Genomic DNA, 243793 nt, shown 5'->3' on the forward strand with positions numbered 1-243793 from the left:
TGAGATCCTTCTCAATAAACAATTGCTAGTCCTAAATTCCAAATTTGTTTCTTTGTGACAAACCAGATTCTCAGAGTTGCATTGGGCACAGTGAGGCTTGACTGCTCTGGAAAGGAAGGCAAGCCAGCAGCAAAGTGTGACAGCAAGTCAGGTGGGAGCAGTGGCCTCACTGACAAAATCACGGAGCTCAGAATTAAGGTCAAGGGCTGCTGACCCCAGCTGGACACAGCCCAGGGTGAGGCTGAGCTGGGAAGTTCATCCCAAGGGTCCAGCTTCTGGGCCAGACAGGGGAAGGTCCAGGACCATGCCCAGACCAGCTGTTGCACAGCTGCAGCACCAGCAGTAAACCCACAGCTGGAAATTCCCCCTGGGGGAACTATGGGGGCAAGTCCTTCCCTCCAGCTTTCCTCACTGCACTGGTGGGAGAGGCCACCTTGGACTCCAACAGCTCTTCACCCTTCACTTCAACTTCTTTACTCTGTCAACTAAATACCAAAGATGTTCAAACTCAGACCTGACAAATTTGACTTTGTGCCAGAATCTGGAGATGTAACACACATACATAGATACACATGCTGTACTTCCATCAGCCTCAGAGAATAATGACAGAATTGCTTCAGCTACTCTGGGCTTTGATTATTATTAAAAAAAAGTTATAATTCTGTTGTGAAAAGCAAAAGTTATCCATTTTGGAACAGTTGTTAGGACTTCCAATTAAGCTGGTTCACTTACTATAAATGGCCAAAATACAGACTTTTGAAACTAGTGGCTGAAACATTTTGCTATATATTTATAAACTAATCCTAGAATCTCTTCATCTTTTTTGGCTGGAAAACCAAATCAATCACCGTGGCAGTTTTCATTTCTGTCAGTGTGCTTACAGGATGCAGTGTGACTATTTTACTGTGTTACAGTATCACACTGCCACCCGCGACATCTGGAAGAGGGGAGGAGTCTTGACCGGCTACAGGATCTTATTTCACCCAATTTTGTTGGAACTTTCATGACTAGTTAAAGGCTGTTGCATGTCTACAACATAGCAAGTTTGAAGCAACAGCTGTAGCTGTTACAGTAGATGAAGGAGAGGCATAAAAGCATTTAGTTGTCTTTTAACATTCTTTTGTTCAGGACAGAAAAAGTTGGCTGCTGTTTAAAAACCTCCTTCCTGTCATTTAGGAAGGAGGTACAGGGTGAGATTTCCACAACCATAAGAGAACCTTTGACTTGTCTGTGCATAGGCCTTCTGTATCTCTTTGAATGCTTTCCTGATGAAGAATATTTCCCTGACTAAAGCCTTTTGAATTGCAATCCTGATATGTGCTGTATTGATGGATTAACAGGATATATATTTGTATATTGATTAAGAAAGCCTCAGATCTTTAACTAGTAGAGTACCTGTTTGTGTAGCATCTTTTTGTGAAATTTTGGAGGGTTTTTTGTGGGGGTTGTATTTTCAATACATGGGTTTTGGACCCTATGTGCTAGGGTCTATTCTTTGATTCAACATATCACTGCCAAATGAATTGAATTAATCAGAGACCTTGTTGGGAATTCAAATTACAAAGAGCTTTTCTTTAGAAATTACTTTTAGAGATAGAGAGATTGCATATAATATTTTTTTCATACTTAACGTCCTGTGTATATCCTGATATAACATGAGATACAAATATATGTAGAGTATTCAATCTCTTTAATGAAACTTTAATTTGTTATAGTTGCCTAGGGAATTTTTCTTAGTTAGTATTTAATTTACTAGTCTGAGTTATGCTGCAGAGCTCAGGTTTTGCTAAACCATATCAACAGGTATTTGAGGAGGTCTGGATGATAGGAACATGGCTAAGTCTGTAATCCATAGTTTAACAGGTATTTGTGCAATGCCCTTCATAATACACTTTACTGTTGGTCAAGCCTGAAGGGGTCAGGCAATTGGACAGGATGATCATTTTATGTCCCTCCCTTACAACTGAAAATTCTAATTCAATCCTATTCTATTCTATTCTATTCTATTCTTTTTTTTTTCTATTCCAATATAAAACATACATTTATTAACCAGTTAGTAATTGCTATGAATAACAACCATGTTACCAATAAAACAATCATTTGAATATTGTTATTCTTTCATGCCTGGTTTAAATGTCCAGCACAAATGAGGACTGTCCAAGCAATATTTTAAATCTTATAGTTGTGCTTTAGCATCCAAGTGTATTATCTAGATAATGTGACCTCAAATAAAACCATATTTCATTTGTTACTTTTTTTTCTTTGTTTTTGAAGATGTAAAAGGATCTGAAACAGTAGCTAGTTTGTTTAGCAGCTCAGTAGGCTGAGTCCTAGTGCAATGCAAAGGAAGTGATTTTAGCTCTAAGAAATAAAAATATTTTTTTATTAAGCTGGTTTTGTGTATTTGCAGGACTATTTAATTGATTTTAATACAGAAATTAATGTTTTGTTACATAAAAATTGCCATTGTGAGTGAAGGAAAAACTTAAATCTTGTTAAGTCTTTGTTAGAGCAGCAGGAATAAAAGGACCTTGGGGAAGTACTCGGAAGTACAAGGGCAGGAAACAATCCAATCATGAAGAAATAGCTCTTCTTAATCAATTAAAAATAGTTTGAAATCTAAAATTCTGGGCATAGATTTATAATAATTCCTTCCATAACTGTTGGTATGCATTTGTTATTTATACTAATGTAAAATTAGATGTTGACCTTATCTCCATAATTTGTAAAGTATACCTTATATTCTACTAGACACTTGTTCTTAATGATAGGTTTAAATAACACAATTTGTAAGTAATACTTCCTTACAGATCCCTTGGCTAGTTTTACAATGTGTCAGCTAAATTTTTTTAAAGAGTTTAAAATTTTCTAGCTTTACTTTATTAAATGGAACGTTTCCTTGTTCTTTTGTCACATGGGATTAAATTTACATTATCTCTGTTTTAAACTGGAATACAATATGCTTTCCTAAGCTTACAGCCATCTGAATATTATGGAGACAGGATTTCATTTGCAGCTTTGTATTTGTTACAGGTATTTTTACAGCTTCTTGTGCTGTAATTTCAGAGTTTGGGGGATGCCTCTGAGTAAATAAATCACTTGTAGTATGTACATACAATAATTCTTATCCTTCTAAGAAATATTTGCTGGGCTGTGAAGTACACATAATATCTTGTTTGCTCAGAAACATCCTGAAATAACCAATTGTACAACATTCCTAACATAGAACAACTCCAATTTAAACTGCTGTTCATGCACACTGTAGGGATACTAAGCACCTGAAAAAAAAAAAAAAAAAGAACATACTTAAAAACTACTAGACAAAATTTCTGCAGAGAAAATGGGACACACGTCAAGAAAGCACATTGGCAAGTTAATGGTTTACAATAGAATTTTTTTACAGGAATCATATTTTCATGTCTGCCTTTCAGTATTCTGTCACAGTTTTTTTTTAAATCCTCTGTGAGGAAGGATGCTCATAAAAACTTTTTTCAATCATTATAAAGAATAATAAGCTAGGGTTGGAAAAAGAGGTGGCACTCCCTGATACAGTGATTTTGATATAATATTATAATTATGTATGCTTTTTCTGGGTGCAGCATCAGTATGAGAAGCTACAGTTTAGCTTCCTGAGGAACAATCCGCATGGTCTGAATACTGGAGGATTTTCAAAGTTATTAAAGACTAAATGCTTACCTGCACAGATCTTTCTGTGTTTATTTAGTCCTTTGAATACAACATGAATGATAGCATGGATGTATCAGTTGCATCAGAAGGGTCTTGTGCAACCATTAAAAATTCATTAGAAAAAAATTAATGGACTTATGTTTCTTGTTTTTACTGGAGTAAAACCATCAATCAGCAAAGCAAGTCTTCCCAAAGAATTCCCACTTGTTCCTCAGCTGAAGATACAAAAGCAAAGTGTTTGCACAGTGGTAGCATTCCTCCATTTAGACAGACATTTTCAGCCAAAACTTCTTGTATTGCCATGGAATGATGAGTTGATGCGCCATGATGAGAATTCACAGCGGGTCATTTTAACCTTTAGTACCTCATTTCTCCTGTTTCCTTTTATGCCAGTCTGTGGATATGGGGAGTTGACTCCTTAAGAGGATGTTTATCAATAGAAGCCTGAGTTGAAAAGTTGCATCCTTTACTGCTGAAGGATTTAGGCTCTACTAATAATAGAGATAGTCTGCAAACACTGGCCTATCTTGACCGTTTTGAATAATTTGCATCATTGCCTCAAAGTATCTGAATTGGGCTTGCCTTTCCACAAGTCTGTCTGCATACACTCCTGTAAGCACCCCTCTCTAATAGTTTTGAACCATCATCTGTTCTTAGCAAAAGTAATTTTAGAAAAAAGGAACTCTGGAATAGATTAGAATAAATGGAATGGAATGGAATGGGACGGGACGGGACGGGACGGGACGGGATAGAATAGAATAGAATAGAATAGAATAGAATAGAATAGAATAGAATAGAATAGAATAGGCCTCACCAACAGAGTACAGCAGGACAAACCCCTCTGTTGGCTGTTGGGCTGTGCTGTGTCTGACAGCCCAGGATGGGGTTTCCCCTCCTGCTGACTGAGGTGGAGTCTGCTGTCCTCCGGCACCATCAGACCCCTTTCTGCCAATCCTCTCCCAATTCCTAACACCAGGATAGGGCCTGGTGTTACTTGATCTCAGGCTATCAGTTTAGTGACATCAGCAAATCTGTCAATTCCTGCATCCAGATAATTGATAAATACATGGAATAAAACCATCTCTAGAACTGAGCCCTGAGGAACAGCACCACCAACATCAGACACAATCGCAACAACCCTTTGATCCCAGACCTTTACTCAGTGCAGCTTGTACGTTCTCTTTGGAGAACTTCTCCAAAAGGATGTTGTGAGGGACAGTGTTAAAATCCAAAAATTCTAACATGCACTTTGGATGAAGCCTTCCCTTCATCCCCTGGGCAGGTGACCTTAGCATAGAAGGACAGAAATTAGTTAAGCAGGACTTTGCCTTTCTGAATCCATGTTGACTGTGCCTGAAGATTGTATTGCTCTTTGACTGTCTTTCAGTGGTACACAGCATGTTGTTCTTCATAACTTTCCCAAGTCCTTAGACCCACAGGTCTGTCGTTCCCTGAGTCCTCCCCCACATCCTTTTGGGTAAATTGGAAAAACACAGCCAACTTCCAGTCAGTGGGAACCTCCCTGGCCTCCCAAGACTTCTTGGATGATCGAGAGGGGTCATGTCATAACATCCACCATTTCCACCAGAACCTTGTGATGAATCCCACCAAACTCCATGGACTTGTGAACGTTCACCTCATACAGACCATCCCTTACAATTTTAGTGTCCAGGAATAGAACTTGACTGTTCCCACACTGGTGGTACTGACGCAGAGGACCAGGCCACACAGTTTGCTAAAAGGCCTGTCAGTTTACTAAAGACTGAAGCAAAAAAAAAAAGAAGTCATTGAATGCCTCTGCTTTTTATTCCTCCCTATTAGTCAGGTGACCATTTTCAGCACACGTAAACTTTTGTAAGTTCTGCAAAAAATTAGCAACTATGTACAAGAGAAAGAAAACAAATTTAGAATTTCTATGGAGCACGAATTCCCCAGCTAGCTATTCAGGAGGCCAGCAGCTGGCATGGCACATACTGGCCAAGGTGTTAGAATACTAGAAATTAGCAGGAGTGCATCCTGTCACTTCTCTTGCTTAAACTGGAGGGGCATGAAAAATTATGACAGAAAACACAGAAGAGCAAAATGAGTAAAAATGAGATCTGAACTGATAATGTAAGGGAGGAAGAAAGGGGTTTGATTTTTTTACTCTTTTTGCTGAATGGCAGCACAAATATGGGCTACATTAATAGAAATCACATTTCTTTAGGCCCAGTGATCACTTGTTTTCTTCTTTGGGGATAAAGTTTGTTCCCTTTCATGGTTGCCATATTTCAATAGGTAGATATTGGTGTTCCTAACCATTTAGAATGTACCCAACATGGTAATACTAAATAGCCAAAAAAAACATTTGATGTAGATGGAAGCAGGTTAGGGTGCCACAATCTAATACTTTTTTCTATTTTCCAATGGCTGATTTTGTTTATCATTGGAACAGAGGGTAGGAATACTTCTGCAGATAAGAGTGTCAAACAGTGTCAGCTTATCTTAGTTGAAACATTCCACACAAAGCTGACTTTGAGAGTTTCCCCTGATGAATGACTAATATTGATAAAAATTAATAGTCAAGTCTGTGCTGGTTTTGACTGGGTTCAGGTAGTTTTCTTCACAGTGTCTAGTATAAGGCTGTGATTTGGTTTTGTGCTGAACAGAGGGCTGACTTTCAGAGATGTTTTTGTTATTGCTGAGCAGGGATTGCACAGAGCCAAGGCCTTTCCTGCTTTTCACATCACGTCACTGGGAGACTGGGAGGGGACACAGGCAGAAGAGGCGACCCCAAACTGACCAAAGCGATATTCCAGACTATATGGCATCACAGTCAGTATAAAGTGCGGAGAAGAAGGAAGGGTGGGATGTTTGGACTGATGGTGTTTGTACTCCCAAGTCACCTTAGTGTGACGGGCTGTGCTCTGCTGGAAATGGCTGAACAACGGGAAGCAAGGAATTCATTCCTTGTGTTGGCTTGCTTGTGCGCAGGCCTTTTGCTTTCTCTGTTATAAACTGTCTGTATGTCAACGCATGAGTTTTGTAGTTTTCACCCTTCCAATTCTCTCCCCAGTCCTGCTGGTGGGGAGTGAGGGAGCAGCTGCCTGGCGCTGGGCTGCTGCGGGGGTTGAAGTACGGCAAAGGCAGCGGTGAGAAGCGGCAGCGGTGAGAAGTAGCAGTGGGGGACAGCAGCCGAAGGCCCGTCCGGGGCGCTCCAGGCGCGGCGTCCCTCACTGCCGGCCCGGCCCGGCCCGGCCCGGGTCCTCGCCGCGCCCCGCCCCGGGCCCCACTCCTCATTCGGGATTGGTCGCTGCCCTCCGCCCTGGCTTCTGATTGGTTGGCGCGGGCGCCTCTGGCGGCGGGATTGGCCGCGGCAGAGGCGGCGGGTGGGAGGCGGTGGCAGGAGCGGGCGGGGTGAGTGCGGCCCCGGCCCCGGCCCCGGCCCCGGCCCCGGCCCGGCTCCGCGGGGCGCCCATAAAAAGGGGCGGGCGGGAGCCGGGGATACCGGGCCGACTCGCGCTGACCCGCTGGCGGTTGTGGTGACGGTCGTTTGTGCTGTGGAGCAGCCGCCTTGCTCCTTCCCTCCGGGACGGGCCTGCTGCCGAGGGCGGGGGCCTCAGCCGGTGGGTCAGGAGGCACCGCGGGCAGGCCGTGGGGGCCCCGCGAGTGCCCGTCCGTGAGGGGCCGGGGCCGTTTGTGGGCGCGGGGCAGCCAGCGGGGCGCGCAGCGGCAGAGCAAACACGGGCAGGCCGTCGGGGGCACAGGGCTTGCAATTAATTTCCTTTCTTTGTTGCTGGTTTGGTTTGTTCTTGTTTGGTTGGGGATTTTTTGTGGTTTTTTTTTTATTTTTTCTCCCACACCACCGCGGCGGTGAGTCAGTACCCCGGGGAAAGGGGAGGTCCCGGCCTGGGGTCTGCGCTGTGCCATGCAAGCAGCCGCGGGTGTCAGGAGAGCCACTGGCAGAGTGACATCCCTGACATCGCTCCAGCGAGGTTGTGAAACACTCACACTTCTCTCTTTGCTTGAGGAGAGGATGTCCGAGCCAGCAGAGCAACCCTCAAACGCAGAGTCAGAGGGAACGTGCTGTGGGCCCAGAATCCAGGGGAGATTTGTCAGTGCCTTTTCTTCCGCACGAGTGAAATTAATTAACCTGTAGTTACACTGGCCGGGATGGTTCTTGGCACCTGTAGGAAAGCACCTCCTGCTGCACCTCTAGAAGTTCTCTTGAATGTTTGTGGAGAGCAGTGTTGGCTGTGGTGGAGCTGAGTGTTCTCAGGATGCCCTGACCTGCTCATGGGCTTTACTGGGCTCATGGGCTCGTCAATCAGCACTGAAGCATTTGGGTTACACAGTATGTCAATCTCCGTGGTTTACAGAAACTTAGGAAGTTTATTTTAAGTTTAGAAGCTGTGTACTTTAGGGGATGTGTTTGAAAGCTTGTGTTTAGAGACTGTGTTTAGGTCCTTTTTCTATGCTGTAACATATTCAGCACATTTTTTTTCAGTGTAGTTCTTGATTTGCATTTGTCTGTGCACACAGTTAAGCAGTTTAGAAGAATGACTTTTGATTGGATTTTTGCCATACTATCTAGAAAAAAAAATGTGTACTGTAGCAGTGAAAAATGGTGTTAGACTGTTAGTGTTCTCTTTAATGCAGAAATGAAGAATACATACTTTATGGATTGAAATTTCATTTGGGAGACGTATGCTTATTTAAAATTGTGTAAGCAAATGTACATAATAAAATAGGTTTTCTTGTAACTGAGTCAGCCTTTCACAGAATTTATTTTTCTCTCACTCACTAAGAAAGGAAGAAGTCTGGAAAAATGTTGTTCACAGAAATCTTTATTTTGAAGTTGCATTAAAATGCAGGATGAGAAAACTTCTGTGAAATAGGCTTGTTTTTAAAATTTCCTTTGCTGGTAGAGTGAATGGCAGTGTAGTAAGGTGCAAGAGTTCCTGACAGCTCAAAACCTCATCTAAATAAGAAATACTCACGAATTGTTGCCTTGTTAAGATAACCGATCCTAGGAAGATGCGTGCCTTTACAGGAGTAGTTTAGCATAGCAAGTGACAAACACTGATAGGATGTACTGGATGACTTCCACAAACACTGTAATGGATATTTGTTGCAAAAAGTTGATCTGGCGTCGCTACCATTTTTACACAGTCATCTCCCTGGTGGCCCATAGTGCTTGTTGAGCTGTGTTTGTTTTGATTCTTGGATTCTTAGGAAGGCTTGAATGAAACCCAAAGTATTACTGTGCTGTACAGCAGTAGGGCTGTTTTTGGGGCAGACAGGTGGTTGTGGGATGAGTCACATTCATTTGGCATCTGAGATAATTGGAGGTATGGATGTTGTTTGGAGCTGTGACCATATAACTTACCATTCTCTCAAGGCTTGTCCTAATAGTATTTTGAAAAGTATTCAAAATACCATTAGGACAAGCCTTGAGAGATGAATTGTATTTCTCATATGAGAGTTACCAGGGCCTGCACTTCCACCTTGGGATTCTTTTGTCATTTCTAGTTTGAAAAATATGGGGAACAAATTGGTTTTGATTAATTTAATTCACTGATACGGTAATAAGCCCCCTGCATTTTAGTGGCTATGTGTGTAAACCCAGTAGAGTCCACTTCAGTTGCAATGGTGCTTCAGCAATCCTGTATCTGTATGTTTATAGGTTCTAAAGGGCTACTTTGCATTTATTTCAGTTGGAAAATGTGTTTAAAGACTTCAGTTACTACTGTGAAATAAACACTCAAGTTATAGAAGCAACTTCAAATGTGGAATAAGCAGATAAACCCTGACTACTAGAGAAGACAATGAGCTCATCTCAGCCTTCTGTTCAGAGCCTCCATGGACAGGGGGTACTGTGATTGTCCCTAAAGGACACACTCACCTGAAACAGTGTCTGGAACTTCAGCTTCTGTGGTTTTGATAGCCTGGACTCAAACAAAACTCACCATGCAGTTTATTAGGGGAATGTCCTGAAGCTCTTGTAGTGGTGCTGTGCACGTTTAATTAAGGGGTGGCCTTTGAGTTGTCAAGGTGCAAAATGCAGTAATTCTTATAAGAGCCTAGGTTGTCATGCAGGCCACACCTGGCTGTCTGTTTATGTGGAGCAGGGCAATGACTTATTTATATGGGAAATTGAGGTAATTATTGATGAGCTTGTGGTAATGAGTGCAATACTGCTAGGATGACAGAGTGGATGGTCATGTAAATTGCTAAATGCTCATGTGTTGTGATGGGAAAAATACTTATAAATTCTGCTGCCAATGGCATTAATCATTCTGAGTAGTTTTAAAACAACTTTTCAAATTTTATTAATTTACAGTGTGATGTTCTTATACTAAATCCTTATGTAACATTTCAGGTAACTAAATATGTGAGTGTTGAAACAGAGAGAATTCCATGTGGCACATGTCTGTGTGTCCTTAAAAATTTTTAAAACAGAACCTCAAAAGTTTGTGGTTCACGTTCTGAAGTCCCCTGTGATTTTTATGTATTGCTGTAACATCAGTATCTCTCTGCTAGGAGCAAAGCAGGGAAAAGAAAACTCAAGATCATAACAAATTTGAGATTTAAATTATGCCGTTAGTCGATACTGTAGAAAAGCGTAATACAGAGAAGTGATTGTGAGGGTAGATTGTGGATTATTTCTTAGGAGATTAGTGATAATTGGTATACCAAAGTGTCCTATCATGTCAGCTTAGTGTCAGAATGTTCCAAAACATTCAAGAGAGATTTCCCTGACCCAGGTGCTTTTAAACAGTTGCAAAATCTGCCTTTAGTTTTGATGGTGCTATAGTCAACTTCATATGTTAGCTAGATCTTTATTCATTATGTGTCTGGTGAATCAGATATTATTTGGAGCTTAAAAAAATTGTGGTGTAGGGTTCTGAGAGTACTGTCAGGATCCTGCAGCAGTATTTTTGAGGCCTAAAATTTGGCTCCTAGGTAATGGATCTGTAATATGCTTCCATGATTGTAATAAAGTGCTTTAAGTGCAAAGTAGTGTCTTTTAAAAGGAGATGACAAAAAAAAAGTACTTATACCACACCAAGTAAACCCAGTGCAATTTCATACAGCATATTAATTGTGTAACCTTTTAAACATTTTTGAAAAGAGAAGAAGTGTAAAAGTAATAAAAATTAATTGTGATTTATCATCTGTGTGAAAACAAGCAAATAGTTATAGGTAGTCACGTTTGGAGGAAAAAACCCACAGATTTTCCACTCCATCCAAAAGTAGGACTGTGATTCCAGCCTGGGGGCAGAATAAATATCTGAAATTCTGGAGCTTTGGTTAGGGAAATTACTCTGGAGCTGGTAAGGACCTCAAACTTGTCAGGCTTTCCTCTTTCCCAGCCCTTCCTCCCAGTGATTCTTCACCCGGTGTTTGTTTGTTTGAATACTTTTCTTTGGGCTGTGTTTCAGATGGATATTTTTCAGCCTCCCCAGGCAATCTGTTTGAGGGATACAATATCGTTACTGGTAGAAACATTTCCCTTGTGTCATTTCCATGTGTTGTTTCTATGTGTCAGGGAAAACAGTGATCTTTTTCGAAGCACGGTGTTTTAAAACTATATGCAGAGCATAAGCTCTGATTTACATTGTTCGTCAGGATACAAGTGTTACTTTTCCTGTCCTGTAGTTTTCACTCTAATGCAGCTCTGTGTGTTGCTATTTGCCAAAACAGAGGGAGGCAATGATTTGACTTCTGTCTATTGTGGTCCTTTATAATCCTCCACTGCCCTTGTTGCTTCGCTGAACATTGCCAGTTGTTCTCCCTTTAGTAATTCCCTCAGTTGTTTTATCCTACTTGACAGTAATCTCTCATGCTTCTCTTTTTGAGAATGATTTTACTTCTTCACAGGTTTATTGGCATCACTTCAGATTCTGTTTCATGACACTTCAGGTGAATGCTCCTGTCTGTTGATTGGATCAGAGGCTTTTGTTACCCTTGAATCCAAGATAAAGAATTAAGTTTATGAAAGATGAAGAGTTTGAAGTGCTCACTGTTCGTCAGGGGAAAAAACAAAACCAACAACAAAGCAAAGCACCTCTAAACTTTGAAAAAAGGTTTCAAAGTTGCTTTTACTGCTTCTGATAATGAATAAGGTTTGATTACGTGTTTTAGGTTCATTTTGCATTAATAAAGACAGTTATATAAGATGATAGCAATGCAAAAACACATCTTCTGGTCTTCTAGTCTGATGAATTGTATCTCTCCATCATGTAAGAGTTTCCAGGGCCTGCACTTCCACCTTGGGATTCTTTTGTCATTTCTAGTTGCTGTGTTTATCAGGAGGAAAGGAAGTGATTGTTCTGGTTTCTTAAAAGTGTTTTGGGGTCATCTGCACTGACAAAAGTAAAAGTGTACCTTTTTTGCTCGAAGTGTAGACAAGTCTTTTCATTTTGTTGATTATTCACTTCTATTTGAAGTGTTTCACCTCCAGAGACATGCTTCCTCCTCTAGGAAGTTTATAATCAGAGCTTAAAAAGAATACGAGATGTGAAAGTCATAAGAAGAGAGGAGAGATATGGAGGTGGGGGTTTAGTGTTTGGATTTCTGTATGTCTTCCAACAAGTAGCAGGTAAAAATCACTACTTCTGCACTCTTAGTTTAGTACACCTACTTGGAATACAAAAACTTGTGATATTGGGGAAGGAGGGAGATAAGAAAGCTTGCTTGATGATTAGCAGCACATAATAGTGTTCTATATTAACAGAATAGATTGCTACAGGGACCACTGGTGAAGTTAGCCTTTTTATTCTCAAAGTTGTAATGCTAGCTTTCTATGGGAGGATGGGGCTTGCTGTTACTTGGTTAGTACATGACATACATTGTCCTCATCTTTAAAAGCTTTTAGTACTGCAGTTGCTTAATCTTCCCTCTTGAGATTTAATGTGTAATTTCTGGTGAAGCTATTAGTTAGGATAAAAGCTGTAAAACTGATTATTACAATGGTAAGACAAAGCTGTCAGTTTATCAGATCAAACAGAGGATTGAGGATTTTCATCGGGGGAATGAAAATGATGCATTCAAACTATTTACAGTAATGTGTAAGAAAGTAAAGACAACTGGGCTGAAGTCAGAGCAAGTCAGTATAAAAATCCTGGAAATAATGCAGGAGTTGTGTACAGCACTGAAGCAGATAGACCCTCAGAAAATGGTGTAAAATCAGTACTGGAATGGCTCAGTTCTACCACCTGAGCTGTGCTAATGCAACAGCCTGCTGAGCTTCTTAAAAATGAAGACAGACTTAGACTCTCAAAGAAAAAGATCTGGCAGAGCTGAGTAAGTTAATGCAGGCTGCTTTAGAGCTTGACAGCCAACCATTGCAGTGACACCTGAAGCTGCATCAGAGCAAGCCACCCTAACTCTGGTTCCTTGGGTGAAGTCAGCAGATTGCAAACATCAGCCTAGGAGGATTCTGTGCTCCTGTGTTGGTCAGAAGAGCCTGGATGAAAGGAGCTGTTCAGGATCTTCAGCTGTAGGAGGATGTTTAAGGACAGAAAGGAAGTGCCTCAAGTTGGTTGTTTGTAGCAACCTGCCCATTCAGACACCTCTGTATGGAAGGTGATGGCTGGGCTCCACTTATTAAGGGAGTTCGGGACTTGAAGAATTTTTGTGTCTGCTTTGTGACTTGTCCTGTGAATATATCCAATGCATTTCTTTTAGAGCAACCACTGATACTTTCATGTATACACTTAATTCACTCTTGTTTGTATAGTGGCAGCACTTGCTCCATTTCAAGTCTGGCAAATTTTTTTTGTAATTTGGGTAGAGTTGTGAATTGTTTATGATGTTTATAGGAGGTCTTTAGTGAGATTGGGAGTATACAGACAATGTCCAAAATAGTAATCAACTTCTTTCTTTTAGCCTTCGTGTTGACTAATGCTTTGGTAAATGCAGAAATTTAATTATTTGTAAAATTAATAGTAATATGTGTAATATTAATAGACTGTCATAATTCAGAACTTCAGTTTTGCATTTATGGCACAAATTGCACGCAAAACTGCAGGCTTTTAGGGAAATGCAAAACAGAAACCATTTAGTATTTAAGTGGGAGGAAGCTGCTTGTTATTTGCTGGTGATCTTTTGCCTCTTTTGGGAAGAGTCTCAGATCAGTATCAGAATATTTTGATATGATCATGGCTTTTGGAGGTCTATTTTTTTAAAATGTAATGCAAGAGGTAAAAAAACACAACTAAACAATATTTTAATTTCAAATTTAATCAGTAGTGGACCAGCATGACAGCTTATTGAATTTGGGCTACAGGCTACTTGCAGCCTCAGGCAGTGAGAGGGAACTAGATTGAGTAAATAAAATTGACTTAGTGGAATCTGTAGCTCAAAGGAGAGTTCGAAATGACCTGTAAGGCTGATGAAAAGACAATGCCTGGAAAGCATGTCCCTGAAGTATATTCCATTTGTCAATGTACTTGTAGCTGAGCTGATACTGCTTATGAAAATAATTGCTGCTGTGCTCTCAAATATCCTAGTGAGGAGACTTAAGTCATTTCTAAACCAGAGAGTTTGAGGAAGGAAGGTTAAATGGATTGGATCCATAAGAAAAATATTTGAGTTTTGCTTATCATCCAGTGTAAAGTTTTAAGCTGTGATAGAGCTGAATTTCTACACGAGAGTTTGCATGGGATAATGTTCTGTATGTTCGACTTAAAGCAGTGTTGATAACACAGGGATGTTTCTGTAATTGCTAGCTGAGCCCTTTTCTGCTTCTCACTCCACCTTTGAAGAGGTTGGGGGTGCACAAGGAGCTGGAGGGGACACAGCCGGGGCAGTTGACCCCAGCTGACCAGAGGGTTATTCGAGACCATGTGGCATCACGCTCAGCTGCTAGGGGAGGAAGGTTGGCCAGGCTGCTGTGACTTTGTAACTGTCTGAGCGTTGTTGGGTTGCTGGTGAGCAGTTAGGGGTTATTTGTTTCCTTGCTTTTATGTTTTTATCTTCTTATTTATTGTTTCCCTAAAAAATCCCAAATTCCAAAACACTCCTTTATCACAGCCCATGGGCTTTTTCACTTTTACCCTTCTTAGTCTCTCTCCATATCGACTGGGTTGGAGAGTGAGTAAGCACCTGTGTGGTGCTTAGCTGCCTACTGGGGTTATTCTCTGGTATATGGTTTTCTGAGGCTGAGATTAATATCAGACCACAAAGTAAATTTTAACTGAATATTCTTTGCTTTGAGTATTAATCTGCTAGTGTATGTAGTCTGAAGCTTGTAAGCATTGTAAAACATTTAAATAATTTCAGTGTTAATCTGCCCATAGAGGCAAGAGAAGGAAATTGTGACAGTAGAATGTTGTTTCACTTATTTAAATTGAAATATTCCTCTCATTTTTGGGATTATTGTGTGCCTTCGTTCTGTTAACTGAAACAAAGTAATCTGTTTGCAATCCTGAGCAGTGGTGCTTAGCAAACTGAAAATTCTCCATTCTAATTATTTTCTTTTTTTAATTCATCTGCACTTAGAAGCTTTCAATAACTGCAGGGAAGAAAGAGATGTAGAATACTGGTTCCATATAAAAAATTTGGATAATGCAGTTTTAAAGAACTTGAATACTTTTCCTGCAACATTTATTTGTGTTGATCAGAGCTATGATTTCATTATGATTCAGAAATAGTCAGTTATGGGGGAGGTTGGTTTTAAGTTTTGCCCATTTGACAGCCAAATGAATTCATATACTTCTGGGAATAAATGCAGATGTATTTTTTTAAGATGGTAACCTAGAAAACAGTAATCATGTCAGTATAACATGCATTCCCTTTTAAAACTTTGAATGTGAAATCCTGTTGTTGCCTTGTAGGAGAAAATATTTTCTGTAATTCATGGATATAAGAGAAAAAAAGAGCAATTGTGGAGGATAAAGGATTTATTTTTATTTCTATGTCAAGTGTTGAGACTGGGTCCAGAATGTGCATGCAAGTTTTTTTTACAAATGCTAGTAAAATCTGAGGAACATTTTAAAAAATTATTTGTTAAAAAATTGCAAATATAGTTCTTAGAAGTATTTGAGGCTAACTTCACATTTCTTGGGGGAAAAAAAAAAAAAGCTAGTTAAATACTTCCTGCAGCAGAAGGGCAAATTCAGAACTGTTTCCTTCCAGCTTCTTGCCCAATCCCCTCTGGGCCCCTCAACCACATTCTGCCAAGCTTTTTCCTGCTGTGTAATAAGCCTACTGTAAGAAGTCCCTCTCCAGCTCTCTTGTTGCCCCAGTTTAGGTACTGGAAGGTTGCTGTAAGGTCCTCTTGGAGCCTTCTCCAGGCAGAACAGCCCCAGCTCTCTCAGCCTGTCTTCATAGGAGGGGTGCTCTAGCCTCAGATCACCTTCATGGCCCTCAGTCATGCGCTCCTTGACTCAAGAGAGCTGCTGCTCTTGTCACTAGTGCGCAGGATATGAGGGAGTTGAGGAGATAGGAGGGAACAAAAGGTAATGGAGAGGAGAGTAAAGGGAGGTGACCAGGTTTCGGTGGTCAGGAGGACAGGATCCTGCCAGCATCCATCTGAGCAGGAAATTCCAGTCCTACATGTAGCTCTGTAAATCGGTTTGAGATTTTTTTTTAATGTAGTATTGTGGTCAAGAACATGGATGATTTCTGTAACTTAAGTTACAGTGCTGCATTGTGAACACTTGAAGGCATGCATCTACTCTAATCTTGAACACTTACATCTGGAAAAAGGGGGATTTTTTTTTTTTCCTTTTTTAAAATCTGTGGAAGAGGACAAGTTGGTTAGGATTTGGTCTAGATTCTGAGGCTTTCTAGATTCTGCTACAGCCTATAATTTGCTGTCACTAGGGAGTGGTGTCCTTAGTGCAGTGTTGGTAGAAGTAGAGGAAGCACACCACTCTGTCAGTGATTAAGGCAGTGCCTGTTAAAGGCTGGACCTATGTGTTTGTGAACTGTGCATTTTATGAGAAAATCACTCCCATTTTTTAATCAGTGCTAGTAATCCAAAATGCTTTCCTGTTCATGATCCTTTTGAGGAATTGGGGTGACTAATAGTGTTCTGGAAGTATGGAGATATGTTTAAAAACATCTTCAGCCAGAGACGTGAATAATTATCTTGTTTGCCCTATACCATAGTTATTTATTCACTAGTGTGTTGCTTCTCTAAGACTGGTTAGTTTTGCAGAAATACATCTTGTCAGGAACTATTGGGTGTGCTTTGAACAGGTCTAATGAACAGACCTTCTGAAACAGTACCCACTCCTTAGGTTGAGCTAGCCTGGAAGAAATACCTGAGAGAGGATATTGTGTTTCACAACTTCATTGTGTGAAGGATTTCTTGTAAATTCGTCTCTGCATTCATGTGGCTAAATGCTGCTGAATATAAGCGTGTAGGTAAATAAGTTCATACCTCCATCTCTTATTTTTTAGATGTTTTGTATTTAGGTAGAAGTTAGCCTCTCCTGAAAACCAAATGTGACAACCATACCTCCAGTAAGTGGTGAAAACTTACATTGTCTTGATCCAGTAAGTCTTTCTCAGGACAGAAGAATAATAACTGCCTGCTCTATCTTCTAGAAACAACTGAATACATGATGAGGGACCCTGTATGCAAGAGCATTATTTGGAACAAAAAATGTATTGCATTAAGTTTTAATGTTGTCAACATCAGTTTTTTAAAAATGAAACGCTTGCATTCAGAGAGCTTGACTCTGTTGAGTGGACATCTGGTTTTGAACAATACCAGTGTTTTAGAGAACAAAATTAAATTAAGAGTTGTGCAATTTTGTTGTATTTTTACCTTGTTTATTTCAACCACTTGTTTGAGAACAGATTTCTGCATTGCTACTCTGACTTACTAATTTAACTATTGGATTTTATTATGCAGACTTGGATGTGGCTGCTAGTTATCAGCTCCTTCTGGCAGTCTGCTGATCAACCATGTTTTAATGAAGGGAAATTTCAGAATTGTCAGAGCTTGGTTGAAAATAAATAACTTGCTGATTGACTTAATAAAAATATTAACTACTGGCTGACTAGATAGGAAAATGAATTGTCAGTCCTGTTATTTCTTGCATTAGTTGCCAGGATTTTTGTTTTGCAAAGACACCAGAGTTTTCACCTTTCTAAAGATTGCAAGAATGGTATAGTTAATAACAAAACAAACATTTTAGGTTCTGGTTTTTAATGTAGGATGGGCAGGTCTGGACAAATACACAAAAATATTTCCAGAGAAAATTATGTGCAATCAAACTACATAGAGCTTCATAGATGAATGAGGAAAAAAAGGCCTCAGATACTTGCTATTTTTTTTTCCAAGGTTCAATCTCTTTCATATGTCTCTGCCCATAGACACTCTTTGTAAGTGTAATGAAGAGATTAGTTACACAGCCAGGAAATAAAAAATCTTACATATTTTTCTGAAGTTTATAATACTCTATATTAATGACTGCAAGTTTAATCTTCCTTGTCTTTAATGTTAACTTTTTAATTTGATGAGTTTCAAGAACAGAAACTTTTTAATTCTGTATCTACTAAAGATTAAAAGTGACTTAGAGGTACACAAAGAAGTCACTGTATAACTGAAATAGTGAACTTCTAATTGTATTTGTACAAGCAACAGCTTTAACATGAACCCTTGTGTTAGATTATTAATCCTGATAATACTGCTGTATTAACATCTCTCTTCATTACAATATTGGCAGCCTTTTTCCACCATTTCTCAAGTTCATTTTTACTCCTTATCCTGTATTTTCTTGGTAAAAGCTGTAAGTTTCATTAACATGAAAAACTGCTGCAAGAAGAAGCAGAATGTGGGCAATGCTTTGTATGGCCACACCTGAACATACTACCTCTAGCAGTAAGAATAAAGACTTTTCACTGGGAATTTCATTTTAGAAGATGTGATTTGATTAATTGTACTTTTCCAGACACAAAGATAAGCTAGCTAGAGCTGCTTGAATTGTGCTGTATTACCTAAAGTATTTTTCAGTGTAGTGCTTGCAAATCTTTTCTGCAAGCTGATTTATGTGTTGCGTCAGATTTCTTAACAGAGTGGAAAAACCAAAAGGCTGGGACGCCCGGGATGGATTTTTAAAAAACCAAATTATTAAGTCTCTGTTATGTACTAAAAACATGTTAAGATGGGGGTACAATCAGCGTTTGTCAATATTATTCAGTGTAGATGAAAACTCAGTTACATGCTTTCATAATATATGGGCCCAGAGCACTCTGTGTTCTTAATAATCATATTGTAAATGAAGCTTAAGACTTTAGAGAAATAGAAAATTCCTTGATAGAAAAGTCTATCAAACTTCTAGGGGAGAGAGGAACTGCAAAGACATATTGTTGTTTAACAAGTATCTCTGTCTTTTTCTTTCCTCCATAATCTTGTGTAGCAATGGGCCAAGGACTTGGCAGATATGCCTGGCCCAAACCTGCAGGAGCATATCAGACTTTTACAGGTGGAAGAAGACATTCCTTTGTTGAGTTTAGACCGTTTTTGAATAATCAAGACATAGATGGACATCAACAGAATGACGACTGCAAACAATTAGAATTGGAAGATGTTCAGAAAGAGAATTCTTTATGTATGTACATATCTTGGTGTATGTGCCATTTTGTTGCAAACTGGGATGCTTGGGGCTGGAGGAGAAAGGCACACTGAGAGCCATATAAGTGGCTCATGTTATTGAGCCACTTAAATAACATGAAAAGTACATTTCCTGTGTCTTTAATTTGCTTTTATACTAAATTTCATTCTATAAAATATAAGTAATCTGATAAATCTGTATTAAGCTATATAGTTTTACTTGAAGAACATTCATAATGAGTTAATACATTCTAATAAACTAGAAAACAGTAACATTATGTAGTTCAAAATATTTTGTCTCCAAATTCACATTTGGGAGAAAATGCCTATTCTAACCTTCTGTTTAGAATGAGGCTGTGAAATATTTTATGCATCATGAACCAGGTTGTTCTCTTTGTCAACCATAGTGAAAATTAGTTTAAGCCTCTAAAACATCCTTAAAAGTTACTTTTTTTTTGTGTATACCAGTTAGACCACTTTCCTTGCTTGTTTAATGCATATTGGATGTTAGTATTTACCAAAATGCCTTCTGTCACATTAGCATCTGAATAATAATTTAATAGAGGAATACAGAATGCCTTCTTGGATTAGAAATATGGACCTATTTCTTTGTCTGAGGTTTTCAGCTTAAAAAACCTTATTTGATATAGCCTTAGATCTTCAAAAGTGCCTGGGGGGAAAGGACTTGGGGGTACTTTGCAACACTGGCTGAGTATGAGCCATCTGTGTGCCCAGGTGGGCAAGGACACCTGGCCTGTGTCAGCAATAGTGTGGCACCAGGGCAGTGACAATCCCCCTGTGCTGGGCACTGGTTACGTTACAGCTCAAGTGATGTGTCAGGTTCTGGGCCCCGCAGTGCAGGAAGGACATTGAGGGGCTGGAATGTGTCCAGAGAAGGGCAGCAGGGCTGCGGAAGGGTCTGGAGTACAAGTCAAATGAAGAGCAGCTGAGGGAGCTGGGGATGTTCAGCCTGAAGAAAAGGAGGTTTGAGGGACCTTCCTGCTCTGTGCAATTGCCTGAGTGGAGGCTGGAGTGAGGCAGGTGTGCTTCTTTCTGCCCAATAACAACTGATGGAATAAGAAAAAATTACTTCAGATTGCACCTGAGGAGGTTTAATTGGCTGTTAGGGAAAATATGTTTACCAGAGGGTTTGCCAGTCATTGAAAGAGGCTGCCCAGAAAAGTGGCAGTTGTCAGTTCTTGGTGATCCTTAAAAGGTGTGCATACATAGTCTAATGGTGGACTTGGCAGTGTTAGATTTATGGTTGCACTTGATACCTTAGTGGTCTTTTCCAGCATAAGGGATTCTATTGCTCTACAACGTAACTTTTTTCCCCCTCCTTCCCTTATAGACTATTTTGAAACTGCTTTCTTATTCTAATTTTTTTTTCTTTTTAAATGATAATGGTATCGTGCTGTTTTAGCTTTGTATTCAAGGGGGTTTTAATTTGTTGTAATTGAAGTGTGTTTACTGTTGTCCATGCTTCATACATTTTCTATACTTTCATCTAGTTAAAGGTCTATTTCCTGTAAGGCAGTGTTGAGTCTGGAATGGCGTCTCTATATAATGCTACCACATTTCTTTTTTCAGTTACACAGAGATGCATGCAGTTATTTTGTGGGTCATTAGATATATGCAGCTTAAGGGTGTATTATTTCCCTGTTCCCAAGTTGCTTTGTATGTAAATTAGTTTAATAACAAAATGCCTTTCCTTTACATGTGTTTGTGTGTATATTGCAACTCTTCAAATTTATCTTACAGAACCATTTTGAATTGATTTACTTTCTTTGTCTCCACTAGGCTACATTTTTCCCCATCTGTTATTATATTTGGGTGGGTAGGTATTACCTAAAATGCTGCATATTTTCTGAATTAGAGGGTGCTCACAAGCATCATTGAGTCCAATTCCTGGCTATAGGACACCCCCAAGAATCACTCTGTGGTGCCCGAGAGCATTGTCCAAACACTTCTTGCCCTCGGTCAGGCTGGTGCTATGACCACTGCCTTGGGGAGTCTGTTCCAGTGCCCAAACACCCTCTGGGGCAAGACCCTTTACCTGATGCTGAGCATAAACCTCCTCTGACGCAAGTTCAGGCCATTCCCTTGGATTCTGTCATTGTGTTTTCCAGAGAAGAGATCAGAGTCTGCCCCTCCTCTTCCTCTCTGGGGTTCTTGAAGACCCCAGTGAGATCTCCCCTCAGTTTCCTCTTCTCCAAGATGAGCAGACCAAGTGACCTCACCTGCTCCTTGTGTGTCTTCCCCCCATTGGTTCTTCACCATCTTCTTGGCCCTCCTTTAGACATTGTCTAATATCTTTGTATCTTATGTGGTGGTACCCAAAACTGCCCCCAGCACCTTACATGAGGCGGCCCCAGAGCAGAGTGGGACAATCCCAGCTGGTGATGCTGGGCCTGATGCCCCCAGGACAGGATTGACCCTCCTGGCTGCCAGGGCGCTGCTTACACACATTGAGCTGTCACCAGTCTCTACTTGGGTCATGAGACCCTCTGTTATCAAGCAATAAATCAAGGAGGGCACTTCTCCTAGTTGGCCCCTTTAGTACCTGCACCATGAAGTTACCATCCAGGTGCTTTAGGAATCTAAGAAACTGTAGAAGATGGGTAGGAGGAGGTACTATTTACAATATTAAAAATATGACTGGATTTGATCCTTAGTAACTTAATATATGTGACTCTGCTTGAGCAAGAGGAATGGAGTAGATGATCTTTAGAGGGGCCTGCCTACCAGCCTTGGCTCATAGCAATTTTGTGGAGGAGCTTCAAGATTCTAATTAGATACAATATTATTTCCTAGAAGCCAGACTTTTAGTGCTGAGGGGCATAGCTCTCATAAGATTCCAGTGCCAGGAATTCACCTACCTAGTAATGGAGCCTCATCTAATGATTTAGATGAGATTTTGGACAAAAAAGTCTGGGCTATTGCCTTGGTTAGGAGTTCAAAAATTACTTGAAAAGTATTGATTTTGTAGTAGCAGTAGTATAGATGTTTTTACCTTCTTTAACTCTTGCTGCTAGATTTGATGTTTATTGTCCCTCTATGCAAGAGATGTTCAAGTGTAATATAAGTAAAATGCATTTGTGATGAAGCAGCTATTACCTGTAATACCACATTCAACCCTGCTATTTTCTTCTTAAAAGGAGTTGCACTCAAAGGTGCAGGTAAAAATTACAGTTCTTTTAGTATGTAATTTATAGTAGCAATAAGGGACTTTATCTAAGTGTGGCAGAAGGCACAATTTAGCCAGTTAATGAATGGATAATCCAGTATGGAGAGAAATGTTCTTTCAGTTTTCCTGTTATCTTATAATTCCCTTTTATATAAACAATGTAAAAATTCTGCTTTTGTGTGTGTTCCTTTAATACTTTTTTCCCTATCACATCTGTAGTTGGAATTGTATAATTTAGATCTATTTCTGTAGGCTTAGTTTGTACAAATGAGAAAGTAAATATATTGCTGAAGAATGAGTGCATCTCTGATAAATGTTTCTATCACTTTGTACGGCAGTCCAAGTAAATTATCCCTTCTTTTTAAATGAGCAGTTGTTGTAGACAAGAATATTTCTGTTGGTTTTGATTATTCTGGTGCATTCTTTCTTTCTTACAGCTTTCTCTGAAGATTCTAGTCCATTCGTTCAAGTTTCTGAGCCTTTGTCAAAAGATGCTGGCACTAGAGAACCTGTTTGCCAAAGTGCATCAAGCCAAACATCACCATTTTCTGTATTCTCTTATGACCTAGAAGGCAACCAAACCTCACGGGACCTGATGAATCCTTATAAAAAATCTGAGGACGTTGCAGAATACACGTCTGGAGGGCATAATGATTTGAATGGTAAAAATGGAATTGCTTTTGTAAACATTGACTCTTATGAGCCAGATAGCAGTGATGGAGAGGAAGAGGATGGTCTAGACAAATTTTCTTGGATAAGAGAAGCAGCAGGTCTAATTCAGGGAAGACTAGATAACATACTTTCTCAGTGTCAAAAAGACATGGAGTCTATTAATGACTTAGAGTCCCAACTCTCTGCTTTCAACCACAGTGTTTATAAAGAAAGTTGTGAAGAAGCAGGACCAATGCCTTTGACATGTCCAAACAATAAGAGACCTAAATCTGCTGAAGGTGAAGCTACACCAAAACTTAGCCTGGGTGATGACAGTTATGAAGCACAGCAGATAAAACACATAGTGGATGTAGGAATTGAAATCCCTGTACCAGCTGCTGATGTATTAAACATCTGTGATGGAGACTCTGACCAAGAAAATTCATCTGAAATAGTAGTGAGACCTAAAATTAGAAAACAAAATACTGCTAAACAACTGGAGAGAGAAAAACATCTCCCTAGTGATGATGAAGAGGAAAATGTTTCCTGGAGGAGAATTGGAACTGCTGATGTCCTGCAGTGCCATCCTGAGTGTCCCTTGAGAGGTGGCAAAGATGAGATGAGTTCTGGTATGTTCTTTCTCTCAAAAATGTGCAGTCATCAAAAGAACATAGAAATAGACTTAAGAAGAAATGCACTAACTCGAGAGCAAAACAATGTTCTAAGTGACAGTGCTTTTTGGAATGAGTTTGAAGACCACAACACACATTATTTAATGTCCCGTAAAGATGAAGACAGGTAAATGTTTTATTTTTCTATCTGTTTTAGTATTGAGTCTTTTGTGTAAATAATGTGTGAAACTGAACAGTATGTTAGCAGATGAGACATAAAAACTTAAGGCATTTCAGAATATGATCAGATAACAAGATGCCAACTTTTCCTTTCAGTTATCCTTCACTCTTCTGGTAATGTAAAAAACCTTTCTTTATGTCTGCAGTCAGAGCACCTTATCACTGAGGAATATTACTTGTTTATTTTTATTTCATTTTTACTGAGCAGATAGAGAGTAAAGACTGGGAGACTTGTTCAGCTTTGAAAGTTTCTTTCTAGGCTTACTCTTCAGAATTAGTTTTTTTGCTTCCAAATCTCAGTATTCTACATGGCAGCCTATTTATGTTATTGTCTCTTTTGAAAGAAATTGTTCTTCCTTGTAATATCTGAAGAATAACTTGATAGGGTGTTTTAATCCCATTTTAATGAAAATTCTTCAGACTACTAGGTGTTTCCAAAGTAACTATTAATTATGACAGTTTTAGATTTACAAATTGCTCCAACCTTGACACGAGAAGCAGTGTTCAAGTTTCTCCTGCTTTGAGCTCTTCAGCTGTCCTGGTTTAGGGCATATTTTCAAGGAAACTCCAAAAGTGGTCTCTCTAGAAAGCAGATCCAAGTGGCCCTGCCCCCAACTGATTCGGGAAAATATTTCCTTGGAGAAAAGTGAAAAAACTGTTTATTTAACAAGAAAAGTATTCACAAGAATAAAAAATGAAAAAATATTAAAATTCAGAGAGTCCTTGTTGTGGAGTGTAACTCGGCTCCCCCAGTCTCTTAGTCCCTCCAGCACTGGAATGCAGCATCCTGGGCTCCGACAGGTGCGAGCTCCCAGTGTTTTTCTGGGTTTTCAGTCCAGAGCAGGTTTGAACAGTTCAAAGAAAAAGAAAAACCACATTCCAGGAAACTTCTCTGCCTTAGCTAGCTAAAAACTAACTAAAAGCAAAGGAGAGCTCTGTCCCGCTGTCCGTCCATGCCGCAGAGAGCACAGTCCGGGAGCAGGAATGTGGAGGAGTGAGTGCAGTGCCTGAAAACAAACTGCGCACTTCTTCTTCACCCCCCCTTCAGTCTCTGGAACGAGAGTTAAAGGTGCAGAACTTAATATTGAGTATAAACAGAACAGATGATTGGGGATGAAAGCACCATATAATCACCCCAAGACATCATCCAAAAGACAAAATAATTTGGATAAACCTTATGTTGATTAACTTCTATTCATAAAATGTTAGCTTAGAACTCTTCACTATTAATTGGAATTATATAACTGAGCTATTTGAGGGTAAAAATATTTCTAACCTTATGAGATGTAGTAGTGTTTGTGATGGCTTTTTTCCCTCTTTTTCTTGCAGTTTGCTTTCATCTTGTTGATTCTGTTCCCACTTCACAAGACATGTCTTCTGGATATTGATGTGGCTGTCTGTTGATGTACATGTGCTTGTCATTCATAAGCTAACCTGCTTTGTAGATTGTATGTCCTGTATTTTGGTAGAGAGAAAAGCATGAAAATTAATTAGCGTAAAATCTTGTCTTTAAAACTTAAAAGTCGCAGAGTTTTAAGTTGCCCCTAGTGAGGCACACTGGGGTACTGTGTTCATTTTTAGTTTCCACAGTTGTAGAAAGATAAGGAGCTACTGAAGGGGGTTCAGTGGAGGCTGCAGAGATGATGAGGGGTCTGAGGCATCTGTTATGAGGAGAGGTGGGATCTGGGTCTGTTTAGTCTGGAGAAGACTGAGAGGGGATCTCACTAATGCAAATAAATAGCTCCAAGGTGGGTGCCAGGAGAATGAGGCCAGACTCTCTTCAGTGGTGCACAGTGACAGGACAAGGAGTTATAGCAATAAACTAAAACACAAGAAGTTCTACCCCAGCAAGAAGAACTTCAGGTTGAGGGTGGCAAAGCACCGGAACAGGTAGCCCAGAGAGGTCATGGAGTCTCCCTTTCTGAAGACATTCCAAACCCACCTGAGACCATTCCTGTGTCCCAGATTGGACTGCAGAAAGGTTGCATGGCAGGGTGACAAAAGAGTTGGACTGGATGGTCTTCAAAGGTCCCTTCCAACCCTGACAATTCTGTGATTCTTAATAAAGGTACTTGCAAATGAATCCATCACTTCCTTGTAAGGTTTGCTTTTCAAAAATTTTGATTAATGCATAGTCTTCTCCCTTTTTGAAATGCTGCTGCTAGAAAATTAAAATGCCATGAAGGAAGTGTAATGTATTCTACAATTGTAACTTTGGCTTCCATGAAACACAGTGATGAGTTATTGTAGCATGACAAAAAGAAACATGGGTTGATTATTAGAAATGTTCTTGATGATGACAGTAACTGAACCAGTAAAAAGGAATCATGTATTTTTAACTTAGAATCCCCATAATTTATGTTCTAAAACCTAAAAATACTTATGTTTATGAAATAAATTGTCAGTTGGTACAAAGAAGTAATATGATCACTCTTGAAAGATGAAGTTTTACGTTTAAAGATTTAAACTATATTTTATATTCATGCAGAGCTGCATGAAAAGCTACATACATGTCAAACTACATCCTTCAGGTCAGTTTTAGCTTATTCCCAACCCAAGGAGAAATTCACTTTTTGATTGCTGCAGTGTGGGCCTCCACCTCACATTTTCACTTCGAGGAGGTGCACAGCTTTTGTGGTGTTAGCATGTGGAAGCTGTGTGGGAAGGAGAAAGTCTTGCATGTTTCTCAGAACTGTGTATGTTCAAAGGATGGTGGAAGGTCCCAGGGCAGGGTTGGAGGGAGGAGGATCATATCCATTAGCTCCATCCATTTAATTTTGGGCTGTATGCCAAGTGCAGGTTGGGAAGGGGTTCAGTCAGGGGGAGGAACTAGTGTCAGCAAATCCACATACAGATGCTAAGTTCATGTGCTATGCTTTTGGCAGGTGACAAGTCTGTAACTCTCTAACCATTAATGTTCTGCACCCATGCAGAACTGAGCACAATTAAATCCTGAGTTCTGAAATATTTAATGTTCTTCAGTCGTTTAGAGTTAGTGACTTCAGGTATATCCTTTTCTGGTTTGAATTAGTGTTTGTGTATAAACATTAAAAAGAACAAATTTGACTAAAAGCAAAGGAGGAGTGTTTTAAAGTGTGTTGGAAGTCATTCTCAGATTGTAAAATAGAGACAACTAAAACAAGGCATGAATATTTCAGCTATATACAATTTACTCTAAGATGAAATTGTATAGTATATATTAAAAAACTTGATCAAACAAGATAAAAACAAACAGCATTCCAAACCAAACTCCCAACCCAAAACCAAAGAACCAAAAAGATCAAAAGGTTAAAAAAAGTCAATATTCAGCTTTAGATGATGTAATGCATTAGATGAAATGCCCAAAATTAATGAATATTCTCATTTCCATCACTTTTCCTAGTCATAAAAATTGTAATAGAAAAATTTATTCCTGCCTCAAATTAAAATGCTTGTATATAATCTTTGTCTTGAACTTCTTCATTCTTGTAAAACTTGCAGTATATACTATGCAGTTTTTCAAAAGCACTGAAAATTCCTTAAATTGAAAGTTCTACTGGCATACATTTGTAATATTCGATAAAGGGAGGAAATTAGTGAGTTTGTAGGTGGGAGAATAACAATACACTTAACATACTGGGTTTAGCAGATTAGAGAACTATGCTGTGGGTGTTGTGGATTGCTTCCTAAAATGAGGTCCAGTAAGCAAGCTGGCTGTTCACATGTATGTTTTCTCTAACTTTTTGAAGTGACAGAGCTAGTTGACTTTTTTTTTGATTTTCAGTAATTGTCACTGTAGTGAGTGAGTCATCTAAGTGCCATTACCAATGGTAGCAGTAGTTTATCCTTCCTAAGATTGTGCTAGCACTACTATTTTTTTTAAGCTGCTCAAAGCTTGTTTATTGCCCTTTCCTATGTCGTGGCTGAGAAAATTGTCTTTGCAAAACTCCCTGCTGTTCATATTGTTTGGGGTAATGAATCAAATAGTTTGGAGTTTGTAATCCATTATATCTTTCTATGTTAAAAAAGGTCATTCTGTATGGCTTATATTTTCTGAGATCTGTGGCTTTAAATTTGTTTGGCTGAGAGGTAAGGCTAACATTGATTATTATTTGTTAACCAAGCAGTGCCACTGCTGCCATTTTTCTAATCTGGGAGAAAGATGTGTGTAGTGAGACTGATTTCTGTTTCTGAGTTGTTTCCTGTACTCTACATATGGGGCAAGAGAAGAACAAAACATTTTTGCAAAGTAGGATGGGTGGAATGTTTGAATTTTTTTTTACAGACTAATTTTCTTTTTTTTTTAAATGACTCTATATGCATTTGATTTGTAATGCATCTACAGATAGCACAAGATTAATTTCTCAGAAAAAAAGTTGCTGATATTGAGAGCAATGTTGATAGAAAAGTAGGAAATTATTTTCTTTCCCCTAAAGCAGTGTTTGAATTCATACTCTGTTACTTGTTTAAATTGCAGCTCAGAGTGCAGTGATGGAGAATGGTCTACATCTGTGCCCTCCTATTTTACTGCTATGGAAAAAGAGCAGTCCTCAAGTGATGAAAGCTGGGAGACTGTCTCGTGCAGGGAGGAGCGTGACCCTGGTGTGCAGAGGAGCAGCGGTGGTGTGACAGAGGAGAGCACAGACTTCTGTTTCCAAGAAGAGTATGCCTTTATTTTATTGGCTAACTTCCTACAGCTTCTAGCATTGCCAGTAGTAGGGTATTCACATAGCACTACATAGAATAGCATCTAAAAGCAGTTACCATGCTAGCAACAATCCTTTGCCTACATCACAATAATCTGAATAGTTGTATGCATTTCAAATCAGGGAAAATGACATTTCATGCAAGCAGTTCTTTGTAATGGAACATACAGAAACCATGAGAGTGTATTGACATGTAATATCAATATGGCTAATAGACTTAATATTGACTTTAAAAAGCCAGTTAGGCAAGTTAATTTTTAAGATATACATGTTACATAAACATCCTTTGATACTGCATAGGACTCCTGGAAAAGATCTTGTTTATCTCTCTGCTTTATTGCTTCTCCTATTCCACTGCTGCTCCTTATTTTCTGCAGCCCTAACAGTGATTGAAGAAAACTTGAATTTCTTGCTTGCTCTAGTAACTTTAAACTTTATTTTTCTAGTCATTCAACTGTAGCTGCCTTTGCTATAAAGCAAAATTTGTAGCTATGTACAAATAAGAGGAACGTTCTTAGCTTTTTTTAAGCATTTAATATTGGCTCTAGTTTGGATCTTTATAAAGCAAAGGCCACACTTAAGTGTTCTTTCAGTTTCTTAGGTGCAGTTAGGTGCTTCTATTGCTAAGCAGTCCTGTTTGTTGTTAATGCTTTTTTAGTATTCTCCACATTCTTGGGTCTTGAAGAATAGTGTGACTTTATGAAAACTTTATAATAACTCATCTCTTTCAGACAACAATAATGGAGGTTTTTAACTTTTTTTGATATGAACAGCATAAAAATGTATGCATCTCTAACATAATTCATGTTTATTTTCCCTTCTATAAGGAAAGTGGGCCTCACAACCCCATGAGACTCTGCATCCAGGTGACTTCTGCTCCTCTAGAATATCCAGGAATGAGAGGAGTCTTTCTCTTGCAAGATAGCTTCTCTTGCAAGCAGTAGCTCTTTGCATTGCAGTCAAGCCAAGCTTTGCCATGGAGGCTGCTCTAGGTGTCAAGACAATCTTTCTCCGTAGTGCGTTTGGGAATTTGTAGATAAATAAGATGTTTATTACCAAATTTATTAAACCTGGCAGGGATGTTGTCTGTACTAGGGAAAATTTGAAACAAACTGCATACTGTACTGCTGGCCTTGAGCATTAGACAAAACTTTGCCACAGAATCATGGGTGTTATTAGATTGTGAGCCCTGTGAATTTCTTGAATTTTTATGACAAATGCTTAATTCCTAATCTGTGACTCTGTAGTCTGGGAAACATGTCTGTTTAGTCTTTGTGTTTTGTTTGGCTTTTGTTGCTTATATGTGTTTGTAAGTTCTCTTAGCATTTTAGTTTTAGCTTTTTATTTATTTATATAAAGGGAGCAGGCATTATTGGAGGAAGGTGAAATTCCTTGGTTGCAGTACCGAGAAGAAGTAGAAAGTAGCAGTGATGAGGAAAATGATCCAATTCGTGATTTGGTACATCTTGGATTCTTCTTGTTGGATGGAAATAATAACCTTGAGGATGACTCCAGTGTGAGTGAAGATCTGGATGTGGAGTGGAGGTATGCATGTGATAGTTGTCTGCTTTCATTTCAGAGGTTTTGTTGTTACTATTTTGTTTTCTGTATAAGATATCAAAAGTACTTATGGCTATCAGTATGCAGCTGCTTCAAGGACTAATAATCTCAGTTTTAAAGTTTAAGGTATTTCAAGTGCTATGTATCCTCTAATGAGAGAGAAGAGAATAGATTTGCTAAATCAGGCTGTGATTTGTGAAAGTTGTGGTGCCCTAAATATGCAAGGCATGAGTTTATTTTCTAATTTAATTTTCAAGTGGAAGTGTAACAGAAATAAGGCAATATAAATGTAATCAGCATTCAAGTCAGTCCTATTTTATAATTGGTCTTTTCCTCCTTTCAAACTGGTGTAAGTTAGTCATTATAGATCTATTTTATTTCTCTGTCAAATGCCATACACTTATCCAATATTATAATAATTTTGAATGCTTCACTCAGTTTTCTGTCATTAGATTACTGAAGGATATTGCAATCAATTTATTATAAAAATGCTTCAAATACCAGGAATAAAGTGATTGGAGCCACATACAAAATAGTATAATGTATAATAGTATAATGTGTTGATTTAGAATGTGATAGACAAAAGGTTTTCCAGTGAGAGACATAACACATGCTCTCTTCTGGCTATTAAAATATAGACTTGAGTGCAGACATACCAACACTGTTGTTTTCACCTTGTGAAGTTATATTGTAGAAAAGCATAATAGGGACTAATGCATGAGAGTCCAAACTAGAAGTAAGGCCTGTATTCTTACACTGTCAGGCAGTAAGCTAGCAATGGAATTGTGTGATAGAGACAGAAGCTGTCTTTTAAGTGTTGGAGGTTGGCCTCGGTAAGCTTCTTAGTTACTGAAAAAAGGAACAAAGATGTTGATGATCTGTTAAGTTTGGTCTGCTGAACATATGCAGACCTGTACATCATTTCACTTGCACCTGTTTTAAGATTTAATTTCTGAATTTCTAAAACAGAACTCAAAGGACCTGACACATGATGTAATAACAATCTGATTGTTAGTTGTAAAACAACTTAATACCAATACATATGAAACATATTAGCTGAACTTATACTCTTTCGCAGTAAGAACTCCCATCGGGATGTTCTGAAGTATATACTGTGGGGATGTGATACCACTGTACTGGGACCAGAACTGTTTCTGAGAGGCTGGAACTGCCCCATGTGGGAGAAAGCTTGTTCCAGCTGACTCCAGTGGACCCAGCATAGGGTGGGGCCTCTGGGAAGTTATTAAGAAAGGATAAAAAATGTTGAACAGCAAGCAGTGTGTGAGAGAGAAATGAAGATAATGTGAGAGAAGCAACCCTGCCGACACCAAGGTCAGAAAAGAAGGGGGAGGAAGTGCTCTAGAGCTGGGGAAGACCGTGGTGGAACAGGTAGGAATTTGCTGATGGAACTGTGTCTGTGGCGAACACGTGCTGGAGTAGCTGATGAAGGACTGCAGCTTGTGGGAAAAACGTGTAGGAGCAGGGAAACAGTGTGAGGAGGAAGTAATTGCAAAGAGGAACTTCCCTTGGACAGACCACAACCCCTGTTCCTTTTTCTCTGCCCTGCTTGGGATAGGGAAAATTAGAGGCCTCAAGGGCTAAGGAGTGAAGTTGAGCCTGGAAATAAAGAGAGGGCTAAGAGAAAGGTGGTTTAGTTTTTGTTTTTGTTTCTTCAAATCTATTTGAAAAACCATTCAAATCCATTTTTATTGGCAAGAAATTAATAGAGTCATGGAGCAGCCTAAATTGAAAAGGAACCTCAAAAGATCATCTGGTTCAACCTTTCAACTAAATTAAGGCTTTTCCTGAATTGAGTCAGTTTTGCCTTTGGTGATGATTGATGACTCATGGCCCTTATTCTTGACCCATGAGCTTTTTATCTTATTTACATGTCCAGTTGAGGCAAGGGAGGGAGAGATCAGCTGGCTGGGTATCGGGCTGTTACTAACAGGTGATGTGCAATAATTTGATATATTCAGAATTTCTGTTGTAACTATTAATTTTGAAAATAAGACCATGTTTCCTAACCCATGTTTTTCAGACTACTTGATGAGTTTGGTGATGGCCTAGGACTTGGTCAAGCCATTCCTTACATGGAACCTCAATTTCTCACATATATGGCACTAGAGGGACACTTAGAAGCTCTGGAGGTATTAAAAAATTTTTGATGGTCATATAGCTTTGATGTTGTAGCATAAATATTTATAGTTGAATCCTTTTTCAACTTAATCTGAGAATCAGGGGATTTTCAGATACTTTCCTGTGTTAGCTTGAACTTTTGGGTCAGCAAACATGAAAATACATCTTGAAAGCTCTTTTAAAGGATGTACTACAAGAAGTCATTTATCAGTACCTGCTTCTTTTAGTATATTCATTTATTTGCTCATAAGGCCAAGAAAGTTGCTGGTTTCTACCAGTGTAAACATATGCTGTTTAATTCTAAAGAATTTTGCCAAATTCTCTACATAACGAAGGAAAGCTTATGCTTGAACCTGTGCCTGTGAATTGTAGCAGCATTTTTTTTAAGAGTATATTTGGATTCCTCAAATTTTTATTTATCAGTAGAAGATGCTTTCTGTGTTTGACTGTCTTACTCAGTATATTTTAAATTTTAAAAAAAAGTTTTAAAAAAACCCCATCGAGTAACAAACAAACAAAAAACTCCAATCAGGAAAAGAAACCCCTGAAAAAAAGTCTTTTATCTTTACCTTTATCTATCCCATATCACCTGTCTGATTTTTTGGATATAGACCAAAGCATTTATTATCAAGAACCAGCATGGTTATGGTCTTTGTCTTTTGTTTTTAACTTCAGGTTGGTCAATGTCAGAGTGAATATAGAGCTAGCTGAGATCCAGTTTGATGCAGTATGACAATTCTGGCACTGCTAGAAATCTCCCCTGCAGGGTATTTGTCAAAATAAAAGCTAAATGATGTGTAGACATATAATATGGTGTTACAACAGTCGAACTGAATGTGTTGTAGGTCACGTAAGTTTAGGGCAGCAAGGGGCAGTTTGGCTGCTAGCACCCACTTTAAAGGGTGAACCGGGCAGGCTGTATGTCATAGTGTGCTTGCAGACAAAATACCAAGGGCACTTTGAAATGCTCTCTAAAGCTGGCAGACAGTGGAACAATCATAGATAACGGAGTTTTTTTCCATGAATATGTGCAAAGTCAATGTTTTTCTGAATAAGGTTCCCAGGTCTTTTCCAAGTCAGTGGATGGGGCCAATCCTGTAAGTGGGGAGTCATGCAGTTTCCAGGTTTTGTATGTCCCCCAAGGTATATGGGAGGTCATCATTCATGATCAAGTATCACAGGGCCTTCTCTTATGTAGGATCTTCTTAGCATTACTTATTAAGATACACTTCATTAATGTGGAGAAGGTCTGTCGATACCCTTATTGTAAAAGCAGTGTTTTGAAGCCGTATAGAGAAGATTCTTGTCTCTTTCGTAGTGGCTGGTTCTCACTACAAAAAAAAAAAAAAAAAAAACAGATGAACTGCTAAAACAGTTGACCTCCTCCTTTGCACCGAATGAGAGGATCTGTGTAGAGAGGGGAAACTAATCACATCTTTTTTTTTTTTAATCTGCACATTAACACTTGAGAAGGAGACTGAGTTTATTATGACTCTTACGTTTTGATTTCTCATTCCTGTATAACAACATTTGCCTAAGTACTCTGTAAGAAGAAATGTGTGCAGTCCTGTCAGAGTGACCTGTAAAAGTAATCCTAGGTGATTATGTGCATGGCTGGTTGAGGAGGTGCTGTAATTATATTTGTGTCACCAGGAACAGAGTGTCACTGAACACTATTAGCAAACAGGCAGATGACGACAGAGGTACCTGTGGTACGGGGCACTATGAATGTGGAAACACCAATTCTCTTACATGGCATTTGTGCTTGAAAGTAGCAGACAAGCATGTGAAACTTTATGGTAGGCATAGAAGTCTTGGCGTATTTGGAATTAGTCAGCAGAAAGTGGTAACTGAGAAATAAAAGGTAGAGGACTGTAAGTACTTGTATAGACTGTGACCACATAGACAACACAGGTTCTGAGTAAGAATTCCAAATATTCCCTTCTAATCTTAAGCAGAATATAGAGCACATATTTTTACAGTATGATATGGTTACTAAAATTGTTCAGGAAATATGAGCAAAATCATTTACTATTGCTTTGAAATACTTGAAAGGGATGTGAAACAATAAAGCACCCAAAATTCAAGTGTGTCTTAATTGGAGGGGATGGAGTGGGAGAGCTCTATCCCAAATAGTTATGACATTTGAACACGAGAAGTAATGAAAGTATTAGATACTTCTTCTGAAAAGCTGTGTTGTATAGCTTTTATAGCTCTGAGTTCCTAAAACTAAATAGAATATATGTGTGATTTTAAATATTTTTTTCTTCCATCTGTAAGAAACTACATAGTTGGGAGTGTCTGGTTTACTTCATTAGCAGTACAGAACAGGCTAGTTGCCCCTGCTGCATCAGTGACTTTATAAGTATTTCCTGTGCCACTTCACAGATGTGAGGAGCTCAAACCCTCGTAGGCTGTAGCACTCTTATTTTGTAGCCAAATGTCCAGCATTTTGGTTTTGGTACATGGAGAAGTAAGCAGTCACACAACCAATAAGAGGAAATACAGGTATTTTGCAGATACATCTTATAAAAGTTATAAAACATACACTACTTTGGATTTGAATATGTGGCTTTCAGCCTCAGATTAAGTGTATGGCTTTGTGTCTATAATGTTTCTTTTGTGTAGGTTTCAGAAGCAAGCAAGTAATGCAGTTCTTTCTGTTTGAGAATACTCATGCTGGATATAAACAGAGTAGTTTGACACATAAACAATATTGCAACATTCTGTATCCCTGGGATCTTTTCTAATTTTTCCAGGTTTGGTAGTTACTCTGATTAAGCATAGTATTTTTACCTACTGTTTATTCTCAGACCATTGCAATTGGAGCAAAAACCAAATACAAATACTAAAATCCTCTTAATGTTAGTCAAGTAGTACTGTCTGCTGTACCAGAATTTGATGGACATTAGCTGTAAAATTGGAGCAATATACTTGTTTTGTACGGGAACTTGCACACAACACTACGAATAACCTCAGGTTTTCCCTTGAACTGACAGATTTCTTGTGGCAGTAGGAGCTGTAAATATTTCTTGGCTCCTGCTGATCTCTCTCTGCCCCAAAGGTTTGACTGTAGGTGTAAAACTGCTAGTTTAGGTCTGTGGTAGTGTGGTAGCTTGAGGTACCTTGTCACTGTGATCCAAGTCCAAGCATGTTTTCAGGTAGTCCAAGCATGTTTGAAGCTGTAGTAACTTCAGGGAAAGTTTAAAAGAAAAGACAACTGGAGAGGTTTCTGTATAGTCCAGTGTTTGTCTAGTGTATAGAGCTTTTTACTTAAGTGTATTCCTAACATTACAAAAATATCACGCTGTCTTATACTTCTTACTAAGAGAGTTTTGTAGCCAATAATGTAAATAATTTTCAAGCTGATTAGGACAGTAAGTAGTTGTACTTAAATGATGTGACTAATTCATTCAGGGTGTGAACCCAGTGTTTGTGTTCTTCAGTTTGCATGATGTTCAAACAGGTTAGTACATTTCTCAGCAAATACAACCAAATATTCTGAGTTCTGTGATTTTAATATTTTTTTTCTTCTGGATATCCTCTGAGTGCCTTACACAGTTGAATGTATGATGTACACAGCAAATATGGTGTAGACTTACAGTCTTAAAGATTTTGTATGGTACAAAAATTTAGTTTAAAAAAGTTACTTCAGAGCATTTGGTCTGTTTTAAGATTAGAAATATCTACATAGATCTTGGGTTTTTTATTTCTTGACGTTTACACTCTTAGTGTAGCCAAGGTACTTAATATTTTTTGTTTGTGCCTGAGTAATTTAATAATTGAGGCCAAGAAACACATTAATGAGGCATTTATTTTCAAGAAGACAATGAAAGGACAGTTTTAGCTTGGCAAGCTTTATTACATTTTCAACTTGCTTCTTTTTCTGTAACTTTTTAAAATTAACAAATATTCACTGTAGATTAAATTGTGACTCTGTCCTCATACTCTAAGAATGCTTTAAAAACAAGGCATTGCTGTTTTGACCTTCAGTTTCATCTCATTCATTACAAAAATAAAAATTATTAAATGGTTAGTTTGACAGACATGTCTTCCATTTTGAAAAGTAACACTGCTAGAATGGGATTCCTTTTCATGCTTGTTTGTTTGTTTTGTATGAAATGTTACATTGGTGAATAATAGAACTTGATCTCTGCTTACCCCTTTCAGACTGCTCTGGCACAGTTGGAGTCTCTTACATTTGATGCTGAACAGACTCATCCACCTGCTACAAAACAGACCATAGATAGCCTGCCACAGATTGTTGTCACAGGTGAGTACAATGGTATGGAAAAATAAGGAAAAAATAATTTCCACAAAGTTCGTAAGAAAAAATTCAACTTTCTCTAATACCATAGATGCAATATTTAAGTGTACTTACTGCATAATGCTGTCTTAAGATCTTTTGAATCTGAGTATAATTTTGATCCATTTGGAAAAGTAATCTTTAATGGAGTTACTGTGACTGTATTTTGTAACCATTAGTGATACTGTTGATAATATATGTACTTGAATCTGAGCTCACCTGAGATGTAAAACAAGGTATTAATCCTTTTTCTTCATCATGGGTTTAGGTCAAGAGCAGTGTTGTACTATCTGTTGCAGTGAATATGTGGAAGGTGAAATCATTACAGAGCTACCCTGTCATCATTTGTTTCACAAACCTTGTATAACTCTTTGGTTACAGAGAGTAAGTACTACAGGATTGGTGGAGGGTTTGGGGGCAGGGAGGGTTGTGTATATTGTGTATTCTTCTCAGAAGAACTTTTAACTCTTTGAAAATGTGGGATGAAATACCAAGAATTTATGAAATATTATTTGACTTTATGCATTTTAGAACCAAATTCTAGTGCAAGTGAGGAAAAAATTTATATTTTTATTCACCTGAAGGTCAGTTTCTTCAATAGAGGGAATATTTCTGTAAGGGAAAACATGTTTTCCTTTACTAAGAATGAAAAACATGGATTAGTTATAACTTGTTTTGGTACAAGAAAAACTTTCTTTACTATACTTCTGTCTTGAAGAAAAGACAATGAAGTCATTTTCTCTGAAAAGAGCAAAGGGTTTGATCTGTCTTACCACAATGTCAGGCCCATTTATTGTGACAGAGGCTGGCAGAGGAAATAGTGAAATGCTTGTAGATTAACTTTTTTTAAAATTACCTTTATTAATTCTATACAATATTAGATTTAATTTTCATTATCTGTAATCACTTTGCTTCCAAATGTCTTATAAAGGCTTGCACCATGTTGAAGCTAAACTAAAACAACTGTAATTAATGAACTGGTATGTTTTATTTAGTTGCACTTCTGCTCTCCTTTATGTGCATTACAAACCTGGATTTGGTAGTTCTCAGTGAGCTTACAGTGTAACACAATTTCCTCAAGAGTATAAGAGAAAGATTAATTGGTTTTACCATGGGATAAATATCAGAATGCCTCTAGCATGGAGGCCTGATGGATTTCGTTGATGGGTTTATAATTTTTTTTACTGTGATAATGTTGATTACCATATGCATTTTTCTTGTTTTACACATCCTGCCTTTTTTTTTTTCTGTTGTCATAGTAAGCAGCTGATGCTGAAAACTAGGTTTTTCAACATCTTAGATTTGGGCTGTACCTAACTTATATTTAATCTTTGCTTCAAAAAAAAAAAAAAGCCCCACCTGTAAAATCAATGCTGTGAAGAACTTGCAGAGAATCTGATGCATTTGCTATGACAACTCTTTCTTCTGAGTTTATCAGCTCTAGGTAGCTGTCAGCTCTAGGTAGCTATGCAGTCAAATTTGAGTTTGAGGTGGTGCTTTTGTGGAGACCCTAAATACTTTATAAATAATAAATTTTAGCTTTTCAGTAGAATTGAATGCAAACTGTGCAAATGACTTGGGTTTTTTTTCTCTTTTTGTAGTCGGGAACATGCCCTGTTTGTCGTCATGTCCTTGCACCTGTACTTCCTGAAGCAGCTGATGACACTGTTTTTTTTATTTGATTGATGATTCAGCATCTTCTGTTAACATTGCTACAGGACCCTCAGACTAGGGTCGAAAATAAAATCTGCCACCAAAATAACAATGTAAATTTTGCCTGTTTTAATTATAATGTGAAAAAATCAGTATAAAATATTGATATATATAGTCATGGATTGGCATGGGTTGGAAGGGATTCTAAAGAAGATAGGGATTCTAAAGAAGAAGGCTCCAACCTCCTTTGCTGTGGGCAGGGACACATTCCTCTAAACCAGATCTCTCCAACTCCCATCCAACCTGGCCTTGAACACTTTCAGGGCTGGAGCATCCACAGCTTCTCTGGGCAACCCGTGCCAGGGCCTCACCACCCTCACCGTGAAGAACTACCTCCTAATGTGTAATCCAAACCTACTTTCTTTTTGTTTGAAACCATTCTCCCTTGTCCTGTCATAAACCATTGTGAATAGTCCCTCTCCATCCTTCTTGTAGAGTCCCTTCAGGGACTGGAAGGGACCTCAAAGCTTTCTCTTCTCCAGGCTGAACAATCCCATTCTCTCAGCCTTCCCTCATAGCAGAGGTGCTCCATCCCCCTGATCACCTTGGTGCCTCCTCTGGCCTCTCTCCAGCAGCTCCATGTCCTTCCTGTGCCGGGACCCCGGGGCTGGAGGCAGCTCTGCAGGTGGGGCCTCAGCAGAGCGGGGCAGAGGGGCAGAATCCCCTCCCTGCCCTGCTGCCCAGGGGCTCTGGGTGCAGCCCAGGACACGCTTGGCTCTCTGGGCTGGCACTGCCCATGGCTGGCTCATGTCCAGCTCTCACCCACAGCACCCCCAGGCCCTTCTGGGCAGGGCTGCTCTCGATCTGTTCATGCCCAGCCTGGGCTGGCACCAGGGATTGCCCTGACCCAGGGGCAGCACCTGAGCTTGGCCTTGTTGAACCTCATGGGATTCCCATGGACCACTGCTCGAGCTTGTCCAGGTCCCTCTGGATGGCATCTGTCCCTCAGGAGTGTCAACTGTACCACTCAGCTTGGTGTCACCTGCAGATTTGTAAAGGGAGCACTTGATCCCTTCGTCTGTGTCATTAATGAAGACATTAAACAGTTCTGGTCCCACTAGTGATCCTCAAGGCCCACCAGCTGTGGTTGATCAGGACTCTGAGCCATTGAGCACCACCCTCTGGACGCAGCTGTCCAACCACTTTTTTGCCCACTCATAAATCCATTTCCAATTTAGAGAGAAGGATATTGTGGAGGATGCTGAAGGCTTTGCTGAAGTCCAGATCAATGACACCCCTAACACTTTCTTTATCCACTGCTATAGTCACTCCATCATAGAAGGCCACCAGATGGGAAAGAATGCGAAAGCAAATGGAAAAAAATAAGCTTGTTTCTATCCAAGTTTCATGTTATCCATACATCCACTAGTACATTGGAAGCATTCAGATTCTGGCAGGTGTTGATAAGTTAATTTGTTTTGACCATTAGACAAAGGGGTAACAACCTTTTTCTAACTAGCCATAGCAATACTAATTAACATGGTATGAAAATAATTTCCCTCAAGTCAAAGAGAAAGTTCTAAGGGTTTTGGATAAAGTTACATGGTAAGCTGCCTCATAAGTCAAAACTCTGTAGATGCCTTCCATGTTATACAAGGCAGAAAGCTCCTGTTTCCCCTTCTTTCCTTATTCTGTGCTTGACTGAACACCTGAGCAAAACCAACATTTTTTTAGTAAAGTAAGGCTGCAAAACGCAAATACTCGCTGTCTCTAAAAAATAATTCCATACAAACCACATAAGCTGCTTATATAAGCTGTGAAAAGTGTTGGGATCGGTGTCTGAGTTGAAAGGGCCCTTACACATTACCTGGTTCTAACCCCGCTGCCGTGGGAGATAGGTTGTTCCAAGCCTGCTCCAGTGCCTTACCACCCTCACAGTAAACAATTCTTTCCAATATCTAAGCTAAAACTTCTCTCAGTTTAAAACCCTTCGCCCTCCTCTTATCACTCTATCACCGTGGTTAAAAGTTCCTCTTCAACTATTCTGTAGCCCCCCTGGAAGGCTGCTCTAAGGTGCCCCTGGAGCATTCTCATCTCTGGGCTGAACAACCTTAGCTTTCTCAGCCTGTCCTCACAGGGCAGGTGCTCCAGCTCCCTGGATGCAGCTCTCCTCAGGTTCTGCTTGAGTATGTCTATGTCTTTCTTAAGCTAAGGGCTCCAGAGCTGGACACAGCACTCCAGGTAGGGGAGAATTCTCCATGGGAGTGAAGCAGGAAGGTAGAATCATCTCCCTTGACCTGCTGCCCACAATCTTTTAACACAGCCCAGGACATGTTTGGCTTTCAGGACTGCCAATGCATGTTGCAGGGTCATATCAAGCTTTTCATCATCCAGCATCCCAAGTACTTCTAAGTGCTGTTCTCAATCCATTCTCTGTCCAGCCTGTGCTTTATGTTGTACTTGGAATTGCCCTGATCCAGGTGCAAGACCTTGCACTTGACTCTGTGGAACTTGATGAGATCCACACAAGCCCCTCTCAGGCCTGTCAAGGGGCCTCTGGGTGACATCCCCTGCCTGCAGTGTGTCCATCACGCCACACAGCTTGGTGTTGTCAGCACATTTGCTGAGGGTGCTCTGATCCCACTGCCTGTGTCACTGACAAAGGTGCTCAGCACGGCCAGACCCAACAATAACACTGGGGGAATCCACCAGTCTCTGGTTTCCACCTGGGACCATCAAGCCATTGACAACAACCCTTTGATTGTGACTGTCCTGTCTGTCAAATCTGTGTCTCTCCCATTTAGAGAGGAGGCTGTTTTGAGGCACAGAAGTCAAGGACTCCTCTCAGGGTGGTGGATCCTGGATCCCAGACTGTGGTTTGGTTCCCACTGTCAGCATGTCTCTGTTTGAGTGCGCTGTCCAAGCACTTTGGCCTGTCTTTCCTTTCCATTTAATTCCCTTTTGTCATCTTGTAACTCCTCTGTAATCTTACCTGCAGATCTCTGCAACTCATCTCACTCCTTGGACTAAGAATAGAAACTGATCCCCTTGAAGAAAGTCATTGGGCAAAAAATCCAGTTCAAATCCACTCCATTCTTTTTGAAATCTCTACAGGTTTTCTGCAGTTTACCTCCTCTGAGATACAGCCCTAAATTGTCTGTGCACCATCACTTCCTGTTTTCCTTTTGAACCTGCTTCCTTCCTTTCTTCTTTTGCAGACTGTCCAAGCTATTCACATTTCTTCCTGGTGTTTCTTGCTAACTTCCCCTCTTCTTTCAAACTGCATTGTATGCCATATTTGGTTTATGGTGCTCATTTTACTTGTTACCAGATCTTCACCCCTCAACACTGGAAATTCCTCCAGGGCCTGATTTCTGCATCCCAGGCCACCTCCTGTTTAGGTGTCCCTCCTAAATTCCTTCATACTAGCAAGAAACAAGTCAAGAAATTTTTCTCCTCTGGTCTGTCTTCATCATCTGGACTAGAAGGCTACCCTCGATGCTCTCCTGTATTTACCTGGGCCGCTTGCAGTTGGCTGTGCAATTTTCCCAGCAAGCATCTATGTGGCTGAAGTCTTCTATTGGGATTGTGCCTGCAAATGTGATTCTTCCTGCAGCTGAGGAAAGACCTCTTCACCAACCTCCTCTCCTTGATCAGGTAATGTGTAGTAGACACCAGCCTCAAGGTTTCTGTTGTTGGCGTAGTCTCTAATTTCCATAAGCTCTTGACTTGCACATTGCTGCTCTTCAAAAGCATCTTTGTGCAATCAATCTCATTTTTGGCGTAGAGGAAAATTCCCTCAACTGTCTTTTTTGCTTGTCCTTTTTGAATAGTTTGTAGCCATCAGTCACAGCACTCCAGTTGTACAATTCATCCCAGCAAATTTCTGTAGTAGCGATCAGGTCATGGTTATGTCTCATCTTCTGTAAAAAGGTTGGTAATAGCTGAATTTTTAATCTCTTTCATGAATTTAGTGCAGATGACAAATATGTGAGCCTTTGGAGGCTCTTACACCAACAACATTCAACTACTAGTACCTTTGTGTTTGCTTAAGCAGTTTTTCCATTTCCCTGCTGGATTTGGGGGATCTGAAGTAGCTTAAGTTGATTCCTCATTTTATTTCTTTTCTCTATTTATTTTAATTCCTCACAATTATTTCCTTATTATATTTCTTTGAGTTTTTTTCTGCTTCATCACTCATCTCTGGTCTTGCTTTGGAGTGAAAGTGTTCAGCTGAAGCTCTCACTATGGGCAGTTTTTCATCTGCCTAAACTCACCGGCTGTGGCTGTTTCAGAACTGTGCACCACTGTTCCTACTTTACAGCTTAGCCCTTAGTGAGCTGTTACCTCTGGGGCTTATCTGATAGCCTTGGAGCCCCAGGATGTGATGCTGCTTTGGCCCTAGTGTTTTCCTTGAATTTTCATACATACATTGATACTGTCTTTCTACATGGTGTCATTTCCCCTCAGAATACATTTCTGGGGCATCAGTGTTCTGGCTCACCTTTCCAGGCTTGAATTTATTGATCATCAGATTGACTTTAGAACACACAGAAAGTATTTTCTTTCTGCTGCTTTTAACATCTTCTCTTGAACTTATTTGTGAGGTAGGTGATCAAACTTTTAGGGACAGCATTTAGGATCAGTTGTTAAATGTTTAGCTATTTCCAAGATACTACCTTTTTGTTGTATTTTTAAAGATGTAAAAATTCCTGTGTTCTTCAGGTTTTTTTAAAGAATTGCCAGCTTGGGTTGCCCAAAAAATAAGTATTGCAACAAAATAATTCTTCTGAGCATGAAGAAGAGTATATTTTTTGAGAGCTTTTTACTCCAGAGATGGTTTACCCATTTTAAATTAAAATAATGATGATTAAATACATCTCACTGGAGAAGGGAACTGGCTATAACTTGTTGACATGATGTTATGATATGATTTGATATTTGTGCCCTATTTTGCAAAGCACAGAATTTTTCCTAACTTTGGAGGATTGTGGATGTTTTTGTTGGCACTAGCAAGGCCTACTGAGTGCGCCTTAGAACTCTTCTTTTTTTTTGTTTTTTTCAGGTTTGTTTTTAGTTTTTTGGTGGGATTTTTTTGTTTGTTTTTGTTTGTTTGTTTGTTTGTTTGTGTTGTTGTTGTCGTTGCTTATAGAAACCTCCCCTGATTGGGAATTACTGCTTTACAGTTTGAATCCTAAAAGCTGTATTAATACTGTAGTGATGCTGCATGGCATGCTGCATAAATACTTTGGTGTGTTCTCCCAAAATTCCAGTTTCTCTTAGTTGAACAGAACAGGGATAAAAGTGTGGCTTTCTTAGGTTTTTGGAGAGAATTTGTCCAATACAGGGCTTCCTTTAGTCAATTTTTTGTTGTTATTTTTGTTGTTAAAGATCAAGACAATTTCTTCATATTATAGCCTCCCTATAAGATGCCGCTATTTCCAATGAACAAAATACACTGCTGTAGTTGGTAGGCTCATTCTTTCTCAGAAAGCCAAGGCAAAGACTGGAACAAACAAAATTCAGTTTCCTCCCTAAACACCTACCTGCTCTTCTACCTTGAAAATACATTATTTTCTTTTCAGTTGCTTTTTATTGAAACAGATCTAATGAGGTTTTGTTGGACACTGAGGGTATACGAAACACAGCCTTCTTTACACTGAGGCTTGATTCATTATGGGGGAGTGCTCAATTACTGAATTGTAGAACAGCTGGCAAGGACTAGTAGATAAGGCTCCTTGTCTTGTGTTACAAAGAGACAAGTGGGCTACAGTCATCTCTGCGCAGCCTTTGGATGTACAGACCTGGTAATGAAGGCTTAAGCCTTTGTTTAAACCTGTTAAAGGTGTTCAGGAGCCTTGAGGTTCCCCTGACTTTTGCTATTGTGCCATTGAAATCCAGTCCAAACTAAGCCTGCTACTAGTCAAAGCCCAGGGAGTGCAAGGGTTCATCATAAGCTCATGCCACATTTGTTAAATGCAGTGTAAACAATAATTGAAAATAAAAGTTCTCTTCCCTAAGTTTGAAGCAAAGTTTTTCAGATGACTTTGAATGGAGAGAGAGGAACATATTTTGCTGAGAATCTGATGTATTTGGCATGGATGTAATTCACTCCCAAAGCATATATCTAGGTACATTATCTTTCTCTTTGAACTTACAATAGAATCATTCCTGAAAAGGCCCATTGTGGTTTAGTGAATTTAAGACTATTGCCATAAGGGACACATTTTAAAGCAGCAGCATCAGAGTTGTTTATTTCATAAAACAAATTTGTGCAACTGTAATAATCCTGCTCCATGTTTTCCTTTTAATAGGACAATCTCTCTGTGGTGATGCACTAATGTGAGCACATCTGAATTGACTCAATGAATGCAGTAGGTATCCTGTTCTGCAAAATGCCAAAAATGGAAAAAGAAAAACAACCCTGGCTCAGTAATTTCAGTTTTATTTTATCTGCACATTTTTACAATCCATGCTCTTTCCCCTGTGTTTTTCCTTTTTATTTGTATCAGTGAGTGCTTTAGGATATACATAATAGAAAACAGAAAAATATGTTAGTTATCTGCAGTCCTTTGGTCAATGTGGTACACACAGACAACTAAGATGCCTACTTATTTAGACAAGAGAAGTAATATCACTGTGTGGAAAATAAGTCCTTTTGTAGGTTAATGAGCAAAATATGTATTTCCAGATTTTATTGTCCTAAAATTCCACATAATTGTAATTTTTTTTCAGTCTTAAGTCTGTGTGTAGATAGACAATTACTGTGCTCTGAGCCATGCATGATAAATAATTACACACAAAACAACTAATAATGGTTATTAATGAGTAAGTATAAGGATTTAATTATGTATTGAGGCCAAAATGTAAAGGGCATGATTTTCATGTATACTACGGCTGCTTTGCCCTCCTGAGGCAAAAGAAAAGGCTCTCCAGAAGGCGTAAAAGACAATTAGGTACATGGGAAATAGGAAGGAGGATTAGTCTAGCTGGTTTCTTCACCTACCTTTAAATCACAGTACACACAAGTCCTTCTTTCAGTTGTGAAGAAGAATTGTCTTTAGCTTACCAGGCAGGAACCTTTGAAAATATGTCAAGGAAGTCAATGAAATTTAATGTGATGGTGAGAATTAAGTTTTCCAAGGCAAGTTAGGTATTTTATGTCAGATTTTCTAATTGACAAGAACCAAGGGCTACAGTTTTAGTGTTGTAAGTGCTACTCATTGGTGATAGTTAGGACCTGGCTGATCTTTCATAGCTTTGTATTAAGAAAACCTAAAGAGGAAATAAATTTCTTATTAGGATATAAAAATCATTGGTGAAAGTATTTCTTTATTGTACATTGAGTACTATGCTAATATGTATGACCTGCTAATTTGGAAGATTGTCTATATCAATGGGTAGAAGGGTTTCCTTGTGGATGAGTGGAATTCCCTCCTCTTACTAAAAGCAGAAACATAAAAAATGCTTTTCTAATACTTCTTTAATTCTGCAATAGGAGGATGTCAGCTGCAGAAACACTGACACAGATTTGAAAATGCTTTTTGCATATTCCAGACATCCTTTTATAAGGTGTTAACTTGCTTTGCTAGTCAAGGAAGATGTTCTTGTCAGCAATACTGTAAATAGGTTCCTCTTAAGCTATTTTAGTGAAATGAATTGGAGCCTGCATCCTGCACATGCCTTTGTCTTCTTTATTGTTTTAACTCCCAGAATCACAAGTCATGTATGAAAGAAGGAAGTTTTGCTATAGAGATTAAAAATGTGATTTAGTCCTCATTATTTACATTAAAGCTCCATGAGACTGTGAGGCTTTTCTTCTGATATGAATAACTGAATGGACCAACACAAAGCAAATCTAGCATCACACACACAAATAAAACAAAATAGCCTGACTAAAGAGTTTGCTCCTAAATGGTGAGCTTTTAGGACATGAATGAATAGCACCATTTAAACAGAAGTGATGCAAGAGAACAAGGGATCCTCAGCAGTATTTGTTATCTGCAGATAGCCACAGTCCTTCAGTTATCTTTCTCTCTGTGACACAGCAAGTATCTTCCTTGGAGCTTTTGAAACAAATTTCTAGTTCATCAGGACTTTTGGTGAAGGAATGCCCTTCAGGTCCATTCACTTCATGCAGTCTTCTTCTGAAAGTGGCCAGCAGGAAGGGGAGAAATGGGAGCAGAAAAAATGTGGTCTTTCAAGTGAATCTAGGCAACCTACAGTATCAAACAAGACCAAATTCAGTTGTGAGTAGAGGATAAGAAGCTAAAAAAAATGAGTGTGTGGCACAAAAATGCTTTTGGCAGCTCTGTCCCACAGCAGAAAGCATGGAAGCTCCCAAGGCACTGCTGACTGGCCCACTGCACTCCTCGAGCTCTTCAGGAAATGTGGAGCCTGATCACTAAAACAGATTCAAAGTCTCTTGGTCTAAATCTTACATTATCTGTGAGACAGGTTTTTTCTGAGAGGAATAATTTGCATTTATTGGTGTCAGGGACACAGAAAGGATGCCTGTGTGCCCTGCAGGTTAAGAGTGTGTTCATGAGACACATGTGACCTGCAGAAGGGTCTTTGTCTTAAATTATCACTTCAGAGTGTGTCACTGTACACTCTCCTGCTCTGAATCAATTATCATATCTAACTGAAAAAAGAAGCATCAGTTAATTTGTTGAGAAAAATTAATTTATGTTCTGTCACTGAAATTGATTTGATGAATGACAGTAATCAGAGGCATATATTGCTGCTACAGTCAGTGTGTGTTAGTGAAGTATCTGAGGGTAGCATTTTCTCCTTCTATACACCTGCCAGAGAGAAGGTGTCTCTTTGTGGGCATAATTCAAGCACAGAGCACCAAGAGCAACCTATGGGTGTCTCATTTTCAGAATAATACATATTGAAATTGCAACTTACATTCTAAACAATTATAGATGATTTTTGTGTTTTAGGGTTTGTACTTGGGATGCCAGTACTGCTGGCAACTGTTTTTCTTCTGTCTTATGTTAGGCATGACATCATGCATATGAGGGAGAAACTAAATTTTTCCCCACCAACCTGCTGCATTTTGAAGTTATCAGCAAGGCAGTATAATTGGTTAACTTGCATTAACATTCTGGTTGCCTTGTTATGCTGTGAATTGGAGCACAATGGAGGGTGCAAGGTAGCCTCAACTCCTTTACAGTACCAGAACAGATGCACTCAGGGAATGTGCTGCAATGCAGGGTAGCAGCTTGTCAGAAAGACTTTAGATAATATTGCCTTAAAAAAAAAAAGGAGGTGGGGGGAGCATGTCAGGGCTGATCCAGTTTTTCATAGATTTTTTTGCATAGTTTCAATGTTCATTGGATAATAATCTGAATACTGAGTTGATACCACAGGGCTAGACTGAAGTACAGTATCTGAATAAACTGTTTGGGGTTTTTTTAACATAATTACCCGCCTTCAAAACAGATCACAGCTATGTACAAGATATGGTGGAATTTCTAGTTCACTTTAAAGCTCCAGAGATCAGTTAGAAATCCTTTCAGGCTTTTCATTATCCAAGTAAAAAATATATCAAATATTGATGAACTTCTTGAAGCATTGTGATCTGTCATTGCATTATTTTAATTAAAAAACACTAGTCTAAAAAATAAATATAAATATTTTTATTTGCTTATAACAGTTTTTATTTGCTATAACAGTTAAAACTGTTCTCATGCAGCTTTTTGCTATCATTCTTATGAATGCTATTTATGTCTTCCTGTATCACATAAATTAAGCTTTGATGAAGGTCTAATTCTTCAAAATTCTTGCTGCTCTTTCCATGCATAAAATTCAAATATATTTGCAGTTCCCAAATGCAAAACTCTGTTGCTGTTATATGACACACGTCCTCATTCAGATGCAAATTAGTTTTTTTCTTTCCTGAGGTAAAAAAGGAGTGAGAAAGCAAAAAAGTAGCTGAGCCTTTGTCTGTTTCCTTAAGTGAGTCTCTTGTCCTCTGTATGTGTGACAATTTGACATATGAGGTGATGACTAATTTTGCAAAATTTCAGGAATATAACTTAGAATGGCAGAACTGGCTGAAAGATGTTGTGAAAGTTCAGTTTGAAATTCTAAAATACATATTCATTGCAAAGATGCCTACAAGCCTGCAAGCATTTGCATTCCTTTCTGTGCTACTTAAAAAGCTAATGGAGGATAGTACTAGATGCTCAAGTGTTAATCTTTCAGCCTTTAAATGTCTTTATTATGAGCTTTATTATGCTTTCTTAACCATGACCACTATCCTTTTTTTCATCCTGAGCATCTGTGTAATGCAACTGGGAAGTGATTTATAGTTCAAAGTAGGGAAGCAGAAGATTGAAGGCTGTCGCTCAGTAGCTAAATACAGACTGCAATGTGCAAGGGAAAATGAAAAGCTTGGTTATTTTCCAGAAATCTTTGTAGTGACATCCTTTTCAGGCAATATTCCCACTGAAATCAGTGTACTAAATTAATATTAAATAGATTTAAATTTCTCTTCACAACTGTATTATTCAATGCAGAAGCATCTGAGTTCTTCTAAGAGTTTTTATTTGCTACTACCTCAAGGCATATGCCATTTGTTTTCTTTAGCTATTCATAAACCTTTAGTTTGTGGCTTTTATAATTTTGATGAAGTAAATTCCAGAGCACTTGATAAAGCATTAGGGATCATTGTGAGAAAAGAAAAGAAAAGAAAAGAAAAGAAAAGAAAAGAAAAGAAAAGAAAAGAAAAGAAAAGAAAAGAAAAGAAAAAAGAAAGAGAAAAGAAAGAGAAAAGAAAGAGAAAAGAGAAGAAAGAAAAATATTACATTTCCTAGATGCTTGTATAAAATAGTGTGGGATTACACAAAGCACTAGTAAGAACTGTGCAGCAGGAGTGTATGGTCTACTGGAGACTGAAATATTGGCAAAATAAATGTATTTTAGATACAAATGGACAGTCTTTGCTCGGCAGCTGTGTCAGCATGATCAATCAAGTGGTTGATCTCTGCAGAGCTTTCATACGGGTTGCGAAGGAGGACAAGGCAGAGTCTTTATGGAGTTTGACAGGTAGCATTGCAGTGACACTTTTCTTCCAGAAGGAATCTTGGTGCTGAGGACAGGAGGCTCTCCGGCACTTCACACTATTGCAGTGTACACTATTGCTGCACTTTGTCTGGCCAAATATTGGATTTCAGAAGTCATAGTGTAGCCATAACTGTGCTAAATCCTGGAGAGAAGCTTACACAAATTAGAGAGATAAGCAATCACCCGCCATCTGGAGCTCAGCGAGGGAAAGTGCTGGATGCTGCACCTGGGATGGGCAACGCTGGATGTATGAGCACACTGGGAAATGAGAGGTTGGAGAACAGCACTGTGGAAAGGGACTTGGAGGTCCTGGTTGGTGGTAAGTTGGATCCGAGTCGGCAGTGCCCTGGCAGCCAGGAGGGCCAACCCTGTCCTGGGGACATCAGGCCCAGCATCACCAGCTGGGCAAGGGAGGCGATTGTCCCACTCTGCTCTGGGGCAGGGATGGCCTCACCCAAGTGTTGGGGGAAGTTTTGGGTACCATAACATAAGAAAAACATTGAGCTATCAGAGGGTGTCCAAAGGAAGGCAAGACGGTGAAGGGCCTCGAGGCAAGCAGTATAAGAAGGGCTTGAGAGCACTTGGTCTGTTCATCCTGGAGGAGACTGAGGAGGAAACTCACTGCAGTTACAACTTCCTTGTGAGAGGAAGAGGAGGACCAACTTTGATCTCTTCTTTGTGGTGACCACTGACAGGACTCAAGTAAATGGCCTAAAGGTGAGTCAGAAAATGTTAAGATTAAATATCAGAAATAGGTTTTTTTCAGCTAGAGAGTGAAAACATGCCTGTGCATATTTGGGCACTGAGCAGGCTCCCCAGGGCAGCAGTCACAGCACCAAGCCTGCAGCATTTGGACAGTGCTGCATACATGGTATGCCACAGGGATGTCCTGTGCAGGGCCGTGTCTTGGGGCATCCCCATGTCTTGGGGATGGTCCTTTGCAGGGCCAGGGGTTGGAGTCAATGATCCTTGTGGTTCCCTTCCAAATGAGGATATCCTGTGATTCTGTGATTCAATGAATCAATGATTTTGTGATTTTCCTCTAAGTCTAGGGCATACTTTTTTAAGGTGAGCTGCCAGAATTGTGACTCCTGGTTAAGCACCCCTAGCATACCTCTTTTCTTTGGTATCTGGAAGCAGATGGTTTGTGCTATGGTGTCCTCAAAGGTGGCTTTTATTGCTCCATGTAGCCAGCAGGAACTTAGTGTGCGCCACTATGGGACAATACACTCATAACAGGTCATCACAATATACAACTTCTATACTGTCCAAAAATCATGCCCCAAATATGTTTGAGAATCACTGAATTGACATTTACTGGAGGAGACAAGGAAGGTTTATAGAGTGCAGCGTGGAAGGCCATATGCTTCTGGGTGCAGCCATAGGATCATGATCTATGAGCAGAACATTCACCAGGTCCTTTGTAGCCCTTCTGTCTGTGCTGCTCTGCCAAGTGCTGCCAGTGCTGCAGTGCTCTCCAGGATCAGTTGGAGGTGGCTTGCATGGAGCAACAGGGCTTTGCATTATTCCCAAATGTACAGAAGGAAGGAGGAGACTTTGCTCCCTGATGCTCAAAAAGGAATTTGGGCCAACAGACACTTGTGCAAATTCCAGTCAAGAAAACTTTTGCTCTTCCAAGAGTTTTAAGTCAGAAAAGAGTATTTTTTTATCTCAATATTATGTGGTAATAGCTGGAAGGATACAAACCCTATGTTGTTTAAAAAGTCATTAAATAGATGGGTTAATGTTTATCATGTATTTAAAAATGAGTACATTTCTGTAATTTCAGCAATGTGATTTTAGAGTAACTAAATGCAATTTAGTACATTTTTGGATCTCTTCATGTAGGCACACAGGAGAGAGCAATAAAACATGGACATTAAGATGAGAGGGTAGAAGCTGATGGTTCATTCACTTAAAAGTATACTTCTTTGGCATGTGGGAAAAGTGCTGTCCTCCAGCTATGCATCTCTCAGGTCTGCCAGGAATGGTTACAGTTTGGGTGGTCTCTACTATGTTTTTGTGAAGGGATTTTGTGATGTGTTACTGTTGCTTCCAGATGGTATCATATATGACGATGATGTAACATCACAACAAAACTTGAAAGCTGAAGTGTTTCTGTCAGTTGTGCACTTAAAATATCTTCAGAACCGGAATATTTTTCTGTTTGGGTCTTCTTTGGCTGTAAGTCCATTTTCTCTTAGAAAAGGACACATTTCTTTTAGAGTAGGACATTTGAGGTTAAAAGTTGTGATGCAGTTTTGACCAGAGCTGAATATAGTTATGGGATGCTCTAGCACAGGCTCATGCAGATGTTTGGTTATTTTTATTTTTCAGTGCCAAAATTCAACAGTTCGTTTAGAAGCTGGTTGTTCTTTCTGCATCCCTGAATTTTTAATTCCACCATTCACCTTCTAACACCCCAGAGAAAGGTAAAGGCTGTGACAGTGATTGCTAGAGGAAAATACTAAGAAGATTAGGGGTAAAAGAAATCTGATAATAAACTGTAGCACAATTTCTCCATTACATGAGGCAATTTAGAAATAGTTCATGAAATTTAAAAGCATGATTGGATTCAAATGTAGCACATGCATTGGTATGTATTATATTTTGCATGTGACTGTAATGTTTTGTTCATTGCATCTATGCCCATTTTTTCTGCATATTTGGAAGTGCTTTCCCACACAAAATGAAATAATTTGGTTTTAATACAGTGCAGATGAAAATACAAAATTTTTATTGTTAGGTTAGTGGAACTTTATTGTTGACATTGGTCTGATTGGTCTTAAAAGAAGAATTTAGATAGATTCTTCTTATATTTGTAATAATTTTTTTTTTAATTGAACCAAATCCATGCATGTTTTAACTGCATTGATTTCAGTCTGGTTTTCCTAGTTTGCTTTGGCATATTAAGTCCAGGCAGTGCACTGTGTTTTTATACACTAGACAAATAGAACTCTGCAGGTGTAGGAGAGAAATCATACTATCCTTATCAGAAATAGTCCTGTGGTGAGCATCATCAAGAAAAGGAAAAAGGCACTGTGTTGAAACCTGGAAAATATTTTGCTGCAAGCGATGTAAATGAAAGATAGAGAGCACATACCTATTACATCTCTTGTAAAAGTGGCAGAAAGTTAAATGCTTTCTAATAAGCTTTTGGTCATTATCATGTTTCTGAGCACTCAGATGTGTATGAGGTGAAAACCTTTCTTTTTTGAGAGCAGGAAAAATGAAACACACAAGAAAGGAGGAACATGGGTATATTTTTTGTCTTTCACTGTCCTCTAACCTTCCCATATTTCCACTATACTCTACAGTGCATCAACTGTCAATATTGGATTTCCTTAAAAGGTCACTGAAAATGCATTCTGGATTTGAAAAGTAGGTTGTATTAGCTTTGGATGGATGTATTATATTATTTTCAGAACTAGTAAGGAGGAAAAAAATATAATCTTCCTATTAATCCTCATGTGAAATGTATTATCCTCAGTTGTGGATAAGTGGGCAATCATCAGCCTAGTGCTGCCAAAAAAGGCAGAGAGGAATGCATTGATTTAATCTGTTGGTTTGGAACTATTATCTTGGATTTTTCAGTTTCTCTTGCTATTTATTATTTTGGATTTTTCTCCAGTGAAGAACTGATTTCTTCCTCCATTATTCCTGTGTTGTGTTCAGTCATGAAATTTTTCAGAGGCCTCTTGTTTTCTCAACTTTTCCTCTATCCCCTCTTACACTGTCCATTTTTCTTTCCCAGCCACAACAACACCTTTCTCTCCAAACAGTGCTCAGAAGAGCTGCCCCTTTAGCCTGTTCCTGGGAGAAGGAGGAGAGGAGGGGCTGGGTGCAGCTGCCCAGGGAGTGCTGTAGCACTCTGTGCCTGTCTGTTCCCTTCTATTCTGCTCCTGTCTACTCCTGTAAAGCAGAAGGGAGAGGGACAGGCAATGCTGCCAGCATCAGCAACAACTCTAGGGCTTCTGCCCAAAAAGAGACAACTGCAGACCTTGTTAAACTTTCGGGAACAGCTTGGTTGGACAGGTGACTCTTTAAATTTTTCTTACTCTGAAAATTATGTTGTAAATTATGATGTTTCAGTGGAGTGTTAAATCACTTCACAGTAAGAGATTTCTACATTTAAATGTCAAATCAAATGGCTCAATCCACTGAGTGGCAGATGTATTTTAGTCAGCAGTGCTTTTATGAAAAAACACTCTTAGGATTGCTCTTCCTGTCAAAACTCCCAGCCTGGATCTGGGTGAGGAGGCAGATCTCTTTGGCATAGAAAAGGGCTTCTGAGGGGCTGCAGGAGCTAGGGTGGCCCAGGCCAGGTGTGGGGATGAGCCCCTCAATGCCTGCCCCAGCACGAGAGCCAGTGAGCAGAGAGCAACACAACAAAAACTCCCCTTCAGGGCTAAAGAGAGGATGCAATTCCTTGGCCCATGAGCTGCAGCTTAATCTTTGCCAGAGGGCTTCCTGGATGTGTGAGCTGCAGCATGTGGCCCTGCCATTTGCCTGCCATTAATCAGCCTCTTGGTACTTCCTTGGCTTGTGGGGGGGCGCTTTTCTCGCTTCTCTGAGATGCTGGGCTGCCCACTGGGTGGAGAGCAGCAGCTTCTAGAGAGCATCCAGCTGTTGGGAGCCTGGGTGCCTGGCAGTCAGGCACTTCTTTTGACACTGAAATTGAGGAAATCAAGGAGAGAACAGAAAATTTAAAACCCTCTAAAACAATAAAACAAAAATAATTATTATATATATAACCAATAATAAAATCAAACACTAATACTTCATGGGGGAAAATGCAGAGAGATGTCTGAGGTGAAAATACAGACAGCTTTAATTATAACTGTGGTTATATAATTATTTATTTATTTGTTTGTTTATTGTCTTGCTTATTAGAGCACTGTTCATCACAACTCCCCTCTCAGCGCCAGGCAATGGCAGGGGCTGTGGGAGAGGGATTGCTGGTTTGGGAGTGAGAGCTAGTCTGCACCAACCCCCCATGCCAAACCAGGGGAGGGGATCTGCTAAGGTGCCTCAGCACCTCTGCTTGGTAAAATCCTTCAGGCATGTATTCATGGGGTTTATGTGATAAATGTTTTCAATACTGAGAAGTGTAGCACAAGGCATTTTTTTTCCTCTGGGAGAAAAATAAGGATTTTCTTCCGATTTTCTGTGCTTTTGTGCATCTTTCCTATTAGGTGCTCCTAGAAAAATAAACACAAATTAGCTTATAGTAAAACTATAATTTGCATATTTGTAAGATGTACGTGAAGTGTTGTCTGGCGATAAGGAATGCCTTTTAAGCAGTAGCATTTTGAAAGGACAAAGAACAATTGTAACCCATCTTTTGTTCCTCATGGAGGTGGTCATGACATGAGGGTTGGCTTTTCTGAGGTTGGCAGCACTTCTGGGGTAGATGGACCATCATCCTCATTATCAGCTGACAGACGTACCACTTCCAGAGCCTCACACCTCTTGTGTAGAGGCACCAGAGGAGGTGAGGCAGATACCTGGAGAGGGTTCACCTGCCACCCTAAGCACAGATTTGCCTCTATTCTCTCCTTTACTGTAAGTTACTGCCTTCTCTGTGGTTGGGGGTGGGGGTGCAGGGTGTGGGATACAGGATCTTGATGTTTTTTCTCACACATGTTCCTATTTCTGTCTCAGGGAAGGAAGTGCGTGGCTCCAGCAGCTTTTTATCAGACTCCCTGATGTTTCCTTAACCAGTCCACTTCCCTTCAAAGCTCTGCCATCATCCACTTGGTCACACACCTCACACAGGTGTCCTTGTTCTGCCTCGCTTAGCTCCTGTGGACTAGAGGTGCAATACATCAGCAACAACAAAACCAGCCATGCCTGAAAACAGTGACAAAGAAGACTGTCCAGCATAGGACAGCTTCTCACTGCAGAGGTCATACCTGCTCTGAGCTCAACACCCAGTGCTGTGTCTCACCAGCTTGTTAATAGAAAATTATTGGCAGAGGAAGTTTCATAAAGCATATTACAACACAAACCACCATAATAAAGATCTTGAACAATATCAATGGGCTACAAATAAAAACCCTGGCATGGGTTCCTTCCCTAACACATACACATACACACACACTAAACACACCTCAGTGTTACTGGGTCTTACGTTGAAATGAAAAAATGCTTTATTTCTGCTTTAAGATTCAATACAGATCAAGTGACTTGCTGTGTTCAGGCAGTTTCAGGTTTCTACAGGATTGTAAACCATTTTGCTTTTAAAAATAAAACTAATCTAGGAACCTTGGGGTGCTTTTTTTTCTGGTTTGTTTTTTTTTATTTCTTTTTTTCATTACAGTTTCATAACAAGTGCTCGACAATAAACACTTTTCTTCTTTCAATACTGAAGCTGTTGCTTGATGCTACTGTCTTACATAATTTAACCTTAAAAACAATCAGAATTTTGTGCTGTAATTTCAGACACTTCAACATACTCATCTGATCTCCAAGGATAGAAAGAATGATTACTATTCAAGGAAAAAAAAAGTCCACTCCTATTTTAATTAAAAAGATGCTGTGTTTGTGCTGGAAATTACTTCAAAGTTGAAATTAAAGATGAAATTATTTTCTTTAATCATAGTTATAGAACATTTATGTTATTAGTGTGAATACCTAAAAGGGACGAATTTTTTTTTTTGCTTGTTCCAAACCTTTGCTGAGAACTGGAATGTGGTTTTTTTCCTTACTACTTTTGGTTATTTACAGTATGTAACTCACAGGTCCTGCAACATGAGTTCTATATTAAAAACACCTCAATCTCATACCACTGATGGCTGGGAATTTCTACTTATTTTCTTTTTTAAACCAAATTTTGCAGATGACTTTAGCTCTTGTCATTGTATTTTTCCTTTCAAGAGACACCTTGACACAGTATCTGACATAACATTGAGGTTTTGAGATCCTGAATATTTAGAGATTCTGTTCAGGCCAGAGAGTCTAGAGATGGTTTGGTGGCAGGTGCTGCAGGGGCAGCCCCACTGGGCCTCCAAGGAGGGCTCAGGAGTGACAGCTCTTTTGCCTCGTACATCAAGCTCCTTAGCAGCCACTGCAGTTCATTTTTCCCCACATGCAAGTCTTCAGTCGGAAGTTCCTCCATGCGATGACATGAGCTGTCACACAAACCTGGGCTCTGACTCAGAAGGTGTCTGTGTCCCTGCAGTGATGACTCAGGCACCTGTCACTTCAGCTCTTGCCTTGTCTGCCTTCTTCATTGTTCTTGCCAATAGCCTACTCCACTCCTGAGTATCTGGCAGCTTCCACTATTCCAGTGAGCACTTGCAAATTCCAGAGAAGCATCCTCTGTGCAGGAGGGAGTGAGACCTCACATACCACAGGTCCCACACAGCATGGCAAGTACTGGATTTCTTACCAATATTTTGAAAACTACAGGCAGTAACACCCTTACTTAGCAATTGCAAACCTGCTAGAAGGCTTCACATGCTTTTCTTTTACCAGTGATTAGCATGATGTGGAAAGGTCAGGGGAAAGCACTTCTGAAAAACTGTCATTCCAGTTTCAAAGAGAGGAGGACTGAGTCATGGGAGAAACCATTTCTCCAAGCCTATACACTGAATTGTGACAGAATCAGAATTAAAATATCCTGCTTTTATTCTTCTCAAGTGTTGCTGCTGCCTTTCGTCTGTATCTTTTCTACTTTCTGCACTGTTGCAGATTTTCTTGACTTTGTGTTTCTTGGTGGTGTTCTTTAAAAAAATAATGCAAAACTGCTTCCTCCCTTCACTTACTGCCTCCAATTCTTTCAGGTCCCTTATCTCCCACCTCATATTAATTGATTCATTCCCCTCTCCAGAGTTTAGCACTATCAAAAACTAATTATTGTTGCAGAGCTCCCTGTATGTTTTGGGCTGAAATTGTGACTTATTAATAATTGCACATTTATTCTGATGAGAAAGCTAAAGCTACTTTAAAAGCTGAAGTAAGGTGATTAACTTTTAAATAGATCTCCATTTCATCCTATCCAGATTTTTGATGACACCATGCAGTCTCAGTAGGTCATATTTTCTTCAGGCTGCTCAGAGAACCTGTGAGTAAGGATGCCTGTGAAAATGCTTTTGAAGGTGCTGGAGTCTATGAGTGCTGGTCACTTTTAAAGCACCACCTTCTAAGAGCACAGGAAGAGGCATTTCCAAAATGTTGTAAGTAAAGCAAGTGAGGCAGAAGGCTGGCTTGGCTGAGCAGGGGTCTTTTGAAGCTAAAGCAAGAAAAAGGAAATGTGTGGCCAAAATCAGGAGACATGAGAGGGAAACAGAGATACTCTTGTAAGGGACAAAATTCATGCAACCAAAAATACTGAAGTTAAAGCTGCCAGAACTGTGAGGTACAGTTAAAAGCGCTTTTTTATATATAGCTGAAGAGAAAAGGCAGTGCTGAGGTAACATTGCCCACCACAGGCCAAGGGTGGTCACCTCCTGAACAGGGACAGAGACAAGGCAGAGGTGTTTAATGCTGTCCTTGCCTCTGTCTCCAACAGTGCTGATGGGCTGAGGGGGTCCGAGTGCCCTGAGCTGGAGGACCACGACTGTGAGAGTGACAAACTCCCAGCTGGCCCTGAGCCTGTGCAGGTTCCATTGCTCCAGCTGGATCCCTGCAAATCTATGGGGCCTGATGGGATTCGTCTGAGAATACTCAAAGAGCTGCTGATGTCATCATGAGCCTCTCTCAATGATTTTTGAACATTCCTGAGAATTTGTGGAAGTCTGAGTTGATTGGAAACTGGTGAACATTGTTCCAGTTTTCAAGAAGGGCAAGAAGCATGACTCTGGAAACTGAAGGCCTGTCAGTCACACATTCAGTGGTGTCACTGGTAAAATTATGGAGAAAATTATTCCTGAAGGTACTGAAAAATGCCTGAAGGACAATGCAGCTCTTGGCCACAGCCAGCACGGCTTTATGAGGGGCAAGTTCTGCTGGTTGCATCTGATTTAATTTTGTGACAAAGTAACCCACCTATGGGGCTCAAGGGAAACCATGTAGTTTTGATGCGGTCTTTCGGATTTCAACAGAGATTTCAATACTGTCTCTTCCAGGACCCTTCTGGACAAAACACCCAGAACACAAAACACCCAGACCACAGCAGAATAAACAGATCAAGTGATGGGTGAGTAACTGGCTCATGGGTCAGGCACAAAAGGTGACAGTGAATGGAGTGAAATCACACTGGTGACCTGTGACTAGTGGGATTTCACAGGGCTCCATCCTCATCCCTGTGCTCTTCAGATCTTCATAAAAAACTTAGACACAGGATTCAAAGGTAAATTAAAGTTTGCTCCCATGCAATTGGGAGATGCTGAAAAGAGGCTGGAAAGCAGCACAGAAACGGACCTGGGAATCCTGGTCAATGGTCAGTTGGATCTGAGTCAGCAGCGCCCTGGCAGCCAGGAGAGTGAATCCTGTCCTGGGGGCATCAGGCCCAGCATCACCAGCTGGGCAAGGGAGGGGATTGTCCCACTCTGCTCTGGGGCCACCTCATGTAAGGTGCTGGGGGCAGTTTTGGGTACCACCATGTAAGATATAAAGATACTAGAGAATGTCTAAGGGAGGGCCATGAGGATAGTAAGGGGCCTCAAGGAGAAGCCATACAAGGAGAGGCCGAGTGCACTTGATCTGTTCAGCCTGGAGAAAAGGAGACTGAGTTACATTGCAGTTACAACTTCCCTGTGAGAGGAAGAGGAGGTGCAGTCACTGATCTCTTCTTTGTGGTGACCAGTGACAAGACCCAAGGGAATGGGTCTTGTCCCCTAAAGTTGAATCAGGGGAGGCTTGGGCTAACTATCAGGAAAATTGTTTTCATCCAGAGGTTGTCTGGGCACTGGAACAGGCTCTCCTGGGCAGTGGTCACAGCACCAAGCCTGACAGAGTACACAAAGTGTTTGGACAATGCTGTCAGACACATGGTGGGACTCTTGGGCATGGTGCTGTGTGGGGCCGGGAGTTGCATTTGATGATCCTCGTGGGTCCCTTCCAGCTCAGAATATTCTATGACTGCAGGATATTTTTTCTACATTTTCTTTTCCAAGCTAGAGATGCTGTGTTTCAAATGTTTTTGAAATGCTTTGTAGCTTTTTTTTTTTTTTACATATTTCTAAATTATTTTAAAGAAGCAAAAATCCAGTGATACCACTTAAATGTTAGTTTGGATCTCTTGACCAGGTAGTGAAATTTTGTAAGGCATAGTGCTGGTTTTTACACTGATAATGTAGGATACCACATCCTCTCTAAAGCTTTCTGTTCACATCAGTCCTAGGTATAGAAGGAAATTGCAGGCCCAGAAACACACTACCCAAGGACTTTTAAATTCAGAGCACTGCAATTGTTGAAATATTGAGAGGTAATGTTATCTGTCTTGTTTTCAAAACTTGTGTGTGACTGATCAGCCTCTGTATGCCTTGTTCCACTAATGTCCTTGTCTAAAATCACAATGCTCTAAATGACCCTGGTGGGCATGGCAGTGAGTGCTAAAGCTGTACTTCATGGTGCTTCCTAGTTCACATTTTGATCAAGTGTAAGTAATATGTCACCTAAAGCTAACTAAATGTATTGTTTCTCACAGGTCCAGCTGAGTCACTGAAACGTGTCTGCATGTCTCAGGATACCAAACCTGTGAATAGAAATACAGGTTATTGATTATTGCCTTGGAAAAAGCAGCCAGAGGCAATTAATGAGACATCATATAACTTCTAAACTAAATGATGGCTGTACATGATAATTTTCAGCTGAGATATTGGCAACTTATTAGAAACAACTTTGAGATAACATAAAGTGTGTCGGATTTACATATCTGAATTTGTTTCTAATGCTGTCCTTCAGCCTAAGAACAACATACTGGTTTCAGGAAGAAGGGATTTTATCAGAAGTAAAATGGTAAATTTGTCTTGCAATTTGTTTTTTAAGGTGGCTTCGAGGTGTTTTTGAGGATATGGATCCTCTTGTCTAAGTCCTGTAGTATCCTTGCCTTGAACAATGTATGAGCCATCTGCCACAGTGACAGGATCCCTTTATCTTTTGGATAATCATGCTGAGATTTATGCTTGTACTGAACAAGGAAATCTGTGGGTTTTCTCAATTCTTTGGTTTTGTGTGAGGAATGGAAGCAGAAGGTGGTCCTTGCACTTGTAATAAGCGCAATTGAATCCTACAAGGGCAGTGAATAATCCTGCTATCTTTGTTTGATCTCCTCTTCTTCACCCAAAACCAAAACCAAACCCAAAACAAAACTAAGCTTTCACCAAAGTTGACGCAAACATAGGCCTTGGTGACAGATATTATTGTCCTCTACTTTGTACAGCCCACAATGCTGTAAGGTGCTTTTCTTTTCATGTACTGACTGGCACATTCACTGCATAGTTTAAGTCCTGGAATATGCATACACAGGTTGTTTTCAATAACAAAACAGTGATAATGCCTTCATATAGTGGAATTTTTTTGTTTTCCCCAGCATTCCAGTGAGCATCAAAATTTTATCAAAAAGTTCATTGATTAAAGTTAAACTACACGCAGGCAGCTGTGATATTGTTAGTTATTGCAGGCTCCCTGGGGGTGATGTTTAGCACAGAAGTCCTTCTGTGCCGCCTCCCTGTGCAGTGATCTCCAACAGACCCCCTGTTTGCTCTGACTAATGACAGACTAGCCTTCATTTGAGGACAAGCTGATAAAAGCAATTTTTAAGAGGCAAAGAAAAAAAAAGAGCTGCTGAGTTATTTGACACAAGGAATTCCTGAACTGTTGTTGCAAACCCTGCTTAGAAATAGTGCTTGAAATCCTAAATCAACATTTCTGACCTGTTGTTGGATGATGCAAATGCAGGAAAAAGGCTGTTTTACTATTCCTTTACAATCTAGGATCAATGGAAAACAGAAGCAGAGCACATCCATCACAGTCAAAGGAACCAGTCCTACTTTTGGAGGAGGAGGAAAAACTGCATTAATTTTTTCTAAACACCCTGTAGAGCACATTTGTCATATATCTGTATCAAAGAATGGTGTAAAGAGACAATACAGAAAAGCATGTCAATTCATTAACTCAGCCTTGCCCTCAGAAAAATGATTGCTTACATACTTTTAGCCATATCTCCTAAAAATGCAACTGCAACTTTTAAAACAGGGTATTGACCTCTAGCAAGAACAAAACATGCTGCCTTTCCTTAATACTTGTGTCCTGCTGTAACGGGATGTCCTGCTGATGTGGCTAGAGCAAGGAACAGCAAAGACCTAGGACAGCAAAACTTCATAGAAGCAGACAGTGATAAATGTCCTTGCAAGGTACATCTCTCCTTCAGAGCGGTACTACAGACGCTGAGAAAGTAGTATCACTGTATGATACACAGATAATATTTATTATTGGTAAAGTTAAGAGGTTGTGCTTCCAGGCCTAAAATTTACCTCTTCCAGCCCTCTAATTTCCCATGCCTTGTCTTGGTTTTATCCTTTGCTGTGTCCAAAACAGGCAGCTCTTCTTCCAAGTGAGCTAGTGGTATATTATGCTTTTTGATCTTCCTTCTTATTTTGCACTTTAAAATCTTAATGTTCCTTAATCCTCCATAGGATTGCCCATTTTGCTGCAGAGCAAAAAATTTAAGCTGGTTGGTAAGTGGAGTTGGAATGCTGCTTCTTACACAGAAAACAGCTGGCAGAGAAATTCAGTTTCAGTAAGAATTTGTGCTGCAGCTGGGAGGACCTGTGCTACTTGATTAAAAGGCAGTGGGTTTTTCCAGGATGCTCCTGTGTATTTCTGAGAAAGGATTGGTACCTTTGTCTGCAGTTTATAGCAGAGTGAGGGATGCTGTAGATTTCAGGAAGGGACGAAGATTTTTCTTGGATCACTGTATTGGATACCAAGGATTGCACCTCTAGGTGTTTGGTTTGATTTTCAAGCAAGCAGAATTTCTTAAGAGATAGTTCTGTGTTTAGTACAGTGCAATGTGTTTTATCCCCTGGTGGAAGGTGGAAATGTGGAAAGCGTGGGCAGGAAAGAGAATATTGAGGGATAACTGGCAAATAACTTTGTCAACCAGAATGGAAACAGCTTGATGCATGAAGTATTCTTGATGATTTTCAAAAGCAAGGGACATTAGAACCAAACTTTTTTGGGTTGCCAGAGTTGCCCTAAGAATGCTGCAGGAGCAGAGAGACATGAAGTATGCTCTGGAAAACTTGTAGTGGACTGTGGAAAACACTTAGGAGTAATTCAAGCATAGCAGGGGATGTTTTTCCTTGGTTCAAATACAGAGAGAAAAAAATTAGCTTTCCTGTTCCTTCTTCACATAAACCAGACCTTTAGTAGGTCAGTTAGACTGTATTTACTGTAACATTGATTTCCAGCCTCTTCTTCCTGGAATTTCTGTCTATGTTCTTGCAAGGATCATCCCAAAGAACCCAAGAACTAACCAAATTGGAACAAAATTTATTTCAGCCTCCTTTTGCTAGGAATTAGATAACTTGTAATGTATGCTGCTTTTTTTTTTTTTTTTTTTTTTTTAATATATGTGATATTTTTTTCTTCCTATTTCAATTCCCAGTGCTAATGCCCCACTATTCTGTACAGTGTTTCCATGTAGCTGGAGCCTTCTCAGTGACAACATAAGCTGTGCTGGAACAAACAATGTGTTGAGGGTCCCAGACATGGGAGAAATTAATGTAAAAACAGTGCTAAGACCACACAACTTTTCTATAACCAGGGCAACCCTAGCATACACTTTTAAGTGCATCACTGCTATTTACCAGGGGTGCAGAACATCTGACAGCCACCTTATTTCACATTTAAAAATTAACTTCAGCAGTTCAAGAGTGGTTTTTTTTGTTTGCTCCTTTTGAATTTCATCTATCATTCTGCAGGGTTTGCTGGTCCTTCTCATTGGCTACTCAAACTTTTCCCAAAGACTTTTTGGCTTGAAATATTCTTTGCTCCCTCACGGCCTAAAAGTGTCTAACAGTCTTTCCTGGAAATATGTTAACTATAAAGCTGTTTAATTCCACAGTTCCTGGAGGCTTTGGGCCCCTGTGTTATGCATTGGATGCATTTAAATTTCAGTGGGGATGTTTAGTTCAGTATTAACTAGCTTTGCCTCATCCTGCAGTCGCTGTACTGTGAATTTTGCATGCAATATACCTCCATAACAGTGACTACAGTGAAGTTTTTATCCCTCATTCCCCATCTGAATTTGGCTCATTTTTTCCTCCTCCTTAGTTTTTTTTTTCCCCTAGCTCTTTGAGCTTCCCTTTTATTTTTTGGCCTCCGCAGCTTATTTGCTCTGCCTTTGGTTTCCCCCTTGCTTTCTCATTGATTAGTCTTAGTTTCTATTATGAAGTTCACTTCTCTGAGAAAGGAGGCAAGAGATTTGGGACTATAGAAAGGGAGTTTTACGTTGGTTTGCATCCTCGACCTGGTTCTGCACATGCAGCATTCTCCTCTTCCCAGCAGAGGTGAGCAAATCCAGAGATGTGGTAGCTCCTCTCCTTGTTGCTCCTTGGCCATAAGGTGGCTGATATGGGGATCTGTCTTTGCAATTCCCAAATCATACAGAAACGCTTCCTTCAGTGTGCCCAGAAAACGTTGTAAGAGCAGGAACATGTCTTGGATTGAGAGAGAAGTGACAGATCTCTTAGGGTAGGCTTTTTTTCAGTCTCTGCTTTCTTTTCCCTCCAAACAGAAATGCAAAAATTCTGGCCTTTTTAACCCAAAGAGGAAAAAAAGCAATTAAAAGGTGTGAATCTAATTATTGCCTTAGAGTGAGTTTCTACAGGGAATGAAACTAACCTGGCGACAATTGGGATTACATGATTTGCATAGGACAAAACCATTGCCTGCCTTGAGTTTTGGAGGAGCTGACAGCATGTTTTTCTAGACTGTATGTGCTTCTCCAGTTTTGCAAATTGACCTTTTAGATTAGTCAACAGTGACTCATGATAATTTGCACTTTGAAGGGTGGCATTTAATGCAGAACGCTTATTCTTTTTTTTCTTTCCCTAATTTACTTGTCATTATGGCCATAGACTGAGCAAAGATTGGGTGAATACAGTAATTTAATACATTCCAGATAATTTCTATTTTACAATGAAAGAAACTAGAATGTCCATGTTCCTTCCCCTCTCTTTCTTGCTTGTATTGGCTGTTATATTGCCTCTTGCATGCTACAGCACAAGTCAAAGTAAAACCAGAGCTCCACATTTGTGGGGCAGACTGGTCTGTAGATGCTGCATTGCAGGGAGTGTTTGCAGAGGGACCCTTAGGTGTAGCTGGGAAAGGTGGTTGTGCAGCTCCCGGTAGTTCAGAGGAGGTTTCCTTTCTCTCAAGGTTTTGTAGTGTGACATGCAATGATGGCAAACCTTCTCGAGGTTTTTGTATGTTTCATCATTTTCTTCTTTCAAAACTAAGTTGCTCTTTCAAAACTGGACAGGAGATATTACTGAGTATGCAAATTGCAGTCGTGCAGTACCCTAAAATACCATTCCATTTTGCTGTAAGTTTTGTGTCATGAGGAGGAAGAAGACTGGTTGGTAAAAGAGAAACATTGCAGAAACCCCCACTTTTACCCTCATTTTTCTCCAATCTTTTCACTGGACAATATCAGTCCCTGAAAAGCAACAGGGCTCTTGGCCTGAAACATGTCCATTTCAAGATGTCTGAAAGGGCCTTTAGTGTGTAAGGTCTGTTTCAATCTGTTGCTACATGAGGTGTCTGCAGTAACATAAAATAATACTTTTTCCAGAAAAAGAACATAATGTAAAAGGAAAAAGTTAGTTGATGAAACAGAAAATAACAAGGCAGGAGTGCAGACTCACTGGCTGGCTCTTCTGTGTCCATTTAACCTGTGGAAGGGAGATTGGTTGGATGCTCAGCTGGGCTCTCAGGAGAGGACACACCAGGCTCCCTGTGAAATACACCAGGGAAGGTCTCGCTCTCTGTCCTGTCCATCACTGCAGCTCCACACTTGACACAGCTTTCAGGGAGCAGATGTTCAAGACACTCCAAGCCATTTATTCCCACAGCCTGCACAATGTGTATACTGCAGAAATGTATTATCTATGTCGGAGCTTCAACTACTGTTAAAATACTTTAAACTGCTGTTCAACTACTGTTCTCTGCTGTTCTTGGTTGGTGGCTTAATGATGCTGGATCAAACTCGGAAGGGAAACTGGCCAGGGTTGGAGGAAAAGAACTTTATGACATGGAAGACAATACCAGCACAAAAAATGAGAGGATAAATTGGGGAATAGGTAAGAAGCACCTTCTAGTTTTCACAGAAGGTTCAAAAACAAGTTTCCAAGATGAATGGTGGGATATTTAAGAGCATTTCTTTTGTAAGACAGATCTTGAGCATTTTATGACTCAAACTGATGTTTTATGTATGTGCGTGCTGGAAGTCAGGATTTTTTTCTTCTTTTTTCTTTCAGTGCAAAGGTTTTAAGACTCATGTGCCCTTTTAAAATTTCCTAACTATGCACACAGTATTTTGTTGGAAGGGTTGTTGCAGTTAATATTGGACTTGATTATAGTGCAGGTGTATATTTTATGATGTTGTTGATGGATGTCTCCTAATTGTGCAGGACGGGAAACCATGAACATAAGGACATGACAATTTTCATAATGAATGACTAAACACTGTAAGAAGTGCTTAAATAAGTACTCAAAAAGAATTTTAATAGCAGGAGCAACAGGGGAGGAAGGAAAGAGAGACCATACTTACTGTGGTTTGGGTGCTATTTTTTATTTTAACATGTTTTTTTCAGCAGATTCTCTTTACTCTCAGAAAAGTAGAATTGATTTTTCAATGTGGTTATGGGGCATCTGAGAGCTTTTAAATGATGCTGAAACAAGGGAGAGTTGTGAAAGTTGACTCTTGCTGATGGTATCCACATCCCTTTAAAAAAATACATTTAAAACTTCTTTGTCTTTCAGGTACTTGTCTAAGTGCACGTGGATGTGGGAAGGAAGGAGGTTCCTGTTTGCAAGGAAAATGTTTTGCAGTAATTGGTGGGTACAGATGTGTCCTGTAGGGAGTTACATGGATAGTGACAAATCAACAGCCTTGAAAGGTCCTTGACAAATCAATGCCATGGCTTGACTGGGATCTAAGAGAAACATGTAATGTTCTTTCCAGTCTTGCAACCTGAGTCTGAAGGCTACAGAAGCCTTGAAATAACTTTCCATCATCAGCCAGGCCAATTCCAGTTACAGCGAGGGACAGTCAGAGGAACCTGGAGATAGAAGACCACTCAGCTACCAGATGCACGGTTTGAATGTTCTGCCTGATACAAAGCAGAACATTTGGTGGTGTAAATGAGCCTTCCACAACCCTCCTGACCTCAGCAGCTTCATCAGCACCAGCAGCAGTGAGAGACACTGACTAAGGCAGCCTGGCTGGGATCCCTGCTAAGGGCACTGCTTTCCCCAGAGCCAGCCTGGTGACAGCATGACTGGAGGGCCCACCCAAAACCTCCTTAATTCCTGGATGCTACCACATGTGAAGGTGGTACAAAACTCGCTAAATTCAGAAGCAATCTAACCTTAACAGCATCTTCTGGGGAAGAGTTGTGTCTTTAGCTTATAGCTTCAGGGGATGAATGCTATTTTCAGAGGGGGAACTACTCCATATTTGAACTACTCCATGTGGATTTAATAGTGTCATAGTAGTGATAGTAGAATCATGCCTTTTCTCCCCTCTGACTCTTTTGTAAAGCATCTCTGAAGCAAAGCTTACAAAGAAAGAAAAATAAAGTGCTTAGATTTGATCTTCATGATCAAGAAATTATAAATGGGCAAGACACCTAGAATACTTACAGTAAAACTTCTTCCTGGTCATGTCTGCTTTTCTGCAAGCACTTTGCTGTTCTTTGAGGCCGCATTTTACTGCAACTGATGATGGATTTCTGCGCAATCCCTACCCGCAGTTTTACGCATGAGTGAGGGGTGTGCAATGAAGGGCGATGGACGAAGCCAAGGCACCATCTGGAGAGCAGCTGCCACCTCCCTGCTCTGAGCCAGGATGGCCCTGATGGTCAGAGCTGGCTGCCCACTGCACCCACCTGCCCCAAGGGCTGGCCTCTCCCCCACAGGGAGGCTGGATAGGGGAAGGCTGAGACCCTTTCCCAGGACAGCCCTGCCTCAATTCAGTGTGTGCTTCTTGCCCAGCGGCATCACCCTTTGGCTGGACAGCGACACTGACAGCTCATGCCTGGCTTTATTAAGAGAAAAACCTACAAATTTACATGGAAGATAACGTTTCTTTATTTTTCTCAACCTATACTGTTGCACTCCCTTTTTCCCATCTGTGCTCAGTATCACTGAAGCATAGTCCTGTCATCTGAGCTTGACTTAAAATGTTAACATTTGAACAGGAAGGAATTAGAGAAGCTCTGCCTCCTGCTCACCTCTAATAATGATTTGCTCTAAAAGTATGTATGGATACATAGTAAGATGACACCTGTGGCTTGTAGGAATGGATTTCTCTCAAACAGAAATAATCAGCTGTTGCATGGCTCAGGCACTGTAGCAGAGATCAAAAGAGGAGTTTCAGGATAAACATACATATAAACTAAACAAATTGAGAGACTGAAGGGAAATCTCATTTTTTGAGAAACAGTGTCTGTGTTTTGGAAAAGAAAACTAGACAGAAATCATTGTGCTTTGAGGTCTGACCAAACTTTTCTGCTGAACTTTCATGTATTTTCTGACACTATGACAAGCAAGGAGTCAGCTGAGATGGGGAGGATTAATGGAAGCAGGTGGGACATCCACTGTAAGTTGCATGGATGATTCCAGACTTGTCCTGTTGCAGGCTTTGAGCAGGGGTGATCTTTGGGGGCCTGTGCTCTGTAACCCCACCCCACCTACTCTCAGGAAATTTAATCGCCTTCCTTTTCTGCTGGAGCAGCGACAGGGCTCACACACAGCAATGAAATGCCTTTGATACATCACCTACAGTGTAATCAATAGTGAGGAAATTCAATGTGCTCGCAGTGCCAAGGGGCAAAGTAACAGTTATGGGAAGGGAAGGAATGGTACCAGCAGTAACATCCTGGCCTCCTCTCCCCCTGGCTGTGCTTGCCCACAGGGTGACCACAGAAGAAAAATGCCTGATTGAATAATGTTTGCACAGAAACCAGCTGTGAATTCCTTGGGCAGCACAGTTAGGATGCAGTTTGTCAAGAGTGTCTTTTGTGACTGTAGCTCTAACAAGATCTCTGCTGATGTGTTTTTCATCTAGCAAAAACTACATTGCCTTTATTCGCCCTCTGTTCAAAGACCAGCTGTGAGGATTGCACTGAATTGTTGAATAATCTCTGCTAATGCATAAGTAAAACTTGCTGACTTATGTGAGAGTCCTATTTCTTACTGAAAAAACATTTCATTTTTATTAGGTAAAGTAAAAAAACCCTATTAGTAAAGACTACAACTCAATACCAGTTTAACTTTCATTTTGCTGCTCTATTTCCTCTCATAATTGTGTAAATTGGTGGCTACCTTCTTTAAAAACAAAAGTAAAAACCAAACACTCAACAACAACAACAAAGAACTAATCCTACCAGAAACCTCTCACAAAAGATTAACTAGTACTTTCAGCACAGAACTCCTGCTGATTGAGGAGGAAAAGATTTGGTGGTGGATACAGGCAGACCACTGGAGAAAAGCCCTAAATATTAACACCAGCATCAAGATGCCATCTTGAAGAGGTGATATGCAGGTCCTTATTGCAATACTCATATTTTTTCACGTTGCTGGAACATTTTCCTCTAGCTTTTACAGTAAACATTTCCTACAGAGCCACCTAAATCCTCAGACAATGGTGCATGTACCCACTATCAAATGAGTAGAGTACAACTGACCTTCTGCATGCACAGGCAGAGTAATGAGGAAATTTGACACTTAATTATGAGCTTCTTAATACAATTGGTGCAAAATGGGTCTTCTGCCTTGGAAAGCAAGGTGCCACAGGTGGGCTTTCTAACCCTCTGCCCTGCCCTCCCTACAACACAGACCAGCTGCACACATGAAAACTGAGTTTGAGAAGCAGCTCTTACCCGTGGCTCACAGTCCTGTGCATCACTCAGGTTGCCCATGCACTATAAGTTATTTACTCTATCAGCCTTTTTCCTTTATAGCTGTATTTGTGCCCAAGCTGCCTGGTTATATCCTGCTTCATCTACTTACAAAAATAAAATTTATTTTAAACTTATCTGAAAGTTGGTGGCTCTTTTTGATCCTCAGAATTTGCATAGGTAGGCAAATAAACAGGCATAGGTATGTAAAGAGTTCTTGTTCAAAAAAAACAAAAAACCCCTAAATATCTCAAACATCTGAAAATTTAGCATATTTTTTAACTTTTTTTTTTTTTTTTAGTGTGAGTAATAGCATTTACATAATCAGAGAAGAATCTGGTGACTGCCAAGTCTTTTGTTCATGACATCAGCTGCTGTCAGAGAGAATGATGAAAGAGCAGCCTTTTAAGATTTTACTGAGAAAGTATAGTGTTTCTTTTTAGGTCCTGCATAATGCTTCTTACTAGCTTTCACTGGTTTCCCCCCTAAATAATAATTAAAGACTATTGCCATCTATCCAGAATTCTTGCTAAAGGGAGTAAGAACCATACAGGAAAATATATTGTTCATAAGGATTAGTTTGTCCCTGTATTGACTATTTCTGTCCTTTTTTCTGAGGACTTGATCTCCTGTCTCCAGCTTGTGAAGTCCCAGATTTTCTGGGGAGCCATTCCCTTTGGCAGTCCTGCCACAGCCAAGACTCTGTGACATGACATGATCCAAATGGCACACAATGTGTCAGCCTCCTGTCATTTTTCCACTTGGTGTGCTGCAGTGTGCTGTTTATTCTCGAACACAACAGCAAAAGAAAAAGACTTGGAAATGTGTTTTCTGACACACAAATTGGCCTCCCCTTGGAAAACAACCTTGCTGTCAAAAGGGAGGGTGCAGATAAGTCTGCTTGCTGCACATGGAGTGTCAGTGACACTGAAGTACTATAATGCCCTCCTCAGTCCAAGATTCTGGAGCATTTCTCCAGAAATGAGCCAGAAAGAGAGAAAGAGCAGGCTCATTCCTAGTGAGGCTGTGGTAGTATTTTTGAAGCAAAGCAAGCTTCCCACATGAAGAAATATCTTCAAGGTTTAGCAACAGATTGGATCTTGTCTACAGCTGCCTTTAAAAATGTGTTTTAAGACTAATTACTTAGTAGTCACATAATGAACTTGTTTAGAATTTAGAAAGAAAGTACTTCATGACGGTTTTGTGAATTATTGATGTTAAAAAGATCAGTAGTTGATCTGAGAACAGAGGAAAAGCACAGCTGAATACTCAAAAAGCAGAATGCAGAAGTGGAGGGGCTACCTGGCTGCTCTCAGTAAAACAAGGCAAACAGGATCCAAAAATTTGCCTTGGATGTGCAGGACAGAGCTCTGGTGCCATCTGAGAGGAGCAGCTGCCAAACCCCAGTTTGGGTCCCTGCTCCTTGTCTTCACACCTAGAGCAGCAAGAGGAAGGGGAGGGATGCTCAGGCCTTTTTATCCATGCCTGGCCTGGCCACCTGGGATGGCTGCCAGTGGAGGCAGTGCTGCAGTTTAGGAACTGCTGCTAGAGCAGCTGCTGTGCTTGCTTGGGACTGCAGCTGCTGGTGTGTCAGGAGCATAAAGCTCTGTTTCCCAGCAGAGCCCTGCCAGCTTTTGGTAACAGCCAGGAGCCTTAATCACATCCTGGATGGTTGCTCGAAGGTTGGGAGACCACAGGGTGGTGTGTTATTCCATACATGTCGGATTTTGGTGCTGTCTAGATGGTCTGGGAAAAGCCCAAAGATGGCCTTGGGCCCCCGGGTTCGAAAGGACGAGAGGAAGCTTCAGATTTGTTCTCGGTCTCGGTGTTTATTAATTGCTTATCTAAAAGATTTTCTCTTGGCCTGACAGAGTTCTGCTCAGCAGTCAGCCATGGGCACACACTGAGAGCCCCTGGGGCGGCCACCTATCTTTATACCCGGAGTTACGTATACAATATTTATCATTTTTCTCCAATACCCTCTACCCTTATTAACCAGTGTTCCCCTAGTAAGGTCCAATCCCAGAGTGCCAACATCACCACAGAAAATGGAGGCCTAGAGGAAGAAGAAGGAGGAGAAGGGCACGCCCCAGTACCTCCATCTTACCTCTCTAGACCCCCCTGTACAGGGATCTTAAACCCTGTATCTCACACTCCAATTAACTTATCCCTTCACCATTCACCCCGGTGAAATCCTCCTGTCCTCATACTGATGTCATCTCCCATGTGGGATCAAAGTCCAGCCACCAGACATTTCTGGCAACATTCCAGGACTCCCGAGCCCCCCAGTTCTGAGAGACTGAGATCCCACACATACAGGGCTTCTATCCTTGGCCTTAGTGCTGGAAACAGAACTTATGTGCCAAGGTCTCCACGTGGTTTTCTTTGGTTCATATAAAGGTGTGATGCTTCAAGTCTTTAAGTTTATTGTATTCTATGCAGTGAAAAGAGGGAAGTTACCATATAAGCAGTGATGCAATGAGACCACTAGATGCTGCATTTAATTTTGCATCTCTCTATCTTCAGAAGCTTGAACTGTCAAAAAAAGTAGTCGAGAGTTAAAAGCTGAGCAGACAGAATGATTGGTGTTTTGCTTCAGTCATTAGAAAGTGCAGGGGTGGAGCAGGCCCACAGTGATGTCATGGGTATTGTGTGCTGAATTCCTGCAGCACACATGGAACACCAAGCCTAGCACCCTTCCTGTGTGCTCCCACAAGTGTACTTTTTCTCCTGTCTTATGTTGTTGCTGAATATAGTCTGCACAGCTTCCACCACTGTTGCCACAACTCACTTAAAACACCAACATGATCAGAAAAAAAAAACCAACCCCACAGATGTCTTGGAGCCAGCTCTTAGTAGTGATGACAGTTCCCTTAGTGCTGTCTTACAAGTACATCTAATAATAAGAAATGAAAATGTAAATGCCAGTGAAATCTCATGGGGCACACCCAGGAATCTCAGGAAAGACTTGGTTTTGAAAGGACATTTTCTGGGGGCTGGAGTAGGGCAACTGAAGTCAGATTTATTCAGAGACTTCTTGTCAGGAAAAAAATGTACATCTGAGTATGAATGTGCCCCTGTAAAGATGCTCTGTTTCTTACTTGCCACATTCTGCTGCTTCCCTTCCTGCTTGCTTTCTGTGCCCTGTGAGGAGCAGCAGGTCTGTCATGCCTGCCCATTTGAAGCATTGCAGTAGCCTATCTGACCTCAAACATGTGTCACTGTGCAGCTTTTGCTGGAGGCTATATAATGGATGGGTTATTCTCAATGGGAATATGAGAGTCACAAATCATTTCCACACAGAGACCCAAGAAATCACATTATAGACTTAAAGACCAGTGGAAAGTGAACAAAATGCCCTTGGGCCTGAGCAAACTTTTGTCCTGGATCACAGACATCACTAAGTTTGAGATAAATAGATGTGGCATTGGAAATTGTTTTTATGTTTCTGCAATGAAATATTTTCGTTCAATATAAAAATAAATACTTGCCATTTAGCTGAGATTATTAGTTTGTTGGGCCAGCAAAAGATAATGTCCAAGGCTGGAGCCTCAGGCTTATGGATAGCTGTCTCCAGTGAAGGATCCACAGGGTCTGGGCAGACTGACATCCATGAGCTGCTGACCTGGGTGCCTGACCATGGCCCGTGCCTGGGAGCCTCCTCCCAGCACAGCCTCTCTCTGCTGGGGCTGGCTACCACACAAAAACATTGGGTACACTAAGCAACAGCCAGGCATTAGTTTATCTTTCAACAAGTGAAACAAACAAGACTTAGTCATATCAGTTTCTGAGAGGAAAGCCAATCTTCTTAATGCAGTGTATATGCAATTCATTATTCATTTTGGTGAAACGCAGAGTGCACCTTGCTGTGCAGGCCAGCTGCTCATTTCTAAAATTGATTATGCATTCTCTAAAGCCATCTCTAGGGAGCAGCTAAATTGCATCCATTGCCACAAAAGTCTTTGATATCCTTGTGGCTGAAGAATATTATAATAACAAGGAATAAAAGAAAGATAGGCCATGTTCTGATTTTTGATGTTTGTCAGATTTTGCTTGCCTCAAAATGTTTCAGGAGAATGTGTTTCTGGCATAAAAGCTGCCCTTAACCTCACAGCAGGAGGGCCCCAAGATGCCTTAGAAATTGAAGGCTACTTTTATTGTAAAAAAAGGTAAGAATTTATCTGCTTCAAATTTTTTCCCCCATAATAATCAGGTGCTTGTTTCAGATAATAGCATATTGACTCTTTGATTTTGTTGCTTTAATCTGACTTCTCCATTATCTCTGTGAAGAGTAAAACAGAGAGAGGAAGGACCATTGCTGATGACAACACTGTATGAAAAGATCTAGCAGTTTAGTATTCACTCTATACATCAAGTAGCTGAGCATAAAACTGCCTGAACTTTGATTTTTCTGTAACTTTCTGGCACAATTTCTTTCCTGAAACTAACCCTTAATGAACTGTTCACCCTCCCCTCAATAAAACCTTGCCTATACCAGTGTAGATGAGCATCCGAATTTAAAGCAGACACTGCTTACAAGTGGATCATGAAGAAACTGCAGAAAAATTAAAAGGCTGCATGGGTTTTCCCATTTGCTAGTTTTAAATTCAGTTAAACCTTGTATTTCACAGTGATTTTGTAATTAGACGAGTTACAGCTATAAACCTAATAATCCCTGAGTGACAGACTGTGGCATATGTTGTTTATACTTTTCAAAGTCATCTATAGTCTCTGCCTTTCAGGAACTGCTTTAGGTGGTATTTTCAGCTCAGAGGAGGGACAGGGCTGTGGAAGGGTGCAGGATGCTGGAGCTGCCAAGGTCCAAGACAGCTGTTGGCATAGACACCAGTTTTTAAGGGGCAGATTGAGCCCCTTGGGGGGAATATCTGGTGCCACCTCCATGCTTAGCTAAGTGTCTCCCACACATTTCTGGATTCAGCACATCTGTGAGCCCCAAAATGGACATTTCCCCAGTTGAGTAGCTAGAGCCAGGACTGGGTCTGCAGGGAGGCAATCTACTTTGTTTCAAGGCCTTTCCCTGCAGCCCTAAAAGCCAAGGTCACAAGTGCTGGACAAGGGCTTTTCTCTCTGCTCCTCCCTGTTGTGAAAATACAGACTTCATGGGGCTGGAGGAGGTACTCTAGGGACTGATGTAAACACCTACAGGGTGCTTATGTTGCTTATTTTATTTTATCCCTCCACCCTGCCCTAGGAACAGCCCTGACCACCTGCTGCTTTAAACCAGCACATCTGCAGCTCTTTCACAAGAGACACTTTCAGACTCGAGGGGTTGGAGTGTGAAGTGTGACTGCTGCTGTGAGCTGCACCCTGAGGAGATGCATGAACACTTCCTCAGACCTAAAATTTCTCCGTGCGCTCTCTTGTGCTGGTTTGGCCAGGATAGAGATAATTTTCTTCTCAGTAGCTGTGTTTTGTATTTGTGGTGAAAACAGTGTTGATATCACAAGGATGTTTTAGTTATTGCTGAGCAGTAAAGCCCTGGGGCACTAAGGCAAGCACTTTCCTGCCTCTCATACCACCCCAGCAGCGACCAGCTGGGAGTGCAAGAGGACTCAGAAGGGCTTTTCCCATAGTTTTCCTGCTTAAATATTGTTGCTGTATTAAAACAAAAAAAAACAAACCCAAAACAAAACAATAAAAAGGAAAAAAACCTGCATCCTATCCTAAGGTTCACAGGGCTTGACAGAGCCCCAGGGCCTGGCCCACCTGAAGTATTGGAGAAAGACAGAAAGTCAAGGTATCTCTCTGAAAATCAGATGCATAGCACAAAAATGACCCCTGTTTGGGCTCAGACTTTAGACATCTGACCCTCTGGGTCCATAGCTGTGAGAGAAATGGTGCTGTCTAGCTCCTTCATATTTCAAGGTTCTCTAATTATATTTAGCAAGATCTAGGTCACTGCATTCTTTTCGTTTCAGACTCAGGGCAATAGAGTAGTGGAAAAGATTTTTGAATGCACAGGGTTGTAGGTTTAGTTGAGTGAAGGTCTTTATGACCCTTGGGGGTAAGGGCTTGGTATGTGTTTGTCTGATTTTACTGGGGCTGTGACTTCCATGTCTTAATGTTAACAGGATGGGCTTTCATAGCTACTGACTGCAGACTAAATTTCAGCAACTGGATTATCCTACTAACCGTTCTCTGTACTTTCTCTTTAGCGAATTGCACTTGGCAGTGCAAGCTTTTAAGACAGAGAGTAGAAAAACATTTCAATATACTCCAGGTGTTTCTAATGCAATCTCATTTTTTTTTTCAGCTGTCAGAGAATTAATCCATCTTGAGTTGGAAATGTCTCTTGAAGATACATGCCCATTACAGCCTGGTCAAATGGCAGCCTGTTCCTTTGAGGATTCTTTTGAAGATTCTAAGCTAGTTAGTAGCTTGGTTTTTCTCTCCCTTGACTTCTTTTTGCAGCAGATTAGGTCATTGAAAGCTACGTGAGCTTAGTTATTAGAAAAATAGAGAGAGCACAGTGCCTCATTATTCTGTATTCTCAAGACAGAGCTATTTCTTTAGTCCTGATCCATTTCTGCACACAGTTTAGCAGCAGTGCCTTTAGTGTAGTAGACCTGCAAGGAATGGAGGGTGATGGAGGAGGAGAAGAATACTGATGAAATTATATCAAAGACCTCTGTGTGTTGCAGTGTTAGTGCTATGTGCATGTGTCATTGGCTTGTGTATTTTCTGTAGTTATCTGTATCATGTCCCTTTAGGTGTAAACTGTCCAGCTGTAATCAAGACCATATCAGTGAGGTTACTGCATTTTTGCATTTTCTAATGGCTGGAACAGGAGTTCAAGGAGGATTGAACAGTAGCTGCAGTGTGTGATGAGACAATCCTTTAAAGAATTTTCATATCAGGAGCTTACCAGAAAATTCTGGCCCTGGTGAAAGTTCATACTCAGTGATCTGTAATGGCCCTTGAGCTCTACACTGAGTAAGTGCATCTTATTGCAGATTTCCTCAGACTTATTTTTAGGGGGTAGATCTACCAAAAATCTTAAATATAGCAATACTTGGCTTTTGATCTCTCTATGGTCCTCAGCTAAGTTAAGCTTCCAGAGTGTGGAGCTGGTGAAAACACAGGGATCTAGGAGAACATTTACAGAAGTCAGCAAACCTAGTGTGCCTCTAAATTGAATATGCTGAAAAAAACTCACTCCCCAAAACAACTCTCTCCATCCCTGATTTTGCACAAATTCCCCTCATCACCAGGCTGAAGGCAGGCACATTCTTCTACTTGGAGTCTTCAGACGTGAGCCTCTTCTGTGTCTCTGAGCAAGATTAATCTCTCCTTCATTTAACAAAAATGTTATTTCTGCCAAACATCAAGAGAGGATTTTAACCCAAGTATCAAAACACTTTTGCATGCACAGTATTTGGATGTAAAAGGGAGAAAAAGAACAGATCCAGCTTTGACATGCAAATGCTGGCTGTCTGGAAAAAGAACCCCAAAACAGAACTGCTACCCAGGATCAAACCTTCTGTGTCCAAATGTCCTCTGTGTGCAGTTTTGGCAGCTGCACAGTAACAGCAACATTAGGGCTCACAAGTCAGCAAGACATAAAAAGTCCCAAGTGAAGAGCTTGAACTGAAATACAAAATAAGGTGCTATGGTCACCTGGGAATTGGGGAGTATCTACCTTGGAGCATTTTCTTATTGCAGGCCATGAGGTTTGTTAGGATAAGATGTACCTGCATGGCTAAGTTTGCCATCTCAAGAATAGGGAAATGCTATGATCTGCCATTTAAAGCAGTCCTTGTGCACCAGTGTCCTTTGGGATCTTGTGAGAAGTCTTAATCAACTAAATCTTTTCAACAGCAAATCTTTTAACTGTACTTCTAAACTGGAGAAACTGTAGGACTGTTCAAAGGCCCTGATCTCCTTCAAGGCTCCTTTCTTCAGCCTCATTTCTGCTTCACTGCAGTGACACTTCAAATGAGGAAATCTATCACCACCCTGTGCGGCTCAGTGTTTGGCAGTCACAGATTTTCAAACAACATATTTCTATTATTTGGAGGCCAGGCATCACTGAGAAAAACAGATTTGGCTGCTGTAACTTCAATAACGTTTTCTAAAACAATCCTGCTAATAAAATTAGTCTCAGCAGAATTCTACCAGACCTGTGTGCAACCCCATGCTGTGCTGTCTTCTGTTCCAACACACACTGGGGAAATTCAGTGGACGAGCTTTGGACTTACACATTATCCATTCATGATTACTGGGAGATGGTGGGGAAAAACACCTCCAGGGTTTTTAATAGGGAACAACTGTATTCTATCAGAAAAAAAATTGACCCAAATCCCAGCTACCTCAGTCCCACTTAGGAACCAGAGCTGTAAATTGCCTTACATGCTACAAACTCCTTCCTCAGTCAGGCACTAATCATAGGGCTCTGCCAGTTAGCAGAGTGCTTAACACCACCACGTAAGGTGCAGGTACCCAGAATCACATCCTTCTGCCTGGTTTTGGGTCTTCAAACAAGGTGCATTTGCAGGGAGCATTAGGCAGTAGAAGAAGTTCTTCATATAGGGGTATTCATACTTTATGGTACCCACAGGATCTCAAAATGTGTTTGTATTTTTTAAGGCATAATAATGTTCTCATAACAAAGTTCTCAGCCCATTTCAACATCTCCTTTCCCTTCTGTCCTCTAGGTTACTTCTTGCTCCAATTTCTTCTGATATGCAAAAGGTAAACAAAAGTAATGCAAAACTGTGAGTGAAGATCATACAGAAAGATTATCTCCAGAAATTTCAAAAAGAATCAAATCAAATTGGGTCTCCCCCTGCTGTGTGAAACAGAGTATTTTGAATTGCGTCTGTTCCCAAAAGCAATGTTACTAGAATTGGTCTTCCACTTGATTACAGAGGCAAATGAAGAAACACAACTTGTAAATATCAAATAAAATGAGACTGCTTGATACAAATATTTTACATTTATTGGAAGAGTACAGTGAAACGGGGACTGCAGACTCATTAGTGGTAAGTGGTCCAAAGGAGAAGACAAAGGACTATTCAAAAAAGGTCTGCAGTTTACAAGAAGACTGAAAATCTCTTACATAACAGCCTAGGAAAATAAAAAGTTAGCCTTAGTTCTAAAGTGTAACTTTAAAGTATATAAAAAATTGGCAAATAAATAAAGTTAAAATGCAGATCTATTTAAAAGTATAAAGGACCGACAACTGGCAACTGTAAAACATAGTTATAATTTTCAGACTTGATTAAAAGCCAGATAAATTCACAAATGTTGTTTCTTTTTTTAAAATTTTATTTTACATGTACTTTAGGGAAGAAGGACCCATTTCCAGTGTTATGTAGTATCGATCTGTTTCACAAATATATTATTTTTAAACAACAAAGAGCATAAAAGGTGCTTTACCTGATATTGCTGGTGTGTATTTTGGCACAAAATTGAGAACTGGATACCTAAAGACATCTGCAAATGGCATCTGTGTCCACTCAAGGCTACTGGTGACAAAAGTCTGGCTTGCGATGGCAATCCAGTGTGAATTTCCCTCCTTCCCTAACACCCCTGTTCTGTCTCCAGCTGCCAACAGTTACACAAAGGAAAAGCAACACATGCAATTTTAAAATCAGCAGTCCTACAACCCCAGCCCAAGTTTCATCCCCGGAAGTCCTTTAACAGAAGGTACAAGGCAGGTGTTTAATGCTGGCTTTCACTCCTCAGTGTTTCTCTGCAGGAGTCTGCCTGCCTTGTGTGTCCTGTGTGATGAACCTGTATCATGGAGTTTTTTCCTATTACATGTTTTCAGCATTTTAGTGAAAACTAAGTGGGAAGCTTGCTAAAAAAACCAAATTAACTTGTGATTTACAGGTAATGGTACAATGAACACTGGAAACTGACATGTAAACAGACATTTCAACTGAGACTCAGTGCAAGAGCAGTTCCCTGTACACAACAATAATGCTTGTCTCCTGGAATTGCAGGGTTCAGCACTTAATAGTGGTGGGGCTGTACAATTATTTCTGTAAATAAATGTTGTATGACATAACGAATTCAAATTCCAGAAAGCAAAATGATGAAAATTAACACTGTCTGAAAGGTCTGTTTAAGAAGAAGGAAGTTCACAATAAGGCTGAGGTGGAATTAAGTAATTGCTGTTGATTGGAAGACGCTGCTCCAATCTAGCCTGACAGCAAAATGTCAAGGAGCATATTTAGCTCTTTAATTCTCCCTATGTGGAGCAGGATGTTCAGTATTGTAAACCAGACAGTAACAAATATTGTTCCTCTGATGTATCTTATGATGTGGACAATTTGTAATGTAGCTAGGGTCTGCAATTTCATTAAAAATGTGATTTGAACAATATGTTTTACCTTGATTCATGGTTACTTCCATTTTCATACAAACCCACTGCCCCAGGTTTTAAAGTTTAACATCACCACATTACTTCTTAATTAAACAACAGCAGGAGTGTATTTGGACTTTTCTGTCACCAGAATAATCTCATTTGATAAGTGAAAGGGTGCCATCTGTGATACATTGAGCCTTCAGAATTAGGAAATATTTGAGAGATGCAACAGTAAAGGTTATTACAGCAGAGCTCAGCTGGAAGTGTAAGATTGCTGCAACCCTCATTAGAGAGCAGAAAGATTCTTTGAGAATTGAGGCAACAGCTCAGAGTCAACTGGTTATGTATCAGTTATCCAAGAATTTTGCATTATTACTTGCATGTAACAGCAAAGGAATTCTTCATATGTTGAGAAAGACTGAGCTGACTGAAAAGAGTACAGCGCATCTTTTTTTTTAGTAATGGAAAGTGCTGACACATACTTTCTGTATCTGTAATGCAAAGGGAATCACTGTTCTGATTTTTGTTTTAAAAAGTCTAATTGCCTTATATTGATGAAGAGTTTCAAGGGCTGGCTTACTTACTGTATTCACAAAACTTAAGTAGTTATCTATAAACATTTCTGTTTCTAAAACTAGATGACAGATCCAAATAGTAGCAATTCAGAATTTTTCCAAGTGTTCTCTGCTCAGTGTGAATCCTAGGTTACCATACTGATTCAGAGGCTGTATTTATCAGTAAACAATAAATCAATTAAGTTGTATTTACAAGGTGTTCCACTCTGGGAGACAGAGGAAGAAAGAATCTAGTTCATGGCTCTTCTGTGTTTTCAATTCATGACCTCAGTCAACTAGATTTAAGGGTTTTATTTATCAATTTTTTCTAAATATGCCTAGAATTTTTTTGTTTGAAGAAGGCATATGGATCTGAGATCTTTAAATGCACCACCCTTCCATAGCTACAATCTCAAACACCTACAAAACAACAATTTAGCTACTGAACTAATTAGTTGTTTAGCTCACACCCCCACCCCCAAATAAACCATCTGAAACTTCTAATTTAAGTCCTGCCTAGATCATGTCTGAGAAAATGGCACTCTGAAATAGCCAATAATATACAACTACCTGAAAATAAAACAAATCTGAGTTAACACCCAAGTTCTATACTTGGACATATATTTCAGCTGAAATTTTATATCAAAGAGAAGGGGACATAATGGTAACTTAGGGTTGTTGATGGAGGTAGCATTCCCTGGGAGAGAATAGTAAATACACCTCTGAAACTTTCTGTTTTATAGAGTAGTACTAAGGCTGAAAAACAGATATTTCTTTTGCTTATTTGACAGAGAAGCGAAATCAAGGTGGATTCTAGGGTCAAAACTCTGAAAGTTTAAAGTCAGGGACTTCTAGCCCTGTTCTATATGGTACTTATTATAATGAACACAATGACTCTGATAACTGGATGTGAAAATACGCAAAAATGTTGGAGCTACAGGCAGATCTTGCTGGAATTTTCAATGAAAGAATCTTCCCTTGTTTGAAATTTCAGGTCTCAGCAAAGTAAAGCTGGTATTAATAACATACTAAAAGGCAACTCTGCAACGCATATAGGAGCTGGATATAACAGTTCAGTACCACTTTGAGGAAATAAATGGTAGTAATACTTGACTTTTCATAATGTGATGTGTGAATGGATTCTTCCATTTCAATTTGAAGCTTTCCACGTTTAAACTTTATGTGTTTATAATGGGAAGCTACCCCAGGGAATAGATACACCTAGAAAACCTTGATAGGCTCCTGAGGTTGATTCACTTTCCTAGTAAGTTGTTGCTGGTTATTAAGGACTGCTTTTTTTATTTTTTTCAGTGAATCTGCAGAAGGGGAGTGAAAGAAAACATTTTCAATAGAGCTGATATTTCAAATTGATCAGATCTCTTAAAAACTCATGGTTGTTTGGAACTTCAGGAATACTGGACTTGCCCTGTGCTTGCCATGCACCTTTTGATTACTAATTGAGGTCCTGTATTACTAATTACTAGAAGTGAAGGACTGCATGAAAACCACTCTAAGAGGAAAAAAATGCATTGCTTCATTGGTAGCCTGACTAGCCTAGGAAGGAAGCTTCCAACAATATCTGAAGTCCTTTTGTGCTTTACAAGAAGAAAACATTAATTGGCAAACTCTTCCTTTAATAGCAAACTATTTTATGCTTAGCCATAAAAATGTTACAAATCCAAGAGCACTGGCACAAACAAATATTTCTAGCGTCTAAAAAGAGGACAGCTGTTACAGAAAGTAGACTCTCTCAGCTTCTTTCTCTTTATTTAATCTTTATAATGATTTATTATTTGTGACAATCAATTATTCTCAGAACTGCTGAATACAATGTTTGATGACACTATCTACATACTAGCTTAGGTCTTCAAATATGGCACTCCCTTAAGTCTGTGAGTAGCACTGACATTTAGAGGATATGACAGCAAGAATACTGGAAACAGGGCTAGTATTTCATCACTGTTAATATTTGTGCAGCAGCACATCTGAGAAAACTGGAGGGGAGACATTTGTAAATACTTCTGAGACTTGGTTACACTGTAACCTCAGAAAAATGTGGGGGATTTTTCTTCTTTTTTGTTTTCTTTATTACCTTTACAATGAGTGCAAAAGGGGTAACAAAATAGTTATAAAGAGATAACAAATAGGTAACTTCATAGTCAAGTTTAATCATGCGCTTGTATTTAAGTAAGCATAACAGGTGGTCAAAGACATTAATGAAAAAATACTTGAGTATGAATAACCTAATATTTCCTTAACCAGTTTTCTCTTTCCTGTCAGCGTGAATGGGCTTTACCAGCTGCAGTTCTCACTGATGGCCTTCTGGTGATGCACTTCCCAATAACGATTTCCAAAAAAGTTTTAAGCAATTCTGCAAAAGGGCATATTTTTGTTAAGAAGAAATGCAATATAACTGTAGCTGATAAACAAAAAAGCTAGTTCATTGTTTTTTTACAGAACTAATGAAAATGCACTAATTTCAAAGAACTAATTTCAAAGTTAATGCCTTTGTGGGATGCTAACACTACATCACCACCCTTTGCTGAACCAAGGTTTGTTTCCAGACAAGATACTTTCCCTATTTTACTTTTCATAAAATAAAGAAGCTGAGAAAAACTTATGACTTCACTGAGGACTGGACTTGGAAGAAAATATGCACTAATTTTTGCACTAAAAACAAACTAAGGATGCACTTCTTGCTGTCAAAGCAATTTTCTTAAAACAATGAATGCAATTGCTAGGAAAAACATGAAAATAAGAGAAAACGTGTTGAAATCCCTCTCACATTACAAGCTGAGGATAACAGTATTTAGAGTTTCCTACGTTTAACAATATAAAATAATTCAGGATTCTCTCGGGGTCCCTCTGGTTGTGACAATGCCAGTGTAACAACCTAACCTGAAATCCATGCTTGCCAAAGAGGCTGAAGCTTAACTTCTTTGTAAATTCTCTTTTTAACTTCCCTAAACACAGTACATGAGCCAAATGACCTGGCTAACCTGGTAAGATTAACCTGGCAAGATTAAGTCATCAAGAGGCCATGTTGAGAAGATATTGCAGCTTTGCTTCTTTAGTGCCATGTCTTTCTTTTAAATTTCATGGCATGGCAGGCTTGGTTGTGAATGCTCCTGTGAGAAGCCTACAGTAGCTAGAGGTATGGAGTCCACTTCCTTAATTGAATAGTTTCAACACTTACAAGTCAGGCATGATAAATAAATTCTGTCACAAACTGTTAAATGAATGCTACAAAAAGTTTAAATAATTGAAAAGACATGTACCTGTGTTGAAATTTATTCTATACTTACAAAGCCATTCTGGTGTTCTCCCAAAGTATTACTAGTTTTGAACTGAACTGGTGCCTACTTCAGTAACAGTAACAAATTTTTCCAATGCTGTAGAAATTCCCTGTTTTAAAAAGACTTCAAATTTAAACAGAAGTGTGATATATATGTATGGAAGTTAACAATTCCAGAATAAAATGTTAGTACTGTTTTTATCCTTCTATGAGAGTCAGGATGGTGACTGGTTAATTTATGACAAATAAAACAGTATTTTATTTTAACTGAATGAAGCAGTATTTCTTGCTGTCAGGAGGGCATATTGCAAAGAAACAGTCCATCTCTCTAATAAAAGAATATTAACTCTCCAGAAAAGCTATGAATGCTGACACTGTCATCCTTACTTGCAGACTTCAGGGATGCATATGTAAGGAAACGCTGTTGGATGGATTTTCCCAAGTCATTGTGAAACATCTCTTAGATCTTAGTACACTTGCACTTGCATTAGCATACTAGCAAATTAAGGCACAGACTCTGTGTACTACTTAGAAGCATACAAGCTAACAAGAACGTTTCCTATAGCTCTTGAAAAATATCTCTGGGCTACTTGAAGTACAGAACTAAGTAAATATATCCAGTACACTTACAATGAAGTTTTAATTTATGCCACCAAGTTTTCCAAGCACTACACTTTAATGGGTATGTGTATATAAATGCTTCCTTATCTCCAAGAAAAAAAAAATCACTTAACAAAATGCAAGAAGCACTTACCATTCCTTACAGCTGGATACTGACAGTACCACCTCAAATGCAGGTGATGTGATCCCACACAACCATTCACTGTTGTAGCTGGACACTAATTCCTATGTAACAGACAAATTCTTCTAGCCTACACATATTTTGGTCACATATAGCCCTAAACCACCACTCAGCACTACTGTAAATATACTTTAGAGAGCAAAAGATGATGTGGACAATAGAAAAGCCACCCTAACAGAAATAAAAATGTAATGTAGCCACTGACTTCACTACATCTCATTCCCACTGTAACACTAAAATATAAGGCTAATTAACATTCCAGATGCTGTGTTACTTACAATCCCTGTTTCTTACTTGCATTAGCAGCAACTAGTATCCCTTGATCTGAATATTTCAGTAAATTCCTAGAAGTATTTTAAGCACCTTAATGCTGGAATTCAGACAGGGATACAGTAACTTGTTCCTATTTTTATTCAGAGCCCTAGAAAACAATTCCAGCTGCAAAGAGGACCCAGAGTCAAAGTAACAAATGGTGCACTTCCTCCCTCCACTATCTAGTAAGGTTTTATTCTTTCTGGCTTTTTTTTTAATATATATTTTATATGTATATATATATACAAACACAAGGTTTATATTCTTGGTGCATTTAAACCTTGTTTATCCCCAGTCTTTTGATATTTGATTGCAATAATGTAAGAAAAATAGAAGGTTAGTATTTCTACTCTGCTGTTCCCTGTCAGAGGCTTTAAACACACTTCTTTCCTTTTGGTTGTTTGCACAACTTCCTCATGCCATACAGAAGTAGTATTTTCCTTTGGACACTATGCATGAAATGTTCTTTTGTTCAGAATAAACTTTTGCATGCTCCAGCTGCATTCTGAGAATTTCTACCAATTTAAGGGAAAAAATCAGGGTCAAAAGCAAATCTAGCAGCATATTTTTTTAGTGCCTCTAAGATCAATTATATTTGTCATCTGCTGCTATCATTAATAAACCTCTTTTTCTTGGCCTAGTACTTTCATATATTTTTTGGAAGGCAGATAGTTTGCAGTATTTCTTAACATGTGCTAAGAAATATACTTTATATTGGTCTTTTTTTTCTAAAATAAACATAGGTCACCATAAAAGAAACATGCTACTGAATTCTGATGGCACTGAAGGAGAAAAAAGGCATTATTTAAATAGACCACATAAAAAGTCAGAAGTATTTCTACTGTATGGTAACAAATGCACAAGTAATTCAACTACCAAAAATTCTGGATTTTTCCATTTGGTAAGCATGTTTGCATCCAGAATCTAACCCAGCTTCATGCTTCAAACCAAGTGTAACCTAAATATATTAGATGTAGAAAGAATTAAAAAAAAAAGCTTCTAGTTGAAATACTTGTCAAAACTGTCTTGAGTTTTAAGGCCAACATGTATGACAATCCCCACATTAATATGCTGACATACAGGACAGGGATAGCAGAGTGGGAGCACAGCTTAAAGTAGAATACTTCTGAAAATGTCACTAGCAGTTATTTGCTGTAAAACAGAAAAAAGTCCCTTAAATTTATAGTATGTGCTTTCCTATGTACATGTAACCTAAATTACAGTACTACTGTGACTGGACATATAGCATTTCGCAGTATATATCTTTAATGCAGGTGTAGGCACCATTCAAGATGGTACACCAGTTAATTTCAAAGTAATCCTAGAAGAATATTGCAAATAATGCTATATAAATGCATAGTGTTTGAGGGAAACAATTACTTCACTGGAAAATATAGTCCCAGACATTGAGTTTGGCACTTCTTCATCACTATGTTACTTTCTTTTTGATTGAAGACAGCTCTTTCTGAATCTCACTGAATTTTGGCCGGTTTTCTGGCTTGTAGTCCCAGCATCTCTGCATTATTTTATATATTTCTTCTGGACATTTTTGTGGTGCAGACATTCGGTAGCCTGTTACACAGAAAAAGTGGAGAAAACTTTTAGTACTGAAAACAGATGCTTATCGACAAATCTAAAAAGATAAGAGCAAAGTTCAAATATATTATACAGACCTTCAAGGCAATATGAGGAATATCTTAAATACGTATCCTATACATGACAGATAATTATGAAACTAATTAAAATTCAGTACCAGTGACATTCAAGTTGTGATGCTGCCCATCCCTAATAGCAGCAACTCACACAGATTTCTTTCTTGTATCTTAGGAAGCAGCTACCCTCTGCTTCCTTGTATTCAGTTGTATTTCCTTACTTCAAAGCAGTGAGGAAACTGATAATAAAAATGAGGATGTGAGTAAATGTATTTGCCCTTATTGAAGATGTATTCACTTTTATTCTCACATTTCTTCCCTTTTTTGTCTCCTTAAGGAAGTTCTTCCCCACCTGCACTTTAGTAATTAATTTTTCCTCCCTCTGTTTTCTTGACTTTTGGACCTTTCCATCTTATCTCAAATCTCTTTCTCTTCTGGTTTGCTTAAACAGGCAGTGGCTTCCACACTTCTCTGCTGCCATCAGCCAAGGAGTTCTCTGACTTGACAATGAGCAGGAGAATGGACAATCAGTAAAGTAAATTAGCAGCTAATCATTCAAAAGTCGCAGGTAAGTGGCTATTCAGGCATATCATCAATAGCCTGGACCAGAGAGGTGTACTCACAGCAGTGAAGACAATTTCTCAATGAGTAGGAAGTTGGGAAAAATGCCAGGAGGATTGTATGTATGGACAAGGAGCTCCTGGACAAAATCAAACACAAAATCAGGTAATGGCAGGAATACCAAAATACTGCCTAAGCCTCCAGGGACGAAGCTAAGAAAGACAAAGCCCAGAAGGGCTTGAATCTGGCCAGGCATGTCAAAAACAACAAGCAGAGCTCCTCTCACTATGCAGAGGACAAAAGGCTTGAAAAAATGTGCGCCCACTGCTGAATGACGCACTGATCAACTCAGCAACACAGGACAGGGACAAGCTGAGGTACTGAACACTTTCTTCATCTCAGCCTCTACTAGCAAGACCAGCCTCCAGGAATCCCAAACTCCAGGGATCAGTGACAAAGGCTGGAACAAGAAAGATGTACCCTTGATGGAAGAGGACCTGATCAGAGAATACTTAAGCACACCAGATTTGGTAAAGTCCAGGGGCTCTGATGCACCCCTGAGTGCTGAGAGAATGGCCTGATGTCACTGCACATCATTCCAAATCATCTTTCATACATCGCTCCAACTACAGGGAGGAGTACCTGAAGACAGAAGTAAAGCAAATGCCACTCCTATCTTCAAGTCAGAGCACCCAAGGAACTGCATCACATTGATCCCAGAAGGTGACGGAGCACCTAATGCTGGAAGCAATTTCCAGGCAGTACAGGGAAGTCATCAGGAGTAAGCATGCAGAAAGTCAGCATGGATTCACTAAGAGCATGTCATGCTTGACCAGTGTGAGAAACGTCTTCGATGAGATGAGTGGCCTGATACGTGAGCAGATTTCACTGTAAAATTCCACAAAGACACCTTTGAATTTATGGGCTAGAGACAGGACAGGGAGGTGGATTGAAAACAGGCTGAACAGTGAGCCTTGAAGGGAGGTGATGAGTGGTTTGAAGTCTGAGTGGAGCTCCAGGGTCCAGTCCTGTGTCGCACCTCCACTGAAGCTGGGGGTGAGGGGCAGGCGCCCCCTCAGCGATGGTGACACAGCAGTGTCCCCCTTGCAGGTGGCACCGAGCCGTGAGGGGGTCTGATACACTACAGGGTGGTGGTGCTGTCCACAGGGACAGGCTGGAGAAAGGCAGGAGGTTAGGGCCAGGAGCCCCTGGAGAAAGGGGCTGACAGGAGCCTCAAGAATGGGAAGAAGAGCCAAGTGCTGCAGCTGGGAACAGCCCCAGGCACCAGCACGGGCAGGGAATGCCCCGTGGGAAGCGGTTTGTCAGGAAAGGCCTTGGGGTTCCTGCTGGACACCAGCATGAGCTCTTCCAGCAAAGAATGCTAATGGCACACTGGGCTGCACTAGAGGGAGCACTGAAGCAGGTTGAGAGAAATCATCTGCCCAACCTGTTCAGTACTGGCTGAGGCCGCATCTGGAGTTCTGGGTCCAGTACTGGGCTCCCCAGTACAAGGCAGAGACAGGCACAATGGAGAGAATCTCATGAAGGATCACCAAGGTGATGAAGGCACTGAAACATCTCTCTCTCCTATGAGGAAATGCTGAGTGAGCTGGAGCAGCTCATCCTGGAGAGGAGAAAGCTCAGGGGATCTCAGCAATGTATATGAACACCTGCAGGGAGGGTGCAAAGAAGGTGGGGAGAGGCTCTTTCCATGCTCAGTGACAGGACATGGAGGTGATGAGCACACACTGAAACATGGGAAATTCCTCCTGAGCATCAAGAAACACTCTTTTCCCTGTGAGGGCGACTGAGTACAGGTTGTCCAAAGACAATCACATTCACAGAGATATGCAAAAGTCATCTGGATGTGATCCGGCTGAGCTGGGTGGTTGGACCAGACAACATTCAGAGCTCCCTCCACACCTCAGCCATTCTTTGAGTCTGTGATTCCACAAATTATCAGACAAATATGGCTCAGGCTCCAGGATTTGATTTGGCCTTTAAGGAAAAACTTTATTATCACCTACAGTGCTTATAAAACTATAACAAACACTGACAATGTGTGTAAATCAGCAAACCAGAGTTTTTTTGTTTGCCATTTGTTTTTGTTTTAAATAATTTGGAAGTTTTACTAGCTTAGAACATATTTATAAATTTTACAGTAGTATTATGCAAGGAAGGAACACTTCTGAAATGCCACTAAAGACAATGAAAATAAATCAAACTCCTGAACTCCTACTCAGAGTTATTTGCTATTTTAACCTTTTGATTATTTAGTAAAAGAGAAATGCAGCTTGCAATGCTCAACTAGCTTACCATTCTCCACCATAATTGTTAAATCTTTCTGTGAAATTATTTAATAAAGAAGATGGAATGATAGAGATATTTTTCTGGCAGTTTAGAATATTTATACCTGCATTAGCATAATCTTAAATAATTCATTCTGTTCAAGCTTCTGCTTTGCACAGCAGTAAATCCCTCCTTTCCATCTCACCTGTTAGTTCTGCAATAATGAAAGTCAGCATGCTGTAAGTCTTCCAACATTTAAGTTACTGGTCAGTGTATTCCTTTTTTTCCAAAAGGCCTATATACATCACCCTACCCCTCCCAGAGAGCTAGTCAGCAGTTTAGGAAACCTCATACTGTTTTTGCTAAAGTTGCTACAAAACTTGTATGTTATTTCTTGGCTATTTTACGCTGAATCCTTACCATTTATCCATCATTTGTTTCACTTTCAAGGAATAATTACCTTTCTCAACTTGTTCTCGTGCTTGTTGGTTGGTCATTCCAGGGTATGGGCACACTCCTAAACTGAAGGTCTCCCACAGAAGGATTCCAAAGCTCCATACATCACTCTCAGATGTGTATCTCCCTAAAAAAAGGAAAGCAAACCTTGAATTTAACATACAGAGAAATTGGTATTTCAGATAATTATGGCCCAAATTTCCTGTAAAGGTAAAAGTGTTACACTGGCAATCTTCAGGCAAAACAAAGCTGTAGCTACTAATAAAACATTCTACAGATTTCACAGTCTCCAGTATTTCAAAGAATGAACAAATTATATTAAAGAAAAAACTCTGGAATAACATAAGCTAACTTTAAGTTCTACACAATATACAACTCCAGTTTGTCAAGCAAGTTAAGAATTTCTTTCCTTCCTAATGTACAAAAATATTTTTCTTTTAATATAAAAGGACAAAAAAAAGTCAGAGTTTTCCTACTCATTTACAACTGCTTTCAATTCCAAATATTCTTTAAAAAGTTACCTTTTCTAGTTCTCCATTTTAGCATGGCGGTGTTTATTCTGAGAGGAGCTACCACCAAGACTGTTTCTAAGCGTGAAGAGGGCCTGATTCTTATGCTTTGAGAAACTGATCTCTGAAAATCAGAGTAAGGCTGGATGCTGCAAAACTGACACACCCAATGAGTTTAAGGAAAAAAAAAATCAAGCCTTCTGGTTCAATTGCCTCCAATTATGCTTCAGAGATAGCAAAACAGATAATTAATAGATAACTGAATTCCAAGCCTCTTTGTGGAATTGTAGCTTTCTATTACAGGGAGACATTTTGGAGGAGATATTTCTATTGTCCCTGATGGATTCTCATTAGAAAATTAAGACTCCCAGCCTTTTGCAGCAGAATCAGTGAAAATGTTACCTTAAAAATCCATTTTCAACATCACTTTCAACATTTTTCATGACTATTCTTCTTTGTTGTGTACTATTACTTTGTATTTACATATCTTTACTCTTAAAAACAACACTTGTGAATGTATTGCTTGTTTATCTCTAATCATCAAACAAGCCAAACTAAACCACTTCTGACTAGGAAAAAAATGAAAATACATGTAAATTACAGTGACAGTTGATGACAGTGACAACTTCTGACGTCAGAAATCTCAGTTTACTCTTAGACTAAATGTCACTTCAAGCTGTGCTATGTTAGCTTGTGTGCCTCATGGCTGGCAATTATGGATATTCACTATGCTCTTTGGAGTAAGATTAGTTTTCTTGTCTGTGTATCAACTTCCCACAGTTGGGCATCCAGTAATTTAACACTTTTCACTGAAAGCATTCAGCAAATACAAGATAGGTGATTAGCTGGTTTTTAGGCTTTTTTAACAGAAAGTACAAGTTCTGTACACTTAATTATATTTTATGCTATTACATTATCTGAGGGGAAAAAAAGAAGATCTGTTTAGGAAAAAACCCCAAGTCCTCCCCACATTACTACTAACATCACAAATAACTCAAAATATTTTAGGGAGAAAACATACATATTAAATGTATTTTAGTTTTCAAAGATCAGGAAGCAAAAATACCCCATAATCATCCTAAATATGTGCCAATTTTGGTGGGGTAGGATTAATTCTATTCACAGTGCCAGGTACAGGGCTCTGTTTTTATTTGTGCTGAACTCAGGGTTGATAACTCAGTGATGGTTTTGTTGAGCCAAGGCCTTCCCTGCTTTTCCCACTGCCATGCTGGTGAGGAAGCTGGGGGTCCTTGGGAGGGAGCACAGCCAGGACAGGTGATCCCAAACACACCAAAGGAAGATTCCAGACCATGTGACATCAGGATCAGTGTATGAAGTGGGGGGACCAAGGAGGAAAGGGGAGCTGTTTGGAGTGATGGGGTTTGCCTTCCCAATAATGGTGTAGAATGGCTCTGAACAGCACCCACAGAACCAAAGCTTCCATTTCTCAAAAACTCCAGTGGCATCTGGATTTTGCTTCTAACTTCTGACACAATTTGTGTCAGAACCACAACATTTGCCCTAGCCTGGTTTCTAGCCTTCACAACTTGTGGGTTTTTTTTTAAATTAACATACTTTAGTGACCACTCTTAAATTTGTCATACACAGTGACTTCAGCAAAGACAAAAAAAAAGAACTTTTTTGTAGCTTCTTAACCACATTGGCATTCATGTAATGGCCAAATGATCATATTTCTCATTTTCCTCCAACCTTTGAATCTTGATATTCAGGACTGACCTGGCCAGTGGTTACCAACTAGCTTTGAAATACCGAAGATTTAATTTTATTTCATTTTGATATCTTAAAAACCACCAATCATACCTACACAATTCAATGCAATTATTACAACCTTATTATTAAAATGGAAAACAATAAAACATAATCCAGTAAGTTTTACTAGTATCTTTCAAGGGACTGGAAAAATCTATCCTTCAAAAACCCACAGAAATCTTCCATGACATTTTGAAAGTTGAATACTGACTGCTGAACATATCAACATGTTTGAGAGAGCTTATTTCCCAAACATTACAGACAATGACCTATAGCTGCTGGAATATGTATGTGCTTTAAGAAACACAAAGTAAGTTGAAGTTAATCAACAATCCCCTCTTCTCCTGTACTGTGCAGAAAAAACAGACTCAGCAGTACAAAGTGAAGGTGTGGTCACAAGAGCCTGTTTCCTGCTAAATGCAGTCAACTGGACCACAAATGGTTATAAAGATACGTTTTCATAATACATCAAAAACACCATATGTATTTCCAAAATAACAAAAAGAAAAACTCAAACCACCTTTTATAGTCGATCAAACACCCAAAAGAGCAAAGCATTCACCAGTGAATGTTGGCAACACTAACACCTCTTCCAGTAACTGGTAATATAGGATCAATTACTAAACTGAATTTACTGTCAGCCTTTTAAAGGGAAGATCTGCATTACTGTGTTATGTCATCAATTGCTGCAAAAGTGCTAATGAGAGGAAGCATTCTGCTATCAATCATAATTCAGAAACTTATGATTTCCAATGCATGATTTCTGAAAAAAAGGCTAAATTTAAGAGATGGTAGAAATATTTATAGACATTTCAGATGAAGAATTCAAAAATATTTTATTCTGTGTACTCAACTAAATAACTGCTTTAGAGAAGTACATTCAAAACATGCCATCATTTATTAAATGTGCTGCTTCTCCACAGCCCCCTTTACCTAGAAGAACTTATTTTTATAGTTTCATATAAGCAAAAAAAGGTAAGAGCAGCAGCTTCAGCTTCTATTCTGGAACCAAGTAGTCTGGACCACTTCCCTCAGTGATAAATAATGAATTTTTATCCCCAATATAAAAACCTAGTGATACACAAAAATGCAGGTAAAGTAAAACCGCAGTTAAAACCAGCTGAAAATAAAACAATGACTGTATCTTTCACCAATGCAATGAATTATCTAACACAGTGTTATAGTACATTAACATTTTCTACTGTTTTCAGTGAGGGGCTATAAATATGCAGAACTTGCCATTCATTTTGCTAACGATCACAATTTAGATGACTGATGAGGCTGTCTACAAGAATGAGTCAGCAACAGAGCCAAAGCACTCTGCTATTGCTGCATAATAGCAATTTTGATGTTGCTGCCCTATTGTTTTTCAGCAGCACAACTGCATTTTTTACATAAATCAGACTGAAATACTAAAATTATTTTAAACATCATTAATTTGAATGAGGGAAAAGAATTGTATGTACATACACTCGAATATTGCGGCTTTGGTGCTCTTTACTGCGCTTTGGATTTTTTATTGTTTTTTCCAGAAAATCCAGTTATACTCTTACCATAGTTCAGAGCTTCTGGAGCAGTCCACTTGATTGGAATCTGCTTTAGGCCTGATGATGAGTACACGCCATCATCCTCTTGCCGGGACATCCCAAAATCACTTATTTTCAAGATGTTGCTTTCACCTACCAAGCAGTTCCTTGCAGCCAGGTCTCTAAATTAGAAAAAAAAAAACCCCAAACCAACACATTTTTACAGGTCTGAAAGTAATTGGAAGTCATTTAAATTGACCAAGCCCCTCAGCCAAGACAGTCATACCTCTCAGAAGCTTATTTACAAAAGAGTAAAAAACACTTCACAGCAGTCGTGAGGAAATAGAAGTGAGGGAAGGGAGAAAAAAACCTCAGAAATAATCCTATGAAAAAGCAAGGGGAGAGGATGCTGGAGATGCTCAAAGAGCAGAGACACTCCTGCAGTCCACAGAGAAGAGGCACAGTGCAGCAGGGAAGGAGCGTGAGGCTGAAGGACAGGAGCTGTTATGGAGAGTTCAGAACCTCCATTTCCCATTCACCCCTCAGGGGAGGAAGTGAAGCATTTCACAATGAAGGAGTGCCTCAGAAGAAGGGAAAGGGAAAAAGTATTTCAGTTTTTGGCTTTTATTTCTCACCATGTAACTCTAATTTGCAATACATTAAATTCATGTTACCCAAGTTCATTCTGTTTTGCTAGGCTGGTAATTGGTAGATGATTTCCTTGCCTTTATCTTGACCTCCAAGCATTTCTGTCTTATTTTACTTTCCTATCCTGTAGAGCATGGGGAGTGAGAAAGCATCTGTGTGGGTGTCTGGCAGCCATGCAAAGTTAACCCACCACAACTGCCCTCCATTTACTCCTCCACAAAAATAAATCCCAGATTAATGAACTGGATCCTACGTAAAATGAAACAGAATTTGAAGAAGCATCCTGAAATGTGTTCAGGAAGTGTTTCAGTGAGAAATCTGAGAAACCGCTCCATCTTCCCTCTGCCTGTTAGAGTTTCTATCAAAAGTTAAAGCTACTCAGCATAGAAAAGAAATTTTGGCTCAGTGATGGATGAGAAGCTCAGAAAGTCAACTCCTTCCCTTCACCTCAATTTTTTTTATTTTTTAGATCAGAAGACATGCAGTAATACCTGATAAAAGACCTACTGTGAATTCTCTACATGTTAATAATATATTATCAACATACTATATGTATGTTACATTTCAGTGTTTCACAGTTTATTAGAATACAACATAATAAAATATATATTATTATTCCCATGGTAATGTAATAAAAAGGGAGAGACATGTCAAGCAAGAGGATTATTTCCATACCATTATGAACATCATGGACAAAATATTTTTTTAAACTAACCTTACTGTGGTTTTGCTTACCTAAATAGATAATATGCTCACAAATGGCTTACATGAATATTCCAGAAAAACTACATTAACTTTGATATTTTGAATTGGACCTGTAATATAGTTCTGAAGTGAATCCCTTGAGCACTTAATGCACATTCATTGGTTTTTGAAGGATGAATTTGGTGCATGCAAACTACACTGCTCTTGGAAGAAACTAACTCAGAATTCTGCCCATGATAGGCACGAAATTTGTTTTTCTAGCGACAGAATCTTCTTTCCAAAGAATTTGTTTCTACAGCTAATGCAGAAAGGTTTGAACCAGCGGCAAACAGCTTCCAGCATCACCCACGGTAATGACAAAGGACTGAACTACACTTAACCCAAACTAAAAGTCTTGAGCCATATTTAAGGATGCTGAAGCTCATACATCTGGTTTAATCAGCTCATCCATACTGATACTGGGTTATGTTATTCAATATGTAGACAGAGCCTAGGTACGACCCTAAATATCATAACTTGATTTAAGAATTTTAACATATTTGACTCACACAGCTTTTCTGCCACTAAGAACATTAATAGCTCTAGAGCTTGAGTAATAAAAATGAAGTTATTAGTTTGGTTCGAGAAGACAGATCACTACAAACAAATCTGAACTCACAGGCACCAGCTGAAGATGTGCACAAATGCATAAAACAGCTCAGTGTGCACTGTTTTACATAGCTTGATATTAGCATGCAGTATCATTACATACAGCTATATTGGTTAAAGCAAGCGAGCTGCAAAACAAAATCAAATTGTTATTGTTTATACTCAAGTGTGCAAAAAGTGTCACCAAGAACTTCAAGAATTCATGACTTAGGTTCCAATCATACTTCAGTAATAAGGTTTTTCATCATGTTACTCAATATAGTCTAGATTTTGCAACTGATGCACATAAGGAGTGGAAAAAGTAATGAGGTTGTATCTCAAAGAAAATTTATAGTTAATTGAAAGCGCAGTCATTCCCCTACCTGAAGTATGACCTAGCATTTAAAAATATTGAGTCAAGTTAAGAAAAATCTATATACTGAGCTGACTTAGGTTTATTCCTCATGCATAAGTCTGATTATTTGGGAAAGTGGATAGTAAATAATATGCACAGTATGGTGCTTATAAACAAAGACTACACTCAGTTTGCATAATTTTTGTCAGTTTTGTACATAGAGATATATATGAGTTTTCTTTTTCATTCAGAATCAACTAGAGAAAAAGCTTTTCATCCCTACTGAAAACTGACTAAAACACTTTCATGAAAATCAACTGGCATTCGTAGAAGTTCATAAAGATTGTGACACTCTGTTCAGGATATATGTAAATTAACACCTCAAAGAAGAAATCAAATGTTTGCATGTTTTGAGTCTCACAGTATTAATGCCTTTTTCCACTTTTAGCTAAAACTCTCCCATTTTTAATGCTATAATACTCTGTATTATTTTCAATACATAATTTCTGTTAATAAAGTCTTGTGCGCACTTCATATATTTATTTCTGACATAAGCAAATTTGCCTTCTATCATCCTGAGTATGATGTGCTCACTCTGCCACTTACTTAGAAAATACTTTAGATGTGATAATTTCATTCCTCAAGCATATATATGTCACAAAGTTATATTACCTTCTTAGTATTTCCACTGTCATTTTACATCTGCTTCATATCCTCAGTGATTTGTTGCTTAATTTTACGGAAAATTTTTATATGTATTTGCACACTTAAAAACATTTTTTAAAGAGTTACACTGAAAGCTGTGGGTACCTCAGCTTTTGGCGTTTTTTTTTTTACTATTATTCTGAGGGTTTGGTTAAGATTTTTCAGTATTTTTCAAATAAATTCTTCACTCCTCTTCATTATGTCTGACAGTTTCCTTAAAAAGGATGTTATTTTTCAGTCTAGACATAAGAGAAAAATACAGAAGATGCTTTCAGTCAACAAGATTTATTACAGAATTTATAGCCAGAATCTGGGAAAAAAATGGCAGCAGCAACTATTACTCCCATTACTTTAAAATAATAAATTATGACATTAATTTTCTTTCAGTTTCCATAATTATAATTAATTTCTATTTTCTACAGATAGGCGTTCTAGTATAATAATTTTAAGGGGTTTATAAAGACCCTTTACTTCTTAACCTTCCATTAGAAATCCACAGTGGAGTTCTACTCCATTTTTAAGATAAACAACATGAGTTGGGGGAAACATGAAAATATAAATACAGAGGTCTGATGACCAAAATTAACTATGAGATGTCAACATTAAAGATTTCATCAGTGTTAAGTTTTCTTAGTAAATCATGACTCTTTCTATATGGGCATTAAAAACCAAAACCAAATCAAACACACAAACAACAAATCCCCAAAAAATAATGACAACAAAACTCCAGCACACCAGCCCCCCAAACAAAAAAACTCCACAAAAATCAACTACAGTCTATTTGTCTTCTTGCCTCTGAAAAACCAGTGTATTCTGCTTGCTTTCTCTTCCTTCTCCCTAACGCTCTCTAAAGCCAACATCCTGAAGAAACACAGAGATAATTCTATGAAAATTGGTATCTCTGTTTAGGAATTTTTTTTTTCTCATAAAGCATTTGCTACTTAAAGCAGTAATTTCATAAAATCAGTATTTATCTTTAACACAGAAAGCAAGAAAATATTCTTTATTTACATTGTGAAAGTTCTACAAATTGGGCACATATTACACTGAACTGCCACAGAGTAAGCTCCTTAGTAAAAGAGAAGCTGACTCTCACTATTTAATATCAAGATTATATAAGCTTCTAGTACTGCTAGAAACAAAGTTTCTTCCCCCCAGCTAATAACAAGTAAAAACTAGCATGGAATTTGGTAATTTCCTTTTTAAGCATTGCTCTGCAGTTCCTGTAAGTACAAACAGGACATCTCCTAGGGATGTCAATATGGCTCAAATCTGCTGAAACTTTAAGAGAGAGGTCATAGGACTTTGGCTAAAAATTCAACAGCCAGTTCAAGGAGGAAGTAGAGCTCTGCGCTGGGAGCTGTTACCACCTGGATTCACATCTGTCAGTAAAGACATAAACCTACTAAAGCCTTCTCTAAGGACATTCTTACACTCCCTCCCCTCTTCCCCTCCACATCCCACAGGATCTGCAGAGAAAGTACTACCTAGCATTGCAATGGAATTCCATGAGTTAAAGCAAATCAAAACTAGAGATCAAACTCCTCATTACTAAATCAGCAGCACAGACTGCCTCACTGAACTAATTAGCCATTTTATATTCCATCCCTGGATTATGCAGTTAAAATACTATAAGGTGATAAAAGCAAGTAATTAATTAGTGAACAGGATCGGTTTATCTCCTCTGCACATTAAATTCAATGAAAATGGCCTATTACCTAAATTTAAAAAAAGGGGTGGGAAGTGAAACTACAAGATAAATTGCTGGTTTTTTTGTGAACCGTAAGATACCTCACCTTCATACACCTGATGTAATTTCCAATAATGTCTAAATCAAAATACAGTCATGCCTAAATCTATTTCAGAACTTTCTTGATATGCTAATTTTGCTGTACGTGGAGGGTACAACAAATAACACGTGCCTAGTAACAGACTGGGAAAATATTAGAGGGTTAGAAGAACATCCTTTCATGAATTCTGTGTTTTCTTCCCCCTTTTAACTTCGATTTAATTATTTCTTTACATTATTTTAGTTATTATGAAAATACTGGAGCCATATTAACTACAATGCTAATAACTGCTCTCAGCTCCTCATATAAAATGCAAGTCCATCTTCATCTCCACAGATGAACGGTGCTGGCAAACCAGAGAAACTCCAAGTTGGATACAGTGGCTACAGTAGTGATTTCTCAATAATGTCAGGTGCTCGGCTTGCCATCCAGTTTCGGATATTGCTCAGTTTCTCTCAACTATAAATAAAATAAGCAACTTCACCCACCTCACAGCATTGGTGGACGTCAATTACTCTTTATAAAGCACTTCGCACTTAAGCAAAAGACTTAAAAATTTTGCGAAAGGAATTCAAAAGGAGGAAAAGTAACAAAACAACCCCCAAAAAATTGTATTCAGTAGCTGAACAAAACTGTCAACTTATTTACTGTCTCCCACCCAGATATGACTCAAGGGACTGTACAGATCTACTGACACATTAGAAAACTTTTATCTTTGAGGTTTTTTTGGTAGGCTACTGCTACCAAAAATGTGCCCTCCATTTTCCTAGCAGGGCAAGTTTTCTGTACCAGCAATTTTAAGAAAGATAAGGGAATAGTAGACAATGAGCACTTTCTGAGGAGAATCAAAGCAGTAGACTATGAAGACGGAAATGAAGCAATAAATTGTTGCATCATCTATTCCTCCCCACTTTTTCCTATTTTGAAGGTTGTCTTCACAATGCCTGCTCCTGGAACAGAAACATTCCTATCAGTACCATCTAAATGGTTTTTATCTGCATTGTTTCTCAACTGTTTTAGAACTTAATAGTTATTGCCTGTATTCTTCTGAACAGTTATTTTGATGAAAATGACATCACAGTCATTTTGGTCTTTAACAGTCCTCTATGCATTGATATCACTGCAGATTTTTATAACCAATTTTTTCCTGTGCACTGCTGATTATATGTAATATGCTGAACAAAATATCCTTTTCTTTACTTTGTGCTATATCTTGAAACAAAGATTTGCAATCCAATTTCTTTTGTGTGCCCATTTTAGTGAAAAATGAAGTGTCTGGACAGTAATCAGAGAGGAAGACAGGCAACTTCATGGAGATCCTACAATATTAGAGGGACTGGAAAATTAAATATACAGTCTAGAAATCCTTAATGACAGAACAGACATGGGAATAAACATCTCTGCTGGGTTCCATGCAACCATTCCTAAGCTATTGGATATCAAGAGAAGCATTACAGGACATAACGACAAATATGGGTACATTTAGGAAATGTGTAAGGCTTGTAACAGTCCTGGAAATTCTCTTTGATATTAACTGAATTACAGGGGAAACTAAGTCTCCAAAAATTAATTATCCAAGATGTACCAGAACACAAGTTTACATTTTGTGCTTGATAAAACTACAGTGGACTTAAATTACAATCACAATGCCATCCATTTCCATAACCAGTTATATAAGTATATTGTATTATTCATAGGAAGAAAAATACCATTTTCAAGCAAAAATTTACACTGTATCATTCACATAAGCAACTAAAATGAAACACAACAGTAGAGCACAACATTTTGCTAACAGGAACATTTTTAATATAATATCATGGCTTTATTCAACGTATGTGATAACACAAGTCTTGTTACAATGAGTGTCCTTGCCCTTTTAGACCAGAAGGATCACTCACTTTAGTTCTTAATTCTGAATCTAGTTTTGAATTAATCTCTTCCTTATTCTACTAATTCTACAATAATTCTATTATTATATCTTATTATATAATATAATGTAAAAATGTAATTGATATCTCTGCACAGAAGCATTAAATACTGGTTTAACTTGTTTATAAAACTGTAATCATCCGAAGAGGCAGACCAGATATGGTCACGGGTCACATTCCCTTGCCCATAAGGTATCAGTGATAGAAAAGGCTGCAGGTTGGATTAAAAGAAAATGTCTAAAGCAGAGTAGCTTCTATCACTGATTTTTCTGATGATTAAGGTTTTTAGAAAATAAACTTTTCATTCTATTAAATAAAGACATTTTCTAGTGTTAATATCACAATATATTAAGTTCAAATTACTAATAATGCAAAGCAGAGCATGTGGAATTGAAAAACACTGCAAGTGCGCAAGAAATCAAGAAATTCAAAAGCATGATTATAATATGAGTCACTTTTTTCCCACCTTTTTTCACTAGAATGAAATAAAATAGCACAATAATACAGTATTTGCAGGGCCTTTGAAGTCCTAATGAAACAGGAAATATTTCCAAGTCTTCTCAGGGTACATTTAACTACTTGTCACAGGTGAATATCAAAGTTCATCTGAGACAGGTAGCGACTCTATTGCTTTTTCAATAGCCAGAACTAATAATGTGGTATGCAACAGTAGCTGTAGTTTAAGTTATCTCTCCATGCATTTCCATCACTTAACTTTATTTTTGTTCCTACAACAAAGAGGCATCATTTAAGATTTTAAAAGTAACAGACAAGCATGATTTTTCAGTAGATAAAGTATTTTACAGGAAATCGATCCTGAAACACTTTGCTAATGAAGGTTAAAAAAAGGTAAAGGTAATAATCAGGCTACAAAGAAATGAAGCATCCAGCATAATTAAGGTACAAGACACTACATATTCATGAAAATAATACGCAAGGAATAAGAGAGAAACCAAATACATTAGGTCTAATTAGAAATGAGGAGGAAAAGACAGAACAAAGAATTAGCAAAATCAAGCATTGCTAGACGAGAGGACTGTGCTGCAGTCCTAACCTGAGTGGCTAGAAAGCAAAAATAAAATGTCCTGCATTTTTAAGAGACACTCACAAAGAAAGCCAATAGCAAAGGGAGGAAAGTCAGCCATATTTTAAGGTAATTATTCATCTGGGGACGTTCCTTATTTAGGGAGAAAAGAATTTAGATGAATGGCACAGGTAACTTATGCCAGCTAAGCATTCTTAATAATGGAAACCATTGACAAAGATGTACAGTAATAACCCACTAATTCATAATTTTCCAGTCAGAGAAAAAAAATTCTAATTTGTATTTTACAATATTTCTCTACCTTTAATCAAGGATTACCAACAAATACTTGAAATATTTCAGTATATTAAAAATAGCCCGTTTTGTAACTATAATAAAAAAGGATGAATGAAAATAAAGATGAGGAATAATTTACTAATTGTCTTAGACAGCTAAGTAAGATCCACAGTTAGCTTAGAGAAATACAGAAGAAATTTCAGGTGACTAACACATTGCAGAGAAGTACATATATAGAAATTGAGAGGAATAAAATTACCTATTAACTTCCTGTAAATCAACAAGACAGTAAATAAACTGAACTTCTCTCCTGGTTTTTGTCTCTATTACTTAAAATCCACAATAGTTTTCCCACTCAAAAATAAAACTTTTATGTGAAAGAAAATATTCTGCACTTTTTTCATCACAAGAAAAAGAAATAAGTGATGGAATTTTCATGGAATTATAGTGGGATATTCAAAGCGGGAGATGCTGAAGAAAAAAAGGAGATGACAGTGCTGATTAAGGATCATGATTACATCTCATATTGATAGCTGGAGACAGGATAGGATGTCCACAGCTTTTGGGAACTGGATGAACTCACACGTCACAAGCATATTCACCATGGTAGAATTTCACAGCTGGGCTGAGTAGAGGAAAAGATGTTAGTAAGTCCAGGGGCTCCAAGTTCATCACGTACTGAACTCTATCCTTTTTCTTCTATTAAAACCTTATGCTATCTGATAGCAAAAGTCATTTGCTTGTTACAAGAATGTCCCTGCCCTGGAAAATCCAGAGTTCTGTATTTAGAAATAGCCCCTCTGCCTCTGGTTGCTCTCTGCGGAAGCATGTTCACTCCTGTATAGGGTTGACTCCCTACAGATCTGAAAGTTCCTTGTCCTGCCAGGATTCAAAGTTTGTTGGAGGTGCAGAAAACACTTTCCTGTACTTTATGTAAGACAGGAAGAGAAAACTATTAGAAAACTATTGCAAAGCTATGGATTTACTGCAACTGGCTATTATTCTGAAATATTTCTGCAGAAAAAACTATTCTGCCATTATACTTTAGGAAGACAGGATCCTCTTTGCCATTTAATGTTACATTCATTTCAGCATTTGTTGTGGGCAAAGGTTATAAAATAACTGAAGTCCAGCTAGTCAACTGATAAACATTTAAAATTTTCCTGCTTAAAAAATCATGGGTAAGAAATATCTTAGAAGGTGATATAATATAGGGCAACGAATTAGAGATGCCTGTTTTAATTTAGCAGCTTTGTGCATGATCTGAGGGAAAAATCAAACAGGAATTTAATTACATTTCCAGATAATATCAAATTAAGAGCAGCTGCAAGCAACAGTAAGGGCAAATAAATAAAAAGAAGGAAAGGAGAGAAGGAGAAAGAGGGGGAGAGAGGGACAAAACATATCTGTTGGGATAAGGATTAGACATAGCCTGTAAAACAGGAACTACTATATTTTAAAAAATTAAGTCTAAATACAAACATTCAGTAAAAAACAAATACTACTAGGCAATCATATAGAAAAAAAGAGAGCCTAAAAAGATATGGATTCCAATTAAATAAGAGCAAAGGATTTAAATTGAGCATTGGAAAAATAAAAGCTCATTATCTATTAGATTGTGAGAAACCTGTCTAGGAAAAGTAAGAAATTCTATTTTATTAATGAAGTTGCCTAATAAACCAAAAAAAGTTTGACAGGTGTACAGACCAGTGTCTGTTTCAAAGGGATGGATTAAGTAAATGAACCCAACCTTTTACTGACTTTCAGTAAACATTAGAATTGTCAGATGCCCTGGAATCTATTGTTAGTATCAGGCATAAGTAAGTACACAACTAAAGTAAGTACACAACAAAAAGGTAGTGGTCAAAGAGGGAGAGACCCAAAGAATGATTAATTTCCTGGCCTAGTGCATTTGTTCATTTTATCATATGAAAAGGTGACTTTTTCAACCAATCACATAATTGGAGAAACAACAAAATTCCAAATGCAATGACACAAATTACTAATTTCTGTACAGAAAAGGGTTACAGGTGTTGCCAGTCGAGTACAGGTAGATTCCCATGAAGTTAGAAAGACACAGCTGCTGCTGAGTCTCCTCAGATTTCCATCAGGCAGCTTCAGGTACTTATCTGTGGTTAGAGGTAGTTTCACATGTCAAATGTGGCCCCACACTGTGTGTACCAAACCTATCACACAAATTTTGGCTTCCTCAACTGCAGGCTTCTTTAGGGAGTACCAATTTGCCCCTTCTCCTAACCCAGGCTGGTGTGAGCAGCCCATCAGTGGCACTTCAGAGCCCAGCTCCAGGTTCAGACATCTGCAAGGGGCTTGGAACATCAGCAGAGGTGAAATGTGCGATTTAAAAGAATAGGTTAAAACCATCAGAGAAAAATACTGGCCCACTGTCAAATCTAAGAGATTACCAAACTCTGTATAAGTTACTGTAAAATACTCCCCAAAAGGGAACTGAAGCACTTAAATTTAACAGCTCCTTGATAGTTAAAAGAAGCAGAAACTGCCTGCTTAAGGTTTTTATATTTGACATAGAAAAATCTTCCATGACTTTTACAGTCTTATTTCTAAGAGTTCTGTCTACTTGACTCTATCTGAAGGTCATAATGCTCTCTTGTGGTTAGAGAGATGCTTATTGACTTACAAAACTAAAAACAACTGGTTTCAATTTACAACATAAGTCCAGCTGTGTTATAGAAGATTAACAATAGATACAGAAGTTTAATAACTCCTTTGAAATAAATATCTATTAAAAAACAATGAGGGTACATATATATATTTGTAACCACAAAACTAATATTTTATACTTGAGTTCTGCCAAAAAAAGACAATAGCAGCATGGGAGACCCTGTCACCTCAATTTTGCCCTTCATTTGGGATACTCAGAATTTTCATGACGAGGGAGTGGGATTTTGCATGACCGTGAAGAAAAGTAAGAAACTAGTCCAGATAATCTCATACAAGAGAACATGGTCTGCAAAGGTGGGCAGGAAGGGTGGCTTCCTGGAAGCAGATGAGAAGTCAGAGAGGTCTAAGATACCAAGCAGAAAGGACAGTCAATTAATTTGTTAGTGGATAGGCCTGGAGATGCTTATTACCAACTAACTACTAAGATGCAATATTTGAAGCAGTAAAGTTCAAACTCTTTCTTCTGAGCACATGCAGGCTAACTATCTTACTGATCTCCAAAATCAAAATTATTCCAAAGCAGAAACGTTTCAAATCAGGTATTTTTACTTACAGCATCCTAACTCCTACATATAGTTTGAGGTTTCTTTTAAAAGTGGGGCTTGGCCCTTATTCCACTCATCTATTCTTATTTCCCAGCAGCCAGGACACTTGATGAAGTATCTGACATCCATCATTGCCAGGAGCTTTTAATGTCTGGCTTGAATGACTCAGCTGAAATCTGTGAGCCTTTAAATACAGCAACATTGACTGAAAAATTCTCACAGTTCCATGTACCCTGATGGTCTCCATCTACCTTCCAAACCAGTTAACATGCCAGTATGCTCTCCCTTGCTGTTTACTACCTTGCATAAGGATTTTGAAATAGCCTTTGACAAAGAGTAACTCCTTATTTGAATCAAAACTCACAGTGATAAAATACTGTTTCCTAAAAGTGTATCCATGCACTACAGTTCTGCAGAACAAGGAGGAAAGAGGCTGAGAACAACAGAGCAATGGCAAAAAAAGAACAAAACATGCACTAAGCTTTCTGTGTGTTTTATTTTACTCATCCTCAGCAAGTGTAATTTCTTTCAGTTTAAATTTGATCACAACATTTTTTGTGAGCAGTACCTACTGGAACTGAATTTACCTTTGAACCTAGCTTAACAGGGATAAATTTCTCTTACCTTTATAAGAAAAACGTCCTGATTTTACAAAAAGATCTAGAAAACAGCCCTCTCTACATGATTTGATGTGTAGACCTATATGCCATGAAGTTTTCCAGTTCCATAAACTTTAAAACCAAGTTATTTCATGAATACACACTAAAACCCATCACACATCCTTCTTTCATCTGTTTTTCACTACATACACAGCCAGATAACAATGCTGAATATGATACATCAGTGATAAAACTACAGCACCATAAAGGTTGCAGGCACTTCTGAAAAACCTCCTGAGGCAGTGATAAAAACCACGTAAAGTATATTATCATTAGTGCTATCTGGAAAAATAGTGGATTAATATTTTGTCAAATCTGCAAAATAGGAGTAACCCAGTAAGCATATATATACATATTTGTGTGTATGTATATTTACAAAACACAGAAAAGAGAAATCACTTTTTCCTCTGGAAAACAATTTGGGAATTAATTGTTTGTTACCACATACAGCCTAAAAATTTCTTATTAAAAGAAATTTGTTACCACTTGGAGACAACTGTGGTATATTCCTCTTTGGAATGTCAAGAATTAGTATCAGGAAGCCAAGAAAATATTGAAGTGATACATAATATCTTAGTGCATTGTATCTTAGATATACATATTTTTCCTTTTCAAAAACAATGATTAGAATTTTCTGCTGTAGGTAAGAAACCAGGAAAAGATCTACACCCCAAAGAAAACAAAGTGGTGCATGAAAGCATGTTTTAGCCTCCCTATACAAACACTGACACACGCTGTGGTCAATGACTTGTGCTCAAAGAGCACCCTAAACCTCATTTTTAAAGCAACTGATGTAGTACTCTGCCTTCTCCCCCTTCTCCTCTTCCCTCAATCTTCTGCTTTTGTCTTATCTTATCATCTAATTCATTGTTCATCATCTACTAATACCTCCTTTGCCCACTGCACAAATTGTATACTGCAGCCCATCTCTCTTAGAAAGTAATTACATTTCACTCACTGCTCACCACTGTACCAGGATTATGAGACTAGAGAAAATATTATTTACACTATCCAGAAGAGCTATGTGACTTTATGGTCAGCACTACAGCTTCCACTAAAACAAACAGCATGTTATTTTTATCTTAGTTTCAACAGCCTGTAACTTTCATTTTTTTCCTTTTTGCTTTTTAATTAGAGAGAGCATGTAGCTTTCATGCAGTGAGTAGATTTATTATACTAAAAATACTATTCAAATTATTTTACTGAGTAATATTTGTAGACGCCTAATATTTATCAACAAGAAAGTGATATTGCAGTAAATAAAAACAAATGCAGTACAATAATGTTACACTTAAAATGTTACTGTTTGTTAAACAGAATGAGAGAGTCTAAGAAAATTTGCTTTAACTTCTTTCAGCCTTATTTTCTTTATTCCTAGCAAAGGTTACTAATTTTTTAGGAGGGAGCTTTCTGTATCAGGGATATCTCATGAGAAATAGACTAATTCAACTCCAATGGCAAGAAATAAATATTTTTCATACTATGCAATTTCTGTGACAAAAAAAAATAAAAATCTAAATCTCTCTGACATTTCCTACAGATTGTTTACTTAAACTTATTCTGATATAAGCCTTTTTATAATTAGCTTGCAATACTTAATGTTTCTCCGCACTGTCTATAAAATACTGACTATTAAATAGTTACTAAACTCTAATAACTTCATTTTGGTTTACACAGAACAACTGCCCCCTTAGAATAACATAGATGCTCTTCTAAAGGACAAGATCATGTAGTTATATTCATCACATACATTTTGTTACAGTATCTGGAAATATTTTGAGCTTTGTGTTGGTTTTTTGGATTCTCTGATGATTCCTGGAATCCAAACAGGAATTCAGCCTGGCAGAAAGAGCCGACCATTATCTGAGATTTCAGGGAACAGATTCATTGCTATTCACTTACACCTGTAAGAGCAGAAATATCAACTAATAAGTAATACAACCTTACCTATGCAATATGTACTTTACCTATGCAATAAGAACAAAAATATTTACTTCTTAACAAATTTTCTTTTTGCATATTTTTTCTCTCACTCACAATCTTACCCACTTGTACAGTAAACTCTAGAAAGGCAGGAGTAATGTAAAGGAAAGCTGTGAAATCTCAGAAGGAAAAGCCCTGGACTAACAGAAGGTAAAAGAACCTCAAAAAGTTTAAGGTTTAGGGTCACTTTCTTACAAAATAGTATCCTTAAAATGGCACATTTCTGTCCCTTTATATTTGCACACAACATACGATCCTTAGCAAGGATTTTTCATGTTTTTCTTTGTGAGACTAAGACCTCAAACCATAAATAAGTTATGCATAAATGCTCAATGTTCTTTAAAAATGCAAGAGTCAGCTGACCAGAATGAAGAATCTGCCTTCTAATGGTAAATATCCAACCCCTAATTGCTAACTGACAGGTGAAATGTACCAAACAGAAAGAAAAACTATAAGACATTAGAAATTTCTAGCTATTCTGAAAAGTAATGGATTTTCAGCTTCCCTTGTATTAGCAGCTACCAGTGAATTCTATCACCGCATATATCTGTACTAATACAGCTTACTGACAATATTGACACGATATTTTTTAAATACTTAGGTCTACAAAATAATTCTGCAATAACATGCCAACCAATTTAATTATTACTATCTTTAGTTTAACACTATATGACATTTTAAATCACCATCCTAGAAAAACTGGAATATTGAAAGCTCAGAGGACTGGATATTTTCCCCATTTTATGGAGAACACATGGAAGGTGATACTTAAGCACATACTGAATAGGGATCACTAGGCAAAATTCACAATAAAATGAAAATATCTGCCTTACTGAATATTTTAACACACACTTCAAAACACTGATATTAAGAACTATGCTTAACTGATCATACTGGGTTATCCCTGATGCCATTCAGTTGATATATAGGCAGTGCTATCTTCAGACATAAAATGGAAGCTAAAGGAAATGTCAATTAGGCAAAAATGAAGATGAAACATTGTAACAGCCTTTTCAAAAGAAAATACAAACATAGAAAGAAAAAGGTAATTTCCCTTTATTTATTTAATATGAAGAAACCTCAATTTGCCATTTGAAGCTCAGGAACAGCATAATCTAATATCCTATACTAAACTGGCCTCTGGGAAAATAAATTATTAGTATTAGCCTCAGAATGACCACAGTTGAACAAGAACTTTGTTTTCCACCAGTATGAATAGATAACTTATATTTTAATATTTTAAGAGAAGAGTAGTAAGTGGTAGAACTAAGTAGTACTGGAAAATCCCCATGGCAAATAAAATCTGTCCTAACAGCAGCTGAATAAACTATCATGTTATTCCTAAAGAAGAAAAAAGCAAGCACCAGAGCATCCAGTTCTACCATTAATGTAACAATTATTAAGTTAATGTAATACTTCGTGTATTTGTGTAGTCTACTGCATACTTATTTAATACAGTAACATGAAAAAGCCACAATTAAAATATGGTTTTCCTGCACATTGTGACCACTAACTCCTCTGGTAACAGCACTACCTTGAGCATACATCAGGAATATATAAAGATGGCATGGTCTTACGGAGACAGAATGACGTGGGGATTTACAGTAAACAAAAATGTATGCAGACCTTTCTTATACCACACTTTGGCCATCCAAACCCACACACCTGTTACTCTAATTACAAGCCTTGTGCAGCTATAGCAAAGCTCAATCTGTGATGCCTAGTTTGCTTTTAATATAGCCTGGGGTGAATTTCAAATGAAGCCCACAAGGGAAAGCAGTAGCAACCAGCAGAACAATTGCACAGCGTCCACAAGGAAAAAACTGTATTTCTCTTTCTTTTAAATTCTTTTGTTACCAACCATGTCAAAATTGAATAGCTTAGAGAAACAGATAATAGATTAGAAGAAAGTTCAATTTTTATTCAGAAGCAACTCTTCACCATAGCTCACAGGCACTTCCATTACAATATACTTCGAATTCAATACTCACTCTAATTTATTATAATGAGTTTAAAGTATACAATATTCATGGACTTAGATACTCATGTTTCCTGGGGTTTTTTTCCCCTTTAATGCTTTCAGATTAGATTAATACAGGCTCACTAAAGAAAAACATAATCACTCTGCTCAAGATCTCAGAAAACCAGAAATACTAATCCAGAACTGATCCACATTAAATTGCAAATGTACTTCTCTAGGATCAAACCACACTTACCAATGTAACAGCAGGAAAAAAAAGAGGCGGGAATCTCTTAAAAATCTATTCTTAAAAGCTGAAACCTGGTATATAATACTCTAAAAACTATTCCTAAATGGCAAGCTTAGTGAAATCCAGCAATATTCAGCTGCCTCTCCTGGATGACAGCAGATGGAGAGCCCTGTATTAGTTATTTTAGGGCTGGAAACACCTCATTTTGAATTAAAACTTAGACAAACAATTTCCTGGTGCATTTGAAGGCACCGACACATTTGTCTTTGCCAGTATTATGGTCTGAAATGCAGTTTTAATAGCCACTAATGAAAGAAGGATCATGGCAGACCAAATGTCCCAGCAGCACCCATGGAGTGCTGGCATTAATGTGCAGAGAGGTGAGCAGCACCACTGTTCTGGAAACAGTGCCTTCCTCTATTTGTTTAGCAACAGCTGAGAGTCCCAAGAGCAGCTCTCTGAACTCAGTTTTTTCTGGAAAGAGTTAGTAGACATATCCTTATTTACCCACCACAGAACTACGAGAAGGAGGGTTTTTGTAATCTTGCAAATGGCTCTTTCATTAGTACACTTATGACCAATAGAATTAATAAAAAACAATAATGTGTATAAAACTGGCAATGCTTTAATTGCACAGCATATTTATAATCTAATAAAGTCAGTGGAAATACTCATTTTGGTGAAAAACCCTCACCAGTTAAAAGGCAACAGAGAAAGGCATGCCCATATTAAGAAATAAAAGCTCAACACATGGTAATGTGTCAATCAAGTTCAAAGTTTGATTAAAAATTATTTTATCGACATAGTAGAGTAAATTTTAGTAGATTTTTTTAAAACTAACAATATATGTTATATAAAGTGGCCTGCAGAAAGTAACAGCTCTTCATCAAAGTTTCCATTTGTTTCTCTCTTTTAACAGAATAGAAACATCTCCAACATTTATATTGAAAAAAATTATTTCAAACATCATTTTATATAAAACAGAAACATCTTCTTATAAAAAAGGACCAAAACTATGATTATTCACTACATTTACAGAGTGTTTCAACTGTAGCACTGACTATAATTCTCTCAAACACTTATTCATTGAAGGTATTACCAACACAGTAGTACATACTTTTTCATTCAGTTATAAATAAATTTTCTATGAAAGAAAACTATAGAAATGGAATCTCAGATCATTGTTTTATACATGTAATTCGGAAGGAATCATAAAAAGACAATTAATAATGGCAAATTAATCCTTGCAATAAACCTCAGAGAGTTGAGGTGCTTTACCACCTAAATGTTGTCTTTCTTTGTAAGTCATACACTAGCAGATAAAATTACAGAAACTGCAATAAAGGTCTCAGGCATTGTAACTGGCCAGGAGGAAATACAATATTCAGAGAAACAAGTGCCCAAGCTGCTGCAGAACAGAACCAAAGCTGTTATTCCAGGGAGCACAGGGTTGTGTGGAGCCTCCCAAGGGCACACACAGAGAAGTGTTGAGCTACTGTCTTTCATGGGATTTAAGTAGAGAAATCAAGCAGACAGGTTGTTCCTCCTTCTTAGGAAGAAGACCTGCTCCATTTTGGAGCTAAACTGTCACTCTCCTGCTCCCAGGAGGCTCCAATCCCTCCTAAAACACAGAGAATTGAGCAGCACCTTTGCTGAACTGAAAAGGATCACTTTTCATCCTTTTCACTGTAACTGAACTGTTGTTCCAAGCAGAAACAGAAGATTCATAGGAAATAAAAGACCTACTTAACTATTAATTATAGCTCTTAAGTTCATGGTTATGAAAGTGTTCTGACACTCTTTTTCCAAAATTCTATACATTGGCAGTTACCAGACTTGAGAGGAAAAACGTTCTCATAGCAGAGCAGATCGGCTAAACTAGATTAGTATCAGGGAAGCAAGTACGTTCCTAGCAATTAATATGTAATTAAATTAAATTATACAATCTAATGAAAACTCTAGAAATCCTGAATTACTATTCACAGAGTATCCACAGAGTCAAGATTTCATAACATGAAAGTAAGCCAGATTTAACATAACACAGGTGTTTTCACAGCTATATAACCAAAGCAAACAGAAGAAATAGCAATATGACTAAAAATGGAAAAACCAAACCAGAAAACATGATCTTCTTGCCAACCAGCACATCTTTAATTCAGAATACAGGAGACCTCCAGGAGATAATTTCATTGACTGAAAGGAAAATTTGACATTGAATGCAGGGACCTTGGTCCCTGTTTCCTCACATTCATAGTGCATCTGTTGCAAAAAAGTCAACCTGATCTTGTAGAAGACATCCTTGCACATCCAGTAAAATCCAACAGAAACTGCAGCTTCCCTCCTACAGCCCCCAAGACAGCTTTGAAAACTGAACATAAATTATGGACAAATGAATTCATCACATGCAAATCAAGTACTGGAAAAGAAGGCCACTCCCAAACGCCTATTAAGCCAACTCAAATTATCACATCTCCATCCTTATCTTCTGTTTCTAATTAACAGAAAAATTGAACTATCTAAACAATAGCATATGGTAAAAATGAAAGCAAGAAATAATTCTTCAACCTCATGTTAATTAAATGGAGATGAAATGACTACATTCTTCCGTGCATGTTCAACTACTCTTTTCATTTTTTTAATAACATCTTTTCATGCAGCTTTTTTTCCCCCTGAAAGTGAAGCCATTTCTGTTCTTTAAAGAGAGAGCAAAGAACAAGTGATATCTGGATGCTAGATCAAATAATAATTCAATAATCACTTACAAGCCAATGTAAGCATTTTCACCTACTGATATAGTTAACACATTAAAAAATGGAAAACAAACAGCACATTAGTTGTGGCGCAGTCCCAACTACTTAAAGGGTAAGTTAAAGTGTAATTCAGACAATAATTTCCAAAATCCAACACAAACTGGGGTAGAATTTTAAAATATAAAGGCTAAGTGTAGCTACTGCAGTTACAACTAAAGAGTAGCATCAAAAATAATGCAAATAAAGTGATGAGTAGCCCTAATTTCTCTTAGCAGGTAGCCAATTATGCATGGTACTAAATTAATCACCTAAAATACTACAAATATTTATGTGGAATTCTGAAAAAAATCCTTAAATCAAAGAACTTAAATTGAATACTACAAAAAGATAACAGCATGAAGCAAACCAATTTCACTTTACTGCAATCTATGTAACAGAAACTATTTCTAACTATACATTACTGATCTTTAAGCAGTAGTAATCAAGGCCTAAGGACCTTTAAACAAACAAAAAGATTAAGGTTTTTTTAACCACTGCTTAGTCCATTGCCTCTAGTTAATTTTTCTCACCTCTTTTCTTACCTGAGAACCATTTTCAGTAGATGAACTTTCTGACAAAAAAAGAACAAGTTTAATGTCCTTTCAGAAAACCACTATTTTTTTTACAGAGTGCTAAAGCTTCTTACTGCTATGAATTAAATTGTTCCATTCCCACTTACCTGCTGTCAACATTAAACTTACACAAGACCAATCTGTCCTACCTGACTTAAACTGGAGGCAGCAAAGACTCCCAAATTTCTTGTACAGACCATGCAGCCAGATGGCTGCACTTCCAGTGCTTGGGAAATTCCAATGGGCTTCTGAGTTAGAACACCCAAGAACTTGCTCGTGGAGCATAACACAGCTTGATTTTTCCCTGTTTTTCTGGGCTCCTGCAGCAGACAGGGGTTCTGGACTGATGCACCTCCAGTCACTCCCCAGAGTGTCCACAAATCTTGGATCAGCGCTCAAAGAGGTGACAGACCTAGCAAAATTCTATGTATGCCAAGCCTACCAAATTACAGTTTAGCCATTGATCAAATACATTTTAGAACTTCATGAGATTCTTTCCCAGAGTAAGCATTTGTAATCAACCTGTGTTAGCAACTAAAAATAAAACCAACCAACACAAGTTCGTTATTATTACTGCAAAAATCACTAAACTTTGTTGGTTGTTTGCTGATTCAGAAATTTTCATTATGTTTACCTATTAAATTTAGAAAAATTAACTCATAAATAAAGTAAGCAGATACTATAGCTAACCACATAAAACAATAAAGAATGTTGTATACGGAAGAAAATAAGACTGGTAAACTGTTGTGGTGGCTTGTTCCGCTTCCCTCTGTTTTATATAATGGTTCTGCCCTGGTTCTCCTCCCCTCCCTGTTTCTGTCAGTCTTCCCAGCTCCTCCCCAGTTGCCCTGACAACAAATGTATCCTTTCCTGAACCCCTCCCCAGTTTCCTTAGAAACCAATGTATCTTCTTCCAAGCCCCACCCCAGTGCCCTGCCAGTCACTCTTCAGCCCCACCTCTTTCTCTGGAACATTCTAGCTAGGGCGTTGAGTGATTGGTTCAGGGGCCGGGGCCCCTTCCTCAGTTTGTTACAATTGGTGTTTCTTTTATGTCAATCTCTTGTACCCCACTCCCTCCTGTCACCCTACTGGTCCAAAGAACGACTCCTCCCCTGGATTCCCTTCCCTTTATAAATTCATGTAATCCCTCCCTCCTCCTATTAGGTTGCTGGCCTCCCTAGCTTCACAATTGAAGCGGACTTGCTGTAACTGAGGAACGCCCTCGTATTCCTGTGGGCAGAAGCTTTAAGGCGGCCACGTCCTTGTTCAAGGCCGCCATGCTACTATAACGTGGGGTGCTGACCGTAGGCGCTGTCCGTGGCATCGAGGCGGGGACAGTGCCCCTTTGGCTGCAAGCGCGCTGCCGTGCTTGCGTCTTCAGCCACGCCGCTTCAGTAAACTAATACTGAAAATGCATATTTTGGTTTATAAACCTGTGTGTTTCAAAAAATCAGGAAGTTCTCCTGAACGCATAGTTTGCTTGTTTCGTTACATTAAAACTATTTTTATTTAGAATAGGTTTCCTAAAAATTTTGGCTTTTCCTTTAGGAAAGTGCTAGCTCTCTGTGATAATCTTCTCTGACAATCTGTGGTAATCAACAAATTTCATTAATACTTTAGAAGTTTAAAAGTAAACAAGGGGATAGAAGTTCTTTTCTCTTTGTGTTACAGTAGGTGTAACCCAGACTCTGTGCATTGGCACGTCTATGGCACTAACAAAACATGTCAGATTTCATCTTTTTCCTCCTGACTTGGGAACTCTATGACACATTTGTATTCAGATTTTCAGCTGAAAATTATGAAAAACTGAAATCTTCATATAGTAAGACAATACTCCACATATCTTCTGTCAGAAACACATTCTCTAGATCACTATTAGCTTTGTAAACAAATTTTAGGAATAGCAGTTCCTATTCACCAACTAGCAGAGCAAATTTCTAGAGCTACAGTGAAGCCACAATGTCATCTACAGAGAACATTCTTTTTCGTACATCTGTGCAGGAATACCCTTTCCCTAGTGCTAAAAAAAATAAATATAAAACTACGTATAATTTAGGCAGCACGCTACCATTTAATGAATAAATATTGAAAATTTTTTTTCAATAATTGCAATAACGAACTTCAGTTATCCAGCTGCTATTTTTATCTTTGCTTTAATTAACTAAGAACAGAATAGCTTAAACAGGCACTTCAGATTTAACATTGATCTGACTGTTATTAAGCACAGGAGCATTTATGAGGCTAGCAGAAATCACTAATGCTGTTATTTGCTCTGATTTTTATGCCATTATATCCTTGACAAACAGAGCCAGGCTAAAACACATTTTGTCATGACAGAATGCTTACAATCCCTTTCTTGGATTTCCCTAAGGGAGTATTACATAGTTTTAGATCATGAGTTCAGGTTTTTTTCTCTCAGTGTTTTTTATAGATCATGAGCTTGCAGAATTGTTTTGATTAACTCAATGTGCAGGATTGCAACTGACCCATTCACTGCTGATGAAAATCTAAGAGAAATGCCACTCAGGTCTCTGGTAAGAGCATTCACCAGAAAGGTGTTAAATCCCAAATGAACTGATAATGTAAATGAGATGTCACACGTTTCACAAAGTGTAAGACATCAAGATCAGAAATGAAAACTTGTTCTCCATAATTTTTCTGTGAAATTGATCATCATTATGTTTACATCTCGTATATCAGCCACAGCATTAAGTACATTGTGCTATTCTGAAAGAACAAAACAGGTGGAAACTAATTCCATCCTCTTTGATACAAACGGAGTATAAAGAGCAATGGCAGAGTCAAACTGGAGAAGAAACAAGAAAAAGGAATGGTATGAACAGAAATAAGAAACTCAAACAGCATAATGCTCCATAATCTTCCATACTTCTGAGAGAGCAGTTCAGCAAATTAATATTTTAAAATACAGAATTTTAGTTCTTAATACTTAAGGTATTAATTTAATACTGTAAGTTCTCTGTTGGCCCAGCAAGTATCTGTAAATTTCAGACACGACATAAGCCTCACAGATTGCTTCTTACTATGATTCATTCTCACTGTATGAATCAGGCTCCTTATAATGCATATGATTATGGTGAAAAATAATTTTTAACTTACACTAATAGCACCAAACTATAGACATCAAATAACGTAGCACTTGTTACCCAACTGAATATTTTTGAGTTAGACAAGTAATAATGACCAGTTAATCAGAAAAAGTATGTATTTTTAAATCGTAAGGTTCACTTCTGTGATAGTAAACACCATACACCTTTAAACACCTTGCAATTCTACTGAGCAAAGGTACAATAGTGAGAAAAAAAATCTTCCTTACCTATGTATACAATTTTTAGATTCAAGATATGCCATACCAGAGGCAGCATCTAATGAAAATTTCACCAACTGTTTGGTTTTCAGCTCATCCTTCTTTTTTCTTAGGAATGACAGGAAATCACCTCCTAGAAAATCAGACAGATGGACAGTGAGACAGACTGACAGAACATACACATTCATTTCTCATTAGGCATGCAAGACCAAACAAAATACAGGTTATTAGCTGTTTTCCTTATCCCAAATTTGAGGCTAGTCCAAGAACAAGGAAAGAACTCATCTTTCAAAAATACATTTCCCCTTAAATAGTAGGTGCTTGAAAGTGAAAATTGCACAGCATGCTTTTGATACATCTAGTCTTCACTAGTGAACATTAAATACAGACTCCCAAACTGCTGACAAAAACAACTGATAATCTGTGATGCACATTCTTCTCTAATCACAGAATTACTAATTGTGAATAAAGAGGTCAGGTCCTGTTAGCTACATGAAAGTAATTACATTTTAACTGATCATTTGCAGTGATTCTTCTCTAATTCTACACAGATGTGTTGGAGGAGTAACAAAGTGTTTTTCTTCTGGGGCAGTGTTAACTGGACATTTCACCAGGGCAGTGGAAGGTGAACAGTTATTACTCTGCCCTCAGAGGAGCAAAGCCACTGTCCTCTCATCTGAGAAGTGGAAGGGGTCAGGGTGGAGAGTTTCCAAAAAGAAAACTGTGTTAGCAAAAAGTATTCTGAAAAACCGATTTAGGACAAAGGTAAGCTGGAAGAGTATTACACAAACACTGCAAAGCCATGTTCCAGCTGATATAAATGTATTAAAAGACTTTTCCAAAATACATTTTATTGTTCCAGGCAAAGACCAAAAAATCACAGCAGACCTTTTTATATAATACAGTTATTTGATAGTGAGTAGCCAGCCATTGCCCCAGTATTTGTTTCTGTTCATTTAGGACTGAACTATTAGGATTTGTTCTAAGCTGTTACACAATTTTATTTACTGCCTTTTCTTAGAAATATGAAATCATGGTATTATATGAAAAGTTTCATACGTGATTTCTTTTAAGAGGCTATCTATATTTATATTTCATGGTGTAAGAAATAAAGTAAGACTATATTAAAGAAAAAAATCAGATGTTGTGAAGCCTTCAGACATTATGCTGGACCTGCTCTTACTCCCAGACTGGGTAACACATAGATGGGAGAGCAAGAGGTGACTGGATAGCCTTGACTCTAAAGCTAATCAGAAACACCCTATACTGACTTTCAAACTCCAGTGAAAAAGGACAGATGACTAATGCAAACCGACTGGGCAATGATATCTTTTCCTTAATCTGAGAGGTTACTAACATAGACTGGTAACTGGTAAAAAGTAGGTATTGCTAGTGGAAAGTAAGATAAGCAGTCCAAAAAATAATGTGTCATTTCTTGTACATGTAAACAGAATGATTCTAGTTACAGCAGGCAGCTAAAAAAAACTTGCAAGCAACTCACCCCTCCAACACACACAACAAACTGACGAAAATTTTGTTATTTATATGCTGAGACCTCACTGCTCTCTACGCAGGAATCATCTTTGAATGAGAAAGTATGACTACAAGCCTTTATGAATGTGTAATCTTCCCTTCTTCACAGACTTGGCATTACTTTAATAAGAGCAGTAAATCAAGGCAGCTTATAAAAATACATTTAAGACCTTAAAAGACATTTAAGATCTTAAAAAAAACTCTACTGTCAATCAATCAGTGCTTCAATATTGAAGATTAATAATTGCTGGCAACTTCATGTAGGAAGAACAGAAAAAACAGATAAGCTCAGTTTGATATTCTGGGAAAATAAAATGGATAAAAGACCAAATGAACAAAAAAGGACAAAACACAAACAAGCAAAAAAACACGCAGAAACAAATGCCCCTAAAATCTTGCAAAAGTTCTCTATTTAAAAAAAACTTGCTATAACAACACCAGTGTAAATTATAATTCTCACAATACATATAAATTCTTCATATAAATAAGTTAATGCTCTCCACAATCAACAGTCAAACTATCTGTTCTCAAGTAGCAAGGTATTAAAGACAATAAGGAAACTTCAACCAAACTTTAAACAAAAGAAAACCCAGCCATATCCACTAAAATTTTTTAAAATAATACATGTTATAAATTCTTTCTCAATATGCTCAAGCAATCACACTAATATCCCAATTTTCAACACTCCGTTTCTGAATGATATTAAAAGCTGCTCAGTTCCTAACATCATAATATGTCAAACTCAAAAAGCACAAGCCTGTTACTTGCCAATGCAAGTGATTTAGACTTGCTGGTTTTCAGAGTGTGGCATGCATTGTATGAAATTTTAGAGTTTCCAGCAAAAACAGCACCATATGTTGAGCCGTATACAGTGTACTAGATGCCTATCACTAAATTTTAATTACATTACTTTAATCTGTCTCAGGGTTTTCATCTTTTGTTTTGCTGTACCTGTCCTTGAATAAAAATGGCAAAAATGTCTTCTAAATATTCTAAATATCTCCCCTTGTATAGAAATGGCAAAAATGTCTTCTAAATATTCTGTTTAATATTAATTTAAAAGCAGTGTTAGTAGCTTCTGTTAGTTAGACAAAAGAGCCAAGTAACACCCATCTCACTCTGTACAATATATGTAATGTTTACGCTAAATCTGATTATCCTGTTCATTGTGATACTAACATAGGCTTAAGTGTCTGTCCTTTAAGTAACAGAGTTACTCCTCAGTAAATTCTGACCTCTATTGTGGTCAATGTTCCAACTATTCATCTTCACAGCAAAGCACCCGCATGAATATCTCCAAGGCTGAATTAAGAGTATTTCTCTACAAACTCTTCAGTGCAGAGCAGTGGTTTGCTAACATCTTTATGTACTTTTAAAAATAAATTTTAATATGAAAAGCCCTAATTCAGCATTTGCAGCACAGAGTGTCACAGCATTATTTCCAGCGTAAAAGCTGTTGATACAAATGAAATAAATAGACCAGGAGACTACGTAATAGTAAGCAATGTTTTCTCTTTTATGTGGAACTTTCATTGGATTCTGCACAGCTACCTGTGATTCCCGTTAATGGCCCACATCATCTCTAGAAAATGGGGTATGTTCTAACAGCACTAAGAATTATCAAAAAAATTCGACCATTTTTTATATATATAAATAGCTGAAATGGCTTGCCTGTTTTGGGTTTACAGGAAGATATATAACAGTACTGGAATCCCTTCCTAGTACAACATAATTATTTTACTAAGTAGAGGATAAAATACAGTTCATGAGCAGAAGCTTTATGAGAGCAGCCTGTTATAACTGGGTTTCTGAACATAGTCCTTTGTGTATTTTGCTCTGGATGGGAACTATTTCTCATTACATGCTGGAATTCTTAGAGTGAAAATATCACGCATCACCAATTCCTAGTATTGGCTGTGCCTTACAGCATAAACTTCTTGTTGTACAAAAAGTGTCATATCGTGGTAATAAAATAGTTCACTCCTCTGCACACAAAAAAGCAAGCTGTTGCTTTGGAAGAGAAGAAACCCCTGTGATCTATGAGAAGAGACCAAAAATGCAAGAAACAACAATGAAAAATGTTAAATAGGTTTACAAAGTATTAAGTTATGGCAATCTCTGATTTGACTGGCATTTATCATCAACTATGACCACATATTTCAGTGTTTTCCTGAGCTAGTGTCCATAGTGACACCTACCTACCTGCTCTAGGCACTCTTGGCAACAATTCTGACAACAATTATGACGCTGAACACAACTAAAATATGTTTTGAAATGAAGATGGGAAATCTCCCACTGAATTGGTATATATACATACATTGTTTATATATTGTATCTCTATCTAGTATCCTAATAATATTATAAATAATTATACAAATATTAACATATGTCTTAATACAATACCAATTATTATGAACAATAGGAAGCTACATGTATTCTTATTCACATACAAATTTTAATAAAGTGGGGTAATTTCCTTTGTTAAACAGCCTTTTTAACTATGTTTGTTTAAAGAGGCTGCTTAATTCTTCTTATATTTATACATGCATTCACCATGCAGATGCATCTTGCTTGTGGCCATATGTCCTAAACTATGTGACTACCTAACCCAGGGGAGCTTTAGAACTCAGTATTGCTAATTGCTTTACATGCTATTGAAATATTATTGAAATTACCTTTATCTGCACCTGTAAGTGTTGATAAATTTGAGAATTTAAATGGTCAGTATTCCAAGTAGCCTTAAAGCAATTTAGAATTTCCTTTATTGTCCAGTATCTTAATACTATACACATGGCATCAAAAACATAAGCCCAAATGGAGTTACTTAAAACTATGAATTTAAAATAGTAAACATGCATCTCTAGGGAATTCTAGGAGATATGTTTTTTGAGTATGTAAGAAGCGATTGACAACCTATTTAAAGTACAAGGATTTAAAAATGCTAAAACACATTTTCAGTAAAGTACTGCACCTTCACATTTCAATTAATGCATCACTTGTGTGCAATGCATTACTTTAATATTGTTTTTGTTCTTTTATTTTATATATGTAGTACCAGAAATACTACATATTTTATATATGTATTTATATAACTTTCTGTACAGTACAGAAATTGTAAATAAACCCAAGGTTTACTTTTCTAACTGCATAGAGAGTACTATTGTGAAGTTCAGTTAAAACTTTACTTTTCCTGTAAAGCAAAGCAAATAAAAGTTGTTATCATGCAAAGTGCTGCCAATGTAGTATTAACAATGGCAGTACTGAAGTATGAGTAGAAATATCTGTATGTGAAAACAAAAGAAGAAGAAAGAAGAAAACAATTAAACTAATAGTGTGCACTGAGACCCAAGGACAGGAGCAACAGCAGCAAAGAAGTAAACAGAGAAAATGTGGCTTGTACCAGAACTGTGCTGTGGATGGCTTTTTAGCAGACACCTGTGATGAGATCAGAACAGAGATGACTCACGAGCACAAAATATAACTGCACTGTGATAAAATGAAGATGAGAAGAAGGTTACAACACATTTATACGTGCTATTTCACTTCCTTTCAACTGGATGACAGACCACAGACATATGATTATCAAAATAAAGGAAATATTGACTATGCTCAGCAGTCCTGCTTTAGATTTCAGGAGGATCAAATAAGGTAGAGCATGAACCCAATATCCCGTGTGACGTAAGTGCCTGTCCAAAACAGAGTCTGTAATCACCTGTCAAGAAGGCATCAGAAATCATAGCAAGACATCAACAGCTAGCATCCCTTGTCTTCTGTGCTGCCAAAACAACACTACCCAGACTACTTGGACTCTTTATATTTTAGTATAGTGGCTGTAAGGATACCCACTTTGAGTGTAGAGATAAAACCTACTTCAGAAGCTGAAAGGAAGGCCTTCCCATTCTTCAATAAATAATTCCTGTAAACTGATTATGCTCAATAATCCATAATCAAAGGCCTCAAAAAGTATTGCAGAGACATGATAGCTGATATGAAACAGAATGTACCTGAAGAACAGAGGATTTTTTTTAATCTAAAGAAAAACAATTAACCAGTAAACATTTTTTAAACACAGACACATTAAATACCTACTATAGCAAAAACTGCTCTAGGCAAAGTAAAAAGAAAAAAATGAATAACAACAAATAAAAAGAAAGAAGTTGAATACAGAAGTTTTTGAAACTTCCAAAACAATTCACTCATTTTTTATGTTTGGTTGGTTTTATTCACTTTAAAAAATGGAATTTCTGGTTTAATCTACTTGCTGATTTGATTTTGTACAATGTTGATACAAAATATAGTAACATCAAAGCCTAGAATATGTGAAGAGATAAAAAATCGAAATATAGTCTGAAATGCTACTATAACAGGAGACCAGAACTTTGGTCCTGTTTTACTAAACAGTAGCTCTGAGAAAAAATAAATTTTTAATCACCACCACCTACAAAGGAATCTGACTTTTCTTAATAATCTGGAATCCATGAAGCAAAGAGGGAGGAAGAGACCCATATGCCCTGCAGAGGTATGAGCAAGGCAAGGAAGAAGAAACAGGGTCTGTTCGTACCTGTGGGCATACTGCACAAGGGCTGGTGAGGAGAAGGAAAAGTTGGACACATGGAGAGAAGGAATCTGTGGGAGGCGTCTGGCTCTTTGAGTGAAACACCCAACAACAGGAGGTGGCACAGTTGCAGAGACACAGAGACAAATCAAAATGGAAGTTGGAAACTTAATAGGATAAAGTGAGAGAGAAAACCTAGGAGTCTGTGTGAAGAGAAACTGTAAGGTAGACAGAAGGTGGCTTCACCAACGAGTAATAAGAAGATAACTTATTTGACTGGAGAAAAAAAGAGAACAGAATAGAAACAAAGCCAGACAGTCACTATCACTGCAGTTTATCTCTAATTAGAATTTGATGGATCCTTCTTTTTTTCTGTTGTATTGATTTTGGACAGTGTGCAGTAAAGACTCAGGATGTGACTGCAAGATAGGACTTAGATCTGAAATCTGCTCACAAAAGACAGCTACAGAGGACGTACAACCAATACAAACAATGGGTGAGATCATGCAAAACTTTCTTAAAGTTTAAGGGACTCTCTAAAGAGAAGCAATTAGGAAAAAAACATGAATGATCTCTACAGAGATCTCACTGCCTTCAAAAGTAGGAAAGAGGAAAAAAAAAAACTGAAGTAGAAAACACAGCAGCTGAATCACACAATGTGAAAGTAAAAGTTCTGATATTTCCTAGCATCAACCAGCATTCCAGGCCTGTGCATGAAATCAGTGGCACCTCAGAGACAGGAGGTCTAATCTAAGGCTCAGGTAAACCACAATACACATGGTCTTCAGCTGCTCTTAGCATCTGCTCTCCTTTATCCAAGTAGAGAATTAATTTAGCAAAAAGCTCAACATAATAGGGATGTTGTATTTCATATTAATAAATAAATTATACACGTCTCAGAACTGAGTTTTTAGTTATAAATGGGTTTACTGGTTCCAGTGAAAGTAACAAGAGAAATGCATAAACTCAGCTGTGATTTGGTGCTATACTCAGGATTATCACTACATGCAGGAAATAAGAGCAATTCCACAAAAGTAAATTAAGATTTAGTAAATTGTATCAGCTCCCCAGCACCACCTATAATGGATCTGTAGGTATTTCTACACTTTATGCCCTGGAGCCCTCTTTTCCAAAAAAAGCCAAAAAGTGAGCCTGGTAGGTCAGGAAGACACCACACTTCATTGGCACGTTTTGACATAACACACCCCATGGAAGTGTTCTAACATACAGAAAATAGCAATGGGAACCACATTTCAGAAGACAGGGAGTGAATAAACTAAGCCAGACCAAACCCAACCACAGGTAGGACAGCATGAACAGGGTTCAGAGGTAATCTCACACTTGGGTTAAGAATCATAGAATCCCTTGGGTTGGGAAAGACTTCCAAGATCATCAAGTTCAACCTTCAACCAAACACCACCATGCTCACTAAGCCATATTTCAAAGTGCTAGGTTTAGTCATTTTCTGAGAACTTCCAGGAGTGGTGACTGGCTACAGGCACAGCAGAAATGGCCATGCTCAATCCAGGTGTGCCTGGGAGTCAGGGCACAGCCAGCAGTGCTGCACCTGAGCTCATAAAACTTGCCACCTCTGATTTGTTTCTGCATCAGTAGCACGGGCAATTTGCATCCCAAATGATTCAGAACAGACCTCTACAGGTTACCTTATCCAGCTGCAAAGACAGAACTTATGACCTTGCTCCCCCTTGGAAGCTGGCTGCACATGTCTGGATATAAGTTGAGTATAGCTGAAACCTAATTCTGACAATCTTCCCACTAGATTACTGGATATTTCCATAGCTGTTTACATGTACAGGCATAGCTCTACCTCTTTCCAGCTGCCAGCATTTAGAACATACCAACAAGAGTTAGCTAAAACAACAAACACAAATTCTGTTAAGTTAAAAAGGAAGTTGCTTTTTAAAAAAGCATGTATCTATTATCAGAAAGGAATTCTACAGTGGTGTCAGAAAGGCACACTGGTACCCCAGTGAAATGTAATGCATGAGGAGAATGAAAAATGTCCATGAACACACTGGGGAGGGGGGGTGAGAATCAAATCAGAGCAGATCACTGCTAGAACAGACTAAATATGGTATGTGGCCACAGAATGGATCAGGAGGCAAGAGACAACTTCTGGGAAATTGTTTAGAACTGTCTGAAGTACTGGACCTGGAACAGGAATATCATCTAGTTTTCATAATGTCATAATATATAATATCCTCATCATGGATCATATTAGCATAATGCATATGCTAGAGGAAGCTATATTAAGGCTCAAGAGACAAGACAGACACTTCAATTGCCTATATTTGAATGCCTGACGTAGCAGAAATAAAATTATTCCAAGATATTTTTGGGGTTTTAATTTTAACTATGTTGGTTATAAAAATGTTTAAATATATATAAACCCAAAACAGAGAAAGCAGGCTACCAACTTGAGATTAAACATTTCAGCTTCGAAAAGAAAGAGGTCACAAAACATGTGACTTCAAGCTTCCATCTACTACCTTGAATCAAGCACTGGAACACACAAAGATGTTTGCATCTACTTTTAATTAGACAAATTTTTCAGAGAGAGCTGGTGCAAGCAAGATGATGGTGCTTATCTTGCACACTCTTTGCTGGAGGAACAGAGGCACCATGGAAGATTCTGTAAGATAAGCTGCTAAAATAGTTGCATGAAGTGGTAACTGCACCACAGGATTCCACATCTATCCTCAAAATAGATACTGTTCTAGAACTCATATTTCAGGGACACACCAAGTTCTTACCTCTAAATAAAATTCTCATTTCAGGACTAAGATTCAAGTGAATTGAAATTAACATAAAGAAGGAAAAGAAAGAGCGTTGTAGCTTGGGATTGCTTTTTGCATCTTACAGATTACATTTGATCTTGATTTGTTCTTCCCCTAAAGAAAGAGGAAAAAACATTCACATTTTTAATGGGACTCCTGCAGTTCCTTTTTGATTACATGGGAGATTGGATGATAAATTATAAGCAAATGAAAATGCAGTTTAATGATCCTGAGTACTGCAATGAATTAAAACACACTTTGTCACCCGTGATCACTAAAAGAGAAGTTGGAGCCAGAAAGATAACAGTTAAAAAGGGTAAAAGAGAAGGGGATTTTAGTTTCTTTTTTTCCCTTTTTTTTTTAATGAAAATATGTTGAGTTCACTTTGAAAAGAAAAGAACAGGAAGCAGGCTTTGTAGCCCCTTCAGAATGTTCCTGATAAATCTTTCCACGCCCCAATAAAATACAGCATCCATTTGTCTCAGCTGTCAGTCTGGACTCTGGCAGTATTCCAGGCAGTCTTTTTGATCATCATATAAATTTGCCGAAAATGAGCTGCGACGAAAACTCCTTATGCCCTGTGTGGCATAAAGAGACAATGGCAAATAGTTCTTTCACTGTTCTGAATACCAAAGCAGTTCCTCATAATTATTTCACTTTCTTCAGTTTTAAGGTCAACAATGCAAGATAAAGCACAGAAATTCCACTGGGACAACAGACATAGAGCAAAGAAAAATTAATAAATTAACACAGAAAATATGAGTATAATGCTCAGTTTTTCATTACAGGAAAGTAACATTCTTTCTTACACAGCACTATAAACTCTTACACAAAGTTCTGCTCTTTTTCATGTGGGAAACAATCCCTAACAAAGGATTATCTGCATTAGAAAATTCCAGTGGTTGCAAATACGCAGCAATTCCCCCTGAACAGCTTTAAAACTCATGCTGCACATTTACTACATTACTTTTCAGCCAGGTTAGTCAAGTCCATAGGACAATACAAACTCAAATAAATAAACAAATAAACACTACAAACTCATCATGCATTTGGCAAGTCTCAACATACAGGGTTTCTTCCCCCAAAATTCATTAGCAATTCTCATTTTAACTTCCTCTCTCTTTCTTAGGATAAACTGCATAATTAAAGTGTATCACAACAGATTAATAAAATTTTACTGTATTCAGTTATGAAGCAGTCCAGTATTCGTATTTTTAGATCAGAAGATACCAGAAAAAAAAACTCCACCAAATGTGACCTTTGCAACAAACCTTATCAAACCCATCTTAAACAGCATTTCACTATAAAGCAGTAAAAATTAAGAGGAATATTACAAAGAAAATAACCTATAGCAACCTACATCATGTTCAGTGTCATACAATACACTAACATGTTGCAATGGTCTGATTTATCTAAGCAGCAGTCTTTTTAACAGTCCTAATGTTTTCCAACTAGGAACAACAGTTGTCATTGAGAAAGAGTCATAAGTCACAGAAGAAGGGGAAATCTCTATGGTACATTCTCCATTAATAACAAAATGTTTTAATAGAAAGATAACAATTCACAAGTAGAGTTATTTTCTCATTTCTTAGTCTGCTATAAATTTCACAGAAGAAAACAAGGCCACTGTAAAATTCAGGGGGTTTTATTATTACATAATAGTTGAAAAGCAATCCAGCAACTACAGCATTGGGCCCTTATAAAGATCCGGGCTGTCTATCCTTTTAGTTAGTATTTCAATGTCATTTAGGTAAAAAAGAATAAAATCAATTATTTGCAAGAGTGCCTTAAAGGTTATTGCAAATTTATCCATTATGCAACCACAAAAATTTATAAACCATTTGCTTGCCTAGACTCCTTTTTCACAGAAACTAGCTAGCATAACTTAAGCCTGCAAATCAGATTTGTGTATAGATCTCAAATAACAAATAAATAAAATGTTAATAAGAAAAATAGTAACAGTTTATTGATTCATTTTCCTTGGCTATCTTGGTAATTTTGGGAAGGTGAGGGGAGGAAAAGCAAGACAATTTGTTTAGGATTAAAAAAAAATTAACTTTTAGTAACTGCAAATTCCTGAATGGTGGTTTTGGGTCTCATTTCTTGCATACATGTAACTTTCCATATATACATGAAGGAAATTGCTGCTACATACAGTTTAGCCTCTGTTAGTATACAACAAAGAACATTTTACTTAGTTTATTTCTTCAACAATTAAAAAAATCGTTTATAGAAAGCAACACTAAATCTGAATTCTACAATAAATAAACAATGCACACATTCTGCAAGGAACAAGATGTTCCTTCCCATTTGTAGAGGAACCTGCAGAAAGAGCTGTAGGAAAAGACCTGGCCCTCTAAAAAGCCAATGGCAGGAAGATCAGATGCATTTTTCTCTGTCCCTTAAAGAGAGATCTGTACAACACACACATACATTACATTAAGACCTTTCCCTAATTTCTTGATAGACAGATTGTGAAAACAACCAAGTCTTTCCCTCTGTACTGGAGAAATCTGTGATGGATTGACACTGGGAGGACATGTACAGTGAGACCAGTATGGCCAACAGCCAGTGAACAGTAAGCAAAGGATGGTTTTTTCTCACTAATATGTAGTTAGTTATGGTCAAGGCCAGGTGAGGTGGGGCTCTGAGCAACCTGTTCCAGCAGGAGGTGTCCCCTGCCTATGGCAGGGGGATTGGAATGGGATGATCTTCAAGGCCCCTTCCAACACAAACCATTCTATGATTCTATATATCCATGACATGCTACATTGTTTACTATTTCAGTTAATCCTTCCTACATCACCCATATTACAGGACATATCACTCATGTTAACACCCCCTAAGAAAAGGGGTAAGTAATTGTCTTGACAACTTTGTTTCTGTGTTACTTGCTGGCAACATTTGGGCTATTTTTACATGTACCAAAGGATGGACACGTAATTAAAGATGCATCTGCAACCTTTCTTTACAGTTTTCACTGATGCCTGTGTGCATTGCTTTTAATCCCATTTACACCTTCAACAAAGATATGTCTACAGAGTCAATTTACAACAGAATCACCAACAGAACACCACCTCTCTATGTAAAGTGCAAAGCTTCAATATATATTTCTAAGACCTGAATAAATTAAGACTCTGATTTGAAATAATAATTTGGAATGCAAAGCAGAATTAGCTGCTATGGAACCACACCAGAGGAGTCTCAAAAGAGACAGTAGGTGTGCAGCTGATGTGTATTTGGGATATAAAAATGAAAGAAAATTTGCAAGCATTAGACAGAAGTCCGAAATCACAGGAGAAATCCCTTGTTTTATGGAGATGCTTCTAATTTTATCCTCAGGGAAAAAACTGTCAGACATTTATAAACTACACGTGTTCTCAGGCATACATTCACAGAACACAATTCTGAGTTAAAACTTGACATTTTTAGTTATTAAACAGAATGTCAGAGTTAAACTGCTTAAACACCTTCAAGCATAAACACATTTGAAACAAAACAATGAAGATACTGAGAAAGTTTAGTGTCAAGTAGAAGACAAGTTTACCATTATCCTGTTCCTCAAAGGGCAGTGTTAAATACCAAGTCAGAGCACTATTAACTACCATTTTTTGTCATCTCATCCAAATTTGTCACTAAAAAAAGAGAAAAAACAACAGAATTGCTGCTTCTCTACTCGTCTAAGTGATTTGACATTTCTCTGGCATCCTTATGTTTTCTGCTCATATGGTCAGTCTTTTGGTGTGCCAAGAAGTAAGAGCACATGGGGAAGTGTGATGGCTTGAAGGCAGTCCCTTGTTTATCTGGGTGTGCGGGCAGAGCAGCCAGCCCAGGGGGTTTACAGACTACTGAAACAGGGCAACAGTTCTCTTTGGAAGAAGCTTCTTTCTGAAGCAAATTCAATTCCAAGAATGTTTGGATAGACTTGAACTGCAAAATAGGCATAAGAATCAGAAGAAAGTTCTGACTCAATTCCTCCTCAATTGCGTTAACATGTTTCAACATCTTGTACAAGGCCCTTGAAAACCTGAACCAGAATGATAAAGATGTTAAAAGATCAGGATTTACTTTTATCTTCAGAGATGTCTGGAGAAGCTGATTACTAAAGTACCCCTTAAAACCGAGGACACTGCTTTCAGTCTCCATTTTAATAAAGTTAATCGTGCATACAAATATAATAATCTAATATAATGTAATTTAATAAAGGCAGAAAACTCCACAAGGTCAAGTATTTCATCAGTGCTCTACAGCCACTATTCAAGAATTATAAGCAATCTAAGTCTTCCTGAATAAAATGGTTATTAAAGAAGCTTGCTGTATAATTCTGAAGATAAATCCAGTGATATACAAAACAAATACAGTGTTGCATATTAAGCAGTACTAGAGGCTACCAAACCAACACATTTTGCAGCTGCTGAGAAAATCAACAAAGAGGTAAAATTGTCCAAAAGCTGTTATCATCTCAGTAATTTGAAATTCACTCCAGCCACTGCTAAATAAAATGAACTCAATTCCAAAAATAAAGCAACCTTAAAATGAAATAATACATTCTGGTAAAGAAAAAAATATATATTAATAAAGGTGATCCAAACAAGAGTTATTAAAATTGAGACTTTACCCAGACATGAAGTTTCTTTAAATACTTCTTATTCAATACTGAACTCTATTGTTAAAGGAAATAACATTTTATATCTTATCAGGAGAATAATGAAGCTTCTGTTGTCGTCAAAGGCTACAGTAAAATTCTCAACAGATTTGTGGAGCTCAACCACTCCAAAGCTAGTAGAACCCAGCATTTTCAAAGATTTTCAATACAGGTGACTTTTGAGGTCAGCCATAGGAAGGCAGAATAAGACAAATGGAAAATAATACATTTCACATTATGGAAACAATGAAACTTATGGAAATATGCTGCAAAAAAAAGGAAAAAACCAATTACCTGGAACAAGTTCCATAACAATATATATAGGCTGTCGTTGAGTGCAAACTCCTATAAGTTTTACAATATTAGGATGATCATATTGTTTGAGTATTCTGCAAAACACACAAGAAGTTTATTATATTAATAAACTTTATTGTACAGGCTGATTCAACATTATAGGAGAATATCTAAAACCCTTAATGTTACTTTAATGGAAGATATTATTGTTATCAAAGAAAAAATATCACTACTGTTATCAAAATCAATGATTTGATAGAATCTGTTAGATCAATCACCACTCTGTTTTAAATGAACATCATAACTGATTCACTAATAAATAAAAAATTATTCTTATTGTAATTTTACCATTTGTCTATGTGACACTTATCTATATATAACTAAAAAATGGCCAGATAGAACCCTTGTATATAATCAGAATTTCAGTGGTGGACCAGAAACAGAGCAACATCAAAACAGTATGCACAGCTGGTCTGTATGTTTCCCTGCTGCACTGTTCAAAAGAACACTTGTTACAATATTACTTTGGGAGATTAATTAATACAGTAAGTTTTAGAAGACTATAAGGACATCAGTTTTGAGAATTAACTGAACTATTTACATCTTTTGACACAATGCTTTAATAAGAACATTTCCAGCCTAAAACAGCATGCTATGATTTTTAAGTGAAAAGAAGAGCAAGAAAAAATTCTACAGAGATCTTGTAACTTAAATGTTCCTTCTGATATTTGCTGACTCAAAGCACCTCATCTTTTTCCCTTTTTCCCAAGGAACAAGAGTAAAATACTAACCTACACACACATTTAGCAAAAAATAACACATTCTATTTTTTCAGACCATTTTTTCCCATTAGTGTCAAGCTGCTTAAAAAATGACATATCTCTGCTGTTGCCAAGTTACAAGTTTTTTTAAATTATTCAACAGATAGGATGGCTGATCCTTATTCTATAAACGCAGATGGTGTCTTTTATTTTCCAATACTCATCACACTAACTTGGGAGTGGAAATCAAAGCATATGGATCCTCAAAGCAAGAAGGAGCGAGGTAGTTTAAAAATTATGACATTTATCTCAAGATAGCCCTCACCCTGGAGTCTGACAATCTACCTATGTACATTAGCTGATACTCAGAATGCTTTGCACATTGTATCATGTCATGTAATTTGGAAAATAAGCATATAATCTCATGCTGATTGACACAGTATAAAAAAAGCTCTACTGGAGCAAATTCTTCTTACAAAGAGAAAATTACTGAATGGGGCCTATACCCCACTAAGAGAAGCAATCTGCGCACATTTGATCATCTCTACTAGCCAGGAATATAAGGCAGGAGTTAGGCCTGGTATAGTCACACTTAAATTAACAACATTTCCACTCTTATCCCAATCCTCATGGTATATCTTAGAAGTTCTAAATGAAAGCACTTAAGACAACAAAATTTTATTTTACAGGCATGGCTTGCTTTGTCAACAAGATGGTTTCAGCAAGTGAAAATGCTACTGCATTCACACGTTAAAAATGCCAATGTTTAGTTACGAGGGTGACAGCTGTGGAATGTACTGAGGGAGAGAAAAGAAGGAAAAGTTTGACAACTGCTTTCTTGAATTTTTCAGAAGGTCAGGTTTTGTAAATGCATCTGTGATAAAAACTGAAAAAAACTGCCACAAGTAATTTTAGAGAACCTACCTGGCTTCAGACAGAAATTTTATTTTCAGTTCTTGAGGAAGATCTTCTTTGCAAGTTTTTACAGCAACAGGGGTTTTATCCTTTAATGTTCCTTTATACACCTCACCAAAATTACCCTGAAATCAGGAGAAAAAAGATCATTCTAGGTAAATAAAATCTTAATGAATTGCCAGAAGAAATAATGCAGAGAGCTACTGAAAGTGGACCAGAACTCTGGAATGTGTTTATGAAGCCAAATGAGGTTTTCTTTCAGTATCTGTCCTAATCAAAGCCATTCACTCTGACATAGTACATCTATTATGTGGACACAGCATATGAGTTCTGTTTTGACCTTGCTGGAAGGAGGAAAAAAACACCATTAATTAAGTAATTAGAATTTTCTCATAAAACCTTTTAGTGGCTTTTCAAATCAACTGTAGTACTTTGTTCTTATTCTTACTCTTGCCCTCTTTCATTTTCACACTATTGTATTTTGTGAATAGTTTTTAACTTGCAGTCTGGAAGAGACCAAAAACTGATCTCAAAAACTGTGACACAACACACCAAAAAAACATAAACATTCTCATATACAAGAAAGAAAAAACAGAAAATACAAAGAAGGAAAACATTGAATATTAATTTTTATAATAAATTAAACCCACTTCAAATGTATTGCTGTGTATGGTGATCCAGAATTTCTTTAAAACTCAAGCTCGGCACTGCTCTATAAAGAAATCTGTAAGGCTGTCATTTGGACAAGACTTTAGAAAGCAGCTCCTTTTATCATCAGACATTTTAGGTAGTGAATAACATACCCCCAAGGCAATTTAAGTTTTTTTAGCTTTCATAGAAGAAAACTGAAGTACTAAATACCATAAAAGACTCCACCTGATGCATTTTTATGTAATGAAAAGAAAAGGAAAATTAATTAGGACACAAATTGAAAGAAGGAGGAAATTGTGAGGTTTAAAGCACTGGTATCAATGAAAAAAAGCCCTCAAGAGAAGGAAACAAGAAGAAAACTACAGATCTGATACATCTAGTAAAGCTTTGTATTTCCCAAAGAATAAGCACAACTCAATTTTGAAACTATGTCTGATTAATTTCTACACATACTACAGTTCTGTGTCCTGGTGTCTGGGGCTGCATGTGACTTCCAAAAATTCTGCTGGAGATGTTTGCCTTCCTTTCATGAGTGATGAAGATTTCATTACATCATGCAGCTGAATTTAGTGTTGCCAAAGAAAGATGACAGAAAAGAAAAAAAAGAAACTCACAGATGGAAAAGAGTAACATGCTTCCAGTAGCAAGGGAATAAATGCAGGGCTGAACACGCCTGCAGAATTGTTTTCTGTATGCTGGGACAAGGAAGATGTAGCTGGCAAGTGAGGCTCAGGATCTCTGACAGCCCTTCTAAAGCACTTCCAGAGGGTAGCACGTTACCTCTCAGATCTGAAATGGCATGAGGCACCCAAGGTAAGCAGGTGAATTGCTCCCAGGCCACTTTACCATTCTGGTGAGAATTATTTAACAGTGAAATCTGAATCCATCCTGAGCTTTATTTAAGTCTTGAAAATGCTTTACTTCTTTATTGACAATATTAAAGTATTATTGGATAGATAATTTTTAGTAAAACACATTCCAGTTCTGCAATTTTCATTTTGTGGGGTATTATCGAATTATCGCTGAGTAAATAAACTGGCCATTCACCCCTGATGTGCATCTTTTCGAAAGCTTGCATCTTTTACACATTAAAATTTTGTGATTTCTTCCTCATCTTTTCCAGGCCACTCAAGGTTTTGTAGACTCTGATTTCTCACTTCTGTGGTGAATGGCTATAGTTTATTTCACATTTTCTCACACAGATGTCAATATTCCTGTCATTCTTATCTTTTTTAGTATGAACACATCTTCTTAGAGGTGAATGCATAAGAATCATGCTGTGTTCCAATAAAGTTCTTAGCCTATTCTGTATTTCTTAAAGAACATCCTTCTATAATTAAAATTCTGAGCTGCCTTTACTGAATATTAAAAATGCTTTGTGCCAAAAACATGCAATACCATGTAAACTGAATTTACTAAAAATGCTTTTCAAAACTAATTCATATTTATTTTTTAACAAGTCAAAGCTTTTTTTGTGGCTGGAACATCTTCATTTTTCTCCCTTGATACCATCCTGTTTAAGAATGTGAAGATCCTAAGTACCTGTATTTTATGAAGGCACAGCTCAATATGGTCATATTTTCTGTCATCTTAATCTCCCAATAAGCTTTTATACTGGGAAACAGAAGTTTATGGAAATATTTTTTCCCCATTCTTGAATTTCTTACTGATTTTTTTTTAGTGTGCACCATAGTAAGAAGGCAATTAACTACTTTGATTTGTCTCTTCCTCATTTAATCTTATTTTCTCAGTTTTTGGAAAATCTTTTCAAACTACTCTGTGTCCAGAGCAGCACCCAAAATGGTCTTTGCAGGTGCAAAGGTGCCAAAAAAGTGAGGAGTTGCTTAAAGATCTGTAGTTCCTAAGCAGACTTTGTAAACCAGTGTTTATGAACTACACAAGATTTAATAAGATTGTGAAATTATCTAATTCCATCAATAAATGAGTGAAAATAATCATGCACAAGCAATTAGCATTTGTTTTAATAAATAATTATTTAGTCATCTCATCAAATTTTATACACAAATGCATAAGCATACACCTATTTCTCTATGTGTTTTTATTTATATTTTGCAACATTTGTCTCCAACTACAGAAAGTAAAACAGCCACATCATGCTTTATAGAAATCTAGTTACCTCAAAACTCTTCCAAAAGAGAAAAAAATATGTATACTAGTTAAATATTTTCAGCACAATCATGATAATGTTTACTACTAAGTGTGACTTATGTCTGTTTATAGCATAAGATTGTCTCATGTATTAGTGTAAAAAATTGACATAAAAATTGCATACCAGAGCAATTTAAAAGAAAAGGTATACAGAAATAGCTTAATTATTAAATTATACTTACTCAAATGTTATTTAGCTCACTTTATTACTTACTTTGCCCAGTAATTCCCCCAGCGTGACATCTTCATGATTGAGAACCCACTTCTTATCCTATGAAAAGGAAAGCAGAAATTTCAGTCTGTGCAAATATGCCAGATACAGTTTCTCTAAGACACATTTCAGAAATGGAGCTGAAGAAGTATTACATTTAGAGCACTCAATCACAAGCATACCAAGAAATTTTAAACATACGCATTTATAGTTCAAGAGTTTAGAAACCTTGCTATACAATAAAATGGTGGGTGATATCGTATAGCAAATTATTATTAAAAATTAAGCCTACAGCATGATGGTATGTAGACAGATTAGCACTATGCAAAGTTTCACACAAGCTCTGGAAATAATATTTAGCACCTTGATTTTAACAATTTGTCAAGTGAAAATTACATAAGAAAACTTCATTTTAGTATATGAAGTAACTTAGTACTAAATTAAAAAAAAACTCCCACATTTTTCTCCTCAGTGCACATGGAAATGAACTGATCTTCTGACTTGTCAACAAGACACATATTTGCATCTCTTATATCTTTTTTGGAAGTTGGAAATAATACAGGCAACTGCTTGAAAAGATACCACATGACAGGTAAAGCATTTGTCCAGGAATTGACCATCCTCCTGTGCTGGGCACTGATGTCCAGTTCTGGGCCCTTCCCTTCAGGAAGGATATTGAAGGGCTGGAGCATGTCCAGAGAAGGGCACTGGAGCTGGGGAAGGGTCTGGAGCACAAGTCTGTTAGGAGGCAGCTGAGGGAACTGGGGGTGCTCAGTCTGGAGAAAAGGAGGTTGAAGCTAGGTGGGGATAAGTCTCTTCTGCCACATCCCAAATGAAAGGACAAGAGGAAATGGCCTTAAATAGTGCCAAGGGAGGTTCAGATTGAAGATTAGAAAAAAATTCTTAACTGACAGAGTGGTTAGGAACTGGAGTAAGCTGCCTAGGGAGGTCATGGATTCACCCTCTCTGGAGACTTTTTGTCGAACATGAATTCAGCAAATCTAAAAAGGGGTGGGGATCATTGCTATTGTGATTTCTACGCTTTTGTCCATAAGTAGAATGTTACAAGTGTGCATTCCAGAGACTCTCTGAATGCCTCCATTAACCCAAACTCCCAGCACACAACACCTCTCAGTCCCATCCCAAGAATTCCGGTACCACACTACCATGCTGCATGATGGAAACCAATCTTTACTGTATCTCTTCCCCAGGTGGGAAACTGTGAGACTTAGGAGGAAATCCTCAATATACAATAGTTTATTTTTCCCTTATACACAAGATTATTGCTTAAAACTACAGCCTCACTGATCAAACATCATAAGAAATGTATTTCCTTCATCTCAGTTGATACTTTTTGCAGAATGAATGTCACATTCAGAAGCTGTTATACTACAAATAGATAGGAAGTGCCATCAAACTGCACACTCTTTCAATAATAATACTCACATTTAAGAAAATAATTTGCAAAGAAAGCTGTAAAAAAAAAACAAAAAACAGCAATACAAAAACTACTACCTAGAGGTATTAACATAAGAGTTTTTAACATTGAAATAAGTGTGGTAGAGCCAAAAAGTTAGACAATTAAAATTGAATGGATTTTTTACTGCTTAACTAAAAGGATTCTGTACTTCAGTGAATAACTTTTTCAATAAATTGACAATATGACATTTCAAAAGCTTGTCTATGAAGGAAAAAAATCTGATAATTCTTCAGAGAACTAACAAAAGAAAATAACAACATAAAGTGGAATCAAATTATCTATTGAAGGATTTATTATCACTGCATCTGTACATTAATCTGTACTTTTTATGAAAGCCTTCAGTCATTTCTTATACCGCTTTAACTCATTTATTAATTTATTGTGGTTCTGCCCGATTTTTCACAGTCATCGAATTAGTCAAAGCTTGATCAGCTTCATTTGATACTACTCCTATAGACTGCACAAAAGCAGACAGTAAGAAAAAAATCTAACAGAAGAGAGAGTCATATACATCATGCCAATGTACAATTCTGACGTTAAAAAAGAAACAAACCAAATTTTCTAATTTGCAATGTGTTAGACATTAATTTAAATAGTGTTCAAAACACAGTGTCATTGGTCAGATAATTGCCTTTAATTAGTAAACTATAATATGAACAGTAAGGTTAAAAATAACAAGACATTCTACTCCAAATTTGTTGTCTCACTAAATCTACTTGAATTGCTCTGAGTTTAATATGACATCAATTAATAATCTGAATAGCTGTCAGTAATTAAAGACATCAATAAGGCACACTTATCAATGTCAAAATCAATGCATAAATACTAGCACTCATAAACAAAGGTTATGAAATAATGTGTCTGATCACGAAGTTCATCATCTTCTCTAACTGCTTAATTCTGATTGTGAATAGAATGTAAGGATTTTTCCAGTTGTCAAATGCCATTACTCTACAGATTCATCAAGTGTGCAAAAGATAATGAAAGTTACAAAAGAAATGTGACAGCAAAATGGGACAAAAATATTCTTGAATGTAGGTATAGATCAACAGACACTTTAATGCATATCAATCCAAGTCACAGAATTTTTCATTTCAATAGAGCCAGTTGCTTCTAAATCAATTGGAGCAAATCCAGTACATTTTTGTACCTAATCAAAGTAATCTGAATGACAGCAAGCAGAGTTCCTGAGACTATTAATGCCCATTAATTTCACCCAGAAGGAAGACATTTATGATGCAGCCCTTTTCTTGTGACATCGCTATCTCTTTACCTTGTGCTGGTTCAGATTTTTCTCTTGTTAATTTTGGACCACAGAATATAAAAACACTTCAGAAAAATTCAGTCACACAAATTAGCATTTGAGCATACTCATTTGTAATCTTAATTATATACCTTATTTCCAAATGGAATAACTTGGGACATCTACAAGCTTACCACATTCTGCTTTATTTCTGTCCTCTAGCTTCCCCCAGGAGGAGAAACTGAATTACATGAACATCACACTTGAAGAACAGGTTTACTAATAAGATGATAGGAATCCTATCAATTTATCTTACTTTGGAGGTACTGCTACATCTGTTGGTCAAACACTGAGAAACAAGTTGTCAACCAGACAGTTCACAAAGGGGAGAACTTGGTCAGCCATGACAGTTACTCCTACCCAATAGCCAGGCACTTGATAACCCACATCACACACAAGGTTTTTATATGCAGCAGCTTGCTAGTGACTATCTTTCTAGACTCTGGGCAACCACTCAGCACACTTGTCCGATTTCAACAAAGATAAGCATTTTCAAAGAGAAGAGTTATTTCAGAAGTTAATTGTGAGTGACAAAAACCAAAGCTCAAACAGACCAGTAATTAAAGAAATAAAACTTTCAATTGTGAAAAGCCATACTTAGAAATAATAAGAAATGTCTCCTTTTACTCATAAAATAAAGTATTCTGGATATACACTATTCTTTTCCTGGATACACAGCATTCCTTTATAATGTTAGGGTGTTTCATGGTTCCCTAGGCCATGATAAGGTTCAAACCTTGAACTGTTAGCAAAGATGCAATTGTTCATCATTCCTTACTTCAGTGAGCATACAGTGGAGTTGTGTGCAAGGCACTGAAAACAGTTTGAACAGCAGTTGGTTGCTGCAAAAAATGAAATCTCAATTTTCCTTTTCTGAGCTATGAGACTGAAATGTTATCACTATTACCCTAAACATCTTCAAAACGCATAAATGCAGTTTTTATCCTGCCCATCTCCCTTCATTAGGAGAAGTTACATCAAAGAGATCACAAATAACTATACCAGGAAGAAAGTTTACAAATCATCTGCAGTAAATTATAACAGCTTTCAATAAAATAGAAAACATAATCACAATCTAATACTTAGCGTTCAAATTCCCTTAGCATTAATTTTCTATAATTCTCAGTAACAATTTCAATCATTAACAATCCTAAAATGGTACTTTTTCAAATTAAAAACCAGCAGTAAAGCAATCAGAAAATAAACTTTTAAAAACAGATGTTTTGAGAATTAGGTATGAATTTATGAGCCTCAGCTTAAATACTTGGTTCTAAAAATCTTACCATTTCTAAAAGGAGAGAGAAAAGGCAGGAGGAAAAAAGTCACCTGTGTTTGTATTCAGTTTCAGAGAACCACCAAACAACATCAAGATTCTTACCCAAACTCCAATGCAAGATTTTTCAAAGAGGAAGAGTGAGGAAATACTGATCAGGCTCCAACACTGTGAGTAAGTAAGACTTTTTGTTATCATCACTGTTATTTACTCATCTCATGTTCTCTGTCACATTATTTACTCTTCCTAGTTCAGAAGGCAGTATCTAGAACACTGTCACTGTTTTTCATCTTAATGGTAGATGTAGCCAAGTGAAAAAGGATAAAAAACTCTATAGGCTGGAAACTTCAGCTGATTTAAGGAGCCCCAGAAGGAATCAACCAAAACTTATTGCTTTAAGAGAACTCAAAACATATGACTTTCCAATCTTAAGAATCTATCCCAGAACAGCATGTGGCATTTGTGAAAAAACTAAATATCCTTCCCCTTTCCCTCATCCCCGTACATTAATGCTTAACATTCTTCTAAAAAAACTCAAAATAGAGGGATATGGTCAACACCTCAGGAGTCAAGTGCACAAACAAAGATGATGCCTGTTTCTTCATGGTTTAAGCAGAAAAAATGCATTAAAAATACTTTGAAAAGTATTATTTGCTCTCCTTCTTACAAGTTAAATAGGAAATACAGTAGTATGAATTACTGCAGCTAAGAGCTATTTTTCCGCATCAACAAAAATGGAAAGTTAATCTTTCATTTCCAATACTAATGATAATTGGAGTAAAATTCTTTTTATGGCTAAGAAAATCAGAATCACAGACAATTTTCATCAGATGGGTATTCAAATCTCACTTATCAGAACTTGATGAACCAGACAAAAAAAAAGTAACAGCTGTGTACATGTGGATAGGGCTTATCAGCATTGGAATGAGAAATTGTCTTTTTAGAGAAGTACTATTTTTGATACCACCTATGCCAGTAGGTCTAATGTTCATATCAATTTAATGAATCATAAACTATGTGTTTCAAGTCCTTCAGATTAAGTACAGAAATAAAGGTAGCTGATGGGAAAGATTTTTCATAAGAATAAGTGGGTTTTACAGGAGGGGTTTTGAAAAACCTCACTGGCAACTTCTTTAAAACTGTTTCAGAATAAAGATTCATGAGCTGTAAAAATTGTTATGGAAGCTGCTTTGCATTATTAACAGCACTGTATTAAGCCACACTGATGAAACTCAATGTGAGCTGTTAAAGAGAATAATAGCACAGACAGGTTTAGCTCCTTGGGAAAAAAGTACTATTTTATCTGACTTCTTACTATTACATAAAAACTCTGTGAAGTTCAACCCTCCTGCTAAACCAAATTCTGAATTATCATACAACAGGAGAAGTAACATTTGGAAAAGCTACTGTGCAATTTATAAACTGCAGAAGTGACGTCAGATTACCTGCACAGCTGTTCTTTGACCATTCTTCCTTGAAGATCAGTACACAAAGCGACTGTACAATTCAACATACAATACCTGTTTTCCTCAGGGTTTTTTTGCAGTACTTCCCTAAACTTATGTTTTCTTTTTCATGAAAGGGCTAAAATGATGCTAAGAATATTTCAGGAAAAAAACAGGAAATAAAGAAAAATAAAGAAGTTTAAAAAAACAACCGAGAAAAGAAAAAGACATAGAATGTGAAATACTTAAGCACAGGAAAAGGAAAGTCAACTTGATGTCAAAACCTTTATATTTCAAGCACATTAAAACACACACTATTCCTCTCGACTGAATACAGTAAATTCAGCTACTAAAACAAAGTACTCTGAATCATCTATTAACCAAATATATTCCAATAGAAAAATTATCAGCTCTGGATCAGGTATGACCAACAAAACACTCAAAGGCAAACAAAACCAGGGGGTAACGTGATTTTTCATTTAAACATTCCATGTAATTTAAACAGAGAGGAATAGAAAAGCAGAGTCACATTATGTATGCACAACACACTACCCAAACACTCAAATTATTAAAATAGGCTAAAATATTTTCACATATGTGCAAACACATTTTCACTTCCACCCACATATGGAAAGGTTATGTCAAATGGGCTTGGGGGAACTACAGGTGTTTGTAACAATGTCCAAGACAGTCTCCTTGAACTATATAAGACATTTAGTTCCATATCCAGTTGTTTCCACTTAGATTTCTTTACGCCAGGAAGAGAAAAGCTTAATTCATCCCTCAAAAATAATGTCTAAGTTTCAGTGGTCAGCATGCAATACCTTTCAGAGTGCTACAGTTCCACATTAGACCTTCCACCAAATTACTATTTTCTTCAAAGCAAAACCCCAAGATTCTTCATCCTAAGTTTTTCTAGCCACACATGTTTATTTTGCATTGTCTTTCATAAGCTTCAGATAGCATGTTAAAACCGCTGAGCTGGAACAGAAATAAGCTGTCCAAATTTCAAATAATCTGATGCATTAACTGATTTGTGACTGTGAGACACAGGAAAAAGGCAAAGCCACGCAGAAAGGAAACTGTAGCCTTAACTTATGAGATTTCAGTGTACCAGTGAGCTTGACCTGCATTCCATGTAAGATGTTGGCTTTGAATCAGAAGTCATACAACACTACATGGATGCCAAGAGTTTAAAAAGAACATGCTGCACTGGGTTTTTTACATCAAATGCATACAGTTCTTTAACAAGATATTGGTATTTTCTCACATACCACCAACTCATTATTCAGACAGCAAAAGCAATGGAAAAGCTCTTAGCAGCAGAAAAAAAAAGCTGATCAATGAAGGACACACAAAGGGAAGCAGCAAATACAGGAAATGGTTCTGCTAGATATTAGCAGATTCTATTATTACTTTAGTAATCTTCTAAATGCAGTCTTCAGCAATCTTTTTTCTCCTGTATTAGTGACAAAATTTTCCTGTGTGGTTGGTCTGTAGAATCTACAGATTCTACAGACAGATGACACAGTAATCTTTGTTACTGTGTTGGTTCTGGCTGGGGTAATTTTGTTCACAGTAGCTAGTCTGGGGTTATATTTTGGTTTTACATGTTAAAGTATTCTCTTGACAAAGATGATTACCCATGAAGCAATCTTTATGTCATGCATGTGTGCACATCCTTCTCTAAAATTAAACATGAAATATAAACAGTGAACGTGAATGTTTTGAAGAATTTACCACCTATTCTAGCAGCTGTACAAGTAGCTGTGAGGAGACAAGACAACTGACACCAAACAGACCAAAGGGATATCCCATACCATACAGCATCACTCCTACCATATAAAGCTGCTCAAAAAGAAGGAAGGGGGAAGATGTTTGGAGTGAAGGCATGTTGTGGTGCCTGGAGTTGTGCTTCCCCAGTTGCAGAACTTTGTTTTCCCCCTTGTTGATCTGCATAAGGCCCCTGTCAAATCCATTTCTCCAGCCTTTCCTGCTGCTCTGGATGGCAGCTTGACCCTCTGGTGTATCAGCCCATCCTCCAAGACTGGTCTCATCAGTAAGACTGCTAGCCATCACCCAGCTTGTTAATGAAGAAGTGGATAAAGGAAGGATTGGACACAGGACTGACCCTAGGGGTAGAGCAGTAGTTACTGGCCTCTAATTAGACTTTGCACAACTGATCACCACCCTCTGGGGGTGATCTTAATTTTAGTAATACACTATGTAAATCATTGGCAACTCTATTAGGAAGAAATCCAAGTGACAGAAAGGATAGAATTGGTAATAGCATTTACTTCACTATGAACTGAGCATGAAATCCATGCACTACCCTCAATAGTAGGCTAAGTACAGTATTTACTTTGCAAATAAGGAATCCTGAAGCCTTACCTATTCTCACCTCTGAACTCCTCCTTAATCAACATTTAAATAAACAGATCTTGAGAATTCAGACACTATTACATACATCAGATGCACTAACCAGATTTAAGAAAAACGTATCCTTCTTACCCTGTAGCTCCTTTTTGTGTGTATCCTTTATTCCTCCACAGCTGAAATGCCATTTCGCTCCTTTTTAACATTTTGTTCCACTTAAATTGGCGGAGGCCAACTACTTAAGCAACCACAAGCTACTTCACAGGAATTTAAGCGCACAGACACTCATTCCTATTCTTAATCTACACTGTGTTTTCTGACCCATGAGAGCCAGTGTTCAAGGAAGGTTATGTGCTTGTCAGCCACATACTATGAAAACACTGAAAACTCAAAGCATTATTTGCCTTAAAGTCATCCTGACTGCACTAGTGAAAACAGGAATAAGAATATAATTAGAGGACTACAAGAAGTTTACTACAAGGACTACAAGAGTTTTAGTTCAGCAGAAAAACTGCTGCAGTCATACACAATTCCAATATAAATCTTTATTGCACTATATTAACATCTGGTTATAAAGCTTCTGATAAAAGGCCCAGTTTTTAAAAGTGCTCCATAAGGCACAATTTACACCCAGAATTTTACAGAACACAGTCAATCCTTTGATTTTCACGTGTATAGCCAAATGAACAGCAGCAAATTCTAGTAAATCTAAATAATCTTTGATGAAGGATGCTTTGATTGAAGTAGTTTATTCTCTTAGCTATCAGTTATAAAAAAAAATTGTCTTAAATCTTTCATTTAAAAATTTTTACCCCTTCCTAATAATATACCTTTTTATTTTTTTAAGAATGAATTGCTTGCTTCCATCTCTTGCTTTATAAATTTTACTTTTTTTTCCTGCTTCCTGCTGTTTCAGTTGTGTTTGAGATAACTCATTTTATTCAATTTGCACTCCACACAGCAGTATGGCATTCTGTAATTTTTTTATATGAAAGTTGCACAGAAAGTAGGAATGCACATGTTGCCGAGGTTTAAAATTTCAAGGACAGAGAATTTTCTTTATTAAATTGGTCAGAAATTACATTGTGTTTGTTAAAATGAAATTCATATACTTGATAAAATACTTTTTTTCTAGGTTTGACCGTAATGCTTACACCCTTTAGGAGGGTTATCTTTCAATTTTAATCTAAACCTCATCATGGAAAGAAATACCAGAAAAACAAGACTGAACCAGAAACATTCAACAGAGCTGATGTTTGTTGCCATGGCCTCTTAAAAAAACTATAAAAAACTTCGGTCACTGAATATAAAACAATCCTTATTACTCTTTGTTCAGGTAGCCTTATCTGCCTCCATTATTATAAAGCATTTTAATGAGATTTTTTGAGAAAATAAATCCTTTCAATTTTGAAACTAGTCAATATACCTGAAACTATACATAAATTTGGTTCAGTACTTTGTTAGCACAAAGAGTAAATTACTCTCTTTTTTCCCTTTTCTCTACAGGATGACATGCCTTGACAGGTACAGGCCACCATTAAGGATGATGCATTCCTTTTGTTATCTGACAGAAATATTGCAATAATCTCTGCTAAAAAATGTTAAAAGCAAATCCTGTGACACTTCTCCAAATTCTGAAGGAATGAGAATGTAACTGAAATGTACCTCTAATATTAGGATATGAAACTCTGTTCTCAAATGTCAATAGCTGCAGGCTATTGATTAATTTAGTGCACATACAATAAATACATGCATTTCCTGTAAGTATGTCTTTTGCATATTATAAACACTCACTTTCAATGGTGATCAATTTCCTTAAAGAAAACTGAAGATGTATTTTGACATTTGAAAATGCATGTATTAGACTTTAACCACGCCCATGAAAATTACAGCTTTAGGCCAAAAACCAACACCCAAAGATCACTACCACCAGGTGCTTCTTGGCATTTCTACAGAATGCTTGGCCAAATTGGTGGGTATCACACAGGTAAGCCAGGGTGCCACAGGAATCCTCTTTGGAGTGACAGATCTAGCCAAGGTAGAGCTGCAATAACTGCATCACTCCCTGCTACAGGCTTCTTCTGTCTTTTGGATTCCTGCTCCTCAAGAGTTGTCCTCAGGTCAAACAGACTCAAGACGATCTTCCCTACAGGGAGCACCATTACCGCCACTGCTTCCCTCTGCAGCACCTTAATTGTCTCCAGCCATGAAATGAGCATCTGTAATTGTGTGACAGCATTACTTTGTGATAAACTTGGCCTTTGTAAGTCTCCTTGTTTCTATTCAATATCTCCCAGCAGGCTTAAGAGTGCTTCCCTGAAACGGAGACTGGTCAGCAGCCTCCTTCAATTCCTCCTCCTCCTGTGATTTGCTGGCCTGAGGGGCACACACTACCTGTACTCTAAGCACATGTGTTGTCTGCAACAGTGAACCTCAGCTTGCTTTGCTAAAATAAAACAAACCTCCCCAGAAAATCCATCAACAAAAAATTAGCATAATTTCAGATTTTTACTAATGGATTTTCATGAAGAAAATCTAACTTAAATTTACAGCTCTTCACAATTTCCTTCCAAGTCTAACTCCTCAATACATTCATACCTTGCAAGACAGCTTCAGATCTGCAGAGAATTTTCACGTCACTTGCAAACTTACTTATCAGCACTAGAAACACTAATAAGAAATGCCTGGGTTTTTTTTTCTTTCAGCACTTTTCTTTCACCTCATCATTTATGATTGATCCATCATTTTCCTATGTACACAAAACATATCAGACCATATCACAGGCTTCTCTGTCACATAAAAATAGACCCAGAATTTTAAAATTAAAGTTACTAGTAACAAACACATGGCTTAACTCATCTGACAAAGCAGCAGTTAATTTTTTCCATAAGTTCAGAATTTGAATTAACTACAGAGCATTCATATACCATGAGTATTTCAGCACTAGTGAAATAGTAGCAGATCATCAGAGCAAATCAACTGGTGCTCAGAATCTGAAACATGTATTTGGGAGAAAAGCATCATTTCAGGCTAAATCTTTCCTGGTTCTGAAAACTGAGCTCCCTCCCATGAGCAGCTGTGCATCCTGGGCAGATTTGCTTCAAAGGTGTATTTACGATCCAAATGAAAACTTTAATACAAGTACACTTAAATAAAAATGGTATCCCTTATTTTTTTGATCATTCTCTGTTCTAGTAGTCAAACTGAAGCATATTCACACCTTAATACAGGTGGTGTAATATGTAAAAATATAAAAAGGAATTATATTTCAAGAAATCTATCAACCTCAAAAACAGGAGGTCAAAGACCTTAGAAGGTTAAAATACATCCAGTATGGTTAAAACAGCATTTTTATATAATAAAGTCCTTGGGTGTGCTTTGAGTTACTCAGCGGCTCTGTGTACCAGTCAATCCATCAATAACAACCTGAAGAACATAATGTACAATTTTTTCAAGGAGATTATAAATAAGTATGAGACACTTTTCCATGAAAGAAGTTACTAGCAAATATCTTTTTAATGCCATCAGTTTTTCTAATTTAAATTCTATTATTACAGAATCATTAAAATTCCAAGCAGGCAATTCAGTCTACATGAAATGGGACATGGGACAGGCCTTTTGTGACACAATTAAGCCTGTTCCTTTCAAGGGCAACATCACAGAAGGTGAGCACTAATTTTCCTAATATAGTAAAGGAGAATGAATGACTGTGGGAAGGAAGGAAAGCAAAAGCAAACTAAAAAGAATAATTTTTTTTTTCTGTGAAGTTTGTCGTATTTAACTTTCAATTTCTAAATAGGTTATTACAGGGACAGCAATTTGCATAAGAAGATTAAAGATTATATGAAATGACAATGACTGCTCTGCGGCTATAATGCAAAAACAGTCTTTGCAGATGCCAAATGAACTTTAAGGAAATGATTAAAGACATCTTGGTAATAGCACATGATGCATAAATTACCCCCAACACTAGGTGTCAGAGTGCATATGCTACTTCTGAAAATGACCTGAAATGTCTCCACTTTCCCATATGAAAGAGTTCCAGGCAAATTAAAAAGGGAAGTTCACAACAATCTTTTGCTTAACTCTGAAGTACATCTTTCAGAATACTGCAAATAGTTTTTATCGTATGGGAGAAGTAAAACCACCATAAAATTATAGCTCAAACCAAAACAATTTAAACATTTTTGAGAACAGTTGCTCTTAAAAAACTCAAATCATGAGCTAACACCCTTTTTAACACTGCTTTGTTTGGCTCAAACTGCTGGTCAGGAAGCACTAAGTATACTATACATTGGTTTTACTTTGCACCAAGTGGTAGCAGCTCTAGAAACTGACATCCTATTTCATAAATTCATGAAAGCCTACATGCAATTGCAACATGTATATTTAAAAAAATCTATACAGTCCCTTTCCTGTCACCCAATGTTGTGGTGTGTTGGTATGTTCTGTTTCTCCCCCATTTGTTATGATGGTTCCGTCCTCCCAGTTTTCCCCACCCCAGTTTCTGTCTATTATTTAGTTGCTATGGTTTCCCCCTTGTTATGTAACTTCCCCGCCCCATATCTCCATATATGTATAGTTTTCTCTCCTCCCTGGGCCCAGTCAATCACTCCCCACCACTCCCAGTCTTCTAGAAGGTTCCCTTCAGTGGGAGTAGTGATTGGCTGAGGTCCCGGGGCCCCTCCTTTACAATGTATCGATTGGTTCTCCCTTACAGTCTGTTATGTTAAGCCCGTCCCCTGTTCCTCCCTGATTGGTTTTCTGTAAATCCCACCTTCAGTTACCACCTCCCTTTATAATCCCATGCTCTACCCCTTTTCTTTGTCACTCTCTGCTGGTCCTTCCCAGTTTGTCACTCTCTGCTGGTCGTCCCCCGGGACACTAAACCAGTTTAACCCCAGAGAGTGTCCGGCTCTTGCTTCGCTCCGCCCTGCCTCGCAGTTTCTCACTGAGACCTCGTCCTGCAGGCACAGCCCGAGGCTTCTACCGCCGAGGGGTGCCTGAAGCTGCCAGGCCTGGGGCCTTGCCACCGGGACTGACACCCCCTGCTGCAGTGGGGCTGTTGGCCACCCTCTCAGCTAGCCAGGGCACAGGATTATCGGCCGCGGCATTGCTGCAACCCAATACTTTTCTTAGTACTAACCGTCACCCTTTCCATTACTTTACGTAACATAGCAGAATGGAAGTAGAAAGGCTTACTAACCCAAAGGACTCTTGAATATTAAGACTGATGCACACCAGGACAAGGTCAGTCATATGAAAAAACAGATGCAGCCTGTGGATTTTACAAATAGATGCCGATCACTTGCATAATTCTTGGGAAACCTGAGTAACTGAAGTAGTTGTGCACTGCACCTCAGATCAACTACCAACTAACACAATTCTAGAGGAAATACTATTATTTCCACTAATTTTTAGTTAATACTGAGCTTAATTGATACTAACTCAAGTCAACAAACCCAGGGAGGAGGGGACCCACTTCATTTTCCCCCTGAATAGAGGAAAAACAAAAGGCCTGTTGGAAGTTTGGGGTTTTCCTTTCATTATCTTTCTGGTAGAGAATTATTTCCCATTTTGTTGCTAAGAGACATAACGACCAGGTACTTAAAAGAAAAAAGAAGTTGTCCCAAAAAGGTGTGGTTAGTTACTCTCTTATGTGAGGGTTTCTCTCGGAAGGGCACAGACACCCTGAGAACTGAGCTGGAAATAAGGAGGGCTGGGGCAGCTGCGAGCTCCATCTTGCTCTCTCGGCTCTGGAGAACGGTTGGAGCTGCCTCATGGGGGGAATTCACTGCTGCCACCAGAGCGGCAATGGTGAAATGACCAGGAATGTCTTTTGGGAGTATGTTTCTTCTATAAGATAGGGACTAGAAAAATTATTCGGCTATAGTTACATTAAAACTTAACTCTATGAAGAGAAAATACAAAATGAAACAAAAAAGTAAGGAGTAAGAAACCCCCTATCATCAAAGTAAGCAACAGAGAATGAAAAATGAATGCTGTTTTACAGATAAGGTGTTCCAGTTTATCAGACAATAACTAAGATTATGTGATAATATTCTATACTACTGTTTTACATTTGCTAAAACAGGGCTGCTCTCACATTATGTACAGTCACATTTAAAACAAACACGGTATTAAAGAGAGAGAGAAATTTGCAAACGGTCTTTAAAAAAATTCATTTTGAGTTTGACTACCCCTTATTTGTAGCTTAAACCATTTATATGAAAAATAATTACACATTAAAATTAATGTTTTCTGCTTTCACATGTGATCTAGAATGAATGTAAGCAGTAACTTATGTTCAATGAAGCATCAGTTTGGTAATCAGCAAGATACTAACCTAAAATGTGTATTTCCAATGTCCCACTCTTAAAATTTTAAAATTATATAGAATAGTTAAGGGCAGATAAAGTGCAATTTTGAGAAAAAGAACATAGTTGACTTTCTTAGTATTATTAGCAGGAAAAAACTAGGATCTTGGAATAGGTAACTAATGGTGAAATATAAATTGTCGTACTTCCTAAAATTTTGATGAACACAGGTTTGAAACCAGTCTTGAAAAAACAAATATATCAAGAACAAAAGGCTTATCCATAGTTGAGATGCAAAGATAGAAGTGGAGTTGCCTTATGAATGAAGTACCAGCTAGATAAATACTAACTGTAAAACTGCTGGAAGAACTCAAGGAGACTCTTAAAACACTGATACAGTTTAATATTTAGTCCTTTTTATTTCCATCCTGAAAGACTTTCAGCAATAGCTTCCTGATTAAAAAGTAAATTTTTGTTTCAAGTTTTCATTGATACTGGAATATCAGTACCTTTTCTTGTATCTAACTTATTTTTGCAATATGAAATAGGGACAAAATGCAGTTGCCATAAGTCTTCCAAAATTTCATAAGACCTTCTCCATTGTATAAAATAGATTTTTTACTTTATAAAAGGAACTAAAATGAACTACTACTTTGAATTACTTAGTAGGGAAATCCAAATGTGAAACCAAAAATAAAAGTATGAGGATACTTGATAAGAAGTTGAATGCCATTCTTTCAAAATAGCAAAAATTCATGGTAAGAATCAGGATGGAGAACTGTTTCAAGTGAATATATTGCACAGAGGTGAGAAGTTTAGTAGAGATAAAGAACAGAGTCACAAAATAAATAAAAATTAAAAATCTGCTGAGAAGTCCCATAGAAGCTTATTTAAATAGTAACAGAAACCCCCAAAGTTATTGTCTGTCAAATAAAGGTTCTGGAATGTATGCATTACCTTAACAACAGGATTAAGCAGAACAACACCCGACTTCTTTGTAATAACTTGCTTCGTTGTGTAATGATGTTCTATAAGCTGAGGAATAGTTGGAAAGCCAGTTCCCTCAAAACGATATTGATTCTGTATGGAGGCAAAAGGAAAAACTTATTTTTCTACAAGCAATAGTTTGAACAAGAAACTGCAAAAGTGCTTGACCAAATTTTCCTCATTAGTAACAACACAGAAAAAAAATGTACAATTTCATAGAGTTATTTTAGATTTCTTTTCTGACCTATTGAGTAGCATTTATACTCACTTAACAGGAATGACAGTTATGAAAGTGATAAATTAATAAAAGAAAAATGACTGCATCAGTCATTTAAGGCAATATGATAAAATAACTATTTAAACTCATAATTTAAATAGATAGGCCAGTTAAAATCAAAATTATTACACAGTGAAATAAAAATATTATAAACCAGAAAAAAACAACACCAACTTCTTATTTATTTCTAAAAATTACAGCAAGCAAACTAAAAAATCTAGATGATAAAATACAACAAGCAATAAAACAAACAGGAGATACACAATAGCTATCCTAATATCATCTTCCTTCATTTAGTGTCTCCTAAAATTAGTAAATCCCTGGCACAGAGTATAGAATGCATGATTGGTCTGTAAAAAGAGTATTTATCAGGAATGTCTAAACGAGCTAGAGACAAAGGCAGGTGATACACAGGCTTCAAAGAGAAGTTGGGCAGGATCCTGCAGCTGATTATGAAACACGATAAAGTCTCCTGCTTTCCTAAGTCTCAGCATCTATAGACAGAGAGCTTTTCCAAGAAGGCAGTAGCTGCCACAAGCCTGACAATGCAACAATGAACAAGTACTGCAATTTTCAAAACTCAGAGCACAGGTGGTGATTCAAGTTCATTTGCACAAATGGGCAATGAACACCTCTACCACTGGCATGCTTTCTTTCTAGCTTGAAGGGCTGAATTCCTTACAGAGTGACTTCTAAGTTCATTGTTTCCTTAAGGGTTAAAGCATTAACTTCCTGAAATGTGTCATTGCTGTTGGTAAAGACAGCAGTGTCTTGTCAGCTGTTTTTAACATTCACCGATCTCTATCATAAAAATGTTTCCAGTCTGAATGTTTTGTTGTTTGTTAAATAGTGACTCAGCTTTGATTGACCACTAACACTAGTTCCCATCCCTTTAAAATAAGGTCCTTCATACTTCTGATGATGATTCAAAAAATCTGCTGTCTTAAGAGACTCCTCAGCACAACTACCACTATTGCCTATAGTTTCCTCATTCCAGATCCAGCCACTGCCCATCTGCTGCCATTTATGTAAAACTTTAGAGCAGAGCCACTGTCCTTTCATTCTGTGCATTTATACCCAATTGTGACCCTTACTAAGATCACTAACAAGCAAGAATTTTTAAATGGCACAGCCTCAAATAAGCAGAAATGAAAACAACAGCAGCCTTGAATGACAGCAATGAATTTTTATGCTTAAAGCTGAATGATGAATTAATTTATCACACACATAATTGTATCAAGATTAGCTTTTAAAATAATGGTAAAACCAGAGAGAGAACACTTAAACAACTGAAGGATTGCTGTTAAAACAGATGTCCTGCTCTAATCATCAGTACTTGAGTCAGAAAAAAATATGGGAACCTGTCAATGATCCAAGAGTGTGGTTTGACCAGTCAGAAACCCAATTCTACATTGTTCATACCAGTGTAAACAAACCAGCAAATCCTTTGTAGTAAACTCTCCTTAAACCTGCCTACAAAAATGTCTATGAATAAATCCCTCATTAGGTGACCCTAACACTCCCAACACCTATTTTCTAGAGCTTAATAAAGCTAACCAGCCTTCTAAAGCTAATAAACTTTTTCCTCATTCTCAGAAAATTCACCGAATAGGAATGCATACAGTGGACAGAGCATCTTTAAGAAAAAAAGAAAGTGTTAACTTCCATGATTGCCAAGAAAATCTACTACAGATTAATCCCAAGGGCAGCTGAACATAATGCTTGTAGATTAGTAAATGTACAAGCAGGTAAATATCTCGACCTGACAATGCTGGGACTGTCCAGGCCATGCCACAGTTTCAGTCTTACATTTCAAATTTAACTGCTAGATTCTATGGAGAGAAAGATAGCTTCTTTTGTTTTGTTTTGCTTTGGTGGAAACCCTCCTACACAGACACACAAAAGAAGAAGCCAGCTTACAGGTAGGCCCCAAAGTAATAGTTGAAACTTGGACTTGAAAGTCCAGTCTATCTTTTCAAGATGTACTTGCACATTCAGTGATTTGCACAAAATTATTTCAGTTAGACCACATATATAATGTCCTTTTATTTCTGCTGGGTCAGATCAGGGTGCACTAGCACCTTGTAAGACTCTAGAGAGAGGTAATTTTACTGCTTTAATTTTCTCATTTAGCAGTCTGACATATCAAAATACTTTAAGGTCATACAATCAAAATAAAATAAACACTGATTGTGCGTTCACTTCTACAAGGAAAATTCCAGGTGAGAACTAATGAACACTCTCCAGCATGACAAGTGTCCATAATCATTAATCCTAGAGAAGCACTGCAACCTCTGTGAATCTCAGAAAAATATTACTGCTTCTCAAAAGAAAATAAACCAGGTACACAATACTGAGTTACCCCAGGCATGCTGCATCACCTGGGGATTCAGACAATGAAATTCCCTCAGTGTAGTATCATTATGCAATTAAATTTGAGAATTTTTCTGTACATGGGAAACTTTATTACAAGAGACTGAAGAGACAGCACTACTGAATCAAAACTGAGAATGATCTGCTGCAATTTCATACTTCAAGAAAAATTTCTAGCAATGTTATGGGAAGTGTCACATTTTGAATAAATTTAAAATTCAGCAAGGTAAAAAGAAACTCACAATACATTAAAAAAACCAAGCAATGCATTAAGAATAAAAAACCCACACTCTATAAAGGTAGATAATAATTAATATATTGTTCATTAAGTCATTGATTTTTCCTCAGAGCAACAAGAGGGTCAATTCTGGTCCTTAGAAGCATACACACTGTGCAACATCCAAAAGTGTTTGTGTTATACTGAACAAAACAATTACCACAGGACTAAAAGGAAAATAGGCACCTGAAGTGCAACAGGGACTTCAATTCCCATGTTTATAAAAAACAACACAGATTATTTTCTTCTGCATGGCTATTTCAATTTTTCAGGAAGATGCAGTGGGATCATCACAGTCTGAACTAGAAGTAGCTAAATTTGTACCAACTATGAAAATGGGTAACCAACCAATCAATAACCAAATGTAAATGCATAAATAAACAGTAACAATTTCCAGAATTCAAAACATTTACAGAAATATCTTGGCTTTTCAGTATAAGACAAAAGATACTGAATAACCTGATACTTCCTACTTTTCCTTTATTTCCCAGAATGACCTTTACTCCTGATTACAGCACAGATGGAAATATTTCCAACAGCTTTCATATTTGCACATAAAGGCTAAATCCATTTGCTATAGCGAACTATGCAGATCCTAAATTGAATATTCAGTACTATATCAGAGACGTACATCAGCATATTGTATGATAAAGTGTCTCCGTTGTCCATCTGAAAACACAGAAAGGACATATTCACCAGGTTTCCCGTGGCTCTCTCGCACCAAGAAGTCTCCTTGCTGCTTTAACAGCTCCTGGGCTTCTATTCTTGGAATTGCACCATGATACCAGTCTTGATCAGCCAGTGGTTTCTCAGTGGTTGAGATTACATCAAAGAACTTGGGAAAAATATTGAAGAAAAATGTTACTATAATAGTAAACTTAAAGAATTTACTTGTACATGAAAAGTATCACAAACAACAATAATTTCTGTTTTATGTATCTAAATTATGTATTTCTATTAACCAACAAGATCAACGCTCTTACAGCTCTTACACTTGCACAAAAGCATGTTGGTCGCTTTCTTTTCTTTTTACCTGAAAAATCAATATATCAAAAGCAGAAGTTTAAGCAATCATCTATAAAGCATGCAATATTTTTCATCTAGCTTGCAGTTTTTCGTAAGCCATACTGACCAACTCTTTCTCACACATTCTGACATGCTATTAACAACTAAAAATTAATCATTTGTCTATCCAGACAGAAACTTCTCAGATAAAACCACAACACATTGACTCATACAAAGCACTTGAATTGGATAAACTGTTTTCAGAGAATTCATCAATTGCATCCCAAATCAATTAACAACTATGAGCCTTTTTTCCTAACACGTACCCTGGGTGTAGTGTCCTTATGAACTCTATTGTAAGACACAAAGATTGTAAGGAATAGTTTTCACTACATGGAATTGGCTGCAAATGGAAGCTACTAGCTATAAGTGGAAGCTAATGAGTTTTAATCTATTATTTCACACGGTAATTTTAACATGCCTACATTGTTTAACAAAACACTGACTAAAACTTTGTATTTTGTCACTGACCACTTCAGACTTATTTATTCCTACCTTTGGGTAGGAAGGCAAGCCCTCATTTAAGCTGTATGTAATTCAAAAGTTCATAGAAATTCTCACAGCCAGAGTGGTAAAGCTCTGAACAATGTAACACAGCACACACTGTGAGTAGGACAGGTATGTGGATGTTTCCCAGACTCCTGAAGTGCACCTAGGCAACGGCACAGAGATCTCTGTCTCAGTGAAGCACAGTCAAACAGATGCAAGCAAAGCAATACCATTCTGAATTAAACTCTGCAATTGCTCTGCCCTGATAACACCCCAGGCTGGGGGCCATCTGTACATTTAAGGTTCTTCTCAGAAGATACTTAGACTACAATGCCTCACCACGTCCAAAAAACACTAGGAATGGTCTCAGACTCTCAGAGTGGAAATGAGCAGACCCAAGAATGGGAATCTACACAGGAATTCTTGTTTCCAAATATCTGCAATTCTTTAGTACTTGCACATATTTTTAGCTGTTAAAAATACCTTTGTTACCTTCCAGTTGCCTAAGTTATACTTCAAAGAACCAGTTTAGTTCTCTGTCAGGATCCTTGGTCAGGATCTTGACGGAAAACTGGAGAACATATTTAAGAACCTGACAGACCCTTGTGGTCTCAGGTATCAACAGAGAGAGAATCATCATGGATGAAATTCAGGAGAATTTCAGACCTGAGATTTGAAACAAGTGCTATAACCAAGAGGCTGATCACAAGAGAGAGTGTGCTCTGTTATAGAGTCAGAGATAGGAAGCACTATGTAAGAAATAACTACAGCTTGAACAAAAATTGCACAGAGTTTTTAGAGGCAAAAGCTGTACTCCAAGGTTATGTGTTTATCAGCACAATGAGCTGTTTAAAAGCAGAGATATTGATTGGCCAAGAAGATAGTCATATCTTTCAATTTCATCAACAGTTAAAAAACATCCCAGGTGAAATCTGTTCACCACTGTTAAATGTCATTATGACATTTTCTTTCACAAATTTCTAAAAGAAAGAGAAAAGCTTTCAAAATGTTAGGCAATGTTATTTACTTGAACATTTATTTCAAGTAAGTATTTTTTTATTTATTTATTCAAATATTCTGAGCTTGACTTGAAAGAAAACCTAGATCTCTTGTTATGTTCAGAGTAGCAAACTCTTTAACAGAAGCAGATTCCTATTTGAGAGGGAATGCTCCTAAGGATAAAAGGACAGTACAGGGTGACTAATCTACTTCATGGCCTTCATGAAAGAAAGTTTAAAAAAAACCCAACCAGACATGCAATTTATTTATATCTTAAAAATGAAGCCACCAGATTGTAAAATATGCTTATGTACAAACTGGGTTCAGGCTGAGGCACCATTCAGACAATCAGGATCAAATCCCAAAACAAAGCATCTTAGGAGCCTTTATGACAGAGAAAGAGTTTATGGAAGGAAAACAGACCATTTTAGACATAGATAACAATGGTATTGTCTATAACTCTATCATAAATTTTCCCTCCCTTTAAAATTTGATTGAAGTATTGTTTATTACTTCAGAAAGAAAGAGTGGAAATTCCATGGACTTTTCTTTGTTGATTGTCCTTCAATTTACCTTACCTTTACTTTTTATCACATCAAGGTGGTTTTTCTGATGAAGTAAGCAGCAATTATTTTTGACTTGAGTGTTATTAAAATCACATTATTTTTATGAACAAATCTTCTGATTCCAACATATTTCCTCTATGATATAATATTGACCCTAACTGGCTATAGAATAAAACACGGCTGAAAGACTAGAAAAAAGAGTACCAATTCAGGATATATATCTACTTCAATATTGATTTCAATTCAGTTTACCACTATTAGCACTAATATTTCTACTGCATTTTATAGTTAGAATTAGACGATAGATTAGTCATCAAGGAAAACAGAGGAGGGAAAAAAACCCTACCTGCACAAAATGAAATTTTCTTTAAACTCACTCACTGCTTTTCTTTAAACTCTACTTAAATATCAGCCAGCAAGTTAATATGACAAGTTTATATTCTAGGCCATAATGTTTTACAATCTCATTTGGGGATGGATCTCTTGCTCATTTGTATGTACACTTACAGAAGCACTCAATGATTCAATAGCCTAAAGGAAGAAATATTGCTTCTAGGATTTGTTAATTTTGCTGGAAGGTAACAATAATTAACCAAACTGTGCAAAGAGAAAGGAACTCACACTGCAAATTTCAACTCTCCCTCTCCCCAACTTTTTGTTTATTGCCTATCTCTAAGATTTCCATTGCCCTTTAAGATCTCCATTTATTGCCATATTTCACTCATGGATTATTGGGTGGGGCTGGGGGGGGTGTGCGTTCTTATATATTTAATCATACTTTTTCTTCTACAAGGAGATGGCCTCATGTATTTCACCATGCTTCTCATGGTTTTCATCATCATCAAATCCTCAGGTATTTTATCATGTTGTCCTCTTTCCTTATAGTGAGTTCCTTTCTCTCTCCCTGCGTAACAACCCATTAAAACGTATGCTCTTCTCCAACAGTAAAAAGAAGCAGTCCTCTGCTGCTTCCCTTATTTCAAGAAAAAAACTGAGCAAACAGCAGTGTGTTATTTCTACTCAAAAAATTGTATATTATTCCTGCACTTGCACCAAGAATTAAATAAAAATAATAATGGGGATGATATTTTATTGCACTAACAGCATGCTCAATATTCTATTTTTGTGTGTGTTCTGAATGCAAATGTTCAGTAATCTCTGATTTCCCATGTTTGAGCAAACAAAACATTTTCTCAAGGTATTTTTTCTCTCACAGTGTAAAAGAGTAGCACTGACACAAGTAACAATGTAAAGCAATAAATTTAAGTTGATAATTGGAGACAATACCCTATGGAATATTTAGTCTCTGTGTACCTGGCTCATGCCCACATGCTAATAGTACACCATCTGAAACAAGCAGTAATTCCACCTATTATCCTATAAACAGTCAAAAAAAATCCCATAAATAAAAGCAGATGTTTCTGTCAAGCTCAAATGTGTCATATAAAAAAAATATGCAGAAGGGCAGAAGCTGGCATTCATGATGCAATTTGTTCAGACTCTTCATTCAGATTATTCACAGCATTTCATTACTGGTACATGAAAGATACCCCCACTGTTGTGTTTCCTCTCCTCATTTCATTTAAGTTACATCTCTTGCTGTTATAGAAAATTGGCTTGTATTTTGTCCAAAAACTATCTGAATCCTTCACCTTGTTTCTTTCTCTTCAAACAACATTTTTTTCCTGTATTACCTTCTCATTCTGAGAGCACATACAGAATTTCAATGTCAACACACAAAAAACTCCTGCCTGCTTTTACAATGGCACAGTTTCCCTATGCCTTTTTCCAGATAACATACAAAAAATTAGTCCTCTCAAATTTATACAAACAAAATTCAATTTATTCCACCAATTAAAAATACTGGACAGTGTTTGTAATATAGCATTACATTTATATCATTATATTGTTCCATTTCTAAAGTTTTAATATATTTAAAAATTAAATACTTAGAAATACTTTAAAAACTTTAAATGCTTCAAATCAATAATTTGAAAACAGGTAGGTAGGATCATTTTAGACTAGACTATATGAGAAGATCAGTACCAGTCCTTTTGCAAATCTGCTTTGACATCCTTTTTGTACTGGTCTATTTAAAAAAAATTTTTTTTTTAATGGATGTTAGTATTACTTTATAATACACATTCAGTAATAATTTTGAATACTTTGTTGATGGATAATAAGTTTTAGTACCAGTTTATATATTTAGCAATTAAACATGCTTATGTAGTTGTCAGAAGGAAATAGCTGACCACATTTAATAGCTAAGTACTAATTCATGAAGCAAATTTGAGCTTTTCTAACAATGGTCAGCTTTTCTAACATACACAAAGCCGCTAAATCAAAATACAAAACAAAAGTGAAAACTGGCTGAAATTTATACATTGTAACTGAAGTAATTTAAGTGTCATTTAAGAAACAGGTAATCAAGATTGCACTTGTTACTAGATTTTACTTTCTGACTCAAATGAACCAACACCAATCTTAGTTCTTCCAAATATATTCCAAGGTTTCACCAATCCTATCACGCACTATAGCCAGATGTACATCAGCTTACATGGAATGAAATCGGAGTGTGGCACATAGACTATTTAAAATGACACTTTAAGCCAATTGACATTTTGACATTGACTTTCCCTGATTTAATCTAAGCATTTTATTTCAAGATTTTTTTTTCAATTTTCTTTTTTTATCTCAAGATTATTTTTATTTTCCAAATTTTCTCTGAAGCAGTTTCAGATAAGGTTTTTCTGTGGTTTGTGGAAGCTTTTTGGTTTATTTTGAAGCCATAAGTTTTGTAATACATAGAAACAGAGATCAACACTTTGTCTCACCTACATAAAAAACAGAGGTCACAGAAATACACATTTTAATCAGTTTTTAATATTAAATGCTGCCTTTTTACCACAACTAGAACTTTAATAAAATGAAGATCACAATAATGTGGAGATTTTGTTTAACATCAAGGATATTTTAATATTTTAGCAAGGTTTTTCCTATTACTTTTCAAATGCCATACAACTTTTATGTTTTTCAGAGGAAAAGCCTTTCTACCCTAATTTTATCTCATTATTATATTTATATTTCCATTCCTTCATCACTATGTACAGTTGTCCTCTGCATACAACATGTGTATTTACACATACGTAATTGTTATCTCTTCCACCCCTCCTGAATACTATCTAGCTTAAATATGGTTTGCTGTGCCCTTTAATGGGTCCTTGGATGCAATCCTGCAGCATAAAATAGAAGACCCATTACTTCTGAAGTTTTCTCAAGAATGCTACTTTGAGCTTGTACTTAGGTGACAAGATCACAATTAAAAGGCAATTTTAAACAATTTTTAAAACTTCACCCAAATTTCTTCCAGGTTTTTTTCCCCTTTTGTTTGGTTTTTGAGTTGAGGTTTTTGTTTTATTTTCAGTTGGGAGGGTTATGGTGATCACATATTCAAGAAAAAGGCAGAAGGTTTTCAAGTTTTCAAGTACAATCTCATACATCCACAAGTAGAGGCTCAAGGCTTCTAACTAATCTTGCAAGCTTCCATATGAAACAAACAGAAGTAAATACAAAAGTAAAACAAACAAGGATATTTGTCCAGCAATTACAGAATTTCAACAAAAGCAAACTATATCTCAAAGATACTCAACAACCATTGTTAGTAGGGTTTTAAGCAAGATTACTTCAAGTAACTTATATAGTACAGGAGTAGTAGCAATAGTAACAATATGCTTGTACACTGGAGCTTTCTTTAAAAAAATACGGGTAATACAATTACTGCAACAATTGGCAAAAACAGGTATGGCCATCTAACCTAATAGAGATTATTATCATACAGTGCATTTCAAGAAAATCAGCTTCATCAGGAAGAATACTCTGAACGATGTAGCACCACTCTGGGAGCTGCAAAGAACATACAAACTGTGATTCCCCTGAAGTGTGGCAAGTTGTTCTGACACACCACTATACCATGATATTATCCTGTATGCTGATAGTCAGAACAGTGTTTATATAACATTGTTTTAATGTAATTTTTGTCCATTCAGATGAAAATGCATAATGTTTAAAGGAAAAAGAAATCTTATTTAAGCTGAAAAAACAATATCACAACACTACAGTATTGGTACTACTTACCGATGATGAACCCAACATGGATTTTGGAGACCTTATAATTCCAGCTATGGAATGACGTATAGTGTCAAACCTTGACACTTTATCCTTCTTGTCCTAGGAGAAAGGCCATAATCTTTAGTGAAAAAAGGCAAATCTGTAGGATCATTAATTTATTGGAGAATGGACAATATAGAATCCTGAATTTCACTTAAATAAAAGATAAGGGCTGAACTGCTATTGATACAAGCCAGAAAGTGTCAAGATCAGCACGATTAAGCAGAGATCAATTTAACCACTTAAAAATTCTATATTTCCTAAAATATTCTGTGCAAATATTTGAACTATAAAGAAAACTGAAATTCTTTTTACTCCAAAAACAAGAGACATAAGTCTCAGTTCTCCTGAAATACCTGAAATTTTAAAGGGACAATGATTTGAAAATATGTAATAAAAATCCCCACATAGTAAAAAACTCTATGTATGTGCATTATCCTTACTTAATAGATTTTTAGATTTTTTCCCTTTATTAACAGGTCCTTCTCTAACAACAGACTACCTGTAAATATTAGCATCCATTGGTGCAAGTAATAGGAGCCATTTCTCTTCAGATATTACTGTAAACCATAAGTGCCACTGTCACTTCTGACAAGCCACTGCCTGAATTTAAAATTCTGCAAGAAGAGGGTTCTGACTGGAACACTGAAACAGCCTTTAAGCACCTCTAGTTCAGCAGAAATCAATATAAATTCCAAAGTCTCAAAAGCTGACTTAGTCCAAAGACTATATTTTTCTTCATCTCTACTATCAGCTCTCAAAGTAATAACAACCTTTAAAAAAAAGTATTTTCAATATGGACAAACTGAGTTTATTACTTGTAAATCACCTTCAGAAAGAGCAAAGATACTTCAATGAGTACTCATAAAGTATATAAACTTGAAGCAGAAAAATCACACATTAACAACCTCATTCTAATTAGCTTTAGGTTAACTCAAAACTGAAAAAACTGATAATGAAGACAGACTACAACTGCCAGTGTTACAAAGAAAAATTGCTTCCAAGTTTCCAATGTACACCTTTGAGAGAAGAAACCAAAGATCTCATAATGTAAGAAATGCAGCTTCAGTTTATTCCAAGATTTCCAAACAAGCAACAAATCTGCACACCAAATTTAGCAGTCTTTGAAAATTATTTCCAAATAGAGTTTATTTTACAAGATACAGGTTAAGCACTCTCTTAGCAAAATAACGCTATTTATTTTTTAGCAGAAGTCTGCAATTTGCCTTAATTTACGCTATTGAATAAAAGAGTGCAAAAACCAGCCAAATTGTGAGAACTCTGATAGGGAGTGCATCTGTCACAGAAATATTAACAGGGTGCCCACTTACCCATCAATAACATTTTTATACATTTTATCAGACTCAATTTTATCATATATTAAGTAATTTAATTTTAGTAAAACAGCTCTGTGCTGAAACCTGATTTTTATTCTTATGACGCTGCTGAATTAAACTGCTTACACAAAAAAAAAGAAAAACTAAAAATACTCTAAAAAAAATCAACCAACCAACCAAACAAACAAAACTAAAAAAACTTCATTAACAACTAAGACACAAAGTCTACACTAGCTTGCATGCTGGTTGTGGAATGATCCACTCTGCACATCTTTTCAGAAGTGAGCCATGAGATTTAACACCAATTATTTGTATACTTCTTACATAACAGGAGAAAATAAGTTACCAAAAGATGTACAAACTCTACTTCACTTCCCACAACCAAAATTCAAGCGCTTCCTTTCTAGTGGACACTAACAGCCTGCTTATCTAGCAACAACATCAAACTACAAGTAAGGTTCTACATTCACCAGTTTCTCATTAACAACAGGGGGCTTTTTTCACTCAAAATATCAGGCTCAAGGCCTGGGACAACTTTGATAAGCACCACTGAACAACATATATTGAAGTGAAGGGGAGAACGACCATCCTGGTAATGCATCGAACTCCAACTTTATTGATCAATCAATCACCTTAAATAACAGTGCTAACGAACGCCATGAATATTCTGTAATCCAATGTCATGATAGGCTAACAGAGAAACTTCTAACCACTCCTCTTGTTTTAGAATACCTACAATTGTTTATTAAAAACAGAAACTAAAACAGAAACCAGAAACTAAAACAGAAACCAGTGTTCCCAAAACTTCTACATCTGTTCTCAGGATGGCAGGCCTTCCCAAGGACGGTGTTCTGCTTGTTATGGGAAGACAAGCTGAGAACTTTATTGTTTATAGAATGATGCCTGAGAGAGTCTAATTGTTTACACTAATCAGAAGGCTGAGACCTGTTAGAAACTGCTTTTACTTTTCCCCTATACTTTTCTCTCAATTGTATGTCTCATGGCCTTTTCTTTAAGTCATTCTTGAAAAACTCTCCAACAAACATACAAAGACAAACTTCTGCATTAAATAGAATGAGTATTGAAATGTGGATTTAAGGGATAAGCTTTGGCTTTGTTCAAAATGTAGCACATCCTGTTCCAACTACAGCACATTTATAAACAGTATTTAGCATTTCTACAGTTCTTTCCCCTGACATATTGAAACTAGTCTATATCTTACAGCAACGAAGATTCAAAATTTGCACAGCAGGCCTAACCAAACATATGACAAAACACAACTGCAGTCAGTACTGAGTTTATTTATTCCATTCAATTATTTTTAGGGCAACCTAGATAAAGCTAAAGAGCTACAACAGTGGTCTTTTGCTAACTTTTTTTGCCATTTTCCAGCTGCAGTGTGCCTTAGAAGGAACTGTTTGATCTTGCAGGAAACCTGTTTTTCACTCAGAATATTATAAAAATCAGTATAAAGGGATTTTTTAATGCACATTAAGTATATCTTTTTTTCTGAACTAGTGTAGAACTGCAATCCGGAACATCCCATCTACTTTATTTTAAAATGTATTTATGTACATGCGTGTGTAATATCTTACTAGTTAAATCAGGGTGTTATTTTAAGTCTGATTTACAAAATAAAAGCAAATGCACATCACAGCTATCTTTAAGTGATCTCTCCCCAGCCGCAAATTTTGAACCTCTTAGTCAAGACACTCTCAATTCAACAAAGGATTTAGTAGTTGAAAGAATTATTTCAGGGTATTAGGTAACTTAAAATTTCTGAAGGAACTTAGCAGAGAGCAGAGGCACTCTTCACTCAGAAAGTTCATTACAATTCCACACAGTGCTCATTCCACAGACATCACGTCACCAAACAGAACAAACATGCCAAATATGTAGTCATGACAAAAGTTTCAAAGTTGTAAGACGTGACTATCAGACTAAACAATCTGATCTAGACGCTGGAAAGGTATTAGGAATTCTGCTCCAGTGATGCTATAGAGAGCATTATGGAGTATTACACTTAATAGCATACACAACACAGCCACTAAAGCATATTAGCTGATTCAGTTTCATTTCAGCTCAAATTAATTAGTTTCAGAGACATCAAGAAAATGGCAGCATGATTTCTCACTTATTTTATATAACACCAATTTCACTAGAAGGCAAACTAACCTGTAGATCATAATATTTTATGTAATAACTGAATTACTACAGAAAAACTTGTACTCTACCATTAAGAAGCTAGGTATGTACGCAAATACAAGCTGTCATCAGAAAACATTTTAACCTATTTCTTTTAAGTGTGTTTAAACACATCTGTGTCATGGGAGCACATAATAAAAAATTATGAAAAATGCATGACTGATATTTCCCTTTTTAGAACTAGCCATGTTTCTAATGACTCCCCAGAACAAATTGAAATTAACTATATCATAAACTAGACATAACTGAGGCAGGGGATATCATCAGGTTTAACAATGATAAGCTGTGGGATGAGATGCATCCACGCACACCACTGAGATGCCCACAGCCTGGGGTAGGCAGGCAGGTCAGCAGGAGAACACCTCAAAGAACACCAGGGAATTTCAGCCACCCCAGACACAGAGTCAGCCTTGCTGGGAGCCCACTGAAATGACTCTACACAGCTGCAGATAGCAGGGGAGTAAACAGGAAGAACTGGAGATGTGCTCACACTTTCAGGGCTATAACCTCACTGGTATCACTGAAGCATGGTAGGGCAGCGCCTGTGGAGTGTCAGAATGGAAGGATGAAAAGCTGTTCAGTTTTCTTTCCTTCTTAAGAGGGGAAAAATTACTTCAGCTTTTTTCAAGAGATGTCAAAACAGAAGACAACCACTCTGACATTCTTCCATTCTTTCTCTTCTCACAAGTGACAGAAAGAAGAAACTAAGCATAAGAACCAAAAAACAAGAGCAGGATTTAGGTCAGTTGAAAACCATGAGTGAAGCACCTGCTATTTTACTTGAGGATTTCCTCAGCTGCATCTTTATATATGACCAGAATCTGGGCTTCTGTGTTTCCTGTGCTGTCTTTGGGAGATCTTGTGCAGTGTGAGATCCTGTGTGTTTTAGTGGATTTTTCACTACAATTTATCTTCCATGGTCATGTCCTTTAACTGATACATTCCTATGGACAAGTCGCTCCTTTGCCAAGCACACAGTCTTGTCACTGAGTGCAATCACTGCAAATCTTAACAGTGTACGAGAAATAAAACAATATACCCAGCAGAGTGATACAATCAAAAAGGCAGACCAGATGAGTCAGAGTTACAACAGTATTTTCAACGAACATAGGCAAGAAAAAGCAACAGGAAAAAAAGGTTTTGCTTAAATTGAACTGTGTGATGTAAAAGCCCAGAAGAGTTTTTTAGCGGTATAAATCCAGGACTAGGGCTGTATTTTAGATGTTTTTGTAAAAGAAAAATAGTCTATACTCTTCTTAAAAAAGCAATGAAGTAAGAGGCTAGAGAGAGATCTAAGATAAAAATAAAATAGAATTAATGCTTCTGAGAGACAGGAAAACAGTAACACTACAAATCAAAGGTGCAAGATTATCAGCAAGAGACAAAGGACAATGCAGCATATATTGAATATTCCTAAAACACTAGTCAGCCATGTATGTACAGTGATACAAATAAGCCCATACTCTAACATTACTCCATTCAAAGAAAAAAATGTCTCATGAGTCAGATGTGAACCGTCCACATGGATACAGAAGTTGAATGTGGGCGTGCAAACCAAATCATAGAACCTTCACAGAAAACTCAGAGGAAATGTGATGATGACTCTACAAGTGAAAGAGAAAATGCTCTCAGAAGAAAAGGGATTTCAATTAGAAGAAATTAATCAGTGATATCTAAAAGATGAGAATGATATCACTGTTTCTGTAATTTGGCTAGGGAACTGGTCCTCAGACATTTTGATGAAAATTCAGTAGAATACAAGGGCTCTAAGATAAATTTAGAAAGGGAAATTCCAGCAACTACTGCAAACAATGTTCAATGAACATACAGATGAAACAGGCATACAGACAGCATCTGCCAGAGTAATTAATACAGTTTTTGTAAAGTGAATGCTAGCTTCCTTTCTTGTTTGATAATACACATTCCCCGATGAAAAAAGTGCTGAACAACATTCATCTCAAGGCTTTAAATTTAGACAATGGGCAGAACAAGGAATAGTTTTGGTTTTTTTGAAGTCTACGGAAGTATGGAGTGAGAATGAAGTTTTGTGATTTACAAGCAGAAACTCTTCAAAATAGAGAAAATAACTTTCTGAAAATGATCATCTGCATTAGTCACTTCAGTAGTGGAGATTAGAAGTTACTAAGGAGTGGCCCCAAAAGCATGTAATAAATTTTTACTGTGACATTAACTCTGGCCTGCCAACTGATGAGTGGATATACTAACCACAAAAAACTTTGTATGTCTGTTTCACAGCTGTTAGCACTTACTGAAAGAGATATAGATGCTGACGTATTAAAATTTGGGCATACAGCAGAACATGGCCAATACTCCTAAAGCCTATGACATGGTTTCAGAAATAAGACTAATTTTGTTCCTCAAAACACTGTTCTCTGGTTTTGTAGGGATTTTTTTTTGGTACCATTCATGACAGAATTAGGTATCTCAGAAAGACCACATGCAGAAAACCAGATAAAGAATCATGCCATCTTTACAAAAAAACACAGAGTATTTTAAATTATTAACATGGCACTCACACACAAAACCAGTTGCTGGTTGGATATAAGCTGATTGCTTGAGTTGAGTAGATCATCTCTTTGGAGTCCCTTTCCAGGAATTATAATATGCATTTTCTTAGTTTACTACTGTAGATATCTAGAACTGTGCAGAGTCATGTAGATATAATACAATTATTAAAAATTTAAATATTCAAAGCTAATTAAAAATATCTCATGTACACAGTGAAACCAATTAAAACAACATAGGTATTCAAAAATCACTTTATGATAAGGTAGCATTTTCTGTTTTAAACACCTTCCAAAGCAGCAGAAATTATGCATAATTGATGTATACATATTATAAAACACTACACTGGCTGAAAATTATTGTTACCTATCCTGCATTGCAGGGGGTAGCCTGAAAAACAAGACTTAGTAGTGTGAAATTTGATAATTGTTATAATTTCTCAGACCAAAAGCATATCCTAGACTACGCCAGTGGACTAATAACCTGCAAGAAAAGGAGAATGACTATTCTCCAGAGCATGTCTTTGTTATCCAAACAGCTGTAGTATAAGATAAGCCTCACTGGTTAAGATCTGATGTTTCTACATGCAACAGTCATGGAAGGATTTTCCTTTCATATTTTTTAGCTGTTTTCTGAATTTATGTAACTTATTACAATGCCTTACTGTAGCAACCACTTGCACAAGTTAATTACACATTTTTGAAGAACATGCTTCTGTGCTTGTTTTGAATCATTTGACTAATGTGGTTATTTGATGAGCCCTACTTCTTGCTTCTGCAAAGACAAAGAAAAGTCATTATTCCTTATTCACTTCCCCCATGTATCCCCACACCCACTACATCTTTATCACAATCCCCTTCACTGCACTTCTCAAGTCTGTAAAGCCCAATCTACTTATTCACTAATTCTACAGAAGCTCCTCCACATATCTGAGCATTATTATTTTGTCTTTCTGAATTCTCCTACATCAGTTTTTTAATTAAGGGAGCTGAAAATACAATCAGTTACATAGATCCAAACTCTTCTGTGGTACATACCATAGGACAATTTGCATTAAGGAAAACACCAGTTAAGATACTGAAAAAAACCAAAAACCTCACAATGAGGACAGTGATTAAACACTGAAACAGGTTTCCCAGAGGGACTTCCAACACTGGAGCTGCTAGAACCTCAACATGCATAAGGCATTTTGCAGCCTGGTATAACATTAAAGATGGCTCTGCTCTTCTCAGAGAAAGAAGCAGTACCAGATGGACCCCCTGAGATCTTTTCCAATTTAAATTATTCTGCGGTTCTATGGCATTTGGGAAGCAGGTGCACATCAATTAGTACAGCAATGTAATGTTTTCTGCTCTATTCTTCTTTTCCTGAAACTTTCTGGCATGCTTTTTGGTTTTGATCACTTCTAGTGACCTCACATCTTCAGGAACATTTAGACATTATTTTGAGTGGTAAATCAGAAGTCATTAATGGTTTATATGAAATCAGGCAGCATTACTACAGGCTGGTATACAGGAATGTAGTAACACAATACAATGTCAATGTTAAAAGTTTTTAAAAGGGTGTTAGAAATAATACATATAATTTGTAAAAAGTTCAGGGATTTATTTAACTTACTATCAAAAACATTTGTTTTCATTCAAAAAAAAGTTTTTTTCTCTTATGATTACTTTTATGTATTTAATTTCTTATATATCAGATTTTGAAGTTACAACAGTGGCTACAAACAGCAGCAAGAAAAAGTATTAAGCGAGAGACTGGTGAAATATTTGGAGACAAAAACCTGAAAAATCTTTGGCAGATTTTACCTAGAAAAGGTCTGGCTATCAGCAAACACTCTGTGTAAACAGATTAATTTTTAAAAAATAATTACAGATATTACAATATGATTGACCCTTCACTCTCTTTTTTGAATCCCTATCTATCATAACAGAATGTACAGCTAAGTTGTCTGCTCTGTTTTCTGTTTTAATTAAGACTTTCAGAAGGCTAATTTTTCAAGCTACATATGAAATGTCAGGGAAATGTCACCTTCATCTTTTAAATAATTAGCAAATCTTCAAAACACATGAACATGTATTAAATGTCTTAACGAAAGTCGAGCACCTCTTAATGGGGGTTAGCAATAATGTTTCCAGAAACACAGTCCATTTTAACTCTTATATACACCTAACAGCACTTTTATTTTTAAAAAGGTGATACTTGGATTTCAGCAAATTATCGTCAAGAATGTCAACAGCTCTCTAGAGAAAAAGACGACTAAATGTACCTCAACACCTAAGCTGAGGCACTGAGATCTTGTATAAAAATTGGTTTTGTGGAAGGAAAAGGTAGCCAGACAAGGGTTTTTGCAGTGCAGATAGGCCCCCAAAATTAAGTATTCCTTCTCTGTTTAATGACTGTATCTCTACACCACTAAATCCCAAGACTAAATCCCTCTATCCATTGATTACATAATGATGCCAAGTAAATTACACCTGATATCAATAAAGGCAATATAACAAACCAATTAAAACTTTTGAAGGCCTATGGACAAATTTAGAATAAATAAATATTTTTTTAAAAATAAATTTAAACGCTATTACCTTATTTAACTTTGGAAACATATAACAGGGAAAATTAAGACCTCCATCCTTTAAAAACCTCAGGCTTGTATGTACATTTTCAGATATGAACTGTTTCACTGATTTCAAGAGCAGTGTTATTAATCAACAATGCCGTTATTAACTGAATGTACAAAAAATTATTAATTCTCAAAACATCATTTTACTTGTTTCAAGTAATAAAAACTATTAAATTTAAATTTCAGTCTGTATATGACTGCTCTTGCTACATATGAAAGGGAACTATCTTTTCATGGCATGGTCCTTCTCTTTCTTTGTTGTCATAGCCACATCACAGTAACAGATCTCCAAATACACTCACAAGTTTTCTCTTGCTATAATTCTGTGCTCATTAAGTTACAATGGGAGAACATAAAACAGACTGCACTGAGTACTCATAGTTGTACTGCAGTACCTAATGTTCACAAAAGAAAGCCAACATCTTACATCCACTGGCAGCTAATAATTCAAAAAACCAATGGCATGAAAAAAAACAATGGTATGATTGTGGGATCTCAGTCTCTCAGAACTGGGGTGCAGGGTGAGCAAGACCCCCCCTGGGGGGCTCGGGAGTCCTGGAATGCTGCCAGAGATGTCTGGTGGCTGGACTTTGATCCCACATGGGAGATGACATCAGTATGAGGACGGGAGGATTTCACTGGGGTGAATGGTGAAGGGACAAGTTAACTGGAGTGTGAGATACAGGGTTTAAGATCCCTGTACAGGGGGGTCTAGAGAGGCAAGATGGAGGGATTGGGGCGTGCCCTTCTCCTTCTTCTTCTTCCTCTGGGCCTCCATCTTCTGTGGTGATGTTGGCACTCCGGGATTGGACCTTACTAGGGGAACACTGGTTAATAAGGGTAGAGGGTATTGGAGAAAAATGATAAATATTGTATACGTAACTCCGGGTATAAAGATAGGTGACCGCCCCAGGGGCTTTCAGTGTGTGCCCATGGCTGACTGCTGAGCAGAACTCTGTCAGGCCAAGAGAAAATCTTTTAGATAAGCAATTAATAAACACCAAGACCAAGAACAAATCTGAAGCTTCCTCTCGTCCTTTCGATCCCGGGGGCCCAAGGCCATCTTTGGGCTTTTCCCCAGACCATCTGAACAGCCGAGAAATCCCACAATTGGCGTCCGCTGTGCGGGCTATCTCCCACCAAACCTTTCGGGGGGGGGAAAGCCCTGAAGAGCTGAAGAGCCAAGAGAACAGCACTGATAACTCCAGAGGAGGGAAGCCTGAAGAAAGAAAGAAGAAAAAGAAAAAACCGGCCGGGAGAAGCTGCAAAAATCAGCAGTCACTGAGAAATCCCATCTCTCAGCTTCTGCTGAAGACAGCTCGTAGCAGAGCGGCCTGGACTGGGACCAGAAAGGCGCCTCTGATCCATCCCTCGTAATCTGCTGGACGGAGAACAAGGGCCTCCAGACCACCCTGACGACAAATTCGGTAAGAAGGCCAAAATAATACTATGGGGGCCACACTCTCCCAAGAACAACGGGAAATCTTATCCACCTTACAAAGTGTAGCAGAATTATATACAGAAGGGATCCCAAAGAAAGAATTAAAACAGCTGTTATTATGGGCAAGGCTCAATTACCCACTTGCAGAAACATATCTTTTGTTCGAAGTCGGGTTTTGGCAAGAAATTAATAGGCATTTATATATTTTAGCAACAAAAAAAGATGAGACAGCGTTAAAGCTACTCTCGCCGGCAAGAATCATGTTACAAGGTATTTCAGTCCAGTCTAAAAAACTGGAAAAGCAGCGAGAAGCTGCGGTACCCTCAGAGAAGGGGGCGGAGCGGCAGAGCTCCGGGAAAAAAATTGCTCTGGCTTTGAAAGGCCAGGGGGAAAGGGCTCTCGAAAAAAGAGAGCGGGAAAAAATATTAAAACCCCCGATCAAAAAATGCAACAAACCCCAAGGGCGTCCTGAAACTCCAGAGAGTGTGGAGGAGTCAGGAGCAGAAGGGGGGGAGCAGGAAGATAAAGGATCGGGGGGGGGGGGCCTGTTCGCGGTGAAAGCGGCGACGCGGCGGCGGCGGCAAACGCGAGCAGCGCGGGTGAGGATGAGGACACGCGCGCGGAGGGCGAAATTCGCAAAAACCGGGGTGTAGACTCACACGCGAACGCGGAAGGCGGGCTGAGGGAAAATTTGCAGCCTCAGAGGGCCGCCGCGGTGGGACGCAGGAGGTGCGCGGGTGTGACGTCAGAGCCGGTGCGACGGTCAGCTCGAATCGCGGGTAGAGCCGGGGTGCCGGCGGCAGAGGCGAACACAACGTCAGAGGAGGAGGGGTCGGATTCCGGGACAGACCGAGGGGCGGGAACCTCGGAGGTGAAACAGGGGGGAGACGATGATGACGTCACCTTGGGGGACACCGGAAGTAGCTCAGAGAGTACGCACGCGCAGAGAGTAAGACGCGGGCGGGCCCGAGCCCGGTCCCCTGTGACGTCGCGGGTGAGGAGGGGCCGTGCTAGGGATTCTACGTCCCAGGGCTCCACTCCGTCTCCAGATCTGGCGCCTTTGGTCCCGAGCCTCGGAGTTTCAGTTCCTTCCCTTCATGGGAGACGCCGAGCCGGAAGAGGAAGTGGGGTAGTCGAGATTGCACCGTCATCCGAGCCAGGGAGGCCGGTGACAGCGCCACCTAGTGGCAGGAGGGCAGAAGTGCACGACATGCCGGGTCGGCTTGGCGGAGCCACAGCGCCATCTCGTGGCGAGACTGCAACAATGCAGCAATTTTTTCCAACAATATATAAAAAGAAAAGCACCTCGAAGAAAACAATGTTAACACGACAAAGGGATTATCCATCCACTTCGGGATTTCATGAAGATGATGAAAGCTCAGATGAAGAACAGCTACAAGGGGAAGATGTCATAAGGATCACAGCATCGGAAGGTGTCCCAACATGGATGCTATCAGCAGCAGAAGCAGCGAAAAGCTTCTTGCATTCATTCGATGCAGTAAAGAAGAAATATCAACAGGATCCTCGAGTTTCCTTTTCGGATTTAGGAGCAAGGCCAAAAACCTCAAGGCGAAAAATGAGACACTATGAATCACCGATGACATCTACAACACCATTATTCATGCAAATCCCAATGGAATCTGATGAAGAGGGGTTTCAAGAGCCGGTGAAGACAATGGATTGGAGGCAAATCAGAGAAGCATTGGAAAAGGAAAAGCATTTATTCCCGGGATCAGGGGATTTGACAATGCCAGTGACATATGATGCCCAGGGACAGAATCCAAGGTGGGAAAGGATGGGTCATGAGACACTCAAAGACTTAGGGAAGGCAGCTCAGACTTTTGGGCTGAACTCACAATACTTCAAACAGCTATTAAGAGGGACATTCTCTATGTATGATCTCACACCATATGACATTCGAAGTATTGTGGCAATGATCCTCACTGACACACAGAGTCTTGTCTGGGAAAAAAGGTGGAGAAAATATCTTGCTGAGTTGCGGAACAGATACCAAGGTGGGCCGAATGCGAACCTCACAGAAGGGCAATTAGCAGGGGATCCTCCAGATGACAATCCAGGGGAACAAGCAGCGCGGCTTCCACGGAGAGTGTTAAGCGACATCAAAGAAGCAGCGCGATTGGCAATCATGCAAATTACGCCGACAGGAGCTCCGGATGTCCCGTTCTCTTGCATCAGGCAAGGTCCCACAGAGCCATTCATGTCATTCATCGACCGACTCACGCAAGCCGTGGATCGACAGGTGACAACAGAAGAAGTGAAGAGGCCTCTCTTGGAGAATTTAGCTTTCGGCAATGCCAACCCGGATTGTCAACGGGTGATTAGCACCATGCCAGGACGGCCATCCTTGGCAGAGATGGTGGAGGCATGCAGCAAGGTGGGGACGCCTCAGCACGTCGCAGCGATCGTAAAGGATGAATTAAAAGAGGAATGGGAGAAACAGCTAAAGGGACGCTCAGAAGGGCAATCAGAGGACAAGACATTGGAGAAGATGTTCGAGAAATTACTTCATCAACAGGACGAAAACATCAACAAAATTCTCGCGGCAATGCAGGAAGAGAACAACCCCCAAGGAGGACAGTGCTACAGATGCGAGGGAGATCATTAGTGCTTGTCCAGACTGTCAGCTTGTGCAGCCACCTTCTTCTACCGGGGCCATCAATCCGCGGGGGCTGCAAAGTCTTCAGTTGTGGCAAGCTGATGTCACAAAATACCCATCTTTTGGGAAGCTCAAAAATGTTCACGTTTCTGTAGATACATTCTCAGGCGCAGTCTTTGCTTCAGCACATGCTGGGGAAACAGCAGACCATGCTTGCCGACACTTTCTGCAGGCATTTGCAGCATTAGGTGTGCCTCAGGAGATAAAAACAGATAATGGTCCAACATACACAGGCAGGGTGCTTGACAGATTCCTGAAAAGATGGGGTGTCAGACACACGTTTGGTATTCCGCATTCACCCACAGGTCAGGCAATCATTGAGAGAACACATCACACCCTAAAATCCCTTCTGGACAGACAGAGAAGGGGTGAGCCAGAGGCAACACCTCACATGAAATTAAATAAGGCATTGTATGTGCTGAATTTCCTAAATAGCTCATCCTCGGAACCTGATCCACCGATCGTGAGACATTTTCTAAACAACACACAGGCAAAGCTAAGGGAAAATCCTTTAGTTTTGATCAGGAACCCAGAGACCGGACAAATAGAGGGTCCTTTCAGACTAATCACTTGGGGAAAGGGTTTCGCTTGTATCTCCACAGATCGAGGTCTGAAGTGGGTGTCAGCGCGGCACGTGAAGCCATTCTGAACGCGAGAACACGAGAATGCTGATCCGAGAAACAAAGAGACGAGTACTCAGACAGAAGTCGAGACTCAGACTGCGAAAAACAACCCAGAAGAGAAATGAAAAGAAACTGAGGACTTTGGGGGGTTTTCACATAAAAGCAAAAAAAGGTCTTTTGGTGCAAACAGAAGGGGGAGATGTGGGATCTCAGTCTCTCAGAACTGGGGTGCAGGGTGAGCAAGACCCCCCCTGGGGGGCTCGGGAGTCCTGGAATGCTGCCAGAGATGTCTGGTGGCTGGACTTTGATCCCACATGGGAGATGACATCAGTATGAGGACGGGAGGATTTCACTGGGGTGAATGGTGAAGGGACAAGTTAATTGGAGTGTGAGATACAGGGTTTAAGATCCCTGTACAGGGGGGTCTAGAGAGGCAAGATGGAGGGATTGGGGCGTGCCCTTCTCCTTCTTCTTCTTCCTCTGGGCCTCCATCTTCTGTGGTGATGTTGGCACTCCAGGATTGGACCTTACTAGGGGAACACTGGTTAATAAGGGTAGAGGGTATTGGAGAAAAATGATAAATATTGTATACGTAACTCCGGGTATAAAGATAGGTGACCGCCCCAGGGGCTTTCAGTGTGTGCCCATGGCTGACTGCTGAGCAGAACTCTGTCAGGCCAAGAGAAAATCTTTTAGATAAGCAATTAATAAACACCAAGACCAAGAACAAATCTGAAGCTTCCTCTCGTCCTTTCGATCCCGGGGGCCCAAGGCCATCTTTGGGCTTTTCCCCAGACCATCTGAACAGCCGAGAAATCCCACATATGATGAACTGGCTGCTGGTGAAGGTCAGCATCTGCTAGGACAACGTGCTCAACATTTGGGCTGTGCTGCTGCTGCTGCTTCAAGAAAACCAAGGCCAACAAGTCAAAAAGCAGTGAATGAATGTGCATCCACAAACCATTTCAATGTTAAAATTCTTAGGAGAATTTTTCAATCAAAGAGACTAATTTTATTCTTTAGTACTGCATACATCCAGTTGAAATAGTTTCAGGGTTTTATGACCAGAATTCTCAGAAAAACAGAGAAATGTAGTAGTGCTTCATGCTGCCCCAGAGTTTTAATCAAGATCAACACTACAGTTGCCATTTGAAGTGCTCAAGTCTTCAAATTACAATATATTTTTGAACTTATATGCATCTATGCACAAAAAGACTGGTCTTGCCATCCTTCTTTCAAGATAAAAAAGAAAAAACAAAACAAAACAAAGCTTGAGCTAGAATGAAAATTCTTGCTAAGGTAATAGAAGAAATTGATTTTTTCTACATAAACACCTGTTTTGCAGCATGACTCCTACTTGGAAAACTGCATCTCTAATGAACTAGATTGTGATAAAACAGCAACCAAGAAAACAGTGCCTCCTCCACTAGAGATGGGAACTAGCGTAGGAAATAAAATTTATGTCTTGATGTTTTCATATACTCATTTATTCACAAAACCAAGTATAAAGGTAGAGAGTTGTTTTGGCACTTGTTCAAAAATGACAGTATTCTGTAATGGCACTTCCTCAATAGAATGGTGAAGTTTTAAGTGTACAGTAGTTAGCTTCAATTTTTAAAAAGTTAACATCAAGCTTTTCAAACCAGTAAATATTACTCAAGGACCAAAAGAACTTTAATACAACTACTAGCCTAATAAAGAGAACTAGAGTCACCACTCTGTGGGCTGATAACAAAAAGCCACAAGTGAAGAACCTCTAGGCTACATTTCACAAGAGGCATGCAAAATTTTCCAGTGCAAGTGCCTGAAGAACAAAGCTATGCATACAGTTCTCAACACAATGAACTCAGCAGACCAAGCAAATGCAAACTCAATGTCCAGGACATTTTTACGCAAGGATCCAGACTGGTAAACATAAAGTCTTGCAAATAAATCTCCAAAATACCTCAACTCCTAATGTTCTCTGCAACAGTCTGCAGCTGAAGTAAGGAAGTGATGAAGATCATCCACAGCTACCACAAGCATGTTGACAAATTCCTGAAGAGCAGTGTGCATACCAAAGAATGCCATCTGGAACTGGAAATTGTCTTTACTAGCCACAAACTTAAAATAAAATAATATATATGGATTTCTGGCTTGCCAGAAATCCATATATACTTACACATCCTGCAGACTGAGAGCACAAGCCATTCTCCTTTCCTCATTACAACCTGTGTTAGTTATTTTAAAACTAAAACCCTACAACAGGAAGCCAAGCCACATTTCTGCAGAGAACAAAACAAAAACAGTTCTCATTCTTTTATTCCAGATCTGCAGAGGCAGAGCTTCTCTGTTCTCACTGAGTACAATGGCATCAGTATCTTGACAAAATGTGATCTCATAAAGTACATCTGTATAGCAGTTTGTAGGGGGGGATTATAAGTCAGCACAGAAGAGAATTACAGCTATGAGCTGCAAGCAGGCAATTTATTTCTGCCATGGAGGTTAGTTGGAAGACGCTCCAGTAAAGTACAGGGAATGGAGAACTAAGGCAACAGGTCAGTGAGAAGGACAGTTTGGGAAGTTTCTTCCTAGAGATTCTGAAAAAAAAAATTTCCTGACCTCAACTCAAGCAAAGGTTCCATCCAAAACATGGTTTTCTAAGGAGGACTGCATGTGTTTAAATTCAGCATTTTGTATCCAAAGACATGGGAAGACAACTGATTCAACTAACTGGATGCTGTACCAACTGCATAAAGGGAAAAGTAAAGCTATGGGAGCAAGTACTCTGGGCATCAGCAAATGAAGCAGATGATGCTTCTTCCAACTGTGCCAACAGAGGGTTAAGCCCAAAATATATCTAAATGCAGTATTTATAAACACAGCATGAACTGACTATGGCATTTGTTAGTGACTGCACTTACTACATCGGTCAATTATTTTAATTAGAATTCACTACTCACTAACAAGAGCAATGACAGTCTTTCCAGATCTCATTAAATATATTCAAACACTGATGGATTTGGTTGGTTTTCAGCCATATTTACACTCAGCAATACCTGTTGAAGACAAGTGCTTTACAAAGCTAGTGGTGGAGTCCAGATCTTAGGCATTTAATTCAAGAAAGTCTGGTTCCTGGAAGGGATTAGATGTATTGGAGTAGCTGAAACCTGAACAGCTGTTGGGGAAGCAGTGGACAAAAGTCAACGTGTAAAGAATAAAGAATAAGAACCGCATCACTATATTGCATGATCCTGAAATCCATGAATCCTCCTATGGTTCAAAAGACATCGAAAACTAAATATCCAATAGCTGCAAGACCCAGGCTGCAAGCAGGGATCTGCAGCCCAACTTCAGCAGAAGTCCATGCCAACCTACAGAAAATACTATTCTCTAGGGGCGTGAAGAGGGGAAACCACCAAATTTTTCCCTAACTTCAAAGGAAGTTCTTATAGGCAGCAGAGAAATCCTGTCTCCCCAGCCAACCACCATGTCATTGCACCAGAGGGGTGCTATCTTTATGTTTGTCATCACTGTGTTCTGACTGGTACAAAGAAAGATTTCTTCACTTCTGCCCTCTACACACTGGCATCTATTAATGAAGATTCCTCTTATAATTCATTAACTGGCTTGAGCTGACTCACCGACTGGCTCTAATGAAACCACCTGGCAAATGCTGTGTCAGGCATCAAGAAATGGCATTATATGTTAAGTGATCAGGCAGGATGTGAAGCCCTTTTCTTCTCCCAACAAACAGCATTACTAAATATGGACTGGTGTTTGTAACCTGTTTGGAAAATCCTACTGTGAGAGGGTACATTTGTTTTATCATAACAAAACAAAGTTTCATGGAGTTGACCCTGAAGAGCTTCAGTCAAATGGGACATGACAGGTTCTTAGCCAAATCCACATTTAGATTAGATGTGTTTAACAATAAAACTGAAACTTTCATAACTGGAAGGAGCTTGCAGTATGCCTAGATTCAAATCTGATCAGGTATTTCTGTCTGACAGCTGTCTGGCAGGGTAGTCAGAATGTGATGTTTACTTTTGGTCTTGACAGATACTTGTTTATGCACAAATCAGCCTGCATGTTAATAGATAAAATAATGGACCAACTTTGTGACAGCTTGAACACAAGTTTAGCATCATAACTGAGGTAGGCTTAATAAGTAATCCTCGGAGGGTGCCAAAACAACAAATATCTGCCAATTTAAACAACAGAACAACATCAATGCCAACCCTCAAAACTGGCAGTGTTCAAATTCAACTCTGAGTGAAGCCTATGGTCCACTGAACTCATGCACAGATTACAGCTACAAATTCTAGACACAAACACAACTACTTTGAATATATAAACATCATCAAAATAAACACGGAGGACAGAGTCAGTGTGTAAGTCTTAGTAATTGTACCAAATAAAAGATTTCAATCCTATTCAAACTAAGGTTCATAAATTTTATCTAGCATGATAAACCAAAATAAACCAGGCAGCACTTTTTCTACAGAAATGCAAAGACTTTGAGTTATTAGTTCAGTCAATAGAGTTCCTTTTTTTATTTCAATCATTAGTTATTAAAAAGCGTCTGAACAACCAAGCAGTGTTCCCTCAAATTTTATAAGCTGTATTTATTTGGCATACTCAAGCTGCTTGTTGAATCAAAGATCAGTCTCTTCTTTTACAGAAGAAAATCCTTTCGTGCCCACACCCCCCCCACCATAAAAAAATCAGTATATTCTACTTTATAGGTATAGCTATACATGATTCAATGCATCAGCTACAAATTTCATTGTCCCACAGTTCCTGAGACACCAAGATCAAACTGCACATACAACTATCCACAAAACCAGTGTTACTCTATATGTTATATAAAAAAAATATATAGAGTTCCCTATAGAGTGAACAGATCAAATGGACAAAAGCAGCAGCAGTCTCAAGCAGACCAACACACAGTCATAGCTTTGCATACTACTACAAAACAGCCTAAGAAGAAAACAGTTGCATTTTTGTCAAAAAGCTATCTCATTTGCCTGTATCAAAACTAGTCTAAAACAAATCATTCCTTCATTAATGGTCCTTATGTAGTTGTCACATATTACTGTGGCCTGGAACTTGAATCATCACTAAATGAGCACAACCACATCGTAGCAGGATCCTATTAGGTAGGAAAAGTTTATAATTCCACTTGCAGGTTTGTCTTTCCCCACCCCCTACAGAGAAAACATCATCTCCGCATTATGCTATAAGAGCCAACAAATTAACATAAGAAAACTGAATTTATATCAGCTGCATTGAACTTTGATTTTCCTTGAGGATGCGTGTTTCTCTTTCAGACTAACAAAATACAAACCTAAAAGGTTTTTAGTTTTTTTAAACCCAGAGCTACTTTTTTTAGTCTTATGGTTTTATAAACCAGAAGTTACTTTTTTTTTGTTTGTTTCATTGTTTCTAGCTCAGAAGTTACTTTTAAAATTTTTCAATTTTAGAACTCTCTAAATACATCTCCCCTCACTAAAAGCCATGCAAAATCTGCATCATCTTTCATTACAATTGTCTATGGCCAGCTCAGTCACACCAGCTCCTTCTGTACTGCAGCATTCATTGCATTACACTGAATTCAGTACAAAAATCAACATGTTCAACTGCTCTAAACAGCAATTACCACAGAAGACAAAAATTTCAGGTTAACATGATACAGAAACTGTCAAGACTGTCAAGCATCTCATTTGAGCCCCCCAAACCAATATATTTGTGTTTCCATTTTATTTTCATTTTTACAGGAGTTGCTAAGTAAATGCTACAGAGGTTTCCAGAGTGAGATAATTTCAGTTAGGTATTGCGAAAGTCCTCCTTGTTACAGAGTTCTAGCAAAACTAAGTAAATTTAATCTAAAGGAGAATGACAGAAGTTTGTATTATACATAAAGCCAAACATTAAGTGATTTTATTTCATCTTAGTATTCACAGCCAAGATCTAGAAACAAAACAAGTCATTCTGAGGCACATCAGAAACAAAAAATTGCAGACATGGCTCAGGTATATTACTTGTATACTTTTCTTGTATATATCTTATATATATTGTATATTTTTTTATCATACCATTTAGGCTGTGACTTAGCATTCAATTTACCACAGTGGCAACATGTATTGATGAAGCCACAGTCTCACAGAAATACTGTCTCATGAAATTATACTGACAACTGCTCTGTCTCCAGCCCTTTGTACTGCATGAGTCCTACATGATTATGCGGTAGGTTTCTCCAATCCTATGTTTGGTCCTGTGTCCTGGACAGACTTTGGACCAACACAATAGTCTTGTCCTCAGCACTGTCACTGACCTCTTTTCATTTTGCTCCTGATAGGATTCCTAGGCACACTCTGACCCTGACTAAACACTCTGCTGCCTCTTGAGCTGCCAGTGTCTGGCTCTGCCACTCTATCCTGTATTTGGTTTCTTTCCTTTTCTCCCCTCTAGCTTTACTAATCTATACTCTAGCCTCTAGAGACCACGAAATCTTCCTTTCTTCAGAAACTTGACAAAAAAATCAGATTTAAGAAATCATTTTTATTGCAGAAATATTTTGCAGTAACTTCCAGAAAACAACCTGCTTTTGGTCTACAAAATTCTACAGTGCTCTAAAAGTAAAGACCTTCAATAATTTTCCAAGAATTACAAATTTCCACGTATGTTGGCTGTGATACTCCAAGCTTTCTTTCCTCTAGGACGAGGACATCGGTTTCAGAAACTCCTGGATATCTGTTATTTTCTTCACACAAATGCCACTGACTTTATCACGTTACCCTAACACAACAGCCAAAGAGAAATTACCTTTCTGATGACCTGTTTCTATACTTCCCTTAAAAGAAATTGAGGTAAGTATACTGGAATTTTTTGACAAAATTACAGTGACTACCACTGTCTCACACAGAACTTCAATTTTCCCTACTATTAAAGACTATTTTGAACAAGGAACAACCTCAATGTCTGTTGGAAAGAGGGCTTCACCTGTTTGAAAACTAATATCCAGTGCTCTTCATGGCCTAGATTTCCAAGACAACTACATGCGATTGGCAGACTTGAGTCACAGCTTCATGTCACAGGCAGGATGCCTTAAGCAACCTAAAATCGGGCATTAGTGCTGATGTTCAAGCACCTGCATCCTAAACTGGCCAGAAATGTTGTGCATCTGACTGCTAGATGATAAAAAAGAAAAAGAAAGGATTATCTGAAACATGCTATTTCACTTACCCCACTGTTAAAAAGCAGCAGTAAAACCCAAAAAAATAAAAAGGAGAACAAAAAAATAGCTCTGTAACTTGAAGACAGTGGTCTGAAAACTGGATTGCCATTCTGGTTTCTCAAGTCTGTAGCAGGCAAGAACTTCCCCACATGGCAGAAAAAAAATAGAAGCTAAGCATAAAATCATACACTTCTATCTGGCAGAAAACTGCCAGTGACACTAGATTAAAAACACAAATCCTAATTCTAATAATTATTTTACAGCAGACTTTAGGAGTTTTAGAAGCATAATAATTGCCTTTAAGGACAATGGTATTTTTAATCAGGCACTTAAAAAGAAGAGAGAAAAGCAGAGAAGTGATTTAAAGCAGCCAAATTCCATCATATTACTTCCTGTGCACTGCCTAGAGGCTATGAGAAGTGAGCAATCACACTAATTCAGTCCCATCACTATGAAAAAGATGCAAGAAGGCAATGACGATGATTCTGGCAAAGAATTACTACTTTTCTCCCAGCACACAGAGAAACATATGCTGGATACTACTATGCGATTTCTGTTCGAAAGGAAACTTCTTTGTGAGGCTTTCTTAATCTACAGAGAAGATTCATAGTGAAATAACAAATCCCCAGTGGGTATGCTGTTCTGAACACTAATATGGTGAAGCCTGCTTCCTCAAGGAAGAAATGAAAGGTCTTGAAATATTTTGGTAGCTCAAGAGAGGTCTAGGTATCTCAAGTGCTTATAACTCTCCTTCATACAGAGAGAGTAAACTAATTCTGCACTTCAAATATTCTAAAGAGTCCTGTTTCTGTGAATGATCCACCTCCTTCAATTCCTCAAAAATTTTGCTTATACTTCTAATTTCACTTTTCCCCAAGACCAAGTAATTTCTCAACACATTTCTGATAGATAATATGCTAACCTTAAGAAATACTTAAGTTCTGAGCCTTAGTGTGCGAACTTAGTCCAGCCTTTTACTTCAAAAGTCTCTAGGCATGTTCAATGGCAAGAGTCTTGACAGCTCCACTGACCTCTTATCCTGTAAATTCTGGACAGTCAGTGGGACAAAGCATGACTTATTTTATCTGCCTACTACCTTGTCATCTCCTTTTGTATTGTTCTTCCTCTGATATATGTCCATCAGCAGTTGAGATTTAAAAAAGAAGCTAGAATATATTCACTAAGAGAGAAAGATTAATAGAATTCATCTTCTCCACACTTCCTAACAGCATCTGACATTTGGGGCACTTTTGATCCATGTCAAATTCTGGCTGTATGCCAGAAACACAGGTCCAAGCCAGCAAGCTTGGAAAGTGGCCATAAAAAAAACTGAACTTCAGCTGTCCAGGCAGCCACCAAATAAAACTGTTTATTTCCAGGTCTTTAGTAAATAAATAGGCAAAAATGTCTACAGCATGACTGTACTGGCAGCACTTCCTCAGCAGAGACTAAAATAAAATAAAAGATAAGGATACCAATGCTGCACAGACTAACTCTGGCCCTGGGTCTATTGACAAGAAAGTTAAGATTTTGCAATAACATGGTGGAAGTGTACAAGATTAATAAATATATAAATGAAATTACTGTGAAGGGCTCCCCTACCATGCTCTAATACAATCTTAGTTTTATATAAATGTCATGAGCCTCAAATCAGTAGAGAATTACTTACACAGATAAGGGAGATATTTGGTGATGCATTACAGAGCATAAGAATGTATCTCCTGAATCAGTAAGAAAAGTGACAAATTTATCTCTACGGTTCTGCTTTCTGCAATTGCTGCAATGGCCTGTCTCAGAAGGCAATCACTTCCTTGCATCTGTTTCAAAATAAAGGACCTGCATAGTCTGACACAGCAGGGGAAAAGGAACCACTAAGAGTGTGGTAGTTCTCGCAGCAGATTACGTTTCAGGACCCCACGATCCAACATCAAAAATGTATGCAATGAAGCATCTTTAATGAAATCGCAAACTCATGCAAAGCCTCTCTCATACCTGTGTAACTGACAGTGGAAAAATCAAAACATACAAATTTATTAAATTTGTCAATTACTATTTTAGTGAGAGTTCTGAACACATTCTCTTCAAATATAAACCTGCAGAACAAGAATCTGGCTATTGGTTTTAAGATCATACTAATTAGAGGACCATGTCTTGGATTCTAGAAAGCAAGGATGGAAAGATAAAACATTCACATAAGGTAGAATAATTTACAAACAAATAAAATAGCACTTCAGCTCTGTTTCATGTATTTAGGGGTTTTTTTCCTTGTGTAATGACTGAGATCTAATTTTTTAATTACCACAACCTTCACTAAAAGCTGGCTTATCTTATTTTTAAGGCAATCATTAAGGATAAGGTCTCTGAAGCCTTTTAAAAAAGAATAACAAACAACAAAAGTGATTAGATATGAGGTGAACTTCTGTGGTATTTTTTCAAGCATTATGCTAGAACAGATAAAACCATTTTCTACTGTGTACAGTTTTAAGCCTCGAACTCCACCGGCACAAGGCATTACAACATCCCAACTGCTGTACCATGGTGCTTCAGCTTGCTTCTGCCCTGGGTATCTCTCCTGAGCTCATGCTAACAGCTTTGGCTTATTCAGTCATAACTAGTCTTCTGGCACTGAGCTCCACCTGCTGACAAGTCTCTCAAGTGTTGCAGAGCTTGCACACCAAGTCTCAGTTTTGTCAACCAGCTCCAGGAAAATGCTGCAGTGTGCAAAATAAATCTACATTAAACATTTCTGTGGTGAGAACAGTGTGTAATTTCAAACACACATTCTTAAAAGTCATGAGTTTATGCCTTCATAATTTTTTTTATCATGTATGGAAAAAGGAAAAGATATGCTAAAGTGGTGTAGAGATTTCACTATTTGATTGCTAAGCAAAATTAATTACTATTTTATATTAACTGAATTTATTGCCTGGTTTAAGAACTCCCTGAAGACTCCCTATCCAGTAACAATTTCCAAGGCAATACTGATGTTGTAAGTTTAAAGCTTTACCATGAAATGCAAATTATCATAATTGTATGTAATTACCTGAGTAAATGTTTAGCTGGTACTGCAATATTCAAAAATTAATGATGTTTTTATTTTTACTCTGATCATCAGACATATAAAAGTTTTGTTGCTGTTGTTTTCTTCATTTGAATTACCATGGACTATTGCCATGCTTTGATGATCACATCAACAGCAAAAATACACCCTACGTAACTCAAGACAAATGACAGGCCATATGTCCACTGACTGAACACCTAAATGTGGAAAAGTTAGCTCAAGTAGCTTCCAGTTAAATTTTATGAAGTGACATAATACATAACACTTTGGATACTACTGAATTTTTGTCAAAATATATCTATTTACATGGAATAACCAGCTTTTTTTTAGTATCTTCATACTTAAAGTACAGAAAAAAATGTGAACTATAAATCTCCCATTAACATAGTGAATGGCATAAATGCATAATTCTAAGGGGCTAAAAAACAAGATTTTAAACTTCTAGTGCCATCAGAATTATAATTATCTCTGTCTTGCATGGATAAGTCAGTAGAAAAGTATAATTGCTAGTAACAATAAAATGTTTCATTTTTCCATATACAGCGATAAAACTGTTAAATGCAATGTTCAGAAATTTTTGTTTCACTCCATGTTATATCCTGATTGAAAAAAAGAGAATGGTTTGGCGATTTCCTTTTTCCCTTAAACGAGTGCATGACTACCAATATGCAGCAAATATACTTCAAAAAATATATTGACTAAAGCAAACCATATGGGAGACACTAACACAATATAAAACTTCCTACATTTAATGGAGGGAAAAAAGAACATGGAAACTAAGTAAAAACACTCACATAACATTATACTGTCTATAAAAACATATCTAACAGCATTTCAGAATTTCACTTTGTGTTAGTATTCTATTATACAGTTACCTAATGTAAAAGAAGGGAAACAAAAGAATTTGCAAACTATTCCACCATGAAATTGGCTCTATTTATATGATATAAATACTTAGGAGATATGAAACAAAATTGCTTTGCATATCCCTCTTTTATATTTTACATTACAAAACAAAAAAATTACTTGTGAATTGAGGACATGAAAATTTGCTTCATATGGATGCTGACAACACAAGCCAACCATGATTTTCTAATTGTTAGGAAAAAGAAATTGCAAAACAAGTGTTTACAATTAATTTCTGAACAGTAATAAATAACTATATTCAAGTGTATCAGAGTGACATTTAGATGAACTGCTCTGAGAAAAAGTGGAGAAAACTTAATTTATAGCCGAAGAAACAGTCATCCTCTTGAATGAAACCAGGATGAGCAATCACCAGCAAGAACATTTAGTTTCTGATATTTTACAACCCTATATTTTTAAGGTGTTTTACTAAAAAAAAAAAATCCCATTTTAAAAATCACCACTATGTTTATTTACAGAAACAAGCCATCAGACCATTATTTTTCCATCTTGAGATATAGTCAAGACTGCCAGGTCAGGGTGACGCCAAATGCAAGCACAGACTGTGGGAAGGAAGAACACATCAAGAGCAGCCCCTGCAGAGAGGGACTTCGGGGTGCTGGTAGACAAAAATGGGCTGACACCATCCACTTGCAGCCCAAAGGGTCAACCACATCCTGGGCTACACTCAAAGCACCACGAGCAGCAGGATGATGGAGGTGACTATTTCCCTCTACTCCGCCCCTGTCAGATTCCATCTTGAAAACTGCACCCAGGTCTGGGGTCTTCAAGACAAGAAAGAGATGGAACAATCCCAGAGGAAAACCACTAAACTGATCATAGTGCTGGAGCACCACTCCTATGACAACAGGCTGAGAGAGGAGTTGTTCAGCCTGGAGAAGGAAAGGAAGATCTCCAGGAAGATCTCACTGAAGCCCTTAAGTACTTAAAGGAAGCTCATAAGAAAGATGGAGGCTGACTCTTCAGGCTGGCAGACAGTGATAGAAGGGGAACCAGTCTTATTCTAAAAGAGGAGAGGTTCCAGCACCTGAGCAGAGTCTTACCCTGTTGGGAACACAGCTCTGGCACAAGCTGTGGGAGAGGAGACGTCCCCACTATTGACAGTGACCACCCAACACCACCTTAATCCTCTCTGCTCCATTGCAGGGTGACAGCAGCAGTCCTCTCATGTGCAGAGACAATAGGCCTGACTACTTCTGGCTCACTGGAGCAACCAGCTGGGGAACAGGCTGTGTGAGAGAAAAATGCCCCAGAGTCTGTACTACCTCTCAGCACTTCTACTGTGTAGCTCAGGTGTAAGGACTTATCCAACATCACAGGCATCAAATCATTTAACAATCACCTCAAATCCCTTCTCAGAAAGCAAGGACAATATCAACACCATCAGGCATGCTTAGCTCCCGTCTTTTTTCAAGTCTAAAAGCTGCTAGAATTCCTTACTGAGGTGCAGGAGCTTCTTCAGGTCCGAAGGGAAAAAACAGCATAAGCAGCAGAATGAACAGGGTCCAGTGCAGGCTGCAGTAGATCATGACCATCTCCTTTCTGAGGCAACATGTGCTGATCCCAAGGCAGCCTCAGTACCAATGGCCTGCGTGTAAATGCTGTATCCTGTACATGTAAATGCTGAACTTGACTTAGCTGTGCAAATAAACATGCCTGTTTTCAGTCCCATTCAGTCTCCTGTACAAGACAAGGACTTCCACATCTGGCACCCAAAAAAATAAGAGTGCATGTCCAAGAGTGGCTTAGCCCTTCTGGCAAGCTTTGCCCTGAAGCAAGGAAAGTGGTAATTCTGCACAATTTATTCTTCTGATGAATCTTAACATATCACACTTCATGACAGGTCGTCTCTTCAAGGTAGCTTGAATAATCTGCATTATTTTCATAAAAGGTGAAGGCACTCTGAACTCTCAGATAACACAGGCCAGATGGAACTGCATAAACTAGAGCAAGTTAAAGTACACGAACCATGTTAAAAATGAATGTTAACATTATCTCTGGCATACAAATGCATACCTGATTTATTTTTTGAAGTTGCCTTAACAGTAAATTTTACCTACTGGTTTAAAAAATAAAACAACAAAAATCAACATTATCCTATTTCAGCTTACACAACATCACCTTAGTGTGTTAAATATTTCTGCCTCCTTCTGTACCAACTTCCTGATTCCGTTTTACCTTCTCCCTGAGAAGCTGACCAGACTGCCTCTCATCATTAGGCCCCTTTCTAATTGCTCTCATGGCTTTTCTCTGCAACCTTGCATTGAGTTAAAGCGGCAAGATTTTGTAAACGATGCATCCTGCTGTAGTGGAAGGTGCTGAAAGGAGTTGGAACTAGGCAATCTTGGAAGTCCCTTCCAACCCAAATCATCCTATGGCTCTGTTCCCCCTTCCCCTGCCCTCCTGCAGAGGCCACCGTGCCCTGAGCACAGAACCAGCCACCCTGTGCCATCTGCCCTGGGGCACAGCGGGCCCATCAGCGGCTGCACTGGAGGTGATCAGCCCTCTCACCTTGAAGGTGACGCTGGAGGTGACACAGTGCTGGCAGTGATGGAGCTGCTGTGTCTCTGTCCTGTTGGCCCCGTGTAGGCCTGTGCTCAGCACACAGGATTATTTTCTCCCACTCAATGAAACAGAGGTTTAGACACGAGAAAGCAGACTTCAGTCACCTTGAGCTGAAGGGGAAGAGTACCACTCTTATGACTAGACTCATCATCTCAACTAATACTAGCAGACACTAATCACTAACACTACTACAGGATATGGTATTAAGTAACTAACAAGATAGCCTGCACCAAAAAGAGTCCAAGCCTCCTAATCTTTTGCAATCATTATCCTGATCCTTCCTTTCTCTTCATATTTTTGTACTTTTTTAAACTCCTTCTAGGTCATGACAAGCATACAAGCTTTGTAAAATAATGTTTTGTACCAGTGTAAATGAGAACCATCTCATAGTGCCTTGTAAATATTAAACAACAGTGGAAAAAGAGAATGCTGACAATCAAGTATATTTGTAGAATGGGAATCAAACGGTTCCACAAATAGACAGAGGAAGAAAAACATCTCTCCCCTCAGAAATAACTATTTAATTATCATTTCACAAAGGTACTGCCCCACGGGCCAAAAAGAATGTGAGGCTAAACCTCAAAGAAAAAAAGTCACAAATATCTCCAACATGTCAAAACTAATCCACAAAGGCAAAAACTGTTTGCCCCTTCAGTAAAGAGGTACTGTTTGTTTGCCTTTTTATTTGACCTACAAACTCTGCATATAGATGCACACAACTGAGAGAAAGAAGTCACAGAAAATATCAGCAAAGTAAGGTACTTATTTAAACTATATGAGGTCTCATCAGACAAAGAAAAATCCTTTTAATTATTAAGAGCATGTAAACACTTAAAAATAAGTTGTAAAGAAACCAATGTTCACTTCTGTTTGAGACAAGAGTAATTACAGTACATAACATTAATTTTTCTCAATTAGATAACATGTGCAGCAATTCCAAGAGCTTTTGCTGTTAATTTTCTACCTACAACTGTAAATTTCTTTCTTCAACATAGCCAAGGAAATTACCAACAGCTACGCAGTCACATATACTAAATCTATGTAAGGGTTAAGACTTTTCTTTGTTAAACAGTGTAATGAAAATCTAAGCATCAAGTGTAGAGAAGTTGAATCCAAGTCCTCACAGACAGATTGTTATGCATTACTGACACTTAAAAAGAAAAAATATCACGCAACTGAACTTCTTGTCCAAACAAGTCCCCAGAAATGCAAAGTGAAGCCCATTCACTTGAAACCACCTCAGCTTGATACTCTGATCCCAGGTCTGAAGTACAATGGCAGGGCTACACAATTCAGTAAAACAGATGTAAAACTTACCATAGAAGTCACTGATCTGGCATCTTCTTCGTAATTCACTACAGGTGGTGGCTCTTTCCCATCATTCTCTTGAACCTTTTGTTCCAGTAGTTCTTTCTGGGCTGCAAATTTTGCCTCAGAGCATCTTAATTGCTGGACTGTTTGCTTAAGTTCTTCAAGTGCTTGCTTTTGGCTCAGCAAGAGTACAATACTGCAAAGAATAATAAAAATTTAACAATGTACATGAATCAAAATAGTCTATTTGCTTCATAAAATCTGGGGAGAAGAAAGCATGACAACTCCTCAACATAATCATTTATTCAAAGATGAAGCAATTCTAGAAAATTTTCAAAGCAACAAGATAATAAAAGCAAACACTCATTCTCTCTCTCTATCACAAAAAATAATGTTTAATAAATATAGGTAAAACTCCTGTTTTCATCCACTTTTGACTGAATTGATAAACACTGGGGCTCCCCCTCCCTTGGAGAATAAGTAAATTTTAGATAATGATTTGAAGTGATGAGAAATTCACTCCAATCAGTGTAGTTGTTGCAGTAATAATTTGCAAAATAAACTCCCCTCACATCCAGTATGCATTCATATGGCATCACATGAGAGGTATCTGTTTTTTCCTCTGCACTGTAAGTATTTCTGGACTGGGTTATAACTGTCTTATGAAGCTAAATAAACGTATCTTTATGAGGAGCTAAAAGCAACTTTTCATCTTCTGCTTATTTTTATAGTTCTTCTCTGAATACCACTTATACTCGTGAATACTTGAGACAGCTGAGATTAAATCATATTGAAGAACACACACATGTAGAGTATCTGCAGGTACCCAGTTGACTCTATCGTCCCAAACAACTACCAAAACCAAAGACTGACAGAAGCTGCCTAAGAGACACTATCACTCACAGTATAATACAGACACCCTCATAAGTACTCAACCAGTGCCCAGTAATATGTGGTCTACAGGAGATGCTGAGTTCTCACAGTCTACAAGAATAGATGAAGGAGGTGAATGGACCAGAACTATGAAGAATGAGGACCATATGAAGAAAAATCACGTATTGTGTTACTCTGTATCTTCAGGATAACCTCTTGAAGACAAGCCCTCTGCAAGCCCTACCCTTGAAGAAAAAAATAAAGGCAATAGTAGTTCATGCAGGGATTGATCCTTCACAAAGTGATGCTCAGTCAAATGGGTACTCAAATGGGTTTCAAATAACAGGGGAACCATATGTCATAAATCCTCTTTGGCAGGAAAAGATACAAATTGTATTGATATAGGTGAATATTACATCAAGTCAGTAATAAGCAAAACTCCTCACTATCAGCAAAATCATTGTTCATCCAAAAACGGTAAGTGTGAGGTATGCAGACACAATTCTCAAATCTGAAACTGAGATTTGGCACAGACTTGCACATATTTAAATGCATCAGAGAAGCATATGAACAACTATTCTGAAGTCATCCTGAAGATAATGTGTTTTCATCTGGTCTCCTTTATGAGAGAAAAAGGACATCACCATGTGAAAACAACAGGTTTCAACCATCAGCAAGGCTTTACCTGAATACACACTGGCTGGGGTAACATCCCCAAACACGGAATTGTTTCAACTAAACAGGATACAACAATAACATGACATAATAATACCCTGACAAGTCACTCATAAGCTAGTCTCTTTCTGAACTGTGGCAATATGGACTACAATCTGATTTGGTTTCCCAAATCCAACTTTCAGCGCTTGCCACTCCAGTCATGCATGAGGAATTAGAATCTATAAAATAATTTGCCTGTGGCTTGCTTGAGTACAAACTGCAAAGTTCTTATTGCTAGTAATAGCTACAAGCAACTTCACAGAGTGACATCTTTTATGAAGGATCCCCGCATACCACAGCTACATGTGAGAAAGTGGTAAAAAGGTGTACTAAACCAAAACCTAAATATTCAATACGCTATCATGTTTTAAGGGCAGTTGGTATGCTTGACATATACATATATAAATAAAATACAATTAAAACATTTTCTGTGTTGAAGGTGATATCATCATTTGAAGATGGAAAGGGATATTTTAGTGTGGGAACAATAGTACCAAGACATTGTCATAAGGTATGACCTTATGCAGTCATTATTAAACCAAATGCTACAGTTGGACAAGATATTCTGGGGACAGTAAACATCCTGAAATGTCCTGATCAACTCTGCACTGCAGCTAAAAGGTGAAAAGGGAGTTTGTTGGAGGCAGGCATGATCAATGACAAATCAGAACAAGGATGACTTCAGGGAAGCCTTCACTGTACAGCTACACATCTAAGTCAGATTCCCTGCCTTTTAATAAGAGAAACAGATACTGGTGCAATTTGAACTGAAATCATCTTCTCAATATCACAAACATCTGCTAAAGGATCAGTCACAGAAGCCTTCACTCAGTAAGAAACACAGTGAGGGTCTAAACTATTTTCAGGGAGTGATAACTCGTAATAAAACGATAGTGAGGGGAAAAAACCCTAACAGCACCCCATTAAACTCAGCTAGTTCAAATATAGTTCATCCTTTAAGTAGCATACAGCGAAGAAGACAGGTCAAGAACCAAAAATTGGAAAACACACTGTGAGTGCATGTGAACTTCACCACAGAAAGGACACAAAATATCTATTTGAAACACTGACAACAGATACATAAAGTTTTAGATGATAATTAAATGTTTTGTGTGATGGAAAATGTGATACAATGTTTTGTGTGACAAGGTTCCATCAACAAAGAGCATCAAGACTTTTTCAGTAAATGAAGGATTACCTAAAGGACTTGCATTCCAATTCACTACTGGTACTGTAAACAAATATTTATTACCAAATTAGTAAGATTTAAGACTGATTGCAACAAGAATCAGAAAAATTTTACTACAGACAAAAGGTTTCTTTATCTGTTGCACCGACATCAGTTTAGAACAGTATGTGAATATTTTTTCTAACCAAAGGTAGAAGAACTAAATACTTAAAGATGTTGCCCAGGAATGATTCTTTATAATAATGTTTTATTTATGGTGCACTAAAACACTCACTAATGTTTCACCTTTGGCATTTACTATGAAGTACTACAGGGTATGAGATTTACATACTTTACATTTACACTTCTGTAACGGAAATACAAAGAAGAATGAACTTAACCTGACAAGCTGCAAACATATTACTGCATAAGAAAGTCTTGCACAAGGCTCTGAAAGCCTTTCACAGAATTACACCTCCACAAGGAATTCTGCCAAACAAAGAGGCAACTCAACTCACTCATCTTCTTTGAGCAAACTGAATTGAATTAATGAAAGGTCCAGCTCTTGAGCCAAAAGCTCTTGCCAAACCATGGCAATTATATTAAACTTATGGAGCTGCCCAGCTCTTCAGTGAGTTGGGGTCTGCAGTGGGCAAGGTTTATTTCAGAGACAAGAAACTAACTTACCGTTGTTTTTCACAGTAATTCCTAAACACAAAGGCAGAACAAGATTAGTGAAGATTATTTCTTACTTAAGTTTTAGGAATTGCATTATAGACATTTTTCCCCATCAAACTATTGTATTTTGAAATTTAAATTTCAACTTACTCAGATTTCTTTTCACATGTCTTAGATGACTCTTCTATTTTTTTCTCTAGTTCCAAAACAAGTTCCTCTTTGCTCAGAAGGGTTTGCTGCGTTTGCATAAGTTCTTCTATTACTGTTTTTAACCTGTAAACAGATTTCAGAAACCCAGCCTGTGAATGCATAAACTGTGAACATTGTAATCTTTTTCCTGAAGATGTAAAAGAGCATTATTTTTTAGATTATGTTACTCAGTGCTTAGTGATAGTTGTTTTTTTTGTGTGGCTGGACCTTCACGTTGCTAATCTGTATTGTTAGAGATTTTGTGTGAGCCTCTGTATACACACAAGGTTACAGAATGATCTCCTGTCTGCAGGTTCTCCTATCAAGAAAATATTTTTCCAGAATATGTGATGAGTTCCATGAATTAATGCCTTCCTAATTTGTGAGATGCTTTAAGAAAGACAAAAGCTTTCTGACTCATAAAACGTGTTAAATAAATACACAGAATCAGTAGCTGGGTTGTATTTACTTCTAGAAATAGCAAAAGTACAAATGATCACTTTCTGTTGTAATAGTGATTGTATCTTTCTTTACAATTATCCTTTTCAGGTTACAATCTCTGGTAATGGTTAATTAAAAGTAAAGTACAAAACCACTCAATACTAACAGAGAAAGGGTATTACACCTTAAAACTATTACTAACAATTCGTAATTATACTGGTAAACACTCCAATAACAAAAAAAAAGTTCCATGAACATACAACACCATTTGCATTCTAAACAATGCATGTAAATGGCTTACATAATGACAACTTCTAAAATGTGTATCAATCAAGATTGTTAAATCAGAACAATCTCTTAAAGATAAATAAGCATATACATGTTGTTTCCTTTTTGTCATTTATCTTTACATCTTTAACTATCTTAATTTATTTTCCCTATATTTTCAAGCCCAATTTCAATAAAATTACTGAAGTAAAAAGTGGAACACAAGCAAAATATATGTAGCAATTACCATTGCACAGATCTACTGCCCAAAACCATTCCAGAAAAGGGAGTGGTACACCCAACTCTCTAAATATCTAGGAGGCATATTCCACACGTCCATATGTGCCAAACTGAGTTACTTGATTCTAAACACTGAATAAAGTCCTTGCTTCCCAATATATTTTATACAATGTTGATTATATATGATCTGTACCCAGTTGTGTACTTTACTCTAGGAGACTTAGAACCACTAAAAAAAAAGCCATAGAGTGAATGATGAAGATTTATTTCCCAAACGATAAACCTTCCACATGTGTTTGAGATAAGATGAATACTTAAAACATTTCCCTCAAAGTAACATCATCACAGCTCTGCTTTCCATATACATTTTATCAGTTTTAGGCTGTCAAAATCTCTATGCTGAACTTCTCTATATTTCCTTATGCTGGGTCTCCAACTTATTACCAACTAACTTTTTTATTTTAATACTTTGCTAAAGAAAGTAATTTAAAAAAATTTAACTGCTTTTTAAACAGCTTTCTAAACAAAATTTTAATCAATATTGTATCTGCTTAACAACTGATTTACAGGAAGCACATGTTTTATGTAATGATCCAGCATCAACAGTCATGAAATTAAAACGAAACTGTAAGACTTCATCAGTAGAAGGAATGAGTATGCAGATACAACATCTTTATTATTTCACCACTTCAAAAATATTAGATGTTATATTTTATATTGCAATATCAGATTGAAACATTAAGTTGATGTAGTTCTTCCTGAAAATTCTGAGATACTTCAGAAAGATTTTTATTTATCTTAGGGAAAAGAAAAAGAAGCTACCAGGTACACCAGAACTACTTGCCTCCTTGCACTTCACATCTATTCTTTGTTTAAACAATAACTTCCATTCAAACTGGCTACAGCTGACAACTCTGCATCTGTCTTGTATCATCTTGGCCCTTGTTTACCAAAGGAATTTTCTTGTGGTGTTGTATATGCCTTATGAATACAATCAGTTTACAAAAGGGTTACTATGACTTAACAGTTAATCACTGTAACACTTGAAAAATCACATAATGCCCGTGCCTGGAAAGCTTCCATTTCTATTCCTTTAGTTTTAAGCTCTGTTCTGCTGCAACTATCAATTAAAACAAATGCTTGATCTTAGAGAATTCATATTTCAGAAGAATTGGACATTACTATGCTCATTGATCAGCCTTTAGCTGAGGTTGCTTCCTCTCAGCTTTTAATGTGTCTCTTTAAAGCATAAACTCTTACCCTGCAACACTTTTCAGAATTTCTCAGTACTGTTCAGTGACATCTATGAATATTAATCAGGAGACACCACAACTCATTCTTTAGAAAGGTTAGCTAGTCAATGCTGACTTTTAACAACCTCCCTTTGTCAAAATTTTATTCATAAATATAAGCTCACCTTAAAATGTAAAAACCAGTTTTCTCATCATGCTCCCTTAAAATACACGTTGTTAAAATGATTAAACAGTTATGTAAGCAAAGCTGTCATTTTTTCATTGCATAGTCAATAAAACAGCTGATTCAACTAAATACTATTGATTATAAATCAATATAAGTCTTTGAATGTTTTAAATGTTTGTGTAATAAATCCGTCATGTGCATTTATTTTATTTGGTAGATACTGAAGGTAGTTTTCCTCTGCAGAAACATAATGCAGCATTTTAAAGCTCCAAATCCATGATTTTAATGCTGAAGATAAAAAGTCAAATTTCTATTGTTTCATCATGTAAAGCTGACTTCTTAAAAGTCATCAACTATGGATAAATGATGTAGTACACTTCTCTTGCTTGCAAATTTCTCATCATACACAGCTGACAGAAATACAGGTTTTTTGGCTGCAGTGGCTTTAAGGCAAGATATCTAAAACACAGTTAACAAGAGATATGAGTAAAGACCAAGTTACCAAGAACTATAAAAAAAAATGAAGCGTTCTGACCTGCATTAAAAAGCAAAAGGACAAACAGGATAATAATAAACAGTTTTTACAGTACCATGGGACCGTGGAGCTTCATATATAATCTGCAGTCCCTACTATATTCATAATAACCCAAATAAAAAGACAGTTTGAAAAGTGACAAAGAATGCTGATCATATAATGTTATTTGAAGTAGGGGGAAGGCTGAATGTGAAAAATAAAAAAGGGTTATTCTGGACCTTATGACACTCCATACCAGGGCTGTCATTTCAATACATATGGAAATAGGCAAATATGTAGTGAGGAAAAAATAATCCAAAGCTTTATTTATGTAGAGAATACAGCATGGATCTAAAATGACCACTACCACTCAGAAATGAAATCTTGGAGATACAGTTGGTGATTCCCTGAAAACACTTGCTTGATGACCTGCTCAGGTCAGAAAATCAAACTGAATGCTTCTCTTCTTCTGTGAAATTCTAGTCATTCATCTCAAAACTAATATAGCAACCTTGAAAATATTCAAATAAAGACAACCAGATGGATAAAGGATGAGTAAGCTTTGTGAAAGGCCAGATTAAAGCTAAAAGATCACTCTGAAAAAGAGATCACAGAACCGAACTTGAACAGAAATTTACATTATCATAGGCAGATAGGAACAGATTGTTTGTCTTCTCTTCCAAAACAACAGATTAAGAACCATAAAATGGAAAAAGATAAGAGCAGGTTCACAAAATAGGAAGTTTATTTCTGGAATTCCTTGACCAAAAACTCTATGGACAACAGATACTTTTACACACTGAACCTGACTGAAAAAGATCACAGAAGTAAAGTACTCCCAAGGATATTATAAACTACCTCCATGGCCATTAAAGACATTTATCTCAAAATATTTCAGAGGTCAAAATTATGGGAGGCTGAGGAATTAGCATTATATGATCATCCTGGCTTTGTTCTCTCAACACTTTTTCCCAGTTATCTAACATGGGAATGAAGAAAGTTGAGTGTCTGTCTTTGGTCTGACCTACCAGGGCTTAACTGTCTTTCTCAAAACCCTAAATATATACCAGAAAGTGAACACCTTAATGACAGCAACACGAAAAAGGACTGATTTGTGTTCCAGAAATAATGCTACACCATAAAATTACTCCAATTTGCAGAACCATTTCAAGTGGATGAATGGTTTGCAAGAGAATACTATGAAAATTGTACTGAATATATATATATATATATATATATATATATATGTAGGTAAATATACAGACATACATTCATAACAAAATTATATACTTCATCAGAAATGTTAATTAGAAAAGCAAGATTTCATCTCTTTTATTTAGATATGCTGCTGTCATATTTCTAAACAGTTGGATACAAAAGACAAGCCAAAGGCAGAATTTTAGAAAAATTTTAATATTCCATTTAAAAAGGAGGCTTAGTATCTATATATTTCTTGCTGCTGTGCTTAAGTACATCAAGATGTACAACATCTCAGAGTTTAGGCAGGAATAATCTCAATACAGTAATGATGCAGAATATATTAAAAAGAGAAGCATGTTTAAAGGAATTGGAGGGGTTTAATTATCATGGGATCTTTTCATAAGATAAAGCTTCTTCATGATTAAGAAGGCAGATACTTCATATTAAAAAAATATTTCAGTACTTACCAAGGGAATAGATTTACAGAAAGTAATCAAATTATACAGAAAAAAAAGAGAGGATGATTAACAGCCTTAAAAAGGAATTAATAAAATCCCGAGTTTCTGTCATGTTGAGAAAACACGGGGATGGAGAGTAACCTGCAGAAGACACTGCTATATGTTTACATTTGAAAATACTTCACACTAATTTTGGTTTTCAGAAAAGCCTACAAAAAATAAAGATCATAGTTTGATTAAGAAAGTGAAATTAAAGAAAAGAAAACTAAATGTAAAAATTCCCACAATATGTCATTGATGTCTTATTTGCATCAGTTTTACTTTATAAGGGGAAAATATTTCAAATAAGTCTCACATGAACTGAAATACAGTAGACACAGCAAAAACATCAACCAATGAAATTCTAAATTTCCCATTTTTAATGCACGATTAACAGTTGCAATCCTACAGATGACCACGCAGGACCATTTTATGTCAAAAGTTGAGGCCAATAATATGCAAATATAATACTCTCAGCAGTCGATTCATTCCCCATAACAAATGATTAAAGGTGAACTTGGTAAAAGTAATGAAACTATTTAACTAGCCAATATATTAAGAAAACACAGAGAGGTAGTTCATCACACCATATAGCTAAAAACTGTGAAACACTATACAACTGCTACATCTGTGTTACTAAGTTAATGTACTCTAAAGGTTTCAATAATGAATCACAATCTCTTTTAGAAAACAAAAGCGAACACTTAAAAAACAAGATAAATTTATTCATGAAAATTTTCTACACGGTGATTTAAATCACTGATCACATAACTCTACTCAGTGATTTCATCAAAATATTTTGCTGCTTCTTCTAGGGTAGTGAATGTGGAAACACTTTTGGGAAAATGAACCAGCACCTTCCCAAAGAGGACTCATCGTAGATGTGGGGCATTTTATTAACTGGCACAAAGAATTGCATACTTTGAAAATAGGGACAAGTTTTTGAGGAGACTAAGGAGAAGGATTTTGTGCAAAGAACAGTTCAACCAGAATGGGAAAGAGTCTGTACCCTGAAAATACTACACGTAGAAATTGGACCTTAAAAATGGAGACACAGCCATGCAAGGATCTAAGTGAGCATAGATGTAACACAGAATAGCATTTCCAAAGGATGAAAGATTTGTACAGACTTACATGACTTGCAAACTTTCTGCTGTTAAATTATTCCACATGATCTCATTAGCTTGAAGGTTTTCATTTTCTTCTAGTAAAGACGTATCAAACTCTATTTCTTGTTCAACAACTTCTGATGACCTAATTTAGTAAATAATTGTTATCATTTAAAAATCAACATGTATCTTTGAGTGGATCATAGAGCAAATCATTAGGTTTTGAAGTATTTCATTAACTAGATTATAGCTAAAATTATTTATGACATATAAGGATAGATAGCAATTGGATACATATTCTTTTTCCTGTAAAAAAACCATAATTCTAAAGTCTCATGAGGTAAAACACACTACAGTTCTTTGAATAAAGTTCACAGCAAAATCAAGACTCTCAAAGACTACCAATGTGAACAGGTGCCTGTTATCTGCTTCCATCACAAACCTGCACATGATGACCATGAATTCACAGATAACCATAACAAGAAGAAAACGAAAGAAATCTTAGAGCTATTTTTTCATACAGTAAAACAGAGTAATAGTTCAGTAAATGGGAAATACACTTCTTAATACACGCAAAGCATGTGTTATCTGCATGCTCTGAAGTCTCAACCTGCAATAACTGCAGAGTTGACTTTAAACTAGAACAAGTTTAAAGTTTAGCTCAGAATGCAAATTGCATCCAAATAAACAGCGAACTGGCTCACATTGAGTCTAGACTGCAATGTGTAGTCTGCTGTCAGTATCAAAGTCCTGGCTATTCTCATGTAACTGGAAATTTGTTTTTCTAGAACCAGCCAAACAGACTGTTCAGCCAGCTTTCTGTATCTGCAAAGTAAAACAATTTTCAGATGAGGATGAAGTTTTACAAGAAACAAGGTAAAAGGAATCAAACAGAAACAAATTCCTCTGAGCACTTAAACAGTTGGAGTTTAATGCAGGGTTTTCTCAAGAAGAAATATGAGATTAAAATGCTCACCTGTGAGTATCTATGAAGTCATTATACTCAGAGTTAGGGTCTATCTGTTCCACTGAGGTCTGGATCTCTTTATGGACATTCACAATCTCTTCTGTTACAAGACTGGTGATTTCGCTATACTCATCCAAGATCCCTTTTCTAGAAAGGAAAAAAAAGTCTAGTGTATAATATGGCACTGAAGGCACAGATGGCATTGAAGATGCTTCAAATTTTCTATTTGTTGTTTTGACAAAGTCTTGTTCCAGCTGGCTAAAAAGGGAAAAGTATGACAATATATTATTCAAAGAAACAACCTATCATTTGAGGACTTTCTTCTACAGGCTAAGGCTGGCTCTTAAGGCCATGCTCCTTCTGTTGATCTCAGTGCACCAACACACAGCATAGCTAAACTAAAAACTGGAGAGATTACAAGGAAAGGGAATGTATATAGTTCAGAAAGGATGCTCTTCTTCACAGAGGACTCGCCACGCTTGTTCTAACCTACACTGAAAGCGAGAAACAACCACTCACATTAAAATTTCAAAGGTTTTCTAAACTTCAACAAACACAACAAAGGACTGAATCAGGAAAAAGGGCAGCGCTGGGAGCATAGTCAACTGCCAGAGGCTCATCCTCAAAATGCCTGCTCCCCCTTTTATACCCCTGGAGGTCCCGTCAGCCAACCCTGGCTCCTCCCAAAGTCTGTCTGTCAACTCTTCTTCACCATCTACTGGTGGAGACTGCTTTCTTGTAACCTGACTGAGGTCACGTGTTGTCATGCAACAAGCTTTTCCATTCCCAAAGGCACTATACAAGGGGCACAAGTACACATCCTCCCTCCACATGACCCTGACAACCAAGGCTGTCCAATGGCAACAATACAGGAAGAAAAAGGGGACTATGGGGAGAACAGAGGGTGACTAAACAAACTACTATAACATAACCATACATCAACGAAAACTTCTCCTAACATACACACAATATTAATCTCTTAATTGTGAGAGCCAATCATCACATTACCCATTCATAACACTAAAGGTTTTCATGTTTCATGGCAAAATATATTCTGGCATAAGGCAAAATTTTACAGAAATGTGTGCATTTCCTTTCAACACTGGCTTTCCATCTTGTTCTAACTTTTTTATATATATTATTAGTCATTCAGACAAAAATAGGCATAAATCACAAGTACGCATACATTCACAAGAGGAGAGAAAATTAACCAAGAAGTTGCCCTGAGAAAGTACAAGTCACCCAACCTTGTCTTCATCTGCTTTCAAGAGTGGGAAAAACCAAGTGGAAAAGGAATGGCAAAGGAAGAGCTGGTATTGTGACACTATCTTATTTAATAACATCCAGTGACACACACTCAGAACACCCTCCTTAACTTTCAGTTTTCCTTCATCATGTACCTTCATAATTATTTCCTATTTCATTTTTATCTCTGATAAACTTGTTAGCTTGCCAGGATCTGAAGCATGGTGGCCACTCAAAAAACACTGATGAATTTTGGCTAGCCAAATATGCAGAGGAAAAAGTGTAAATGCATTTTTTCTGGATAAGATCTCAAGTTGTGTTTGCTCTGTAAAAAGAGAATGGTGTGATAGGATTTTTTCAGTGCACTAATTCTGAGCAGAAAGCAGGCAAGAGAAGGCATTAAATCTTGTCTTTTTCTGAGAATATGTGTGAAAAAGTTCCAGAAAATACTTCATGGAGTGTGATGAACAGATAGATAAACATCAACAATAGCAGTGCCATATCTTAGAGAATCTATATCAATTACAATGACAAAAAAGAGGAAAAATATCATCAGCAATATTAATCTATACTTTTCCAGGTCTAAAAAACTAATTCACCTGCAAAATTAGGGTTATTGAGGAAGATTTGCTTCACAGAGGTTGTAACACTAAGCTCTACACCTGAAATCAGCATCTCTATACAAGCACCAAAAAAAAGTTAATATAATAGAATCATTTTCCAATACATTCAGAACTCACAAAAAAGTCTATGTAGGGAAAAAAGTATTTTCTACAGGTTTTTACTCCAGGAAGAGTAAAGATAAGTTTCAATAAGCTCTTCTTCCATCATAAATTTCCTCAGTTAATTATTACAGCTCGTGATTCTAAAACAATAACCTGAATTAGAGCACACATATTTAACTCTAGCCTTTTGCTGTGATCTTACATATAAAATTAAAAGGACCATACAGGGAGTACTACAAAGCTTTACTTCAATACCAGCCCCTGAAACAAAAAAATTAAAATGTTACTGCACAGGGAAGCTAATGATGCCTGCACCATATAAAGTGTGGAGTCCCCAACTCTCCCTCAGTTTCTGTGCACTGAAATAAAGATGAATTCTGAATTCAGAACAGGGAAGACAATGAACTAAAAAAGAATATTTCACATCTAAATTAAGAACTTACAAAAAAAAGCTAACCACCCCTTTTTTAACCTAAGACAAGGAGGCAGAATGGTGGTTACAAACCAGAAAGGAGGGCTGAAAGTCCTCACTATCTGTTCTCAGATATCACCACTTTGCATGTACTCTGTAATGATGTAAGAATGATCTTTTAGGAAAGAGGTCATAGTATTTTTAAGGGGAGACTCCTTACAGAGAGATCAAGTTTACATAATTCTGTTAATCCTCCCACCCGTACCATTAACTATGCATCCGATTGTGGCGCTTCCACAATCACTTTCAAGACAGTTGGGCAGTTTAAACCAAACTCGTTGCTGGTGGAATTTCATAATAATGACTACCAGAGAGGCAACAAACTTGCTATAGTCTATAAACTGAAGGAAAAGTCATGAGCTCAAATATAAACACCGCAGTCAATCTGTAAGAATTTATAAAAAGATGGTGTCTTGTTGATAGGCTTAAGTGAGCACTCACAACCACTGTATATATCAATTGGACAGACTTTTTTCAACTGTTATCCCCTGATATATAAGTAATTAATCACAGTTTCTTATTTTCACCTATTCTTATAAATTAATTAGAATACTACACATAGAAATTTTACAAGTTAGAAATATTTAAGAATACATCTTACAGGGCTTTAATCATTTCTTCTTGCATCTTCTGTAGTGAATCAAGTAACAGAGGAAGTGTAGTATCATAATATTGGTGCTGATGTAATTGTGCTCCTTTCAGCGCCAACACATACTGGTTATGCAACATATGGAGTTTCATAGTGGCTTTTTCACACCGATCTTTGGCTTTCTCTGTCTCCTTTCCTGAGAGAAAACAAAACAAAAATGGTGACATAAAAAGTATACAGGCCTACAGATGACACACCTGGTAAATTTATGTCAGGTTTGCCTCTTTATCTGCACTAATTTCCAAGGTACTTCTATGAGGAAGGTAAAATCCAACCACTTCCAGATAATTAGTATGATCAAATGTCTAGGTTTTCTAGTTAATAAACTTCATAAGAAAAAAGGTTATTTTCTTTGAGCAGAAATGTAAGAATTTCTTATCTAAAAGTATATAAAAACCACAAGTATAAAAATAATACAATATCAACAACAAAGAAATCTCGGATTTCTATCTCAAAGCTTTTCTTTTATTTGCAAAATCATATTTTTAGAAGAGAAAGCAATGTCCTCCTATACTAGATGCACTAAAAATATATTATTTTTTTGTATTCAAGCATTCCTATTGCTACCTATAATCCTAATAAAGCAATGATGCAGTCAGTCCACATGAGCAGCTGAACCCTCACACTGTTACTCCTGCTCAAAATGCCCAGCTTCTCTCCTACACCCTAACATTCCCCTATCCTGATCAGGATTGGCTCTACAGCCCCAGCTTTGCACCACTGAGACTGGAATTCCTCAAGCTTAAACTGACAGGACCAGCTGACAGCTGAATTGCAGAGCTACAAGGTATTTCATGAGGTCACCTATTCCATTCCTTGCCACAGTAACTGCACAGCTAGGTGAAGTATGTTATCAACACTTTTTCCATCACAAATCCAAAATTCAGCCCCGCAACAGCTACTGTGAAGAAAATAACCATAACCCCAACACACACATAAGCTTTTAATGACATCCTTGCTGTCTTCTTGATATTTACCAAGTATCTCATTACTTTTTCAGGAACTAAGACCATTTTAAATTATTCTCATATCTGCAAATATCAAGCACAGAGTCACAAGTACCTGCACAGATAAATATATACTACCTCAAGCAATCTAATTCAGACTACTCCATTTCTTAGAAACTTAAAATAATTTATGTAAGTAAAAACATGTCTACTACCCATCACAAAGCGGCTGAGAAAAAAGAAAATGTAAGCATTCATAGCTAAGTGGCAAAACAGCTGCTTGAAAGCAGACCTTGAAGAGCTGTGTCATATAAGGAATACACAAGGGACTGTGAACTCAAATAAATCAAAACAGAGCAACATTAAAGGCACACTAAAAAGAAGTTGAGGGAAAACCAGTAACAAATCCTCTTACATATACATTGGAGTCAGCAACCTTGTCAGAAAAAGTAAACAACAGTCACCATATAAAAGGAGCTGGTACAAGAAAAGATTTTTTTTTGCTTCTGTGATCACTACCCCAGACCTTCAGAGATTTCCAGGATGAAATATTACTTCGTGAAAGAGTCAAAGAATCTCTTTTTTCTAAGCTGTCAGAAAAAGAGGCTGTTGAGAATAAATGAAATGAGAACAAATTATGAGGACTGGATGGTGCTTAGCTTGGAAACTTCAAAGGTACTTGAGAAAGTTTTAGCTAAAATATTATGATTAGATTATACAGGAGGATGTAGGAACTCAATGGAGTGTCCTAGGAACATCAGCTGGACTCTGATAGATGAGGTGATGAAGACGATGATGATGATGCTGTCTGAAAGTAGCAAACAGGGAAACCAAATGTGAAGAACTGGAATAAAAGCTGTCGTAGTTTGACACTGGCCAAATGCCAAGCACCCATGAAAGCTGCTCCCCCAACCTCCCCTGCCATAGCTGGACAGAGGGAAAATAATTTAATGAATAACAGAGATGGGCAGAGAGAAAATAAGTTAAGGAAGGGTTCTTGAGTTAAGGAAGGGGAAAAAACACTCCAAGGGCAAAACAGGTTCAACTTAAAGGTACAAGGTGAATTTATTACTAACAAAATCAGGGCAGGATAATGAGAAGTAAAATAAGCCCTTAAATACACCTCTGTTCCCCCACCCCCTCCCTCCTTCCCTCCAACAGTGGAGGGAGACAGGGTGTGGGGGTTTTGGTCAGTCCATCACCTGAGGGGTTCTTCCCCTCCTCAAGGAGAGGAGTCCTTCCCCTGTGAGGCCATGGCGTCCCTCCCATAGGAGACAGCTCTCTGTGAAGTTCTCCATTGTGGGTCCACTCTCACGAACAACAGCCATACTGCACCTGCTGCAGCATGAACTCCCACCATGGGCAGACACTCCTCCCAAAACTGCTGTGGCATGGATCACTCCAGGGGGTGCACTCCTCCAAGGACAGGCTGCTCCAGCCTGGAAGCAAGGGCCCTCTCTCCACTGGGTCTCTCCCTGGGTCACAGCCTCCTCCAGGCATCCACCTGCTCCAGCATGGGCAGCTCCCCCATGGGCTGCAGGTGGATCTCTGCATTCCCTGTGCACCCATGGGCTGCAGGGGCACAGCTGCTTCACCATGGTCTTCACCACAGCCTGCAGAGGAATCTCGGCTCCAGTGCCTGGAGCACTTCCTCCCCTTCTTTCTCCATTGACCTTGGCGTCTCCATGTTGTTTTCCCTCCTCCTCTTCTCTGGATAGGAAAAAACTGTGTCCCCTTTGTTTTGATTTTCTTCTTAAATATGTCATCACAGAGTTGTTACCAACCTCTCTAATTGGCCCAGCTTTGGCCAGCAGCATGTCCATCTTCAGAGCTGTCAGGGATTGGCTCTGCCTGACATGGTGGAAGCTTCTGGCAGCTTCTCACAGGAGCCACCTCTCTAGCCCCCCACTACCAAAACCAGGCCATGCAAAACCAACACAAAAATCTTGAGAGGTACTGATTAAAACAACAGTAAATTATAGAGTGAATATTTAGAGAGGTGCACATGGGTAAAGAACTATTCCAGTTTAGTAATCTAAATGCACACAGAAATGAGATCTTGGGGTCAGTACAGCAAGGTTGACAGAAATATGAACTCAGTGTTTAGCAGTTGCTGAACACAATGCTATTTAGCAACGGAGTAGACTGGGTTGTTATGCTACTGATCAAATCCACTTAAAAGTGTGAAATCTGTTGACCTCGAGAAGAATATATCTGATGTGCAAAAGGTTTAGAAAAGGGCATTACCATCAGAAAGGTGGGAAACAAGACAAACACAGGAAGAGTTACTGCAGTGAAGGGTCCTGAAGCACTAGGAGTCTGAGAAGAAACGTGTAAGAACAGACACAGTTAACAGATCTGCACAACCACTTTCAATGTAAAAACCGGACATTTTATGAGATTATATGGAAAGAGTAAAAAAAAAAAGACCTTCTTCAATAAGCACACAGCTGACCTATGTTTTCTTCTGGTAAAAGTTATCATCAGCAAAAAAAAAGAAACTTACATGGTTTAATAGTGAAGGGACAAGTATATGTAAAATAGAAATAAAGGGAAAAAAAAATCCTGAAGAGTTACTAAGAACTAGGACAGCACTTCTGACTCAGAACTCCCTAGGTAACAAACTACCATGAAGCCAAAGCACGTTTCTATCAGTTTGTACTCTCCTATGGCTCTCTAGACACTTGCTACTTCACACCACTGTCAGCTGCATTTCAAACACAGATTAATAAAAATCACTTTAAAAGGATACTATGTCTTTCATTTAATTGAAAACAATCCAACTGCTGACCTAATTTTGTACATGGAAGGTACAGATTTCTGACATTACAATTTATCTGAATTACTTTGTGCAACAAAGACAAAGCCCATCTCCAGAGCTGTCATCCAGAGAAGAATTTTTCATGTAGGTATGAATGAAACAATCCACTTTAAAAATTTCTGTAGAACTGTTTTGGAGAGATAACATTCACAAGGCTATCTTAAACTTTAGCCAGACATAGTAGGTTTTGTCTGTGGCATATCATCAAAACTTGTGTTTCATATGGAGACTAATTCCCCCCCCCAAAAAAAAACCCACAGTATTTATCAGTATTTATTTCTAAATGAAATACAGACAATTTATAAGGGAAAAAATAATTCAACACATGAGAATAACATTCCAGAAGTTAAATATCCCCAAATATGCATGTCTGACATCAGCACAACAACGTAACAGGAAGGTAAAATCCTATTTTCCTATCTGCCTTAGGAACTAAATTCCTCCTGTATGTACATTATTCCTGACCAGAAAACCTCAACTAATTTCAGAGTATCATACAGAAGTATCATACATACTTTTTTCAAATACAGTAGCTTACAGAGTCAACCTGGTCATCTTCAGAGTAAAACATAAACACCATAAGGTCTTTCTGGAGAAGGAAAGGTATGTGGAGCATCAGGAAATACTGGAAGGTGACTGAAGAGAGTTTGGAAGGGAAAGGAACAGGTCATGTACAGGTCATGTACAGTAGAGGATGAAGACTGGATGAAAAAGGAGAGGACAAAGCTATTGGAAGCCAAGGCTGAAATGTTTTGCTTGCCAGTCCACGCTGTTCAGGAAGCCAGAAGAGTCAGGCAAGGTGGTAGCAGAGGCAAAAATGCTGCAGCATTTCTTGGGTTATTTTGTGTTTGCCTGTTCATACTCAAGGATCCCCTGGGTCAAATATTCTAAAATTATTTCCATATGTCGTAGTTTAAGAGCTACAAGTTGTCTATGCATGTGTTTAAAAGACCTTCCTTATCAGTTTTCTGCTTATGAAATATTAGCACATCTGAAATCATACCATGTACCATCAGGCTTGTGACCTGTGAACTGCAGCAAACCACCTTCAACAGCTAAACTAAACTGAAAATTTACACTAAAATTATCAAATAACTCACAATTTAGTAATACTACATCTCCTTCAGAATAACTCATTAGCATCTAAACTATCTGATTTTCCCATCTGTTCTAAGGACTAAACACCTTTGCTACACATTATTCCTCCAAAGAACACAACTAATTGTGACATAAATCAAATTATCATATTCATTCAACTTTAAATTAGAGCCTTGGATGTATATTTAATTCAGGGAACATAGTTACAGTATTATTTTCATACTGTAATTTATTTTTTAAAGTAGCAAAATGCAGTGAAGCAGCATACACAGTTGTTCTACATGTCAATTAGCACAGACGAAAACATCCAATTTTCTTTATCTCTACAATGAATTTCATAAATAAATATAATTATAATTCTACTGCCATCAGCTGTTGACAAAACTGTTTAATGTTAATAGAAACTGATGGGTATACAATATGTCACACCATAAACTGTACTGTGAAGCTTGCAAAATTCAATTATGGAAGTTTTATATTTACAGAGAAAAGGCTGGCATTCTTTTTCACTCATTCTGGAGTCTAGTATTCCAATTTCTAATAGAAACTCATTTAAGATTTCACTGCATACACAGCCATCCAGGAAAATAATGTTTTAGTCTATTTTCAATTAAAAGGCAGATTTGCCAATCCCAAATTCTTGCAACCATAATTGTTAGACTCTTGTGGCCTAATAATCACCTAAAATAGAAGAAAAAATATCGGATGGCACAAAAAACTGAGAAAAATTTTAGCTCATAATGTTAATCTTTTTTTAAATCAGCATCAATGTACAGTCCAAATGCCTCAGGGAAGCTGACCTTAAGGAAATAAACAATGCAGACAGAGAAAGTTTTCACACATATTTTGGCTTTAAAAGAAATAATTATGCCAGTGAGCTCAGGCTTTTCCATGTTTTCCCAGGTTTTCCAACTCCTTCCAGCTAGACCTTCATTCCGAAGTGATGACAAAGTATTCATAAAAGACTCAACAGAGATCATTATAAAGGCTTAGCTCACAACAGACAAACTAAATTTCTAGATTTATAGTCCCGGTACTGAAATGTGACCTTTGGCTTCAGCATACAATGAACGCCATCCCATGTAGACATACCAATGACACATTACACAAGGCCAGTTTTTAACAATTAGTTAATTTATTTTCAAAAGGAGCCAATGACACATCTGATGTCACAATATATGGTTACATCCCTTCAACAGAAACACAGTGAGAAACCTTAAATTGTAGGAACAGACAAACAAAATGAAAAACAGGACAAGGTGACTATCTACACAAATAACAAGAAGGAAGAAAGTCTTTATACGTAAATAAAACCGTGGCTAAAAATCCACAGAAACTGAGGACTAAAATATATGTCAGGAGCATAACCATGTCTTGTAGTTCAGACACTGCAAAAAGCAAATCCATCCAAATTTCTGGGAATAGGTTAAGTACAGGGAAGAGAAGCAAAGGCAATGTCATAAGAAATGTGGGCAGCAATGATGCTGCCAGGGGAAACCTGGACAGTACCAAAAGTGACTACAGAGATCTAGGGGCAGACATGAAAAGCACAAGGGATCAGACTGTGTCCTCCTTAGTCCTGCCAGGGAAGAGAAAAGGTGCAAGGAGAGCACTGACAATCCAGGCTGGTAAGTAGCTGCAGAACCAGTGTCAGCCACCTGGGTCTGTATTCCACAACCATGGGACCCTTTTTGCAGACCATCATCTGCTTGAAAGATAGGAAGCCCCTTCCTAAGCAGAGTAAAAGTATTTTTGTCAGTAAGATGACTGACCTCATTAGGAGGGCTTTAAACTAGTAACTACACAGGATGGAGAGGGTGACCTACAGTCCTGAGGAAGTAGACTGCTAAGGAAAGGGCACAGTAAGACGGGAAGGGATCAATCACAAAGAAAACAAAACAGGAGGTGCAGGTGGGCAAGAAGATCCCTGCAAAGCACCAATGTGAGAAGTCCCATAAATCCTTTCCAGGACCTCAACATGCTGGCATGACATTCCTGTGTATTCCTGCATGCAGTGTGGGTAATAAACATGGTGAGTTGGGTGTCTGTGCGCAGCTGTAGGACCAGGATGCTGTCAGGAACACGGAGGCAGAACCAGAGCTATGCAAGGTAGAGTTCAGTCTCCTGGGGAAAAGCAGTCCAGGAAGCCAAGGAGACAGTTGCTCTTCACATGAGAGAGCAGCTGGAGTGCATGGAGCACTGCCTCAAGATGGATGAGGGGTGACAAAGGAGTGACCCTGTGAGTTAGGATTAAGGAGGGAACAGGTGAGGTCCCACAGAACACTAAGCAGCTTGGCTCCAGAGTTGCTGCAATTTTCTGGATTAAAATCTCACTAAGTATCACATTATTTGATTTCAGAAAATTTTTAAATGGAAAAAGAGGAGAGAATCAGAGATTTTGCTATTTTTCTTTTTTTTTTTTTTAAGGAAGTATCAATCTTCCCCTGAACAAGTATAGAAATCTTGAGCATGTAATAACTTTTAAGACAGAAAAAAAACCTTTCTTCCTCAGTTTGATTTAGAAACTTTTATTTTTGTAAATACCAGCACTAAACTATAAAGCTGACAATGCATACAGTGATCTACAATGAATTTCCCATTCTTTAGGACTGCAGTTTTTCAATAATTTTCCAGAACTGCATTTCTTTCCATCTACACATTTTTCCAGCATTTTCAACAACACAGACCATTCCTGAGTGTTTTGCTGTCTTTACATTTATTTATCAATACCAAAAGTCCAATACAGTCACTTCCTTATTTATTTCAACTTTGGGGAGACACTTTTCACAGAGCAATATTTAATAGTGCCTGGAAAACAACACTCCATTACATTATTTGCTTACATTATAGTACCAAACACACTGAACACATTCTTTACATGCATGAATGAGATGGCTGTGGCTTTCAAATAGCTCTTTTTCTAGAAACATATTTTTTTAACACAGTAAAATATTTTTACAAGAGAGAATCATAAAACTTGACTCAGCTACTCCACAGACTGAAACTGGAGTGGAACAGGGTCTTCATCTCAATTGAATTTTAGTATGGACAAAGCACCTAAATTACAGCAAGTAATTTAAAAGCCTAGATATGGTGGGGGGAAAAAAGACTACTTTTATACATCAAACCAATGTAACAATGTATACTTACGTAAATTGATTCTAAACACAGTACATTACACAACTTACAGTTAGTCCTTGAGAAAAAAATAATTGCACCCTGCTTTTGGAGGCAATCTTCTACTTCTCCAGTTCTATTTCCTCATAGTTTGTTCAATTTCCCAGATTTTTATTGTGCAATAGGAAAGACACAGGTTGTAGAACTTGCTCTGGAATTGATTGTTCTGTACTACCCACTTAAGCGATTTCAGGACCTTTCTGATCCAAATTAATAAAATTCCATATTTCATACTATAATGCTAGAAACATCTAAATACCATAGGTGATTATGAAAATCACTTCCTCATACAATAGTTCTTATTGATCCAAAAAAAAAACCACCAGTGACATGACTTTTGAATCATTTGGACTCCCATACTGAGCCCAACTTCACTTCCCTAAAACTAGGCTAGGATATTCCAATTGGAAGGGACCTACAAGAATTACAAGGTTGAACTGCCTAATCAATTCAGGGCTAGCAAAAAACTAAAGCATGTTTTGGAGGGCATTGTCCAAATGTCTGCTAAACACTGACAGCCTTGGGGCATCACCCACCTCTCTGGGAAGCCTGTTCCAATGTTCAAACACTCTCTCAATGAATGAATGTTTCCTAATGTCAAGTCTGAACATCCCCTGGCACGGCTGTGAGCCCTTCCCATGTGTCCTGTCCCTGGATCCCAGGGAACAGGGATCAGCACCTCCCTCCCTCTCCACTTCCCCTCCCCAGGAGGCTGCAGAGAGCAGTGAGGTCACTTCTCAGCCTCCTTTTCTCCAAAATGGACAAACCCCAACTCCTCAGCTGCCCCTCACTGGACAGCCCTTCCAGCCCTTCCACCAGCCCCACTGCCCTCCTCTGGGTGCAGCCCAGCGCCTTCACACCCTTCCTCAAGTGTGAGGCCCAGAAGTGCTCTCAGTGCTCCACGTGAGGCCTCACAAACACTAAATACAGAAGATTATCCCACTGCTGATTCTCTGTTTGTGCTGTGTTTGATGCACCCCAGATGACATCTGTCACCCTGCTGACAGATGTGGAGTGGGCCATTCACCAGCACAACAGGTCTCCCTCTGCAGGGCTGCTCTCCAGCCACTCCACTCCCAGTTTAGACTTTTAAATATTCCTATCTACAAAGCAATTTTTATGCAAACTGCTGCCATTAAACTAGGACAGCTTTCACTGTCAGCTCTGTCTCTGGAAACATGCTCAGAAGTTTAGTGGGTGACCAGCCTTATCATCATTCTGCAAAACAAGAGATGCAAACAGAGTGGTCTCAATTAACACAAGTTTTACAATACCAAAATCACAAAGACAGAAACAAGACAGGATCTTCACCTTCAATCTCAAAGGTCTTCCTCCTTTTTATGTCTTGCAAGATTGTTACATTAATCTATTTCTTCAACAAGTATCACTTACTCCTTTCTCCACTCAACCAGTTTCTGGGAAGAGGATAGGTTTCTCCCAATTATGACTTGACAAATTAATGACTGAAAATAATAAATAGTTTTGTAATGGGAAAAAAAACCCCAAAATTATTTGTGTATATTTAAAGAGTTCAAATTTACAGAATACCACATCTAAACTTCTGAGTAAAGAATCAGTTCACCAAAGCTATCAGCGTAATCATAAGTAAGTAACATAGCATAAAAATATCAAACATGAATGTTCTATATTTTGAACTGCTGTCAGATACTGTCAGGGCAAGCTATTAAGCACCTCTAGCCAATTCTCGGCCCTGTGCCTGCTGGTCTGTGAGGAAAGCACCTCCTGGTGCTGCATGTCTGTGTTAAGAGGAAACAGCATGTCCAAGCTGGTCTCACACTCCATAAGAAGTCACCACAATCTCTTAGCACTCCCCGGGGTTTCCTGCTCTAGAAGCTTTATTTTACACAGAAAAAAACTACCCTACCTCTTGCAAGCAAAAGCACTGGTACTAAATATGTGTTGAAACACTTGCAGTAGAGCATTAATTTTAAATCTATGCAGGCTGCTGGCCTCTGTAAGACAAGACCAGTTCAGCCAGTGTTACTTGTTTTGTCTTAACAATACGAGAGTTTCAGTCAAAGCTGAGCTTAAAAAAAAAATCGTACTAGGAGTTTCCCTCATTGCAGCAACAACTCCAGGCAACATATACCACCAGGAAATGTAGCTGTATAATAACAATTTTAAAGGCATCTGAGAATGAATGTACCAGCCACCTAGTAAGTATTTTCTGACCACTTGGCCATTACAAAGAATAGTAGGACAATAATTTGATATAATGAAAGCTTTCTAACAGCTCCCTTATTTATCATAGATGTGAGCTTATGCTGCTGTGAAACTTCAGTATGTGCCACAGAAGTCACATCAATTCTGAAGTATTAAATAACCTGAGTTGCAGGGAAAACATTCTTACAGCAGAAGCAATATGGTATAATCTGGTAGGTGTACACTTAATATTTCTAGGCTTCTCTAAATCACAATGTTGTCAGGGAACACAAGCCTAGAGAAATGTAGTGAAATATTCTTTATGCTGCTGTAGCAGCATAAAATGAAATTATGGTATTAAATACTTAGAATCCATGTATTTTTCCTTTACTGTTTATTTCAGACTCACTGTGTCACGTAAGAGCACTGCAAAATATTTTCTACATTCAATCAGTAACGAACCAGGAGTAAGACTATAATAAACACCTGTAATTAATGTATTTACACAAAAACTGTAGTTTTTCTAAAGAGTATGTTGTATTAAAATTCAGTATAAACCTCCCAAAGCTACACTGGCTCTGTTCCAACTTGCAATATTTACTGATATATGACAACTCTTTCACACTTCAACATCTAACACCAAAATAAGCTACAAAAACAGATGCTGAATTTTATTGATGCACTTCAACTTTTTTAGAAACCTGTAATGAACTGAGTAAATTATTGTTTCATGTTATCATTATTTCCTTATTTATACAGCAGTAAGTAATCCTTAATCAAAAGGTTCAAGGATGAAAATATTTGAAACCCCCATGGACACACTAAACTATACTTAGAGATGCACAATCCTGCAGAAACAAAAATAATTGTGCAAACAGCAAACTTAAGTGGAAGCAGTTAATCCAACCAAATGAGATTCAAAATGTAATGAAATATCTGAAATATCACACTTGATATTTACAGTTGTCCTACAGTCTCTATTTTGTATTCTTAATACATCATTCATTAAATTATTTCAGAAGATTTGTGACTTCTTAGGTGAAATCATGGTTTTTCCATCTGGCACAAATTTTGGCTTGATGCGTTTTTCTACAGCAGCAACATCGGCACACCACATTCTAACCACCTTGTTACTCAGCATCACTGATTAGCACAGCCCTGTAAACGCAGACTCATATACACTCTGAGACTGTTACTCTGGACTGCTGTTGGAAGATGTTCACACTGTTTTTTTGTCAGTATCACACACACAGAATGTTTCACAGGGCTGTCAATTTCATTAAAGAAAAATAATATAACAAGCTCTTGTCTTATATTTGTTCCAAAGACCCCTGCACGCCTTATAACTCCAATGACCCAGTTCTGCAAAGGAACATGCTCTGCATTCCCACTACACATACTTTGTGGAGTTTTTTTAACAAAGCTTTCTAATCCTGAAGAGAATACTGCATCCAATCTGTCCATAGAGTCCCAAAACCTGAAGCACGCCTCATTTAAGAGGCACTGGACTAGTTCAGCTTGCTGACTTCATCTTCAGCTTGCTGCCTGTTATCTCTTACCATGCATTAAAAAACGTAAGAGCGAATGTCTGGGGGAAAAAAGGGCAGAAAATTATCTTGCAAATGACTAACATCAACCAGACTGCCTGACACTTGGAGCCTCCATGCACAAGAAAAACCAACCAGACTGCATTTGTGATTCCTATGGTAATCACTGGTCCAGAAAGAAGCAGCTATGCATGACTTACTGGGGTAAGGGCTAGAACAAACAAAATAAATCAGTCATTTCTGATTGAGCCATTAGGCAGACACTGGTGGCCACAACAAGGCAGTGCAACCCAGCCCAAGGTGGAAGTGGCAGTCAAGTCTCAGTGGTGCTCCCTCTGCAACACAACAGTCCCACTGCTTCCCTTGGGGCACAAGCAGAAGCAGTGCTAGCAGAGGGTTCTCCAGAACAGCTCCTGGGACACAATCTCAGATGCTTTCACCTCCCTCCAAATCTCAACAGCACAAAGTCTTCCATAATGAAGCTCCTGCATTCCTTCAGAAACCAATTCCCTTTTCCCGACCAAAAAACTATCCAAAAATTCCCACCACATGCTTTACCCATTGCCGAAACACTAACAAAACCTGTAACTAACCAGTATTATTATTCAGTCCTTAACACTTACTAATTTTTCCAATGGTCCTCCTAGTGTTTTCACCAAAAAATGAAAACACCTGTAACCCTGCATCAGGGTGCCACTGATTCAAAGGGACTACCCACTTCATGGTGCAAAGTATCACACACAGACATTCAAGTTTACCTGAGACTACTTCCTGATTCCAGAAAATCATATCACTTGGAAAGTGATGTTATGTACAAACTTTTAACTGTACAAACTTTGCCAGCCTTTACCCTTATCAGTTAATATCCTCTACCATGTGTGTTTAGCCCAGAGCTTAACATCACTTTTAATAACTCAACTAGAAAACCAGGAAGCAACTGTCTTCACAAGCTGAAGAACCAATTGTACCTCTTTCACTATTAGGTCTAATAAACCTACTCTCTCACCAGAAAGCAGCTTTGCTATTCTAAAACAAAGCAGAAAAAGTTACTACATTTCAAAATCACTACTCTTGCAAAACAGAGACATTTGTCAGACTACTTTGTGTGATTTTCATTCTTTTCCTGGGGACCAGCTCGTACAGGTGCTGCACGAACTTGCACGTAACCCCCAGGGTAAAGCTAAAATTCTATGTCCTAAGAGGCAGTTTTCCCCTTTGCCTCCAGAGAGACAAGGCCAGTCACTGTCTTAAAGACTTGTACAGTCCTTTCAGAGGAAGAGATTCTGTTTAAAACAACATTTTACATAAATGAACCTGGGTGGGCTATTTTAACACATTACTTGCAAGAGCTGATGTCAAAAGATTTTCATTTTTTGTTTAACAAAATTGTTTTCAGCTTATTTTCAATACTTATTTATGCCCTCCCACTGTTCTGGTAAGCACTATTTCTTCTCTTGTTTTCAATAATTCTTCAAATTCTGAAAGACTGAAACAGTTTGTACATTAACAAAAGTAATATATCTTAATAGCACATAATGTGGATAAGCTTAGCTTACTGAATAAAGAATACCTTGTAATGAAGCATTGTAATTTTAAGACTTCCCTAACTTTTCACTTCACCAGCAAACCAGCTTGACAACGTACAAGCTCAGAAATACCATGACTTAGAAAAATGCAAGCAGCCCAGCTGACCTGCAGCTAATAAACTGTAGTAGCTCATCAAATGCACAAGTATTTATAAACAGGAACAGAGCCTGGGATGGAGCAGGAGAGAAGCAATTCTGCAACTTCTGGGAGAAAAATACTTTTATGGGCATCAGTGTTCATCAAAGAAAGATTTTACCAGAAATTAAATTAAGTATGAATTATATAAGACAAATATTAGATAAAAGCCTGAAAGAGAAGGTCAAAGAAAACCATAGGAGATATGTGTCTTAAAAATAATTTATGTTTGCTGTCTATCTGAAGAAACATTTATTCAGTTAATCAAAACCACATCAAAACATCACAGCTGCTGACAGACAAAACACTCCTTTATTCCAGTGGGAAAGTATGGTGCTTCAGGAATAGAGAGTGACCAAATTAGTAACAGGAAGAGAAGATAAAACAGGCTAAAAATAACATACTAAGATCCGAACATCCTATTATATCTTCCATGATAGATACTACATATTGCAATGCTAAGTAGTTACTTGAGAATAAACCAAGTAACCAAATTAAGTTACATACAGAAAACATGGAACTGGATGAAACTGACATCAAAGTATGCATTTTTATTTTTAAGTGTTTATGAACTTCAGTAAAAGAAAAAGAACAGTAAAAGTTCAACAGTGCTAAGCATAACTTCTTATCTCCTGCTGTTTTGTCCAAATTTGAGACAAATTTGGAAAGAAAAATCTCTCCTCACTGAGAGCTACTATACTTGTACTACAACAGAACCAAGAAGATTAACTGTGATTTAGACACTCATACAAAACCTTAAGATGGATCTTGGAATCGCACTTACATACTGCCAGTCAGTTTTCACTAAAGGAAGAAAATAAAATCTAAGAAGGACACATAAGAACTACTATTAGCACAATATTTCAATACATAATAGAACAACGGCTCTTTTTTATCTCATCATTCAAGCACAATTCAACAGGAATCAAAATCCATGCAGATTGAGCACATCACTCCCTAAAAAAAACAATCTCTGGGTGCAAATGACTTATTTTCCTATTTTAGATGAAGTTGACAAGGGTTTGATATGTTACACTGACAAGAACTGATGCTGATGCCACTGTAGCAACAATAACAATTCACAGACAAGTAGGCTGTAGCTACAACACAGGTGAGACCAGAGTCCATCTGAGCAATTTCAGATTTCAAAAATATCCACTGAAGGAACGCTACAAGAACTTAGAAGAATCACCATTTATATTTAATTAATTTTTAAGAGGTTATACCAAACATACATTATGACAATCAGCCTGGTTTACTTAAGATACTAAATTATTTTTTATATTGTAATCAAGCAGCTCAAAATAAAAAAAATTACCTTATTTCATTGTCAGAGTTTTAGCAGATTTGAAAAAAGCACTAATAAATATACAAAATGAAGTAAATCATACCTTTAGCCACAGCTTCTTTATACTTTTCTTTGGCAGAATTTACTTCCTTTATTAGTTGCCTGTAGCTAGATTTAAGTTTCTCTAGTTCTGTCTTTGTAACCTTTAAAAAAGGGAAATATTAAAAGCATTAAAAATACTTATTCTCACCACATTAAAAAAAATAGCATTAGTAAAACAGAATTAACAGAATTTATTATCCAAAATAAGGATGCTACACTTTCTACTGGATTGAGAAAATCTTAAAAGGATATTACATGTTGCAAATTAAATGGTGTACATTACATGGCGTGAAATCAAAATCAATACATGCATGTAATTAAGTAAGAGGCCCGAGACACAAATCCCCATTCACATCAATGTAATTAAAAATATTTAGAAAATCCAGCTAATCATCAACAATATTCTATTCCAATTACAAGGCAAAAAAAATCAAAAAGATGCTTAACAAATCATACTGGCTTAGAATGTCCTATGCAAAGGAAGGAATTTCTTTTGCACCTAATAAAAAGCAAAATTTTTAGACATTACACTTCCTACAATTGACTAAGAACAGTAACTTGGCATGAAACAATCTATCAATGGTAAAATTTAAACCCTTAAAAGGAAAACCAAACCAATAACAAACAAACCCAAACAAAAACCCAACTACAGAAGCAACTAACCAAATAAGAAACATCTACCATGAAACTGAGCACTGAAAACAACATTTTTGATCACAAAATTAAAGTTTTCTCTTCTTCCGCCAGTATTCATTCAGTGTATGACAAAAGTAGTGCACTGTTCAGAAATAATCCCAAATAATGAACTTGCAAACAAAACCAGCCATCACAATACCAAATCCCCTACCATATACTGTAAGAAAAACAAAAAATTCCAAGCAAAAAAAAAATCTAACAGAATAACAGACATCAACTGAAAAATCATGGAAGAGAAATTATTAACTACTTTTTATGGAAGTGCTCCTCTCAGTGAATGTGTAGAAAAAGAAATTTGTTCTACTGAAAAATTGTTTCTCTTGCAGCTCGCAGGAAGAAGGCTGAAGTTCACCATTTTCCCTTTTCTTCATGATGCAAGGCCCAGATAACACTACTTTCATCAACATCTGAAAACTTTCTGAAATTCCTTAAAGATCCAACAAAGTGCTGTCTACAGCTTCTATTTTTGGGCCAACTGTGCAATATTTAATTTGAAGGCAGAACCTTTTCCCCACATCAATCACATATACTCATCTCATATTTCTACAATCTGTTAATTATACACATCTGCTGTTATTATACACCAATAGAGGCAATATAGGAGAAATAATTTCATGACAATTTAAAGACATCATCACAAATGGAGAAAAAGATGCAATTAGGAAGTAATTAAGACCTAAATAATAATTACAGCTTCTCTTACAGAAAACCGAAAAATAAAACAGGGCACTAGCATTAGGAAACCTTTATAATAACTACATTATGATTCTTAATCTAGATTGTGTTTTTCCAACAGATAAAACCAACACCAAGAGCATGTCTGTTCCCAAAGAACACTTAAGGAATTAAGACAGTCAAGGATTTCTTTAAACTCCATTTTTATTTCAAAAGGTCTTACCCAGCTAATTAGCACAGTACTCTACTTTTTTCCCTTCAAATTTCATAAAGAAAGAAAATTATTCAACATCTTAATGGAAACTGGAATAAATCTACCAGATACAAGTCCACTACATTTGTGCAAAAGCCATGTTATTTACTATTCTTAAGAATCTGCCCCATAAGATTCCTCACTGTAGAGGTGTCTAGAATAAGAAAGGACGACATACATCCATTTCAACTAAACATATTTTTATGACATCTTATCCTAAAAATAGGAGCGGCACAGACACTGATGTTCACAAACTTTGCATACTGTATTGAGATATAATTGGCATTTTACCTCTGCGCATAACAATCAGAAATAATACCACAGAACATCAGAAGTCTTTTGAATTTCAGGGATTCATTCTTAGAGTGCTCCAGGTACACAAAACCTTGAACAGTGTCAGCTAACAATAGGAGAATGCTATTCAAATACTTCTTTGCAAATTCAGGAAGAGGAAAAAAGAAAACAACCCCAAAAAACCTTTAACCAAACAACAATGCAAGCTTAATCAGCAGGATGCAAAATACTTTCGTGGCTATGCAACCCATAATAAAATAAAGTTAATATGGTTTGTAATAATCATTTGGCAAGTGCTCAGTATGCATTATGGTTTTTTGGAAAAGTCTTATTTTAAAAAACAATTTTATAAGAGGCTCTATTAGAGTTTGGCCTATTAACAGAAAACAAAACATTGCATAGTCTCTTTTCAAAGTATACCTGAGCTTATAGCACTCTTACTCCATTCAGCCTTTCCTTCTTATCTTTCCTTTTCTCTTTCTGCAATTCTTTATAACTTCTATTATTTCTAACACATGCTACCAGCTTTTCCTCTTCTTCCATTCTGACTTTTTTGAGGTGCACCAATTCGTAAGTAGCAGTAAGTGGTCATTTGGCTTGAAGTTTTATCAGATAATGACAGCCTACTGACCATGCATCAAAAAAGACATCCCCATAGTCCCTTCCCGAGGAAGATGCCAGGATTCTAGCATTTTATGGAAGCAATCTTATTAGAGCCAATGTATTTAACTTAAAATAGTCTTAGTTTAAATACACAATAGCTCCAAATTCTTCTCAGAACTGACCCAAGAATCTTTTACTCATCAATCCATGACAGTGTTTTTGCTTTACTCAGATTTAAGTTTTAATTACACTACTTCAAATCCCAAATTCTCTGCTGGAAGGAAGAAGAAACAGTGCTTTTCCTTCTCTCAGTAGACCTTTCAGACTATTGCTCTGATTTTTGACATCTGTAGCTAGATTTCCCCCAGAGCATCTGAAACTGTGATTTCTGTCAGCTTTAGTGACAAGATACAGCACTTTGAACACAAGTAGGATAACAGACATGTCATGGAAAACACTCTGAAGAGTTTTACCTGCAGTCTCAATGTTTAGTTTACACCTGCTCTATATTTTAGAATAGAAACTAGAACCCTGTCCCCTCCCAAAAGAGTCTGGACTCTTTGAGAGCCAAGAGCACTCATTGAGAACAGTTTACAGTGCCCTGGTCCCATGAATGTCTAAAGTGGAATTAGAACAGGAAAATAGATGGAATAGAGAAGCGTCACACAAGAATTCATTATCCTCTACTAGAATAACGTTTCCAGTTCCATCTGTCTATGGAAATTCATGGAAGAAACCTTTCCATCTTTGCCTTATCAACTAGCAGGAAAAGAAAATCTGTGAAGAAAATTATTAAAATTTAAACTAAGCATTCTACATATCACCCAATACGCTTTTACCACAGCACGAACAAAACCCAAAAACCCCACTCTTAATTTGATATTTTTAAATATGAGAATTATAATCAACTTATCAAGCACAGATGAATAAAATACCTTGTACATCTCCGCTTCAATTTGTTGATGAACACCTACAAAACTCTTCTTAACTTGCTGCTTATCTTTGATCATCATTGTAAGCCTATGCAAGGGCCCAGAATTAAGATCCTCAGCATGTGTCTTCATTATTTTGCTCAGCTGTTCTGTTTGCTGTACCACAAGCAACCAAGACTATAAAAAAGTCAGAACAGAAAAGCACTTATTTATTTCAGCTCACAATAACCACACAATTAATAAGAACTGTGGGAAAAGATGCATCGCTGTTTAAAAAAATTCAGTAAAGCAATTAATTTTAAGCTTACCCAAATGCATTCCAGATCCTCCTGCAACAGGAAAATCATGCCTCAATCTCACTCATAAAATCATAAAAAAGCACCAGAGAGAAAAATGCAGTATTGAATATTCACCCTTCAGCATTGTCATAGTATTTCTCTACACCAAAGAAAGCACTGCAGCCTTATTTTTTTTAATATACCCCCAACATCCCTGAGAACCATGTTTCTTTGTCCAAACATCCTTTGTCCTCCAGTTTCCCCCCACAGCTGCTCTGCCCAAGCTGACTTCCACCTTTGTCTGAATACCTGACAGCAATATGCATTTGAGGGGTGGTGGTTTAAGAGGACACCATTACATCAGCTGCTTCACATAGCAGCATCAGTCAGACCACCAGTATCAAAGCACAGACACAACACCCATCTGTCACTGTAACCCAGCATCCTTCTGAACCCTTGCTTTAACAGCTTGCTCGGACATTCTGTCAGTTTTTAGGACAGCTTAACGTGCTGTGAGTGGCTTTGAATACAGATATACATCTACAGATAACAGAGACACAAATGTGAAATTAAACGTCAGTTCAAATAAAACCTTGGTTACCCTCAAGATTGCTGTCACACACTGGATTCCTTAAAGATAACTCCCTGACAATGAATGCTGTGTTATAGCTAAGATTTCAGAGTGGCTACATGCCACAGAGTTACAAGGTTGTGAAGACACCTAGCATAAGAGTTTTATTGGCATTTATCTTGGCTCTTAATCTGAGATAAAAACTTTAGAAAATAATATGTTTCTTAGCTTTGGGGTTTCTTTGTATCCTGCATACAAATATATATACCTAATATTTCCATCTCTACATGACAATGCTGCAACAGAAACTGGATTATTCAGAACAGAAGTCAATTGACTCCTCTACATACTGGACTATCTTTAACATTTCTTCCAGCTTGTAAATGTCCCACAGATTGGCACAGAGATATCTGGACTGCTTAAAGTGTGGTGTTATAAAATGTCAAGGCCTAAAGCTTTCCTGCTGTGGCTGGAGACCATTTCAGAAGCCATACTGCAAAGCTGCATAGGATAAAACAGCACTGAACACATGTGAAAAGAGTGGGCCTTTCTGGTTGCAGAAGAGTTCATGAAAGTGCTCTCAGAGGTGAAAATGTAGTTAGAATCATCCATTTTCCGCAAGGCTGATTTGTTACTGATGAAACAACTACTGTTTGAATCCTGAAAAATCACACCAAAAGCATTTTTCAACAGTACAGGTATTCTAAGGAAATGCTTAGTTTGTAAGTCACCAAATGAGCTTAAATAAACCAGAAACATAGCAATTACTTCCCTTTCTATAAAAAAAAAAAAATCATGTATTTCCCTGTTCTTCACATCACTCTTTCCATCAGGAAAAGGGGAAAGTGATGTTTCCATAAGGAAATATTAGTAAAGGGCGGTTTCTGTGCTGTGTTTTTATTATTTTAAATTAGGAGAAGGTGACATGAAAATGCTTCAATAACAGAGATTTATATGGGAAAAAAAAGCTGGGTGGGAACAGCAGAAAAAGTAAAGAGCATTTCCTTCCACAAAAAAATGACCATAGTTCAACAAATGCAGTAAAATACATTGTTGTTTGTTTTAACACTATTTTTCAGACATATACACACACAAAAGAGCAGTCTGGAAGCTGTTAAAAACACCCCTTTTCTAGCATTACCAGTTCCTGCTACCATGCCTTCCAGCAAGTTTGTTGTCTCCACATGAAAAAAACCAGAAGACAGATTTTCCCAAACACCATTTCTCTATAAGTGCTCATTGTTACTGTACACTTAGAGATCAAATCAAAACAAAACAATCAATCACAACAACAAAACCAACAAAACAAAACCCATTAAAAATTAAACAGCTTGCTATTGGGTTTTAATGCCACAAAATGCCAACTAATACCACAATAACAAAAAGAGGTATTTTATATATTAAAAGATGTAAGAAACTAGACTTATTTCCCATATTTCCATCATTCTTTGGTTCTGTAAAATGTCAGGAAGAGAGAAAAAAGTATCACAAAGGATTAAAATAAATTAGAATGAGATTATTAAATAATCAATAATTCAGGCTTTTTAACTGCCAAAACCAGTAACATAGTGTCACTACACAACTGCAAAATCCAAGGTGGCAGTGAAATTATAAGGCAAGCCCATATAAAAGATCAGCCAGTCCATATGAATATTTTTGCTATTAAAATGTGGAAAACAGAGAAAACATAGAAATCAGAGATGCAACACTGAAAAATTACACCTCCTTAAGAGAAAAAAAAAGGGAACGAAAATGATGCTGAAGGACAACTTGAGCGCCTTCATTCAAAACTATGTCAAAATGTTACATGCACACCTCTTTTCAAGGCAAAAAGAAGATGGCTTAAGTCAGATCTCCAGATTTTTTTTGATTTATCTGCTCACAAGAAGTGCTCATGTTATTAACAGGATCTGTCCTAGACTGAGATACCTATGTTAAGGGTAATGGCCGTTTAAACCTTATAATGTTAAATGCTCTGTGCCAATGAAAAAAAAGGGCAGTATTTCAATTTACAAGGCAAGAATTATTGTGAGGGAGGGAAGCAACAACAGAACGTGTTATACATAAACACTGCAGTTTATATAACAGTGCTGAAGCAGCCCAGCTATATCAGCACAGCCTCCAAGTCACACACAGCCACTTTAACCCTGTATACATCCATCCTGCCGCACAAGGAGCACTTCTGTTCCTAATGCTGCACCACAGCCATGTTTTTAAGTCATGGGCTGTCCAAGAAGCCATCCAATAAGCCCATGACATAAAAACTGCTTTGTCTGAAATTTAACCTGACCCAGAAAGGGTGTTTCCTGCAGAGAGAAAATGAGGATTCACTCCAGACTGAATGGACTGTGTAACCTCTGCTACAGAACAAGGGCCAAGAGCCGAATAAGCCATCAAAACAGAATAGTCTTCTCTTGCCAGTAAAGATTCCAGGTCTGGAATAAAACTTTCAAACAGGTGATAAGGGAAGTTTGCTTAATTATTACATTTACTTGGAGCTGCTCTAAATCTAAAAACCAGTAATTTGGAGAATAGCCTTACCTTTTAAAAAAGTCAACACAGTTCCTTTAAACAGAATACAAAACCTCACAATTATGAGAAACATCCTGAATTAATGTTTTCTTCTTACAACACATGCCGCAGTGTGAGTAACAGCTGGAATGCTAGGGCTTGCCTTAGTTTCCTGGCATTTTTCTATTTCTGTCACAAATTCTGTATAGCATAAACAATAGTTCCTATCTTAAAAGAAAAGCTTACTATAGCATACTTGATTTTCAAAGCATTAAACAAAGAGACAGGCTCAACCCATTCATGTAAAATACTGAGTTTCAAGAATCAGGATTGATTCTCATTCAGTTATTTTTTTCAAAGCAAGACTAGAGCTCAACTTATGCATATTTCACTGACAAATTAAAATAATCCATTTTAAATACTTTGTCAACATTAACTCTCAAGAAACTGAATGGACAGGAATCCAACTAAAACCAAAAAAATAAAAGTAAACCCAAAACCCAAGGATATTCCAAATTCAAACTTCAGACTTACCTTGGACACATTGCTGATATAATCCAATTGACAAGCGCTCTCTTTATCTACTTGGTTACAAAGATTCTGTAAAGTGGACGCATATTCTTTATCACTTTTTACTCTCATTACCATAAATTTCTTCACTGTTTCCAGCAGTCGTAGTTCCCAGTCTTGCAGTTTTAATAAAGCATCATGAGAATACTTCAGGTCACCTCCAAACCCCATTTTTTAAGGCACTATATACCAGACAGGGGAAAATAGAGGCTCTTCACCACATCTGAAAGGGAGAACAAGACTGATGAGACAATTATCAAAAGAAAAAACTTCTGGTGAGACAATGGGCAATTATTGATGCCTGAACCCTGAAATCACCTAATCATAAGATTAACCACACACATTAACTTCCTCAGTGTAAACTGAAAGGAGGCTCAGAGCACTGTTTTTAACAACAAACTCTGACTGGAAAATATTTCAGCCTTAGAATTCCAGTTCACATTTCTGCAAAATCATTCCTTCCTAACCTAAAGTACAGTATGAAAGTAAAGATAACAGCATCTAAGACAAACACTTAAGACCAATCTACATATTTAACCAAATAAGCACAGTATCTCCAGACAAGCTGCCAGCTGCACTTTTCTACTCCTGATGACCTGAAACATTTGTTTCTCACGTTTACTCTCCTAAGAGCACAGAAAAATCCACATAAAGCACTGCATCTGTGAGAAGTTGGTAACTATTTAGAAGCTAGTTTGCTCCCAAGCCCTGTGTTAACAGGCCATTAAACCTGCAGATTCAACCTCCCAAAAAACCAGAAAATATCCCAAAGTAGGTTTCCCATCCAACCATACACTAGTCCCCTGGGTCAGAGTTCTTTAGTTCACACCATTTTACCCTAGGACAGGCCAGTCTTACTGTACCAAACTGACATAAAGTAAGATTGATAAACACATAAAATATGCTGCCTTATGAAACCCTGCAGCAGAACCAATTGCTAGAGTTAGCTCTGAAACATCTGCATCTGATGGTGATAAACACACAGCTATATTGTGGAAGAGCTGAAACCACACAAAGAAGTAATTCCTACATACTCTTGTACAAGGTTTTGTAATGTGGGCTGAACCCTCTTTTCTGTGTACACACCACCTGTTCCTATATTAATCAGCTTCAAGTAGGTAAGATAAACTTATATAAACTGCAACCCTTATCTCTGGACTGCAGTGCAGCCACAGCCTGTGCACTTCCTATTCACTAATTCCTGCACTACAGCAAAGTCTTGGTTCTTTTTAACACAGAAATACCAATTTCTTCATAGACTTTACACATTACCACTTAAATTAGCAGAGTTCTACAAACATTAACAAATTTATCTTCCTAGCAGTCCATTGAGGGAAGTAGGACTAGTATTCATATTTTGCATTAAGAACTGATACACATAAACTAATGTCAACACTGTGGCAGCTCATACCAACATGTACAAGGCTTAAAGACAGACTTTGCAGAGTGCCTAGCATTTTAGCATGTTAGGTATTCAGAAAAAATAAATATGTTACTGGCTTCAGTTACGGCACAAAATTTCTGAAGATTTTGCAAATCAGAACCTCAAGCAACCTCTGAAATAAGCCTCATGTACTATGTGTTTATTCTTAGAAAAGAAACCATGCTACAAAACAAAACAAAGATGCAATAAAGAAAACTAGAACTGTGACACATTACTATGTATCTACACAATACAGACAAGTCAAAGCTGTATGAGTAACCTTAAACCTGTAAGCTTTCATAAACTCTTTAATTTGAAGCTGTATATTTTAGTCAGAATCTTTCTTGATGGCTAGGAATTCAGTCATACGCAGCAACAGTAAATAGTTTATGTTGGCTGTATTTATGAACTATGTCATTAGTAGCATTATGAAAATACCTCCACAGTTAATATTGAGGAACACTCTTGTAGAACCACAAACATTTTAGTAACATGAACCAAAGAAAAAAAAACCTTAAAGTCCCTGTTTATTAACATGACTAAAGCTGCAGTAGTGAATTTTCAATGTCCTTTACATCTAAACCCATTTTTATGACTTTTCATCTTTCTCCTACCTCATTTTAGCACATTACCAAACTCTCCTAGCAGAACAGCTGTGAGAAAAGATAGTACCCTTGTTTCCTTATATCCAGATTTAGAAGAGATGGGAACTGAGTCTCACAGTGAAGTTCGGCTTTGTATTATGAGTAAACTAATGGCTTGCTTGCTTTTACCCTAGCCTCTGTTTTTTATTGAGAGGCAGTATGGCAAGGGAAGGAGGAAATATTCTCAGCATGTGATATTTAAGTCTGCTTCTAGTGACTTACAAAGGAGATATGATTACAAATATCAATAGAACAAAAGACCCAACAATATCTTACTCCAGCCTGCTAAGTTCCTCTACATGAAGCAGTAAACAGATTTTTTTTCCAATTCCACTATTAGATGCCTGGATACATAGGCAAAAATCGTACACATACTGGACTATCATCTTTGTTTTAAATTATTCCTTTCTCTGTGATAGAAGCAGCACAGCAAAGAATTGTTTTGCAAAAGTGGTACAATTCTGATTTGCTAAAACTAACAAGCACAGAAACTGAGAACTGATGACTCCCAAATGGGTAAGTCAACTGCCATGTGACTTCCATGTAAATTGAGAAAATGTTCAACCAAGACATCCAGCCAAATTCAAGTGCTTTATTTGGAGGCTAAGAAATGGTGAAGAAGTATTCAAGACCTAAGCCACTTGACAAAGCTTAAATTTTGATAAACTAAAAACTAATTCTGTTGCTTTAAACCACTTCTGATTTTTAATGTTTTTAAACAACAGAAAACAGTACAGATCACACAGACATTAATTTGAAGTCAGAACTGTAAGATTTAGCAAACACATGAACACACAAATCTGATTTTCAAATACTCTTAAAAAACAAAAGCAAATTTTCAAGCAGTGGTCAAAAATACTATATCTAGCACCAACACAGACAGGTATTTTTCCAAGTTTGCTATGTCCCTCGTTAGTGACCACAGATGAGACGACAGCTGCCCTACAGGGCCAGAGCAATACAGCAGAATATTTCAGTCAGAAGGGACCTACAGTGATCACCCAGGCACAGCAATGCATTTAGATCAGCCCTGTGTCTCCAACCATGGCACCACAAGACATTTAAGAACAACAGACTAGCTGGGCTGCAATTCATGGTGTGATTCTCCTTGTGCTTCCCCACGTTCACAGCTACTGGATTATGGGATACTAATATTCCCCTATTTTTTGGCTTTACCACACAACACTAAAACACTCACGCTGAAAGACAAAGATTCCCAGAGAGATTTTGTAATCACAGACCACTGGCAAAAAAAATCAGCAAAACCAGCAAAATCTGAACCCAGAAAAGATTTAATGTGGAACTGGTATGAGATATGAGGAGTTTGAGACACAAGCATATTTTCTTCTCTAATGTTCAAAAGATGAAAATACAGTGTGAGCGCTATTCTGGCAGAAAAAAATTCTCAAAAAAACATAGGAGAGTATTTTATCTTAACGGAAAAACCAGAGATGGCATGAGGTTTTAAAACAAACTAGACGGAGAAGTGATAATAACAAACATGATATGCTAAATTCATACAGAAATAAAAACCTTCAGGAATTGCTTTACTCTTACTGTGAAGAGATTTCTTCTGCTTCTGGCAGATATCCATGAGGTTTATCTCTTTTTCCATATGTGAACGAAGCTTGCACAATTTGACATGCCAGTGAAGTTTCAAACAGAATTGCACCACGTCTTGTAAAAGCAATAAAACACCAGTACCACCAAATAAGACAAATGAGCTTCAGCTATTTTTTATATTTTGAAATATAAGATATATATAATATCTTAGAAGATATGTAATATCCTATATTATCTATTACAGACATAGATACAGATGGCTAAAAAAATTACTGTACCTGCAAATTAGTCAAAAAATATTTATTAAACTTGGGAGTAAAATGCATCTCACAATCAATTCCAAGAAAGTAGGACTTACGTTCTTTACAGTGTTACGCTCAAAACAACGAACTAATCACTCACAGGAAGTACACATTGAATGTACATTCAATAATATAGCGTGAATGAGCAACCAGATCTTAAACTGTTCTAAATTTAAGCAGAGTTACCAAAGACAATTTAAAATTTCTGTCAACCATCAACACAGTCGTGCAGTCAGATTCCAAACAAATCAATGTTAAATTTTTTCACCCAAACAGTGAGAAACTTCAAGGAAGTTGCTGGTCACATAATCCTTCAATATTGTAACACTCCCCTCAGGAAATAAAACCAGCATTCCAGTTAGTCATGCTGCTGGATTCCAGCAGCAACTCTGAAGAAAGTAGTTTCCATAACCCATGTATGTTTAATTTAACGATTGCAATCTGACTGCGACACATGAAAGTGGCCACGCTATGTCTGACCAAAGGTCCTGCGTCTGACACTGACTGAAATCAACTGAGCAAGGAAGAACCGAGCAGATACAATGCAACACTTCCACTTGTAACAACTGGTGTCTTCCGCTACATATTGCCATCACTTATATCCAAGGCTGTGACTTTATAAACTTAAAATAATGATGGATCTAAAGTTGGAACTTATGGTTTCACAGTACCAGCAACAAGGTAGGCAACTAAAAAGCCACAAACCCAGAAAGCACCTGGCCCCCAGCTAAATGCGGAACAGGAAAGCACATCACAGATCTGGATTCTCCCACTCTTCATATGCTGACCATGAATTTAGATTACTCCTAAATCTGCATGGGCTCCAAATCATAGAGAATACAGCATGTCTCTTATTCTGCAAACACTTTCTACAAACATTAAAAATATTTCAAAATCAGAAAAGAAAGAGGATTTGGATTCAGGAGACAAATCCTTAAAATCAAGGCTTCTATACCAAACTAAAAGCGTTTTTACAATAGATTATGAATTTGTTAGACAGTCCTCCTCAATTTCTCAATGTGAGGCTTACAATAGTTATATTCCATTAAAATAATGAAATAAATCATTCTTAGTGTTCCATCCACACCTTAAACAAAAATTAGACAGTCAAACAACTGACATTTCTGTTAGTGTAGGATCCATTCCTGGAATGCACAAGACCATGAAACACAAAACACATACATTATCTACCCTTTGTGTACACTAATCTCATATTCATAAGATCATCTTCGTATGCATAGATATGATGCATACAACATAAACTAGTAAAACTAACCCTTCTGCAGAGCTTTTGTCAACAATAAACATCCAAAGGGGTAATAAAAGTTTGCCTGATTATTTCAAAGCTGATTTGAAATACTGGTCCATTCAAAGCAAAGCAGGCACCTAATTTTCAGGAAAGCTCTTCCGCAAAGCATAACTTAGCCCACATACCTTAAAAGTTTTCCTTCAGAAATGTCCTTTAGCACAGTTTTCCTATGTCAGCAGCTACTTCCTCTGATTTTCACCTACTGAAAGATACCTTTTTTTTTTCTTTTCTGGGGACTCTGTGAAAGAAAAACATATCAAACTTCTTTTAACTATCTCACCATTTTCAAATACATTGCAAAACTCAAACTTAGGTAAGTTGCCCTGCATTTTCAGATTACCAGAGGCCAGTTTTTAAAAAAAAAAAAAAAAAAAAAAAAAAAAAAGACAGTACAACTAAAAGGAAAGAGCAGATTTCTCAAATGACTGCTAGCAATAGTATGCTATCACTTAATACACATAATTTTGAGTGAAGAAATAATTTTGTCTCTACACATGTAAGAGAAGATTTTTCTTTAAGTTCTTGGAATTTTTTATGACAAGTGTACTGTAGCTGAAAAATTAGACAATTTTACTTATTTATGAATCTTGCCCTTGGTAAAATGAAAACAGAAATCTATTAAGGAAAATGAAAGCACAGAAGGCCGAAATTTGTTATATGGAAGACCAAGTTAGTAGTGGTAATTTCATAAGAGTGGAAGAAAACAAGTGGCAATGAGAGAAAGGAACCACTCAAGACACATACATTTCTGTCTGGCTCTAACTACTCTAAGATCTAGAAAAGTAGGAGGTCAGGAAGTTAGGATGACTAGCAGGACCAAAACTTCAAATCATAAATCTGGACCACAATTTAGGTGAAGCAAACTGACACAGAAGGTTTTGAGGGTTTATATTAAGGAAAAAATATATTGGGTTTAAAGAATGATAAAGAACAAGCTTTGCACACAACTTACAAGTGTAAGGTATACTGTATAATCTCTGCGTGTGGACCCATGATAAGCATTCACTCACAATCTCACACCACAATGTCCAACTTCAAATGAGACATTCCATAACAGTTTAGCAATGCCCTCATAGGAAAAAACACATAAAGCAAAACTGAAAGAAAGACAAGTGCGTAGGGGTGAAGAAAACAAAACTATTTTCAAATTCTCCATTATTTAAAACAAAACACTGCTCACAGACGCATTCATAAAACCTTGAGAAGGGACAGTCTTAGCTCACATTCAAGAAGCATTATTTAGTATTCCCTTCTGGTTACTTAGTATGTTTGAGAAACAAAGAACTGCCTAATATAAATACAAAACTTCTATTCTCCATGACAAAAATAGAAAAGACTAAGTGATGCTAAGATTCAGGCACTGAAAAGGATCAGCAAGTAGATACGAAAGGAGAAAAAAAAACCACAGGAGGTTACAAGCATTATAAAATTCATCACATTTCTAAGAAACAGATATAAAATAATTTATTCCAAATTTGCAAAGCCCAAGGGTAAGTCTCCACTAGCAAAAAAGTACAAGCAAGAGCAAAACATTAGAGTAAATCTGGCTCATCTTACTAACATAAATACAAAGTGGGTAGAAGAAACACCAGTCACTGGACAGGAACATAAATCCTAATCCCCATTCAAATGGAACTCATGAAAGTGGAACAAACACCACCACCAGCACCTGGGCACATTCAAGTTTCATGCAGATGTTAAGAACTGCATGTGGTAAAATGAAGCCCATAAAAAAATTCCATTTATCAAATGAAACAACAGATTGGAGCCACTTCAACACAAAAAAGTTCTATCTTCTGCTCCCTGAACACAAACAACACCACACCTTTATTTCTCTTTTTAAAGAACTGAGCTATCACGTATTTTGGAGTGCAGAATTTTGTCAATAAGAAAACTAAACACAAACCCCACTTTTCTTTAGAATTCCTGTTACTATTAACTTTTTACCTATGTGCATTTTTTCATCTGTACACAGGTGATTAGTAGAACTTAAAGCTGGTAATGCAAGTCCAATACAGGTCTAATTGACAGGCATAGACTAGCTAGTACATGGAATCATAATAAAAGCTTTCCAGTGAATTGCACAGCCATCTGCCAGAAGGCAATAAAATCTCACAATATGTCCACTGTTATTTCTGAGCTCAAACATAGCAGAATCTGATAGTTACAAACATCTTGCTACCTCAATGCAATAATTCACTAGCTAATGAAGATATAAAAGACAAACTTATAGGAAGATAAAGACAGAACAGAAAACTTAGATGATCTGTTGTTTTCTGAAATTACTAACAAGACAGTTAAGGCCAATCCCCAAATCAGATCCTCTTCAGATTTAGGATATATAACGCATTTTCTAAAAATGAAGCATCCAAGAGGCAATTAAAAATATCAAATTATCAGTAAGAATTCACCAGTCCAACACTCTTGAGCCAAAGCATTGAAATTTCTAAAATATTAATTGTGCAAAAACTTGGGCTTAAGGTGAGCCAAGCAAAGAAGTATCAAGAGAGGAAAATAAATAAATTTTTCCTCAGATGGGACAAGGCAATCAGAAGCACAACACAGTCTGACTCTGATACTGCACAAGATGGTTTAAACCATGCCTAAGAATCTGTAGACTAGAATAAATCAAAAGAAAAAAAGAACAACGCAGCTTTTGCAGAGCAAAATCATGTTTCACAACTTGAAGAGTTCTATGAAGGCATCAAGGATCCTGTGGGAAAAGGTGCTGGAAGTAGGAAGTTTCTGCTGATGTCTCTGATAGGAAGCTACTAGAGAACTGAAGACCTTGCAGGGTAAGATTAAGAGACAAAGCCTGACAGGGGAAAGAGCTCAGAAGCATCTCCATAATCTGTGCCAGGACTTGGACTGCTCTCCAGAATGGTTACCTGCCTATACATCATAACAGAAGCATCTGTGCTTTATACAAAATTATTCTGATTCATCAAAACCGACAAACCATTACAAAACTTGCAAAACCTCAGAACACTGAGCAGCAAGCACAGAAAGCAGCAGATGAAGTCACATGTCAATAAATGCAACATAATACACTGGTAGGAGTTATTAAATAACAGTGCCAGAAAAAACTGTAAGAGAACACATAGCTTCAAAAACATTTGTTCAGTGCTTTCAAGCAGTCAGGTTAGAAACCATCCAGAATATTAAACTATTTTTTAATGAAGGGAAGGGAAAACATAACATAGTCTTATGCTGCTGATAGATTAGTGGTATCCCTGTATGTTGAAGTTCTTCTAGCTAAAGAAAAACTTAAAGCATAAAAAAATATATAGATAATATTGATCATAGCATGGAGCAGCTTACACACAAAGAGAATTCTTAGCTCACAAAAAATGTAAGAATGACAGGTGTAAGATCAAAGTACACCAAAAGAAAAATCATTGTAGCACAAAGTGATGTGCTATGTCAAATGCCTGAAGTGTTTTCCAGAAGAACTCGAGAACATCAAATGAAATTCTTAAAAAGTTGCTCTTATGTCCTTCTTGCCCAGAAAATAATTAAATTAGATAATTCAATGCCTAAAGACATTTCTGAGACCATGAAACAAAGAAGTACAAATTTATCATAAAAATTCATTTTAAAAACAGATCTGTAGAACAGTAAGAGTTCCATCTCAAGATGTCTCTAAACTGTAAAAGCAAAACAGGAACTACTAGTCAATATTTATGCCAACAGCCCCTTCTTATCTGACAGTAGCAAGTACTGAGCTACATGGATTTTACTTGGCCAGGCACTAACATCCTCAAACAGTGCACTCTCACTCTCCCATTTGTGCACCTGTAGGAAGATCACATTTTTTCTTAGCAGTTCCTGCAGCTGTGATGTTATTAAAAATAAATGCAAATAAGAAGCAGTGGGCTTCATCAAAGAATAGGATTTACACTTAGCAGCAATCCAAAAAAAAGTGAAACAGACAGAAGCCCAAAAAGACAGCCCCCAGATTCTCTACCTAGAATCACAAGACAATTCTAATTTTTTTCAATCTTTCCTTTTAAACCACTTTCTAAACCACTGCTCTCCTCTGAACACCCTGCAACTGGTCTCCATCTCCCATAAGAAGTCAGAAGTTGAAACTGTAGGACCAACTGTAGGACCAACCAACTCTGACAAGAACAAGAAATTAGTTCAAATTACTTTCAAGCTCCTTGCCCATGTGCTTACCCTCTTTCCAACAACTTGATAATAAATCCTTATTTGTTCATTATCCAAAAATTCATGTTCTTTTTCTACATAATTTCATCTTCCACCACCACATATCCACTCTGTCCAGCCTACAAACAGCCAGTGAGCTTTCATACTCACTGACCCCTGCTTTGTTCCAGATGACATCTTCCATTTTCCAAGACTATTTGAAACAGTAATCTCATTCTCCTCCCCATCTTCAGCTGTTTGCCACTTCCCATGACCTGGTAACTTGCTCAGCACGTTCTTTATCATCTCAGGCCTTTTGTGAAAGAATGGGCAAAGGGTAGAGCTGACATCTGGTAGCAAACCATGCAGTAAGTGCTTTTTAGGTGCAGTTACTTAACCAGCTTTGTTTCCACCCGACAGAAGTTTCTACCTTACAGTCACAGCTAAAAAGCAAGACTGAATCTCATCAGGCAGACAAACAAGAAGGTGAAGGCACATACAGGTTAAGAAGAAAAGAGCTAGTCCAGCTGACAGAAGTCACATCCTGTCACTAATGCTTCAAGATTCTTCTCTTGTCTTGTTGACTCTGAGAAAGTGACAAAATGAGCCACACACCCTTCTTTTGCTTTCAAAGCTAAACACGCCTAGTTTCCCATTACCTTTCATGAGTTTACAAGAAAGAAAAAGCTTTCCTTCCTCTAATTTTTCCAAGAATTACACTTTCCTTAAATTCAGCTCCAGGACTCAAAGAAAGGCAGAGAAAAGCAGGCCCTCAATAGAGAATTCCTGACTGACAAATTTTTACTGACCTCTCAATTCTGCAGTGTTGCAACATGTATCACCACACTAGATCCTAAAAGAAAAATGGATTGAGCAGGATAAGGCTGCTAAAAGTGACTATCACAGGGCAGGTACTGTGCATCTCCAGCCTGGCTAACCAATTCTACCAGCTAAAGAGAAAGGCTGTTCCAGAATTACGAAGAAATACATAATGTTAAAATGTCCAAAAATAGGCCACAATTTGAAAACATAATAAAAAATACATCAGTGACTCAAGCTCACTTAAAGTGTGTACTATACAGTGTATTAAAGAAACCTCTGAGCAAAAAAAAGAGAAGCTAAAGAAAATTAAACTATTGCATTTTCAAGGGATTTCTTGTCTTAGACAACTAGTGAAGGTAGAAACAACTTCTAGAAAAAGTCAACACTGAAATTAAAAAGTACCTGTAGTAACCACCTCAACTGAAGAGTTACTTTAAGCATGTTAACTTACATCTTTGCTGATTTCTCTTAGATATTTAGATTTCAATTAGCTACCAAGTTCTTTAGTCGGAAGGAAGGAAGCAGTCTCCTGTATTTGAAAAAATACCCCAAACCTCTGAAAGTAGCATTTCACATCTTGATATCCATCATCAGTCTCAAGATGAATACATAGCAAGTCAGAAGTAATACACACAAAGCCCACATGCAAATCCTGAGTCCCAAGGCTGCCTATGTAAGCACAGCTGCCTATGTAAGGGGAACAGGATTGAAGAATACTCCTACTGGAGGCCTCTCACCATCACAAAGCTACACCTAAGACTTCTCCTGAAGACTTCAGGTCCCAAAATTCACTGGCTGCTGCCATTGCACATTTCAACTTAGAAATCCAGGGTACTACCAGAAGCTTCTCCCAGTAGCACTGTCTTAGTTCTCAAGATTCAAGAACAGCCATAGAAAAAGATAAATCCTCAGGATGTGAAGTACTTTATAAAGTCTAGAGACATTTAATTTCTTCCTATGGCCCAATATCAGCCAGAATGTCTCACTTCAGACAAAACAATTAGGTAAGACATCTGCCATTAGTCTGTAATAAACGACAATGTGGTCTCCTCAGGAGAAACATAATCTAGTTCCAAGTATTTATTGCTCTTTGGAAAGAAACTGAAAGAGCAATCAGGATGTTTCTTCCTCTTGCCTCCTTCATTAAACTAATCACATCCTTCTGGTTCATTAAACCTTCTACTTAGTTAACTCACTGTTCATTTAGTCTTCTTGGGGTCACTTATTTCCTTGGCATAATTGTACCACATTTAATGTAGTTTGATTACACAGTATTTTGTACAGAAAATACTAGCCATGAGGACCATAGGTCCATGAGATAGTTCTGTCTCTTCCTAACTACAGATATTCCAGGCTGTTGCACTGCTGGAGATACAACCTATCCTGTGGTTCAGCGAAAGCTGTTGCCTCAAGCCTCTGTTTGCTGCTCCTGAACTGACTGCTCCTTCCCATCTCCATACAGTGATAACTCTCTGTCTTAAATGGGACACAGTTACTCTCACCAGAAATGCAAATGACTGAAAGATGCATTTATTGAACCTTCTTATATGCTTTAAGTGTGTAACAAATTTTATTACATACATTCTAGAGACATACACCAAAATGTAAAATCTACCTATTCTTTTCTTAGTTCCAGTGAGTTCTGTCTGGGTTCATCAGCCATCCTAGCTAAAGAACATTCCTTCTGAAGAATATTATTCTCATTTGAAAATGTATGAGCTTTAATTAATGGATGCTATTACAAACAAGTAAAAGTGGTAGAGACTTAATCTTCCAGATGTCTGGACAAGTGATCCTGAAGTGCACATGCATGATTGGAGTCTTCACATGGAAATTTATTTGCATACATAAGATTCAGCCTATCTGATCTTTATTGCACTAGATTATTATTTCATATCCAGCCTTTCCTTCTGCCGCCCAAAAGTGTTCTTTCCAGAGATTATACCAGGCAGCCAGTATTTCAGCTAAAAGGACAATATTCTTCATAACATAGTGTCATTCAGAAACAAGTTAGAGATGACAATATTGCTGTACTGTAGACAAGGGTTATTTAGCTCCCTCAGAATTCTTGTCTTACTGTCCTCTGAGATACCTAAAGGGAATTTGACTGCATCTCTAAAGCAGAAATCCCAACTTAATCTGAGAAAAATTCTGTAGAGAGACACAAGCCACACTATTGTAATGGCCAAATGCTGATAACCCTCTGCTTAATCAAAGCTTTGGAAATGGCAGCTCCCCCCCACCAAAAGCAGACTGACCACACCCACACTGCTAACCCCTACAGCCCCACTCAGGCTCCCCAAGCCTGGATGGGGTGACTGGTGATGAAATAGCAGAGCACAAGAAATCGCTGTGTCACAGCCCACTGGACTGATTTTTTGCACAGGGTATGCACTGCATGCTTCCCGGAAACATGAGGCCTTGGGACACAAGGCATACAAGGACAGGATACCTCCTGAAGACTGTTCTGCAAAGGGCACAAATCTCCTGCAATGAGTTCCCACATTGGGTCTGAAGCAGAGCCTGGAGTAAACTGCCATCAGTTGGCTTCCCTTCAGAGGATACCACCTGGCTCCAGAGAAGGAGAGCTGGAAGCTAGAACACAACAACTGACTCTGAGATTTTGACTTCAGTAAGAATGACATATAATTACCTTCTCTTATTAAAAAAATCATTTAGATAAATTAGATTATCTGGATGCCAATTAAATTTATTAAAATAGTAGCTTCAAATTTACTTAACACATTCACTGATGAGAGATTTTGCGCTCCAATTTCAACATTCACCTAATCCAAAAGCCAGAACTGGTATTGTATAGCTTTCCTCTATCTTTGTTACAGACCCTATAGAACTGTTTGCTTTTTCAGATGCTCACTTCAACTGACACCATTTTCTCTGTCTTTGGCATTTTCTTTTATCTGATGAACTTCAGTTTATCAACAATATAATGAAAATTTCAGAAAAGTTGGGAGGTAACACAGCATTCACAGCATTGACAGACAACAAATATACCTAAAATAAACAAGGATGTGTTTATCTGATTCCATGTTTTCTATTTTTTAACCAGTAAAAAGCTGCTGTAAAGTTCTATGATTTTTCTTAACATTGCAATTCTCACATTTTTACAAAGCTTAAGTTGTCCCATTTTTTGAACTTTGCCTGACTGTAACCCTTATCTGTTCTTCCTGAAACTTAGAGAACAAATGCTGCAGCTTATTATTTTACACTCATGAACATTTGAAAGCAGAAGCCACAACTAGGAAGTCAGATGCTATCTGAAAGACACATGTAATCTAGAAAGGAAGCTTTAGCATAATTCTAAAAAGCTGTACTTGAGCAGACACAATAGTAATACACTGCAGTGATCATAATTTAACAAATTTATACAATGTAACAGCAGATAAAACAAGCTTAATATATTCAAAAATCAGGATTTATCCTATGATGCTACTCCTAGTTGTTTATCTGTTTACCAAAGGTGAATTTTGTGATTTACAAGTGTAGCAGCTAACAACACCCACCAGCTTAGCCATTATTAATAGGTTATTTGCCTGAGTATTAAAGCACCAAATATTCAATAAAATAATTCTTGTCTTATTTAATAACTATTAAATCTATGTCCTTTACAGCTCTCTATTACAAGAAAGAAAACAACTTATAACTGCCACTCTCAATTCAAACAGCAAACATTACAAATGTGATGACAGACAATGTGAGCTACAATATGCTGTCAATATATGGAGTAAGATTTTCCAAATTTTCTAAAGCAAAAAGTTAGGCATAAACAGAACTGACAAAAAGCAGCAAAGCTGACAAACTGAGTACGAAATTAGGAGACTCACAAAATGAGGATGCAAACCCAAATTCCACCCTCTTTGGAATACGCGCTATGTGATTGTGTAATTACTTTCATAGAGCTTTTCTCCAGAAATGCCCAACCCATTTATTAGAGAGGATGGAGTGCTCTGAGTATGATTCAGCACTCTGTCAGAGGGGCTCATCTTCATGACTCCTATCAGGCTCATTGCTATAATTGTGTCTCTCCCATTTACTAAACAGTCAATTTCAAGGAACAAATGGCTCATGATTAATACACTTTAACACTGCTCTGGATTTAACTTCTACTTCTGGCAAAGAGTGCTCATGTAATACGCAACAATTCACAGACTTTTCACAGGTTGCCACTACTTACAAGATAACTAGTTTTTCATTAAGTCTTAATTGTGGTAATTTAGTTTTACGCTTAAGTGTAACTTCTAAATGTCTCAGCTCCTCATGTTGAAATAAATCACTTACAGAATCACAGAATGAAAAAAAAAAAGTTGTGAGACTCTTAAGATTAAGTAATGACAATTTCAAGACAGCTACCTGTCTTCAGACCAAGACTTGAATGCCGTATTGAAAAATGCCAAATACATGAGAACCATTAAGAACTTATTCATTAAGTATTTTCTTACTAGCTCATACTAAGAGAGAGTTGCAAGTGGACTATAGTATTCTGCAGGCAGTATTGTACAGCATACCTAAAGAACAGATTAACAGCATACACGATTGTTCTATTTCCCCCTCAACAGCTGACAGCATGTGTTTGTCATAACAGAGAGCTACATGGCAGAAAGCTCTCACAGTATGCAGTTAGTGCTGTTACTCCACATTCACCCTGTCAACAACCTGAAGGAATTATCTGGTCCAACCAGTAACTGTGCCCTCAGCAGAAAATAAGAGCAGCCATACCAGATATCCTAACAAAATATCCTTTTTGCTCAAGGTGCAAGCCCACAACATCAACAACGCTCTAAAGAGCCAACTAGTACACTCCAAAGATTAGTAATTCCGTGAAACCCATACATGGCGACAGAAATCAGACACTGAACCGCAGTAAAGTTATGAGTACAGAGGGTTGTCTCTACAAACTGCTAAGGCGCCCATCTGAGTATTGTAAGCAGGTTAGTAAGAAACCCAGATATGAAGAAAAAAGTTTGAAATTATATGTGGTTAAAGCACCTGGCATTTTCTCTCAAGTGTAGAAAGCAGCAATGCAAGGGAAGCTGGTTACTATAGAGCAAACAGAAATCTGAAATCCAAAGTAGAATGGTGTCATGAGGTACAGTTCACTCACTCAGATTAAAAACAGCATTAAGCCCTAAATTATTGTGAATTTATTTTTAATATCATCAGGGAAACACACAGGAATTTAAAAATTCCATATTATTTCAGACTCCTTACACTGAACTGAACTCTGCACTTAAACTTGAAAGAGAAAATAGAGAAGAATTACCGTAATGGTCAAAAATATGATTTCATGCTACAAGCTGACAGCAATCAAAGCCTTCCATCCAGTGAAGCTGTTCCACAAGAAAAAAATTATAATTCCCTAACACAAAAATAAACACCATTTTAGAAGGACTATTGCTGGTTTTTAAGAATCTTACCCAAACTTCCTATGTACTGTATGATACCATACACTATTAAAATAAGAGGTGACTATCTTCTCTCAAACCCTGGAAACAAAGCTATGAATTTTACTGATTCACTACTGCAAAAAAGTTTCAAAAATACATCTTCATAAAGAAATGCTAGATTTACCTGACACACATGATAAACAGCATAGACTTTCTGCATATTTTCATGCTCCAAATTTTAAATCCTTTAACTCCCTAATAAAATGGTGAATACTCAACAATTTCAAGACTATCTCTACCGTAGAATAAAGCTCTCCACTAGGTTTTTGAAATGTATTTTCACAAGGCAAGTACAGCACCAATATAATTAGGGCAAGACTAAGTGGACAGTTTTATCTTAGAATACGAGCATCTATGCAGTTTACTTCCCAGTGGAATGCATTTAGTCTTTCTTCCCTTACTGCTCTGTTTCTTCTCCCCGCCAGCAAAAAAGTCTCCTTTCCTAGAGCTACTTCCCACACACTGCAAAAAGAACCTCCTCCTTGCAAAGTGATGACCTCATGCTCCTAGCCCATCTCCTTCTATGGAGCAATTCTGGACTTGCTGCCAGCTCTCTCCGCCTTCAGCCTGACATGGCAAACATATCTTCCTTCACCCTGCTGCTCCCAGCTGACGGAACACTGAGGACAGGCGGCAACTGGGAGGTCAGAGCAGGCAGGGAGAGGGGATTTCCCATGGACAAAGAACAGGCCACCAGATGCCAGCCCCACTCTCCTACCACCAAAGCACCTCTGCTCACCACTGCAGGAAGAATGACACTGAACTCTGAACATTTTAAGTATGGAAATGCATCCCATGTTACCTAACTGCAGTGCACCTCCTGAAGGCAAACCTTTCTTCCCTTTTATGCTCTTAGTTAAATACCTCTAATCTAGTGAAGCAAACGTCACTCCCCCTCTCTTAACAAAGGCCCATCTCACCTTCGCATCACTAAAGTTCTGATTTCGAAATTGGTCCAACATCCTGTGCACACACTGATACATTCTTTTATCTTTTTTGCAAGTTAATCTTTAAGCTCCATCAAACAACTCCAGAGGAACTGAAAATTTCTATTCTCTATACTCTGTTCATTGCCTTCTCTAGCCTGTCTTGCTTTCAAGTATCAGAATTATTTCTACATGATCAATTTATACACTGGCAATCCAAATACCAACTGACAAAGGACAAAGGACTCAGCTGTGACATGAAGTTACACTTGCAGAAAATCAGGAAATCTGATGGATAACTCAGCTTTTACTCAGCTAGTAAGTGACATTGTACATAGGAGACCTAATCTTCTCCCTCAATGAAATATCTCCAAAGCCCAAGTTTACTAGGGTTAGCATTCCACACACATGTATTTTAAAGTTTTAATTGTACTGACAATTTTTGTCAACACATTACAAGGAATTTATTAGAAGAGGGAACAGACATCGGTCTCACTAACAATAATCATTACTCTAACTCAACTTACAATGTCCATCATTTGCAATTTGATTTGACTGTGAGCAGATGATGTGTGAATGCCCCACCTCCCTGAGATTCTCAAAGACTACCACTTACATAAAATAAACTGTAGAAGCAACCTCCTTGTTAGGTATTGTAAACAAGTAAAACTAACTTATTTTAATAAACTTATTTTAATACCCAATATTTTTTTGGTCTAGTTTCATGCATCACCTATCATTTTTCACACTGGAACTTCTTGAAGGAATCTGCAGTACAACAGAGCAGACCACCAAAGCCACTCTGAGCAGGTCTGTTGCAAAGCAGGGAAAAGTTATTTCACCTACATGAAAAGCAGTGATGCCCTCCTGCAAAGAGAAAATGAGCTGGCTTGTTTTAAAGGTCTTACAAAACACTGGTGCTCAGACAGATGTGTCATTTTAGGGATGTGCATGCTCATGTGAAGTCCAACCAAACAGAAACATACTCCAACATGAAAAGGGATGTTTAATGCCCACTCGAACACCAAATATAAGTATTCGGTACACGCCCAAATCCCACAATCTCAAACACACAAAGCATCAGAAGGCACACGAAGAGCGCCAGGACAGCGACGCTGACAAGGCCTCACCGTGCAGGCTCCAGCACTAAGGCACAAGCTCTCGCAGGCGGCCGCTGTGCTGCACAGAACTGTCAGGCGGCACCAAGGAGGAAGGGAACTCAAAACCCCAAACCGCCTCCCGGGGCTGCTGCATTTATTGGGAAGCAGGGATGGCCACGCATCGTAGCTGCTGGCGGTGGCCGGCGCGTCCTCCCATTACTCCCAGCACTTCCAGCCCGGCCGGAGCACGGGACGGGAACAGACACGCCCGGCACCGCCGGACCGGGGCCGAACCCGCCCTCTGCCTCCCCCCGCCCGGACCTCGGCGGCGGACCCGGGGAGGGGCGGGACCCGCGCCCGCCGCGCTGCCCCTGCCCCGCCGGGGCGGAGCCGCCGCCGGGCGAGCGGCGCCTCCGACACCTCCCCGCGGGACGCCACCGGGACGCCACCGGATGCGGCCGCCGCCGCCGCCCCGGCGCAACGGAACGCGAGCGGCGCCGCTGCCCGCCCCGCCCCGCCCCGCCCGCAGGTAGAGCCGGCGCGGGGCCCGCCAGCGTCCCCGTGCCGGCCGGGGGTCCCGGCGCTCCCGGGGGTCCCTGGCCGGGGCGGGGCGGGAGCGGCGCCGGCGGGGCGAGGGCGGCCGGACCCCTGCGCGGGCGCGGCGCCGGCGGGGGGCGCGGGCGGCGCGCGCGGACCGTCCCTACCTGACAAGCCGAGCCCCCTCCGCCGCCGCGCGCGTCACGGGCCCGCCCGCGCCGCGTGACCCCGCGCGGACCAATGCGCGCGGCGCCGCCCGCCGCCCCGCCGGCCAATGGCGGCGCGGTCCGCCTCCCGCTGACGCGCGCGCGCGTGCGCGGGGGGGGCGGGGGCGCGCTCCCGTGCCAACGCCTCCCGCGCGCCTCCGTCTCCCGGCAACACTCCCCGCGCGCCACCGCTCCGCGGCCCCGCTCCGCGCCCCCGGGCCGCCACTTCCCTGGGGACGTGCCTGGGACAGCCCGGGGGACTGCCCGGGGGACAGCCCCGTGTCCCCGCAGGTCCCTGCTGCCCGCGCCGGCGGCAGGGAGGGAGGCGTGCGAGGCTCAGCGGTGCGCGATGCTGACTGAGAGTGACTCCTGGGCTGCCGAACAGGTGGACGAGGAGTAATTTGGTGATTTGGTGCTGCAGGAGCTCAGCCAGGGAGAGGCAGCGAGCAGTGAAAAAAGAAAGGCGGTGAAAAAGAAAATTGGGTGTGGAAGGAAAAACAAAAGGGGGAGAAATAAATGGGGCAAAATTTAAGAAGGGGGAGATGGGAAGAAAGGGAAAAAGAAAAGGGGGAAGGAAAAACAAAATAGAAACGAAGGGTGGGTAATGGAAGAAAAAAAGAAGGCAAAAGGAAGAGGAGAGATGGCAGGAAAAAAGAAAGATAAAAAAGTGGCAGGAAAAAGAAGGGAATAAAAGAAAAAAGGGGAAAAGAAAAACTGGAAGGAAAAATGAAGGACAAGAAAGAACAGAAAGAAAAAGAGGGGAGGGGAAAAAAAGAGAAAAAAAGAAAAACAAAAAAAGAGGGAGGAAAAAAATCCCCTTGATAGGTTTCAGGAAAACCCATTAATATTAAAGTTTTTAATATTGTCTTTTATAATAGATTAAGCTGAAAACAAATGAAAAAAAGTCAATTTAATGATTGACAGTAACAAAATCAGATTGC

General features: G+C 38.0%; 2 protein-coding genes and 2 long non-coding RNA genes across 6 annotated transcripts; 3 read left to right on the forward strand and 1 right to left on the reverse strand.

The window, feature by feature from the left end:
- Nucleotides 1-7175: 7175 nt before the first annotated feature.
- Nucleotides 7176-38393, forward strand: PJA2 (praja ring finger ubiquitin ligase 2). Its single transcript, XM_054281477.1, is given in 10 exon segments — nucleotides 7176-7292; nucleotides 19050-19241; nucleotides 22868-23879; nucleotides 28389-28574; nucleotides 29977-30162; nucleotides 32219-32327; nucleotides 36487-36601; nucleotides 36891-37006; nucleotides 38224-38299; nucleotides 38302-38393. Coding segments are annotated over 9 exon segments (2043 nt in total). The 5' UTR covers nucleotides 7176-7292; nucleotides 19050-19051; the 3' UTR covers nucleotides 38355-38393.
- A 37325-nt stretch (nucleotides 38394-75718) lies between these two features.
- On the forward strand, nucleotides 75719-79266 carry LOC128940530 (uncharacterized). Its single transcript, XR_008483299.1, has 2 exons — nucleotides 75719-75819; nucleotides 78105-79266. It is a non-coding gene; the product is annotated as an uncharacterized LOC128940530 (long non-coding RNA).
- On the reverse strand, nucleotides 78367-242879 carry FER (FER tyrosine kinase). 3 transcript variants are annotated; one of them, XM_054281976.1, is made up of 20 exons: nucleotides 242814-242879; nucleotides 229776-229888; nucleotides 224374-224632; nucleotides 220483-220656; nucleotides 217028-217127; nucleotides 202114-202297; nucleotides 199080-199217; nucleotides 198129-198248; nucleotides 192378-192500; nucleotides 188798-188987; nucleotides 160244-160336; nucleotides 153622-153825; nucleotides 150034-150156; nucleotides 134886-134942; nucleotides 131861-131976; nucleotides 130176-130270; nucleotides 116360-116483; nucleotides 93516-93670; nucleotides 89688-89810; nucleotides 78367-86297 (listed from the first exon to the last, which is right to left on the reverse strand). In XM_054281976.1, the coding sequence occupies exons 3-20, from the start codon at nucleotides 224578-224580 to the stop codon at nucleotides 86155-86157; spliced, it is 2469 nt and encodes an 822-aa protein (XP_054137951.1). In that variant the 5' UTR covers nucleotides 224581-224632; nucleotides 229776-229888; nucleotides 242814-242879; the 3' UTR covers nucleotides 78367-86154. The 3 variants fall into 3 exon arrangements, with proteins under 3 accessions (XP_054137951.1, XP_054137959.1, XP_054137966.1); XM_054281984.1 differs by lacking the exon at nucleotides 229776-229888 and having other exon boundaries at nucleotides 242814-242845; XM_054281991.1 differs by lacking the exons at nucleotides 78367-86297; nucleotides 89688-89810; nucleotides 93516-93670 and adding an exon at nucleotides 102113-102192.
- Nucleotides 133213-144477, forward strand: LOC128940533 (uncharacterized). Its single transcript, XR_008483300.1, has 3 exons — nucleotides 133213-133315; nucleotides 139008-139112; nucleotides 144266-144477. It is a non-coding gene; the product is annotated as an uncharacterized LOC128940533 (long non-coding RNA).
- Nucleotides 242880-243793: the final 914 nt, after the last annotated feature.

Source organism: Melozone crissalis, unplaced genomic scaffold (assembly GCF_028551555.1).
Source record: "Melozone crissalis strain CALT ecotype California unplaced genomic scaffold, PUWL_Pcris_2 ptg000005l_1, whole genome shotgun sequence".
In the NCBI taxonomy this organism is placed as follows: domain Eukaryota; kingdom Metazoa; phylum Chordata; class Aves; order Passeriformes; family Passerellidae; genus Melozone; species Melozone crissalis.

Coding starts and splice junctions, on each gene's coding strand:
- FER (XM_054281976.1), bottom strand. CDS start 224,580: ATGGGGTTTGGAGGTGACCTGAAGTATTCTCATGATGCTTTATTAAAA. Junction 199,218..202,113: donor GAAGAAATGATTAAAGCCCT/GTAAGATGTATT, acceptor TTTCCTTTCTAG/AAAAGGGATCTTGGATGAGT. Junction 130,271..131,860: donor AAATTTCTGTCTGAAGCCAG/GTAGGTTCTCTA, acceptor TGTGTTTTGCAG/AATACTCAAACAATATGATC.